Source organism: Anabrus simplex, chromosome 1 (assembly GCF_040414725.1).
Source record: "Anabrus simplex isolate iqAnaSimp1 chromosome 1, ASM4041472v1, whole genome shotgun sequence".
NCBI lineage: Eukaryota > Metazoa > Arthropoda > Insecta > Orthoptera > Tettigoniidae > Anabrus > Anabrus simplex.
Window position 1 is genome coordinate 1,634,627,208 of NC_090265.1, and position 240,532 is coordinate 1,634,867,739.

A 240,532-nucleotide genomic window follows, 5' to 3' on the forward strand; every position below is an offset into this window, starting at 1 on the left:
TCATTAAAAAAAAAAAAAAAAAAAAAACTAACATTCCTTCCATTGAAAGAGTAACATAGGCATAAACATTTCATATCGCTCTTTGGTTCCACGTGGTCTTTATGCAAATATGAACATTACGGATATAGCTACTTTGCCTGAACATATTTGAGATGATAAAAATGCATTATCACTGCTATAAAATATATTCGCCATGAAAATTAGCAAGTAGGTCTTACGTAACACGTATTTCATTAATCTGAACTTGCAATAGGCTCTATTTGCTGTAGATTGGAAGATTCTTTGTCTCTTGTATCACTAGAATCCTGTTCTAAATTCTAAATCAGTCACATTCCACATCTAAAACGCCTAACATGCGGTCTCTTTATACTCGGATAGTAACACGACCAGTGATGGATAATTTTTTCATGCAGTGTAAACACTTGAAACGGACACCTGCAAACTCTTTTGTTAGTTTTGCGATACAGTAAAACCTCCTTAATTCGAAATCGTAGAAACACAAAAATGGGACTTTGAATTAACCGCCAACTTAATTTAGAAATGCTAACCCTTGCCGCATTACTGTACTGTTTGCATTTTTAGATGCCTTGTACTTGCACGTAAACATCGTGGCTTAAAATAGTAAAATCCTTTTATTTACAACCATCTACTCAATACAATACAATACACTCATTGAATTATAAAATAATCATGAGGTGTCTTAAATAATGGAACATGTTTCGTTCGGCATAGTGAACATCGTCAGCCATTAATGTAAAAAGACTAGGTCAGGGCCCTGAGCTTAAAATGATCAAAATTGTGTCCTCATATTAAAAGAATAAGTGTCGTAACAAAAAGTAATGATATAACATTAGACTTAGATTGTAGCAATATGTACAGATTAACAGCAAGAATTTGTTGTGGAATACATTGAACGATGGCAGTCTGTGAAGTTAAAAACAATCGTGGGTTGTTAAAGTAAAAAATAGATATTGTGGACATTAAAATATACGTCAATGCATGAAGTGTGGATTAATTATTGAGGATGGAGTTCCTTCAGTTATGCAAAAACAAGAGTTGAAATAGAGTTCATTGAATAGTAAGAGTCCAAATTGAACCCGTCAAAAGGCGCATAACGATGAAACTAAGGTTGATATGACGTGATCTCCACTAGTTGCGAATTTTGTAGGAGAGATGATCTTGATGCCAGAAAGAAATAAAAGTTAACTAGTCTATATTCACGCGCTAGCAGTAAAACTAAAATCGTATGTAACATAGAACAGCAATAATGGACTCGTTAAGAGTAACGACGATCTTGAATATAAGGAGAGTTCTAGCAATTCTTAGATGAATAGAGAAGATTATGGCACAAATTGGAGTTTGGAATCTGAAATGAAAAGAAAAAGGGGGAAATGAAGATGTTATAATGGAAAATGAAAAAGGAGAAAAGAAAAAAAATTGAAAGAGGAGGCTTACCCTTAGGACTAGTGTGAGGTATCCACTAGCGTTGGCTGCGTGAAGCAAACTGGCGAGTAGCTTTATTACTGCTTCTAGTGTTGTATGTATACGTACAGGCGGGGAGCGAGTCATTGTGAAGAGGAGGGGCGACTGATTCGTTGGGCGGGTCGGATGTTCGTGGAGGGGGCGTCGCGTGAAAGGATGGTAGAGCAGTAGCTGTTGTTACAGAGGAAATATTATTAGCGGTTGTATAATTGAAAATTCTCAAAGTTGTTATTTATATTGAAAAGAGAGAGTAGTTCTGGAATTTTTTCGATTACTAGACTTATAATTTCTGAAATTTTTATTTCCATTAAAATGCTGGTCTAAGAATATGTAAATGTTCTCAAACTCTGTCATAAGTTTACTTTTATTGACGTATTTTAAGATTTGAAGGTCTTTTTCAATTGTCGTAAAACTGTGACCAGTTTCTTCCATATGGGTGCTCATGGCGGAATACTTTTTATGTTTTGAAGCGTTGTAGTGTTCAAGGTATTTGGTCAAAAAGCTATGTCCAGTCTGTCCGATATATGAAAGCCTATAGATACCAGAGTTCGAGAATTTATTGTGATTAATGTTAACTATATTTGAATTGAAGAATATATTACGGTTCGTGTATTGGGTTCTATAAGCGATATTGATATTGTATTTCTTTAGAGGGTTAGTAACTTGAAATAGGCCTGGGTTCATGTAGGTAAAGGCAGCATATTTCGTTTTTTTAGGCTTGTCCGGAATCAACTTGGTTGCGGTTTTTAATTTTATCTTTTTGATGATTTTATTAATCATCAAGGGATTATAGATATTAATTCTGGCCATATCTTTGATATAGTTTAGTCCTAAGGGTAAGCCTCCTCTTTCAATTTTGTTTTCATTTTTCCTTTTTCGTTTTCTGTTATAACAGAACTTCATTTCCCCCTTTTACTTTTCATTTCAGATTCCAAACTCCAATTTGTGCCATAATCTGCTCTATTCACGTAAGAATTGCTAGAACTCTCCTTATATTCAAGATCGTCGTTACTCTTAACGAGTCCATTATTGCTGTTCTATGTTACATACGATTTTAGTTTACTGCTAGCGCGTGAATATGGACTAGTTAACTTATATTTCCTTCTGGCATCGAGATCATCTCTCCTACAAAATTCGCAACTATTGGAGATCACGTCATATCAACCTTAGTTTCGTCGTTATGTACCTTTTGACTGGTTCAATTTGGACTCTTACTATTCAATGAACTCTATTTCAACTCTTGTTTTCGCATAACTGAAGGAACTCCATCCTCAATAATTAATCCACGCTTCACGTATTGACGTATATTTTAATGTCCACAATATCTATTTTTTAGTTTAACAACCCATGATTGTTTTTAACTTCACAGACTGCCATCGTTCAATGTATTCCACGACAAATTCTTGCTGTTAATCTGTACATATTGCTACAATCTAAGTCTAATGTTATATCATTACTTTTTGTTATGACACTGTTATTCTTTTATTATGAGGACACAATTTTGATCATTTTAAGCTCAGGGCCCTGACCTAGTCTTTGTACATTAACGGCTGATGATGTTGGTTATGCCGATCGAAACATGTCCCATTATTTAAGACACCTCATGATTATTTTATAATTCAATGAGTGTATTGTATTGAATAGGTGGTTGTAAATAAAAGGATTTTACAATTTTAATATATTATCTTCAATACGGTTCTATTATGAGATTAATTACGTGTAACATCGTGGCTTATCAAACTTTCTTATGATGAGGGGAGGCAATAGGACGTGTCTCGCTTCCGTCTGCATTGCAACACAGGACAGTGACTGTATCATTGTACGATTTCCCGCCATGACACTTCTCTCGTAATTCAGAAATGCCAACCTTTGCCGCGTCACAAAGTATTCTAAGACACATTAATGCATGTAATCACCTTGATTCACAGTTTAAAACCTTTCCAGTGCCATGGAAAAAAACTATTTCCGAAATGTATCCACCAAGGTGCATTTACATTTTTCAAATAAAGCACTTGGATAAATTGCTGGCAATGACGAGAAAAAAAAAACTATTCAAAGACGAGGACAAATTATGCTGGCTCCCCTGTGCAAGTGCTTTATTCATTGGATTACTGTACTGTTTGCATTTTTAGATTCCTTGTACTTGCATGGAAACATCGTGGCTTGTAGAGGGGAGGTATTCTTTCGCTTCCATCTGCATTGCAACACAGTAGTGACCCCATCTCCTTTAAAACCATAAGTCCGTTTGATCTCGGCATTAAAAAGAAAAAAGATTCAGTTTCATCGGCATTGACAGTATTGTTCGGTACGTACGAATTGATTATTATTATTATTATTATTATTATGAGCCACACTTCTTCACCAACTGTCGGCATCGCCAGTGTTCGCGGATTCCGCTTCTCCGCACACTGCCTGCTACGCGATACTGTGGCATTCCTTAAAAAGCTGAATGCAAACTAATTAAGATTTAGCAACTATGAAACACAGTGTAGACACACCGAAGCAAGTAAAAGTGTGGAAAGCTACCCTGGCATGTTCCGGAAGACTAGTTCTATCGTGTCTGAGAAATTTCAAATTTAAATTACTGTGTAAAACACTATTTTTCATAAAATGTAAAGGCAGTTTTGTATTAAAAGTGTGAATTTTTTTTTGTTTAAATATGACACGAGGGCAGTTTTCTTCCATCTGCGGTTATGCAAAGCATAACTGTACACCCAACATCAAAAACTACGTGACCCAGGAGTGTGTTGCCAACCTTGATGCAAATAAAATCTGCACCCCAATTTCGTGCCTTATATTATTTTACAAAAATATGCAGGGATTATTTGCGTAAATACGGTAGTTTAATTTAACATCTGTGGTATTGATAGCATGTTCATTGTGTAAGTTTTGAAATAGCGTAGTTTCTGTATGAATACAAAAGTTGTGTTTAGTGAGTGATGTATACGGTAGAACAGCGTATATTCATTCTATTGTGTATGCAAAGCATTCTTTTGTTAGAGAATGCCACTTTCGATTCATTCACAAATTTTGTAGCATCCTCCCTCCCCATAGAAATATGGCATGTAGTTTAGTGAGGAAGTTCTGCACCACCAGGTCCATTCTTAACAAGAAAACACTCAGGATGAACTACCTTAACAGAGCGAAAGCTTGATGAAATAGCTCTCTTGGAAAGAACTGACAAAATCCCTGTTGCGTCTTGCCGTACAAGTTGTGTCATTATCTTCTGTCCACGAAGCAACAAAACTGTTAAAAGCCAAACCGTACAAACTCACTGCTGCCCAACATTTAGAGGACCTGACAGTTTCACTAGGTTCAATATTGTTACTCTTTGCTTCAATCTGTTCATAATGGGTATGTTGACCCAGAACTTTTATTTTTTAGTGATGAGACAAGGCTGCACTTAAGTGGCTACATAAATAGTTGAAACAATCTCTGCTGGAGGAATGCAGAAAATCCCCACCAGCTGCATGCCCATCCACTTTACGATGTAAAGATAGGAGTTTGATACACAATAAGTGCTCGCAAATTTTCCATGAAACAATAAATGCTGACTGGTATATAGACCTCATTCTAAGGCCATTCTTTCAAGAGCTGTCAGAAGAAGAAAGGAGTAGAGGTTGCTTCGTGCAAGATAATGCAAGGCACACACTGCTGATTGGTCTATGGAGATAATACAGGAAATTTTCAAAGATCATATGGTTAATTATCCTGCTAGATCTCCCGATTTAAATCCCTGCGATTATTACCTGTGGGGGATGCTGAAGGGAGAAGTGTACATGAACAATGTGCAGAGATTTGCCAAATGTCTGCAAACCTGTTTACGAGGTGTCAGGCATGTTTGACAGCTAAGGGACAACATTTTGAACATCAAATGTAATGCCAGGTAGGTTTTAGACTGAGTTTCACTAGAAATAGCTTTCTGTAAATGTGAATTGCTGTGATGTAGTGGGAAGGAAAGGCACATGTTATACCGGCTAGAGACCAGACGTCACTGTACCAGCCATGCCGTGCTCTGAGTGGTGCTGTAACCAAAGCTAACAGAGACCCTATATTATAAGTATTTTGCTTGCTTTCTTAGTGTGAAATCCTTGTGTAATATACAGTATTTCTTTCCTGTGATATGGTTTTATTTACAGAATATGCTGTATATTTCTGTTGATATTTTAGCCTGCCTGGTGACCATGTTCCTTAGGTGTCAAGCCTCTGTTTAACACCGTGGTTAGCCGGTTCAAGAAACGTTGGTGGAAAAAGTTTTCAGTCAGAATATTGTCCAGCAGGGTAGAAGAGGTGGTGGTATAAAATTTGTAATCACTAGATTGTGTGTCAAAACCCTCGATTAAATCCCAAACCTCTTCGCAGTGTTCATATGAAGTAAGGGCATATGCCGCTGTTGATAGAGATTTGGCGGTCAGATGGAGACATTAAGCCCTGCTCATATCCCTTGGTGCTGTTCGACAGGAGTAGCCCATGTGCTGGCACTGAGTTTCACCCTCTCCCTTCCTAATATTATATATCATGTTACTCATTTCATCCTGCCTCTGATGAGATTGACGTCGGAAATGTCATCTGGTCTTAAAAATTTGCTGCAAAATTAATCTCTCTTCATATTGGACATTTTTGCAGTATTTTAGTGTTTTAAGTGTTATATTTCGTGTTTTGACAGACTAAAAACTTATTTTGTCTTTTGGATCAGTCTATAATAGATCAGCACAGCTGTGCACATCAGTTGATGATTGTGTTAACTTGTATCACAAAACTTTCATTCTGTTGTGGTTATGGATTGATTCTGCCCAATTTGGCATGCAAGCCATCTCGTGAATCATTGCAGGAAAGGAGATTAAAAATTTGTGCGATCATCAAGATAAACAAACTTGGTTTTGTCTGTACACTTAAATTTTTCCCTAATAGTTTGTTTCTATCTCAGACTAGGTATACAAAAGTATAAAGTAGGTTTAGTTTTTGTCTGTCACATCATTTCAAGAAAATGGCTAAAGAGAATTTCTCAAAACTTGATATTAAAGTTCAAGGATAGCCAGCCAGGTTGTGCACTAGGCTGTACAGGGTATCCGAGAAGTCCCTGTACCCCTAGTTTCATACGTTTCATATTATTATGTTATATTATGGCATGGACAATTGAGTTTGTATAATTGGGGAATTCAATAGTTTTATTGGTATTGGTATACCTGCTGCTAGCGTTGTCAGTCTCATTTCAGTTGTTAAGTCTTGGCAGACGTAAGTGGACACAGCTACATTGTTCAGGAGCGATTAGTGGCGTGTGTGTGGGTGCACAAACGAGCACATACGGGGCAAACAATGACAATGATAATGAGTGCATTTAGAGATCGCTTTGGCAAACCCCCACCTCGTAAAGCTACTCTGCTTGATTGGGAGAAACGTGCGTTTGCCTCAGGCAGTGTCAAAGACAGGCCGCGTAGTGGACGTAAGAAGATGCGGGAAGAAACGTGTGCTATCGTTGCTCAATCAATTGAGCAGTCACCATTGAAGTCCATTTGCAAAAGAGCAGCTGAACTCAAAGTACTGCGGTCAACACTGCACGACCACATTAAGAGAGATTTGAACATGAAAGGATTTAGGCCGATGCATGTGAATGAATTATCTGACAATGACATGGAGCAACGAGTTGTAGCCTTCAGTGCTTTGTTGGCACAATTCCGAACTACTGTGTGTCGCTCGAGTGTTATTTTCTGATGAATGTGCGATATATCGCAGTTCACATAGGAGGAATGTAGTTTTCTGGTCTAAGGAAAATCCTCATTATGTGCAAGAGTTGGAAAGAACCCCCCTCATGTTATGGTATGGGCCGGGATATCATCACGTCACTTGTGCAGACCGTATTTTTTGATGGGTTTTATACCTGCCAACCCTTCAGATTTACCCGGAAACTTTCCGTTTTTTAACTCTTCTGATTTTCCGATTTATTTTTCATTCTTCCTATTTTTGAACAATATAACCTCCAGTACAGTCAATACTCTTCCGCTAGGATAAAGGATAAATTCTTGTGTGCTTCACAACATTTTCAAGCGTTTTGATTTGATGCATTATTTTGTGAGTGTATCATCCGTCGCCTCAGTGTATCGTGTTTCATGCTCGCTACAGCAGCGTGCGTGCTTTATGGCTGGGGATTTGGGACGGCAATAGTCCTACAAGCGAGAGAGGCTAGCGAGCGCTAGTGACACGGTTAATTGAGACGAAAGAATGAGTTTCATATTGTGTGGTGTGCGCTCTATTAACATTGTTTCTGTGCGTAATTTTGTTGGACTTGTGTACCATGTGTTTTTTATAGCGGTTCTATGCTTTTCCCCGTGTCAAAGTCGTATGTTAATGATGTATGAGACATACCGATCTATTTTGTATGTGGTAGTTTTGCGTATTTCAGTGCATTTTTGTTTATTCTTACTTCATAATTTTAATGAGTTGAATGTATTTCAGGGAGTTGTATCGGTGACAGTTTCTGGTATTTTCTCTTCACGTTATGGCCATGAAAACACAACAAAAGTTATCTCCAAGTGTTCAGAAATACCTATAAAATTAAATTTCTGTTCATTTTACAGTCTAATAAAGGAAACTACCGTATTTACACGAATAATCCCCGCACCCTAACTTTAGGTAGGCTTATTTTGAAAAAATGCCAACATTGATGCAAAAAAAAAAAAAAAGAAGCATCCCAATTTTGTGCCTCAAATTTTTTAAAAAATGTGCGGGTATTATTCGCGTAAATACGGTATTATGCGAATCACTTCGGGAGATAAATTTTATTTTGAGTTATCGAAATTTCGAGATATACAAAATACCGTTTTTGAGCATTTATAGCACATAATTGAATCATGTATCTACGGGCTTTTACTGAATGCATTATGTTTAACGGTACTTAAAAATATACAAAGAAACCATTTTATGGCATCATTTTAATTATTACACTTATTATAGTAACTTTTTAGAAGATAAGACACAGTACATACAGTTGTGAAACAAGAAACATAGCTCCATTAACATGGTTGGAAAAAAAAAATCCGTTAGTCTCTCCTGTTTGTTGCGGTTAAACTTTCCTCCCTTCACGTTGAAACTTCTCGTCAATACACGCAGCTGAGTTTCATAAATGGAGTTTGTCATCCGCGACTTCTGGGGTTGCTTTCATACGTGACCAGTAATTAATTGACACCTGAGAAGCGGCGAGGATTTGCCGATCACTAGAAATTCGGCTTTTTCGGTTGCCGTCATATTAGTTTCCAGCTTCACTGGAACCCTTTCTTTACTTGTTAACTGTTCCTCACAAACCACGAATGCCGTATTGCACAGTTAATTTTGCACAAAATTTGAGTTGCAGAGTATTTTTTGCCTCAAGGGAGGAAATGTTTGCTTCGAGAAATTGAGAAATTAGTGTAACCGAATTTCGAGAATAGAGAAATAAATACACTTCAAGAATAGGACAAACGGCCGAAAAATCTAAGTTAGTTCGAGATACTGAAAATTTGAGTAATAGGGGTTAGAGATATCGAGGTTCGACTGTTTTATTATTCGTATGTATGTGTCATAAATGAGTGATTAGGTAAATTTTCTTGTAACCATTTAAATGTTTTTTTCATTTAAGATTTTAAATTGAATGGTCAATTCACATTAACTGTAGGTATGTATGCTTTTTATCCTGTCCTTTTTTCACTTAGACCGTAGCACAAGATATGTGATGAAATCCAAGAATTAAAAAATCTTCCTATTTTTGATTTGTAGAAGTTGGCAGCTATGGGTATGTGAATGAAAAATCTTATTTGCGTATGTTACAATCTTGGTTAATACCTCAGCTTCAAGACAAGGGAATCATGGGTCATGTGTGGTTACAGCAGGATGGGGCTCCAGCACATTTTGCTATTCAGGTGCGCGAGTTCCTTTTCAAGGCCGCTGGATTGGCCGTAGCTCACCAACATCTCCAGCCCCGTTGAAATGGCCACCACGAAGCCCGGACCTTACCACGCCAGACAACTCATTATGGGGAATAATCAAGTCCCATGTAGCTTCAACAGGACTAATGAAGAATTGCGCCAAAGTGTGGAGAAAGCCTTTCGTTCCATAACTCCTGAGATGCTCCGCAAGATGTTAATGAGGACTTGGAGATGGATAGAACTCTGATGTGTAAGGCATGATGGTGCACGTACAGATTCCCTGGATTCATAGTTTTTATATGTAAGGACTCCACTATAATACGAAACGTATGAAACTAGGGGTACGGGGACTTCTCGGACATCCTGTACATCATGCGATTAATATCAGTGGCGTAGAAATGTTACGGGGGCCAAAACGGAATGTCAAATTTCTCCATTTATATTAGCTACATTGAAAAACTGTAAATAATAAGATGTTCAAGATATAATATTTTATGGTTCTTGTGTTTTTACTGAATGAGGAAAAATAATGAAGAAAATGGCGATTATTGTATTTTTCATAAAGATCCTATTATTTCTAGAAGTGTCCGCCTCCGAAGTGTAATGGTTAACACTATTAGCTACCATCCTCAGAGGCCTGGGTTTGATTTCTAGTGCTGCTACAGATTTAAGAATGGCAAGATGGCTAGTATGTGGTTAAAATGGTACATGCAGCTCGCCTCCATTGGGGGTGTGCCCGAAAAGAGCTGCACCGCCTCGAGACAAGTACTTCATCTCCAAGTATCGGTTCTATAATAATACATAGGTTATTTTTTAAGGTCTGTTCTTCAGTAAAAAACAAAACTAGTAAAGATATTGTCAAACTATTTTTTTTATTTCACTCCTTGCACCTTAAGCTATTTTTGTACCTCCTTGTTTAAAAATTTGTCCTAGTTTCTACTAACTTGTTCATGCCCGTGTTATGGAACTTGGCCGCCTGTGAAGACAACCAATCTTCAACTGATTTTTTTCACTTCTTCATCGGTGTCAAACCACTGACCAGTGAGAAACCCCTTCAGGTAGCAGAACAGGTGGTGATCACTCTGTGCAAGATCTGGGCTGTATGGTGAGTGGTCCATTTTTCTTCCATCCAGAAGATCTGATTAACCCCTTAAGCGAGGAGCTCGCTACACACCGGCTCGCTCCCAGGTGGGGAGCGATTTCTCTGATTGAAGAAAATATTTAATTACTTGATTGAAAACAATAATAAACTAAAATGAACTATTAAAGGGCCCTACGAGAAATAATTACTTGAATATAATGTATTGAATTCTTGAAAAATCCTTTTATTTTGATTTTTCAATACTTTGTGCAAGAACGTAATAAGTGCTTTCATCCTGTGATATCGAGATTGCTTCTTCCTTATAGTAAAGCTCTGGTTTTCATTTATACAGTAACTATTACCCGAATATTTTAGGCAGTTTACTAACAATCTCTGCCTGGAAATGTTTCCGTATATGTAAATTGTAGATTACAAAGTTTATCTATGTACTTAAACGATTTACATTGGAATAAATTATAATATGCATGAAATTTTCTGTTATGTTGTTTAGTGCTTTTGAGAGATCAAGTTTATATAGCCTACCTACAATTCATAACGGACACACACGGACTATATTACACTACAATTCAGGTAATAGTTACAATATTTAGTCTTTACAGTGTTGTCTCTTACAGCTGTTCATTATGATACACGCGGAAGCAGATCATGTTATATAACCTGTCTCGGCTTCGCATAATTTATATGATTCCATTCGTATATGGTATGTAAACTTACCACCATAGGCACCCTTTCCATACCAAGAGGTTCTCATCAATTGGCCCGTTGCCATCAGTGTTATAAGCTTCTTAAAATTTTCCTACCAGGTGGTCAAATACTGGATTTATCTTATGTATTTTGGGAGGGATTTGTCCATTATTCACCTCATTGTCAGAGATATGTAAAAAGTTGTGGAGGAAAATCTTATAAAATAACAATAATAATAATAATAATAATAATGTTATTGGCTTTGCATCCCACTAACTACTTTTACGGTTTTCAGAGACTCTGAGGTGCCGGAATTTAGTCCCGAAGGAGTTCTTTCGCATGCCAGTAAATTTACTGACAAAAAGCTGACGTATTTGAGCACCTTCAAATACCATCGGTCTGAGCCAGAATCGAACCTGCCAAGTTGGGGTCAGACAGCTGGCCAGCGCCTCAACCGCCTGGGTCACTCAGCCCGGCAAGAAAAAATCTCTTCTGTGTCATCAGCTCATAGGAAATAGACGTAGTGAAAAACAGATTGCGAGATATATAGCGTCACTGAGCTCGATAGCTGCAGTCGCTTAAGTGCGGCCAGTATCCAGTATTCGGGAGATAGTAGGTTTGAACCCCACTATCGGCAGCCCTGAAGATGGTTTTCCGTGGTTTCCCATTTTCACACCAGGCAAATGCTGGGGCTGTACCTTAATTACGGCCACGGCCACTTCCTTCCCACTCCTAGCCCTTTCCTGTCCCATCGTCGCCATTAGACCTATGTGTCGGTGCGACGTTAAGCAACTAGCAAAAAAAATATATATTTAGTGTCCTAATTTAGGTTTCTGTACAATCCCCTGTGGCAACAGTATGGCCATAGGAAGCTTTATTTGTTCGGACCCGGTTTGATCTCGACTCTTTCGTTTCATCTTACTAAGCTGGGTTTTATGTGCAATTTTCTGCTGGGCATCTTTTGTCTGTTCAGCTATGTTCTGGCATATCTCGTCATAAAAAGTTATTGAATTATTTTGCTCGGTTTTGTTTTCTTAAAAACTCTCCCTTTACATCACGATGGAATTTTGGATCAAAGCGAACTTTGTCCATTTTCAGTATAAGTTGACGAACTTGCACTGGTTGGATTGTAATCAGCATTATCATTATCACTGTCATAATTGCTACTTGAACTGGAATCTAACAGTGTTGTCTCTTTCGCGACTACTGAACATTCGCATCAGGTGGGCCCGAACCCTGTACATTTGAGCCTGAAGTACTTATTCTAGGTAAGTTCCTGTCACGAATTCCCCTTCAGCAGAACTTACTTCACTAAGATCACTATTCTCCCCACTAAATTCCAACATTTCGTTTATCATGACCCGTAAATCATCTTCCTCTAACAGTGGGGGCCAGTAAAATTCATTTTAGACATTTTAGCGGGGAAAATGTAAGAAAAAGGATCGAGTAGAACCCTGGTCTCTGCAGTTTGGATGGAAATCATGAAGTGTGCCTGTATTACGGATACGTACGATAATAAATGTTGTGTAACTTGCGGTAAACACACACTCCAGTTGTGAATGAAGAACCCGAGACTGGGGATAATAAATCAGGTCACAGTTCTCAAATGTCATCAAGGAGGTCTGTTCAGTATCATAATCTCTAGAAATCCCTTTCACAGCAATATTATTACATCCAAGGGACGATTAGGCGATGAGCTAAAGCTTCAGCGCGAAGCTATTGGGCCTTAGGTCGTTCTTGCTCTGACGTAAGCTGTGTTCTTTATGATGCAACTTGAGGATGACACATTGGTACTGGGAGAACATACAGTATTTGAAAAAAAGGAACATCAGAGGACAGACTCATTCAGAATACGTTGCTGGAAAAGAAATAAATTTCTGCAGGCAGGCAACCGAGAAAAAAATATAATTTGAATCGGCGGATATATCCGCAATACCCACCAAGCAAGTGACTTGTAGCCGCGGATCTCACCGCATCGCCCACCGAACGGGTTAACTCTTGAGTTTGAGCAGCAAAATGAGCTTGTGCATTGTCATGCAGCAACAAAACTCCAGATGACAGTAGGCCACTTCTCTTATTCTTTATGGCGCAACAAAGGTGCATAAAGTTCATGCAGTATGAAGCTCCATTTACTGTTCTCTTTTGCAGCATAAATTCAACTTAACAGAACACCATGCCTATCCCAAAACAGTTATCTTGCATGTTGGAATTGTTCGTTTGGCTTTAGAATTCCTGTGTCGTCATTCCATTGACTGCTGCTTTATTTCTGGAGTCATGAGATGTCCATGTTTCGTCCCCTGTGACATTGTGGTCCAAAAGTTAACCTCCTTCCTCACTATATTGGGTCAGAAATTTCAAAGCACTAGCCATCCTGCTGTATGTGATTTTTTGTTTTCCTCAGAAAGCAGCTTGGAAACGTATTGCGAACAGTTTTCTCAACTGCAAGTTTTTGGGAATTACGTTATACAGCACTGACCTTGACATTTGTGGAAATTCCTGTGGTAAAGTGGATATCGTGAATAGCTGGTCTTCACGAATTTTTGTGTCAAATGCGCATACCAAATCGTTGATGCAGAATGTCTGCCTGATCGCGGTTCATCGTGAACATTGTACTGCCCGTCCTTGAACTACCATACCCATTTATGCCCTCTGCTGTAATCCATTGCATTGGGGCCATACACCTCAAGTATCGGGCAGTCAGTGTCTGCCGCTAACATGTTTCTTGCTGTTAAAAAAGAATCGCAGACCATCTTGCAGTCGACGAGCTGTTCATTTGTCTTAACATTTTAGCCTCACAGTTTAAAGAACAAACCATGATGCCACGACTGAAAATGGAGTCTGCTTTTGTGCAAGGCATGCCGGAGGCTGGTGCACATGCACGTTTCTACAGGCACATGAAATTTGCATAGCTAGCCAGTTAGGCCTTAATTAAAAGATGACCTTTGTACATACTAAACGTAGAAAATGCTATTTCCAACAATTTTTTTTCTATATTTTTACGGTACGAGCGAAGACGGGAGATATTAACAAATGTAGATTTTTGTCGAAGTCCATCAACAGTGAGCATTGCTGATGAGGAAATCTTCAATAACCTGTCAGTATAAAGAAAGCAAAAGCTACTATGTATGTATATCATATTTTATTACAAGAATTGGATATTTTATACAAGAAGGCACAGCTATATTACAAATTATTTTATTACAAGAACTTATTATTCACTTTGACTTATAAGGGGAGGCTCCTTGTAAGTTTTAAAGGTAAAATATTCTTTAAGATATTTTAATAGGTTACTGCTCACTTGTGAAATAGCTCAGTTCATAAACCAGAAAGCTTTTTATCTATTTAATGAACAGAATGAAGCCTTGTTTCATTCTGGTAGCTGGGACACAGTGGCCATCATTCCATGCATTCACTATTAATAGATTTATTTAAGAGTGTTACTGTAGTGTCTATACTTGTTCGTGTATTTGGTAAAGCATCAATTGTGCTGCAGGCGAGAGGTATCGGTCTGGTATTTGTTCAGTTATGTCCGATGCTTTGATTCGAAACCAGTATTCTGTATCAACAAATCCCATCCACACATTGGTAAGCACCTGCGCTGTGGTGTTTGGCAATGTGGTACGCTCTATTCAAATGCAGAAATATGTTGTAAGACAAACGCTCTATTTCTGAGCCAGAAAAATTAACCAGACATGACTAAATCATTGACCTTGCCAAGAATCAAACCTCGGACACACTGAACCAAAGGCCATTACACTGAGCATTCAGTCAAGAAGCTGGACATATATTTCATTACACTGAACTGAAATTTCTTAAATGGTTTTCTTGATTGGCTTAATTGATCCCAATTGTGGGGAAAACTTCCTGATCCACACAGGTTGAATACTAGCCTATCACAGATTGCCTCAGGTTTGATTTCCTGCTGGGCTGCAGTTTTTAACTTCAAATAGTTAATTCCTCTGGCTTGAAGAGAGGAGCCAGACTTGGTTTGTGGTTGTCTTAACACACTTTCCTTCATCTATATACAATACACTACACTGCCAACCACCACAGAAACAATAGTGAATACATCCCTCTGCATAAGATTGGCATCGGGAAGGGCATGCAGCAGTAAAACTGAGTAAATCCACATCAAGTGAAGAATATTATAAATTGGGAAAAAGGCCAAGAAGAAGAAGCTGAAGAAGAAGAATCCCGGTCCACACAAATGGCTCTCTCGGGATCAGTGATAGTGTCTGCCTCCAAATCCCAAGATTGTTGGTTCAAACCTGGCAGAGGTGTGTCTACTTTTCTTCTGCTTCAAAATTAATTCGGCACTCCATGTTGTATGATGTTGGAATGTAAAAGATCTCTGCTGACACATTTGGCGTTAACCTGCAAAAATTAAATCTCTGCCATAGATTGCTCAAGAGAGATCTGGTTTCCTCTGCCATCTGGTAGAGTAAAACGGAATGTCAAAACTAACATCTAGGCAGCCTAGAAGGCATCTGTAGTTGTTTGAAGGTAGCTGTTTGATAGATTAATACTGTAGTTTGTCAAGAAGGCTCTAAATGAGAAAATATACTTAAGGTATCTCAATACATCCTCACATGGATGAAGAGAAATGACAAAAACATGAGAGGAGAAAGAAATCTTGAGGAATGTTAGTGCATCTTGTCAGAACCTGCTCTCTGCAAACACTCAAGTCAACAATATTACCTGTGAAGAAAATGTTAATTCAATGATATCTTCTCTTGCTTCTCTTCACTCTTCATAGAGATGTTTCGAACAAATTGTTTGTGCTGGCAGTAAGCATCTTTGAAAATCTGGATTTGGAATTCTTAAAGAGTTGCTGAGGAGTACCATATTCCAGTAACTGTAACATGCAAGAAATTATTATATTCATTTTCTTGTTTGTCACAAATCTTAGCATTAATGTTGAGGAAAATAAATTCAATATACATGAATGAATTTCAAGGCCTCATCTTTGGTAGACTGAATATAGAGTTAACTCCCAGTTATTCGGGTTACTGAATGGGAGATCATGCACAAAGAATCGAGAAACATGGCTAATCCAATACAATGAAAAATATATTGGTAACATAAGAGGGGTATTTGAAAACCTAGCAAGAAAGAGTTTATTTTGAAAAATAATGGTTTCTTTGTTAGCTTGTGGGAGGAGTTTATAACATTTCCCCACAACACGACTTATTTTCCTTGTTGTCAGAATACGTAACAATGAAGGCAGATATTGCAGGGAGGCCGGTGAGAGGTGACAATACGGACAGGCGAGCAGTGAGCTAAACAATAGCGCCGGTGTACTGTTGAGGTTTGCAATGAGGAAGCTCCTAGAAGAAGATGGAAGCTGATTAACAGTGGAGAAGGTGCACAGAATGATCTAGAAGTAGAAACTACTAAAATCTTCTGTGGACCTACTGTACATAAAGAATGAAACTAGAAAACGTCGGTCTGTTATGATTCAGTCATCTGTCAATTGCAAGAGAGTTGAGAGATATTCAAGAGTCCTGTGTGCCTGCAAGTACTGTAGTGAATCAAAAGTCTTGATTACGTGGGTGTTGCGAGCTGTGGAATGAACTGTTCTCAAATGAGGGTGTGCTTTGAAAGGTCTCTTGGAGAGCAGGAGCACCGGAGTGTTGTGTGATCGGCCGAGTGAATGTAATTGGTGAATTAGAAAACTGAAATATGGGTGAACTTGTTGAAAACTGTAAATTATAGTTGAATAAATTTAGCCAATAGTAAAATGCACTACTTCTCTGAGTAGTGTTTTATAGTTTCAAGGACCCTGATAAGCGATAACCCATCATGACATTACTGTAGTAGTAGTAGTAGTAGTAGTAGTAGTAGTGATGATGATTATTGGCCATGCTGTTAGAGGCTCATGGCTGCGAGATTGTATTCAGGAGAGAGAGAGGTTTCAAACCCCACTGTCAGCAGCCCAGAAGATGGTTTTCCGTGGTTTCCCATTTTCACCCCAGGCAACTGCTGGGACTGTACCTTAAGACCAGGGCCGCTGCCTTCCCACTCCTAGATTTCTTGTCACATCACCATAAAACCTATCAGTGTGACGTAAAGCAACTTGTAAAAAGAATGAGGGAATTGGTCATGCAGTTAGGGTTGCATAACTGTGAGCTTGCATTAGGATAATAGGTTCGAGCCCCTCTGTCAGCAGCCCTGAAGATAGTTTTCTGTGGTTTCCCATTTTTACACCAGGAAAATGCTGGGGCTGTACGTTTAAGCCATGGTCGCTTCCTTCCCACTCCTAGCCCTTTTCTATCCTATTGTCACCATAAGACCTATCTATGTTGGTGCGATGTAAAGAAAAATGATATAAAACAAATTATGATTTTTACATCCCAATAACTACTTTTATGGTTTTTGGAGATGCTAAGGTGCCAGAATTGTGTACTGCAGGAATTCTTTTACATCTACCAGCACAACGCTGGACCTTCAAATACCACCGGAGTGAGACGGGAACGAACCTGCGAACTTTAACACAAAAGACCAGCGTTCTTTTGTTTGAGCTACTCAGCCCGGCAATTGTAATCTAACTCCTGTTCGCTCATATACTACTTAAGCAACGAGTCACAACACTGCAACATGGTGCTGTTCACAGTGCAGATATTATCACTATCCCCTTCCTTGAATTTTTCTATAACTTCCAATTGTCTTAATTTTAAAACAGTTACCTCATATTTATTTAATGTATTTTTTTTTAAGGTTGTATGAATAACACTCAAATTGGATAACTCCACATGCAAATAATCGGGAGTTTACTGCATAGTCTATATATATAAAATAAGAGTTTTGTCTGTACATTGCTCAGAATTTAAAAAGAATGGTATTTCTGTATCGGTCATGTCCACAGTAACAAGGAAATGAACTGTTTAATTTTCTGTAATTTCTGTCTGTCTGTCTGTCTGTATGTACACGCATCACGAGAAAACGGTTGAAGATAATTTAATGAAAATTAGTATGTAAAGTTGGGGAATAATTCGCTACAATCTAGGCCATAAATAATTTTATTCACTCTGAGAGAAATGGTAGTTTATGGGAAGGCCTAAAATTTAATTCTTGAATATTTATTAGTGCTCCTATCGATAAATACTACATAACTAAATTTGTATAGTATTAAATTTCCAATTGTTTATGTTTATCATAGCCGGTACGGTAAAAATGTATAAGAGGTATTCATGAATTTGGATGTTTGTTGTCAAGTCCATATCAGCACTGAGTCACAAGAAAATGGGTGAACAGAATTTGATGAAAATCGGTATGTAAAGTCAGGGAATAAGGAACTACAGTTTACGCTGTAAGTAATTTTATTCACCCTGGTTAAAATGGTAGTTTAGAGGAAGGTGCCTAAAATTTAATTTTTAATCACCTATGTTATTGGTCCTATCGAAAAGTACTACATAACAAAAGTTAGAGAATACAATTTCCGATCATTTACACCTTATTCAGTTTTAACGTACCGACTATGATAAGTTTGGTGGTGACGGTGATGTCCTAATATCACGGAGTCTGAAGAAAAATAAATGTTAAGGCCTACAATGTAGAATACTCATACTACTGATCAACAATAACGTTACATTGACCATTGTTTGTTATGATGTGCTTTGTCTTTTCTGCTGCCACTCATCTCCAATAGATGGGATTACTGCTACGTACCGATTATAACAGCCTGCCTTAATATTGACTGAAAGTAGCTGGGGAGTTGGAAAACTTCTTTTTTTAGCATGCCGTTCGTCTGGTTCATAAATTTTCTGATACTATTGGTACGTAAACACACTGGTTCATCATAGCATTCCAGCTATTCAATCCCTACTCTGAGGCACTGATAGGAATGAGCAGTGTGCACATTTAATGGAATAACGGCAGAGGAGTGTCCACAGCTGTCTGCGGCCTGGTCATTCCAGCTTTGGAACTTTGAATGGTTAATTATTTTAATATCATTATTAACAAATGTATCACAAATGGGAAATATCCCGGTGGCAACAGGTCACTTTCAGTAGTATAATAAGTAAAGTTAACATAATTACCCAAAAACAAACAAAAACAAACAAGGGTACAACAGGCATTTCCATGGAAAGAAAATATTACAAGAAATACTACTAGTTTAACATTCTAAATCCAGCATCATCATATACAAATTCACACACAACTTAAGAATTTCCAGTGCTTAACAATGTGGCTTACAATACTATCGGCTGAGCTTACTACTAGCTTAACATTATAAGTGATAATAAAGTGAAGTTAAACCATAATTACCCTTCAACAACAAGATTGGCAGCGTAGTACTGTTCGTTAAAAGCAAGAAAATGTGCGAGTTTTCATTTGATTGAGTATTTTATATGATAACATTGCATTGAATCGTGACAATCCTACTGACGTCTTTGTAATGACCTTTGCTGACTTCAGTTGGGAAAACCACAAAGACAGTCTTCCGTAACGAAGCACGGGTAAATCAGCTAGTACAATTATAAAATTAACTATACAAAGAAAAATGACTCTGTAATTGGCAACATTGTAAGTCAGCAGAAGAAAAATAACATAATTTACCAACTAGAATGAGTAAAATTCATATTTTTAAAATGTTAATTACATTTTATTACATAGAGTAAAATTCGTTATAGGGACTGTAAATTAATTAAACCCTTAGGCCATATGGTCCATGTGGAACCTAAGGCCTATCAAAGCCCAGCCAGGTGAAATGTCATATGGCTTTCAGTGCCGGGAGTGTCCGAGGACATGTTCGGTTTGCCAGGTGCAGATCTTTTGATTTAACACCCGTAGGCAACCTGCGAGTTGTCCCAGCCAGGTGGCCTGCAGATATTCAAGCATGGTCAGTACAATAATTTCCTCGGGCATATTTCTTGTATTTTTGCTCAGGATTGCTGTCGCTCATACTGCAGCCCCTTGGTTAGTCTTGTGAGGCTGAGTGAACCCTATTCCAATCCTCAGACCAGGATTAAAATCCTTGGATGAGTAAGGAAAAAAGGATACAAACGTTGAAAGCTAGAAAGGCAGTTGGGATTGATAAGATTTCTGGAGATATATTAACACGTTGGGTGCCACGTGCCGCCATATGGCGTCACGGTGGTCTTCAAATTTGAGATGGCGTAACGCCATATGGTGGCACACCGTTCTTGAAATCAGAGTTGGCGTGATGCCATATGGCGGCACAGTTGAGTTTCAGGCGATGCGCCGTAGATAATCAGCTGTGACATCTATGCGTGTAAAATTGGTACTACGTGAAGGGCGAACTTCAGGGTCTATTCCAGCTACCCCATGTATTTTTACTGTATGCCACCATATGGCGCCACAGTATTCTTCCGAAGCCACTGAGTAGCCTGTGGTCGTTGTCACAGGTGAAAGTGCGCCAGGCATTGTTTATTCCTCGTTTACGTACGTATTATCACTCAGTTTATATAGTTGTGCAAAAATATAAAAAAATGGAAGATATTGGTAATAATCTTACGAGGGAACACATACATGTGTTACACTCGGATTCGGTTGAAATTTGGTAGGAATATTCGTGGGAGACAGTAGAATGCTAAGGTGAAAACTGCATGTACCCAGCACAAGTTTAAACGCCAAAATTGAACAAATAAATAGTCATAAAATTAGAAGTGCCGCGGGAGTATCGGGGTGTGGCGGAGAGGTAGGGAGGAGCGAAGCAGCGGACGTGAACCAACCGGGCTGCGTCGAGCTGCGCCAGCAGCCAGGTAGCGTAAGGTTAGCACGTTCCCCTTAACTTCCCGATCAGATGTGCAAAACGTAAATATGAAAACAGCACATGAAACAAGTGTACAAAGGATGATGTTTGAACAACGATGCCAATAAGGTTTGAAAAATTACGAGTAACAAGCACTCGGGCGTGCCGAGACGCATATTTTCAATGTTTAGAGTTATCAGAAAACTGTTATCAACAATATGTAATGTAATATAAGTACTTGTTTTGCATTTTACTAGGTTTTCATAAATATTGCGTTAATTTGAATTAGCAAATAAATATCTCGTATTTGAAATTCGTATTGCACATTCCATGTCAAAAAATTCTGTGACACCATATGGCGTCACGCTATATTTTATCTTTCCTAAAAATTGATGTGACAACATATGGCGTCACACATGACCATGGTATGGTGAGATAAAATTTACTTAGTACATCATATAAATATATCCCAAGATTATATAAACAGACTACAACGCGTACAATTGCTTTGGCACCAGCGGAATGCAATTCAAAAACAAGCCTGGCACCAGTGGAATAGTGTGCTACAATCGGCTCGGCACTCAACGTGTTAAAGGCTATGAGTTGATATATAGTGCCATATCTGAAATGCTTACTGGATTACTGTTTGCATGAAGGAGCGATAGAAAATGAAAGGAGAGTTGCAATATTAGCCCCAGTCAAACATAAAGTGGAAAATTACAAAAGGGAGGTCCAGCACTTTTTCTTATACTGTATATAAAGGATGTGAGCAAAGAACTGGAATCACAGATAATGCTATTTGTATATGATGAAATGTCAAGTTGTTTCACCAAAAGGAAAAGTCCTCTCAGTTTTACTGTGTTGATGGGTGATAGTACCTCATGGGGAATACTGAATGTACCTAGGTATTAATAAAGAACGAGCTTCATTGGGGTAATTATATTTATGAGGTTAAGAAAGGTTACATATCTCTTCACATGGTTATGGGAGTATTTAGAGATTGTAGTAAGGAAGTAAAGGAGGCATGTAGGTCTCCATTAAGTCCCAAATTGTATGGTTCTAGTGTGTGAGACCCACACCAGGGCTAGTTATATGAGAACAAAAAAAGATGCAAAGGAAAGCAGTATGACTTGTTCTGGGGATTTCCAACAAAGTAGTAGTGTTATGAAAATGTTGCAAACTTAGGGCTGGGAAGACTTGGGGGTAAGGAGACGAGATGCTCAACTATGTGGCATGTTTCGAACTGTCAATGAAGAGATAATGTGGAGTGAAATTAGTTGATAAATAAACTTGAGCGGAGCTTTTAAAAGTAGTAAAGATCATAATAGGAAAATAAAATTGGAAATCAAGAGGACAAATTGGGGCTAATATTAATTTATAGGAAGAGAAGTAAGGGATTGGAATAAATCATCAAAGGAAATGTTGGATAGATTTCAAAGTTCTTTGAAAATGATTAAGAAAATGCTAGGTAAACAATTGATAGGGAATCTGGCACCTGGGCAACAGCCCTAAATACAGATGATTGATTGATTGACTGAAGCCACAGGCCTACAGGTAAGAGTCAGTCATTAATCCTCTACCATAGGGTTAACATTATAAGGATATATTGGCATTAAAATTTTTTTTTTTAAATGCATCCACTCTCACCCTCAGAAATCAGATATCCTCATCCTGCCAGAAATACCCATGCTATACTGATGATAACTGAGAGAGCAGGTTAGCTCAGTGTATTGTGGCACAGCCAGTAATGATTAACGGCAAACAAGGCAGCTGACATAACACCAGTGACAGCGTATTGTACAACATCGCACTCCTAAGTGGACAGTGAGGAGTACTTCTTTAATACAGTAAAACCTGCCTTTAGCAGAACCTTTATGAACCGGAATATTGTCCGTATGGGCATATTTTACCGGTCCCATGAATGAAAAACCTACAACCTGTTTTCCAGTCATTGACTGGGTCAGGGATGGAATGAATGAACCACCATCTTAAGGCGAGGATAGGAATTGTGCTGGCTGCCGAAGCCTGTCGCACTCCTCTGGAGCAATGATTAATGATTGTCAGATGAAATGAAATTATATTGGAGAGTGTTGCGGGAATTAAAGATGACAGGGAAAACCGGAGTACCCGGAGAAAAACCTGCCCGGCCTCTGCTTTGTCCAGCACAAATCTCACATGGAGTGACCGGGATTTGAAGCACGAAACCCAGCAGTGAGAGGCCGACACACTGCCGCCTGAGTCACGGAGGTGGTCCCATGAATTGTGGTTTAATATTCATGCAAGTTTACCTGTATTTAGCAGAACGTGTCTGGTGTGGAAACGGAAGGAAATATTTCTATTTTAACAGAAAACTTATGCAACTTTTCTCTGCAACACTTTTCAGTACATGTCTATTCCGAATGGATCTAAGATGGTTGAGATATCAAGCTAGCATTCAGACAGGAAATGAACTCGGATCGTCGGGTTGTAAGGTGGCAACTCTCTCTGTAGATCATGACGGATATTCGGTGTCATTTGGAGATCCTTTACTGTAGGAATGTGGAAAGATAGAAATTTGAGACCGGAAACTTGAGGGCTTCCTTCATCACTATCAGCTGTAAAGGACATAGATTTTTGCTAGTGAAAAATGATGGAAAATTGTTCAACATTATTCGCTGCACCTGCATTTTAATTGAGAACCTTGCAACCAGGGATAGTTGTGTCCAGCGTACAATTCTGGAAGATGTAAATGACAGTACTGTCCAGTATTACTATTGGTGTTATTTCTGTAAAACATGTAATGTGTATTAAATAAGTGCATGTACTGTACTACTGTGCACTATGAGGAAGTTCTAAGCAAGAACAAATTTGTGTTAGTGGTGGTGAACTACTGTATATAAGTGTGTGATTAGTGTCATTATTGTATCTACTACCACACAAAATCATATAAATCTACAGCTTGATTATCTAAGAGAGGTATGTACTTATGCTGTTTACTTTATTTTTAACCACCTTTATGAACCGGAATACTGTATACAGCCGAAAAATATTTCGGTCACTTGGGTTTCCACTGAGGACAGGTTTTACTTTATAAGATATAACATTTCAGTAATTATTCGAAGAGTAGACATAGGTTTTAACATGAGTGGTTTGATACTTCTCAATAACATTAATTCATAAAAATCAAAGTGTGTGACCTGATAGAATCTGATAATTTTCTTTCAAGAATGAAACATATCTTGCTTAACAGTTACAGGAGTCTTCTAATTCATTAAGGGCATTTAAATACTTTTCTCGCCAGGCATAGGGCTAGGTAAATTTAGGTCTTTGTTACACAAATACATTGCATGCAGATTTCAGTAGTATTGTATATTAAGTTCAAATAAGATACAGTATTGGCTTTTACTTTGTCAGAACACTTATGGGAACGCTCAACTTGCCCTGTCAACTCTGACTTCACTACTGATTTTGATAATAAATATTACCCAGAGATTTAAAAAATGTAAAGATCCAATCTCGGTTGGCAAAAATTGTTTTCTGATTGTTATACCTCTCCATCCTTCATGACTGCAACACCGTGACAATCCAATACTGTTAATACACTGTGTGTGACAACCAAGACTGTGCTGGTTGGGAATAGCCTCTTCACCATGGCATGTATCTTATTCTGAGTGCCAGTGTCATTACAAGAGTAGGGCTCCTCCAAAACTAACACCTGTAAACACAAAAATTTTGATTATAGGATAGCAGCATTTTTATTTAATCTCATATAGAGGAATCACACTCTTATCACAAGTGGCAAAAATACTAGAAAGAATATTAGAGAGGAGAATGAGAAGGAAGGTAGGAAAGTTGCAAGAGGAACAGTATGGCTTCACAAGTAGAAAATCTGCAGTAGACCCAATCTTCAATATGAGACAACTAATGGAAAAGAATTGGGAATATGGAAAGGATCTGGTCATGACATTTATAGATTTAATAGAGGTATACAATAGTGTTCAAGGGAGGTGGTTTGGAAAACCATTCTCAAAAAATGACTGGGTACATAAACTATAGAAATGGTGCAAGCAATGTACACCAACTGCATCAGCAGCATACAGACTCTAGTTGGAAAGATATAATGGTTTAGAAATGAAACAGGGGAGTGTGCTGTCACCTCTTTGTTTCTAATGGTTGTGGATGAAATTGTAAAAGGAGACAAATGAAGCATATAGGAATAGGAAGATGGTTATTACTATTTGCAGACAATATTGTAATCTGGGGAACGAACAGCAAAGAAGTACAAGAACAACTGGAGGTACTGAATGGAAAAAACTGAAAAGTTTGGTATAAAAATAACCACAGAGAAAAGCAACACCATGGTGATATCAAAAGGAGAAATTCTACCAGAGTGTAAGAAACCTTGTCTAGAATAAGGGCATGTAAAGAGAAAATGTATTACGCATTCATATTAACCTATGCGGCTGAGACCTGGACATTGACAAGTAGGGAGGAGAGTAGAATTCAAGCCAGTGAAATGAAATACCTAAGAAATATGATAGGAAACACAAGGAAAGACAGACTAAAAAATGAAGATGTGAGAAAGGAGAACAAATAACAGAACTGATAGCAGAAAACTAAGATGTTTTGGACATGTAAAGAGGATAGAGGAGAAAAGAATAGCAAAACACATGATGGAGATGAAATTCGAGGGAAAGAGAGCGTGAGGGAGATCTAGAGCAAGGTGGATCGATTCAATAAAGAGGAGTGCAAGAAGAAGAAACCTGGATTGAGACAAAATGATGGAATAGGACTGGTGGAAGGAGAGAGAGAGATATCCCGACCTGGCAGGGGATGGATAAGGGAAAATGAGGATGATGAAGTCTCATGGACATGTACAGTTTAGAGAAGTGCATAATAATCTGAATAATAAGGTGAACATGAAAACTGCAATAGTATTTCCATACTTGCAAATGGTAGAGCACATAATCCAAAAATATTGCAATGAGAATTGTAATCATGAGTTTGGAGAATATTTGTCATGTAGTTAGAGGAGTATTCCTTTTCTGCCCACCCCCTGTGGGTGTGGGACGCAGATGAAGAATACACCCACGGTATCCCCTGCCTGACATAAGAGGCGACCAAAAGGGGCGACGAAGGGATGATTGTATTAGAACCATGAAACTACTTGTGATTAGTACCATCACGCGGGGAACACTATGGGTCGCCTTTACTTGCAAGTAGTACCACTATGTTAGGTACACAATAGGTTTGTTATAAGCAGCAATGGAAGGTGAGTCTGCATGGGTTTTCCATTATCTGTGTTTGGTACCATTGTGAGAAACACCACGGGTCTGGGCGTTGCCTATGATTAGTCCCACTATATGAGTGACGCCGTGGGTCTGCATTGCCTGTGATTAGTATCCACTATATGAGGAACACCACGGGAATACCTGCGCCCGTGATAAGTACACCTAGGTAAGGAACACCATGGGTTTGCATTGCCTATGAGTGGCACCATTATGGGAGAAACATCAAAGTTCTGCGTTACCTATGCAAAGTACAATTTTTGTGATTAGTACCATAATGTGTGGAACCTGTAAGTCTACACTACTTTTGATCAACACTGCAATATGACAAATACCATGGTTCTACTTCACTAGTGATAAGTACCATTATGAGGGCCGTTGACCTGGATTTTGGACCCCTTTAGACAACAAGCTTCCTCGATTCAGGATTGTGCTTTAGAAGCAGTTCCTTGGTCAGTAATGCTATTGTTTATGGTAGTTTCTGGGTCGGATCCACTGATTGTTTTAAATTCATATCCATCCATCCATTCATTCTTCATCATCATCACATTTTTATTCTGGTCAGTGGATGATTTTGAACTTTTAAATTGTCGTTATATTTTGTCTCGTTTCATACAATTAGGGGCCGATGACCTAGATGTTAGGCCCTTTAAACAACAAGCATCATCATCATCATCATCATCATCATCATCCTTTTCTGCCCAGTTTAATTTCTTGTCCAATTGTATGGAACACTGGCTCCTTTTCCTGAGCAGCAGTTTTGTCCCACAATGGCAAATGATTAGTAGTAACAATGAAAAGTTATGACATATTTAATTTTTAAGCTGTTGAATCTGTTGGGTATATCAATATGGCAGGTAAAATTGAAAATGTCCACATGCCCTGGAAATCATTTAGTTGCTTCTATTTCATTTCTGAGACCAGTCTAATAGTATGTCACATTTTACTAAATAGTTTAGTTTCTCCTGGTTCATGGTGTGGGTCACTGTAGTCACGTACTAGTTCTTGAAACACGGGGAACAGCTGAGTGGTCTAGTGGTTATGATCGTTGCCCTCCATATGCGCAGAAGGCTTGGACTATACAGTCTGAGAGGTCAATAAATTGTCGGAGCGGAGACACTCGCTTGAATTATGTGTAAGTAAGGTAGCGTCCTATTTGAATAAATTTACCAAGCTCACTCAGAACGTTTCAAGCCAAGCCTTGGACCTATGGGAGAGAAGGAGTTCCACTTCTATTTGACAGGTCAGGTACTACTTGGAAACAACTTGGTGAATGAAATGGAATTAGATGAAGTGCTATTAATATTAATGGGACTTATGGAAGGAAAAGAAAAGTAGAACTGGCTGAATCGCCATTTCTGGATGTGTTTAGGAGTTAAAGATGTTCAGGTAAGGGGAGATAATGAGGAAGAGGTAGGAGATTATAACATGTTCTTAACAGATGTTAAAAGTGGAAAGGCAACGTGTTCGGTGTGATGGTTTATTAAGAAAACCATAGTATGTACTGCACTGTATCACTGAAACAACCTCTCTCAAAACCCGAACTGTCTTCCATTCTTTTTCTACCGCTTTTCCCCACACCTGTGGGGTCGCAGGTGTAAACTGTGTAGCACGTGGATTTGGCCCTGTTTTACGGCCGGATGCCCTTCCTGACGCCAAAGCTATGTGGAGGGATGTTATCATTATTGCATATTTTTGTGGTGGTTGGTAGTGTAGTGTGTTGTCTGAATATGAAGAGGAAAGTGTTGGGACAAACACACAGTCCCCAGGCCAGAAGAATTAATGAAAGGCGATTAAAATCCCCAGAGCTTACATGCAACACATATCAAGCTGACTGACCTTTAATTATCCGCTTTATGTTTATGACCTTTTCCTTTGTACACTGGGACTACTATTGCAACTCCCAATTCATTTGGTATGCTCCTTCATGCGAACAGTAATCAAATAAGTACTTCAGATATGGTACTATTTCTTAACCCATTGCCCTAAATTTTATAAATTCCAGCTGTTCTTCTAGTTTTCAACTTTTGTATCTTTCTGTACATTCTTTGAATGTGCTACAGCTGAGGATATTTGAAAAGAATGATTTGTGTGACTTTTATAGACATTTTTCACATAAAAGGTTTCTCCAGTTACATAGTTTCACAGTAAGAATGTTGAGTATTTTCTGTTCCACATATGCCTGTGAATGACTCTTTTCTATTTTAAAAACAACCAAACCAAAACAGAGAAGCCAGTTGTCAGATCAAAATTTGAAATGTGCTCTTAAACTTAGTGTTTCTCAAACATTAACTCTGAAAACTGAAACACTAGTAATAAAAAGGACGAGGGGCTACTGTGTATCAATATCATGAGGTAAAATGTATGTTTTGAGTTTACAGATTATCCTTTGTACTATTTTTGTTGTAGAACTGTACTGTTTGTTACTATTAACACTCATTTTACAATGGATGATATTGTAAAACATAGTAAATCTTTTTTCCACTATCACTTTCAAAGATGCACCAAAAAACAAGTTCAGTTTGTATATCTAGAAATAAAGTTGTTGTATAACTCTTATTCTATTTCAGAACAAAGGTAGGTTACAATACAATAAAGTATGTGGAGAGAAATATGTACTACACATACCATATTGTACTATCTGCAGCCCTATCCCTACGAATGATGACGTGTTTCTCCTCGCCCCTCTTGACAGCACTTCACAGTTACTTTGTTTTGCTGCCCAGGCAGAGAGTGTGTGAAGAGCTGCCTAACATCACACATACATGCAGTTGGTTGATCCTGCCTTATACCATCTATCACTTTAGTTTCTGTATAGAGCTCATCTGGTTTTATCAGTATCACATTTAGTATATCTTCCTTCCAGTGGGTCCCATCATTTTCTGATTCAGCCATCCTTCCCAGATTATATTATTTACCATTTGTTGGTCATGCTTTCTGTCATTTAAATTACCTTCCGAGTTCATATTAGAAACAGTGTTGTTCTCCACATACTTATTATCTTATCAAGTAATTCTGCATCAGCTTCAACCCTTCCAGGTCTGTGCACCCCAAAACCATCATGTTGCCTGTTATCAACTCGTCGCACTATCTCTGCCTGGGCAGCAAAACGAAGTAACTGTGAGGTGCTGTCAAGAGGGGTGAGGGAAAACACAACACGTAGAATTTAATGTTTCTCATTCTTAACTTTTTTGTAGCTTACAAATTCTTCTTTCACCAGTAAGAATACTCCAACTCCTACCGTTCCTATCCTTAGTGATGGGCAGTCTGAGACAAGGGCTTGAGGTTTCTCGAGACTAGCGCAGGCATCGTTTTTCGCGAGACTTCCGAGAGATCTCGAGAGCATTGTCCCTGCATTGTGTAGCAAGCAGGGTTTCGTAGGCCTACAGGCAGACGGAGCTGAATGTTGTTTGTGATAAGTATGTGAATAGCCAACCATGGGTATTCTCCATTCCGTCAATACGTGTCAATGAGCGACTAGGGCGTTCATTTCTTTAATTTCTACCGAGGTCTATTTTGACACAGTATAACATGCTATAAAGGATATGTATTCTGGTACTGTATGCACCAGGAAGTACACGAATGAGTAGGCTAAGTACTGTGCACAAATTGACGGCTATTGTAGTGTACATCGTTAACACTCATAATCTATCAGACTCCGAGACTCCACATTATATCCATTTGTCCAGAGCTTGTGTTTGCCGACATTACGGTAATGAAGGAAATAATTCCTTATAATGTTATAGAGTATTTGAGTCATAATTAGGTACTTAACAACTTTAAGACAATGTCTTTGGCACACATGAAAACACACGCGCTACTTATGGTTTGCAACTTAAGCCGTGGATATGGGATTATTCTGAAGAGATGCCGCATAGCACAGCCTGCTGTGTTGTTATTCAAAAGAAGTAAAATACAGCAGCAGAAATACTTCTGGGATGATCCGGCACTAAAAAGCACATAATATCGCTGAAGAGGAATCGTCACAGAGAACACCTTCGACCCGGTCTGCATCACAAACTACCCTGTTGACAATAATTGCGATGTATCCAGTAGCATCATGCAAAACACGCTCTATACTCAGTTAATATTAGCCAAGCATGACCATGACCGAAGTTTGCTTCTAAAAGGCGAAGTGAGCTATGTTCGTTCGACCTTACTCTTTTATTGTAAATTGAAAATGTTAAGGATCCACCTTTTCAATACAATGACAATTTATTGATGTAAGTTAGATCACATGTCATTTATACAAGATTGGTGCTAGATTTGATGCTCATTACGTGTCATCATCAGCCAGTGAATCAATTGAGCAAATCACAAATCACAATTTTTATAATCGCTACTTCTTGCACTATCTTAATCACAGGTACAAGTGATTCCCCTCCCCACTCCATCTTTGTTTCTACTAATGGTGGAAAGATGTGGTAATACATCAACAATATCTACTTTGTTAAAATTATCACAGATATTAATTAATTCCTCCTCTAATTATTTAAAGCCTTCACTGGCAACAGTGCTGAATGGTCAGAAATCTTTGGCACACATGAAAACATGCGCTAGTTATGGTTTGCTTTGGCAAGAAGCGCTAGAATTAACTTTGCAAATGTGTTTTTAAAATGACTTATACCAGATTTATGTGCTAACAGTGCACAAGACATTTCACGGGAAGTTTATTTTAGACTTTGTTTGCTAATCTCCATTCAGTATGGACCAGAGATGAAATTTTTAATATTAAACTAAAATTCAGAACAGTGAATATAAACTATCACGAGAGAAGGGCTTAGTTCTGATGTATGGAAGAAATTCCAGCTTTTGGTAACTGCAGACAGTCAATAAAGCAAGCAAGGTCATTCTCCCTAGTCAGCATACTTCACATTGAACATGCCCTGTCGAACGAAATGGAGCAAACTCGGGTATTTTAAATTACACGTTCCACTCGTGCATAATGGTAGTTGCATATGCAGCAAGACACACCTTGCTCCGTCTTGGTTACCCGTCTCAAGATTGAATAATGCACACCTCTAGTATCCAGGTGGTGTACATCCTATCTACAGTTATTCTCAAATTATGCAGGATTATTCAGCTAAGATGTCCACCTCAAATAACTCGTGAACTGAAATTCTGTTTTCAGTTTCGTTAATGGTATTAAGGGGCTCACAGTTGAACATGCAATACTTTTCCAGGCTTTTGACAAAATTTATCGGCACACACGTTTTGATATGAGAACGTTATTTCACTCAATAGCTACTTCTGATATACAGTGTGTCTGCAAACTTTCTCTGCAGCAAGTGCAGCAAGCTCGATCTATTAGTAGGAAAAGTTAGGTTGGCACCACTATCATCCACATTGAGGAGACGGTGCTGTATACGCTATGGGCTACAGTTATGTTGGGAGGTGGGATTCAACATTATTACAATTAAAACAGTAAATAAAATATACTGTACTCACCACTATGACAGTAAGTGCTGGAAGTGTTTTCTTCTTTCTTGAAGGCATAGTTCAACCCATTTACATTCATATGCGAACACTTTTACCAATGTTTCTTGTGTAATCGAATGCATATAATGAATTATCTCTGTCTTCAGGTCATCTAGTATCTTTGGGTTATTTCGATATACAAATGATTTAGCCACACCTCAAAGCAAATAGTTGGGTGGAGGTCACATTCAGGAAATGTGGGGGCCAATCCTTTTGAAATTATTCTGTCTCCAAAAAATTCATCTAAAAGTCCTAGAGACTGGTGTGCCATATGAACCATGGCATTGTCCTGTTGAAAAGATGAATGATTGATCATTTTCATTCAGCAGGGCAATAAATAGATAAATTATTTGGGAACAATAGACATCTGAAGTTACGGTTCGACTCCGCAACATGATGTCCAAAATGTCATCAAGCTTCCATTCCGTTAAAACTGTTGGCCTACCAGTTTGTGGCACATCATGAACTGAACATGTTGCACAAAATTTGCTAATTGTGCACAATGTCACAATATGGACACCTGGAACCAGGAAAACTCAAACGAAATTGCAACCTCACAATTTCCAGAACATTTCCAGCAAAACAGAAAACATTAAAAACACACTCTTCAGTAGTAAGCATTTTTACCACACTAAGCTTACACAAGAACTGGACAATAACACAACTTAAAGCATCAATGCACCAGAACTCACTGTCGGCAATACTATAACGGTCGACTCCAATATTCTACCCTATTCTACCTTTCCCCACTAACTCAACTCAAAGGTCAACACTGAACACGTGTGGATGATAGTGGTGCCAACCTAACTTTTCCAGTTAGTAAATCAAGCTTGCTGCACTTGCCGTGGAGTGAGTTTGCGGACAGATTCTACTATCGATCTTATGCTCGTAGTTCCTCGGACGTCGCACAGATCACAGTACAGAAGAATCCGTCTCAAGTTTCTCGCGAAAGTCTAGAGACCTATGACGTCAGTCTGGAGAGTCTCGAGTGAGAGCATTGCCCATCACTACCTATCCTGTAAGATACTCCAGTTCTGGGAACAAATTTTCCCATCCATAATATCACTTCTCAGTCATGATTCAATTCTTATTACTATATCTGGTAAACACATTCTTCATCCTCCTCCTTCTTTCGCCTTATCCAGCTCTTGCTGGGTCAGAGCATTTATGGCACTTCTCCAACTTCCTCTCTCCTTCCACCATTCCACCTTCCATCATTTTGTTGCAGTCCAGGTTTCTTCTCTTCCAGTCCTCTTTATTGAATTCATCCACCTTGTTCTTTTTTTTTTTTGCTAGGGGCTTTACATCACACCGACACAGATAGGTCTTATGGCGACGATGGGATAGGAAAGGCCTAGGAGTTGGAAGGAAGCAGCCGTGGCCTTAATTAAGGTACAGCCCCAGCATTTGCCTGGTGTGAAAATGGGAAACCACGGAAAACCATTTTCAGGGCTGCCGATAGTGGGATTCGAACCTACTATCTCCCGGATGCAAGCTCACAGCCGCGCGCCTCTACGCACACGGCCAACTCGCCCGGTCCACCTTGTTCTAGGCCTTCCTCTCTCTCTCTCTCTCTCTCTCTCTCTCCCTTGAATTAAATTACTTAATTCTATTCCTTTCCTTACATTACCTTTACAGTTTAACACTAACAACTTTGTGCTATCCTTAGCTGATTTCCAGTTTCTTGTACTGTCATCACTACTTCCTAGTCCACCCCCATTTCCCCGAATGTACCTCCCTATAACACTTCTAAATGGAACCTCCTATTTTATATGTACCACAGTGGTTCATACTGAAAAGTCATATGATCTGTCACAGGAGAGAAGATCTAGCAGTGTTTGCAAAAGAGGAAGGTGCCTAAAGGACTTGTAAGGAAAGTTCAGATGTTGTACAAGGACTGTAGTGGCTGCGTGCGTGTCAGAGAGACGTAAGGAAAGTCCAGATGTTGTACACGGACTGTAGCAGCTGTGTGTGTGTTAGAGAGGGGCACTCATCATGGTCTACTATCAAGAGTGGAGTCGCGTAGGGCAGTGCACTGCCCCCAAAGCTGTTTATCACAGTTATGGATGAAATAATGAAGAGCAATAAGGAAATATCAGGTGAATTCAACGCAGTTGCCTCTGCTATCATATTTGGGAAGAAACAGAAGATGAAGTAGAGACAAGACTAGATATACGGTAGGCCAAATTTTAGGAGTTCAACCTCGAGGTCAGCGAAACCTAGATGGTGGTCATGGCAGTAAACAGAGAAGGCCAACCAGCAAGCATCAAACTGAGTGAACTTGTAATTAACAGTAAATAGTATTTCAATAAATTCAGTGAATAGGAAAACATTCTATTTAGTTGTGTAGTAATTTTTGTTTTAAAGACAGATGGATGAGGTTAAGAACAGCATAAGTTAACTGGACAAGAACTATAACACAGTAAGGGATGAGATGGATAGAATGAGGCATGGAAAGAGTAAGATTATGGGGCAACCATATTTGCCTCAAGCTAGCTGCATCTGGATAAAGTGAAATTATAAAAGTTATGACAGCGAGGATGACAAATCATGTTTAAAACTGTGCACATTAGAAGTAGGTTCATTACACTAATTTGATGGTAATGGTCATGGTTTAATTCTGACTACTCTATAATGCTATAATGAGGTCTGTATTACCTTAGGATCCTTAAGAATGGCACGTGCAACATAAATTAGATGATGCTCAAGCTCTGATAATTTGTTTGCAAGATGTTCCATCTTGCTGTCAAGTTTACCAGGCAACTTTTTCACCACATCCCAGAGAGCAACTTTCTCTAGACCCTCTTGTAATTCGCTGTCAGTGTACTGTCCATCAGGATCCATATTCTGTCTGCAAACAAAAGGCAAAAGTTGTAAGAGAGGTCTTAAATTTAATCTGATGACCACAACTGTTCGAAGGAGGAAGTAATTAGGAATTTACAAGAAAATGCAGATACTTGCAAAGTTCATAAATTGGATCACTGTGTTATTGAATGTAAAACATAAAAATAAAAAGCATTATGTATACAACATTTTGTCCTAAAATAAATTAAGTACACACTGCTAATCAGACTTACACCAGTTTCAAAACAAACTGAGAACTCTACAAATTAAAAAAATGCAGTATTTGACACCATATAAATGGAGAAAGTTTCCAACAAATCACACAAACCACTGTTATTTTTAAAAGGTAAATAAATAAATAAATAAATTAACACATTAGAGAGCTTTTAAGTATTTGAGAAAAGGTGTCTTCAGCAACACCTACTTGGATAGGATTATTTGATCTTACATCTGTTACCAACTTTGCAGTTACATGTGTGTGTGTGTGTGTGTGTGTGCATGTGTGCGTGCATGCGTGCGTGTGTGTGTGTGTGTGTGTGTGTGTGTGAGAGAGAGAGAGAGAGAGAGTGTGTGTTTGTGTGTTTTATTTCCGTCCTTTTCTTTCCCTATATAATGCTCTAGAAGACAGATTTTTAAAATTTCCTTATGTGTGTGATGTCAGCAATGCATAGCTGTTTAAAAAAAAAAATAAAGCAGTTAACAAATGCATATTCTGTGTTATGTTTAAGTGATCTGGTGTGTTGTTTACCATTTTTGATATTGTCCATGTAGAATTTTGCATTTGAGTTTCAATCAATCAGTCAATCAATTACCACTGATCTGCATTTAAAGCAGCTACCTAAGTGGTGGATACCCTATCTGTTGTTTACCTAGACTTTTCTTAAATGATTGCAAAGAAATTGGAAATTTATTGAACATCTCCCTTGGTATGTTATTCCAATCTCTAACTCTCCTTCCTATAAATAAATATTTGCCCCAATTTGTCCTCTTGAATTCCAACTTTACCTTCATATTGTGGTCTTTCCTACTTTTAAAGACACCACTCAAACTTATTCGTCTACTGATGTCATTCCACGCCATCTGTCCACTGACAGCGCGGAACATACCACTTACAATGATTCATTGTAAATAGGATTTGATACGGGAAATGAAGCTGATTTCTTGCAAAACATACCACTTAGTCGAGCAGCTCGTCTCCTTTCTCCCAAGTCTTCCCAGCCAAATCTTGCAACGTTTTTGTAACGCTACTCTTTTGTCGGAAATCACCCAGAACAAATCAAGCTGCTTTTCTTTTCGATTTTTTCTAGTTCTTGAATCAAGTAATCTTGGTGAGGGTCCCATACACTGGAACCATACTCTAGTTGGGGCCTTACCAGAGACTTATATGTCTTCTCCTTTACATCCTTACTACAACCCCTAATTACCCTCACAATCATATTTATGTGATTACCCCAATGAAGATCTTTCCTTACAGTATATTAACACCTAGGTACTTACAATGATCCCCAAAAGGAACTTTCACCCCATCAACACAGTAATTAAAACTGAGAGGACTTTTCCTATTTGTGAAAGTCACAACCAGTGTTGCCAACTTATATTTTCAAGATCCGCTAAATACTACTAAAATCCGCTAAAATTCCACCAAGAAATCCGATCTCAAATATTATTATTATTATTATTATTATTATTATTATTATTATTATTATTATTATTATTATTATTAATTAATTAATTAAAATAATAATAATAATAATAATAATAATAATAATAATAATAATAATAATAATAATAATAATAATAATAATAATAATTTCAGATGTCATTCGAAAGAGAAGAGTTAAATTTTTTGGACATATTTCAAGCATGCCTGATGACAGACTTGCTAAGAAAATCTTTAACCACTTCAATAAGCCCAATAGGAAAGGCAACTCCTATGAAAAATGGTTTGTTAACATGAAGAAAGATTTGCAGGAAATGAACATCAAACATCAAGACATCCACAATAGAACCATCTTCAGAGAAAGTAACACACATTTAAGGGTTTCCTAGAGCCAGAAACAGCGACCAAGAAGAAACAACAATGGACGGCTGAAAGGAAAGAAGCAGCAAGCAGGTGGTTGAAGGAGTACTGGCGCCAAAGAAAATTTAAACCAAGAGGAGTTATTTATGTGGTCCACAGCTGGCCAAAATCAATAAAATAATAATAATAATAATAATAATAATAATAATAATAATAATAATAATAATAATAATAATAATAATAATAATTAATAATAATTAATAATAATAATAATAGCCAATCATAAATTTAGGGAGAAACCAAAAAAGACAACTGTTAGGAAGTGGTCGACAGAACGCAAGATGCAACACAGTGCATTCATGAAGAGATTTTGGGAGGATAAGAAGGCACAAACCATCAAACCAACTAACAAGTTCAAACGTGCTCTATGAATGGGCATAACGAAGAAAGAAGAAAGAATAATAATAATAATAATAATAATAATAATAATAATAATAATAATAATAATAATAATAATAAAAGTAAATGTCTGCACTCAGCTGATCTGTGAGTTTCACTGGGATTAACCTCCTGCCTGCGAGTCGGCGAGCTAAAACTTGTAGGCTTTTTAGTGCCGGGTACAAACTAGGTGAATCCCCTACCTTAAAGGCCATACTCAGAACAGGCCAATTCATTAAACAGTCTTCCTTCATAGCATAAATATAAATGCTACCCTCTCACAGTTTCATTATCTGTCATCACTCGTCACCTCCCCACACAGTACAAATTTATGATAGGGCTACTACGATCTCATAACATCAAATCAAATAACATGTTTTCCTCGTGTGACTGCTAGCTCCTGACAAGAAATACGGAATAGCTCAGAGACAGACTGGAGAACAAATTATAAAAAGTAAAATGGATAAAATGCTAAATTCCGCTATAATAAATCTAGAATTCCGCTAAAAAATCCACTGTCCGCTAAATGGTATATTTCTCCGCCGACAGTCTTCTAATTCCACCAAATTTAGCGGAAAATCTGCTAAGTTGGTAACACTGCTCACAACCTGACTTTTAACCCTGTTTATCATCATACCATTGCCTACTGTCCATCTCACAACATTATCGAGGTCATTTTGCAGTTGCTCGCAATCTTGTAATTTATTTATTACTCTGTACAGAATAACATCATCTGCAAAAAGCCTTATCTCTGATTCTACGTCTTTACACATATCATTGATATATATATATATATATATAAGAAAACATAAAGGTCCAATAATACTGCCTTGAGAAATTCCTCTCTTTATTATTACAGGGACCGATAAAGCTTCGCCTACTCTAATTCTCTGAGTTCTATTTTCTAGAAGAATAGCCACCCATTCAGTCATTCTTTTGTCAAGTCCAACTGCACTAATTTTTGCCAGTTGTCTCCCATAATCCACCCTGTCAAATGCCTTAGATAGGTCAATCGCAGTACAGTCCGTTTGACCTCCTGAATCCAGGATATCTGCTATATCTTGCTGGAATCCTACAAGTTAAGCTTCAGTGGAATAGCCTTTTCTAAACCCAAACTGCCTTCTGTCAAACCAGTTATTAATGTTGCAAACATGTCTAATATAATCAGAAAGAATGCTTTCCCAAAGCTTACATGCAATGCATGTCAAACTGACTGGCCTGTAAGTTTCAGCTTTATGTCTATCACCCTTTCCTTTATATACAGGGGCTACTATAGCAACTCTTCATTCATTTTGTATAGCTTCTTCATGCAAACAATAATCAAATAAGTACTTCAGATGTGTTACTATATCCCAACCCACTGTCTTTAGCATATCCCCTGAAACCTTATTAATTCCAGCTGCTTTTCTTGTTATCAACTTTTGTATCTTACTGTCAATTTCATTGTTGTCATAGGTACATTTTAATACTTCTTTAGTATTAGTCACCTCCTCTATCTGGACATTATCCTTGTAACCAACAATCTTTACATACTGCTGACTTAATACTTCTGCCTTTTGAAGATCCTTGCATACACACTTCCCTTGTTCATTAATGATTCATGGAATGTCCTTCTTGGAACCTGTTTCTGCCTTAAGGTACCTATACAAACTCTTCCATTTTTCACTAAAATTTGTATGACTGCCATTGTGACAAACAAGGCCGAGTGCAGGCAATAACGCCAATGAGAGATGATAACTGCGGTGCGTTTATGACAGTGTGGATGGGGCCAGTAGTGAACAAAACAATGGAACCGGTGAATTGTTGAGGCCTGAGAATGATCTGGAAGTAGGAACTACTAGAATCTTGCGAGACTTTATAAAGAGTGAAAATGGTGCACACAAGTCAGTCTGGAGTTGATCTCAAGTGAGTCAGCCCTAAGTGTGTCCATTGCAAGTGAAAGTAAGTAGTATGAGAGGGTTGCGGGTCCATGACGTGTCATTCATTGGGTAGTGAGTAGGTCAGGTGGCTCCGCAGAGTTCAACGGAGCTTGCTAGTTGTGAACTGTTTTGGAAGGACACTGTGGTGTTCGAAGCCATGTGGAGAACAGGTTTTTAGTGCACTATGATTCAAGTGTGTGTTAGAGTATGTTACAGTCATGAGTAAAAACTGTGTCGAGTGGAAAACTCAAATGCGAGTGAACTCGTAATTAACAGTACTTAGTAGTTCAATAAATTCAGCGGATAGTAAAACACGCTACCTATTTGTGTAGTAACTTTTTTTTTTTTTTTTACAGGACCCTAATAATAATCTGCCACAGTATACCATAAACTGGGGTGAAACTCTTAAAAAAAAAAAAGAAAAAAAAATCCATTCACTGCAGTTGGCAATGTAAATTTGAAATTTTTACTATTTAACTTTGATGATGTTACATCCACAAATTATGTTATATTTTGTTAAAAATTTCACCTATTATTTAAATTAAGTTGTTGGTCAGTTTCAGCTCACAAGGAGGGATGAATTGGATCACTAATTTATTTTGCATGTAAGGACAGAATCAATCCATCAATCTGTGAACTCTGTCAGAGTATTTACAACCATGTATATTCTATTACAGTCTTAATTTATAAAAATAGTTCAATACACTGAATTCTAACACTAGTGTTATACAAAACATTTGAATTATGAATGGTTTCCTAACAAATCTAAATTAGATGAGCGTATTCGGGAGATAGTGGGTTCGAACCCCACTGTCGGCAGCCCTGAAGATGGTTTTCCATGGTTTCCCACTTTCACACCAGGCAAATGCTGGGGCTGTACCTTAATTAAGGCCACAGCCTCTTCCTTCCCACTCCTAGCCCCTTCCTGTCCCATTGTCGCCATAAGACTTGTCTGTGTCGGTGCGACGTAAAGTAACTTGCAAAAATTAGATGAGCTCCAAGTGGTAAAAATAATATTGTCACCACTAAGGATGACTTATTCAATATCATAATAATTTATGGCATTAAATATATTATGTGCTAGCCCTGTCGCAGTCCCCTTCGGTACTTCCTGGAAGGGTTTAGCGAGTCAGATTGGGAAACTCCAAGCTGGCTTGGAGGGCATGGCTGGCCCTCTCCCTGTATTGTGCTTTCATTGGGTTTCCTTGTGGGCCTTGTAGAATGGGAAACAAGAAACTTCCGTCTCTAGTTGCACTGCTTTATCATCAGGATATGAAAGAGGAGGATAGACATTAAGAGTCAGGCAGTAGTGTAGTAGTTGGATTGGGGTGGCAGTAGTGCTGGCTGTCGTCATTGTCCCACTAGAGTCGGTGTCCGAGTATCGTCATGGACTGAGTGGATTACTGTGTTGTAGTTCAGACTACTGTGTGAATGGTGGACTTTCTCTGGAGTCGAGCCAAGGAAGAGTTGCCGTGTATTGTGGTGGCCAGTAGCTCTGTGATTGAGCCTGGGTACCAGCAGCTGTTGTGTATGAAGTGACTGAGCATGCAGGAGTGAAAGTGAAAGGTGGGTTGTCCATCAGAGTTATAGCTCATTGTAGGTAATACCAGTGAGCTGGAATACCTAGTGTGAGGAGGACAGAGACTTTGTTAATAGACAGCAATTAGCAGAGTGTGGTCATTCATGGTTGAATATAATAATTGTGTGTGTGTAAATCAGGTCATCCTAGAATTAAATTACATCAATAAAATAGACATTGTTTTATTTGTAACAGTATATGCCTTATGAGTAGAGTGGCCACATGTGTTAACTCGCATTTGGGAGCAGAGTGGATTTGAACCCCCCCGTTGGCTGTCCTGAGAATGGTTTACCATGGTTTTCCAGGCAAATGACGGGACAGTTCCTTATTCATACGCCACAGTTGATTCCTTCCACCTCCTTACCCAATTTCATTCACTGCCGTTCATTTCATCTTCATTGGCTCATCAAGTGAGGTTTGCAACAAGAAGGGCCGTAAAACATGCCATCTAATTTCATCTCACCCCATCCCTGACACCATATCAGGAAGTGGGACTAAGAGCTTCCTTGTGCGTTGTTTTAGGATTCCCTTTACGTTTTCCAGTAAGAGTGCTATTATATGTAAGATTTTATGTTCTTTTGAAAGCCAGATTGTTCATCAGATATCACATTCTCTGTTTCTGCAATTAGCCTATCGGTTAAAATTTTTTGAGTAAATTTTATAAATAATGTTCTCCAACATGATTCCACAATATGAGTTCAGATCATCTTTTTCCTTTTCCCCTTTGTACAAAATTTTCATTTTGTGAATTTGTCCATACAGTCACAAGGTTTTTGTAATTAAGGTATGTTACATTCTCCTTTTCTAGCTATCTGATGACAAAAGAAAACTCACCTGACAGATCCAGAGAACAACACAGGGTTGTAAGGTATTAGTGCAATACTGGCATGTAGTTTCTCAACAGGGACTCTTGAAACTTCTGTTCCTCCAATGTAGACAGAACCTTGAGACAGATCCACAAGACAGTACAATACATCCACGAGGGACTGATTGTGATGTCCTGTTAAGTGCAGAATACCTGGAAAGAAAATCACGTGTCTTTACTGCTGGAAAGCAAATAATATGCATAAACATAAAATTCTTTCTGGAATGTTTAAATAATTACTTATAATATATAAAGTATATATATAATTTTCATTTGTGAAAATAAATTCTTCATAAATGATCAAAAAATTAATGTAATATTACAGTTTAAATATCTTGGAGAAATCATCAAAATGCATGGATAAGTAGAACAAACAAAGTGAAAACGGCCCAATTACTTACCTGGTCAATGTATAATAAGAAATGCCTGTCAATAGACACTAAGATCCAACACTATAAAACCATAACTCTCCTGGAAGCCACTTACATTTGTGAAACCCTGTTCCAAATTGAAAACAAAAGAACTGATCAGCTCCTCAAAACTGAAAGAAGGATCATTAGAACTTGCATAAATAAAATATACCAGGTCAAAGCAGTCTGGAGAATCCTTAATGAAACTGTCTATAGAGAGATTGATCCAATCACCAACACAATGAAGAAAAGAATCTTGTATTTCTTTCACATGTTGCAACTGCCAGGAAACTCAATTTTACAACAATTAGTGATGAGAAATCTTGGAAAGAAGACAGGAGGACAATGGATCCACAAAATTCAGCAAGATCTCAAAAGTAGTTGGACTCTATAGCAGATACAAATTCGTATCATTTTGTTAAATACCACCTATTCAATACAATGAAAACATAATAAAAACTTACATATTTATTAAGTTGTTGGTATGGTAGATGTTTCGCTCCTTTTTCGTGAGCATCATCGGCCAATTATCATTTACTTAAGGTTATATAAGATCATGAATCTATTCTATTGGATTAAATTATGCTTGTAAAACTGGTTGACAAATCTTATAATATTTTACAAGTCATATAACAATAAAATTATGTCTTTAAATTAAAACATATTTGTCTAAAATCTATCTAAGTTTAACATTTTATTGACAAAACTCATCTGGTGAACATCATATGGCCTTCATTTAAACTGCAGTGGTACGTATAAGTTAGGAAATTTGTTTGGAAGGGTAATATGGAGAGGAGGGAGTGCAAAATAATCTGAATGCATGGTGTAAGAAGTTTGATGACTATGGAGTGAAATTGAACCCATCAAAAACAGTAGCATTAAAAATCAGCAGACATTATACAGAATGCAACATAAAAATACAGGACCACCAAGTTGAAGTAGTACACCAATTCAGTTATTTAGGAAGCGTAATCGCTAGTAATAACAGAGCCGAGAGAGAAATAACAAACAGAGTAACCAAAGGCTCTAACTTTTACAGCATCGTTAGACACCTACTATGGGATCAGAAAGTCCCACAAAGAACAAAAATGACCCTGTACAAGTCATATTTCATTCCTATCCTTACATATTCTCTGGAAACCTGCACACTAACATCAAAGGATTATAGTAGGATTCAAGCCTGTGAAATGAAATTTCTTAGAACTGCCCTCCACAAGACCCGACTTGATCATGTGAAAAATGATGAGATCCGATCTAACCTAGGTCTAAATGAATCGATGGAGGAAAGACTTAGGTCATCTAGACTTAAATGGTTTGGGCATGTTAAACGAATGAATAGCACAAGGTTACCATGTGCTTATTTGGAAAAGAGAATAACAGGTAGAAGACCAGCTGGAAGACCAAGAAGAAGATGGATGGACCAACTGAGGGAAGACGTGGAGAGAAGAGGATGGAATTGGGAATCTGTCTTGGACAACGATATGTTTTTGAATAGGCAACTTTGGAAGACGCTCGTTTTCGAACACCCTACCCGGCTCGCTGGAAGGGCAAACCGATGATGATGAATAGGGAGGTACATTCAGGGAAACGGGATGGCCTAGGGAACGGTGATAAGGGAATAGGGAACTGGAAATCAAGTAGGGATGACATAAAATTGTTAGTGTTGAACTGTAGAAGTATTGTAAGGAAAGGAATAGAATTAAGTAATTTAATAGATATATATTTACCAGATATTGTAATAGGAGTTGAATCATGGCTGAGAAATGATATAATGGATGCAGAAATTTTCTCACGGCACTGGAGTGTGTTGCAAGTGACTAATCTCATGTTTTAATCCGTATTGAAAACTGTTGATATACAATAATAAAGTTTTATTATGAATCCACCTGTTCAATACATTAAAATGTTGTTACATTTAAAATAACACTCTTAACTAGCAACACAAATTCCGATTACTTACAAGATTCCTTTTCTTGTTACAGACATTAAACCAGATAAACCAAGCAGCAGCTTTCAATACAAACGTTGATTTACGTCCCTTTCAATCATCCTTATCAAATCCTATTAGTTCAACGAACGGTCATTGACATCTATAAGAACATATCTTTTCAACAGCATTCGCCGAGGTCACATGACAACAAGCATTTAAATTTCTTGAAGACCAACATTTATCCTGTTATAAGTTCAATCATCAAATTGATGATAAATTTGAATCTTTATAGACTCTTATCCACAAGGGATAAATAATTTTACCAGATCTCATTGCTAAGAAAATCCTCAAATTTAGCTCCTAAGATTGATCTTCACGTCTTTCTAGGATTTTGGACATGATATATATATTATTTATTTTATATTTTAGTACTCTCTCTTCCATAATTTTAATGTATCTTCCTATTAAGCACATGTAATTAAGCCATGTATACAAAGATTTTATATTTTATGATTTTCTAATAGATTAAGTTTTAAGTTTGTCAAAAATGTTCTAATAGTTCTTAAGTCTTCATTTATGTAAATAACAATTATTTGAGATTCAGATTTGGCTGATGATGCTCTATAAGGGAGCGAAACATGTCCCATATATAACTTTTTAACTAATGAAGTTATTTTAAATGTAACAACATTTTAATGTATTGAACAGGTGGATTCATAATAAAACTTTATTATTGTATACTGGAGTGTGTATCGTAGAGATACGATAAGAAGGGTGGGAGGGGGAGTGTTCATTCTGGTGAAAGAAGAATTTGTAAGCTACGAAAAAGTTAAAGATGAGACACATGAAATTCTAGGTGTAAGGCTCATTTCTAAAGATAATAGGCAACTTGATATATTTGGAGTGTACAGATCGGGAAAGGGTAGCACTGACGCAGATTCGGAATTATTTGATAGGATAATCAGCTATGTGGGAAACGACATGGAAAGAAATGTGATTGTAGCGGGAGATCTGAATTTGCCAGATGTCAAATGGGAAGGAAATGCGAACGACAGGAAGCATGACCAACAAATGGCAAATAAGTTAATATGGGAAGGACAGCTGATTCAGAAAGTGATGGTACCAACCAGAGGGAAAAATATCCTGGATGTCGTGCTGATAAAACCAGATGAGCTCTATAGGGAAACTGAAGTAATAGATGGTATTAGTGATCATGAAGCTGTTTTTGTGGTAGTTAAAAATAAATGTGATAGAAAGGAAGGTCTTAAAAGTAGGACTGTTAGGCAGTACCATATGGCTGATAAAGCAGGCAAGAGGCAGTTTCTAAAAAGTAACTATGATCGGTGGAAAACGGTAAATAAAAATGTAAACAGACTCTGGGATGGGTTTAAAGAAATTGTTGAGGAATGCGAAAACAGGTTTGTACCATTAAGGGTGGTAAGGAATGGTAAAGACCCACCTTATTATAATAGAGAAATAAAGAGACTAAGAAGGAGGTGCAGACTGGAAAGAAATAGAGTTAGAAATGGCTGTGGAAGTAAGGAGAAATTGAAGGAACTTACTAGAAAATTGAAACTAGCAAAGAAGGCAGCTAAGGATAACATGATGGCAAGCATAATTGGCAGTCATACGAATTTTAGTGAAAAATGGAAGGGTATGTACAGGTATTTTAAGGCAGAAACAGGTTCCAAGAAGGACATTCCAGGAATAATTAATGAACAAGGGGAGTGTGTATGTGAGGATCTTCAAAAGGCAGAAGTATTCAGTCAGCAGTATGTAAAGATTGTTGGTTACAAAGATAATGTCGAGATAGAGGAGGAGACTAAGGCCAAAGAAGTAATAAAATTTACATATGATAACAATGACATTTACAATAAGATACAAAAGTTGAAAACTAGAAAAGCGGCTGGAAATGATCAGATTTCTGGGGATATACTAAAGACAATGGGTTGGGATATAGTACCATATCTGAAGTACTTATTTGATTATTGTTTGGTCGGAGGAGCTATACCAGATGAATGGAGAGTTGCTATAGTAGCCCCTGTGTATAAAGGAAAGGGTGATAGACATAAAGCTGAAAATTACAGGCCAGTAAGTTTGACATGCATTGTATGTAAGCTTTGGGAAGGCATTCTTTCTGATTATATTAGACATGTTTGTGAAATTAATAACTGGTTCAATAGAAGGCAATTCGGTTTTAGGAAAGGTTATTCCACTGAAGCTCAACTTGTAGGATTCCAGCAAGATATAGCAGATATCTTGGATTCTGGAGGTCAAATGGACTGTATCGCGATTACCTGTCTAAAGCATTTGATAGGGTGGATCATGGGAGACTACTGGCAAAAATGAGTGCAATTGGACTAGACAAAAGAGTGACTGAATGGATTGCTATATTTCTAGAAAATAGATCTCAGAGAATTAGAGTAGGTGAAGCTTTATCTGACCCTGTAATAATTAAGAGGGGAATTCCTCAAGGCAGTATTATCGGACCTTTAAGTTTTCTTATATATATAAATGATATGAGTAAAGGAGTGGAATCGGAGGTAAGGCTTTTTGCGGATGATGTTATTCTCTATAGAGTGATAAATAAGTTACAAGATTGTGAGCAACTGCAACGTGACCTCGAAAATGTTGTGAGATGGACAGCAGGCAATGGTATGTTGATAAACGGGGTTAAAAGTCAGGTTGTGAGTTTCACAAATAGGAAAAGTCCTCTCAGTTTTAATTACTGCATTGATGGGGTGAAAGTTCGTTTTGAGGATCATTGTAAGTATCTAGGTGTTAATATAAGGAAAGATCTTCATTGGGGTAATCACATAAATGGGATTGTAAATAAAGGGTACAGATCTCTGCACATGGTTATGAGGGTGTTTAGGGGTGTAGTAAGGATGTAAAGGAGAGTGCATATAAGTCTCTGGTAAGACCCCAACTAGAGTATGGTTCCAGTGTATGGGACCCTCACCAGGATTACCTAATTCAAGAACTGGAAAAAATCCAAAGAAAAGCAGCTCGATTTGTTCTGGGTGATTTCCGACAAAAGAGTAGCGTTACAAAAATGTTGCAATGTTTGGGTTGGGGAGAATTGAGAGAAAGAAGAAGAGCTACTAAACTAAGTGGTATGTTGCGAGCTGTCAGTGGAGAGATGGCGTGGAATGACATTAGTAGACGAATAAGTTTGAATGGCGTTTATAAAAGTAGGAAAGATCACAATATGAAGATAAAGTTGGAATTCAAGAGTACATACTGGGGCAAATATTCATTTATAGGAAGGGGAGTTAGGGATTGGAATAACTTACCAAGGGAGATGTTCAATAAATTTCCAATTTCTTTGAAATCATTTCGGAAAAGGCTAGGAAAGCAACAGATAGGGAATCTGCCACCTGGGTGACTGCCCTAAATGCAGATCAGTATTGATTGATTGATTGATTGATTGATTGATTGATTGATTGATTGATTGATTGATCCTTTAAAATTATTTTAGAAAACCTTTTGAGATCTGGGTAATTGTATTGATTCAGTGTTGCTTGACTTGTATGATTGTCGTTGAAACTTCGTTAACTATATTAACAATTTTCTACAGTTGATAATTGCCTCAATTGAGTTCTCAAGAGGCTAGGAATAACACTAGACAATTACGCAGCAGAAAGAAAAATATACCAACAAGCCCAATTTGGAACATACGAGAACCATTCAAATTCTACCTCACATTAGAAAGTGTTTATTCACCAACAAGTTTGTTCATGAACAATATTCTCGTATTGACAACATAAAATTAACGCCAATACATTTTGTACAAATGTTACTCCAGCAACATTGAGAACAAGTTAAATGTTCATAACATAGGCAATTATCAACTGTAGAAAATTGTTAATATAGTTAACAAAGTTTCAATGACAATAATACAAGTCAAGCAACATCGAATGAATACAATTACCCAGATCTTAAAAGGTTTTTTTAAAAATAATTTTATAGGATGTTCACCTGATGAGTTTCGTCAGTAAAATGTTAGACTTAGATGGATTTTAGACAAATATGTTTTAACTTAGACATAATTTTATTGTTATATGACTTGTAAAATATTATAAGATTTGTCAACCAGGTTTACAAGCATAATTTAATCCAATAAAATAGATTCATGATCTTATATAACATTAAGTAAATGATAATTGGCTGATGATGCTCACAAAAAAAGGAGCGAAACATGTACCATATCAACAACTTAATAAATATGTAAATTTTTATTACATTTTTATTGTATTGAACAGGTGGTATTTAACAAAATTATAAGAATTTGTATCACAAGTAGATCTTCAATACAGCCAAAAAAATGAAATTTATAACCTGCTCTATAGCAGATGCAGAGAACAAAAATAAAATTAACACCCTTCTTAAGACTCAGAAATTTTCAGCAGAAATGGGACACAGAAGGGCAACTAAGGTTTAGGTTGACAGAAGGGCTATAGTGATTTCACACGAATTGAGAAAATTACTACCAAATTAATGAAAGAAAAAGTACTCAACAGATCACAAGAACCAAACAGTACAACCTTCAAAGAGAACGCAAATGTGGAATGACTCAAGTGGTCCAGTGTGGCCAATGAAGTTAATAATAATATAGAATATATATTGAGAAAGGTCCGACTCATTGGCTGAATGGTCAGCATACTGGCCTTCAGTTTAGAGGGTCCCGGGCTCGATTCCCGGCCGAGTTGGGGATTTTAATCGCTTCTGATTAATTCTTCTGGCTCGGGGACTGAGGGTTTGTGTCTGTCCCAACACTCTCCTCTTCATATTCAAACAACATACCACACTACCAACCACCACAGAAACATGCAATAGTGATTACATCCCTCTATATATAGAGTTGGCATCAGGAAGGGCATCAGGCCGTAAAACAGGGCCAAATCCACATGTGTGACGCAGTTTGCACCCGCAACCCCACAGGTGTGGGAAAAACGGTAGGAAAAAAAGAAGAAGAAGAAGTATATATTGAGAAAGTTAACTTATTAAAGTATCTGAGAGAATGACTGAATCCTAATCTCTCAGAAGGGGCAGTGCTAATAACCTGGACTAACACAGTATAGCTGGCATACCAACTGATTAAGAACAATTACAACAAGAGGTGTGTCTAATGCAATACCAAATTAAGACACTACCTTGCAGTTATGTACCCAGAAGCCCTGTTTATTACCCAGTGTCTGATCTTAATTGAGAAGGACTGACAGCCAAACTGGAGATCCTGGAGAGAAAGATCCTGAAAAAGATTCTAGGACTAGTCAAAGTAGATGACGGGTACAGAAGCGGACCCAACCAGAAGCTGTAAAATTATGCTAAAAATTATCACAGACGTGACCAGAATGAGGTGTCTAAACTTTCACAGACATATCTCAAGGATGAACCCAACTAGACTGACTATCTGATTTCTCATGTACTGGAAGACAGGATGATCAAGACACCAAATTTTAGTCACATGTGTCATACATAAAAACCTATTCTTCAAGACTTAATTTATGTAGTGACATAACTAACAAAGAACTATTAGCACACAATTTACACACAATGAAAACTCTCGGTAACACACGAACATTAGTCATGTGGATGTATCCATGCATTTTGATGATTTCTCCAAAATTCTATACAATTTCTCAAATTGGTAATTTTTAAAAAAATTTGTGAATAAATTTGTAAGTCTGTAAGACAGGCTGTTCCTATAGTTAACTATGGGTCTTACAGGAATGTCTGTTTTTATAGACCTTGGGCAATGCTTTGGTTGTAGGAATACTGGCGTTCATGTTGATTAATTTCTGAGACAGTAAATATGTTTACCTTACACCTTAACATCTAGTACATGTTTCGAGAATATTATGCATTCTCTTCCTCAGCTAATGGATTAAAATTCAGTATACAATAAGACCTGACTAAAATAGGGGGGGCCCCCATTAAAAATTCAAAACAATGAGTATTACAATGTAACACTTAAAAATTTGGATAGTACAAGCATAGAATTAAAATCCCATTTTGTCAAGTACAAATTAAAAATAGTCAGTAAAATAAAAGGATTAGACTTATTGTTAAGGTTTGTTGATGACGCGTTCGCTATCATTAATGAACAAGAACTCAAGCCAAACGAACTGTTAGACCAATTAAACAACCTTGATAAACATATAATGTTTACAATCAAGTCGGAAGATAATAAAAGTCTAAAATACCTAGACGTAACATTAACTAGAGACAATAAAAACCTGATTTACCAAGTATTTAGAAAACCTACACACACAGATGTTGTTATTAGGAAAGACTCGAACCATCCAGAAGAACATAAGAAAGCGGCATTTTACAGCTTCATCAATAGAGCAGTAAGAATACCATTAAACAGAAATGATTTTAATAAAGAGATAAACATTATACAAGATATTGCCAAAAGAAACGGTTACCCCAAAAGCTATGTCAATAGGATAAAGAGTAAGGTCGTGAACAGACCTAACACTCTACTTGTAAATAAGGAAGAAAAAAAGAAATTCGCTACATGCACTTACATTAATAAACAATCATACAGTTTGGATAAACTATTTAGGAAACACAATATCCATGCATCCTTTAGGACAGATAATAATAATAATAATTATTATTATTTATAGTTCAATTCGAATAGCGTAAACACCAACAGTAGGTTCAGTAAGTCAGGAGTATACAAACTGTCGTGCCAAGATTGCAGAAAAAAGTATGTCGGACAGTCAGGTAGAAGTGTGGTGGTACGGTATAAAGAGCATGTCAATGCACGAAAACATTCTAGATACTCTGCAATGTGTGAACACATGCATGAAAGCAACCATCATTTCACAAATATTGAACGTGATATGACTTTATTACATTCATTAAGCAAAGGCAAACAAATGAATGCCCTAGAGAAATTAGAAATATACAAATTGCAAAAATTTGATAATACGAACAGCCTAAATGAACACATTGCAGAAGACAATCAGTTGTTTAAATTGATAACCCAATACCCTAGTAAGAGGCCAAATGATGTCAAGCGTGTAAGGGGGGAAGTATGACTGTAGTATCAGGGGCGGTTCCTTCCACCCCTCTTTCCATCCACCACGCAACCCAATGTAATTCCGTAACCAGTTGCCATGCAACATCAGGTGCCTTCACATCTATCTAACACATGCATGCCACACGTAATATTTACATCATCACACTGGTAAGGTTTAATATTTTTACCCCGTTGTATTCTCATTCGTTCATGTCGGAGCCTTTTTGTTAATTTCTATTTCATTTCCTTTTTATAGACCATTTTAACCTATTTTCAACCTGGCTGCATAATACATCAACCGAAGATAATGGCAGGACTCCAAGTTTTAACGCAACTTCATTTATTCTTATACAAATCCAATTGAACTACGCAAGATAGTATTGCAACTCCTAGGACACCATAAATTCACATCATTATACGACGCTGTGTCCAATATTTTAATTTAAATAGACATCATTTTAACACCCATTAACGGTGGGTATCGGCAGGACTTCAAGTTTTAATGCAATTTCATTCATTCTTAACTCAACTTTTTTGAACTATGCAAGGCAACTTCAAGGACACTGTGAATTCATATCATCACAAGACGTTGTATTTAATTAGACATTACTATATTGTGTTTTTACTTTGTACTTGACAAAATGGGATTTTAATTCTATGTTTGTACTACCCAAATTTTTAAGTGTTACATTTTAATACTCACTGTTTTGAATTTTTAATGGGGGGCCCCCCCTATTTTAGTCAGGTCTTATTGTATACTGAATTTTAATCCACTAGCTGAGGAAGAGAATGCATAATATTCTCGAAACATGTACTAGATGTTAAGGTGAAAGGTAAATAAATAAATAAATAGTATTGACTAGACGACCATCTCCCAACATATTTACTGTTACTAAGTCAATACGGATCCAATCCCGACCATCATGGTCAAGATTATTAATAATAATTTCTGAGAATCGCATTCACTAAGAATGAAGGATGTTTGTTTGAGTATTTGTTTTAATTTCTTGTGAATATTATTGGTTGGATTTTTAAAAATCAATTTAAGCAAATTTTCTGAAAAAATGTTTCAGTTTTTTTTTTTTTTTTTTTTACATAGGTCTCCTCGTGACTATCAAATCTTTCTCATCAATTTTCTGTTTCAAAGAATCAATGGCCTTTTTAGGGAATAAAGAAGCTGTCAATTTATTGATTTCAATTAGGTTGGAGAGATATTTATGAATACTGAATCTAATTTCTGTTTGATTATCAACTGGCAATTTCTGTATAGCATTCTCAGCTTCAGCTGTAATGGCAATGGCATCTTTTAATTTAAAGGCAGTAGGACAATTAAACTTAGGGCCTTTTCCCAAGATGTTAATATCTGAGGTGCTGAGTTGGGTGTCAGAAAGATTTATGATAGGGTCATGAAACTCCAAGTTTTCAGAGAGGGACTCATTAAGTATGCCTGTTCTGTGAAGGTGAATTTTTGCCAGATTTCTTATTGCACATAAGTGTGTTGAATTTATTGTCTGGAATGGTCTGTTTCTTGGTGATTATGTTGGCTGTTTTATCAATTGTATCAAATTTTATCATGCATTTTAACTTGACATATTTGGTAACCCGAATCGTATTTTAATGTGTATTTGTCTTTGTCTATTTTACTTATCTTACAAATATTTTCGGCTGATGATGTCCACCAAGAAGGACGAAATATGTTCCAACATTTGTTAATTGCTAATTAAACAAAATTATTTTTTGTATTGTAAAGGTGGAACCTTTGACTGTACCTTTAAAAATGCTTTACATACAGTACCTCAGCTGTGTAATATCTCGAGATACACTAACCACAAAGGAAGTGGCAAATAGAGTGCAGAAGAGCTCTCACTTTTAATAGCAAGCATGAACACTCCTCTGGGATCCCAAAGTACCAACAAAATCAAAGCTGGTGATGTTCACTCAGTACTTAATACCAATCTTAACCTATGGTATCGAAACCTGCACCCTCACTAAGAAAGACTCATCAAGGTTGCACGCATCTGAGATGAAGTTCCTTAGGTCCACAATTTAAAAAAACCAAACTAGACAAGTTAAGGAATGATGTGGTTTGGAAGGAAGCTGGGACTGAGACATCATGGTTAAATCGGGTCAGTATGTCCAGATTAAGGTGGTTTGGGTATGTAATGAGGATGGAGCCAACAAGGCCAGTATATGTCAACTTGGAGAAACATGTGGCAAGAAAATAGATTGTGGGAAGACCAAGAACTCGCTGGATGGACATCATAAAGGTGGACATTGCAGATCGTGGAAGGACATTGGAGGACGTCATTAACAACAGAATGTATCTCAATAAGACAGAATGGAAGAGGCTCGCCAACAGTACCCGGGAAACTGGAACTAAAATGATGATGATGATGATGATGATGACAACTTGCCTAATATTATTAAGGACTGGAGGGAATGTCATTATAACAGCAGCTATCATCAAGCTGTTCCAAAGACTGTATTCACTACCCCATGTCAGCTTTCATTATTAATGTTAAGGCCATGTCAGTTCTCGCTCATTCTAAGGAAGTTTTCACCACTTGATCTATTCTAAACCTTTGACAATCCTTTTGAGTTTTTTTTTTGTGTGTGTGTGTTTTCAATCTCCAGTCCAATACTAACAGTCTATGTTGAGGAGCCAGGATTTCTGATGGTAACACCTTAACATCAATGACTTTCTTCTGATATTTTCTCTGGACAAAGCACCAGTTGATTTGGGTAGCCCTGTCACCACTGTAGTATGTTATGGTTTGGCTCTCCTTCTTTCTAAACTAGGTGTTTGCTACTAAGAAGTTGTTTGCCTCAGCAAATTGGAGGAATCTTGTCACCTTCCTCATTTCTATGACCGAATTCATTCATGTATGACATTCATAATCATTTATCTTCTCCTCCATATGCCCATTTAAATCACCACTTAGTACAGTACTTGTGTTGCCATTCTGATCACTTGAAACCTCCTCCTAGTTCTTGCCAGTGCTGTTCCTTCTCTTCATCTGAGCAATTCTGTTGAGGTGCATATGTGCAGAATACTTTTATCACATCATCTGCCAGGTCAATAATAACCACCATTGTTCTATCAGAAATCCTCTAAATTTTGGTAACATGGGGTATAATCTGGGAGCTCACAGCAATTGCCATTCCATTCTCTTGTTTGAAATTCCATAAAAGTACAATATTCATAACCTTCACCAAGGTTCTTATATTTGTCTCCCTTCCATCTCGTCTCTTGGATACATACGCCAATGTTACACTTCTTCAGCAAATCTTCCAGTTCATGAGTGACATCAGACCTACAAGATGGGTTGGCCAAAGAGTAATATGCAAGTCATTATCAAGTACTGATGCTGTCTCAAGAAAGTAAAATAAATGCTAGTATGTCCGCTGCAGTCTACACATGCTGAGATCATGACTTCGCTATCAGCGTGAGAAATGGGCAAATGAGGTCTAATAATATGAGTAGAAGGCACTTCTCTTACAACAACTTAATGAACAATATTAGACTGGCTTCTGTTAATACAGAGACTCTCGCACAAAGAGCACGTGGTGGTGGTGGTGGTGGTGGTGGTGGTGGTGGTCACACAAATTACAATGTGAAGATTTACAAGAGGCAGAAGTATTCAGTCAGTAGTATTTAAAGATTGTTGGTTACAAGTATAATGTCCAGGTAGAGGTGACTAATACTAATGAAGTACTGAAAGTTACCTATGAAAACAAAGACGTTTACTATAAGATACAAAAATTGAAAACTAGAAAAGCAGCTGGATCTGATATGATTTCTAGGGATATACTAAAGGTTGGGATATAGTACCATATCTGAAGTACTTTATTTGAAAACTGTTTGCATGAAGGAGCTATAGGTACCAAGTCAATGGAGATTTGCTATACTAGCCCCTGTGTATAAAGGAAAGGGTGATAAACACGAAGTGGATGATGTGATAGGTGTGTCATCAAGAAAGAACAGCAGAATTGCATTTTTGTCATCAAGAAAGGACAGCAGGATTTCATTTTTGTTTGTAATATGTTGTATTCTGAGAAATGAAGAAATAAGAACTCTGGGCTCTGCTGGAATATTTTTAAAATTGTAATAAATTTTTTAGGGGAATATATTTGGAACTGTAAATGAACATTGCAAGATGCGAGAATTGTTTTGAAGTGATTGTTTTTGTATGTAAATTTTATGTAATTGATAATTTAAATTAATGTCAGCAAGCATGAAGAAAAAACACTTGGGATGTTTTAACTTGAAGAATTTCTTGTAGAATTATTTTAATTTTTTTTTTTGTAATTCTGTATGTCAAAATTGTAACCTGATGAAAATATAAAGGTGCTTTAGTTATGAAACATCCTATACCGCATGTGTGGTTATTGCTGTTGAAAAAGGTGTCGCAATAGGAAATCTCGAGAAGTTGCTAACTATCTTAATATGACCATATATGGTCATGCAATTTCATTCGCTAAAATAACGAGATTTCCTATTGGCGAAAAGATAGGGAATCTAGTGGAATTTGTTTCCCATTGGTGGATTGTGATTTGTCAATTTCTGGCCTTAGGCCGCTTTGCGAGTGGGAGGCGATTAGGCGATGTCTTTTCCATCTGACCATCCTCGAGTGCGGATGCGCTCGAGAAGTTCCCCTCGGGAACTCCAGTTTTCCACGGTAAGTGCTATTTTCATGTTATTTTCAATGTTTTCTGATTTTGTTTGATTTAAATTAATGCCTTTGTATTTCGGTATTTCCTTTCTTAATGTAATTTTTAAAGTTCTAAATTTAACATGTTTGGGTTTACCCTAGATTCCCGTTGTTTGTAATTTCAAGTCTCACCTGTTTTTAAAAAAAATCAATAATCCATTCATTTGTGTTTTTGGATTCGTAATTGTCTCCGTTTGTCAAATGTGTTAAGTAAAAGCTGCTCTATCATTTAACTTTGTTTCTTGTAATTTTTCATTTGTTATTTTTAATATAGTTGTGCTAGAGGGTGATTCTTGCAAACCTTTTCTCCCCCATAATGTCATACCTTCCCATGCACCTCAAAGGGCTCCTGCAGCTTCCACAAATACTTTCTTAGTTGTCATTTAGGCCTATAAATTCCCAGCGTACGATTTGATCTTGCGTATTGATAGCTACCACCACGTTTCCAAGCTTTGATATGAAATATTCACTGCCACTGTGTTATTTTACGATTTCCCTATCCATATTATTAAGTGTCAATATTATTTACTATTTCACTTTTCATATTGTGTCAATTTTATTATTATTCTATTTATTATTATTATTAGTATGTGTAGGCGTAAATATCTCGATTGAGTAGTTTGATGTGTGTTGCATGTAAGCTCTGGGAAAGCATTCTTTCTGATTATATTAGACATGTTTGTAAAATTACTACCTGGTTTATAGAAGGGAGTTGGGATTTAGGAAAAGTTATTCTACTGAAGCTCAACTTGTAGGATTCTAGCAAGATATCGTAGATATCTTCGATTCAGGAGGTCAAATGGACTGTATCACAATTGACCTGTCTAAGCTGTTTGATGGGATAGATGATGGGAGACTACTGGCAAAAATTAGTACAATTGATGTAGACAAAAGAGTGACTGCTCAGAGAATTAGGTGAAGCATTATCTGATCGTGTAATCATTAAGAGAGGAGTTCCTCAAGAGATTATTACTGGACCTTTATGCTTTCTTATACATATAAATGATATGAGTAAAAGATGATGCTATTATACTGTATAAAGTAATAAATAAGTTACAAGATCGTGAGTGACTCCTAAAACACCTCAATAATGTTGTGAGATGGATAGAAGGCAATGGTATGATGGCAGACAGGGGAAAATGTCAGGTTGTGAGTTTTACACAGAGGGAAAGTCCTTTCAGTTTTGATTACCGCACTGATGGGGTGAAAATTCCTCATGGCGATAACTGTAAGTAACTAGGTGTTAATATAAGGAAAGATCTTCATTGGGGTAATCGCATAAACAGGATTGTAAATAAAGGTTACACATCTCTTCATATAGTTATGAGGGTATTTAGGGGTTGTAGTAAGGATTGAAAGGATAGGGTATATAAGTCTCTGGTAAGACCCCAAATACAGTATGGTTCCAGTGTATGGGATCTCCACCAAGAGAACTAGAAGAAATCCAAAGAAAAGCAGTTTGATTTGTTGTGGGTTAATTCCGAAAAAAAGAGTAGCGTTACAAAAATATTGCAAAGTTTGGGCTGGGAAGACTTGGGAATAAGGAGACAAGCTGCTTGACTAAGTGATATGTCCTGAGCTGTCAGTGGAGAGATGGCATGGAGTGACATTAGTAGACAAATAAGTTTGAGTGGTGCTTTTAAAAGTAGGAAAGATCACAATATGAAGATGAAGTTCGAAATCAAGATGACAAACTGGGGCTAATATTCATTTATAGGAAGAGGAGTTAGGGATTGGAATAATTTACAAAGGGAGATGTTTGATAATTTTCCAAATTCTTTGAAATAATTTAAGAAAAGACTAGGGAAACAACTGATAGGCAGTCTACTACCTGGAAGGCTGCCCTAAATGTAGGTCAGTGGTGGTCGACCAACCTGTATTATTAACGCTTAATTTTTCACCTCAATTCTCTGTTTTCTGAGCAAAATAATGATTTGACAATTGGAAGAACCTAAAGAGCTACTACTGCTAAATGTTTTCATTCCTTCCCTGAGGGGGAGGCAGACCTCCTAGACGGTGATGCCGTCTCTCAAGCCAGGAGATTTGTATTGGAGACAGTGAGAGGTTTGGTGGCCGTGGCCTATACTTGGAACTGTCCCGGCATTCGCCTTAGTACAGGAGAAGGGAGAAACATAGAAAATTCTCAGGACAGTCGACGTTGGGGACCAGCTCCTCTCTGTCTCTTGAATACAGAGGCACAGAGCCACAGTGCCACAGTAGAGCTGTTGCCATCCTTCCTCTGCTCGGTTGGCCAGTCGGAGTGCAGAGCTCTCGGACCATGGACCAGCTGCGGCCAATTAGGGGCCAAGACCCATTCTGCATCCGCCGACCCTAAAGAGCTTGAATACTTCCAATTTTATTAATAAAATATGATACCTTTCATCAATAGAATGTAATTAAACCAATTAGAGATTGACTATTTCCATGGAGTAATTATTCCATATTTAAAGCAAGTTGTAATTTGCTTACCAATCTTTTCATTTGGATGTATTGTAAACGACATTCCATAGGGAGCAACAGATGATTGTTGCCAACACTTTACTCTCACATTTTTAAAGATGATGCTGCCATCTGTTGGCCAGTTGGCTGGCAAGTTGGACTGTTGAATTCTGCTGTTGATGGGTTCAAGATTCTACAACAGTTATAAAAGTTTTCAATTAAACTTACAATATTTCTAAGTCCTTTAACAAAAGAAACAAACATTTCCTATAATTTTCCCTTCTTTCTGCTGTTCCCACTTATAGGTTTCTAAATAACATTTTCTTCAGCTTATCCCACTATTTCTGGGGTCACTGGAGTTACTCTATCTAGGGATTTAAGACTGGAAGCCCTTCCTGATCCTACATGACTTTTCAGAAGAAAGTTCCACCTCAGGATCCACCAGGATTCAAACCCTGTCATTCTGGGTGGAAAACTGGTTACTAATAGTTAATGCTAGGACCTTCCATACAAGGGGCAGAGAAATTGTAAACATCAGGACAATCTCCTGAACGAGTGCTGTAACCCTGGGATTGATGTGGAGAGAGCTTATCTATTTGTAGACAACAATGTATGAAGATATGAACATTGTTCTTTTCCATTTGTGTTGTCATGTTTTTCCTGTCTCCTCTTTGTATTGAAATGAAATGTCATGTGGCCTCTTGGGAGGCCTGGTGCAGATCTTTTCATTTGACACCCGTAGGCGACCCGTGCGTAAAGACGGCACATATACCCAGTCCCCATGCTAGGGGAATTAACCAACTGATTAAAATTCCCGACCGTGCCAGGAATCAAACCTTGGACCCCTGTGACCAAAGGCCAGCACGCTAACCACTTTGCCATGGAGCCGGACCCTCTTTCTGTTGCTGCCTCCCCATTGGGATCCTTTTCTTCATTTGTGCTCATCCTGTATTCATAATATTTTACCACCTGAATTTATCTTTGCTTTTCCTGTACTTATCTGGTTCTTCTTATCCTCCACTTCCTGCATTAAAACTGCAGATCTCTCAAGTTGGCTCCTCAATGAGTGTTTAAACCCGCCCTCCTGATGAAACTGAACAGCACAAATGGATTCGTAGTGGGCTGAAAAGAGATGGATGTAGAAGAACCAGAACAAGGGGAGTGTATATGTGAGGATTTACAGAAATTGTAAACATCAGGACAATCTCCTGAAGGAGTGCTGTAACCTGGGGATTGATGTGAAGAGAGTATGAAAATATGAACATTGTTCTTTTCCTGTTTTTTTTTTCATGGTTTTATTGTCTCCTCTTTCTGTTGCTGCCTCTTCACACACTGACCTGCCTATATGTTTGTCCTAGTTTGTGTTTCTCTTCTTGTTCCCACTGTCTATCTACTGATACAAGTTCTTCCAATTCGTCTTTCATTCTTCTGTAATCTGTCAATTTTGAATTGTTCGTTTAGATGGAATAATGTTTCTGTGACATATGTGGCTTCTGGCTTTGACTGTATTGTAAGGTTTGATTTTTGAATTAATGGATGAACATTTCTTTTTGAAAGTTTCCCATGATAATTTTTATGCCTTAGATAACTTGTTTGCCCTTATCTAAACTGAGGAAAAACATGGAAACATGAAAGGGCGAGAACAATCTCCACACCTGTCTTCAAATAGGCTCTCTCCTCATCAATACCAGTTCTTCCACATCCATCTCTTCTCAGCCCCTGATGAGAGCTCGGTTCATGTTTGTCTTTGTATCCTATTTCTGTTGTTCCCTCTTTTCAATCTGACCCACCATTGTGTTCATCCTATTATGTATTCCTTTTCTTGTTCCTCTCTCTTTATGTATGACTTGATTTGGCACCTGTTTCTTCCTTTCCAATATTATCCTGTAGCAACCCTTTATCCTTTTCTGTTTGTCCTGTGTTCCTAAACTTTTACCTACCACCTGTATTTATCTTATTGGGCCTTTATGTTTTCTTATATATACGTAGTACAGTCATTAAGTTCTGAGACTTGATGCCTGGAGGATAGGCACCCACACAACTCTGTATATTGTACACGGTGCCGCATTACATGGTGTACACCTACACAGAACCACATCCACGCTCAAAATATTCTCCGTTGGTTGTTAACCACTTAAACAGAACCACATCCACTCTCAAAATAGTTGCCATTGGCCGTTATGCACGTTTCCCAACGTTGGTATAGCTGCTGGAAGTACCACTGAAAGGAAACACCATGTTTCGTCTCCAGATATTATCCAGTTGAGAAACGTCAGCACTACTGATGAGGTCACCACAAATTGTCATGCGATCATCACATTGGTCTTGCGACAGGATTCGTGGCACACTCTGCTGGGTAACACGAGACATGTTGATGTCATCCGTCAGAATTTTGTGACAAGTACCATGGCTGTCCCCTGTTGCTGCTATGAGATTGTCTACCAATTGGGAGCGGTTAGCACGCACTAGTGTTGCAACTTCTTGGATCTTGCGTTCCGTTCAAACTGTTTGTGGCCGACCAGTACGCACACCATCTTCCAAACTGTCCCGTCCTTGCACAAAATGTCGGTGCCACCTAAACACAACACTGTGACTCAACGTGTCCTCACCGTAAACCTGCTGCATCATTTCAAACGTTTCGGCAGTGGTTTTGCCTAATTTATGGCAGAACTTGATGTTTACCCGTTGCTCAAACTGTGACATGTCAAGGTCCGACTGACGCATTTAAATCACCATCACAACAACGATCTTACGTCTGCTTCCAGCGCATGCACTCAACTGTACCTTGCAAGGACAAGAGACTAACTAAAATGTTACCATACCACGGCACCACCTATGAGCTATAGTGCACCGCAGGACCATCATGCGGTCAATCTCAGAACTTAACGACTGTACTACGTATATCATCATACACTAAAGGCTAAGCCTTGTCACTGCAACCGTTCTCCTCTCAATCCTGCTGTTCTCTTCACTTCCTTTGTAGTTTTTACATCCCATCAATTTTCTCACATCCTCGAAATATGTCTTCCTTGGTCTTCCTCTTCCTTTCTTCCCTAGTATTTTTCCTTCAAAGACGTTTACTAGGAAGTCATTATGTCTCAGAATATGACCCACAAGTTTTATCTTCCTTCTTTCCATATCCTTTATCAGTCTCCGTTGTTCATTGATTTCCTTTACAACATCTCGATTAGTCTTTTATTCAGTCCAGCATTCCTTGCTTCCAATGAATCTCTTTCCTTTTTTTTTTCCAATAGTGCAGTTTCACAATCGCTATGTAATACACTGCAGACAAAGTATTTATATAAATGATATGAGTAAAGAACAGGAACCAGAGTTTAGGCTTTTTGCGGATGATGTTATTCTGTATAGAGTAATAAATAAGGCACAAGAATAAGATGCAACTTCTTCTTCTCCTTCTTTTTCTTTTGAGACAACATTGGATCACTTTAATCAACCCTTTGGTTTGTCGATTTCCTGGTAGCAACTGTCTGGGCCTTGGAGTCCTCCCAGTACTTCTTCATACATGTTGATATTATTGCCCTTTATTGTGTAGAGAATATTCTAGTTGGGATTTTCTTCTTTGTGAGTGTAAAGTGAAAAGTCATATATTTAAGTGTGTTTACTTTATCCTTATCCATAGTGTCAACTGGTGTAAGGCCAGTTTCTTTCGAATCCTCCCTAATTGCTTTTACCCATCTGCATCCAGTTGTAGTATTTTATGAAGCAAGATTATACTGCACTAGCTGTTTCAGAAGTCACAAATCTAACCTTGACAGGATGTAGCCAAAGTACCCTAGTCTTTTCTTGCGCATGGTATCAGTAATGGGTTCTAATTTCTGATATACAACGTTGTTAGGTACTATTCGCCATTGCCCATCTTTTTTATATCTTTTATTGATACAAGTTCTTCCAATTTGTCTTTTGATCTTCTGTAATCTCTCAGTTTTGAATTGTTCATTTAGATGGAATAATGTTTCTGTGGTATATGTGTTCTGGCTTTGACTGTATTGTAATGTTTGATTTTTTCATTAATGGATAAGCATTTATTTTCGTAAGTTTCCCATGTTCATTTTTGTGCCTTAGATAACTTGTTTGCCCTTATTTGAATTGAAGGTTTTTCATTTAAATTACAGTATTTGTTAACTCACCTAGATATTTGAATTGTGTTACAATTTTAATTTTAGTATCGTTAATATGTACTTCTTTTAATGTTGTTGGTTTTTGGAGCATAATTTCTGTTTTCTCAAATTATATTTTAAGGCCAATTTTATTTGCAATGGTGTGAAGCTCTGGTATTTGAGTTTTTGCTTCACCTAAATCTTTGGCTAGTAATGCCATGTCATCTGCAAAACGAAGGCAATCTGTTTGGATTTTCCTACCTATTTTAATATTTGGAGGGCATTTCCTAAACCATTCTCGCATTACCATTTCTAGTGCACAATTAACTAGTAATGGTGATAAGCAATCACCCTGCTGTAACCCAGTAGTTACTTTGAATGGGTCTAATAATTCGCCTCTGAATTTTACTTTTGATTTGGTCTCTGTAAGAGTTTTGATTGATTGATTGATTGATTGATTGATTGATCCTACTATGTTATAAGAAATCATTATTATTTATTAACCAGGTTTGACAGAGTTTCTTAAAGCGGAGGTGGTTTGACACGCTCCTAATTTCAGCAGGTAGGGAATTCCAAATTCGGCTGGCGGCGACTATATTCTTTTATAAGAATCTGCCACCTGGGCGACTGCCCTAAATGCAGATCAGTACTGATTGATTGATTGATTTGATTGACTGAGTTAATTTTATCATATTTACTCATTTAGGATGTAATCCCATGTTTGTAAAATTTTTATTAAAAATTTCCTGTGAGTACAATCATAGGCCTGCTTGAAGTCGATAAATGTTACCACCATATCTTTATTTCTTTTTCTGTTGTAATCCATGATCAGTTTGAGGCTCATAATTTGGTCAGGGCAACTCCTCCAAGGCTTGAAACCTGCTTGATATTCTCCTAGTTCATTGTCAAGTTGTAATTCAATTCTATTGAGAATAATTCTAGAGACCTCGACAATGATGTAAGATGGACAACAGGTACTGGTATAATGAACAGGGTTAAAAGTCAGGTTGTTTCAATAATGGGAAAAGTCCTCTCAGTTTTAATTACTGCGCTGATGGGGTGAAAGTTCCTTATGGGGATCACTGTAAGTACCCACCTAGGTATTAATATAAGGAGAGATCATCATTGGGGTAATCACATAAACGGAATTGTAAATAAAGGGTACAGATCTCTGCACATGGTTATTTTGGTATTTAGGGGCTGTAGTAAAGATGTGAAGGAGAGGGCATATAAGTCTCGGGTAAGACCCTCACCAGGATTCAAGAAGTGGAAAAAATCTAAAGAAAAGCAGCTCGATTGGTTCTAGGTGATTTAGGACAAAATAATAGTGCTATGAAAATGCTGCTAAGTTTAGGCTGAGAGACTTGGGAGAAAGGAGACGAGCTGCTTGACTAAGTGGTATGTTTATATAGATGTTGATTCCCATAGGGAATATGAAATATTTGTCCCGAATGAGTAAATTCATAATACCAATATAAATGGTCCGTTATTGGACATTATAAATTTTCCAGCTAACTCATTCCTGGTTGCCAGGTATTATAAATTTACTCATTTCGGACAAATATTTCAGATTCCTGTCATCTGATAGCCTAGCAGGCATCAATTTTTGGTAACGAGACAAAGTCTCTCATAGTGCATTGGCACTGCCGGTGGCTCCAAGTAGCCTACACAATGGCATCCACGGTATACATCAGCCAGCGTCTATGTCGGTCGGTCGGTTCAATAATAATAATAATAATAATAATAATAATAATAATAATAATAATAATAATTGTACCGGGCGGTACAGTTCAAATCTTGCGCCAAATGAAACTCTGAACTTTAAAAACGGAATCAACTCAACTGTTTATCTGAAGATGTCACTGTGTGTATTTCGATTTGTTTTTTTGTTTCTCATTGATCAGCAAGTGTGGACATTCTCTTATAGATGTCACTGTTTGAAAAAAAAATCTATGATCATGTACCCTGGTGCGAAGTGAAGGAACTTTTGGAAGAATTTTTGTTTTCGTAAGTTTGTTCTTTACTAAATTTCGTTCTTTCATTTGTGGGTTGGCAATATTAACCCGTTCTTTCCGCCTATTTTGAAGCTAGCCAGTCAATAATTTCTGTATTTTATTTCCCACCTATCACAGGTTTCTTCTTCATTTTTGACGTGTAAATTTTAACCGACCAATAAAAGGTTGTCGGTGTGGCTGTTTCATTCAGGAAAGGTCTCGAATCTTCCACGAGGGTTTAAAAACTGCTGATTTTCTGGTCTCCTAGCCACTCGTACAACATCTAGCTTAGCGTGTGGATATGTAGCAGGAGGCAGGAAGCGCCTCTTTCTTCTGGAAGCAGCTCTTAAAAAGGTAATGGCCGTTTAAACATCTTTTCTTGCTAGCTCAGCAGTTTAACTTGCGGGGAAGGTTCGAAACCTTTAATATGTAACCAATCTTTTTAAATGTAAATCACATTTCAGTCTATGTAAAAACTACAAATCTCTTTAACTGTAAAGCGGGGATAGAGTGTGCTTTACCCTCTCGAGCTCCCCTTCATTTTGAAGTTGAGGTGACTACGTTTTCATAACCGTTTCTTCTCTTCCTTAATGTGTTAAAGTTTTTCTCATACGAGTCACCTCCCTAGCTTGGGATTAGCCCCTGTGTAATCGGCCTAGCGCCACTTAGGTTTTAAAATGTGTATTTAGGAGTGCAAGTTCATGCCTCCAGTCCTCACTGTACTTTGGGCCAGTAACTTAACCTGTTGTTTTTCCTTCATGCGAAGGCCCTGTAGGTTGGGTACAAGGTACCCCTGTTTCTTTGCAAGTGTGCCTTGAGGACAGTTAGAAGTAAAGTTTATTGTGGCCTTTAATAGGCTTGTAAAATTGAGAGCAGGTCTGCTCTTTCTTGTATTTTGATGTGTGCCTCTAGGAGGCCTGACAGTGCTAGGTGGGAGCAAGCGCTCCATGTACTAGGGGATTTCTGCCCTTATGTAAAGTTATAACTTCTAAATTTGAGCCAAGAGCTCACCATATGTAAAGAGAGGAGTTCAAAGCCCAAGAACTGTAAACTGTACTAATATTGTGCATCTTTTACTTATTTCTCTGCTACTTGGTACCTGTTACTCTGTTACTTGTTGATTTTGGAAAGAAAATATAACCTTGTTAAAGTTTTAAAATCAATTTTGGATTTGTAGTTAGACCCATTCAAGCCCGCACCTTCTTTTCACCTCCGCTGATCCACCAAACCTCGGAATAATAATAATAATAATAATAATAATAATAATAATAATAATAATAATAATAATAATAATAATAATAATAATAATAATAATAATAATAATAATTCATTTCTTATCATTCAGTTCATTATTTGTAAGCTTGTATAAGAGTTTATGTTGATATTTAATGGCAAATAAATGATTCAATGATTCAAATATAATAAAAATATAGACTGCAGTAGTTACAATGTTGGACAGGACGTCATACAGAATGGATAAAGTAGTCTATCATCTAATGACTGAAACATCATCATCATGGAAGCTATTGTGATAGCAGTGCTGCCTGGAGGTTACTGCTGTAGATCTGAGTTTGAAATCAGATAATGATTGCTGTTAGAGAAACACTTACAAAGTCATGTTATAGTTTCAATTTCATAATGATCACCATGTTTTACTTTCAAGCCTTGAAATCCTGATAAAAGGCTTGTACACATTATGTGTTAATGACAACCATAAGGACATTACTCACACATATGCGAGCATCCAGTTGGCCGACCGACGAAAATTTGGTAATTAGTATCATAGTAGACTGTAAGGCACCCTGGAAAGTATTTCCGAGAATCAACACGAACAGCATAGTGGCCCCCACTTGGCTTACTGTCTCCCATAGGGGTGAATGGACAAACAAGAAGTCTTGGAAGTTGAAAGTATGAGCGGTTACTATGAGACTGAGGATGAGGGTTGTCCCCAATGCTAAAAAAAACAAAACCAAAAAAAGGAGCTTATATTCAGTACTTACTATTCAATAAGAAAAATTTAAATGTAATGGAAAGGAACAAAAAAGTGTCAAATCAAGTCATGCATTGAAAGAAGAAACATGTATGAGGATAAACGCAGGGACAGGTCAGCGTCAGAAGAGGGAGCAGATGGAGATGAGGACAAACATGAAAACTTTTATTTATCCAACTTTCTTCTTAACCCATTCTGGTCTGGGCGTGAATATTCCTAACAAACGTTCTGGACTGGGCATTTTTAAGGATTTTAAAAAAAGTTGTATCTCTGTACCTATAAGATATATTTGCAGGATTCTTTTTTATTTGCGATTGTTTGAGCATCTAGTTTTGAAAAAAAATTTGTTTGTTTTATGTTTGCTACCATTTGAGATTTTAAAATTGTTTAAAAATTATACCATGTTTTGCGAATGAATAAAAGTTAGACACATTACTAAGTAAGTACAATTTTCTGAAATACTGTTATATTTACCCTATTTTGATAATGTAAAATGTGCATTGCAGTTGCAAACAACCAAAATAATGAAACTGATATAAAAAATAATTGTTCAATAATAACTGTAACAGCAATAACGAAAATGAGAGCTCTTAAAAATTTTATTTATATATTTTTATGTGACGATAGTGGCTCGGAAGGTTATGTTAGTGAAGATACTCAGAGTGAAGATGATACTGAAGGTATGTAACTGTAATTTTATGCACAAATGGAAATATTATTGGCATCCAAATATGAATTTGAAACGATATCTTGCATTTCATTATGATTAGAATTCATTTCACAGCCTACCGCATGTTGCTGTGTGTTTCATATTTGCGTGAATATGTAAGAATATCTACATATTAAAAGTTTTCTTGTTTTTTCTAGATATGAGGGGTTACAATTACATAAAATATCAAAAATATCACTTTCATCAAGCACTTGATTGGTGCGAGAAGCCATGTTTTAGAGCACATTGAGTAACATCTACTAATGCACACTTGTCGATAATATCTTAAATTCTCTGACTTGGACAGATAATGCTGCCATCTGTTTAAATACTCTCATAACTAATACATGAAGAAACATGGTGTAGCTGCCAGAATGCGTGCATAGCTCATTCTCAATTTTTAGTGAATTTTCAAACCTTACTACGGGCTATGCTCGCAGTGCGTCTTGAATGTAATTTTGACTGCTGTGAGCTATGCTCGCAGTTGGACCAGAAAGAGTTAACCTACACTTCCTAGATCAAGATTGAAGATCTTGATGGTCCCTCAATGAGTATGCTTGTCAGGGGCTGAGAAGAAATAGATGAAGAGGAACTGGGACTGATGAGGAGAGAGCCTATCTATTTGAAGAAGATATGGAGATTGTCCTTGTTCTTTTGTGTAGTTTGTCCTTGTTTCTTTCTGCTCCCTCTTGTGATGCTGACCTGTCCTTGTGTTTATTATATTATGCTCCTATTTTTCTGTACCACATGGTAACATTATACATATTAAAAACAATAATAAACAAAGGAAAAGATAAAAACAAAATACAGGACACAGGAGTAACTAAAGGTGATACGAACAGATGGACAACAGGATGTGGAAGTTGCTGGGCAACCCTGTTGGAAACATGAACTGGTGACACTTACACTTTTGAAGTCAGCCAATCATATTTCTTGTAATTTATTAAAAACAAATTCATAACACTGAACTTAATATAATTATTAAAATGTAACTCCACTTAGTAATAACCTTAACTTACATAAAATAGAAAACTTAACCTAATGAGGAAATCAAACTAAACATCTCAGAAACTTAGAATCATACTTCCTTAAATTCTAGAGTCCTTAAACTAACAACACTGGAATAGGGCATATTAAAAACAAACAACCGACTATCTTTACTAAATATAAATAGGAAGAAGCTAAAAGCATAGATAGCCCAAAGAAATTAAAGAAGGGCACATTGAGAGTATGCCAGCACTTCCTTTTTGCATGATGTGCACGCTTTAAACAGCCATGCTCGGAGGCATGTGATGGTGATACCACCTTTAACCATCCCCTAAGCTTGAGAACAACACAGACAAGTGCGACAATTCAAACATGTAAACTTTAATGTTTTATGTAGGTCACACGAGTTAATTTCTGAAAGATCAGAGATTCCCTGGTATGCCCCTCCCTTGTGAGATATTTTGAATTTTGTGTTTTTCCTAACAAAGAAAAAAAATGTTCCTGTTAACATAATATACTCTATTGTTTACCATCTCAAAGAATACATTTCAAACTCTTTAGGAAAATTATTTACAGGATGTAATTCCATCATTTAACTGTCTACTTAGGCCCTTTTCACTGGCAAACAAATAAAATAACCCTGCATTACAATAGATTCATTTGCTCTATAGTGTTGGCTCCTTTTCTTTCTCTTCTTTGTCCTCCAATTATGATATCACATGGAGAAAGAAGCATCGTTCCGTCTTTCCATCCGTCTATTCATTTTCCTATCAGTCTAACTCAGTACTTACCCAAACATTATCTGATTACTATAGATCTCTTGTCCCTTCACAAACGGTTAAACCAATTATTAAGCCAAATATTGAACTAATGCCACGGTAAACAAAATATTTCAGTACCTTCAGAAATCAGGGTCTTCTTGACATCCTCAGCTGTACGAATATAGCACTAGTGGGTGTTCGTCAACCAATCAGTACAAGTTAGACTGGTACACAGAACACTCACTAGTGCTATATTCATACATATCATCAACAAAGAACATGAAGCTCATAAATTATGATCCTCAGCTGTACTTGAGTCATCCGGCTGGAGTGCATGGTACCTTATATAGCATGGTGATTCTGCAGTATATACGATAGAAGAGACATCAAATCCTTCTGAAAAATTTGCGGCCTGTTTCCAGTTTCAACCTGGTCAGGAATGGAATGAATGAAGCCCCCATTTAGTGACAAGGGTAGGAACTGTGCTGGCTACTGAAGCCTGCGATGCTCCTCTGGCGCAATGATTAATGACTGACAGATGAAATGAAATGATACTGGAGAGTGCTCTGGATGAAAGATGAAAGGAAAAACTGGAGTACCCCGAGAAAAACTTGTCCTGCCTTCATTTTGTCCAGCACAAATCTCACATGGCGTGACCGGGATTTGAAACATGTAGCCCAGTGGTGAAAGGCCAGCGTGCTGCCACCTGAGCCATTGAGGCTTTAGACATCAAATACTTATATTTAGTGTTATTAATTTTTTTCCTGTAGGACAGGAATTTTTAACAGAATATGTGAAAGATACGTGCCTTCTTCTTGAATTGTCATTAATCTTTTCATTGAGTAAATGCTATTGCATTCTTTCCAACTTACCAGTTCAAATAAAAAACATTTTGTGCATTATAGTCACCAGTTAAATATAACACACAGAATATACATATTCCTTTTCAGTTTATATAAATTTGTGGTATTTACACCAGCTCACATTTGAGCCTTAGTAACTGGGTTGCTTCTTCCACCATCTCCACTGAACTCCAATAAATACACATTTGATATTTAAAATCACTCTTGTCAATACTTAGTTATTTAATTAATTATTTGTTATCACCTAATACACCGTACATGTTTCAAGGACCTTATTGTCCTCTTCCCAGTGGTTTTGTCACACTACTAAATATCTCTTGGATCTTATTACTTCACTCCAACCTAAATGAATATGCTCTTGTCCATACATAAACATAATTGGCCTTGACCTTAGCATTATTTATTTATTTATTTATTTATTTATATATCGCATGGCTTTTAGTGTTGGCAGTGTCCGAGGACATGTTTGGCTCACCTGCTGCAGGTATAGGCAATCTGCGCATCTGGAGGTTATATTATGATGATGAGGTAGGAAGAGGGTGAACTCCAGTGTCGGCTCGTAGCCTACTCCTCTACTCCTGTCGAATAACACCAAGGGGACTGCTCAAAGCTTTACATCACCATTCGACGGACAAATCACCATCAACGGTGTCATATGCCCTCACTCCATATAAGCACTGTGGAGAGGTTTGGAAGTGAGTCCTGACCTTTGTCATGCAATCCAGTGATTAGGAATTGTATACCACCACCTTCCCTCACCTGCCGGCCAACATTCTGATGGTCTTATTGTCCTCTTCCTCAGTGGTTTTGTCACACTACCAAATATCTTTTGGGCTTTATTACTTCACTCCAACCTAAATGAATATGCTCTTGTCCATACATAAACATAATTGGCCTTGACCTTAGTACTGGGCAACATGCCTGTCAGTAGAACATCAATATCAGGATCACTATCTTTCTCCTCTATCAGCAAATTGGACGATGATTATTTATGACACCACAATCTGAAACTCTGTTTCAGTTTGCCCTTGACCTCCGTTGGTTGTCATCTGAATCATTGACTGAGTTTCAGATTTGGGTGTCAAAAATAATAATCATTGTCCAATTGAGGGGTCTAGAAGCACAACTGGCGATCTCCATGTTCTTGCAGAAATGAGTTAAAGTTTGGATAGCATTCAGTGAGGTAAATCCCATCTATGACAAAATTGTTGAGTTGTGTAACTGAAAAAAATCCTCTTCAAATATAACGTTAAACATTGCAGTTGGTTGCAAAGTTGGCAATCTCCATGTAGCTTTGAGTTGCAGGAATAGTAATATCCATGTTAGCCAATCACAAATGAGTTAGATGTCACTTGATTGATTTGATGTTACCAAGTGTTTTGTTCTAACAAGAGCAAGAACAAATCCAATGAACAATGTGCTAGTGCGAGGAGAGCCTCGTTATTGAAGTGCCATAGGGGTGGCTAAAAGTGTTTGTAAAACTTGCAGAAATATAAGAATGATTAACTGTACTGTAACTGAAAGAGGCATTAAAAGTGAATGCTTTGACATTGTGAGACATTGACAAATTGTTGACCAAACATGACGGCAATCAGTGGAAAATGTTTGACAGCCTTCAGTTTTACACAAATTTGCTGGAAACAATGAAGAATGAGGAAAAAGTCATTGAGAGAGAAGGATTTTTTTAGAAACAAGTGATTTGATGGTTTAGATGTTCTATTTATGTGATTAAACACAGTTAATATGCACTGAATTCTTATTTCATCATGATTTTCTATTATTTCACTTGCAATTATGGCAATCTACTAAGAATGTTGGATACAGAAGTGGAAATCTCCACCTGTTAGTTGCAAACCTGTCAATCTCCATTTTTAATAATGTCAGTGCTAAAAGTTTATCATAGATACTGTATTAGGTTATGCTGCATTTTAAAATGTTTAAGAGTAGAAGGGTTATATTCCATAAAAAATGTATGCATGTATTTCCTCTAGTTACAGAGTTCTAATAAATCAGTCTCTCCTCTAAACTTGGGTTGATTGGACATTGCCAGTTTTGCTTCTAGACATCTCAATTTGCTGATAGAGGAGATAGATAGTGATACTGATATTGGATGTTCTACTGGCAGGCATGTTGCTCGATGCTAAGGTCAAGGACAATTATGTTTATGTATGGACGACAGCATATTCATTTAGGTTGGAGCGAAGAGCTACTACTCTAGGGAGTGTTCGAGGACAGATGGAAATACCAGCAACATTTAACTGACGTGATCTCTAAAGTGGAAGATTTTAGTAAAATTTTAAGAGATGCTAATTTTAATAAAATTGATTATACTTTTTAGGTCAGGATGACATTTTAAGAAGGTTGTAAATAGAATAGTGTAGTTTTAGCGTTCTTTTATGACATTTATGATATATTTTACTTTATTTATGCTACATATTTGATTTCAATTAAGAGATGTTTAGAACTTTGGTGTTTGGTGTTTAATAATAAGTAAAGAGATCCAAGAGATATTTGGTAGTGTGAAAAAAAACCTGAGAAAGAGGACAGACAGTAAGGTCCTTGAAACATGTATGGTGTATTAGGTGATAACTAGGGCCCGGATTTTTAGGTTTTAAACTATTTTATTCCTTCCTAGCTAACTGCAGTATTTTAACTTACTTATTCATTTAATTACCATTGGAGTAAATTACTCGAATCTTTTAAAACCTAAAAAATGGCTAAATAAGAGGTTAAAACCTAAAAATAACTAAATGGGCTATTCAAGACAATATTACATTATTTTGAAATAGAAGTACCAAATATTAATGAAAGTGATTTTAAAAAAATCAAAATTGTTCCGGGGTATCTGTGGAACGCAGAGAGGTGAAAGAAGGTGTAGGCTTGAATGGTTCTAACTACAATATCAAAAATTGAATTAAAAAGTTTAACTAAAGGTTATATTTCTTTTAGAATTTCCAACTTAACAATGTTCTTCACTGAGTGAAGAATAACAAACTTGTGGATTAAAATAGAGAATCCCAGAATAGGGCATTTAACAATTTTGGGCTTCAAGCCAATGATTTACAATTTGTGCGCTACAAGCTCAAGTTTACAAAATTTACAAAATGAGGAATAATTTAGTCAAGGGCAGAGATCTCCTAATTCGAGAGCACTTGTTCCCAAAATTACAATATCTAGCCTTCCAGAGGCACCCTTCACTATTACAAAACTTTGAAAAGAGCGTACATGCTCTCGCTTTCTTACAGCCTACTCAAGGCAACATCACATCACAATCTTACACACTCTGGCCTCATATGGCACGAATTACAAATGGAAATAGTTTTACACAGGGGTATCTAGTACCCAACCTACTGGGCCTTTGCAGAAAAAGAACAGGTTAAATTAACGGCCCGAACACAAACTGAATGAAGGCGTACACTGCGCTCCCAGATAATGCAATATAAAAATCCTACAGGGCTCTCGGCCGATGAAACTGGGGCTAGTCCTAAACTACTGAGGTGGCTCGCATGGAAATAACTTTAATATATTACAGGAAAGAAAAGTTGCGAAATCATAGTCACCTCGAACCAAGATGAAGGGGAGCTCGAGAGGGTAATTAACTCTCTATCCCCGATTTACAATTAAAGACTTTATGAAATTTTACATGAAAAGGAAGGTTATATTAAAATGGTTAAATAGTTAGAAATTCGGATCTTCCCCTCGGATAAGTATGCGGAAACAGCAAGAAAGATTGAATTTATGTGGCCATTACCTGCCTTAACACACACACTCAGAAAGACGACGATCGATAGACAAGGAAACTCGATAGCCGCAACTTATATACCCTCAGGGAAGGTTTGAGAGGATTCTGGGCTAATCCGGACAGGCCCTCTCATTTTTATTGGCAGAACCCAAAAGTTACACTCAAAACCGAACAAGGAGCTGTGATAGGCTGAAAATTAATTACAAAAGAAAATGCATTGGCCAGATTCAAAACTGGCAGAATGAGACAGAAATGTTGCAAACCTAGAATTACATAAAAACAAAAAACAAATGAAAGTTGAGAAAACCTATAAACACAAAATTTCTTTCAATAACACTTCCTTTACCTTGCACCAGAGTGCATGACTATAGATTTTTGGTAGTGACATCTGTGGAAAAACGTCCAAACTTCTTGATGTAAACAAACACACAGCAAATAAAACCAGTCAGTTTAGGCAACTTCAGAATAACACAATTACTTAATATTTCAGTAGTGACATCTTCTGATTAAAGTCTCAACTTTATGTAGTAGCAATTTTACATTTTGGTCGATAGAGGAGTTCATTAAGGCGCTTATTTTGAATGAGCGGAGTTGAGGTGTACCTCTCGGTACAGTAATTATGCACAACTTTTTGAAACGACTTCATGGTTTGGAACTGGAAGTAGTTTGTAAGTATAACTTGTGCAAGAGAAACAACGTAATACGATACTATTACACCAAGTTACAGCACAAATCAAGAAACAGTCCCCTGGCGTTCACTGACCTATATCTAGCAGGTAAAAGTCCACCTAACTTGCCAGCTTCAGAACATCTCTCATTGTGTAGGTCGACTACCGCCAGCTACTGGGATGCCATTGTTTAGATCTATACACATTAATGAGCGACAGACTAAAATTAATTTTCCCTCTAAATCAATTATTGCAGGCAGTTTAAGAAGCTTATGCATCTCAGAAGTAGCAATGCCTAAAGGCAAGTCATCTCGAAGTTGGTTGATTCGCCAGTGGATTGGTAATGATCCGGATTTCACTACAGATGGCAATATTATATTTTGTCAAGTCTGCCAAAAGCAGGTAAGGAATTATTTGACATACCTCTAATAAAAAAATCCCCATTACTGTAATGAAAAGCAAGTTTTATAGATAATTATAAATTATTGAACATAAATAGTGTGGTTGAAGGCTCATAAGACGAATGCTGCAAAGAAAACCTCAGATCTGTAAGAGTATTGGGGAGGCCACACGTAATGAAAACCGGGCGAGTTGGTCGTGCGGTTAGAGGCGTGCAGCTGTGAGCTCGCATAGTGGTTCGAACCCCACTGTCGGCAGCCCTGAAGATGGGTTTCCATGGTTTACCATTTTCACACCAGACAAATGTTGGGGCTGTACCGTAATTACGGCCACGGCAGCTTCCTTCTCATTCCTAGGCCTTTCCTTTCCCATCGTCGCCATGAGACCTATCTGTGTCGGTGCGACGTAAAGCAAATAGCTAGAACGCTGTTTTACTTGCCTTCATTAGGGCACAATTTGCTGATCTTCCTGCAGCTATTGAGCGTGTTGAGTCGGCATCGTTGCAATTAAAAGATGCAATGGTAGTTGTGGACTCCATTTTGAAGAAGGAAATACCAGGACCAGTCGGTGCAGCCTGTTTACTCAAACTCACCAGAATTCTACAGCAGAACCCTGGATTTTCAACAATGAAGAATGTTTCTGCAATACTTCAGGGGGAAGAAGTTACTGACGAGGTACCATGGGGACCGAGAGCTTTTGCTTCAATTAAGTTTGCTCCAGTGAGTTCTTGTGGTGTGGAGTGTACATTTTCCTGCTATAAGAATATTTTTAGAGATAACAGAAAAAGTTTTACTCTGCAAAATCTGGAAATGTATTTAGTGGTACAATGTAAAAGCAAGTAAAAACTGTGTTCTGTGCTTCTGAAAATGTTTGTTTCTTGATGCATTGGAAGTGACAAAAATTTAACCTACATGATACATTTATTGTATTTGCACATAATTATTCTTTGTTATTTTTGATTTTGAAATGCTTTCATTAAGCCATTCTGTCCAATATTTAGAGAATATTTTGAAATAAGTGGTATAGTTTTGTACTTGAGAGGCGTGAAGGTTACAATAAAATACAAAAATGTTTGAAGGAATTGTATAACTTTAGTAATGATTGAAATGATTTTTAAAAACTGTTTCATTAGAATAAAAAACTTTAAAAAACTATTTTGAGCTATTAAAAAACTAAAAACTGGTTTTTAAGAACCTAAAAATCCAGGCCCTAGTAATAACAAATAATTTAATAACTTCTAAGTATTGACAAGGCTGATTTTAAATATCAAATGTGTATTTATTGGAGTAGAGATTGTAGTCAATATGGACCATTATAAAATCGAACGAATATGGACCATTATAAAATCGAACGACAATGGTTAAGTTAATAAATCTCCACTGAAGTCCATCTTCCCTGTTTTTGATGTTCTTGAGGTTTTCACTTGTAACCCTGAGCTGAGATCGATACCAGATATTACACACTAGATCAGTGTACTCTGGGACTCATATAAGCAGGGTTGCCACTCCTTGGAAACAGGGCTGCCTCTAAAGAGGCCCCTTACCTGTTGATATATAATTTCCTTATTTTAAAGGCTGATGACCTAGATGTTTTGTCCCTTTAAAATCCTCAGTAACAACAACAAACAAACAAATACCATTATCATACAAATTTTAAATTGCAAATCTTGTCATGCTCTATTAACATGAATGTATCAGATGAAATACAGTGTTGTACAATATCATAATACATACCTGAAATCATTTGTATCCTGAAGTTAAACCAGCATATAGCTCCACTCACTAACTGTGTGCAAGTTGCATTTACATCACAGAGCTTGACAAACCTGAAATAAAACTTATTTGTAATAACAAAATAATGGGTGAGAATTTCTCAGATTAATATACTACATTCTAAAATGAAATATATAACAGGTTCCAGAGCCAGAATTATATTTAGTGTTGTTGTTAAGGGGCTATATAGACTAAAAAGTCTTCACTTTTATTTTTTTGTTTTATCCCATACATCACATCTTCCATTGTCTGCACCAATTTTCATGCAAAAATTCCCAGTATTTATTGTAAACATTAGCAGTTTTTAAAAGAGTTTTATGTTCCTATCAGAATAGTTTATTTAGTACATGAATACAACACCGCGTATGATGTTTGCTGTTTGACTTACGTTATCTACTCTCTTAGTAAGTAAACAAAGAATCAAACTATTCATTGACATCATATTTCATTTCATAACTTTATTGGATGATTCACTTAAAATTTTGCAGAATGCTTCAAATATAGTCATTCTTGAGGATGAACTGAAATAATCACATGTCATTAAAATTGAAGGGGTTACACCCACACAAAAAATTATGATGATTCTATACTTTCAAAAATTAATATTTTAATTTTTCTGATATCTGTTAAATGCACCTGTTAATCTCATGATTGTTCTACCTTGAGAAAGAAACCTTTGCTTTCAAGAAAAGTGAGAAAATTTCCCATATTACCTTTACTTTTGGGGATACAGTACAGTCCTGAAAGCTCGATCCTTGATAACTACACATTCTGTAAATCTCGATATATGCATAAATTTTTTTTTCATTTTTTTTTTCATAGTGGATAAATCATGAAACTGGTCATGTAATTTTATTTCTTTATTTCATCATCAAACTCTTCCTTTTCCCTTATCCATCCCCTGTCAGGTCAGGGCATTTATGGCACTTCTCCACCTTCCTCTCTCCTTCCACCATTCGTCTTCCATAATTTTTTCCCAGTCCAGGTTTCTTCTTGCACTCCTCTTTATTGAATCGATACACCTTGTACTAGGACTCCCTCGCACACTCTTTCCCTTGAACTTAATTTTCATCATCTATTTTGGTATTCCTTTCTCCTCCATCCTCCTCTTTACATGTCCAAACCATCTTAATTTAATCCTATCACTTCTCTCATTTACCTTTCCGATCTCAATTTACTTTCTAAGATCTTAATTTCTCATTCTGTCTTTCCTTGTATTTGCTATCATACTTCTTAGGTATTTCATTGTGCTGCCTTGAATTCTGCTCTCCTCCCTACTTGTCACTGTCCTGGTCTCAGCTGCGTAAGTCAGTACAGATGCATAATACATTTTGTACATTATCTCTTTAGACTTCCATGGTACTTCCTTATTCCAAACAATGCATTGCCCTGTTGCACTCTTGCTAATCTCCATGTCCAGCCTTGTATTCTGCATTAATTCACTCCCTAGGTATTTGTCTACCATTTCCAGGCTTTGACCACTAATTTTCACAATGCCTTTCCCTTCTCTTTCTCCTCTTGATATCACCATAATTTTGCTTTTCTCTATGCTGATTTTCATACAATACTTGACCTATCCAAGGCTTTTGATAGAGTAGATAACGGGGAAACCACTGATGAAAATGAGGGATATTAGACTAGACAAAAGAGTGGTTGAACGCATGGCTAAATGTCTATAAAACACAACTCAGAGAATTAGAGTAGGTAAGTTATGTGATTCTGTACTAAATAAGAGGTGGGGAGTCCCACAGGGGAGTATTATTAGACTTTTATGTTTTCTTATATATGTAAATGATATGAGTAAAGAAGTGGACTCAGAGATAAGGCTTTTTGCAGTATAGATTAGGTTATAAGTTACAGGATTGTGAGCAACTAAAAAAAGACTTAGACAATGTTGTGAGATGGACAGCAGACGATAGTATGATGGTAAATGGGATAAAACGTCAGGTTGCACACCAAGAGAAAAAGTCCTCTCAGTTTTAAGGACCAGTAGTACCTCATGGGGATCACTTTAAGTACCTAGATGTTAATATAAGCAATGATCTTCATTGGAGTAATCACCTTAACGAGGTTGTAAATAATAATTAATATATTTAGGAGTTGTACTAAGGATGTAAAGGAGAGGGTGTATCAGGCTCTGGTAAGACCCCAATTAGAGCATGGTTCCATGTATGGGACCCACTGCAGGATTCCTTGGTATGAGAACTGGAAAAGATAAAAAAAAAGCAACTCAAACAGAACCTCATGGGGATCACTGTAAGTACGTAGGTGTTAATCTATGCAATGATCTTCATTGGACTAATCACATTAACCTTAACCGCTGCTCTGCTGCGCCCGTAATATTGTGAGCATGACATTCTTCTGACTTTATAAACGCAATACTCCCGATGTTGACATAAGAAGTCATTCAAACTCCGTGGACGGATACACGCATTTCTCTGCAGTAGATAGGAGCTTACAAAATGACAATCTGTTGATTCATTCATGAGTTATTGAGATAAATACAACACTCTGCTTTACGAGCTGCTCTGGGGTATGCCCGGTGGGCAAGCTAGCAGTGAGGCCCACGTCAGGGATGAATAAGCTACAGTATGTTGACCACCAGTAAAGCAATGAAAACAACGAGCATAAAAACATCTTATACGAGAATATTAGCAAATACTTAGAATGGGTAGACATGAAACAGACTAGACGAACAAGAGATATAATCAAACACGACATCGCAAAAGCACAGCCCAATCTCCCTCCTCCCTCACATGTTATTTTAGATGGCGATAAAACTCTACTTCCCTTCTCTCCAGAGCTTACCATGAACTGTCAAACTGTATCACATCGTTAATTCACCAGGTCGCGCTCAAAGACAGACCCTCTAGACAGCGCAGAATAAACATCTTTTCCAAACAAGAACGAGAGGCAAGATGTCCTATTCTGATGACCTCCATTTTTATCAAAGGAGTCTCCAAAGAACTTTTATTTGTGCTTATTGTCATAATGTTTTTTCTTTTCAGTTCTTTATTTATACAGCTGAAGAGGACCACTAAGTGGTCGAAACATGACCTGTAAGTTTTAATTTTATTCAATTTTGCCTGAGGCAATAATAAAGTATCGATTAGGTGGTTATTTATACTTACTTCTTGATTAAACATCAATACAGTCATGAAATGGACAACTTGTAATACTGTGGATGTGTTATCATGTGGGGATACTGTTCTTTGTGAAACTTTGTTATGTGTGGGAGATCGTATCTTAGACTGTACTAATTGGGAGAGTTTTTTATCAAGTGTTGCTTGCTTCATTTCTAATGCAATATTCAATTTATAGTCTACATGTAGTTGGAATGAATTCCATTGCAACGGAGACAACTTTTGGGCCAAAATTAAATGAACCTTATATAATTGTAGATTTAAGAGGGCTTTCTTTTTGTATGCTGCTTTAATTTCATTTCTTATCCAAATCTCATTGACCTTGTTCTGAATTCTATTTGTGTTGGTTATACCTTTCCTCTGTGTGGGTCTTAGAAATTTTGGAACCTTTTTCTGCTCTACACATTGTTTTAAATATGCTATATCTTTTGTTAAATTGCCTATTTTGACCTTAAGATTCAAACGAACGAACCAACTGTAAAACCTTCAACCTAATGTTCATCCATACAGCTGGAGAAACCTCACTTCACGCTGTGATCAATCTCTAGTCAATATGAAAAACATTTGCATAAACTTTCATCTATACAGTAGGAGAAATCCAATTTACAGTTTGGAGGTTTTCTAGTCATTGTAAAATAAAATAATTTAGTTGCTTCCTTGTTCACAAATTCTGGCTTTTAATTAATGTACATATTGTAAACTATGTAAATATCACCAAAAGCACAACTTTTGTAAAAAAATTTTTTTAGCATAAGACCATTGTATTTAGTATTAAGTTCCAATGTTTAATAGATTTAAGACTTGACCTTAAGATTATTATTAGGCTGAAGATGCCCAAAATTAGGGCAAAACATGTTCCTAACTAGTGTTTATAATTCATGTAGGATTTAATCACTACAAAATATAATTGTATCGAATAGGTGGACACAGTAATTTTATTCTTGCCGGGCTGAGTGGCTCAGACGGTTAAGGCGCTGGCCTTCTAACCCCAACTTGGCAGGTTCGATCCTGGCTCAGTCCGGTGGTATTTGAAGGTGCTCAAATACGACAGCCCCGTGTCGGTAGATTTACTGGCACGTAAAAGAACTCCTGCGGGACTAAATTCCGGCACCTCGGCGTCTCCGAAGACCTTAAAGAGTAGTTAGTGGGACGTAAAACAAATAACATTATTATTATTATTAATTTTATTCTTAAAAGAATTTTACTTATTGTATCTTCAATACGGAACAAAATGAGATTAGTTACTTGTAACTAGAAAAGATCCAAAGGAAAGCAACACTCTTATTGTGTGTGTGTGTGCGCGCGCGCGCGTGCGTGCGTGCACGCATGTGTGTGTGAGAGATATATATTTATATTTCCAACAAATGAGCAGTGTTATGAAAATGTTGCAAACTTTGGGCTGGGAAGACATGGGAGTAAGGAGATGAACTGTTCAACTAAGCAGTATGTTCTGAGCTGCCAGCTGAGAGATGGTATGGAATGACATTTATTGTACAATGAATAAGCTTGAGTGTAGATTTTAAAAGTAGGTAAGATAATAATACGAAGATAAATTTGGAAATTAGGGGGGAAAATTGGGGCAAATATTCATTTACAGGAGGAGGAATAAGGGATTGGAGTAATTTATTAAAAGAAATGTTTAATAAATTTCCATATTCTTTGAAAACATTTAAGAAAAGCCTATGCAAACAACCGATGAGAATCTGCCACTTGGGCGACAGCTCCAGATGCAGATAATTGATTGATAAGAAAGCTTATCCATAGTTTTGATCACCTGGATCTACTTTTCCTCCCTGAATCTCGGACACTCCTTGGATATTGCACATTTGGGCAGTTAACACACAGAGGTGGTTGTGTGCACTCGACACCAGCATGCTTGCATTTCCCATACATCTTGCAGGTCATCGAACCTTGACATCAAAATAAGGTGTGGCCAAATTTCTGGCAGTGATAACACCTCATTGAAGCTGGTATGTATGGGCATACATTTAGATGGTACATTGCAACCTGTATCTGTTCGGGCAGGAATTCGGCATCGAAAGTCAGGATGAAACTGCCCGCATCAAGCAGCTTTATCACCAGTGTGCCTGTTTAACCTCTTGACATCGGTTAGACCCCAACGAGCAAGGTTTCTGTTAATATCATCATCAGAAGCCTTAACCAAATCCCTATGTAAGATAACTCCTTTGCAGGAATTCAGGGATTTGTGCTTCTCGATGTTAACTTCCACCTTTCCGAATAATTTTGCTTTAAGTGGCCATCTAGACTGCTCAGCCATCAATGTGTTAATAAGTATAAATCCATCACATAGCTTACACATCCCGTTGACTTTACCACCAACTATTCCGTAGTCTGCATTTCTGACTAGGAACGGACTCTTGTCTAAGAAACTCTTTCCATCGACCCTTCTTTTTATCTTTACAAGCTGCTCTAACTTTATCATTCATCATGATTATTCACCACCACCACCATCATTATTATTCCTTCTTAGTATTCATTTCTGCCTTAGTGACAATACCTAATAATTTATTTAAATCTTTATTTCATTAGTTTACTCTCCATCATAAACAAGCTACAATCCTTGAAGCACAACCATGTGTTCAGTATCTTCTGATGGAAACCAAACTTTTTTCTCTATAAAGTCACCAGAAAATATGCTAGTTCAGAATATTAGAGACTTCTGTTAGCCAGTATAACTCACATTGCTAAGTAATCATTTTCTTTTCCATATGCCTGGATTGTTGCTCGACCTGCCAGTGATGAAGCTACAAAGGTGTACATTGGACTGCTAGATTCTTCCTCCAGACTCTGCAGCTTGATTAGTCCTGGTCTGAAAATATAACACTAAGCTAAAACCTTTGATAACAAAACAGTTAAAAAAAATTGTTTTAAAGGTTAGAAGTGTACTTACTTAAATATATGACACAGTAGAAAAGATAGAATTGCTATGACAAAAACAGGTATCAGGAACCAAGCTGAAGTCATTATAATGATCAGGATGGACAAGGGAACAAATGTCAACTGCAGCATAACATTAGCTGCTCCTGTTGGTAAGTATGTGTCAACTGAAATCAAACACATTCAGAAATGTTTTAATGTTGTTTATAGTTACTGAAACTACCACTACAACATCAGACACATACTTGAAACGTAAGACTCCACAACTGTTAAGATCCATCTTTCTACACTTACTAGTTTGAAGATATAGTGAAAACCACTTCATAATATCAGACACCCATGTCTCTTGGAAGAATGTAATTGATGTACTGCATATCTTCTCAAGCCAGGTATTGTGTATGATTAGTAACACCTTCTCCAACACCTAGATTAGTAGACAAAGAGGAAGTAATTATAATAATAGAAGTTTTACTTATTACATTTTTGCTTTTTGCCACACTAACACAGAGAGGAAAGGGTTAGGAGTGGAAAGGAAGCAATCATGGCCTTAATTAAGGTAGACCCCCAGCATTTGCCTCTGCGAAAATCGTAAACCACAGCAAAGCATCGTCAGGGGTGCCAAACTGTGGGGTTTGATCCCACTACTTCCCGAATGCAAGCTGTTAGCTATGTGACTGAAGCTGCATAGCCAATTGTTCAGTTAAATAGAAGTAAAAGTCCTAGTAGCTGCTTTATCTTTTTAGAGACTATAAAAGATATCTATTGCCTAACTCATCAGGAATAGCTCAAATCATTTAAGATATCAGGGATCACTCATACCATTATCCTTTGTGTTTATGTACAATACAAGGAAGAGTATACATATGTATATATATATAAAATCCACAGCCTGTTCCAGTAATTCGAACAGGTCAGGAATGGAATGAATGAAACTCCCATCTAGTGGCGAGGATAGGAATTGTGCTGGCTGCCGAAGCCTGTCACACACCTCTGGGGCAATGAATGATTGACAGATGAAATAAAATGATATCGGAGTGTGTTGCTGGAATTAAATATGTCAGGGAAAACTGGAATACCAGGAGAAAAACCTGTCTCATCTCTGCTTTGTCAGGCACAAATCTCACATGAGGCCGGGCTGAGTGACTCAGACAGTTGAAGCGCTGGCCTTCTGACCCCAACTTGGCAGGTTCGATCCTGGCTTAGTCCGGTGGTATTTGAAGGTGCTCAAATACGTCAGCCTCGTGTCAGTAGATTTACTGGCACGTAAAAGAGCTCCTGCAGAACTAAATTCTGGCACCTCGGCATCTACAAAAAACCGCAAAGGTAGTTAGTGGGACGTAAAGCAAATAGCATTATTATTATTATTATTATTATTATTATTATTATTATTATTAATCTCACATGGAATGACCGGGATTTGAACCATGGAACCCAGCTGTGAGAGGCCGGCGTACTGCCACCTGAGCCACAGAGGCTCACAAGGAACAGTATAATACAATAAACAAAATTCAGAAGTAGCAAAAACCTGTCAAGAAAACTGTGAAATATTTGCAAAAGAAAATTATGTACCAATTATGGCAGGAACAAATGAAGAGCTTGATAGCTGAGTGACATCATCCCTGTCTTCTTAAACGAATCCTGGCCAAAAACATTATGGATTTTTTAAATGAGAAGTCACTTCCCTGTGGTTTAGATTCAAAATAAAAATGGAGGTACCATGGCTATGATCACAATATCAAAAGTTGCATAAAACTATGTACATGACTGAAATAGTTGGTTATGTGGTTGGGGTTGTGTAGCTGTAAGCCAGCATTTGAAAGATGGTGGATTCAAATCCCACCATCAGCAGCGCTGAAGATGGTTTTCTGTGGTCTCCCATTTTCATACCACATAAATGTTACAGCTGTTTTCAGTTAAGGCCATGGCTGCTACTTTCCCAGTCCTAGTCCTATCCCAACCTTGAATCAATGAAAACCTTTGTTGTGTTAGTGCGACATTAAAGTACTAGATACCGGGCGAGTTGGCTGTGTGGTTAGGGGCACGCAGCTGTGAGCTTGCATCCGGGAGATAGTGGGTTCAAATCCCACTGTTGGCAGCCCTGAAGATTGTTTTCCATGGTTTCCCATTTCACACCAGGCAAATGCTGGGGCTGTACCTTAATTAAGGCCACGGCCGCTTCCTTCCGACTCCTAGCCCTTTCCTATCCCATCGTCGCCATAAGACCTGTCTGTGTCGGTGCGACGTAAAGCCACTAACAAAAAAAAAAGTACTAGATTAAAAAAAACTGGGATGAATCCCATCAAAAATTGAGAACTTTAAAATAATATTCCATTCACTGCAGTTAGACTGCAATGAAAATCCACAGCCTGTTTTCAGTCATTCGACCGGGTCAGGAAGGGAATGAATGAAGTCCCCATCTAGAGGTGAGGATAGGAATTGTGCCGGCTGCCAAAGTCTGTCGCACTCCTCTAGGGCAATGATTAATGAATGACAGACGAAATGAAATGATATTGGAGAGTGTTGCTCGAATGAAGATGACAGGGAAAACCGGAGTACCCAGAGAAAACCCTGTCCTGCCTCTGCTTTGTCCAGCACAAATCTCATATGGAGTGACCGGGATTTGAACCATGGAATCGAAAAGTGAGAGGTCGCCTGAGTCGTGGAGGCTCTTACAGTTAGACTGCAATGCAAATTTGAAATTATTGCTCCTTGACTTTGATGATGGTTGATTCATGAATTAATTTATATTTCATTCATAATTTCATCTATTATTTCAATTTAATTATTGTTGATTGGTTTCATTTCACATGGTTGGGTGAATCCAATCACTAATTTAATTTGCAAATAAGAACAGAATCAGGCTTCCAAGGTGTAAATTTGGTCACCATTTAAACAAATTTATTACAACAAAACAGTATTAAGTATGAACATGCAAATGAAGATATTCATAAAAGCATCATAACTTCACAATTCTGCAACTTAGGTACTTAGCGGTAACAGGAGTTATCTGACCAACATCCTAACTTCATGAGGTCGGCAAGTGCAAGAAACATCTGCTGACAATGACAGTTGTTGTTTCATTATACTACAACATATCACTGTTGTATTAATGTAGACAAATTAGTCTTGAATTCAAAACAATGATCACCTTGAGTAAAATATTTCCCTGGGAGCTGTAATTCAGCCTGATTACATTTACCTTCTACTCCTCCCATCACTGTATACACAAAATACATTTAACTACCATGAAAGTGCTGACAGAGATCCGTTTTAACACTTGTACATAGAGCCGTTCAAATGAATAAGAAAATGTATTTAACTCAAGATTACTGATATGGTGACTTGGATTCTTTTTTTTACTGTACCTGATTCATTTAGATTCACATGTCTGGTCCCTGAGTGAGGTTCTGCTGATACAGCATTCCTAGCTGCAGCAGTAATGATAAGCAACCTTGACTGTACATTATCTCAGGATATGGTGTCATGTTTAGTTTTCCATTTTGATGTAGTTTCTTTGCATGTACAGCATGCATAAAAGGCTGTCATCTTTCAGGATATAATTGTCTATATAAAGCAGCTGCTCATCTCTCATGTCTTCCACTTTTGTTAAACATGTCCACCAGATCATCGTTACTGTGTCATCGCTAGTACATGGTATCACTCTCCCCATTCACTATGTTGCAGTGGCAGCTAGTGACTTGTCATGTAGTGGGTTGTATATTTTCAATTACAGTAATTTACACTGAAGACTTCTTACTTTCACAAGAATGCTACTATGCTAAGTGGTAGCTGAACTATGATTCCTTTTCAGTTGACAACTTTATTTTTTCCTTTCCTATCCTTATACAGTGGAACCTTGGATTGCGAGCATAATTCGTTCCGGTAACATGCTTGTAATCCAAAGCGCTCGTATATCAAAGCAGGTTTTCCCATAAGAAACAATGGAAACGCGGATGATTCGTCCAGAACACAAAAGTATTTATTCACATACCATTTCTGAAACAAAATATAATGTGAAACAAATTAAAGTGAACTCTTCCTTACAATAGAATCATTGTTTGTGAGGGAGGCAAGAGATGACATGAGAAGAGTTATTGTGTAGCACAAATTTCACTAACGGAATCACTGCTATCTGTTGGTTCACTGGAATTTTTTTTCCCGTGCAACTTTAATGAGGAACCTGTCCAATGACTGTTGCTTTTGCCTCTTTTTGAGGATTTCACGAAAATGTGACATTGCATTGTCATTGAACTGATTCATCGCTCGCACTGCTACAGCCTTATTCAGGTGGTGATTTTCTATAAAATTTTGCACTGTTTCCCACATTTTTCACTTCTCCTGATTCTCAGTTGAAGTGAGAGATGCCACTGACTTTTCCTCCTCTTCTTCCCCAGACAAGATCTCCATAACCTCCTCCTGTTGTTCGCGATGCAGGTCCATCAGTTCGTTGGTGGTCAGTTCCTGGCTATGTTCTTCCACGTCATTCAGCTCCAGCCCCGTAGTCTTCCCTAAGGACACAATTTCATCGACAATCGGTGGCTCATTGTCAACAAGAATCCCCTCAAAGTCACGTCCAAGAACACAGTCAGGCCACAGCTTTCCCCAAGCGGAAGTGAGAGTTCTCTTGGTGACTCCATCTCAGGCTTTATCAATGATCTTCAGGCAGTTCACGAAGGGGAAATGATTTCTCCCAAACTCTCGGAGGGTAAGGTTTGTTCCTTCGGTCACTTCGAAGCATCGCTGAAATAGTGCTTTGGTGTATAGCTTCTTGATGTTTGAAATGACTTGCTGATCCATAGGCTGGAGAAGTGGAGTAGTAGTGTTGGGAGGAGACAACTTAACCTTAACAAACTTGAATTCCTCCAGTAAGTCGTCCTCAAGGCCTCAAGACCTGGAGGATGAGCATGAGCATTGTCCATAATCAGCAAGACTTTGAGCGGCAGATTATTTTCTGAAAATTATTTCTTCACTACAGGACCAAAGATCTCGTTCATCCATTCTACAAATGAACAGGGGAGGGGAAAACGTAGGCACACGTGACGCTCGTATTGCGGAAACTGCCTCGCTTATAAAGTTACAATTGATTTAAAATGTTTTCTCGTCTTGCAAAACACTCGTAGACCAAGTTACTCGCATTCCAAGGTTGCACTGTATTATTATCCAATTGGGATTCTTTTATCCTTATGTGTTTGTCTTGTGCTCCTATTCTTTTAACACCTGTATTTTCTTTTTCTTATGTTTCTTCACTTCTCCTGTACTTCTCCAGCTTTCTTCTTATTCTACACTTATCCCACATGAAGATGGGTGATCTGTCAAGGTGGCCCCCCAGAAAGTGCTGAGAAGAGATGGACGTAGAAGAGGTGGGATTGATGAGGAGAGAAACAGCCTGTACATACCTTGAATGATCTCAGATAGATGGATGATGACTTTTATTACCTTATAAAAGATGATGCTTCCTGAGATACTGGTGATAAGGATCAGGACAATAACACTGGGAATCCAGTTCATATGTGGATTAAACTCCTGTAACACACAGATCAAACAAGATAAAATATTGTCAATGATGACAGGTAATTTCAGGATGTTTACTGCAAACGGCAACCCATCCACTCTGTTGTCAAAAGCATTCATCAGCAAAAGTCTGCAGTAGAATAAATAGGTGGAAAGATTTAGTAACTGCCTTCATACCTTGAGCTATTTTTAAAGCATACCAAATAAGTATGAGTACAATTCAGAATTGTTAAATTAATTAAATTAAATGACAAAAAAGTTTTCTTCATGGGTTCACAATTTTGTGGATATGAATGCTCATGATACAGAAGTAAAAAAAAGCATGAAATCTTGAGAAATCAGTCTAAAAACACACAGAAACATACTCCTGCAAAGCAAGATTAATTAATCCTAAAGAACTAAAAAGAAGAAAACACAGTATAGTTGTTTTCAGCAGATCAGGGCAACAGCTCACACTATTAGAATTTTGCTTTCTGTACTTGAATAAACAAGATTATTCACAGATAAACTTATTTAAACTAATGAAATTTTAATGTTTGGGGTGACCTTCTTGAAATGGTGTATGAAGGAAATCTGCACACACAGTGGAAGAACTTGAAAACAAAATCTACAACTGATAAATGTCCATTAGTTGAAATGAAATCCAGTATGTAGTTTGAAATCTATTCAAAAAAATTAAATGTGCATAACGGAGGAGAACTGATGTTTCCAGGATCTTTTATGATATAAGTGCTCAGGTAAAAATAAAAAGAACTAACAAGAGAAAAATGAGAAACAGATCAAGAGCAGTGACTCACCATTTACTCTAAGCCTGTGTGGATAGAATACACATTAAAGAAACACATTGGTCAGTGGAGTTTAGAATAAGAATGGTGGTGATCAGTGTAGGGGGTAGATAGACAAGACAAGAGACTTAAAAAAAAAAATGGTTATCTCATGTCCCAGACCTCAGCACCAACTTCAGAATCACTAAGATGTGGGTATATGTTGAAAGAATTGGACCATGAAACAGTCAAATGTGGCTTGATGGAGCCAGGTGTGAATAGAGATCAGAATATCCATGTTATGGCTTTTGCAGGTATTATGGTGGCCACATATTCATTTTTATGAAATAAGCTAATGGATTATGCCATTAAATGTTCATTCACTTCATTTACACTAATAACTAAGTTATTTTTTGTCTGATGGCTAGACCTTGCGCAAAACTGGATCCTTGCTTGCTGTAAGGTGTTCCTTTCAGTTAATACATACCCCTAAGAGGTTAGATTTCCTAGTAAATATTGAGTAGTATTATACATCTTATTATTATGTATCTTCGAGAAGGATAAAAACTTTCATTTTAACATACAGAAGGTCATTCAGTTTATATCTGACCAATTGCATAATGCTGGTGAGTACCATTAGAACTTCTGGTCTGCTGTATTTTATCTGACCTTGTAGGTGTGTGCGTGTTATTCATGAATGTCGATAAAATGGTGTGGAAAATCTAACTTTATTGGGAAGGGCCGTTTACAGGTTTGTTTTTGTACATACGCATAGTGAAACCCACCTGGCAGGGTGAAAATGGAAGAGAGTCATTACAATGGATGAAGCATACACTCAAGTCATTGATAGTGGTCACATTCAGTCAGGTATTTACATACAGTGACATTGATGCCAAGGGGCACGGTAACATCGGTTGACACTGCCGGGACAGTTTCCCATGAGGGATTTTTATTCCAGGATTCAGTTATGCAGGAAAAATTAATACTTCACAAGGGTGAAAAAACATAAAGGGAATGCAAGATATTTGCAGGAATCCATTATGATAACTATCTATCATTCTGTTTAAGACATTCCTGTGAAGAGCACCAAAACCAAAGAAAGTCCTTTGACCAAGAAAACTGCTGTAAAATATGCTTGTGTTTTAATGCAACAATAGAAAGTGCTGTTTTTGTTGGAATCTCATGGATTACCCATCTTACAGACAAGATCCCTCCCTTTGCAATGTCATGTTTTTGGTCTGCTGAAGAAAGTCCTGAACATTAAACATTTCACCACCAATCGAGTAGTTCCTGATGCTGTGGAAATGTGGTTCAGCATGCAGCCAGTGTTCTTCTTTGTGGAGGGTATAGAGAAACTTGTTCGGGGTCCCAACAAGACAAATATAAGTGTTAGACAGGAACAAATAAGTGTTGAATCAAATCATATGCAGGGAGTATCTAAATTATACCAACAAAAAAATCAGGGATGCTCTTCGTGTTAACAAAGAATGATGGCACAATTGAATTGGTGGAGAAAATGTTTCTTTTTGAGAAAATGAGGTTCATTGTTACTTCCAGCTGCACAAATCAAATTGTTGAACTCACCGTATTTGCTGCACCAGAGCACATACCGCTGCCTGCTGCTGTGCTTCAGGGAAGGGAGGGGAAGTGGTGTGATAATGCTCTGCATGAATGCACATGTTTCTTCGTTCAACTCGTGCAAAATTCTCCTTGTCTCTTACAAGCAATATCCACAATTTGTTTATTAAGCAGTTGTAATTGTACACACAGTACCTAAGAAACACGATGCAACCGATCATTTCTCCTCTCGTTTGTTGGTCTCAGTAATGTTCTCTATTATTTAACATGCACGAAGATGCATCACTACCACCACGTGATCTGAAATTGTGAAAGGAATTAAAAACTGAATGAAAGAAATAATATGCCCCCCTTCAACTTCGATCTTCACATAACAAGAAAAGTCCATGGGAGTTAAATCAGCCGAGCCCGGAGGCCATTTAACTGGCCAACCACGACTTACCCATCACGCTGGATAATGATCATTTAATTGCTGTGTGATACGGCAAGTGAAATGTGGTGGAGTTCCATTATGACACAGCCAAATTTGCTGCTGAATACCCAGAGGAACATCTGCTAATAATCCAGGCAGTGATTCTACCAAGAAACAGTAGCATTCCTCACCGTTCAAGCAAGGAGGAAGTACATGTGGCCTAAGAAATATTCACCAACAATGCCAGCCCAAATATTGACATTAAACCGATGCTGAAATGTAGGCATTAATGTCATATGAGGTGCCAATGGACACAAAGATTGAATGATGAGGTTGGTGGTGATTAGGGTTTTGGATGCCATAACAATAAATTAGTACGTCTTCTCTCCCGTTGCCATTTGTTGCGCCATAGGCTAGTGGCATACCCACCATTTCTTCATTTGTGTACCAAAATGGAACCAATCTCACCAATTTATACTGCAAACTTAGTAGCCAATATGGGCAGAACAGCCTACTGGGGCTGGGAAGGGACTGCGCTAAATGAACAAGAAACTCATGCATTCATGTGGAGCATTATCACCCCACTTCCCTTCCTCCACTGAAGCACAGCACCAGGTGGTGGTATGCACTCTGGCACAGCAAATATGACGAGTTTGTCAATTTGAATTGCGTGTCCATAAATAACAAAGTAGCCTCACTTTCTCAAAAAGAAAAATGTTCTCTGCCAAACTGATTGTGCCATCATTCTTTACATAACACAAAGAACATCCTTAATTTTTTGTCATTATAATTTAGATACACCTTATATAGAGAGATAGGAATATGAAAATAAATACATAATAGGATGAACAGAATGTCAAGTCAGTGTGGGAAGGAGGGGCGATAGAAAGAGGAGACAAGGACAAACATGAAACATTCAGATAGCCTCTGGATGAATGTTAAAGCCCACTCTTCTTGCTGAAGCTGGGAAGCAGGAACAAGCACATTGGGGGCTGAGAAGAAATGGATGTACAGGAACTGGGATTTGATGAGGAGAGGAGTATCTATTCAAGATCACAGTTTATAAAGATGTGGAGATTTCATTTTATAAAGCTCATTCTGTATTGACGGCTTCACTTTACAAATAAAAAGGTCTTATACTTTCCTCCTTTTCAATACAAAAATCCATATATTTATATATTAGATGGGATAATGTTTAAACATGTTTCAGCCTATCTAAAGGCCATCTTAAGTAGAAGCTAAAATTTTGCTAGTCGTTTAGTGTCAACAGGGACATGAGACTGACAAGGTCATACCACTCGACACAACAGCCTCCTAATGAATGATGTGCACTCATTATCCCCTTATTGATGGTCTCACTAGATCGAGCAACAAAGATTTCCACTTTAAAAAAAAAAAAAAAAAAAAAAAAAAAAAAAGGACTAGCAAGTTCTATGTTAACCAGAAGGGTTTTTAGATGAGAGGACTTTTCTACCTCAACATTCACACGTGTTTTTAATATGTTAATCATAATCTAGCCTTTAGATAGGCTAAAACATGTTTAGACATTATCCCATCTGATATAGATGCACTTTTGTATTGAAAAGGAGGACAGATAAGGCTTTTTTATTTGTAGAGCAATGTGGAGATTTTCCTAGTCCTTTTATGTTTTCTTTCTATTTTTCCCTCTTTTCATACTGACGTGTTATTGTGTTTATCTTATTATGTGGTCCTTTCAACGTTCCTTTCTTTCTGTATAGGATGTATCAAAACTCAAAGGCATTTTTTTTTTTTCAGTTTTCTTTACATCGCACCGACACAGATAGGTCTTATGGCAACGATGAGATAGGAAAGGCCTAAGAATGGGAAGGAAACAACTGTGGCCTTAAGTAAGGTACAGCCCCAGCATTTTCCTGGTGTGAAAATGGAAACCATCTTCACGGCTGCCCACAGTGGGGTTTGAACTCACTCTTTTCCAATCGCAAGTTGATAGCTACGGGACCCAAGCCGCGTGGCCACTTGCTTGGTCAAAGGCAAAACTTCAGGAATCAGTTCTTTATATAGAGAAAAGAAAAATAAGGTATGAAAACATGTATCTGGAAATGCATATTACAGAGTTATCCAACCCTTTTTTTAATGTTAGGGCACTCCGACACTCCCAACACTGTTGCACTCTTACTCTAAATACATCTGCAATGCTTGCTGGAACACACTGTTCACATATCAGATAAAATGTCAAAGTGATCTCGTCCTACCTAAATACTGCCTTCCACTCATCTTCACATTCAGTGTTGAATGCGATAACAAAATACCTAGTGTAGTGTGTATTCTTTGACAGGCTGCCACAATGAGGGGGCCTAAAGGTATTCACATCCACATTAAATTTATTTGCAATATAATTACTTGTGTAACAATTATAAATAGTGTCTCGCTTTCTCTTCTGGCAATTGATGGTGTGTACTCAGTAAATACACGCTCCCACAACTCAGCAATTATGGATTTCCCAACCCATATTGTTGTACTCATTTTTTTCTTGTCCCTGTATTAGGAATCCATTACTGAAGTTTTGCTGGTGAGTTCTGATACATTTTGGATTTATCAAGACATTCCTTATCATGAAAAATAATATATGCTTAAAAAATCTGCATGGAGACTTCATAAAGGAAGACTGATTTAACTCCAATATGAATCTCGGGCCTTGATCCTTCAGAAAGTGGCAGAAAAGTATTTTGCATATAAGAAGAATGTTGTATGAACAAAAAAATTCTACATTACAGCATAAATGTTCATTTTGAACCACAACATTGTTATCATACAATACAATATATGTTAATATAATTATGAAATTGAGAAGACATTATTATTTAAAAGTACAGAGTTTATAACAAGTCTTACTATTTTTTTAAATAACATTATTCTAAAATTCTCCTACCTGGTCACTGGAATCACCCTTTATCCAGGCACAGACAACTACAGAAGTTAAAACCAAAATTATGAATGCTATTCCTAGGGTGGCACTGTTGACTATAGGAAGGAAAATCTGGCTGCTTTTGGCATAAGCCAATAATATGTTAGAGGAGAACTTGGCCATCTGAAGAGAATCTGAAATTGAAAGAGTACGGAAAGTAAGTGGTTCTCCAAAACAAATATAGAAATGAACAAAAGGATAATATTATTCTGATCTCTGAAATCATTTGAACATCTTATGAAATTAAAACATTTTTGAACTACCATTTTGATATTTTCACGAGTGAAATAATTGAAAAAGCTCAGTACTCAAAGACTTATATGTAAACTAACAACAACAACAACAACCACATCAACAACAACAACAACAACAATCATGTGGCCTCAGCTACCGGGTGTAGACATTTTGATTTTTCACCATTTGGCTGTCCGTCATCAGTTTCGACCCTCTGTTTTACTCTAAACCAACTAGATGGCAAAGTAAACCAAGTCTCTTTTGGGTGTCTATGGCTGAGTTTCAATGAATTTTGTTGGGTAATCACCAAATGTGTCACCATAGATGTTTTACATGCTGACATTATACAACATAGAATGTCAAATGAACTTTTTTTTCCCGCCCTTCAAAAATCTGACTACCTCAGCTGGGTTTGAACCTGCTCTCTTGGCATCCACAGGCCAACAGTCTACCACTGATCAACAGAGGCAGCTAAACAAAAAGAATAAGATTCATGGCTTGACATAATAAGATTATTTCTTACTAAAAACAAGAACAGATTCCACTTTATAGTATAACATGTACCATACAATTCCTATTGGACTTTCTTATGAATCATTCACAAGTAAACTAAACAGAAATCTCATTGGTAGATATGGATGTTAATACAGGTCATGAAAATATCAATTTAAATATTAGATATCACAGTGCAAATGTTCTTGAGAGAGCATACTGAATAGAATTTTCAGCTATCTAAAATGCTGAGATAGGGAAACTAGCAAGAGCAGAATATACGAGGCGTGTTTTTTAAGTAAGGTCCGTTTGAAAATAAGTACACAACGAAAGGTTATTTAAAAAAAGTAAATTTATTTTCCCTCCTCTGCGAACCATGTGAGCTTGCCGTGGTGGGGAGGCTTGCGTGTCCCAATGATGCAGATAGCCATGCCACAGGTGCAACCATATCGGATGGGTATCTGTTGAGAGACGAGACTAACGAATGGTTCATCGAAAGGGAGGTAGCAGCCTTTCGGTAGTTGCAAGGGCGGCAGTCTAGATGATTGACTAATACGGTCTTGTAATAATACTCAACATGGCTTAGCTGTGTTGATACTGCTACACGGCTGAAAGCAACGGGAAACTACAGCCGTAACTAACTCCCGAGGACATGCAGCTCTCTCTGTATGAATGATGTACTGATGATGGCTTCCTCCCAGGTAAAATATTCCGGAGGTAAACTAGTCCCCCATTCGGATCTCCGGGTGGGGACTACACGAGAGGGGGCGATCATCAGGAAGATGGATACTGACATTCTGCGAGTCGGAGCATGGAATGTTAGAAGTTTGAATCGTTGTGGTAGGTTAGAGAATCTGAAAAGGGAGATGGATAGGCTAAAGTTAGATGTAGTTGGTATAAGTGAAGTACGTTGGCAGGAAGAACAAGATTTTTGGTCAGGCGACTACTGAATTATCAACACAAAATCAAACAGGGGAAATGCAGGAGTTAGTTTAATAATGAATAAGAAAATAGGTCAGCGGGTAAGCTACTACGACCAGCAGAGTGAAAGAATTATTGTCGTCAAGATAGACACCAAACCAATGCCCACCACAATAGTGCAGGTCTATATGCCTACGAGTTCAGTGGATGATGAAGAAATCGAAAGAATATATGAGGAGATAGAAGATTTAATATAATATGTAAAAGGTGACGAGAATGTAATTGTGATGGGAGACTGGAATGCAGTGGTAGGCCAAGGAAGAGAAGGTAGTACAGTAGGAGAATTTGGATTGGGACAAAGGAATGAAAGAGGAAGTCGGCTGGTTGAATTCTGCACTGATCATAATTTAGTCCTTGCCAATACTATGAATATTTATATCACGTAGTGTAAGGCCTTCAATGATTCATAGTGACAATGGAACAAATTTTAGAGATGTGAGTAACATGATGGCTAAGCTTAACTGGCAGCAGATAGAGTCTTATTGCAGCATAGAAGAATTGCATAGAAATTCGACCCTCTCACAGCCAAATGGTGGGGTGGCTGGTGGGAGAGATTGATCATATTAATGAAAGACCTCCTTTGTAAAGTTGTATGAAAATCTTCACTAACATCTGAAAAATGAATGACTGTTTTGTGTGAGTGTGAAGCAATTATCAACAGTTGTCCCTCACTTCAGACACAGAAAATCCTGATGACTTGAGACCAATCACACCAGCGATGCAATGTTCCTTCAAGAAGCCCATGAGATAGGCGTACCGGATCTGGATGTGATGGGTAGACCTCAACTAAGGAAGAGAGCAGCCTATTGACTGTAACCGAGAAATGCACTTCATCAAAGACTTCATAAAGAGTACCTTAGCCACCTTCAGCTGAAGCAGAATCAGCATGACAAATTTAACAAAGGAGATGTTGTGCTCATTGAGATGGACAATCTTAATAAACTGGAGTGGCCGTTGGGCATTATTGAAGATCTGAGTTGTGAGGCTTCGTACAAAGAGGGGAGTGGTTATGCGTCCTGTTCAACGTCTGATCTCGTTAGAATGTTCCCTGTCATCAGTTGAAGAGACCGAACAGAAGATTGATGCCTCAAAGAGAGACACAGGCCTGGAGATAGACCATGCTTGATGTGGAAGAGTGGTGAAGCGACCTGCACGGTTTCATGATGAATGTCTGACTATTGCAATTTTGTTGAAGGACTGAAAATTGCAAGGTGCGAGAATATTGGGATATTTGATGTTTTGGTGTCAGCCATGTTTTACTATGAATTGTAATTTTGTGACATTGGCAGCACTACAGATGTTGTTGTAAAAACTGAATCAAGTTGGTTAGTCTTGTTGTATTTGCGAGTCTGAGTATCATATTAAATAGATTGAGATACCTAATTATTGCATGACATATGATGTATTATGTTAAAAGTATTAGCACGCTCCTTTTCTGAATGTCATTTGGACTGTTTTCTCCATATTTATGTTAAAATCATTCCGTTTCACCCATCTTTCAAGTTCATGCGGGGTTTCTTGTAGTTGGTCCTTATTATTTGACCCCAGGACTACATCACCTGCATATGTAAGTATTTCATCTTACCTTATGATTATTCCACATTTATGAAAATCTATTAAATAAAATATAGAAAGACGGGAATGTGAATAGGAACACATAACAGGATTTTGAACAGACAAGATGTTAAACATGGTTTGTTATTTGCTTATCCATCTGTAATCAACAGCAATGCCTACCAAGTACTGGTAATACAAACAAACTCTGCCTTGCAATTCTGAACAAAAGACCTGGTTTGTGATGATCCATGACAATGTCCAACATTAATAACACTTCATCAATTTATTCAGCTAGAAACAAAATTATCAACTTCAGTCCAGCTTAGATGTACTGCCTTTTGATTTTCCTGTGTCGCTGTAACCCTGTAACTCACAAGATTCCTTGAAGGACGATTTCTCTGTAATGATGAAGATGTCATAAATCCATGGTTTTCATCACAGATAGCAGATAGCATTCAAACTGTCTGAGATAAAGAGAAACGGTGTCTCTAGATGAAAAGTGTGGTAATAATGGTACATGATTAGACCATTTTAGAAACCTTTTACTTTAACTCAGTGTTTCATTCTTTACTTGATCAGCAGTGATGGTGTAGTCTAATGAACTAGTGCTTCACAGTCCAAATCCCAGTTATACCAGTGAATATTTGACTGTACCTGTTTGTCCTCTGTCCTCATCTTCAGCCATTACTGAAGGTACATTCATCACACTGTTAGAAAATAAAGGAAAATGCTTTGGCCCTTGACAGTTCTTCACACTGGAAAAGTAAAAAAAAAAAAAAATTTAGTTTCTTATAACACAAAATATTCAACTAGATATTTTTTTTTTTTGCTATTCGCTTTGCGTCGCACCAACACAGATAGGTCTTATGGCGATGATAGGATAGGAAAGGCCTAGGAATGGGAAGGAAGTGACCGTGGCCTTAATTAAGGTTCAGCCCCAGCATTTACCTGGTGTGAAAATGGGAAACCACGGAAAATCATCTTCAGGGCTGCCGACAGTGGGGTTCGAACCCACTATCTCCTGATTACTGAATGCTGGCTGCACTTAAGCGACTGCAGCTATCGAGCTCGGTCAACTAGATTGTTATAAACAATGCACTTGCCTTACAGAGTATGTCCATTAAAAGTGGTTTCATTTCTTCAGGTTTTCACATACATTTTACATTTAACAATTACATTTTAACAAAATAAACACATTACATAAAATCAGCTTCATGGTCTGTATCACACTTCAATAGATTCACAATTAAGTATTTATTTATTTTCCACCTAGTCGACTAGGTGGAAAATAAATAAATACTCAATTGTGAAAATAAACACATGTCGATATAAATATATTGGGTTGCTCAATAAATTAAAACATTCTCTTAGGAGGAAAAGGTGGCGAATATTATATATTAAATAGTTATTAATGCAACTTACAGTATGTACTCTTTGGTTGTATACTGTAACATAATTGGGAGAAGGCTGTGATGTATAGTAGACCATGATTGATTTGATTACTGTTTGTATGAAGGAGCTATACCAAATAAATGGAGAGTTGATATAGTAGCCCCTGTGTACCAATACATGATTCCTGCAAGATATAGCAGATATTTTAGATTCAGGTCAAATGAACTGTGTCACTATTTACTTATCCATGAGAGACTGCTGACGAAAATGAGGGGTGTTGGACTACACAAAAGATTGTGTTGAATGGGTGGCTAAATTTCTAGAAAATATAACTCGGAGAATAATGAGTAGGTGAAACATTATTTGATCCTGTGATGATTACAAGGAAGGTCTCACAGGGCAGTATTATTGGATGTTTATGTTTTCTTTAGGTAAATGATAGGAGAAAAGAACTGGAATCACAGATAAGGTTTTTTTTGCACATGTTGTACTGTAGGTCAGGGCCTCTCAAACGCCCAAAATCTCATGCATGAAAACTGAGGCGCAGAATTCCTGTGCACAGTGCATCGGTTCCACTCGGCTCAGCTCAGACCAGCGTGTTGTCTCGGGGTGACTCAGCTAAGCTCGGCTCAGATGTGGAGCGCTACGGAGCAAGTGAGGAAAAGGAAGACAGCGAGCGAGCGAGACAGACATGGGGAAAGAGAGAGACAGCACTATTGCTCCAAATCGAGGAGTGGGGGTCTGCACTCTGGTAAACCAAGCGAAGTCGTTTTTGCACCGTGCACAGCATAATGCACTGGTGCATGCACCCTGAGAGGCCCTGCTGTAGGTTGTAAGTTTCACCAAGAGGAAGTCTTCTCAGTTTTAATTACTGTATTGGTGGGATGAAAGAATCTCATGGGGGATCACTGTAAGTTGTTGTTTGAGTCATCAGTCCATACACTGGGTTGATGCAGCTCTCCATGCCACCCTACACTTTTCATTCCTACATGACTACTGCATCTTAATTTGCTCTAATCTGCTTGTCATATTCATATCTTGGTCTACCCCTACTGTTCTTACCACCTACACTTCCCTCAAAAAGAACAAGTCCTGCATGTCCGAAGATGTGTCCTATCATTCTATCTCTTTTCCTCATCAAATTTAGCCAAAGCGATCTCCTCTCACCAATTGGATTCAGTATCTCTTCATTCGTAATTTGATCTATCCATCTCACCTTCAGCATTCTTCTGTAACACCACATTTCCAAATCTTCAATTTTCTTCCTTTCTGAGCTAGTTATTGTCCATATTTCACTTCCATACAATGCCACGCTCCAGACAAAAGTCTTCAAAAGCAACTTTCTAATTCCTACATCAATGTTTGAAGTGAGCAAATTTATTTTCTTAAGAAAGGCCTTCCTTGCTTGTGCTAGTCTGCATTTGATGTCCCCCTTACTTCTGCCATCATCTGTTATTTTACTACCCAAGTAACAATATTCATCTACTTTCTTTAAGACTTCATTTCCTAATCTAATATTACCTGCATCACATGACTTTCTTTGACTGCACTACATTACTTTTGTTTTAGACTTATTTATTTTCATCTTGTACTCCTTACCCAAGACTCTGTCCATACCATTCAGCAATTTCTTCAGATCTTCTGCAGACTCATAAAAAATAACAAAATCATTGGTAAATCTCAGGGTTCTGATTTCTTCTCCTTGGATTTTGATTTCCTTTCTAAATTCCTCTTTCATTTACTTTACTGCCTGCTATATAAATACTGAAATGAGGTGGGACAAATTGCAGCCGTGCCTCACTCCTTTCTGGATTGCTGCTCCTTCTTTACAGCCCTCGATTCTTGTGACTGCAGAATGAATTTTATACAGAATGTAGATAATTCTTAGTTCTCGGTATCTAATCCCGATCACCTTTAGCATCTCAAATAGCTTGATCCAATCAATGTTATCGAATGCCTTTTTTAGATCTATGAATATCATGTAGGTACATGGGTTTGTCCTTTTCAATTCGATCCTCTAAAATCAGATGCAAAGTCAGGATTGCTTCAAGTGTTCTACATTTCTTCTGAAGCCAAATTTATCTTCTTGCAACTCAGTTTCAACTTGTCTTTCCATTCTTCTGTAAATAATACGTGTTAAAATTTTGCAGGTGTGAGATACTAAACTAATGGTGCAGTAGTTTTCACACTTATCAGCACCTGCTTTCTTGGGAATAGGTATAACAACAATCTGCTTAAAATTGGATGTCACTTCCCGTGTATCATACAACTTACACACTAAATGTGATAACCTCGTCATGCTGGTTTCTCCTAAGGCCGCCAGTAATTCTGAGAGTATACAATTAATTCTTGGTACCTTGTTCCTATTTAGTTCTCTCAAAGCTCTGTCAAATTCTGACCTCAAAATTGGGTCTCCCATTTCATTAGCATCAACAGCCTCTTGTTGTTCCAGAACAATACCATCTACTTCTTTATTTTGATACAACTGTTGGCTATATTCCTGCCATCTTTCTGCCTTGTCTTCTTTCTCTAGAAGTGATTTTCCAATTGAGCTCTTAATATTCATACACCTAGTTTTCTGTTCTCCAAAGATTTCCTTGATTTTCCTGTATGTAGCATCTACCTTGCACTTCTCTTTCAGCCATTCTTTCTTAGCTGTCCTCCACTATCTATTTTTTTCTTTACTGATCACCTGTATTTTTTCCCCCCCTCTTCATTTTTTGCATTCTTGTACTTTCATCGTTCATCAGTTAGGTCTAGTATCTCCTGTGTTATCCATTGATTCTTAATGGAAATTTCCTTTCTTCAGCAGCCCTACTGACCTCATTCTTCATGACTGTTGATTCTTTCTCTATTGTGTTTCCTTCAGCCTTTTCATTTGGTCCTTGTACAACATGTTACTTGAAACGATCCCTCGCAGTCTTTTCTTTCAACTTGTCTAGATCCCATCTTCTTGCATTCCTTCCTTTCTTCAGTTCCTTCAACTTCTCCAACAGATGCATTTCATCAACAAGTTGTGGTCAGTCCACAGTCCTGGAAAAGTTTTACAATCATACACCTGGTTTCTAAATCTCTGTCTAGTCATGAAGAAGTCTATTTGATACCTTCCAATGTCTCCAGGTCTCGCTCATGTAAAGCCATTGTGTGTGGTATTTGAACCAAGTATCAGCACAGACTAAATTACGATTGGTGCAGAATTCAACCAGCTGACTTCCTCTTTCCCTTCCTTTGTCCCAATCCGAATTCTCCTACTGTATTACCTTATCTTCTTTCGCTTACCACTGCATTCCAGTCTCCCATCACAATTAGATTCTTGTCACCTTTTACATATTGTATTAAAGCTTCTATCCCTTCAAATATTCTTTCAATTTCTTCATCATCAGCTGAACTAGTAGGCATATAGACCTGCAATGTTGTGGTTGGCATTAGTTTAGTGTCTACCATAACAACAATAATCCTTTCACTACACTGGTCACAGTAGCTTACCCACTGTCCTATTTTCTTATTCATTATTAAACCAACACCTGCATTTCCCCTGTCTGATTTTGTGTTGATAATTCTGTAGTCACCTGACCAAACATCCTTCCAATGTACTTCACTTAAACCAACTAAATCTAACTTCAGTCTATCCATCTCCTTTTTAGATTCCCTAACCTATCACAACGATTCAAACTTCTAACATTCCACGCTCCGACTCGCAGAATGTCAGTATCCATCTTCCTGATAATTGCCCCCCCTCGTGTAGTCCCTACCTGGAGATCCAAAGGCTATTTTACGTCCAGAAGATTTTACCTGGGAGGAAGCCATCATCAGTACATCATTCACACAGAGAGAGCTGTCCTCAGAAGTTAGTTACGTCTGTAGTTTCCTGTTGCTTACAGCCGTGTAGCCGTATCAAGACAGCTAAGCCATGTTGAGTATTATTATAAGGCCATATCAGTCAATCATATAGACTGCCACCCTTGCAACTTCCGAAAGGCTGCTATCCCTCTTTCAATGAACCATTCATTAGTCTGGTCTTTCAACAGATACCCATCTGATATGAATGCACCTGCGGCTCGGCTATATGCTTCATTGGGACACCCAAGCCTCCCCACAGCGGCAAGGTCACATGTTTCGCAGGGGAGGCACTGTAAGTACCTAGGTGTTAATGTAAGGAAAGATCTTCATTGGAGTAAGCATATTAACAGAAATGTTAATAAAGGTTACAAATCTCTTCATAGAGTTATGAGGGTATTTAGCGATTGTAGTAAAGATGTACAGGAGAGGGCATATATGTTTTTGGTAAGACCCCATTTAGCGTATGGTTCCAGAGTACAGGGTCCTTACCAGGATTACTTGATTTGAAAACCGGAAAAGGTCTAAAGGAAGCAGAATGCATTCTCTTGGTAATTTCCAAAAACAAAAACAAAACAAAAGAAGTATTACAAAAATGTTGCAAGCTTTGGGTTGGGAAGACTTGGGAGTAAGCAGACGTGCTGTTCAACTATGTGGTATATTCCGAATTCTCAGAGAAGAGATGGCGTGGAATGATTTTAGTAGACAAATAAGCTTGAGTGGAGTTTTTAAAAGTAGAAACATAAAAGAGTACAAATTGAGGCAAATATTTGTTTATAGGAAGAGGAATTATGGTAGTGCTACAATAAAAAAACCAATTTATGTGAAATCTTTTAAGAAAAGATTAGGTAAACAACAAATAGGGAATCTGCCACCTGGATGACAGTCCTAAGTGCAGATCAGTGGTGTATGTATGTATGTATGTATACATGTATGTATGGTGACCGTGAGGAGGTCACAACTGACTGGACAGGTGTTGGTGTGTGGCTTGTGTTCGCTTGTCGGCGAGATGGGGTGGGCACGACCTTGACGAGGACGAGAACAAGTTTTTTTACGTGAAGAGAGCGGCCGGTCGGCTAACAAAATAAAAAAAAATGAAGGTTGGCGAGAGAAAAAGATGCTAGCGCGTGTCACTGGAAATTGCGAGGAACAATATGAATGAAGTATTTATAATACCTTTGGTGACGTGACATGCATAATTACGGAAGGCTCAAGGATTAAATTAAAATAAACTGGATAAATAATAGCACATTTAGAGGATATAAATTACAAACTAAAATTTTGAACTAATTTACACGACCTTTTGGCTAAAATGGTGATAAAATTGTATATTCATACGGTAGAAGAATTTAGTATCTAAATTGACTTTACTTCCGTGCATGAGCACCAGACACGATATTTAAGTCATGTGATAAGAGTACTCACTCTTACATACTGATGTGTTCCCGGACTATCATCTTCAGTCGCTCAGAGCCCTTGACAGCAAGGTTTTCAACGTAGAACATCGTGAATACTGTCGTCAGGAACAGTGGCTTCACTCCTGTGCTCTACACTTCTGATAATTGTATACAACTTAGAACAGTGCTGTGATCAGACGTCGAATGTGCAGATATTAATCCCTTAAGTACGTGTCATTTCCAAAATACAGTTACGTGTGTGTTTGGAGTTTATTCTAAAGCACTTTGTGTAAGTTTCAGCTTTCTCACGAGTGAAGGCGGAAGACTTGGACGTGATCATTTCCAGAAGAGGACGGAACTTCGCATTATGGATTACCAGTGCTTCACCATGAAGTTCTAAACCATCGACCACCGTCGGCAGTGTCGGGATGCAGATTCTTTCATCCTAGCATGGCTGATTGAGAATCCAGACTTCCAGACGTGAAAATTTCTCCTTAAGTTAAGTCGATTACGTCTCATTTATATCTGTTCTATGTAGTTTTGTTCTATTCTTTCTTTCTTCTTAGTAATCTATTTTGACACATTTTATGGTTGTATATTTTGCTCGGATATGTCATAAAACTGACACATACGATTGCTTAATGACCATGTGGCCATGAATTTGACAGCGAGGGTTCTGATAGAGTTATCCATGTGTTATCGACACCATCTTTGCTTATTGAGTGAATTTCGTCACGAATATGAGTTAATTTATGTCCGATGGATTTAATGATAGGATATTTTGTCAATATTTTTAATATTTTCCTTGCAATGGAACTTCTACTTGTACCTCGTGTCTGAGATAACGTGTCATCGGGATATTAAGTCTGAATTCTATGTACGAATTTAATGTGAATATGTGCATTGGGGCATGTGATAATTAATTGGCGTAATTAATCATCGAGACACATTTAAGTGGATATTATGTATTTGTAGGACGATGGTAGGTCCTGATATTTCGTGGCTACACATATTTGAGATTAGGATGCGACAAGTTAGAGTCGTCATTGTGGTACACTGTACGTGTAAAGTATATGGAATAATTGCGCATGACATGAATCTTCGTGAAACTGAGCTTTTCACATGTTAATGTCGTAATATTATTAAGCCTGATGTTGATTAGGTTGTAAGGTGAATATGGATTATTCGAGATGAATGCAGTGTAGTCTAATATTAGTGTCTTCAGATGAAAAAAAACCGAAAGTCCATGTTAATCGATGTACTTCTTAATTCGTAGGAATATCCCAATTTTTCTCAAGTAATTCAGTAATTTCAAGTTGAAGGTACAGGTGAATGTTCGCGAAGGCCTTAGGTCTGAAGAACAGATCTTCAACGAAATATCTCAATAATATTTGATTCGTGACTATGCAAGTTCATTCGTTGATGCAATTTTTCGATCTCATGAGGTAACTCAATCTTGCTGGAACGTAATAAATCTGTTAACAGGAGAGTAATATGGTTGCTCGACACTCGTCGACATGTAAATAATGTAGATATTTTCTTCTTGGTAATCACAGTCTTCTTGATAATTTCCGTAGTTAGCTGTAGATGTAGTAATTTGCTAGTAGTTAGAGAACTATTTTCTATGGGTTCTGTTCTGATAATGTGTGACACTTTGATATCATCGATGGATAGTGGATGGGATTTCCACATGGATGATATTCTCCCCATTTACTTATGTTCGTAAGCTCAGAAGGCGTTTTATTTTGTTTAATTATTGATCAGATGCTTAAAGTTCAATATTAATTCTCACGAAAAGAGGTGTGAGACGACGTGAACAGGTATATCCGACGTCTCGGATTAACTTAGAGAAAACCAAGGCAAATTCAACTTTTCATTTTATAACTACAAAATTGTTAATATAACGAATGTAAATTTTATTTTTGCTATAATTGTTAACTTATTGAATCTTGGATATTTCTTTATACTCGTTCTTACAATTACTGCATTTTTTTCCAGATTGTCGATGAAGGCTTGGCCCAGACCTCATTTTTCTGAATGACAATTTTTGATTCAACTTTAAATAAATAATTTGATGACTTCAAAGACGATAAAGAAAATTAACAATGTAAAATACTCTGTTAGAATATTAGGGAAAACAACTGCCGTGTACCATCCCATTTGTTTGCACTTAGGTTTGTTACATCAAGAGCCATATTAAATTACATAAAGTAGTGATCATAGTCATAATCACAGACTTCAGGATGGTTAATATTTCATTTAATTAAATAAAAGTGTCATATCTGTTCTATAATTGGAACATGCTTATTCGATAAACCCTATGTTAATCCTGCCACATTCATTTATTTTATAAGCCTACAGCCATCAAACTGAGCACCCTTGAGGTGTCTCGTGTTCGCTGACTGACTATGTCGGGGACAGTATGTATGTATGTATGTATGTATGTATGTATGTATGTATGTATGTATGTATGTATGTATGTATGTATGTATGTATGTATGTATGTATGTATGTATGTGACTAAATCTCACCCACATATATTTACAGCAACTCTTGAAGTCGTTTATTATACCAACATATAGACTACCAGTTTGTAAACAAAGAAATGCAGCTGTTTATATCCTTTTATATGCTTCTGAGTACATGCACTGCCATTGCATTCTATTTTCTTCTCCTTCAAATCTATCTGCAGCTAGGAAAGAGATAAATCACCTACCTTAATTCTCCACTGTGATGCTCAAGCAAGTCTGTGAATCGATTTCCAGCTGTAGACAAGAGATCTTCATAAGAACCACGGTCAGTTATCTCTCCATCCTCAAGCAGATAAATCTCATCACAGTGACTCAAGAACTGGCAATACGAGAAAATGTTTAATAAAATATGTATGCTGACATTCACCTTCTCAAAAGCTTTAAAATACTGCAAAAAGAAGTTTTTAAAAAACATATACAGTTCTAAGAAATGAAACACATCATTCTTATCTAGTATTGGTAATGACAAACTCAATCATGTAGTTAATCTCCTTTTCTTCTTCCATCATCCTCATCCAGGAATCATTGATCTTCATTTCACCCTTTCCTTGTCCTGATACCCTGTGACACTTTATTTAGGCTATTTTTAGAGTGGGCTTGCAACATCCAAAGGCATTTTATTCCCAACTGCCAGGTTTCAAGTGAGGCCATCCCTGATCTGTAGAACAGATGTTGCATGCTGGATTTCAATGGCATTTCCTCCACTGGGGGACCAGTACCCACCTAAAGGAGCACCCTTCACCTGAAGCCGTTGGTCCCTTCAGTGAGTTGAGTTATTTGCCACTCAGCATTGACCGACCGACCGACCGGAGTGAAGGAGGTCCTTTAAATGGTAAATGGCGCTGAAAGCTCTAATAACTGCCAAGCCAGAAGAAAACAAAATGTGATGGCCTACAGTGTCCTAAGCTCCTAAAACTTATCAACAACACTACACTGCCTGACTACTGTTGTTAGTTGATGCATACTTTGCCTCTCTTGCCACTCCACTTCTAAGAAGTTCTTTATGAGGGTGAAACATGTATGAATACCAGTCTAATTAATTCATGTGGTGAAAGGTATTGACTGGGTAATAAATTTAGGTTCATTAATCTTGCTTGGAAATGAAATAAATATTATTCAAAGACCGGATGACCAGATGCAATAAACAGAAAAGAGAACATGGTGCCCCAAAATGTAAAACATTCAAGAAAAATGTAGCACATTACAGAATAATAGCTACAATCAGGCATAGATTGATGGTGAGATAGTGGTCCTGCCGAGAGGATTTGTCATGCTGACCACATGTCCATTTGGAACAGTTTTTCAATCCTAACCAATCACTACTGATCTGCATTTAGGGCAGTCACCCAGGTGGCAGGTTCCCTATCTGTTTGTTGTTTTCCTAGCCTTTTCTTAAATAATAAATTTCAATCTTAATGAAATTTCAGAGAAATCAAGTATTTTATTTGACCTTCTAATTCCTATCTTTAGTAATGATATCTCAAATAAAAATAATTCTTTCTTTTATAATCTCTTTAAATTCCCCTCTCAGCAGCAGTCTTTCTTTCTGCATCCTTCAGCCCCACCTTAGACACCCCTTCTCTCCTCCCTTCTACAACCCCCTCCCCACCTCCCCCTATCTACTCCTTTGCTTTCATTGCCTATTTTGTTCCTTATAACTCCTTTGTTTCCATGACCTGCCTGCTTCTTCTACCATATCAGTGTTTTGTTCTACATCAGACATTAGATGTACTGTATATTTCACTCTAGAGGTGAGTCTCATAAATCATTTTTCTCCATTTAAATTTCATTTTTGATTGTTTATTCATTGCTAATTCTGGCTATCATTTCCAGATTTACTTCACTGCCTGAGATCCACTTTGATTTGCCTAATTCAATTTAAAGACAATATCATATTATGACAAGAAGGTCACAACCATAATTTTTGTTGTTATATGTATTTTAATGTTATAATTATTCCTGCAACATTGTCTTTATCTTATATACACCGAGCTCGATAGCTGCAGTCGCTTAAGTGCGGCCAGTATCCAGTAATCGGGAGATAGTGGGTTCGAGCCCCACTGTCGGCAGTCCTGAAGATGGTTTTCCGTGGTTTCCCATTTTCACACCAGGCAAATGCTGGGGCTGTACCTTAATTAAGGCCACGGCCGCTTTCTTCCACTTCCTAGCCCTTTCCTATCCCATCGTCGCCATAAGACCTATCTGTGTCGGTGCGACGTAAAGCAAATAGCAAAAAAAATTATCTTATATACATATGTTTTAGTTATGATATAATCTGCTTAATTTTTATTTTGGCTGATGATGGCCACTAAGTGGCTGAAACTTTTTTTGCAAGTTGCTTGTGTTACACTGACACAGATAGGTCTTATGGCAATGATAGGACAGGAAAGGGCTAGGAGTGGGAAGGAAGAGGCTGTGGCCTTGGTTTAGGTACATCCCCAATATTTGCCTGGTATTCAAATGGGAAACCACGGAAAACCATCTTCAGGGCTGCCGACAGTGGGGTTCGAACCCACTATCTCCCAAATACGTGGCTGAAACTAGTCCCAGGAGTAATGTAATATTATTTACTTAATATATTGTATTGAAAAGGTGAACCCTCTTGTCAATTTATTTCTTATAATTGCACTTCAATAGGAACAAAAATGAAATTTATAGCTTATAATTATGCTGACCACATCTCACCTCATTCTGTGTAAAACTGCAAGTTCTAAGGTAACAAAACCACAAGCTTTCTTCTGCGTAAGCAAAGGATGTAAAATTTTCTTTAATATACTTATACTGTATACCTACATACAGTAGGAACTCTATTATCTGGACTAATTGGTATTAGGGACTGCCCAGAGAATCAAAAATCCATATAATCAATTTCAAAAGTTTAATGTAATAAAATAAACATATAATCAGTACAGTACATGAAACATTTATGAACAATTAATTCAAAATTTTAAAATGTAAGATAGATGCACAATAATAATAATAATAAGAAGAAGAAGACTCATTTGGAACAGGAAATCAGACAATGAAATCACTGGAGGAAGAAACGCAAAATTATAAGAAACGTTCTAGGCTCAAAACTCGCTGGCAGACAATACTAACTCAGAGGCAAACAAGAGATCAAACAATTCCGTTTCTTATACAGTAGAAGTCCGTTATAGCGAGAATTCATAACAGCGAAAAATTACTTGCTATAACGGATTGTCGTTATATCCGATTTTTGTATTAAAGTCGGAAAACCCTGCATGCACTTTAAAATCGGTATGAAACGGCAATCAGTTTGTTCAAAACTTGAGTTTCCGCAGATGAAATCCACACTACGGCTTACTTGTTTGTTATTTTTCGTAATCTGATACTACGTGAAAGTGTAGGGTCTATGTTTAATTTCATTCTGAAAAAAATATATAGTACCGTATTTCTCCGAATCCAAGATGAACCCCACATTTTCCTTCAAAAAATTTAAATCAGGCTCAAAAAGAAGTTTGTAAAATCATATTAATGCCTTGTTGTACAGTAGGTCTACGCATTTTAGACTATTTTTAGATGCCGAGCATTGACTTTCGTCACGCCGTTATTTCTTTTCTTTTTTTCTTTTGCTACTGCACAATTAATCTTTATTTCCGTGGGTTTAAGGACCATTAGCTTAACATTGCCATCATAATACCGAAGAGAACACGTTGAAAATTTTCCGGCAATACCTATTCCATGCATCTCTACAATACAACGATCCATCAGGAAATTATTCTTGCTGTCTATAAAACTGTTACTTTTACGCAGCGTCAGATATAACCAGCTACCGCTATGCGCACGTCTCGCTTGTTGGGTTTGGCCAAATTCAGCGGCTAGCGATGTATAGGCCTAATCGCGAACGTTGAAAGTCAACGAACGAGTTCATTGCGCCACGGTATGGCCATTCTGCCCTTGCGTTTTTCGTGCACATACCTCACAATTTCATCTTCGACTCCTTTAAGGCGTCCTTGTTGTGGATTACTGAATGCATTTTTTTTAGCTCTTTGTCTTCATGCTAACGCCAAATATTGGCTTTAGTTAGGCCTATGCCGTATTTTATTGTGGCTGCACAATTATTCTACATTTCCGAGTGTTTAATAAACATTAACTTAAAATTGGCATCATAATATCGACTAGAACCCGTTGAAAATTTGCCAGCAATACCTTTTCCACGTATCTTTACAATACGACTATCCATCATGAAAATATTCCTGCTGTCTATAAACCTTAATCTTACTGAGCGCCAAGTACAATAGATATGTTATGACTCTGCCACTGAGTACCGGTAGCCATGGCTTTTCTAAGAATTCGAAGGGTCGCATGTTTTGATGCCATTCTGCAGATTTGAGAAACACACAGGCACTGTACAACCGGTTGTTGCGGCTAGCGATGTGTAGTAAAGAAGCGGTTGTTTATTGTCAACGAGTTCTGTGCGCGTGTGAAAAGAAGCAGCGTGGTTACCGCGGTAGTTGCCAGTGGTATCCATTAACTTACTGTTAGGCCGCAAATGCAACAACCCTTGAGTTTTCGCATGAAATTCTGAGAAAAAAAAAGTCTTGGATTCGGAGAAATACGGTATCACTCCAGAGATTTCTGTGGCAAACACCTCAGCTTTCTTCTTCAAACAGCATCACCTAACCTAACCGTATGTGTAGCCTATCATGAAAACATATTTGAAATGCATGTAAAGAAATAACCTCCTCGCGAAAAATGTAAATGTTAATAGCCATAGGCCTATCTAGACGCGAGAAGATATGAAGTATCCTCTGAAATCAGTGATGTACTCTGCCATATCTTGAGGTGTATCACATTCGTACTTAATTTCCATTTATAACATTAAAATTAAGATATCGTTTACTTCAGTCTTTATTTTTAACGAGTTAACAACTGCAATCGGCCACGTTATTTACGCATTTATTATGAAAACGTATTATCCTCTCATTTCGAATTTCTTTACAGAACAGCAGTCGATGGGTATTACTAATCAACTCCAACATTGCCTTTGAATGTCAACGAGAGAGCTCGCAAATGCACAAAGTGAGAAAACTATACCATACCAAAGATGATCGATCGCATTTTGTTGCAAACGTTTCAGTTTTCTTATTCAAACAGTGTCACGTATCCTAACTTAACCGTACTGTACGTATGATGAAAACACACTTCAAGTGCCAGTAGAGGAATTATACCTTTCTCGCTATACATTTTCATAACAGCCTTTCTATAATTTAACTAGACGGGACAAAATATAAACTAACCTCTGAAATCAATTAAGCACTATGCCATATCTCAAGGTGTATCCCATTCGTACTTAATTGCAATATTTAGCCTCAAAATTAAGCGGTCGTTTAGTCAGCCTTAATTTTTAACGAGTTAACAACCGTTATCGGACACGTTATTTACGCATTTATTACGAAAATATGTTCTCTTTCATTTCGAATTTTCTTTATGGAACAGCTGTCGACGGATATTACTAATCGACTCCGACATCGCCTTCGAATGTCGACGAGAGAAATCGCTAGTGCACATAGCGAGGAAACGATGCCGAAGGTAATCAATCACATGCAATATCATCGCTGCGGTGCATAAATATCGGTAACGGAAAAAATCGCGCGCGCGCTTCATCACTCGTAATAACGGATGCGCCAGTGATAGGGCTCCCGCTGTAACTGAAGGACGATACACAGTTTAATATAGGAATTTTGAAGGGACAGAAAAACGTCATCGCTATAATGGAGTTTTCGTTATATGCCGTACTCGCTGTAGCGGACTTCTACTGTACCTTGAATATGTCAAGCTGCATTCCTATGAAGTGAAATACTAACTTCCTAATTATGCTGACCACATCTCCTTCCTTTAAAATGAAATGCCTGACAATGACTACATCTCATTCATCAGGCCTGGATCATAATATATTATACCATTTTTATTAAAAGTGATTTTTTCCTTTATTTGTTTTTGCTCGGCTTTCATTCCATACCCTGAAAGGGTACAGTGGGCCTCCTAGAGGTTCACATCCTCTCTCAGGCCAGGAGATGTGTTGCAGTGATTTGATATGCAGACACACGAATGAAAAGGAAGAGGCTGTGGCCTATAAAACAAACTGTCATGGCATTTGCCTTAGTGAGGAGAATGGGAAACCATGGAAAACCATTCTCAGGACAGGCAACGGTGGGACCACTCCACTGCCTCCCGAACGCAGAGCTCTGTTTCAAGCTATAGTTGTTCAGTGCTTACAAAGTTTCCTGTTTGAAGCATAATTCAAGATAGTGATGTCATTTCATGACATGCATAAGCATCTTTCACATATTAAAACACTCATTTCTGTAAGTTCTATCATGTTTCCTGGCGTGAAAATGGGAAACCATAAAAACCACAGAAAGCCATCTTCTGGATTGTCAATAATGGAGTTCAAACCCATCACATCCCAAATGTAAACTAAGAGTTACATGGCCAAAACTGCACAGTCACTTCACTTGGTTGAAAATATTTCATTCAGTGGTATAATGTAATGTACCTATTTGATGGAACTGGAATATGGCAGAATCTTACCTCCTCATTTTGACTTGTTATTATTACTGTTTTCTCTCTCAAATGTGTTAGTATGGCCTTTTCAAATATATCTGAAGCCATTCTTTCATCTAAAGCACTCAGGAAATTATCAAATAGGCAGATATCTCTGAAACATACAATACAATTTAAATGCTCACAAATTAAGATACACACGCTCATGAAATTCATCCGAGGTAATGAGTAATGGAAAGTCTGAGTCACATAGCATTTCCTTCCACAATCTGCAAACATAGCCTATACCATGAAAATAGGAAGGATTTAGAGGGTAAAGGTAACAAGGGTGTACAACTTACATTGTAACTGAAAACAATTTTACAATTTGCTTTACTTCGCATCGACACAGATAGGTCTTATGGCGATGATGGGATAGTAAAGGGCTGGGAGCGGGAAGGAAGCAACCATGGCCTTAATATACAGTCCCAGCATTTGCCTGGTGTGAAAATGGGAAATCCCAGAAAACCATGTTCAGGGTTGCCAACAGTGGGGTTCAAACCCACTATTACCCAAAGGCAAGTTGACAGCTAAGTGATCCAAACCAGGCAGTAACACACTTGGTAAATTGAAAACCATGATTATCCCTACGCTAATACATGCTACAACAAAGTGTATAACACAAGACCTTGAGCACATGAAGAAGTAACACATACAAAGAGCATGGATGGTAGTAAGCAACTTTGTTTACATATCCTATGCAAAGCAAAGATGGATTCTTGTAGGACTGGCACACTAAAATCAAATCAAATCAAAATCTCTTTATTTGCAAATGAGGTGTCTACCTCGGTGGCAAATGGTACACTAAAATACATTATTGTCAAGCACTAAATATTAAATTAACAAGAGAAGAAAATTTTTCCTATAATACAATATTATACAATTTACGCTAACAATGTTTTCTATTAAACACACAGCTCATCCTTAATAAATTTATATTGTTTACAAAATTCTACTTATAATATATCCTGTCCTACTTACAAATATAGTCAACTGATATACAGTATGTGGAATTACTTCAAATGATACTATACAACTGGTATAACATTAATATTTACATTGCATTTATTTATTTACTTTTTTTTTTTACCCGTTCTGGATCCTAAGTAGCATAACGACCTGCTGCGTCTTAACCAGAGCCCCTTTTGCCACCACTTTTCAGAGTTCCTGAAGGGCCTTCACAGCTACCGTAGCGGTCCCAGGGCCCTCGAAGTCCCCACTGTACTTCACCCCTACAGGCAGTCCCCTACTTTGGCTGTCCAAACTCCTTAGACCAGGGGATGGAATTAATTTATTCACACACATTTTTTTTATATACAATAACCTGCACTGGTCGAATGCCCTCTAACATTTCATTTATTTTCTCTGTTGCTGTTTATTCTCTTCTTGAATATCTGTACAGATTTTGGAAAAGGATCAAACACTACCCCTGGTAAACTGTTCCACTCCTTCACACCCTTACCAATGAATGAAAATTTACCCCAATCGCTTCTGCTAAAATTCCTTCTAATTTTATATTTGTGGTCAGTCCTGCCGATATAATTATTTTCCAACTGAAGCCTCTCACGGATATCTCCCCATGCTTCTTCTCCTGTATAGGCTCTATATAATCCTGTAAGTCTAGTTTTCTCCCTTCTCTTACTTAAAGTTTCCCACCCAAGTTCCTTTAACATTTCTGATACACTACTCTTTCTCCTGAAATCCCCTGTTACAAATCTTGCTGCTTTCCTCTGCACACTATCTATTTCTTTTATTAGGTATTCTTGGTGAGGATCCCAAACACTGTTTGCATATTCCAATAATGGACGAACCATACTCAAGTAACTTTTTTCTTTTAATTCTTTGTTGCATCCTTTAAGTAGCCTCATTATGACATGTAATGATCTGTATGCTTTCCCAACAATGTCATCAATATGACCCTTCCAGTGCAAATTACTTTCAAATCTCACACCTAAGTATTTGCACTTGCCATCTTTTGGGATAACTACCTCATCCAAAGTATATTCAAATTCAGTTTTAAAACTCCTGTTTGTAAAAGTTGTAACAGTTGATTTGCCTCCATTAACCTTCATATTATTTTCTTCAACCCATTGTTGGATACTTTCAAGGTCCCTTTGTAATTCTGAACAATCCTCAATGTTGTTTATTTCTCTATAAACAATTATGTCATCTGCATATAATCTTATTTTTGATGTTATATTGTTCCCTAAATCATTTGCGTATATTAAGAAAAGTAACGGACCGATTATACTACCCTGTGCAATTCCCTTCCAAACTTTCTCTTCCTGAGATACATTATTTCCTACTTTGACTTTCTGAACCCTTGAATTTAGAAATGCTTTTATCCAACGTGTAACCCTTACGTCCAATCCTATTCCCTCCAATTTCTTTAATAATATTCCATGTTCCACTCTATCAAAGGCTTTGGAAAGATCTATGGCTATGCAATCTAACTGGCCTCCTGAATCCAACTGATCTGATATGTCCTGCTGAAATCCCACCAGTTGTGCCTCACAAGAAAATTTCTTTCTAAATCCATACTGGCTCCTCATGAACCAATTTTTATCATCACATATCCCTCTGATGTACTTCGATATTAAACTCTCCAGAATTTTACAAACTATACTGGTCAGGCTGATTGGTCTGTAGTTCTCTGGTTTCCTTTTATCACCCTTTCCTTTATAAATTGGTATTATTATAGATTCCTTCCATTCCTTTGGTATTACACTATTATTTATGACATAGTCAAAGAGAAATTTTAAATAAGGCACTATGTACCACCCCATTGTCTTTAATACCTCCCCAGTAATTTGATCACTCCCTGCTGCTTTTCCTTGCTGAAGCAGTTGGATTTCTCTGAAAATATCTTCGTTTGTGAATGAGAAGCTTCTTGTTTCCCTCTGTCTCTCTCCCTCTCTATCTTCTGTTTCGGTTTCCAACTCTTGACAATCATCTACTGAATCTCTAAATTCCCTACTAAAGAGGTTTGCTTTCTCAGTATCTGTTAAATAGTGTTCACCCCCTTCTCCCACCATTGTAGGAATTTGGATTCCTTTTCCTTTTTGATTCCTGATATATGAATACAGCTTTTTCCATTTCCCTTTGTGGTCATTACCCTCTTGAAGTATGCCATTCATATAATTCTCTTTTGCTTCCTTTTTCACTCTATTCAGTTCCCTCATTAGCTGTTTTCTACTTTCTCTACTCTCCCTACCCTCTTTGATTTTCCTGTTTACTATTCTACATTTTCTTTTTAATTTTCTTATTTCCCTTGTATAATAAACAGGGTCTGAGGTCATTTTACCCTTCTTAACAGGTACAAATCTCTTCTCTCCTTCCCAAATAATTCCTTTAAATTTAGCCCAAAGTGTATCCACGTTACTCCCTTCACTTATCCAACAACTGAATTGTGAGTTAAGGTAAGTCCCAAATTCATCAACTTTAGTTTTTCTGTACAATTTCTTGTCTTGTGTAACCCTCTTATTAAGCCTTTTTGGTACGAGTCCTACATCCATTATTACAGCCTTATGGTCTCCTATTCCTTCAATTACCTCAGTTTTATCAACAATTTCCCATGGTTTAACCAAGAATACATCTAGTAAGTTATTGAGACGAGTCGGTTCTTGTACTACTTGTGTAAATCCTCCCTCCCAAATTAACTTATTTGCCAGTTTCTGTTTCTGTAGCTGCCATATTTTGGAGAGGTGTGGCATTCCAATTAACAAACCTACTGCCTCTCTGGCGTGAAACACTAGTAATTTCACAATTGAAATGGCTTAAAGGGCTTGAATAGTTGAAGAAATATTGTTTACTTAAGTTACTCTTACCAGGAGGAGGTTCTACGCTGCATGATAGCACTAGTGAGGTGAGGTGAGGTGGTGAGACATCTCATTTGCAAAAGTCCAAAGGAAAGGGACCTCATAAGATCAGTACAATCTGTGCATCATAAGCTGTATTCAAGTCTCTTCCACTGCCTCACTCAACCAGTCAAATCATGCCACAAATGCATGCACCACATATATCATATCCCACTTTCCCAAGAGCTATAAACCATATTTTAAATATGGACCTGTCTCCAAGGATTATCATCACCTTTAGGAAGAACAAGTATTGCTATTATTGTGAACATCACATACATGTTTTTCTTCTAACCCATTCATATCTGTAAGCGTACTGGAATGCACATGATGCCTGGCCTATGATGCCTATACAAGCTACATGTGCAATGGCTTGTAATGCATTCTATTATTAAATTCTGGATAACTAAGTCATTCCCTTACCTCAAGCTTGTGATGACATCTACTGAGTAAAAAAGGGGGACACTTTCTGATGAAAGTCACACCAACAGCTGCCAAAGGAGCTCAGAGGGCAAAAGGTTACATTGTCTGTCTGAAGAAGACTAGGAAATGACACGGCTAAGTGATGTACTGTACAATACATGGTGTGACTCTGGTTTGAACATTTCAAGCCATATCATATACTCAGAAAGGTGCAACCAACAGATTAGGAACAATCTTCCATAATGTAAGTGAGGTACCAGATACTTTACAATAAACTTTTAGATTACATGTAAAATGGACATTATCTCTTCAAAATTATCATGAGTGTTGAAGTTTTAATAATAGGTCAGCATTGTAAGATGGTGGAATGTCTAGATCCTTCGCTGAATGGTCAGCATAGTGATCTTTGGTACAGAGGGTTCAGCCGGGCTGGGAATTTCAACTGCATCTGGTCAATTTCTGCAGCTCAGGGGCTGGGTGTTTGTGTTCATCTTAATGAACATATTCATTTACAAATAACACGTCAAGCTATCAACCACCACAAAAACATGCAATAGTGAGTATATCCCTCCACATAGGGTTGGCATCAGGAAGGGCAGCCAGCTGTAAAACTGGGCTAAATCAATACAACTTGCTGACCTCAGATAATTGAAAAATGGCCAGGAAGAGGCAGGAACAGAAAAGCAGTAGACCGACCGATTTAAGTCTCTAATAAGAATTGAAACATTTCTAAGATAAAATTATCAATATATTCATCATACCATTGTTAGGTAGAAACATATCATCTATTAGATTATCTTTACTTGATCTTAGATGATTGCTGCCTTTTTCACCTACTGAAATACATTATATTAAAAGATTTATCAGAAGAAAGCCATGGCATATTGTATATAAATAATATTTAATGTGAAATTAGTAAGAAGCACTTTGCAATAAAAACTTATCCGCATTAATTTTACTGATGATCACTGATGATGTTTCCACTTTGGTTTCACAACAATATAAACTGATAAAAATGGTGAGAGTTATGAAATACACTGAAATGAAATGAAATGTCATATGGCTTTTAGTGCCAGGATATCCCAGGACGGGTTCGGCTCGCCAGGTGCAGGTCTTTCTATTTGACTCTTGTAGGCGACCTGCGTGTCATGATGGGGAATGAAACGATGATGAAGACAACACATACACCCAGCCCCCATGCCATTGGAATTAACCAATTAAGGTTAAAATCCCCGACCCAGCTGGGAATCGAACCAGGGACCCTCTGAACCGAAGGCCAGTACGCTGACCGTTCAGCCGAGTCGGACATGAAATACACTGACCTGCATGCATAAAGTGCTCGAGCAACAGCAACACGCTGTCTTTGACTCAGCGACAGTGACTTGCCGTGCAGTTTTGTTTGGTCTCCTCCAGGGAGGTGCTGAATGTCATCATTGAGAGAGCAGCAATGGATGGCTTGATAATACCTGAGGAAATGTACAAATAGATAGAAATAATACTGATTTAAATATATGAGCAAATACAACTCTCTACAAGAGTCCAAGTGAAATGGAAAGATACAGTGTAAATTAAGATCTGAAAACAGTCTTTCTATGAGCAGATAATGCAGTTGAACATGTAAAGCAGTATAACAAGATCTGCAAAGCAGACCCTGTACCAACAACAAAATGCTAATGATAGGAAGAAGTAGTCATGGTATCTCCAATTTTTGCTTGTAATCCAAAGTTCCTGCAACAACTATTCATCCCAGAAACTGTTATTTACCAAATACCCTGCAATATACAGGAAATGTGCAGTACACTATAGTACATATTTTATTATCAACAGCTTACCGCTTGTGATTGAAGATTTCATTAAACAATATGTTATCTCTGAGAGTCGCATCCCATATCCATGGATTCTGACTGACATAGGAGAACATGCCATCTCGAAATACTTTCCCATATCCCAGATTCAGGTGGCCCAGTATAGCCAACAGCAAAGTTGTCTTCCCAGATCCTCGTGCTCCACAGATTCCAATGAGTTTACCCTAGGAAAAATAAGTCTTCATACACTGTATAATCTTAGCGTATTTTCCAACAACGAGAAAAAGTTATACACTTGTGCTGTATGTGTAGGAAGACATAAAAGGATTTAAATGAATTATGATAGACATGGCTTCTAAATTTGTCTAAGATACACAGTTCAAAAAAATTAGGGGAACATGTTTTGGAATGTCTGGTATGTGAATGTTAATTTGGTAGATCGGGTTCCAATGGTCGTACAGCAGACCTTGAGACCTTAGCTACTCAGGGTATGTCAAATCTAAGCTATACTCTATCTGTAGGCGTAGCCATGCATTAAAATATCAGGTGACCCCTCAAAACAAAGTGAATAGTGGTGCGTCTGTGTATAGTTGTGAGGTACACAGACTACTGCAGTCATTTGAGCATGTTGTATGTAAACCAGCATATCCCATGAGACATCTTAATGAGGTTCAAGTCGCAAGGGCCGTCACTTTGATCCAGCAAGGATGGCCTTTTCCTTGTGTTGCTTTGGATCTCAATGTCTCTCTGTCAGTTATTCAGTGCTTGTGGAATCACTACAATGAGAAAGGCCAGTTCACAAGGATTGGACAAGATCGTGGATGCATGACAACCCCACAGGATGACCGATATCTGACCATCTGTGCGTTGCGGCGTCGTTCAGCAACTGCCAGAGAACTGCAACAAGACCCCCACTGGAATTACGGTGTCTGACCAGGCAGTAAGGAACAGGTTGAGAGAAGTGTACTTACAACCCATATGTCCTGTTTTAGTGCCCCATTTAACACAGCAACACCACGCAGCTCACCTTCTGTTTGCCCGTATACACGTCAACTGGCAACTTCGTCAATGGAGACCTGTGTTGTTCACAGATGAGTCCAGATTTCCCCTGACACAGCGTGATGGACATTAACATGTATGGAGACGTCGTGGTGAGCAGTACATGCCAAATATTGTCCAGGAAGGCAACCAATTCGGACAAGGTTCTGTGATGATGTGGGGTGGCATCAGTATTGATGGCCGTACGGATCTTGTCATTGTCCATGGCAATATTACTGCTGCAGGGTACATTGAGCAGATACTGCTACAGCATGTGTTGGTTGCTGCATACGGTGTTGGCCCTGAATTCGTACTCATGCACGACAATGCCAGAACTCATGTAGCGTCCATCACCAGAGCTGTCTTGCGAGAACTGGATATTCAAGAGATGGAATGGCCAGCAGTGAGTCCCAATCTTAATCCCATCCAGCATGCGTGGGATAGGCTTGACAGAAATGTTCGTGTGCGTCCTGTTCCACCACAGACTCTCCAAGACCTCGAACAGGCTCTCATTGAAGAATGGGACCTGATACCGCAACGTGACCTCCATCGAATTCTACAGAGCATGCCATGTAGGTGTCAAGCTGTGATAGATGCTTGTGGAGGACATACACCATACTGAAGCTCTCCAGCTGTGATAAAAATCCACCCTGGAGGACTGTTATCACTTTGTTTTTGCCCCTATTTGGACATTTCCGTTTGTGTTCTGAAAATGAATGCAAATCCATCGATGTTCTTTTGTATACCTCAACTGTAAAGAATAAAGGTTTAGTTGGTGTGAGGTATTGTTTTGTGGAGCATGGTACACGTTCAAAAACATGTTCCCGTAATTTTTTTGAACTGTGTATTACTTCTATTACTACTTTCTTTTTCATGCTACCTTGTGGCTCATTTTCTTATTTATTTCTTACAACTTATGAATTTCATGATTGACAATATGTATAATGTAGAGAGATTTAATTCTTATAAAAGAATTTTATTAATGGGTCCACCTGTTCGGTACTTATTGTGTTGTATATAATAAAAGTCCTTTAAAACATTAGGACATGTTTTGGGCTATCATATTTGGCCATCTTTTGGTCAAACTTTCTCAATACACTTTCAAAAGTGAAATTTCATTACAAAGATACATATAAAAACTACACACTGGTTTTGCAATAAAATGGGTGTCCATTTCTGGGTGATTTCTGAAAAAAGAGTAGTGTTACAAAAATATTGCAAAGTTTGGGATGGGAAGACTAGGGAGAAAGGAGACGAGCTGCTCAACTAAGTGGTGTGTAATACCAATACATTATAAATTTTCCAGCTAACTCATTCCTCGTTGCCACCGTTTCGCCCCAGTGTGCTAAGTATGCAGATCAGTAGTGATTGTTTTACGGACATTGCTTTATCATCTGATGGCCAGGCAGGCATCAATTTTTGAAAATGAGACAAAGTCTCTCATAGTGCATTGGCACTGCCTGTGGCTCCAAGTGGCCTATGCAGTGGGCTCCACGGTATGCACTAGCCATGCATCTTGGTGAGTGTGCTATTTACCAAATGATGAGCCCAACACTATGGCTTACAATACTATAGGTTGAGCTTACTATTAGCTTAACATTACAAGTGACAATACAGTAAAATTAAAACAACAGCAACAACAACAACAACAACAACAACAACAAGCAATTCCATGGAAAGAGAATATTACAACAAGAACTGCTACTAGTTTAACATTCTAAATCAAGCAGAAAATCACAAATTCAGTGTCTGTCATTTACAACTTTTACTTTTCACTTTACACTAGCACTAATGATCTTCTTAAATGTCTTGATACCAAAAGGGAATCTATCAAAGACTGCTGCAGGTAATTTATTTCAATTCCTTATGGTCCTGTTTACAAAGGAAAACTTGCCCACATCTGTATGATGGTTTCTGGCCCTAATTTTATGCTTGTGATCATTTCTTGATAAGTACGAAGGAGGTTCCAACCTATTCCTAATACTACTCCAGGCAGCCCTTCCCGTGTAGCTCTCATATAAAGATCACACATGCAAGTTCTAGTTCTTCTAGATTCAAGACTTTCTCAATTAATGGTATTCCTCCAACTCCCATTTACGAAACACATCACACTTCTTTGAACTTTTTCTAGGGAATTTATTAAACCCACCCTGTACAGATCCCAGCACACAGAACCATATTCGCGAATCAGTCTTACCAAACATTTATAAGCTTTACTTTTGGCACCAGAATTAGCTTTCTTGAGATTCCACATAATAAAATGTAAAGATCTCCAGGATTTCTCAACTACATTTTCCACTTGCTCTGATCAGTTTAAGTCTTTTCTAATAGTAACACCTAAGTACTCACAACTATCAAGTTCAACAACACTCCCCCCCACTCTTTCCTGTCTTTCCTTTTTACTGAAACACAGTATCTTGCTTTTTCTGCTGTGAATTTTCATTCGATTTTCACGCGCCCATTTTTCAATTGTATCTAAATCCTGCTGAAGCAATAGTTCATCCTCCTCTGTCTTTATATCCAGGTATATGATGCAATCATCAGCAAAGAGGTACACTTCTAATTTTAGCATGACCGGGCGAGTTGGCCGTGAGGTTAGGAGCGTGCAGCTGTGAGCTCGAATCCGGGAGATAGTGGGTTCGACCCCACTTTCGGCAGCCCTGAATATGGTTTTCCGTGGTTTCTCATTTTCACACCAGGAAAATGCTAGAGCTGTACCTTAATTAAGGCCACGGCCGCTTCCTTCCCATTCCTAGGCCTTTCCTATCCCATTGTCGCCAAAAGATCTATCTGTGTCAGTGGACGTAAAGCAACTAGCAAAAATAATTTTTTTTTTAGCATGATAGGATTTGCAAACTTTCTGCATTCTCTTGATGTATGGTATTGTCTGAGGACAAAATACTACCTAAGTACTGGAAGTTGTCTACAGTATCTATCTCCTCATCTCCAATTCTTAGATGAACAGTTGGAAATTTTCTACTCATCATCAGGCCAACTGTCTTGGTTTTGCTGATTTTAAGACCTAAGATTGTAAAAGCTTCATGGCGAAGATCTAGTCTAGCTTGTACTTCTGCTTCCATCTCACCGCATATCATTACATCATCAGCAAAAACCAGGGCATTGGTTGTTGAATCCTTTCCACTTTTAAAACTTCATCCATTATGATTATGAAGAGGAGAAGTGAAAGACAACTTCCTTCCTGGACTGTATGCTTCATTTTGAACCAACCTCACCTTCCAAGGAGGACCTGTACATGGATTATTATTAAATGTCTGTATGTACTGTACTGAATAAGTGGATTGAGCTTTTGTAATTTCTTTATAAGAAATTTTGTCTAAATATAATTTTCAACTGTGTGAACCCTTAAAATAACATTTTTAAAATGAAAGATATTTCACAGAATTGTGCTCACATTGAGTAAAGCTTGAAAATAATTGACCTTTCTTGGTTTACAATTATTCTTTTACAAAAGGGGAGAAATATTGTGAGTTCCCTCAACCTCACACAAAACACAATTTCAAGAGCAGAGAAGAATAGAAAATGCAGAAAGGAAGAAATATAAATGTGGGAGGGAAGAGGTAATATCATAAAAGATTAAACCAGAGCTTAGAAAATTAAAAAAAAAGGCAGAAATATATAAGGACATAAAAATTAAATTTGTGAAAAGAATTTAGCACTTGCTTCAAAACAGGCATGAGACTCACTAATGGAAGTTCCAAAGGAAATGTTAAGTTCAAAATGGATTATCACTGTAACACATATTCGAACACTTGTCCAAGCCCATAATAAAATGTAATAAAATGAGCATGATAAGAAAATTGGTTGGCCAGAAAGGGCCACAGAAAGATAGAATCAGAGAGACAAAGTGACGGAAAGAAAATGGAAATGAAAGTCTCTCAACCTCTCACGAAATCGAATAAGACAACAGGCATGCTGAAGAAGAGAAACAAGCTCTTCTAAAGTATAGGATGCAGTTGAATACTCATCAGAAAAAGAACTGACTGAATTCAAAAGAAACTCCCCTTTATATTGAGAGAGAAGGGGTTCCTGAATGTTTGAGGTGGATGAACACCTGAAACCAGCCACACTTCACAGAATAATGTCACTGAGTGGCAGGAAGTTGAGAGCAGCAAACTGTTGGAAGGAAGTAATGTTACAGGGAGGAGAGTGCATAGGCTATAATGCGGACCATGACAGAAAATGAAGACACATTGACAATGACAAATGAAATAAGAAGTTAACATTTCACCAGACATAAATATACCCGCTGCAGTGTGAAATGATTATGGTAATGAGTTAGGGAGAGGGTCAAACCCAGTTTCAGCACACAGCCTACTCCTGTTGAAATACACCAAGGGCCTGCTCAAAGCTTTACCACTCAGTCTGATGGATGAACTGCCCTCAATTCATACAAACACTGCAGAGGTTTGGAATTGAATCTAGGATTTTGGCACGGAATCTAGTGATCAGAAATTGTATACCACCACTTCTCCTACCCTGCCAGTTACCATTCTGATGTTGAAATTTTTTGCATCACCAGAATTCGAACCGGTTAAACACGGTGTCAGAACACAGAGACTGGCGCTTAATGATCATGGCCACCTGACAGGTATTTATTTATGTGACTTATGGGTGTACACATTCATTTACAGTAGAAGTCCGATAGTCCGGCCCGGTGCCGGACTATCGAAAATGCCAGACTATCGGGCGGTACCTCTTACTATGATATAGGTTAAGGCGTACAGCGAAAACAGCTGTAACACGGGGTTTTGCAGTAAAATGTTGATCAGCAGAATCATTAGTTTAATAACACACTCCTCTTTTCAAATGTGTTGTTTCTTATTGCCATTCCATAATAATGCTGGAATTAATCGATGTTTTTCTCTGTAAGTCTTCCTTTACCATTTAGAGTCTTTCCATCTACAACATCTCTTTTCTTCTGTCCGCTTCAATTTTTCAAGGCATGTTCCCATCCGTTTTTGAACGTGGCTCAACATTCAATGTTTGAAATTTGTTTTTTATCATATGGTTGGCTTTCCGGTACTCAGTGTAGCACACAGCCTTCTACTTACTTGCTTGTTGTTTTAAGAGGCCTAACATCAAAGGTCATCGGCCCCACACACAGCCCTCTAGACTGAATATTTCCAGAGATAAAGATATTTAAGTAACTCAGTGCATAACAACTGGACTGTATCAGATATATTTGCACTATTAACTTTGAAATAATAAAAGATACACTTCCATTGGTTCTGACAAATAATGCATCAAATTGTTCAGGAGAGAGCGTTATTAAGAGATAATAACATAAAAATATCCTGGAATGGTGCCGGACCATCGGGTGTTCCGGACTGTTGGATGCCGGACTAATGGAATTCTACTGTATTTATATATCTTATGAGTATAAACACTTGTAAAACAAAAAAATAAAGAACATTAACAACTCTGAAAAGGACAAGTTAAGACTGTGTAACCACTTTATGGTAAGCACTGAAGTGTTGACAAAGTCAAAGGCAGTTCCAGGAAATACTCTCTTTGAGCACTCATGGACAATATAGTAGATGGATTGTTTTAAATTTTCTGCAATCACAGGCAGGGGAATATCATAGATAGAGAGATGATTTATTTTATCTGGCAAAGTTAGGCAAATAAAGAAAGGAAATGGCAAGATTAAGGTGAATACAGGTCAAAGACAAAAGAAGAAAAGGGTTCCAACAAATCATATACTGCATAGAGAGATAGGAACATGAAAAGAAATACATATTGAGATGAACAGAATTACTGGTCTGTGTGGGAGGAGGGAACAAAAGAAAGAGAAGACAAGGACAAATATGAAACAGTAAGATGGTCCCTTGATGAATGTTAAAAAAAAAACGACCGACCGACTGACCGATGACCTGCATTTAGGACTGTCACTCAGGTGGCATATTCCTTATCAGTAGTTTACCTAGTCTTTTATAAATAATTTCAAAGAACTTGGAAATTTCATCATCATCATCATCATCATCATCATTATCATCGTTGACCAACTCCAGTTTCCCAGGTGTGGTATACGAGCCCCTACCATTTTGTTTGGTCCATGAACCATTCTTCATTTACAATCCGCTCCCAATCCTGACCTCTCCCCTCTACATCCTTCTCACTAAGTCTGTCCATTTTTCTCTAGGTCTGCCCACTGGTCTCTTTCCCATTATTTCTCTTTCATACTCCTTTCTTGCAGACCTATTGGCACTCATTCTCTTCATATGACCAAACCACTTCAGTCTTGCCTTTTGGATCTTCTGGAGTAAGGAGTTTCCTAGTCCTACGTCTTCTCTACTTTTTCATTCATGATTTTATCCCTCCTGGTCTTCTGGATCATTGTGCGTAGGAACTCCATTTCTGCTGTTTGGAGTTTTGAGTTGTCCCTTCTTGTTAATGTAGTGGTTTCCGGGCTGTATGTGAGGATAGGGGTGTAGTATGATTTATACAGTGTCATCTTGGTTTTCAGTGGTACTTGTTTATCCCATAGTAGCTGTCTTACTTGGAGGTAAAAATGTATTGCTTTGCTGATTCGACTGCTTACTTCTGATTTAGCTAAGTTATCCTTGGACATTATACTACCCAAGTACTTAAATTCTGTGACACTGTGACACTGTCCAGCTTAGTGCCATTTAGCATGATTTCTGGCTGGTTGTCACCCTTCTATACCTTCAACACCACCGTTTTAGCCTTCCACATCTTTCTCTGAGTTACCCCAAATTACTACATCATCTGCAAATGCAAATGCTTTTAAGTCTTGTTGCCCCTTTTCTTTTAGTGCCTTTAATATGGTATCCATTACAATGATAAATAAAGAGGCGAAAAAGCACTTCTCATTCTTTTCACAAGACCAAACCACTTCAGTCTTGCCTTTTGGATCTTCTGGAGTAAGGAGGTTGTGGGTTCGGATCCCACTGGTGTCGGGTTGGCCATTTTTGTTCTGTACTTAACATCCCTTCAACACGTACTAAATGTATGTAACACGACCTAATAGGTTGAAAGTCGGTTTCGATTACAATGTGGTCATGAAAATTCAATATTCATTGACTTGGCCCTCAACGGGTGACTTACACGCATTCTACAGTGTGATGGCAGTAGTGCCAGACCTGTAGCTTAGATCCTTTCCAACAGAACAAAGATGGCCTAGGCCACCATAGCTCAATTGGTAGAGCAACCGACGCGAAATCAGGAGGTTGTGGGTTCGGATCCCACTGATGTCTGGTTGGCCATTTTTGTTCTGTACTTAACATCCCTTCAACACGTACTAAATGTACGTAACATGACCTAATAGGTTGAAACTTGGTTTCGATTACAATGTGGTCGTGAAAATTCAATATTCATTGACTTGGCCCTCAACGGGCGACTTACACGCACTCTACAGTGTGATGGCAGTAGAGCCAGACCTGTAGCTTAGAACCTTTCCAACAAAACAAAGATGGCCTAGGCCACCATAGCTCAATTGGCAGAGCAACCAATGCGAAATCGGGAGGTTGTGGGTTCGGATCCCACTGGTGTCTGGTTGGCCATTTTTGTTCTGTACTTAACATCCTTTCAACACGTACTAAATGTATGTAACACGACCTAATAGGTTGAAAGTTGGTTTCGATGACAAAGCACTACCTTGTTGTACTCCCCTTTTTGTCTCAAACCAGTCTGACAGTCCAGAACCGACTTGTACACAGCTTCTGGTTTTCTCGTAAAGCACCTTAACTTTTGAAATTAGACTGTCTCGAACTTTGAGCTTTCTCAGGCACTCCCAAATAAGCTCCCTTGGTATGCTGTCATAGGCCTTTTCGACATCAAGGAACAGTAGTTTTTAAGGCTTCTCTTTTTCGCAATGTTTTTACATTAGCATCCTGACAGCAAATATAAGATCTGTTGTTGATCTTCCAGGCCTAAAGCCATATTGTTCCTCTACTAAAAGTGGTTCTACAGTTTCTCGTAATCTATCCTCTATAATTTTTTCCAGAATTTTTAGTCCATGAGAGAGTAGAGTGATGCCACAGTAGTTGGTACATTTCTGTCTGCTGCCTTTCTTGAATGTAGGTACAATTATATCTTTCGTCCAGTCTTCTGGGATGGTATTTTGCTGCCATACTACATTTAGGAGTCTATATAGCCATTGGATTGCTGGGGTTCCTCCTGCTCTCAACATGTCCACAATTCACTCATCTATTCCTACAGCTTTCCCTTTCTTCAAACTTTTAATGATCTTCTCTATTTCCAGCCATGTGATTGGTGGCTCCATATTTTTACTGGTATCTTCACTTTTTCCAGATTCTTCTCTGTTTTGAATTACATTTGATGCCTCTCCATTCAGGTGTTTGTCAAAGAAGGTCTTTAATTCTCTCCTGATTCCATCTTCCTCTCGTACTACTGATCCATTGTCCTGCTCTATTACCTTGATGTCCGGCTCCATGGCTAAATGGTTAGTGTGCTGCGTTTGGTCACAGGGGTCCCGGGTTCGATTCCCGGCAGGGTTGGAAATTTTAACCATCATTGGTTAATTTCTCTGGCAAGGGGGCTGGGTGTATGTGTCGTCTTCATCATCATTTCATCCTCATCACAACGTGCAGGTCGTCTACGGGAGTCAAATCAAAAGACCTGCACCTGGCGAGCCGAACTTATCCTTGGACACTCCCGGCACTAAAAGCCATACGCCATTTCATTTCATTACCTTGATGTCTTCTAGGTTATTTTGCTTGTTTTTAATTACTCTGTAAAGAAGTTTCTTGTTTCCTCTGTTGTCCTCTTCCAACTTTTCCACAAACTCATTTCATTTTTTCTCTTTCTCTTCTCTTCTCTTACTATCCTCTTAGCTGTAAGTTTTTATTCCCTGTAGAGTTCCTGTAGTTTAGTCATTTCTTGGCCACCTGGATATTGTGCATCTCTTTTCTTTTCTTTGTCTAGCATCTTTCTTGCCCAATTTCTCTCTTTTATAGCCAGTCTGACTCTGTCATTCCACCAAGGTGTCTCTTTTCCTTTCATGGTCGATCCTATTACTCCACATAGGTCTTTAGCTTCACCCACCAAAGTATCTTTAAAAATTTTCTATTCTTCTTCTAGTGTATTCTTTTCCCCTTTTGGTAAGTGTCTCTGTATCCTTATTTTATATTCTTCCTTCAGCCTGGTTTCTTCTAATTTTCAAGTCTTCACTTTATGTTTTCTTTTTCTTTTCTTTGGGGTTGGAAATTTATTGAACATTTTCCTTGATAAATTATTCCATTCCCAAATTTCTCTTCCTATAAAAGAATGTTTGCTTCAATTTCTCCTCTTGAATTCCAACTTATCTTCAGATTATAAACTTTCCTACCTTTAACAGCTCCATTCAAGCTTATTCATCTACTAATGCTTTCCCAGAGCTTACGTGCAACACACGTCAAGCTGACTGTCCGGTAATTATCTCCTTTAAGTTTATCACCCTTTCCCTACAATTAGAGTTGGGAAGTAATTGAGTAAAAGTAATCAAATTACTTTTAATGATTACATACTTGGTAATTTTTACTTGTAATCATTACTTTTTACAATATGTAATTATAAAACTGTAATTGTTACATTCTAGTAACATATAAATCGCATGGAAGCAAAAGCAGGAAAAAAATAATGATGATGACGAAGATAATTTTTTTCAGTTCTACTACAGCAGAACCAGTAACTTCAGCAGTTCTGAGTGATGTACTCTCTTACCTCTTCACAACCTTCAAAGATATATCATATTTATAAAAACAATGCTCTTAAAATTAACAACAAGTATTCCTTCAAGTAGCCCTGAAGGATGCCTTTCCAATAAGTGCAAAGATGTACTTTTCCCCCAAAGACGTCAAGTTTTAGAGATGAGAATCTTAACAACCAATTCATTTATTTTCAAAGTACAGTATATTCTCATTAATCTGAACTAATTGGGACCAGAGTCTGTTCAGATTACGAAATTTTCGGATTAACTGGAAAATATTTTCTAATAATAATGTTATTGTTTTTACGTCCTGCTAACTACTTTTACAGTTTCCAGAGACGCCTAGGTGCTGGGATTTTCTCACACAGGATTTCTTTAACATGCCAGTAAATCTATTTACACCAGGCTGACATATTTGAGCACCTTCAAATACCATCGGACTGAGCCAGGATCGAACCTGCCAAGTTGGGGTCAGAAGGCCAGCGCCTCAACCGTCTGAGGAAAATAGTTTCTACATTACAGTACAGTACATACTGTAATTTGAAATGTCCATTCTTTAGCAATTACATTAATAAAATACTGTATAAAATTACAGTAGGGTAGTTAAGAACCCATAGAGGAGAAAACGACTAAAACTAGGTTAAAACTTGTCTCCTTAAACTGCTAAAATACGGTAACGGTTTACACTTTTGCATTGTGCCCAGGATGAGAAGAGCTGCTTGTGATGTTTATTTAATAGTGAGTGGATGGAAGCTGACTGTCATCAATTACAAACAGACCAAGAAATTGTAGCTATGGTGGAGAAAGAATCTGGAGTTGATGAGGAATAGAGTGATGATGAAGAGGACCACAATGAACAGCTAGTGTCTTATTCAGATACCGCGGCCGCCTTAGAACTTGCCGTACACTACGTCGAGCAACACTCCGCTGCTATGCCCACTGATGTGATGTTTATGAGAAGCTGGGTTAACACTGCATCTTTGAGTTGGTTCCAAACACTATGGCAAAAGAAACTAACAGACTTTGTAAAGATAAATGACCAGTGATTGATGGTTTATAATCTGTACTTATGTTTATATTAAGTTATTCTAGTAAAATATGACTAATAAAATGCAAGTAAATCTTCATTCTATAATATGTTCTTTCATTTCAATAAGGAGAATTTAAAAAAACAACTGAATATTTCTTTTCAGATTAACTGAACTTTCAGATTAATGGGGTTCAGATTAATGGGATTCTAGTGTAAATGGCAAATTATTTGAAACACTAGAAGTCATTAACTAAAATAAAAATGATGGGAAAACATAATTTTGCAAAGTTCCAAGATGAAGTGATACCTTTTCCTTGCATTATTCCAGCCCTATGTGAGAAAAAGTCAGTGATTTCTGTAAGACTAACGTTCTGTAAAGTAATTGTAGTTTTACTGATTACTAGTGAAAAGATTTTAAGGTGCAGAACCTTTTTAAAATTATAGCTATTTCCATACAAATAAGTCAATATATGTATGTGGGGGACAAGAAATAAAGCAAAAGGAACAAAGTTTATTGCACTTTTACACCTTTTTTGTAAGGTTTCTATATTTTGCCACCTTTTCCCTTCTATTTTATGTTTCAACACATTTCCACCCCATTTTTATCTGCATTTTTAAAATATTGGACTTTTTTCCTTTTTTGAACAGACGTTTAATATTTTGTTTGATCAGAACTCAACACTAGTCAATAAAATAATATTAAAATATAATTTATGGAAACCACCAGTCATTTATATCCCAGCAACAATGGCCAAACTCAGCAAGAATGGCCAATCTACAGCTGTGAATCAAATTCAAATTTATACAATGATGTTGCAACAGTTTAAACTAAGTTCAGTTAGTACTGGCATGAATTTAAAAGTTCCACCTATCTAAAGTGTACTCTTTGGTTGACCATGTTAGTGTTTTATCAGTCCAAGACCAAAGCATATTTTTCACAACACAAAATCATGTCGAAGGTTAGGAAGGAGATATGGAGGAGGAACAGTGGAAGAAGTTAGAGATAATCCCAACAGATTTGCTAAAGACAAATTCAAATTAAATTTGAAGAACAATCCACATGTGGGAACCTTTGTAACTTTGACTGAACTCCCTTTACGTGTACTGACAAGATATGCTCCATTGGTTTCTGAAGATGTCGAGATGAGTTTCTCGCTGTATAAGGATCTACTGAGCTCAAAGTGCCAGCGACTTAACTGTCAAAAACTTTGAAATATTTTGCTTAATCCAATATAACATTTTGATTAATTATTAGAATCGAGTAAGTGTGATAAATAAAGTTCATGTAACTCATTTAAACCTTAATAAAATTATTTTGTCAACACCTTTTTTGCACCTTTTTGTATGTATTTTAAGAATCTTTTTGCCCCCTTTCTGACCATACTTTCCACCTTAAAATCGTTTCCCTACTGATTTCTTGTTGAAAAAGTAAATTGTAATGGTGTAAAATATTTCTCAGGTAACTGTAATTCAGCCTAATTACTTTTTTCTTGTACTCTTCCCATCACTGCCTACCACGTCAATCATTGTTGCTGTTACTGTTGTTGCTGGTGATGGTGGTGGTGCTGTTGTTATTCTAATGTTGAAGTATTTGTTTATTACAAAGAGTTCATCATTGTGCATACATTATTGCTAATGTTAATAAATCACTTAGCAATTTCTATACTGCTGGCATATTTTGTATGTAATTGTACAGTCTGTGGAAGCTAAATAAATGAATGAAATGACTGAAAAATTATTTTGTAATAATCTCAACATCAGTATATAAATTACACATCATATTATTGAAAGAATAAAAAGAAAGTAGGAATTAAATGTTACTTACTTTTGGTGCTGAGAAGGAGATATTTGTCAGCAGTGTTTTATCTTGCATTTCCAACTCTTCATCCTTCTCTAATTCATATGAACGTGTTGAACACTTCCTGGAATTGTTAAGGATATCAAAGGATTATTCTGATCATAGATTATTTGTACAGAGCTACTAATAAAAGAAATACATAGATAAGCCTAATGAATTCACTCTCTGCTTCATCACATACATTGACAGATTGATGATTTCAGTTTCATCAAATACTCTACAAATAAGATAAATTTTAATTAGGATTTACCTGCAGCTGAAGCAATTTTCATTATCGTATTGATTACAGAGTACATTATTAGATTTCAGTACAAAGTTGGCATTGGAAACAGCAACAGCAACTAAGCGGTTCATTGGTTTCTCGGTGGACTGCTTTGATTTATCCAACAGCAATACATTCTGAAAAATATGGGAAAATAATCTTTCATTTCTTGATCCACGATCTCTCTTTCTCTTAAATTAATATAAATTCATGGCAAGAAAAATCCAGAAAAAGACAGTCTACCTAGCTAAGTAAATCATATATCATAGTCATGGAAGAGCCTTGTTTTGTGTTGAATGTTAATACAAAAAATGTTTACATTGATTTGAAATTAAATGGTTTATGATGTGGTTTACTATTGCATGTTATTGCAATAATTGAGGAGGGAGAAGAAGGAAATTATTATTCAACTTTCCAAATCTCAATTGGTTAGAGCAAGCAAGCTTGTAGTTTTACATGACTCATAAATTGTGATCACCGAGGAAGTGGCTGTGTGGTTTGGGTTACGTAGCTATGGGCTTGCATTCCGGAGATAGTGGGTTCGAACACCACTGTTGGCAGCCGTGAAGATGGTTTTTCATGATTTCCTATTTTCACACCAGGCACATGCCGGGGCTGTACCTTAATTAAGGCCACAGTCACTTCCTTCTCACTCCTAGCCCTTTCCTATCCCATAGTCGCCATAAGACCTATTTGTGTCGGTGCGGCGATGTAAAGACGATTGTAAAAAAAATACTGTGGTCGTAACTGCAGGACCTCCAGTTCTAGTCTAATTGCTATAAACTAGTGCATAACAAAAAAATCTATTTTATTGTAATTGATATTTGTAAGATATTTTCATTTGTGCATAGTATTTTACTTTCACCACAAGGGAAATTACCCTATTTGAAGAAATGACTCATTGATTTCATTGATCAACTGACCAATTGATTGAATGACTGATTGATTGGAAATGAAATGGCATGTTTGTATATGTATGTGGAATTATCATCACCTCAACTTATTTATATATGGTATGGAGGAAATGCCTACTCCCAGTCCTGAACAACTAGGATGAAATAAGGCAAAACGCCTTCTTCACAATTCATCTTTCATCATCCATCATTCACCATTCATCACCTTGCCAGATCACATCTGGCATTGTAAGCCCTGACTTCGGTCAGAAATGTATTGATCATTGATCAGATAATCAGCCTATTATGATTAGTCTTCTAATGAAATATCCACTGGTTTGGATACACACGATCATCAGATCCAAACAAAGACACCATTCGGATATGGTGGGGTGTCACATGGAAGACCAAGGCGAGTCGTAGCGCCTGCAACCCCTTAAACAACATGCAGACCCATCCGATCAAGAGGAAACTTAAATTTAATAAATCAGGACAGTTCTCATATTTCGCTACAGTGAACATAAATTCATTAATGAAAGTGGGCAAAAAAAAACCATCTCACAGACGTCTTAGATCAACATAAGATACTGATAACTGCTCTTCAAGAATTGCGTAATACGGATCAAGACCCCCTTGAGTCGGGGGATATCGCCTATACAAGGGTCCCCCAGGTGAAAGAGTACTAAAGAGTGTTCCTCAGTTTGGAGTCGGCTTTTTGGTTCATACTAGTATCTTAGATTCAATTGAAGATTTTTCTTCCACCTCCCCCCGAACAGCATTGATGACAATCAAAGTAGAAAATAAAACGTACACATGCTCCACATGCACACGTCCATGCTCCAACGAATGAAAAAAACAGGACCAACAGGGAAAAGACAGACAAATTTTGGGAAGAACTAGACCAACTACTATCATCCATTTCCGATAACCATATTAAAATCATGCTTGGCGATTTCAATGTTAATAGGCCGTGAGAAAAAGTTTCGTAACGTAGTAGGTAAGTGGCCAGCTCATCATCTAACTAACAGGAATGGTCAGAGATTGATCGATCTTTGTATTGATCATGGGCTACTTTTGGAAACCAAACGATTCAAACGACGACCACATAAACTGATGACTTGGAAGTGCCCTAATGTTAAATTAGGGGAGTTACAAATTGATCATGTAGCTATGGATAAGAACTATCATAAGGAAATTTACAATGTGAGGGTCCTCCGTGGAGTGGACACAGATTCAGATCATTATTTGTCCAAAATTAAAATAAAATTAACTCCAAAAAAGAAACACATTCTCTCCAAATGTAATAGGAAGAAAACATATGACCCTAGCTATCTCATTAATAATAAATTATATTATGAACAATCTAAAACCTACCTAAGTGATGATTTGGGAACGGTAATTAACAAGCTAAAAACCATTGCTGAGGAAAACGCTCCCGTTAAAAAGAGAAAAAAACATGCTTGGTGGAATGAGGAGTGCGATGCAGCGATTCAACACCGACACAAGGCATGGTTGATTGATCAACAACGGAAAACAGAACAGTCACGCGAAGAACTTGTTACTGCTAGACGACCTACGGCTAAAATCATCCGAAGGGTTAAAAGAAATTATCACACGGAGATGTTACACTCTATTGACGAAGCATTTACTCAACATAAGACAAGAGATTACTATAAAACATTTTGGCAATACCAAACTAATTATACTCCCCCAACACTCCTAATGAGAGATACTAATGGAAAACAGGCACATACTAATCAAGATAATGCGGAAATTTTAGCTAGATACTTTGAGAACTTAACAGTGAGGAACCTTCAGAATATCTGCAATATGACACACATCCAAAAAATAGGATACCTTTAGAAAAGGTTACACCGCCCGTTTATAATGAAGTACGAGCAGCAATTGATTCCCTTAAAATTATAAAGCACCGGGAGAGAACCAAATCGTCGCAGAGGTATGGAAGAATGCTAATGACCAAACCGTTCAGAATCTACATAAACATCTTATAGATATTTGGAATACTGCTACAATGCCTGAAGAGTGGAATATGGCAATAATTCAACCATTGCATAAAAAGGGTGATAGATCTGATCCAAATAATTATCGGGGAGTATCATTATTGGATATTACATATAAGATTTTATCTAAGATTATCTATAACAGAATACAGGGACATCTTGACTGTGAACTAGGGGAATATCAAGGTGGATTTCGTCCAGGAAGAAGCTGCCCTGACCAAATCATCAGTTTAAAATGGATTATGAAACATGATAGATCTAGAAACAAAAATTTAGTTATTATGTTTGTTGATTTTCAAAAGGTGTGTGATAGTATACATCGTGAATCACTGTTGAATGTCCTTCAGGAATTTGGTCTACATTCCAAACTTATTAGCCTGATTGGTTTGACTCTTAAGAATACTCAATCTAAAGTTAGATTCAGAAATGAGTTATCTAAATCATTTGCAATTACAACAGGCCTCCGCCAGGAAGATGGACTTTGGCCATTATTGTTCAATTGTGTATTGGAAAAGGTCATGCGAGAGTGGACTAAGGTATGTCCTCCAAAAGTCAAAATTGGAAAAAATATCAAACTAAATTGCTTGGCATTCGTGGATGATCTTGCGATACTGGCAAATGGTTTCGAAGTGGCTAAAGTTCAATTGGAAGAACTTGCAAATGTAGCAAAAAAAGTTGGATTGCAAATTTCGTATGATAAAACAAAAATAATGCCTACTTTCAGAACTTTAAATTCAGAGCTATTATTAAATAATAATAAACAAATTGAAATTGTAAGTACATTTAAATATTTGGGTGAAAATCTCACTTGGAATTGCAATGAAAAACCATCAATAGAGAGCAGAATATATAAAGTGAAGCAGGCACAACGGATAACTTGGCCTGCATACAAAAAGAAATTTCATTCGATTAATGCTAAATTTAGGCATTATAAGTCTGTTATTAAACCAGAAGCAACTTATGCTTGTGAAACATTATTTAAACTCAATACTAGATCAACAACAGAACGCTTACAACGAGTTGATCGAAGGATACTCAGGACGATCATAAACAAGAAACATCAGGTGGATGGACAGTGGAGATTGTTGCCGAATGAGGTTATCTATCGGGAAAGTGAGTCCATCACAGACACGATGAGAAAAAGAATTGCCTTTTTTTGTCATATATTTCGACTAAGTGATAACAGAGTTTTAAAACAATTATTTAATTACTTTTGGAATAATAAATAAAAAAACAATTGGTTTAAACAAGTCCAAAGTGATTTGGAGGAGTTGCATATTACCATGCAAACCACAGAAAACAGAGGCGAGAAAAGTAATTTGAAGAATAAATGCATCAGGCTTCCTCTGACCACTGTACAGAGGAAACAATATGTTATAACGGATGCGGAGAGGGCAGCCAGGTCAACCAGACTCAAGACTTTTTGGGAGAAGAAAAGGAAGACAAATTTGTTGTAGTCTGATTTAAGTGCTCCAATGTGGAAAAGTGAGAGTATCCTCCTATTCAATACATCATATATTCCGTCATTAGACAGAGCAAACAAATTCAAACATGTTTCGGCTCACTTGAGCCATCTTCAGTGAAAAAATTAGGGGGTTGGAATAATTTACATAATATAAGTTGAAAAAATGCTAAAAAACATAATGAAAGAGCAAATGAAAAAAACCAAAAGAGAGCCAAGACGGAAACAAAATTAGCAAAAATTAATTAAATTTCATTGGTGTTTTTTTCTCATTGTCACAGGCTTTTCGCCTGCAGGTTATATCAGGCTTGGTTTCTCAAAAATGTTTGCTCCCGCTCTCCTCCTGACCAATTTGATGTGATGGGTTTCTACTAGGATGATATTGACAGCAATTTCAAACTGTTTTGTCATTTTTACTAAACCAATAATTTGTAAACTATGAGGTCCACAACCTCACCATGTGCTACTATTATTCATTTCCATCTGCATCATTTGTTTTCTCATTCCCTTGTTTCTTAGGTTAACGCAGTTTTTAGTTTCAATTATTATTTTAAATTAACACCTGTTTTCACTGAATTTTGTCGCAATAAGTTGTTTTTTGCTCTGCATATTGATGTAAATATTGTATATTTTTACTAATTTTGTTTCCCTCTAGGCTCTCTTTTGTTTGTTTTTTCATTTGCTCTTTCATTATGTTTTTTAGCATTTTTTCAACTTATATTATGTAAATTATTCCAACCCCCCTAATTTTTTCACTGAAGATGGCTCAAGCAAGCCGAAACATGTTTGAATTTGTTTGCTCCGTCTAATGACGGAATATATGATGTATTGAATAGGAGGATACTCTCATTTTTCACCATTGTAAAGTGAAAACCGTCAATATGGAATGATTCTAATATCTTGTAATGCTCCCATGTGGGTGTAAACTCTGTAAATAAATAAATAAATAAATAAATAATTACTTCCTTTAATTCCAGGTGGAACATAGGGCCTCTCACCTCAACTTAATTGACATAAATATTTCAGATTAATTTCCATTCTCAGTATTCATCTGATTAATCAATATTACTTTATTCACTAGAAGTAGTTTGTGATACTGAATATCTCCACTGATTTTAACATAATGACTTTTCTTTCCACCTCTCTGCCACTCTGTTTCTTACAAGTAAGCTCAGAGCTTGATAAAAATGCTCTGACATCACAAGATAGTTAAATGCTGTTACCAGTGGTGGCTGGTGGTCTCTGAAACTGGGTGTTGCACCAAAATTTTCAGTGTAACATTTTTATAGCATACAGAAATAATAAGAAACTCTATTATCGTTAAATAATGAACTACATTACTACTAAAACTGTAATATATCTGGCAATTACAACCCAGGAAATAAGAGGCTAATTATACACTGTAACTACAGTTATTCTTAATAATAATGTTATTGGCTTTACGTCCCACTAACAACTTTTTACGGTTTTCGGAGACGCCGAGGTGCCAGAGTTCCTTTACATGCCAGTAAATATACTGACATGAGGCTGACGTATTTGAGCACCTTCAAATACCACCAGACTGAGCCAGGATCGAAACTGCCACGTTGGGGTCAGAAGGCCAGTGCCTCAACTGTCTGAGCCACTTAGCCTGGCACAGTTATTTCTGCCTCACTTGAATTGAAAAACTGCCGCCCTGTTCTTCATTGAAGCAAGATGTTGGTAATGTTGTGGGTGGTCTTGTATGGCATGGAAAAGAAATTACCCAGAAAGTTGGCCATGCGGTTAGGGTCACGGAGCTGTGAGCTTGCGTTCGGGGTATAGTGGGTTGGAGCACCACTGTCGGAAGCCCTGAAGATGGTTTTCTGCGGTTTCCCATTTTCACACCAGATAAATGTTGTGGCTGTACCTTAATTAAGGCCATGGTCTATTCCTTCCAACTCCTAGCCCTTTCCTATCCTATCGTTGCCGTAAGAGCTATCTGCGTCGGTGCAATGTAAATTAAATTTGTAAATTTAAAAACTGGAAATAAATTACCTACTTTTGCGAGAGGAGAGAAAGTAGGAATGAAATAATCTCTGCAGAGTGGCACAATCTAACGGGGACATTTGGAACTGTTTCTCGGTAGGGGACTTGTTAGTCTCGTGCAACTCCCTGAGACTGATACTTGTGAGCATGCTACCTGATGCTATGCAGGCTTAGGCTCGTCCCTGCTGAGGTACACTGCGCCGCGCTGTCCGCTCGGGAGATGCCGTAGGAAAGCAAACCCCCTGAGTCTGATTTGAAGCCAGCAGCATTTGTTGGTCCGTTACGAAGCATTAGTACAGTGAACAACCGAAGATGGTTGATTTTAACATGTTTTCGAACACATGTTAGGTTTATTAAACTAAAACGTTAGAAGAGATGACAAAGGAAGTGCAAAATTATTGGGAGTTGTACAACCCTGCAACAATACCACACACCGCCCCTGGTTGTTACCGTAAGACAACTGCTTAGAAAATTTTTGAAGGGCCAGGCTGAGTGACTCAAATAATTAAGGCATGGGTTCGTGAGCCTAAGTTGGCAGGTTAGATCCTAGCCCAGTCCGGTGGTATTTGAAAGTCCTGAAATATGTCAGCCTGGGTTGGAAGATTTACCAGCATGTAAGAGAATTCCTGTGGGACAAAATTCCTGTACCTTGGTGTCTCCGAAAACTATAAAAGTGTAGTTAGTAGGAGATAAAACCCATTAACATTATGATGCTGGAAGGAAAGCTGTAAAGGAACAATGACCATAACAAAACTTGATCAGCTGAGCAGTGTCTGTTCAAAAGGTGATATCTCCACCTTAAGAAAGTTGTGGGAAAAGCACAAGGAATGTAAAATAAAAGTACATGGAACGTACCTATGATCGGGTTTGGTACAACTTTTAACGAATTATGTCTTCCTGGTCTGAATTGCTAATGGTAATCAATAATATTCAACTACTGTAATTCATATGTACAAAATACTGATTAATTTTTGGAAGTGGAAATAGCACCGTTTGAACAGAAACTCCTCATACGAATACTATGGGTTCTGCTCTACATGACTTAAGTTGAAAATCTATGAGGAAGTCCAAATGTACCTTCAATTAAACCTATCAGAAAATTAGCAACATTTTTGCCATCCATATGATGATAGGTCTAAGCATCTATTGTGAAAAAAACACAGCTAGTGAGTGAGTCATTATGGAGATGAGAAGCATTTATAAACCATGTGGCTCCAATGGAAGTGTTCTGCTTAACATTCCCTGTGAAATGTGTAGAGCTATGTGATTGTTGTTAGGTAGCAGGAATACAATAGTTAGGATGTAAAAAAAAAAAAAGATAACATTTACATTTGGCTTTACGTCATATCGATGATGATGATGCTTGTTGTTTTAAGGGGCCTAACATCGAAGGTCATCGGCCCCTTACGTCCCCTTACGTCATATCAACACAGATAGGTCTTGTGGTGACTATGGGGTAGGAAAGGGCTAGAAGTGGGAAGGAAGTGATCATGGCCTTAATTAAAGTTACAGCCCCAGAATTTGAACAGTGTGAAAATGGGAAACCACGGAAAACCATCTTCAGGGCTGCCAACAGTGGGGTTTGAACCCATTGTCTCCTGAGTGCAAGCTCATAGCTGCTTGCCTCGCTCGGTAAACAAAACAAAACAAAACAAAAGTAATCATCACCCCCAAGTCTGTCGGTCGGTCGGTTTACCCACATTGGTCACACTTGGTGACTTGTTGCCCATTGACGTTAATAGGATCTTCTGGGGGCATCCGATATATTACATGCCATGTAGTGGGACTTGTGAACACTCAACATTAAGCTGTCTCTTTGTAATTGTTGTTTCCATTCCAGAAGAACCTACTATCAAATATTCATTATTGCCCATTCCTGTAATTAAACTCTACAATCTTTCATCTGTGTTAGGCATCTTCCTAGAGCTACTGTAATTGTGGAAAACAAAATAGTTCTCATGTGCAAATAACTTACTCTCAGCCTTTCCAAAGATGCTTGTGCTGAAGAGATTCCGCTGACACTATCCCAAAACTTGAGTAGTGAGTCCTTCATTGGAACTAGCAGCAGTATAAGAACCATAATGTACTGCAAACAAAAAAAAAAAAAAACAATCAGTGATGGGGCATGATTTTCAGCTTGAGATAATCACAAAGATAAAGGTAATTTCTATGTCTTCTTAAATCCATACCAAGACTACCTACTAAAGGTAATGGAGGCTGTAGAAAGGAAGGCAACTAGGCAACTAGAAGTAAAAACAGAACATCAACAACATGCTCTAGAATTTCTAAGATATTATTTTGGAAATTTTTCCTTTTAATCATTACTTTTCACAGGAGTTCTCATTGTTTTCACTAGTAAATAGCTTTCAAAAATTAAATTACTTTTGCCAATCAAAATATCATTGATCATGTTGTTCACGTGAATACAATACACAACCATGTAAAATCTCATGCAAATACCTTCAATAGTTTTTGAATGATGATGAAAATCATATACAAAAGTGAAAGTTGAACAACAAAGATATCACAGAGTGGGATGCAGCAATTGATATACATGGGCATTTATGAATATATCTCTTGAAGTAGTGCAGGTAATAAATTTCACCAGATCAAAGAGGAAAGAATATTCTCTTCTTTTCCTACTGCTTTTTCCACATCTGTGGGGTCGCGGGTGTGAACTGTGCCACACATGTGGATTTGGCCCTGTTTTACGGTTGGATGCCCTTCCTGACACCAATCCTCTATGGAGGGATGTAATCACTATTGCATGTTTCTGTGGTGGTTGGTGGTGTAGTGTGTTATGTGAATATGAAGAGAAAGTGTTGGGACAAATGGTGGTGTAGTGTGTTGTGTGAATATGAAGAGAAAGTGTTGGGACAAACACAAACACCCAGTCCCCAGGTCAGATTAAAATCCCCAACCCGGCCAAGAATCGAGCCCGGGACCATCTGAACCGAAGGCCTCAACGCTAACCATTCAGCCAATGATTCAGACAGGAAAGAATATTCTATAAAGAAAAATTATTATGAATAATGTAATTGTTTGATACAAATTTGCTCACGTGCTCATTCCACTAAATACATTAATCGGTAAAATAATTCATTTATTTTGTAAGGACTGCTAAGTGTTATGAAAAGCATGACAGAATGTAAGAAATTTCTTTGGTATTGTGCCCCTGGCTCTAACTAGCAGGCCAATAACTTCGATCCGTTGCAGGCCATGGGCTTTCTTGTAGAATAGTGGGCTCATCAATGTGTTTCTTTTCCTGATTCATGTGGTCTGACTGGTTAGCAGAGGTCTACTCATGGGGCAGGTCATGCTATAGCTGTACTTTCTGGCCCTGTGAGGAAAGCAATGGAAAACTACCTCACTCCTCAGCTTGCCTAGTATGCCTAATTTTAGCGCTCTATCGGTTTTTACGGTTCCCCTATAACCACATGACTTTTAGTGGTGTTATATGAGGATCCAACCAGCCTTCAGGCTGATGACCTAGCAAATAAAACAACAATTTCTTTGGTGGTGATACATTCTGACCTTAGATTTACAATTACTGGAAATAACTTTTATTATATAAATATTTATTTTTTAAAAAAATTTCCCCCACTTGAGGGTGGCCTAAAAGAAAATGTGTAACAAAACAATGATAATATTCAAGAAAGCCCAAGAGGTTAGAAAGAAATCAATAACGACAAAGCGCCTCAGTGAAGGTGTTGTGTAAAATACTAATCGATGACTTTACACCGGTCAGAGCCACTTCATTCACCAATGTCTTGGGAAGTTGAAAAGCATGACAGAATGTAAGAAATTTCTTTGGTATTGTGCCCCTGGCTCTAACTAGCAGGCCAATAACTTCGATCCTTTGCAGGCCATGAGCTTTCTTGTAGAATAGTGGGCTCATCAATGTGTTTCTTTTCCTGATTCATGTGGTCTGACTGGTTAGCAGAGGATTCAAAGCAGTTTGTTGGGTCTATTATGTAGCTTCATTTTGATTTTCATTAAAACTTTATTTATATTTCACTGATTATCTTCTTTACTTGGAAAAGAGGTCAAATACCTCTCTAGCAAACTATTCCACTCCTTCACACAACGGAATATTTTCTCCAGTTGGTTCTTGTACAAAGTTGATTTAACTTTATTTTGTGTTCTACACTACCAACATATTTTTGTTCTGATTGCATTATGTTTTGTATCCCCTCTCCAGCTTTCTCTCTCACTATCCTCTAAAGTTCTTTTTAAATATTCCATATGTGCATAGGTACAGTGGTTAGAGTTCAACTGCTGATCAAAACAGAATCTGAGGCCAACTCATTTTTGTTCAACTATACTAGTCTATGGGTAAGGGTAAGGATGTATTCTGCCTGAAGGCAGGTCCGAACCTCCGCAGAGGTGTGCCTGAGCCGGAGTTTACGTATGGTAGGGTGGCCAGTTCCTTTCCAATCCTTCATTCCCTTACCCCCACCACCACCACCAACAACAACAACAACAACAACAACAACAACAACAACAACAACAACGCGTGGCAACCCATCCAAAAGTTGACCACGCCCAATGTTGCTTAACTTTGGAGATTTCACGGGATCCGGTGTTTCAACACGGCTACAGCCACTGGAACTAGTCTATGAAATGTGAATAATTTTTTTTTGGTTTACGTCGCACTGACACAGATAGGTCTTATGGCGACGATGGGATAGGAAAGGCCTGGGAATGGGAAAGAAGCAGCCATGGCCTTAATTAAGGTACAGCCCCAGCATTTGCCTGGTGTGAAAATGGGAAACCGTGGAAACCATCTTCAGGGCTGCCGACAGTGGGGTTTGAACCCACTATCTCCTGATTACTGGATACTGGCCGCACTTAAACGACTGCAGCTATCAAGCTTGGTAATTATTGTTTTCATGCTGTGTATCATTTACTTCACAGTTCTCAATATTTTGACAATGAAGGCCAAGACTGCAGAGAGTTTCAAGTGTACTATGCCAGCAATAAGTGACAGTGTGTGCAGAGCAGCAGTAAGCAAAACAATACTGTTGGCAAGTTTTTGAGACTTGCCATAAGGAAGCTCCTTACAGTAGAAGGTAGAAGCTGCTTTACAGTGAAGAATGCATCGAGAATGATCTGGAAAACCTATGAGAATATTCTGCGGGTCTATGTTAAAGTGAACACAATGAGAAGTAGTCAGGCTTCAGTGAGTCAGTTGCGAGCGAACACATGCAGTTATGAAATGGTTGCGAGTCCACGATGATTGATGAACCATTTCAGTGAGGAGTGAATGAGTATGTCAGACAGCTATGCAGAGTTCTGTGTGGCTTGTTAATTGTGAACAGTTCTACAAACAACTCTGCGTTGAGAGAGGCCATATGGAGAGCAGGAATTTGGTGCATCAGAATGATATGTGTTTGAGTGTATGAGTAAGAAAAGAACTGTGTTGAGTGAAAATTCAAACATGAGTAAACTTATAAATAATTGTAAATGGTAGTTTAATAAATTTGGTGGACAGGAAAACACATTATCTCTCTGTGCAGTGATTTAAGTTTTAAGGACTCTTATCAGGGTCCTGCCATATATCTTCAATATCTGTATGGAACTGTGTCAGACAATTTTGTTGGGAAAATGAAATAATACTGCTATAAAGTAGCATAAGTTTATTCATAATAAAATATGTTAATAAATTTTAAAATAAATTCTCTTGGAGTTCCAGGAAAAGTAGGAAATGGTAAATTATTATTAATGTTTTGTTACATGCTTAGCATCACACTAATTCATATAGGTTTTTGGCAACAACAGTATAGGCTGAGTGAGTTGGCCAGGTGGTTAGGACTGCACAATGAAGAGCTTGCATTCGGGAGGTATTGAGTTCGAACCCCACTGTCAGGCGCTCTGAAGATGGTTTTCTGTGGTTTGCCATTTTTACACCAGGCTGTACCTTAATTAAGACCACAGTCGCTTTCTTCCCACTCCTCACTTTCCTATCCCACTATTGGTGTGATGAACAGCACATTGTGTAAAAACAACAGTATAGTAAAGAGCTCAGATTGCAAAGGCTGTAGGCTGTAGTAGCTATGTCCTTAATTCAAGTATGGCTCCAGCTTTGTTTGATGTGGAAATGGTAAGCCATGAAAAATTTATTTAAAGGATTTCCAATGATTAAATTCTCCTGAAAGTAAGATTACAGCTACATGACCTATGTGGTGTATACAATTAGCTTGATTATAAAGATATTTCTTAAGAAGCATTATCAAATTGCAACCAACATTTGAAAGAATGAAAATTCATGAGTCTTGATTCATAGAGGTGAAAGGTAGCAAGAAATAAAACGACTTTCTTCATCAAAGAATGAGAGATAACATTTTAAAAGTGCTTCATATGCAGTAGAGTCGCTGGATAGAGGTGGGTGCGGGCCGCCCCAGGCAGCATGTAGGTATTGACAGAGTACATTTTGACTTACAACGATTCAGTGACTCTGCCAAATGTTTGTGATATCTGAAGCCATCTCTTTTCAGTTTCGACTCAGTTAATTTATAATAGTTAGGTTCTTCAGTCTTCCAAATAAATAAATAAAAAATAATAAAAAATAGAAAATAAATAAATAAATAAATAAATAAATAAATAGCCAGCTGACATAGCAATCCTTTCCAATAATAGGCATGAAGCAATTCATTCCATTGAAAAACTGCATGAAATTGCCATCAAAACGGGACTTCAAATTTCATATGAGAAAACTCAGTACATGGAAGGAGCCTCATGATACTTAGATGGACAACCTATGATCACTAAATTTGGCAAAATTGTTCAAGTGAACCAATTTAAATATTTGGGAGAAATTATTCAGCCCTCGGGTTTAAACCGCGAAGCAAATAAAGAAAGAATTTCCAAATTACAGAAAGCATACAGGATCACTTGGAACAGGTATAATAAAAAAAATCAATATCTTGGAATGCAAAACTTAGACACTATAATACAGTGATCAAACCTGAAGCGTTATATGCCTCAGAAACCTTAATCATTGGTGGTGGATCTTTAACCAAAGACAACGAGAAACAAGAAAGGAAAATTTTATGAATAATTTTTGGCCCAGTTTGTATAGATGGAATATGGAGAAAAAAATCATCCCAGGAGATATACTGTCATTCTGAAAAAATTTCTCTCACTTTTCGGAAAAGACGATTGAAATTTTATGGACACATTATCAGAATGAACACTAACAGGCTAAATAAAAGAATTTTCAACCTGGCCCTTTCGTCTAAAACCAAGAACAGCTGGCTTCGTGAAATTGAAACAGATCTCCAGGAAATCAACATCTCAGAAGACATTGTACAGGACAGATGTAAATTCAGAACCAAAATCGACAATCACCACTTTGAAGACAAGGAAAAGAAGGCCAACACATCGGCTAAGCAAGTTCAACCGTGCTCCTGAGTAGTGTATAACGATGTTAAAAAAAAAAAAAATACCAGTGAGACCCTTACACTAAACGGGAAAGGTGACCTGACCTAGAAAACATTTTAAAAGAAGAAAGAAGAATCCTGAGGAAAATTCTCGGCCCCAGAAAAACAGAAGATGAATATAGACTGAGGTCACGCAAAGTGATAGAAGAGCTTTCCAACATTGCAGCAGTCATCCGCAAAAGACGTCTGAAGTTCTATGGGCACGTCTGCAGACTGCCGGCAAGTAGACTGACACACAAGATTCTCACATACATAGAACATCTAAAAAATATTCCATGGGTACTGGAAGTGAAGAAGGATCTGGAAAAAGCCCAGATGAACTCAAATGACACCGCGGACAGAAACCTTTACAGGAAAAAAATTAGTGGATGGAAAGTGCAACCAGAGAATGAAGTGAAAAAGAAGAATGGAGCAAAGTGGACAGAAGAACGAAAAAGGATCCACGGAGAAAGGATGAGAGCTGTTTGGCAACTCAGAAAACAGAATCGTTAGAGCTTTGTGTGATCCATTGGGTCCATACGCACATCATAATAAATAAATAAATAAATAAATAAATAAATAAATAAATAAATAAATAAATAAATAAATAAATAAATAGTTAGTTTTACATAGTTTTAAATAAAAAGTTCATAAATTTATTGCAAAAAATAGTTTCTTTCAAATGCCATAGACAAAAAAAATTTGCTCAATGTATCCAACAAGGTGCATTTACAGTATTCAAATAATGCACTTGGATAACTCACTGGCAAACATAACCTCACGCAATGAAAAAAATAACATAACTGTGCAAGTGCTTTATTCACTGGATTACTGAACTGTATGGATTTTAGATGCCTTGTACTTGCATGGAAAGTACCCGATGCCCTTAAAACATTGTGACTTATCGAACTTTGCTATGGTGAGGGGAGAAAGTCTCTTGATTCTGTCTGCATTACAACACAGTACAGTGACTCTATCCTTGTACAATTTCCCACCATGGCAGTTCTCTCGTAATTCAGAAATGCCAACCCTTGCCGTGTCACAAAGTACCCATTAATTCATCCAATCACCTTGATTCAAAATTTAAACCTTTCAAATGCCATGGAGAAAACTAATTCGGACAAAAAAAAAAGTATGATTCAAAGACAAGGATAAATTATGCTGCTTCCCCTCCCCTATGCAAATGCTTTATCATTAGGATTACTGTACTGTTTGCATTTTTAGATGCCTTGTCCTTGCACAGAAAGTGGCCGAACCCTCAAAACATCGTGGCTTATCGAACTTTCCTATGACAAGGGAAGGAAGCCCCTCGCTTCTGTGTGCATTGCAACACGATACAGTGATCACCACCCTTGTACGATTTCCCTGCTGGCACTTCTCTCCTTTAAAACCATAAGTCCGTTTGGGCTTGGCATGAAAAAAATGCAGTTTTATCGGCATTAACAATATTGTTCGGTGCATACGAATTGATTATATGAGCCACGCTTTTTCGCCAACTGTTGACATCGCCAGTGTTTGCGGATTCTGTTTCTCCGCACATTGCCTGTTACGTGAAGTAAAACGCTGAATACAAAAGAATTACGATTGCATTCAAACTTAGCAATTATGAAGCATACTGTAGACACACCCAAGTGAGTGAAAGTGCCGAAAGCTACATCTGCACATTCTGGAAAATGCGTTCTTCCATGACGTAGAGAAATTTTCAATTTAAATTACTCTGTAAATAATCGAAACCGGCTTTCAACCTATTAGGTCGTGTTACGTACATTTAGTACGTGTTGAAGAGATGTTAAGTACAGAATAAAAAGGGCCAACCAGACACCAGTGGGATCCGAACCCACAACCTCCTGCACTCTACAGTGTGTTGGTAGTAGTACCAGACCTGTAGCTCAGATATTTTCCAACAGAACAAAGATGGTCTAGGCCACCATAGCTCAATTGGTAGAGCAACCGACGCGAAATTGGGAGGTTGTGGGTTCGGATCTCACTGGTGTCTGGTTGGCCATTTTTGTTCTGTACTTAACATCTCTTCAACACGCACTAAATGTACGTAACACGACCTAATAGGTTCAAAGTCGGTTTCGATTACAATGCGGTCGTGAAAAATCAATATTCATTTACTCTGTAAATACTTTTTTTTTTAAATTTAAAGACAGGTTTGAATTAAAAATTTGAATTTTGGTAAAGGGACCAACATTGTTCTTCAATTACAAATTATCTGTATTTCAAGTTAAACAATTTAAATAACATGCAAAACCGTACCTCATGTTTCCAGGAATGAGAGCTTCTTTGAATTAGGCGAGATCTTGAATTAACCGATTTCAAATTATCAAGGTTCTACTGTACATTGAAAACTAAATTGCAACAGGAAGTATTGAAAATAAATTTTGTGTGTGGTGTGGGAGAGGTGGCAGGGGGGGAGGACACCATAAGGTGACACCAGCCCCACTGAAGCCACATGAAGCCTCATGAAGCCACAGTTCATATATGCATATAAGCATCTAAGGATGGCGATTAGTGTGCTGCATGAGTAAGATTGCTCTGTAAATACCCTATTCGGTTTAGATAATAAGTTGCAGAAAGTGTTGGTCTGTGCGTGACTGTGGTACATAAACTGATTAGGTTCAGTTTTACACTCCCATCATGGCTCTGAAAGAAATAACTAGAAAAATAAATGAGTTCTAACAGGTGATGAAGGACTTTCAAGCCTGCTTGGACTTTGCTGTAAGTGCCACTAACCCTCTAGTTGTGCTTCAAATGTTGCATGGCAATTTCCAGGTATTCAAGTTGCAAGAAACCACAGCAATTAGTGACCTGAAGGAACAGCTGAGTGTGACCGAGGACAAACTTCAGAAACAGGACGAGGCATTAGATGAGGCTGAGCAGTATCGTTGCTGCAGTTGTTCACTGCTACGCAGTGTCCCGGAAGAACCGTCCAAAGATGTTAATAAAAAGTCTCTAGACATAATTAAACTTCAGTTTTCAGTTGAGCTGTCATTAAGTGATGTTGATCAACTGGGGTGCTGAAACTGGACTTTTGTAGAAGTGGTTGCAACAGGAAATCATTCAATTCTGAGTATAATGAAATTCCTGTGCTTTCACAATCAAGGTTGCATGTGGCGTGCTAGGCATCACTTGAAGGGTAGCAGGCTTCTTCTCACACGTGTGGGGAAAATTAAATCATGCCAAGGACTTCTGTGGACCAAGAAACTGCTGGATACTCTGGATGGAAGAATTCGAGTTTTGAAAGACAACACAAAAGATTCAAATACACATGATCATACAATTAAATGCCTTAGTTAACCTGTGGACTGTCGGTTTTTATTATCTATATTATCATTAGTTTATGTTTTTGTGTGAGTGTATGTAAAAGTCAGTTGATGTGTTCAGTTCTGTATTCAGGTAAGCTCACCTTATTTCATGTATCTATTATAAATTTTTCTCTTATGTTGTCGGACGAGTTTATCCCTTGTGTTAATGACCGGCATACTTCACCTCTCCTCTTAACACAACCCTCAACCCTCCAATATCCTGCACCAAATGGATCCATACTGATGAGACAGCTGATGGACAAAGCGAGAGCTTTCTAATATTGTCATTTAATTTCACTATCCATCACAGCTCATCTTGAAGAATTACAGGCTATTTTCAAAATTAATAAGATGCACTGCATTGGCATATCAGAAAGCTGGTTATGCAAAGATTTACCATTTTCTGCAGTAATTCTTGAGGGATACTTGCTGACAGATGAAGAGGTGGAATAGCTTTTTACTAAAATATACAAGTTATCTCCACCTCAGACTCGAACCCTCTCCTGGAACCAGAGTATATGTTTGTTGAACTAAACTGTAAAAAGAAAATATTAATAGGAATTGTATATGAGCCAGCTAATATTACACAAACGGATGACTTCGAAGCTGCTTTAACAGGTCTCATCTCAGTCTATGAAGCTGTCATAATCACGGGTGAGTTTAATATGGACTCGTTAAAACAAATTAGTAAATTGGACAAATTGTGTAATTTATTCCATGCTTTGAGCATGGAAATCCTACCGCTTAATGCTAAGAACTACGTCAACTACCCTAATCACTCAACACACACATTAATTATTGACCTTATAATTGCAAATCAAGAAGGAAAGTATGAAATGATGTATCGAGTGGCTATGGAGCAGGTGTTCAATGGTAAGAGGAAAGAACTGGAATGGAAATACAAGGATCGGATGGTATGTTACTAATGACGTTCTGAAAAGGTGGAAAGAATATATAGAGAATCTTTATGAGTCTGACAAAATACCAAATGACACTGAGATTGAAAATGAGATATGAGTTCTGGAAGATGAAAAAGGATATTGTATTTTGGAAAGCGAGGTGGAAAGGGCATTGAAGGACATGAAGAATCCCAAGGCAAGTGGGACTGATGGATTTTTGGCAGAGATATTAAAGTGTGTAACAGAGGTGTGAAGGAAATAACATACATTTATAATGAAATATACAAGAAAGTGAATGGTCAGAAGACTCTCTCTCAACAATCATGATACCAAGAAGAATTCGAAGAAATGCAAGGACTAGAGGTCCATTAGCCTGATATCCAATGCAACCAAAGTACAGCATTACTTAAGAGTATTAACTAGAAGACTGTATGGAAGATATATTGCAGAAGAACAGTATGGTGTTTGAAGAGGTAAAGGGACAAGACATGCAATTAGAGTGTTGAGAACCATTGGTGAGAGATACATGCTATATGGAGCAGAGACATGGATGCTAAGGAAGATAGATGAAAAGAGACTAGAACCATTTGAGAAGCATGCAGAAGGATGGAAAGGATATCCTGAGTGGAAAGGGTATGGAACAACCAGGTACTGGAAAGAGTTGGGAAAAAGAGGAAGTTATTACAAACCATCCATTTAAGGAAGAGGATCTGGCTTGGGCACTGGCTACAAAGAGAGTGCTGATGGACGCTGAACCACACCCCTCCCTTACTGATAGTATAGGACATAATATAATACGCACATCGGGAGATTCGAGGCGTGGACCACGACTAGGAAGAGCTAAAGACACAGCCCTGAACTGGAAACGTCCCTCATTTCAAAAGAACAGGAATAAGACTAAAACCACTAGCAATAAAATCCAAAATAAATTTAAATGAGGGTTTATTGGTATAATTAAATTCAAAAGAAACCAAAAGATTTAGCTAGCAATCAAAAAGAAACAAAAATATGTACTTGTACACTGTTTATCCAATTGGCGTGCTGATATTCACACCTGACCACAGCTTTTCAAGAAACCAAGCATAAATATTTTGTGCAATGAACCACCGTTTCAAATACAATTTTGCTACATAATATTGTCCCCGTTAAAATTGGCGATATTACGAGTATTTTAACAAGTGGAAAGCAAAAATTTTATTGTCTGCTTAAAACCGCAGCATGTCATCTGGGAAGTAGTGGCGAGCCGAGAACGAGTTTTTTTCGTCGTTCAGAGGGGTGAGATACACCGCGAGACTATGCCAAGGTCAGGCCAAACCACGTGACTGCCTTCGCACGTGCACAACCCAGCTTGTTTCTGAAATAGTCTGCGCAAATTAAAGGAGACCATCAGCCAATTACCGTTCTCGCTGAAGAACACGCCTCCCTGGCTAATTAGATAAAAGGCCTTGCTTCGAGTGAATCGCTCTCTTAATGCTTGTTCTCTTATTCTGAAGCTCTCTCTGAATATATTCTTCGCTGTGTGAGACATCACGTTACCGGACCACGTGGAAAGAAAATTTTCAAGTCAAGTCGACGCCCGTTCTACCAGAATTTAGTCTGATAATTAGTGAATTCTGTGGAATAAAAACGCCTAGGAGCCAAGTTAAGTGTGACAGTGTAGACGAGCTGTTTATATTCTGCGTGTGTTTGTGCAAAATACTTAATTTTGTCATCTCAGTTACAGCTTGTGACCAGCAATCTACGGAAGACGTCTTAGAATTGAACATCTCAAGATGAAGAATTCCGCAGTCACCGGCAACACAATTTCATCGAGGGACACCTATTGCAGAGCCTCCATGGAGCTGTAAAAATGTAAGGCGTCTCTGGTAATTGGAAGGAGACTGGCCGGAGTATGCTGAAATAACTGACTGTCGACGGGAATCGAACTTCACAAAAACTTGAGTACCTTTTTAATTTTATTTATCTGTCTTACCTTTTGTACAACTAGAGGTCTTTCTTCTTAAGTCGTAGATCTATTAGATTGCTGTAGTTAGAAATATTTCATTTTTCTACTTCTTAAGGTGTCGTGGTAGACTAGGTACGTGTGAATGAAATTTTGGAATCTATTAGAGTAGACATGTAGGTTGTCTTTGAATGATTTCCCATGCTTAAGGAGTTTATGTTTAATAATTGCAACCTTACCAATCAGAAAACCAAACATTCAAAAGAAAAGCACAAACATCAAGAAGAAAACAAGCACAATACTTACCGAAAGGCAGTAGCATAAAATATGAAGCGTGGAAGGCAAAGCGAGAATTAAAAAGGCCAGGTAAATATTGCTAGCTACTAAATGACACACCAGATAAATTTGAAATGAAGAAAATTTACTAAGCAAATGTAATTTGAAAATGGTATAAAATAAGAACAATGATAAAAAAAAATATATAATTCTTTTTCTAAAATTTAAAAATGCAATCAAACTAGATGAGGAAAACAGTATTTTAAAATAAAGTTGAAATTAAGGAGAAATGAAGCTCACATTAACATAGGCTTCCGCCGAAATTAAGGTTTGAAAATTCATTAATAACTCATTACCTTACATACAGAAAATAATATTATTTAAAAATTGGTTGCAACCGATATGCGGGCCCGCGATATAAAATCACTTTAAAATTGAAATTTGCTACACTACTAAAATACTAAATTACAAGACGCACACAAGGACACACGAAAAAGAAGAAAATTTAGTGGCTCCAACCGTGAATAAACATTACACAAAAGAAACGAGCTAGATGAAAACACAATAAAATAATAGTGCACAGCAATCCCAACAAAATGAAGTATATTAAAGGAAATTTACAATTAACGGTGCACTCATAAAAATAATTAAGGAACACTGAAGCACCCAACAAGAGCTACCCGTTACCGACGCGAAGCCAAGATCCCATAATAATCATCAAAGCCACCCAAAATATTAACGTATCATCAGATTAGATAAGAAGGGGTGACATGACGTAATAAAGACAAAAGCAAGGAACCCAAACAATGGGAGAAAAGATAATAAGACAACGAAAGAAAACTCCCATTATTAAACTTAATTTCGACCAGCAAATTTCAATTTTAAGATTGTAAGTTATTAAAATAATAATATTAATAATAATAATAATTATTTATCCAAGAGGTGATAGTACCAGTTTACATTAGCCTTACTTAATCAATTCACCAGCGATTTACATACTTTAGAACAGAGGGGGCCGTGGAATGCGCTACGATGCGAATATGAGGTGTCATTAATTAAGGCCCGTAACAACGCGATAATCATTACGTACAGATAACCAGCCACGAAGGCAATAGGACAAAATCAGACAGCAATTACAACCAACCAGAAAAAAAACTAAGGGAGAAAACACGCACCGAAATGAATTACAAAAAAATAAAAGTAATAATAATAATAATAATAATCGTCATCATAATGAACATCAAGAAACACAGTTGGCAATAATGGACCCCGACAAAAACGTAAGACAAAATCACTTACACAAAATATCACCTCATAGATGCATAACTAGCGATCCCGAGCTCCCTACATTACATTAAATTTTCTTTTTCCAACCGGTTCGGTTCAAACAGATATCAAATTTTGCTTACAAGGTTGCACTATACCAAAATTGTCGTTTATAATGTTGCTCATGTCCACGATGAAATTACTCACACTGGTGCCTGAACGAATGGGATCCCTTCAATAAATTATAATTTTCAGTACTTACTTGGAGTAACGATATCCAAACTTACAAGACACTTGAAACATTTAATACCGATAACGGTTAATACACTGCACCAAGTTTACATGTTACATTAAGAAAATATTAAGGTTGGAGCACACTGAATACTTTCAAAAAAAAATAACAGGGCCTAGCCCTCACATTACTCTTTAACCGCCGGAGTCAAGCTCCATTATAATAGCTTTCCCTTTTCGCCAAGCCGTCTGCTTGGGAGCTTCATACAACACAGCCATCTTGGAGAATAACGGCGAGCTGACTACTGCAGACTACTGAGCTCACACCGAGCTAGGCGAGTAGGCAGTCCCATAATTCAATGCGTGCACCGCGAAAATGCGCAGAAGTTACAAATGATAATTCGGCGCATTACAGAGTCCAGTCAAATGCCTGACAATAATGGATAGATAACTTGAATTAAATTGGTCTGGTAACTTCCACAGTTAGGAAACAGTTCCAACAATGGCCGATAATACAGATAACGGCTGGATACACAAGTCGACATGACAGATGAATAAATAAATACACTTAGATGCTTTGATGTAATAATTCAGTTATGTCCAGTAAATATTAGTTCCCATTTTCACATTACAGTCCTCCCCTCCCGAAGCCAGAACACAGGGGAGGCGCAAGTCCAAAACAATGGATAGCATGCCAATGGTATAATTTCAATGTCCAAACAAATCTTCATACGTTGGATACAGGAAGAGAGACACCAAATTTTTTTTTTTTCAGGTTCAAATAACAAGGAATGGTCTTACTTGGTTGCAGGAATGTTGATCTTCACACAATACTAGCAGACAAACATGCTGAGTGTGAACAGAATGGGATGCAACGGGGCCAGCGTCTCATCACGCACCACACAAGTTGACAGTACATTATTCAGCACATTGATCACACCAGTACCGAGCGCAGTAGGGAACCACAGATATCACACACATTAGATCTCCGATCAGCAGATGCATGGGTGCTCGCGCGCGCAAATAACTGGAACACCACACACAGGAGCAGAAAGAGAGGGTCCAAGTGTACATAGCAGACCATAATAAACGGAAATGATTCAACCACTAATGTTAGGGACCACAAAATTTTTCCAACTAGGTTTCCAGGACACCTTAGTAATATATCATTATGTTTCGAGGAGTTACACAAGTTCCACATGTCCAAATTTACCAGCGATAATAGCTCCAATTTTGCACCCGAGTTAAACATATAAGTAACACCGTTAACGTCATTATACCAGACCACATAGTTTGTATCGGCATTTGAAGAATTACCAAAATAACGAGGTTGTTTTACATTCTTTTGTTGACTAGTGAGCAAACATACACAAGTTTTTTGAATTACCAATTCATGAGTTATAGTATTATCCATCCAACCTTTGAATAAGACTTACATATTAAGAAAAGTGAAAAATAACTCAACTGAAATATTCCAAGACTTCAATATACTAGTATTGAGACTAATCACAAGAGATCAGAAATGTAATTTTGAATATTTAAGGTGGCTCATGGAATCCAGTGGCAAGTTACAGCGGTTTTAGTCCCAGCAAGTTAAGTAAAATTCAATAGACCCAACAATTTGATAGGTCGAAGACCATTATAGTTTACACATTCTTTTACATGAAATACTAGCATACTTCCACACATTACATAATTCCACAGGACAGTACAGATACCAGAAAGATCCTTAAGACCAAGAACATGAAAGATAAATGACCAGGGGGAATCAGAGAGGTAACAAAGCAAAAGGATATTACTAAATGGAGGCAGCAGAGCACATACTGACAAACCATGTACAGAAAACAGGTAGCCCAGAACATGAAGATTAGGAAAACAGGAGACGCAGAGGCAGAAACTTTCACAATAAACACAACCATCCGCAACCGTAACGTAGCAATCACACAGATAATCGACCAAGAATAAGAAGCAACGATGGCAATAACTGGAGACTTCGCATGCATTATAACAGATGGTGGGGTGTACACAATGTGTGTCCGCAAGAGATCACCATGCAACCATTACCGAGGCCAACAACCACATGACAGCCAACAATTACAGTCAGGACGATAGAGAACAACTGAGAAAAACATGGAAAAGATATTACGTCCACCAGAACCAGCTCAACGCAGCATAACAAGGGCCAAAATTCAGGGAAAGTTACCTCTCCATATAAATAATCTTTGAATATACTGAGCACAGGTGTATTATCACAACCATCAAGTGTTCAGAAGAACCTCTGGATAACCCAGGACTAATAATATGGTGGCAAAACAACAGTCCACCCTGTGTGATTAGGCCAATCACCACAGACACCCTACCAGCCAGTCGGAATACACGGGATATAATAAAATATAAACGATGAAGAAGTGATAGGTTACACGATGACAAGGCGCATAAGTTGATGGAGAAGAACCTTCAGTCAATCAGTTGGGTCCCATACCCCAACGACGGACAAGGAATTTTAGCGACAGTTCCGGATTTACCCCAAATGATCCCATACTCATTGAAATAGAACCCAGAACAGTCAGATGACAACCAGGCAACAATATAGTGTTGCAAAAACATGCAGGGTAGAGCCAGAAGCAACTGAATTACAAGGGGTTACCTTATTAAACCAGATGAGGAACTGCGGAAGGCACGAACAAAGGAATACCTTATGTAAATAAGATAAATCGGAAGACATTACACAGAGACGGGCACCAGGTACAAGGAAAATTTCTCGTACACAAATTTTTCACAATAACAGCAGATCACATACAGCATCTGATCCACAGATACAAATCAGAAGCGACATAAGCTCTCATACCACTAGACATCAAATGAAGACATGATCAGGCCAGTGTACATTCACAAAATGACAAGATTTACCAATTACACTCCCATAACCCACAGAAAATGAACAGGAAGGAAGATTTACTACAGAAGGTTAATTTCAGAACAGATTCCACCATAATTAGATAAAGAACGCCACCAGAAACAACACAACAATTGCGAAACTCACAACCAAAATCCCAACATGAAGACACAGTAAAAACGAAGGGTCGTTTAAGCGATAAGCCAGTTGTACTCCACACCAGAACTCAGAAATGAACCCACACAACCACCATGAAGTACCAGTAACACCACACAGGTATAACGACAACAGAAAAGGGCAACCAAGAATCAACACATGCAGCAACCCACCAGGACTAGCAACGAAAAATCAGGAAGAATGAAAATTCACTCAAGCACATGGCCAAAACTGATATCATTAACCAGCACCAGAAGATCACACACATGCGTGACACTAGTCACACATAATGAGCAGCAGAGAATGAAACCCAGAGCAAGAGTTTAGTACACAGACACCTGACAGAAAATATGCAAGGGGAAGAAGCTAATACACAATGACTACAATTAACCAGGTCAAATAAACCACAGATTCACAAAGAAATTAAGACCACACCTCATTACAACAAGACCACATGAGTGAAGTACATGCACACAGCAGAAAAGGTGAATAAAAGGTGATGAGTAGTTCTAAAAGGACTAAAACATAAATAACATCAGGTACCGAAATTAATCACTCCACAACAGAACTGACAGAGCTACCTGACATGGACACATCAAATTAAAAAGATAATACCATCTCAGATGAACCATAGCCTATCACCGTTCAATCAGGACACTCATTTCAGAGCACATGACAACAAGAAGACTGCCCAAGGTTACACAAATAGCATTAAACACAACAAATTCAAGTGAGATTCCCACCAATACACCATAATCACATGACATAATTATCCAAGAGTTCAATACAGACCTACAACAACACCATATCAAGAACGGGAACATGCACAAGACCACACAAGGTAAAATAGGAAGAAATCCCACAGCACATGACCCAGATATGAACCAATATAGGCCTACATAAGCAACAATCACCAACACATGAGAACTCACCACATTAAATAAACTCAGAATAATAATACATGACACATAGTAACCTGGACAAGGCAGAACGGTAAAATTAAAAGTGGAAGGAGAGAGAGTCACCATGGGTCAAGATTGTAAATCAATTTCACATGTTCAAGCCAAACAGCGAGGTGGGTACACAGTCACTGCAAGAGAAAATTTTATTACAATACAATTTCATATCACACACTCTGGACCATGGATGAAACTGGAATAAAAACATCACTTAGAATTTAAATCAGGGTCACCACAGCAGTAGCAAAACCCAACACAAATTAATCCAAGTAAATCCCACCAAGGACAGGCACAGCAATTCCAGCAAGACCTATAGTATACCAAGAAGCTGCAGATAACAAGGCCAAAGAACATCACATCATTAAGGTAAAATGTGGAAGAAACTTTCAATTATTAAAATCAGAAAGCAGATTAAGTAAATACTTCAAATTCATTATTAATAAAGGTGAGAATGGTCTTCAACTTACCCCTACATGGCAGGTATAGAATAAGCAGACCCAAAACCAACAGGATTCCATGACCACGGAACATGGTAAATAAAACAAGCAGCAAGTGCACAGATACAGAGCCACGCCATACTCCAAGGCCAAGAAGGCAGCAACAAGCAAGTCTCGATTAAACATGAAACATACATAGGAAGGAATTATTTTGGTCCATCTCAGTTTTACAATTTTTTAGTTTAAAAGGTTGGTCACTTTTAGCAGCCAGCAATACTGACCCGGGCAACTTATAAGGTTGTTAGAACAACAACAACAACAACCACGCTCTGCTACCATTCACTACTGCAACCTTACCAATCAGAAAACCAAACATTCAAAAGAAAAGCACAAACATCAAGAAGAAAACAAGCACAATACTTACCGAAAGGCAGTAGCATAAAATATGAAGCGTGGAAGGCAAAGCGAGAATTAAAAAGGCCAGGTAAATATTGCTAGCTACTAAATGACACACCAGATAAATTTGAAATGAAGAAAATTTACTAAGCAAATGTAATTTGAAAATGGTATAAAATAAGAACAATGATAAAAAAAATATATAATTCTTTTTCTAAAATTTAAAAATGCAATCAAACTAGATGAGGAAAACAGTATTTTAAAATAAAGTTGAAATTAAGGAGAAATGAAGCTCACATTAACATAGGCTTCCGCCGAAATTAAGGTTTGAAAATTCATTAATAACTCATTACCTTACATACAGAAAATAATATTATTTAAAAATTGGTTGCAACCGATATGCGGGCCCGCGATATAAAATCACTTTAAAATTGAAATTTGCTACACTACTAAAATACTAAATTACAAGACGCACACAAGGACACACGAAAAAGAAGAAAATTTAGTGGCTCCAACCGCGAATAAACATTACACAAAAGAAACGAGCTAGATGAAAACACAATAAAATAATAGTGCACAGCAATCCCAACAAAATGAAGTATATTAAAGGAAATTTACAATTAACGGTGCACTCATAAAAATAATTAAGGAACACTGAAGCACCCAACAAGAGCTACCCGTTACTGACGCGAAGCCAAGATCCCATAATAATCATCAAAGCCACCCAAAATATTAACGTATCATCAGATTAGATAAGAAGGGGTGACATGACGTAATAAAGACAAAAGCAAGGAACCCAAACAATGGGAGAAAAGATAATAAGACAACGAAAGAAAACTCCCATTATTAAACTTAATTTTGACCAGCAAATTTCAATTTTAAGATTGTAAGTTATTAAAATAATAATATTAATAATAATAATAATTATTTATCCAAGAGGTGATAGTACCAGTTTACATTAGCCTTACTTAATCAATTCACCAGCGATTTACATACTTTAGAACAGAGGGGGCCGTGGAATGCGCTACGATGCGAATATGAGGTGTCATTAATTAAGGCCCGTAACAACGCGATAATCATTACGTACAGATAACCAGCCACGAAGGCAATAGGACAAAATCAGACAGCAATTACAACCAACCAGAAAAAAAACTAAGGGAGAAAACACGCACCGAAATGAATTACAAAAAAATAAAAGTAATAATAATAATAATAATAATCGTCATCATAATGAACATCAAGAAACACAGTTGGCAATAATGGACCCCGACAAAAACGTAAGACAAAATCACTTACACAAAATATCACCTCATAGATGCATAACTAGCGATCCCGAGCTCCCTACATTACATTAAATTTTCTTTTTCCAACCGGTTCGGTTCAAACAGATATCAAATTTTGCTTACAAGGTTGCACTATACCAAAATTGTCGTTTATAATGTTGCTCATGTCCACGATGAAATTACTCACACTGGTGCCTGAACGAATGGGATCCCTTCAATAAATTATAATTTTCAGTACTTACTTGGAGTAACGATATCCAAACTTACAAGACACTTGAAACATTTAATACCGATAACGGTTAATACACTGCACCAAGTTTACATGTTACATTAAGAAAATATTAAGGTTGGAGCACACTGAATACTTTCAAAAAAAAATAACAGGGCCTAGCCCTCACATTACTCTTTAACCGCCGGAGTCAAGCTCCATTATAATAGCTTTCCCTTTTCGCCAAGCCGTCTGCTTGGGAGCTTCATACAACACAGCCATCTTGGAGAATAACGGCGAGCTGACTACTGCAGACTACTGAGCTCACACCGAGCTAGGCGAGTAGGCAGTCCCATAATTCAATGCGTGCACCGCGAAAATGCGCAGAAGTTACAAATGATAATTCGGCGCATTACAGAGTCCAGTCAAATGCCTGACAATAATGGATAGATAACTTGAATTAAATTGGTCTGGTAACTTCCACAGTTAGGAAACAGTTCCAACAATGGCCGATAATACAGATAACGGCTGGATACACAAGTCGACATGACAGATGAATAAATAAATACACTTAGATGCTTTGATGTAATAATTCAGTTATGTCCAGTAAATATTAGTTCCCATTTTCACATTACAATAATCACTGACCACACGATAAATCCACTTTCCTTGCAATATTGAAAGTTACCGGACGGAAAATTTGCGTGTACATTTTGAGTGAATAGGGTCGAACCTAGTGTCTTTTAAGATCACTTGTTGTTTTTATGATGAAGTCATCTAATTTTACGATATTCCATGAGGATCAGTAGATGTAATAATCACTTAAATAATAATAATATTGACTAAAGTCGGGTAAAACAGAAGTAAACGCTCGTGAGCCATAAAACTACTGTAGAGTTCCTAAATGTGAGATGGAATGTGCTCTGTTCATGAAGGGTCTGGAATATGGCCAATCCTGAGGGATATTTGTTGTATAATTGAGCAGTTGATGAATTAATGGTGATGTTTGATTTATTCTTGTGTATTTGGAGCGCAAGATGGATTATAATTATTGGAGCACGTGTTTGCGAGTGTATTTTACAGGTAGGAAGTAAAAATAAGACGAGTAAGGCTCACGCTTGCGGTAAATTCAACCTGTAGCCCACATGATGGTAGTGCTTATGGATTTTACTAGAATCTTCCATTATAATTTCATGAATTAGATGAACTTGCGGTGATATGTAAAATGTGTTTCTACCAAGTGATACTCATGACTTCGATCACTAGCCACCAGTAATGAAGGAGAATTTCGGTACACGGATTATTTCTGCTAGACATTACGCGTCCCGACCACCAATAACAATCATAAATAAATTTGCCAAATCAGGATTCGATGTAAATAGTGTACAAAAAAAAAAAAACGTGTTTCCCTAGTGTGAATGTGTGTGTGTGTAAATGTGTATATTTCTCTTGTGCCATGTTGATTTCATTTAATTTTGATCTGGTCATGCACTCGCCGTGACACAGATCACACTCATCGTTGTGTCGCCTTAAGAAATAATTTCATGCCCTTAAGGGAAAGTTTAATTAAGTTAAGTCAAGGAAGACTAGGAAGGAATTTATTTTCTTAATTAGCGAGATTTAAAAGGAAAGATCATCTCGTTACTTTATGAAGGCACTCGATTTGTAAATACAATTTATTTAACTAGCTCACACGTTGGTAATGTAAATTTCTAAAAATCTGAAATACTTTAAGATTAATTTGAATAGAAATGAAATGCAAAGATCAGAGGTAGAAATTCGTTAGCCACATGATTGCTTTGAAACATTGTGAAAATAAGTCATTAATAATTAATTAAAAATAATTACTCTGAAATGCTAATGATGAACATTAGGTAAATGATGCGGTGGAAAATTGATAAGAACACGATCGTGTGACAATGAAACAGGTTAATTGAATGATAAGAAAATAATAATAATAATAATTAGAATAATAATTAATTAATTTTGAGAATTTTGGAAACAATTTTCATTTTCTACTGAAGTTCATGTTGGTGTCATTGACCAATATTAGATACTGTAAATGACAAATTCAGTTGAATACATCTTAAAACCACGTGTTGAGACTACTTTAAATTGGTGAAGCTTTGAACACATGTTAATTTATTTAATTCTTTCCGTCAAATGTTTGGTTTGAAAAGGCAAGTGGCCTAATTACTTCTTTGGTTTCATTACAGCACAGTAAGGCTGGAGATATGAACACGCGTCACTCTAAATCGAGGAAGAAATCCAATATTATGAAAGTTCTCTGTTATATTAAAAAGGAACTAGCAAGAATATTTCATTTGTTTGTCTGCTTATGTGAATAAATGTCAGAGTGTTGTTTTAACATTTCTTTTTATCCTGCTTGGTCATCAATCCTTAACAACCCTTAAATGCCTCTAGAAAGTGATAGCCAACGATCGAACGGTCCACCTTGGGATTCCTCGCTCGATGGCTGGGCTTAGCTCGGGAAAAATGGGGGCAATATGGTAATAGGAATATAATCCACACGGATCAGGTCTGTCATTCTTTCAGTGAGATTAATTTTAAAACTTCACATACGCATCTATTTAACTTCACATCACCACAACAATGAACACATATCCAAGCTCCCAGTGGTAAGGAGAAGAAAAAAGAAAAACCCCCAGAGCAGGAATAATAATAAAATTAGAAGGATCATTACGTAACACAGAGAGAAACATCTCTGGACCAAAGGAGCAAAATTTAAACCCAAAGAGAATCACTGGCAAGCGCATAACCTGAATATACGTAAACAAACATGGCGGCCTCATGGACAAGCTAATGGCCAAGACAGGCACCATGGCAAAATAACAAACACCGTACCGAAAACAAACACAAGGTATGGAAACAAGATCCAAGGGAAAAATTAAGCTGACCGATACGCCATCTTTTCACTCTCCTCACTCACTAACACACACACCAAACATTCAGACACTGTCGGTATTGGCCAAACAATGCAAGCAGTAGCTCCCGTCAATAAGTTGAACACAAATTCGTATTATATGACCCTCATGGTCACAAACAAAGGTCTCACATATGTCAGAGATAGTGTGCACGGCGCAGTAGTATAATAGGGACCCAGCGGTCACACGCAAACCCATCTGTTTACACACTCCGTACGACATGAATGGATCTCCGCATCGACACGCAGGGCATACTTTCATTCGATGGCAAATACATTACAATGTAGTGCACAAAAATAGTATCAATTCAGAGACCCAGCTATGAACACATCACAATCACGTCAGTATCAGACACACTGCTCATTCTCCCTGCAGAGCAAAAGGATTGCGTATCAATCAGCTATGAATGATAGCGAAAAATGTCATAACGGCACTGTAAAACCAATATTAAATACAAGAATTACCATACTGTAATATCAATAATCAAGGCGACAAGAAGGATGGTAGTATGGGTCAAGTTTAAATCTATTAAAAACCCATTTATGGCATAAAAACGTCACTTCAAATTGCCGGGGGTCCATGTTTATATTACACACACATAACAATGCAAAAACATTGCTCCAAGGAGATAAAGGCTACAGTCTCGCCGAAAGAATGATCTTCCGTGCTTATGACCGAGGGGGCTGCCCTCTCTAGTATAATCAAGGAAACACTTAACTCAATTGAGCTAAAGCTGATACAAGCTCTTTGCAATACTGGAAATATCATCTTTATGAACAGGCCATTTTAGCATGGCTCAACGCTCTAGAAGGGTCGGTAAATGGAAGGAGAAGAAGAGGATGGAGAAGGTACCAGATGGTAGACAGTGTCAAAGTAGCAGGAAATTATGAAGAAACTAAGAGGATGGCAGCAGATGATTTGTAATACCTTCCTCTTTTTTTTCCAACTCTTTCCAGTACTAATATTTTTTTTTATGAGGGAGTGTGGAAAATCTTGCACGAGACACTTGTGAAGGGTTCACACTCCACAAGCATGTGGGATTCTTATGTACCAAAAGCCATGACGTGTATCTCTGCCCCAGAACCGTTCTCGCATTACCTTAGGGCGGCATCGTGGCTGTACTCTCTTAGGCTTTTTCTTCCTTAGTTTTCCCCTTAATGGCAATCGTGAGCAACCAGATCCCTCTTTTTCTGTCGCAGAAAACTTTCTCCATATACAGCTATCTGATTCCAACATTCTTGGTTTTGTAATGTCACTAGAACAATAGATTCTGGTGTCAGTTCTCCTTGCTCAACTTCTAAACACCTTCTTTGTGTAGAACAATGCTCACATACAAAAAAAAGGTGTGAAGTACATTGTCAATATTATTGCAATAAATGCATACTGGATCGCTTGCTCTGCCTATTCTGTGTAGAAATTTTAGAAAAGATCCATGACCTATCCAGAATTGTGTAAAGAAATAGTTAACTTCACCATGAGCCCATGCTACCCAGTTCACTAAACATGGTGTCGACTGCTTAATCCATTTCCCATCGTTCCAATTATTGGTCGTAAAGCAGCTTCTTGCCATGTTTCTTTCCTAACTCTCCTTGAGTACACCAGGCTTCCTATCTTTCTAAGGCAAGTAAGTCAATTGGGGTACTGCTGCTACTGTAAGAATTGCAGATTCGGATACCGTGCGATATGCGCTTGTAATTCTCAGAGCTGATCTCCGCTGTACTGTGGCTATCCTTTGCCGCTCCTGCATCGAACAAATATTCAACCTTAAATCAATACTCCGCCACAGAATGTTGAGTGGTAAGAAAATTGTGGTGTCATTTATAGACTTCAAAAAAGCGTTCAATTCGGTGGACAGAGAGACTTTGGATAAGATCATTAGGGAATTTGGAGTCAAAACCAAACTGGCAAATATAATCAAAGAGACCCTAACAGGCACAACCTCCAAGGTAAAATTCTTCCGGCATCTCTCACAATCATTTGAAATCAAGACAGGCGTGAGGCAAGGGGATGGACTATCCCTACTCCTATTCAACTGTGTCCTAGAAAAGATAGTGAGAATATGGAACTCAGAACTTGAACATCAAGGGATAATCCGGATCTGTCTAGGGAGAAAATCAGGTGGGATTAAAGTCAACTGCTTGGCTTTTGCTGACGACTTTGCTATACTATCAGAAAGTCCAGAGGTTGCAACCATCCAGATAAACCTCTTGGAAAGAATCACCAGCCAAACAGGACTGAGGATCTCAGCAGAAAAGACCAAATTCATGATGAACATGGACCAAAATTCCTGGAAACAGAGATAGGACGGATAGAAAGGGTCAAGAAGTTCAAGTAACTTGGTGAAACGATACAAGAGAATGGACTAGAAAAAGCTGCAGTAGAAGATCGAATCTCAAAAATGGAGAGAGCATACGGCTTGACAAAAAACATCTACAATAAGAAGTGCTTATCCTGGAATTCCAAATTAAAACATTACAACACCATGGTCAAAACAGAATGCCTGTATGCCAGTGAATGCCTGTCCATGAACTACAAGCTGGAGAAGCTAGAGGTCCTGGAAAGAAGAATCCTCAGAAAAATTATGGGAGCTGTCCAAACTGAAAGCGGGTGGAAACTTTGGAGTAACAAAGAAGTTTACCAGAAGGTGGAAAGAATCTCAGAGACCATGAAGAAAAGGAGGCTGGCGTTTCTTGGACATCTATACAGAATGAATGCAAACAGACTTACCAAACAGATATTTGATTACTTCTGGAGAAAAAAGACCACTACAGCATGGATTAAGGAAACGAAGAAGGATATGGAAAGGTTAAGCATCTTGGAAGACTAGCTGTTAGAAAGGAATACATTTAGGAACACACTGAAGAATCTGGAAGGTGTTCAAGCCGCAGGAAGAACTAGGAAGACACCGGAAGAGCCTGGACAGATGAACAACGGAAGCAGGCCAGCGAACGCATGAAGGAGTATTGGACACAGAGAAAGCTCCGCACGAAGAGAAAGAAATGAAGTTGTACCGTGATCCTTAGTGGTCCATTCGCTTGTAAAAAAAAAAAAAAAAAATATATATATATATATATATCATAATAATAATCAGAGGAAAATTTTCAGTGCCCAGATGAAGGGCTTTTGGGAGAAGAAAAAATAAACATCAGCTAAATAAGTTCTATCACGCTTCACAGATGGGCATAATGCTGTAAAAAAAAAAAAAAATAATAACTACTTAATTTTTAATTTAATGATATCTTTTTTCAGGTACAGCATATTCTAATATTATTTATCCTGAATTAGTTTCAACAGACCAAAAAATCTCACAGTTATAGATAGGAAGAAGTGGCAAGCACTTGTACACTACACCCAGGAAACTGGAAATGGAGAATGATGAGGAGTGAAATCTCTAGCAAGACTGCCAAAATATCACCATAAGCCGTTCTTTTATATTTTCTTCTATGGTTTTCACTTACTAAAGCGCTGGTAGAATTCACATAGCATAAGAGCAAGGCGGTTATGACTGGAGCTGTATGGTATAAGGAAACACCAAAACTGTCAACAACGTGGGCTTTCCTTCCAAATTCACACTCCATTCTTCGAAAATCTGGAAAAGAAAAATGAATCATCAATATAATTTTTCTTTCTTTTTATAAAATTACCTTTATTATTTTATAATGACACTGTTACATGGAGTGATAAGGAAGAGGAGGGTCAGCTGCAAGTTAAGTTATAGAAGAAGTAAAAAAAAAATCAAAATCTCTTTACTTGCAAATGAGGTGTCTACCTCGGTGGCAAATGGTACACTAAAATACATTATTGTCAAGCACTAAATATTAAATTAACAAGAGAAGAAAATTTTTCTATAATACAATATTATACAATTTAAGCTAACAATTTTTTCTTTTAAACACACAGCTCATCCTTAATAAATTTATATTGTTTACAAAATTCTACTTATATCTCCTGTACTACTTACAAATATAGTCAACTGATATACAGTATGTGGAATTACTTCAAATGATACTATACAACTGGTATAAGATTAAACTTTACACTACATTTATTTACTTTTTTTTTTACTATTCTGGAACCTAAGTAGCATAACAACCAGCTGCGTCTTAACCAGAGCCCCCCTTTTCTTTTTGCCACCACTTTTCAGAAGTGACATAAGGATCAGGAATGAACCCCAGGACAGTCAACAGCTTCATTTAGGTAGTACATTGTCAGAGGATGAAAAATTGGAAAAAGAGATAAATACATGAACTGTACAAGCCAAAATGTTCTACCGAAGTGTGAGACACGTTATATGGGACAAGGAAGTGCTGATGAAATTCAAAGAGGTTCTGTATAAGTCATATTTTACACTGATACTGACGTATGTTTCAGTTGCATCAACACTCACCAACAGAAGCTAGGGTAGAACTGAAATGAGATACCTGAGTAGCATCACAGCAAACGCCAGATAAGCTAGTGTACGCTATGAAGTGGAAAGATAGAGACGTGGTGTTGGGCGCAAGGAAATAAAATGAAGTGAAATGGCGCATGGCTTTCAGTGCTGGGACTGTCCGAGGACAAGTTCGGCTCGACAGATGCACGTCTTTTGATTTAACTCCCGTAGGCGACCTGTGCATCATGATGAGGATGAAATGATGATGAAGACGACAACATACACCCAGCCCCCATGTCAGCGAAATTAACCAAAGGCCATCACGGGCACAAGGAAATGATGACAGGGAAGAGGTATAAGAGGCTGGCCCAGGATTAGATGGACAGGTACAGTGAAAGAATGAATTAAGAACAGAGGAATCAACATGACAGGATGTTCAAAGAGCAATGGTGAAAAGGAAGAGTGAAGTAGAGCACTTTAGTACACTATCCTGCAGAGACAGAACATGAAACATGGAAAGGATGATGATGATGATGATGATGATGATGATTATGACAATGATGATAGTTATTTTATAAATTAAAAAAATACTTTATATAAACAAGTTTGGTTATTAAATAAGTCTACACTACTTTCCCATGTTTGGATTTTTTTAACAGAAAATCTCAGCTTTAAATGAAGATGCAGAAAGATCTTGTTTATTTATCAGAAGTTAAATTCACATAATGAAACTAAGATTTCCTTTTTTGCTAACTGAAAATATCATTAGTAAAGAATAAAGGATTATCAATCTAAAAATCCAGTGTTTTTTCCTTATGAGCCAAGGTTGGAATTGCACACCTTTCCAAGAAGCTGTTTCAAGCACAGCTCGCAAATGTTCATATTGCTATATTTCATTCCTAGCTTTCCATCTTCGGTGGATTTATGAAGTAATAATAATAATAATAATAATAATAATAATAATAATAATAATAATAATAGATACAGGGATTTATCATGGAACGCAGAGGTAAGGAAGTGCGTGGGGTAAATGGCTGGACAGGAGATCACTTATAGCAAAAATTTACTTTAACAAAAATTGGAAATTTTATTTTTTCCTTTTCTTAAAATTCAGATAGAGTAATTTAATTATATAACAAGAAACATTTGGAAAATTACTGGAGGATATTCACATGTGACAAAGAGCTCGTCAGCTCCAACAAATATTTGAAATTAGAAGTCCTTAATCAGGTACAAGTTTAACTGGGAGAAACTCCCAGTCATTAACCTACATATGAAAGAGCATAATTGCTCCAGACAGGTACAACATTATAAAAGAGCATAATTGCTGTAAAAAATGTACACATTATAGAGTCTGAGCTCCAAATACATAGAGGCAAGCCTCAATAAAATGATATGCCACTTGTTACATTCTCAATTGCTCCATTAACCAGTTGGGTGACACTACTTCATCTTGTTCATATACAGGTTGCCCCATAGTGGGCTTATCAATTACAAAATTTCACAAATAGGTGAAGTGCTTTTCCACAAGGGAACTTAAATGCAGACCCTGTTATCCTCAAAACCACAATGAATATACAGAGGCATATTGCCCATCCTACTTCGCCTTAAGAAAGAAAAGGAAGAAAAGGTTACAGCAACAGTAAGCCCTTAATAAAAGGAAAGGAGGTAAAACACCAGCACTCCTTAAAGAACATTCGGGAAAAAACAAGAACCTAAGTGAAGGCCCAAAGACAAAGAGAAATGTTTAAAGTCCGAGACAAATTTCCAAGATTTAGATGTTGAAAAAATTTAGTCACCCAACTCAAAAGTAGAAGGGCAGAGTTCTGAGGGTCACCATTCGTGCTCCCTTACATTAAATCTTTTCCTGGTAGGGAATATAAATTGAGTCCAAAACCTGCGCAGAAGGTCCTACATTTCAGTAAAAAATGAAAAGATTATATATTAGATTTTAAGGAAAACTGCTGAAATCTTTCCCTCAAAACACCCACTGGCACAATCACATATTTAGGTAAATTCTGCCGTTACCCGTTAGCACTGGATCTACTTCAAGCTGGCCACCTCCTGCCCACTCTAACCTTCATTAAGTCGCACTCTCAATCACCGGAGCAAATCAGACAAGACACTCTCCTTAAATAGCTCCGCAGGGGAAAGTTCTAGACTAGACTAGAATCCAGAGTGCTGATAGGCTGAATTTCCATACACTCCCCCCGGTTTGATTGGTTAGAGAACATAGTTACAGGCATGTGATAGGCAGATTACTTTAGAGGAGAAACCAGGTGAAGTATTGACAACTTTGGCACATAAAAAAACAATAACCAGAAAAAGGTTTACCAACTACAACAAATTATATTTCTCTTTAAATATATTGGGGCTTAGCCCACCAGAGATTGCTATAAAATTAAAGCTAGAGCCATCTAACCATTGAAGAAGAAAGTTTTATAAAGTCTTAAAGTTCTCAATCACTATCAGAGATGGCCATAGTGGAGAAGGTGCACAGTTTAAATAGCTGGGGAAGGTATACCCCTGGTACAACAACAACAAGATGAGGAAGAATAATAATACTTTATTAACGGAAATACCATTTTACATAACAGTAGACACAGTAAAAAGAAAGTTCAATGGAGTATAAGTAGAAAAAATATGTACAGATATATACACAGGATATATTACAAGTAAGCACAGGAAAGTAATACAAAAGTAATACAAAACACAGTAAAAAGAAAGTTAAATGGAGTATAAGTAGAACTTATGTACAGATATATACACAGGTTATATTACAAGTAAGCACAGGAAAGTAATAGTCAATTCTGGAGATTATGTAAATGAGTTCTAAATTTTGACATTGAGCAGTTAAATATGTCAATATCCACTTTGTTTAGAGATCTTGACATTCGTTCAATTGGCCCATTCACGGCGTTGTGACAGGCTATGCAGATTTAAGGACTGTTGTATGGATGTATAATCAACATTATTATATGAGAATCCTGCTCTAAAAGAATATAGACAAAGAAATTTATGTTGTACTGAATCTAATCTATGGATAGAGGTCTGATGAGAAGGGTTCCAAACAGGTGTACAGTATTCTAGTATAGGGCGTACCATAGATACATACAGCAATCGATAGGTAGCTAAGTTTGAAAATTCCCTAGAATATCTAGTAATACAACCCAATCTTTGAAATGCTTTCTTACAAATATTTTCAATATGTTCATTAAATGATAGGTTATAACTGAATAAAACACCAAGGTCATTAACTTGTGAAACAGGAGTTAGAATGTTATTACTAAATTTGTACGGAAATGCTATTTTCTTCTTGTTTTTAAAAAACGATATTATTTTACATTTCTCATGATTAAGTTTCAACCCATTTTGAATACAGTACTTTTCCAGATGATGTAAATCTTCTTGAAGTTTTAAACAATCAAGTGGACAATTAATTTGCATAAAAATGTTTGCATTGTCGGCAAACAAAAGCAATTTAGAATTCTTAAGTATATATTTAATGTCATTTATGTAGAGAGTAAAAAGTAAGGGCGCAAGGTAAGACCCTTGAGGAACTCCACTGGTAACAATAATAGGCGCAGAAAAATGATTCCTTATTTTAACAATCTGCCGGCGATTTTTAAGATATGATTCAAACAAACCATGAGACGAGAGGCCCATTAATTCCATAGCCCGTTAGTTTTTGCAGCAAGATATCGTGATTGACAGTGTCAAAAGCTTTTGAGAAGTCTGTATAAATGCAGTCCACTTGGGAGTGGTTCTCTATTGCATCCAAGAGAAACTGATAGAATAAAAGAAGATTGCTACAGGTTGACCATCCTGAAAAGAATCCATGCTGCTCATCAATGATGATGTTTCTAAAGAGAGATGTAATTTTGTCAAGAATTATTGAGTCAAATATTTTGGAAATATGAGAAGAAATTATAACTGGTCTATATTGTTTTATGTCAGTTTTATCACCATTTTTGAAAACTGGACTAACAAATCCTTTCTTCCATTCCACTGGAAAAACACCTTGGTTTAATGATAAGTTGAACAGATAAAAGAGTGCTTCACATAAAATAAATGAGCAGTACTTGAGCAGGTAAGTTGAAACACCATCAGGTCCTACAGTTTTCTTTAATTCCAGAGATATCAGTTTGTTGTAAATTTCTGCCTTACTAATGTTTATAACTGATGGATTGACAGAGAAAGGATAATCATATGACATACTACTACTATTCTGATAAGAAGAATAAACAGATGAAAAGTGGTTAGCAAAAAGATTGACAATATTTTCTCCAGTATCTGCTGTAACTTCATTAAGATGCATTGTTGAAGGAATATTATTACATGACCTTTTAGAACTCAGATATTGCCAGAATTTCTGTGGATTGGAAGTAATACTTCGTTCACAGTTGGAAACATACATTGTATAGCAAGATTTAGATTCACTTGCATTCATTTCTTAATTTTGAGAAATGCTGATAATCACTATTGAGACCTGATATTTTGTATCGCTTATGTGCTTTCTTCTTTTCAATAATCAGTGACTTCAATTTATGATTAAACCACTTTGGGAATTTGGGAGTCTTAAAATTCCGTATAGGGATGTAAAGTTCCATGCCATAATGTAGTACTGAATAGAAGGTTTCTACTGCTTTATCAATTGATACATTTTGAAACATTACCTTCCAGCTGAACTGTGACAGATAATAATTTAGTCCATTACAGTCACCATTTAAAAAGTCAAAATAAAAACTATCAGCAGGCAAGGAATTGTATAGCTCATTTATAGGTAAAGAAATCTCAAAAATCTGGGTGGTGTCTATCGAGGGGGACAATGTTTTCATTACTAGATTTTACTTCAATGGAGCTGGAGTTACTGAAAACCAAGTCAAGAAAGTGATTCAGAAAATTTGGGATAGCAGAGATAAGAAAAAGTGTCTATAACTAAACTGGACTGCATAGTGTGGTTACCTACTGACATAAGGCCAGGAGATGTTTCTTCATTTACTATCCAATTAAGATGTGGTAGATTGTAGTCACCAACAATGAACAATAAATGGTTGTCGAGAATTAGTTCAAGTCCTGCTAGTTCCAGTGTAAGACTTATCAGATTCAAACTGTGGCATGATAAACCCTCATTGAAATTTATTAAACATCCATCACATGAAATATGTAGCCAAAACTTTTAACAAACAGGCAACGATAGTTACAAAATCGTACACATTACCTTTTACTTTAGAGAGAAAGAATTTTTCCCACGATGCTATTTTTACTAGTCTTATATGTGAAAGCATTTCATGAAGTTTGGTAAGACGGTCAGAGGCTGAATTAGTAGCTCGAGATTTGAAAACACTGGCTGCTTTGGCTAACAAATACTGAAACACACAATTATATAAACAACAGGTGACTAAAAGAAACAATATAGTGTCCATACATAGTACATCAAATACAGAATTGTTCATACTCATTACTTCTAGTCAGGAACACCATAAACTACTGGACAAAATCCAATATGAACCAGAATGGTTCCAATGACCCCAGACACTCCTGGGATAAGCTGAAGGTAATTTAAAGTTTCATTATTGTATCTAGCACATTAACTTAGTAATAAATTAAGAAGTTTGTACCATGAGTGGAAATATGAAAAGGCTGGCTACTATATTGACAGCAGCAATTCTTAAATGTTCCATTCCACATGATGGACTCTGGATAAGTGAAGCGGTGTAGCTCCACATCAGAATGATTGAACAGATGATGAAGATAAGAGGAGCAGTTATAACAGAAGGGACACATGTAACAGCATGGAAGAGCCTCTGACTGTCTGTGGCCATCACAGTAACAATCTGAAAAATTAAAATAAAATAATGAGAATGCTATCTGTTTATCATTTGTTCAACTACAATGATGATGATGATGATGATGATGATGATGATGATGATGGTGGTGGTGGTGGTGGTGGTGGTGGTGGTGGTGGTGGTGGTGGTGGTGGTGATCTGTTTAACTTTCCTTCAGTTACTATTGGTGTTAGAAGACCTATCATATAATAAAAATATTGAACATATTTGTAGAAGACCACTTCTAAAGAGTTCTCCTATCAACCAACAGACTTATTTATGTGTGGTATCATTGAGAGAATACTACAATATTGCACATGTATGTGGTATCTTTATTATACCCACAAGACTCAAATCAGTATAACACTAATTCTTCTGTATTATTTTATATAGATCAGACAGTTTGATTGACACACATCTAAATTAATACAACACTATGAAACAATAATTAAAATTACAATGACTATTAAAACACTGCACATGGCCCATGTACATGGCATTTGTAGATCTAGAAAAGGCATTTGATAATGTTGATTGGACCAAGCTATTTGAGATTCTGAAGGTGATTAGGATCAGGTACCAAGAGAAAAGAATTATCTACAATCTGTATAAAAATCAGTCTGCAGTGATAAGAATCGAGGGCTTTGAAAAAGAAGCAGCAATCCAGAAAGGAGTGAGGCAAGGCTGCAGTTTGTCCCCCCTCCTTTTGAATGTTTATACAGAATATGCAGCAAAGGAAATCAAAGAGGAATTTGGAAAGGGAATCACAATCCAAGGAGAGGAAATAAAAACCCTGAAATTTGCCAATGATATTGTTATTTTATCTGAGACTGCAGAAGATCTGAAGAAATTGCTGAATTGTATGGACGGAGCCTTGGGTCATCATCATCATCATCAGTTTGCCTTTCCAGCGAGCTGGGTATTAATATAAAGAAAGATCTTCATTGGGGTAGTCAGATAAATATGATTGTAAATAAAGGGTACAGATCTCTGCACATGGTTATGGGGGTATTTAGGGGTTGTAGTAAGGATGTAAAGGAGAGAGCATATTTGTCTCTGGTGAGACCTCAACTAGAGTATGGTTCCAGTGTATGCGACCCTCACCAGGATTACTTGATTCAGAAACTGGAAAAAATCCAAAGAAAAGCAGCTCGATTTCTTCTGGGCGATTTCTGACAAAAGAGTAGAGTTACAAAAATGTTGCAAAGTTTGGGCTGGGAAGACTTGGAAGAAAGGACACGAGCTGCTCGACTAAGTGGTATGTTGCAAACCATCACTCTCATTTTTGTTCCGTATTGAAAACATATATATATTTGTTTCAACTCACATTTTAACTAATATTTTACATGTATGCTCAATTCTACATCTCATCATCATCATCATCATCATCTGCAGTTTTCAGCTGTTGGCCGGATCTCCTCTTGTCTTCCCACCACTTCTCCCTAGCCACTCTTACCCAGTCCTCTCCTCTTCTCTGTGCACAATCTTCCACTCCTTTTATCCACCTGTCTCTTGGTCTTCCTTTTGGCCATTTACCTGTTATTTCCATTTCATGCATCCTCCTCGGTATCCTTTCCTCTGTCATTCTCTTCATGTGTCCATAACATCTAAGTCTAGATGCCTCTACCCTATTCTGTAGGGGCTCTTCTTTTACTATATTTTGAACCTTCTCATTTCTCATCTTATCCCACCTTGTAACACCTATCCTGCTTCTCAGAAATTTCATTTCACTTGCCTGTATTCTATTCATGGCTCTCTGCCTCATTACCCAAGTCTCGGCTGCATACGTCAGAATAGGTATATAGTACACCCTGTATATCACCCTTTTGCTTCTCTGAGGGACATCCTTGCTCCAAACCAGGCTTCTGACACTTTTCAGGAATGCTCCTGCTTGTTTTCCACGCTCGATTATTTCCTTATCATTTCTTCCACTTTCCTCTATGATACTTCCTAAGTACTTGAAACTCTCTACCTTCCTAATCTGTTCCCCTCCAAGCATTATCCTTCTCGTAGGTCTCTCCTCCTTTCTAGTTGTGATCACTATCTCGCTCTTTTGGGCATTAAATTTCATTCTATATTGTTCCACCTCATCTACCCAAGTATCTAACTGTTCCTGGATATGCTCTTCCTTTTCTCCCCAGACTAACAGGTCACCTGCAAACATCATCACTTTCATTTTTCCTTCTTCAATTTTCCTTGCCACTTTTGTCACTATCTCATCCATTGTTACTACGAAGAGCAAAGGTGACAGAGCACTTCCTTGCTTTAATCCACCTTTTTGCTCAAACCAGCCTGTTCTCTCTCCTCCTATTTTCACACAACTGACACTCTCATCAAGATTATAAATTATTTTAAGTGTATATACGCTTTTCAGTGATATGAAGAATATCAAATTACTTCTTCTCCTGTGCTACAACAACATTATGATTATATGCCCAATTCCATATCTCATGAAGACTGTGAATTTCGATTTGTATCTACACTCTTGAATACTATGAAGAATATAAAAGACTTCTTTTTATCATATATTCCTAAAGCTAAGTGAACTCATTTCTTACAACAAAAGTGTTTTCATGAAATTCTAAAAATTTTTTTTTCATAGTGTCAAACTTCTATGTTTTAAGACTATCTTAAAAACCACTGTGTTTCAAATACTTTGTTCTACACACGATATGGCTGAAGATGACCTTTAAATAGGTCGAAACTAGTCCCATTAAATGTTTATTTAATAAACACTATTTAATTTGTATTGAAAAGGTGGAATTTAATTTGGTTTAATCAAAGTTCAATACGGACTAGTAAAATGAAGTTAATTTATCTTGAAGTTTGCTGAAGCAAACACTAACTTGGAATGCAAGCTTACCGAATCTAATACTAACTTTGAACATAGGCTCACTCAAGCTAGTGTTCAAACACTAACCTTCAACATAGGTTCACTGAGATTAATGATCAGTTTTCATGCAATCTCAAAACAGTTAAGAAATTCAGGCTCAAGTAACTGACAATATTAAAAAGGATTTGTAAAACATCCTCACAACTTCTCAGCAATTGACTCAAGAAATTGAGTTTAAAACTTAAGGAATCTCATGAACAGATATCTCAGGCCCACACTAAAATGGCAGTCATTTAGGAGACATTACAAGAATCATTTAAAAATGATATTGGGACAATAAATAATGAATTCGGTTTACTGAAAAGTAAACAAGGAGAGTTTGATAAATGATTTTCCACTCAACTTGAAGGTGTTCATTCTCACATTAAGTGTGTACTCAGAGTGTGACTGACCTAAAGTGAGACCTTTGCGAAAATGTCCAAGGGAAACAAGATACAGTCCAGGGATGAGTAGAGACAATTTAAAGTTGTACTTCAAGAACATATAGAAACTCTGAACAAGGTCTCACATTTAGAACACAGAGAAGTTCCTATGTCATTACCTGGTTCAACAGCAGTATTAGGGGAGAGTTCTAGCATCACTACCATCATTAGATTCCAAGATGAGAAATTGGCTAAGTTTTCAGTAACAAAAGAGTACACTACTAAAGAATTTCTACTCAACGTATAAGAATACTTCCCAGAGAACAAAATAGGACCAGACAAACAGCTACATGTTGTGTCGAAGTTGTTAGAAAGCCATACCCTAGCTTGGTGCTCTGCCTTCAAAATTAGCTTAAATACTTTTCAAGAGTTTAAGGAGGCCATTCTTAAACAATTTTGGAATGCAGAAACTCACTATCTTGTTAAGCTACTATTATATTCCAGGAAGCATAATACATCAGTGAATTTGTCTACGTATTCAGACTGTATCATGTCACATCTTAAGAAAATGCAATTCCTTGATCCGATGTTACCTGAACAGGAATTAATACAGGTCATGATATTACAATTTATAGCCTCTATTCAGGAGATATTAGTAGCTGCTAATGTTCAAGGAATGATAAGAAGGCAGAGATATTCGACGTACTACACCGCACCATTATAGCGGGTATAGGATATGCCCGTATAAAAAAACCGCACCTTACCAGTGCAGACCGGCATGGAGAGACATTTGGAAGTGTTGAAAGCAAATAGAGACTCACACAAGGCTGACCTGAATAAAAAATGGAGAGACACTAGAGAATATGTCAAAAGGTAAAACCAAGATGATAACATCCATGGAATATCAGGAGCATACAAGGCTGAAAAATGAAACACTGGAAAGAAATCTGACCGTGATGGGTGCAAAAAGATATGTGTTTCTGTATAATAGGTTATCTACTTCCTATGGTCATGCCATGTTCTGTTCTGAATCAACAAACAAATTTAGGAAAGACCTTTTATGTTTTACTGAAAACTACTTCTTCGGCACTCACCATCTTTTACTTCCTAACCCATCAATTCCTGTATACCAACAATTAGTATCACAGAAACTGGCTTTTCCAAAGGCCACTAAAACTTCATTCTTTCATTCCATGAATAAAACAAAAGTTTTATCAAATGGTCCAATTCCATGCCATTTGAAATTTACATATTTATTTTCTCTTGTTTGAGTGCTCAAAATAATAGGATTAAGTCTAATTGTATTAAAATGTACAGGATATCTCCTACAAAACAGGAGCATAACATCATGTAACCAGAAAGGATTGTCAAACTCTGAATGGGCAAATGCTCTCAAAATGTTATGCAACTTCTCAGCAGTTCATGTAGTTCATGGTAGATCTGACACACTCTGCTGCTGCTATCCAAACTGTAGTGAGAATGAAACTCTTGGTCATGTGTTAGGATACTGCTGCAAAGGAGAATTGCTAAGGGACACCATCATCATAGAGTGATAACATCTGCACTGAAAGATTTAAACTGGAGAGTTTATGAAGAAGTACATCATATCCCTTCCATGGGGTCCAACAGAGGAGCAGATATTGTTGCCATCCACCAGCAGACTTGGACAGCTGTTATTCTTGGTTCAACCATCCGGTCTGAAAGAGACATCCCAGGCCATGGAAGCTGACCAGGAAAAGAAGAGCATTTATGAACAATTCATCCCATACCTGAGTGAGAGACATAACATTCACCCAGAAAACTGGTCCGTGATGGGTCTGTTATTTGGAAACAGAGGCAGTGTACCCAAGCATACATGGGAAAACCTGAAAGAGCTTGGTATCCAGCACATGACACTGGAAAAAACTATAGTGAACATTTTAAAAGATTCAGTGACTATTTTAAATCATTTATACTATTCTTAGATGATAATGATGTAGTGTTTTCTTTCTTTTTGATATTTTTGAGATTTTCAGTTATTATCACCTAAATTGTAAAAATTCAGAATCCTTATGGTCATTCACAGTTTGTGAACTGATGTCTTTTGAATATATACATGAGAACATGTGCATTTAATCCTGAAATTGAAATAATCAATGCCTTCATCAAGTAACACATAAAATTACTGTTATTTGGAAGATTTTAAAATTACCTGTTGAACAGAGAGTGAACTCAGAACTGATACTCGTACAAGATGTCTATACATAACAGATAGAAATGCAGATCTTAATCTTACTGCTGTCCTGCGAACAAACATAAATAATTAAAATCAGAGTTGATTTTATAAGAAATCAGTGATGAAAAATAAAGCAAACAATAAATGGATATGTATGACAGATCACCTGTAAGTCAAATTGGTGCTCCAAGACTGAAGAAACACAGCAATTACTTGAGAAAAAATGAATATTAGTGGAGAAATCCAATCAGTGCTCCTCTCACGGGAGTCTATTTGCTCTCTGAATGTGAGGAAATATGGGTACAAGAACAGCACCTGGAAAACATTATGTTTTCATTAGCTGAAGACTGACACTCTGGTGTTACATTTTAAACAACCACATAAAAACTTACCAGCCCAATGATGCTGAAGAAGCTCCCTAGCAGAGAGAGAACACATGCAATAATGATTCGTGTTCGTATGAAAAGCCAGACAACATGGCACAAAGATGAATTTAACACCCCACTTTTCACAATTTCATCACTCAACAGTAGTTTAAATCTGCAAATAAAAGAATACTTATTTACTGGTAATTTAAATGAATCAAAATGCTACAGACAAACCAGAACAGCCTTTGCCCTGGGAGAAAAGTAGTACCTGTCATAATACTATAGTAATCAGCTCAAGAACTGACTAAAGAATAAGACTGAAGGTAAAATTGGTAAATACCAAATCAAATGGATGAGAGGATGAAATCATAAGTGAAGAAAGAATAGATGTAGGGTTCAGCAGTTATGTAGAGTAGCAGAGAGAGGTGCATCAACCAGTCTATGGACTAATGCCCCCCATAAAAAGCATATGTCTCATTACAAGAAACTGGATCAAACTATTTTTGGTGCTTATCACAGTAAAATTTATCTAAATTTATTCATAGTGGCTTCAGGAAAATGTTAAATTAATACTGCATATCAAATCCTATATGTCTGTAGCCTAAATAAAATTATAGTTACACACAATTACAGACATGATATTAATACACAGAAAAACACAAAAAGAACAACACGTAACTTCAGTCAGAATTGATAAAAAGTGGTATTTATGTGTCAGTTATGTCCAGAATAAGAAGGAATTTTTAATTTCTGTCATGCATGTCTATTTGTATGTACATATGTATGTGTACGTTCATATGCGTATCATGAGAATTTATAACTGTTAGGTTCTTGAGTCTGCCGAAACTAATTTTGAATCAATAAATTTACACTCTACCTGAAAAAGAAAACATATGGTAACAGAATTAAACTTGAAAAAGAAACAACTTAATGAAAAGAAAACGGCTGAAGAGAATTTAATAAAAATTGCTATTAAAGGTCAGGGAAGGAAACACTACAATCTAGGCTATAATTTCTTTAAGCAAACTACGTTAAATAGTAATTTAGGAGAAGGCCTCAAAATTAATTCTCAAATATTTCCAATGGAACAACGGCAGGAGGGTATACTAGGAATGAGGAGATAAAGGCTAAGTTGCGAATGGACTCGAAGGATGAAGTGGTATGCATAAACTGGTTTTGGTGGTGGGGCCATGTAAGTCAAATGGAGCAGGATAGGCTACCTAACGGACTCAGTCATGGAGGGTAAGAGAAGTAGAGGGAGACCGAGATGACGATGGTCAGACTCAGTTTCTAATGATTTAAAAATAGGAGGTACGGAACTAAACAAGGCGTCAAAGCTAGTTAGAAATAGAGGATTATGGAGACATTTGGTAAATTCACAGAGGCTTGCAGACTGAACACTAAAATGCATAACAGTCTATACCAGTAATGAATATGTATGTATGTATCTATGTATGTATGCATGCAATGTACCCATATATTTCATCATTAATATGGATTATTTAGGGAGTCGCTGTGTTGGCACAAATTTATTGTGTTGCTGTGTTAAGCTGAACAGCTGTGTTGGAAGGAAACGCTATAACCTTAAGGCTAGCACATGACGAAGCTGCCAACTTGCTTGTCAGCAGGAGGAATTATAGTGTTTGTCATTGGTCGAAACAATACCATGTGACCCACAGCTGAGGTGAGCATGTGCCAAGAAACTTCACCCGGCGTATTTCTAGAAATATCCACCAGTCGAGTGTCGAACCAATGAAATTTTTCGAACAGCAGAAGATATTAATTAACCCCACCTTCAGTGTTGAAAGGACATAAAAGCTGTGTGAATTACTTAATTGTACTCCACTCTACTCTGCTCTATTCTATTCTACCATGCACTGAGAAATCAATGGGATTTTGTTAGTATGAGTTACATTAAATTTCTTCATGCTATGAACACTAATCCTATGACATGGATTGATCTTATTTGATCTTATTTGACCTATAAACTTCCTACAGTCACATTAATTTCAAATGGAAATTCTTACAGTCATCTACTACAAGATGAAATTATTACTTTATTCAGTTTAAATGGACGCTTGAGATAGGGACAATTTTGTGCCCTAAGTTATTTTCGCTAATGATGAACATTAAGGTATATCTGGCCAGAGCAAATTTTAATGTGAATTTTCAGTTTCAGTATGTGGAATGCCAACCAATTTCGTGTGTGCTTGTTTTACCTGGATCATCGCACCAACGTCCGGCTCCGTGGCTAAATTGTTAGTATGCTGGCCTTTCTTCACAGGGGTCCTGGGTTTGAATCCCAGCAGGGTTGGGAATTTTAACCATAATTGGTTAATTTTGCTGGCACTGGGGCTGGGTGTATGTGTCATTTTCATCATCATTTCATCCTTATCACGACGCGCAGGTCGCTACAAGCGTCAAATCAAAAGACCTGCACCTGGCGAGCTGAACATGTCTTTGGACACTCCCGGCACTAAAAGCCATATGCCATTTATTTTATCCCATCAACATGCTTCTCTACATTCAACTTGGTATACCCAACGAGGGAATTCAACACCATGATGTGCCAGCACTAAAACAGCATGGGACCACCAGACATTAAGGGGGATATATCACGAGCAGTTTTCCAACCCAACTGAAAATCCAGTTTCATTGCATCAAATTTTAAGTACAACTGTAAATAATCTTTTCATATTTCAATAGAACTGAAAATTATCTTCCTTACAATAGTTGTTCTATTAGTTTTGTGTCATTTTGAGTATCTTTTCACCTTCAAAATATTATGGGTATTGGTTATATTTGTGGTTTGTCTGAAGTAGTTCTATCCATTGGAAGTGAATGTATTGTACCATTACGTTACATTAGTGGCCGTAAATGTCACGGAAACAGTGGACAAATATGGCGTACAACAGCTTCAGGCAATGTGCAAATGCCGCAAAGAAAAGAGTCTCAAGATTAAATAATGTTGGACCATTAAAAAAATTTGAATGGAACCGATTCTTGACTACCTTGAAAGAAAAGTTACGAGTTGGAGAGGATCAGCACAACCTACTGAAGGAGAAGAAAAGGATTAGTGCAACGTTAAATATTAAAGTCATAATATACAGACACCATTGAAGACTTTTTCTGCAAAATAGCAGGCAGGAAAAACGGAGATTTGAAGGAGAATATCTATTACTGCAACGACCAAATTCAGATGCAGAAAGAGACTACAGCCGAGTCGAACATTGCCTAAATCCATATTATAGCGGAAAATTTATGCTAAGGAAGGCATAATTTATTGTTTTCAAGTGGGAGACAATATCTGTTTAAGCTAAAGAATTAACAACAAGTAGGCCGAATTAGAGAAATTTCCAAATTAAGAACAATATTTACGACCAATACGAGAATCTCAAGACAATTATTACGTATTGAGTAACCTACTATTCACCAGTGAAATATGCATTCTACCATGTATTTGTTCTTTTATCATTTCATGAGAACTGGTGACAAGATGGAGTCAGCTTAAACAGATGGGATTGATCGCTCAAGATGAAATAGCTCAAGCCAAGATTCCCAGCCGGAGCCGCAGATGACGTAATCTTTGGACTGCAAGGGCTGCCTATTCCAAGATGTCCTAGACCAGGAGAAATCCAGCAGCAAAATCCCGTTACGAGATAAGTATTATGAGTTGCATCGTATTGAATTTGAAATCAATTAATGAAAAATATTTATATGTGTGCAGGAGTGCTAAAAGTAAGAGATTTAGTGCCAATGAACGGATATTAGAGTATAAATGCCAATTATTAGCCGATGATATGTACCAATTTCTGCAGTATAACTATGGTGCTTATGAGATGATTTTAGGTTAATGGAAACAAGATCTGATTGAGCATTTGTGCATGTTTAGTGCCAATCCATACGAGCAGACCGTGAAACGTTAAACCAGTTGTGGTTGTAGAAAATGCATGCAAGATACGAGACGTAACCTAATATTTGAGGTCAATATGAATTGCAGTCATGGCCAGTACGATAATTGTATTGTAAGGAAATGTTGAAATATTACGGAGTTGCAGTGTATGAAAGAATATTCAGGCTATTAAGTATTTCTACTGTAACACAGAGGTTAGTTAAATGGAGTTAAATGAATATGTTTTTAAATATGGAGATATATATATGTATAAAGGAAATGGAATATTAATGTGGCAAGATGTAGTTAGAGTGAGGAGATATGTTTTCTGTTCATTGCATGAGTAAGGGATAGCTGACTGAATTGCGAATTCCTGTGTTACATATAATATTGATATTAGGATTAGCACTGCAAGTGAAGGATTCAGGCCATGTTAAGTTGAGTGTATGACTTGAGCCAAGCATAATATGTTTCGTAGTGACTTTCAAGCTGAAGGTATTGATAGGTTACGTGTTTATTATACGTTACATAATATAAATATACAATAATAAAATGGAGTCTCGCATATATACATATTTGAAGTTCAGCGCGTCAACGCTAATACGGAGAACGGTTTTCTTTGACAAAATCTTGGCACAGCGAAGAGATATTTGAGAATAAGTAAATATATTGGCATATGATTAGGAATTCGTGGCACGATTTTCGCAGGTTAGACTGACTTACTATTATATCTATGGCACTCTGTAGTAAGAATATTTGATTTATTATGTACATATGGTGGTGTACAGTTTTAATTTATTCAATTTTGGCTATGATAGGAATGTTAATAACTGCATGGGTGTTTTTGAACCCAGATTTAAACAAGGTAATGCTTATCTCGTAACATGATGAGTCAGAAGTGAGAATCCAAACAAGAATCCAAACAAGTATCCAAATAAATTCGGACAAATAGACCGAAAAGAAAGATGAAACTTAAATGATGCCCCAAAGACAATCCCAAACAATATTAACAGGAAGATATTCCACTCCTCCTTGATGAATAAAGTTTTGGTCCCTACTTTTCCCCATGAATCAACTTAAACACTGAAAACATGATATATTATTGAAGGTTAATATAAATGTAAACAAATATGATGGTAATTTAAAGATTTTCAACTATGTTTATCTCAGAAGTCAAGAATTTAAGAATGATCTTTGTAACTTCGTATGATTTTCCTTTCTTTATTGCCGATGGATGCATAATATTCCATTTTATAATATATTAGCATGCTAATAAACTAGATATAGTATTAATATTGCGTTTCTATTCCTAAAGTAACTGATAGTAAGTAGTAATAAGATAATATATGGATCAATTGAATTTGTTTATGCCGAACACTTAGCGTTGATCAGGCAATTTCCTTAACGTATGGAGACGGAATGACTGGTTGAGCGGATAGCTACTCTTCAACGGAATCTACGACTTATCTAAAGCATATGGGAATACAATGAAAGTAATTTACCCTGAGAAACGAATATGCACCATGTTGTTGTTGCTCGTGTTCATAAATGATATCCCAGTTTACATGTAAATTATCCATAAATAATATAATACAGAGTCTAGGTATGATTTTCAACCCGATGTTGTGAATTTCGTAGCCGGAGCAATGTTTAAACAGGTGTATATTTAAGTAATGCTCCAACGCGGCGTAATAGAGGAAGTCTCCGCGGGAACATTAATAAACCAAACGGTGCAGTATATTCTGTAATTTCTATTGTGTTATGGTATTTCTGTGTTTTTGAATAACAATCAGATGTTAACTGACCACTTCGCAAAACTTTCAAATAATGTGTTGTGAATCACAATGTTTCAGATTCATTTTTATTCCGATTATGTGATTATATCTCTTCTGATATGATTTCTCTTATAAAAGATAGATGATCATCTTAATATCATTTTTAAAAATTAAGGGTTAAATGGATCATTAAAATAATGATTAAAACTAAAGTTTGTATGGGTTAAAAATGCAGATAAAGGGATTGAGTGTTTAAATTTAGCCAATAGTAAGCTAGTAATCTCTTAGGAAGCGAATCGTGCTCAAGAGTATTAATCTAGGGTTAGATAGCATGGGGATGGAATGCTCACCAATGCTGGTGATGATTACAACATTTACAGTACATCATAATGAAGAGTTAGGGTGATGAAATATTTGAGCATGTGCATGTTGCGTGGAAGCAGTCAGTGCCATTGTTAATTATAATCTCTTATATAGTCTAAAGTAATAATCCCATGTGAGCTTTATATAATATGATAGATATTACAAGAAATATGTGTGTCATTAGATCCATTGTGAATCTTCTAAATGTAGCACATGGTTGAAGCCCATTTATAACTCATTTCTATGTTCTTTAAAGTGATTCTTTTTCATGTTTCTGATTGCTAATCCATCAGTTAAGATAAATAATTAGAAGGTTTTTGGAAGTTAAGGTTATCAATAAATTATGAAATACACTTTGAAGAAATAAATCAGATTTAACAATAATTGGATTTGACCGCATGTTAAAATTAACATTAACTTACGCGTACTGTGTGTAGGTGAATATATGAGTGTTGTAGATAATTATTTCTATGAATGTTCTTGCCATTTGTGATGTAAAATTTTGGTTGGATTTCTCATGTTCTGCCATGAGAAAATATCATTGCATCGTTGTACAGAATATCCAGAGTGAACACAATTTTTAATTTAAATGAAGTTAGATAGGAAATTTTGAGATCATAATAAGTAATTGATGCTATGATGAATAATAACAAAAATGTTTATGATATTCTATTTTTAAAATTTAGTCTGGCTCCATGGCTAAATGGTTAGTGCGCTGGCCATTCGTCACGGGGGTCTGGGGTTCGATTCCTGGCAAGGTCGGGAATTTTAACCATAATTGGTTAATTCCGTTGGTGCTCGGACTGGGTGTATATGTCATCTTCATCTTCATTTCAGCGTCATCATGATGCGCAGGTCGCTTGCGGGAGTCAAATCAAAAGACCTGCATCTGATGAACCGAACTTGTCCTTGGACACTCCAGGCACTAAAAGCCATACGCCATTTCTCTCTTTTAAAATTTATTTCCTGTGTCCTACCATTGCTACTGAAATCCTTTGTAAAAGAGTAGGAATAGTAAATTATAATCTTCTATGCCTCATACATTTTTATCATAGTAAAAAGGTTACCGGTCCGATACTTGAATGTATTGTCTGTGCGGGCCATGAATGGACGTCAGCATGACACATGATCCAGGGAAGTTGTGGAACAGCTTGTCTTAACAATGGTGGGGAGGAGCTGGGGAGTTGCCCTCTGATATCTATTGGTACTTGACTCACCAGTTTCTATTAAGGAGACTAAAACAGAAAATGTCAAATTTCTTTATTTATATTTGCTGTATTAAGAAACTGTATATGTATGCAGTTTTGCAAAGTGTCATATCTGATTCTTTATGTTTCATACACTTTTATTGTATGAGGAATGATTCCAGTGATATTTGCAATACCATATACAGGGGCGTAATGGGAGTGTAATGCGTCGTTGTAATCCATCTTGCAACAATAACATAAGGACTCGGCAAGTTTGAGTCCTCTAGCCTCTCACACTCCAACTCCAAGCACGTAACCTACAAGAGGTGTCCCCGTTAAGCCGAGCAACCCAGCGGAAGGTTCGGGTAACCAATCCCAGCGGGAAGCTGGGTCGGCGAGCCGATCAGTGCGGGAGGATCACTAATCCGTCAATGAAGCAGGCGTGGTGATTATGCTTCACATCCTTTAAGTCAAAAGACAATGAGTGACATTAAGGTGAAATTCCTACATTCCGGAGGTAAAATAGCCCCACAATCGGATCTCCGGGTGGGTGCTACTTTGATGTCCCGTGAAAGAGAAACAACCACAGGAAAAATCCAAACCTACCAGCTCTGCACGTACAACTGTCGTTCTCTATTAAGAATGACAGATTAGAAGAGCTCGAAGATGAACTTGGAAAGATCAACTGGAGCGTAATCGGTCTATCTGAAGTACACCGTAAAGGAGAAGGGTGTTACCTTTTGAATTCTGGTAATTTGTTCTATTACTGTGGTGAACCAAAAGGAGGGCTTAATGGAGTAGGATTCCTAATCAACCGACATCTCGTGAACAAGGTCTCTGTATTAGAAGGTACTTCAAGTAGAATTGCGCGATTAGTTCTAAAACTCTCTAAGAGATACAAAATGCACATTGTGCAAGCATATGCCCCCACATCAAGCCACTCTGACGAGGAGTTAGAATTCTTTTATGAGAGTCTACATGAAACCTGTGAGAAGGGGAGTGACTGTCACTTTCAAATAGTAATGGGTGACTTCAATGCGAAGGTTGGAACCTGTAAGACTGGTGAAACTGTTATTGGAAACTATGGGATAGACGAGAGAAATGAGAGAGGGGAGAGATTGGTCCAGTTTGCCGAGTACACCAACATGCGTATAATGAACACATTCTTTAAGAAACACCCAGGGCGTAAATGGACATGGAGAAGTCCCAATTTTGAATTCACCAACGAGATCGATTTTGTTCTCTGTAACATCCCTCAAATTATTAAAGATGTATCAGTCCTCAACAGATTCAATACTGGTAGTGACCACCGACTAGTAAGGGCTAGAGCCGAGTTAAACATTAGGGAACATCGACTTAAACTAGTGCGGGAGAAAAAGAAACAAATAAATCTTAAACATCTAGAAGAAAATAAAGAGAAATTCCATCAAGCCCTTCAACAAAGCCTACATGACACAACTGGTGAAAATCTGGCAAAAATGCTAATGGATACGGCTGAAGTAATTGGAGGGTTGAAAAAGAATAACACTCGTGATAAGAAACTCAGTGATAATACCAGGAACCTGCTAAAGAGGAGGAGAGAAATGAAAATTCAGTCTGACTGTGACAAAATACAGTACTCTGAGCTGTGCAAAACCATAAGAAAGAGAATTAAAGCCGACTTAAAGAAATTCAACGAAGATACTCTGAGAACTTGCTTATCTGAAAAAACAAGTTTGAAGTCTGCTAAAAGGAAGCTACAGATCGGGAAGAAGCAATTAATTGCACTAGATGGGGACAACGGACGAATTACTGATAGGGAAGAACTTCTTGAGTTCATCAGGAACTTTTATAGCAAGTTGTACGAGAAGGCTGATGATAACCTGTCCTTGCCTGACTTATCCAACATTTCCCAAGTCCCGGAAGTTCTCCCATCTGAGATCAGACATGCTATAAACAGTATGAAAAAAGAATCAGTCGCAGGTAGCGATAACCTTTCAGTTAGCGTTCTCAAACTTGCTGGTGATGAAACTTTAAGCCACTTGGCAAAAATATTCACGTCTTGCCTACACAATGCATTCATCCCTCCATCTTGGAACAGAGCAATGATAATTCTCCTGCACAAAAAAGGGAATATACATGACATCAGAAACTATCGTCCTATTAGCTTGCTTTCTGTCCTTTACAAGGTTTTCACCAAGGTACTGACAAATAGAATCAGTTCAACGCTTGATTTTGCCCAACCAATTGAACAAGCAGGTTTCCGCCGAGGTTTTGGAACAATCGACCATATACTCACCCTTCGTGAAGTTATCAGCAGAAGTAATGAATATCAAATGCCGCTCTGTCTAGCCTTTGTGGACTTTGAAAAGGCTTTTGACTCGGTGAGCCACGCTGCTGTTATGCAAGCCTTAGCTGAACACGGCGTCGATGCTGCCTACATAAGAGTTCTCCAGCATATCTACGAAACCTCTTCAGCCTTCGTGAACATCAATGTGCCAACCACGGATTTTCCCATTCAAAGAGGTGTTAAGCAAGGCAACCCCATATCTCCCAAGCTGTTCTCAGCCGTATTAGAAATGGCCATGTCAAAAATCAACTGGCAAAGCACAGGAATCAAAATCAATGGGAAAAGGCTGAACAATTTAAGGTTTGCAGACGACATTACACTTTTGGCCAACGACATCGATGAACTACAAACTCTAATAAATGATCTTGTCTCAGCCTGTCAAAAAGTGGGACTATCCATGAACCTTTCTAAAACCAAAGTAATGCTTAACAAGTGGGCCCCAGCAGGAAAGCTGCATGTGGGAAACACCACTTTACAACAGGTCAATGAATTTGTCTATCTTGGGCAACTTGTAAACATGAAAGGGGACTTAAGACCGGAAATCTTCCGACGTATCAAACTAGGATGGCAAGCCTACGGAAGAAATTCTTCAGTCTTCAAATCCAACATGCCACCCCACCTAAAGAAGATAGTCTTTGACCAGAGTGTTCTCCCCGTACTGACTTACGGTTGTGAAACCTGGACATTGAGCGAGTTTGTTAAGCAAAAACTCAGAACAACCCAAAGAGCTATGGAACGGTTCATGCTAGGCTTGACGAAGAAAGACAGGAAGAGAGCAGATTACATCAGGTCAGTCACGAAGGTCAGTGACATTTTAGAAAGGGTATTTACCCTAAAATGGCAGTGGGCAGGCCATGTTGCTTGGAGAACTGATGGTAGGTGGACAAAGCTTGTGCTTGAGTGGTGTCCGAAAGATCATCTCAGACCAAGGGGAAGACCACCGGACAGATGGGATAAAGACATCCGGAAGATTACTGGGATCAATTGGCAGAACATCGCTCAAGACCGTCCCAGATGGAGAGACCTCATGAAAACCTACCTTGCTTTGGACTTAAAGAGGCCACATCGTAAAAACGATTGAATATGGCTGATAGTGATAGTGATAGTGATACATGCAAATAATCCGCACATATTTTTTCCGCAATTTATCAAAGAAAACTTGGGTGTGTGCATTATTTGAAATAAGGTTGGTACTGTTTCACTTCAAAGAAACAAATAATAACTGCTGGGCATTTCGCACAAAATGTTCCATACAGCTAATACCAGACAGCACACTCATTATGTCAACTCATAGGTGAAATGAATCAGTTATTACAAAAATCAGGTGAAGGTAAGCAAACTGCAGACAATTCTGATCAACAGATTGCCAACCTAACAGCATGTAACAATAATTATAATGCATTTCTTAAAACAAATTTTTATTTTACTGTATTCAGTTTTGGAGTATATCATTATGTACGATTAATTTCTTGTAAATAAAACAGAAATTAAATCGATTTTTAAAAATTTTCTCCTAATATTAGGATGTGCAGATTATTTGCATATATATGGTATCTCCAGAAATAACAGGGCTAACAAGTCTGCAAAGAGAATTATAGAAGATTCAACGGCCAATCTTTTATATCCAAAACACTTTTATCACAGTAATAATAGAGTAATTTTTCCTGCCTAGTCCATCGACGGTGACCATCAATGATGTGGGAATAACTGATCTTTCGTCTTTCGTCTAGTTCAATTACCTTTATTTTTGTCAGTGAGCTCTCATGATCTACCCTATCAAAAGCCTTGGATAGTTCGATGGTGATGCAGTCCATTTGACCTTCTTATATGCTATGCTTCAACAGGATACTCAGAATTGTCCAATCAAGCAGCTGCTATGTTGCCGTGTTATCCCACCCACTCAATGCATTGCACTCAATGGAAAATTTCACTGTGTTAAATATCACTTATGCCAGTAATTTTTCCTGCCTAGTCCATCGACGGTGACCATCAATGATATGGGAATAACTGATCAGTTGCCATGGTAACAAATGAACTGGTACCAGTGATGGTAGTTGTTGTGACTGTTTTTATAAGCTTCATACCTCCACAACCTTTAGCCTCTATTGATTAGAAAGATAAACAAAAGATATCGAAATTAGAAGAAAATCGTGAAGGAACAATCATTTGAAGAATGAGGGAAAAGGTCATGATAATGCAGAGAAAAGCATCAACCAATCAACGATATACATTTAGGGCTGTAGCCCAGGTGGCAGATTCCCTATCAATTGTTTACCTAACTTTTTTTTTTTAGACATTTTCAAAGAACTTGGAAATTTATCACACAATTTCCTTGACAATTTATTCCAATCCCTTACTCCTCATCCTATAAATGAATATTTGCCCCAATATATCCTTTTGAATTCCATATTTAACTTCATATAATGATCTTTCCTAGTTTTAAAAGCTTCACTCAAGCTTATTCGTCTTCTTGTGTGATACCACGCCAACTCTCCACTGACGGCTCGAAACATACCACATATTACAAACCATTATTCTCGTCTTTTAGACGAACATTTTAATTTTCAAAGTGATTTTAGTATGTGCACATATGTTTTATCTATCTTTGTACTGTAAATATAATGTATCCACAGTTTCAATACTATTAAGAGTTCATCAATCCAGTTTATGTAATTTTGATAAAGTCCTCAGACCAAAGTTTGTTTTTGATTGAATAAGGCTGATGATGTCCAATAAAAGAGGGGCGAAACATGTACCTTAAAATCTGGTAGTTCCTATGTTCACTTGACCACGCAACAGTGGAGTGAATTGCATTGAATAGGTGGTGTAATAAAATACTCCTTGTGTAAACTTGGTGATACATACCACATAGTCGAGGATTTCATCTGCTTTCTCCCAAGTCTTCCTAGCCCAAAATTTGCAACATTTTCCTTACACTACTCCTTTGTCGGAAATCATCCAGAACAAATCATGCTGCTTTCCTTTGAATTTTTTCCAGTTCTCTTATCAAGTAGTCATGGTGGGAGTCCCATACACTGGAACCATACTCTAACTGCCCTTTCTTTTACACTCTTACTACAACCCCTAAACCAGGTGAAGAGATCTTAACATTTGTTAATAACCTCATTAATATGATTACCCCAATGAAGATCATTCCTTATATTAACATCATGAGGTACCCCATCAACACAAAAATTAAATCTGAAGAGGACTTTTCCTCTTGGTGAAACTTACAATTTGACTTTTCATCCCATTTACATTCATACCATTATCTGCTGTCCATCTCAAAACCATTTACGACTCTATACAGAATAACATCATCTGCAAATAGCCTTATCTGTGATTCCAGTTATTTACTTATGTCATTTATATATACAAAGAAAACATAAAGGTCCAATAATACTGCCCTGTGGGACCACCACTCTTAATCATTACAGGATCGGATAACGCTACACCTACTCTAACTCACTGAGTTCTATTTTCTGGAAATGAAGCCACCCATTCAACCACTCTTTCGTCTAGTTCAATTACCTTTATTTTTGTCAGTGAGCTCTCATGATCTATCCTATCAAAAGCCTTGGATAGTTCGATGGTGATGCAGTCCATTTGACCTTCTTATATGCTATGCTTCAACAGGATACTCAGAATTGTCCAATCAAGCAGCTGCTATGTTGCCGTGTTATCCCACCCACTCAATGCATTGCGCTCAATGGAAAATTTCACTGTGTTAAATATCACTTATGCCAGGCCAAAATATTTTTACTTCATAAAAATGGCTGCAGCGGAAACAGCTTTCTACTCAACACAGACTATAGGCCACAAATGCCCTAGTAGTGCTGAGCCAGAAGAAAACAAAATGTGATGGCCTGCAATGTCCTTAGCCTCTAAAAGTCATCAATTGTAATTTTATATTGACTGTCTATTTCTGTTAATTGAGTTGTTCTCTGTGCATTCTTCTGCCACTCATCTCTACTACTGCTGCAGTTACAAAAGTGAACCTGTCAATGATAAATACTCAGCAGCTAGTAAAATATAATAATTTCTACCAGATGATATATCTATAAATGTTTCAGTCTGTAATAGCTGCTTTGCTATTTAAAAAATTCTTTCATGTAAGTTATTTACTTGAGAACAACCACAACTACCAGATTGTTACTGTACATGCCTGGAGGCCGCTTGTTCTAAATAATGAAGTTAGAGATGTATGCTTCTCAGTTTTATCACAATGCAAGATACTTACCGTTGTCCATTTATATCTGAAGAATCTGTTGAGGCACCAATGACTATTTCTTGCTCACTGAATGAAGGATTCCAAGATTTATGGAGAAAGGTTGTCATCCAGGTGCAAGTAATATATGAAAATAACCCCAATTTATCCAGGGGGACTTCATAAACTGCCCTTGAATGATTAAGAAAGGAAACATTATTATACATGTCATTGGTACTTTTAATACTGAAGTATAAGAATAACACTCTTTCTTACCTCTTTGTTTTCCTGAAGGGAATGAGTGTCCGCCATGCTGCTCGATATTTTCCACTTTTCTTAGGAATGTAGTGTATGGAAGGTGAAGTAGTAGGAAGATGAATACCAACATGATGAGATGTTGATGGTAAAGCATCTTGTGTGCTGAAGAGGGAATTTTTAGTACAGTTATTACATTGCATTACATTACTTTTCATGTTTTTCCTGCTGAAAGGGCAATAATAATAGTAATATCTAGGATAGTACAATGAATGGGTGGCATAGAGGGAGGCAGTACAAGCAAGAAAACGAAAGAATGCTAAGATGTAAAGAAGTATTTATTCTGATTAAATGACTTATTAAACATTATACAGTAGTTTCAAATAAGACTTTCTATGAATAAGGTGCATTGTTTAGAGGAAAGGAACAAAGCTGAACAAATATGTGTATAGCCCAAAAGGAGATCAAGGAAAGAAGGTGGAAATAAGTCCCATAAGCAATAAAGCTGTTTTGACCATACACGAATGACATTTATAATTAAACACGAACAGCTTGCTTACACAAACACTGTATTGAAAAGTGTCTCGTGATACACTGACATAAAGCAACCTCTACAAAGAATAACACAATTTCTATATAAATGCTGTGGTCGACATGCGCGCATTCTACTGGGATATAACAGTCTCCCACGCTTAATTTTTGAAGAAGAGAATTTGGTGATCATTTAAGTAACATAGTCCTTAAGGTACTGCGGCGGACGGCGTGTCCTATCTGGTCGGCAGGTTAGGTTTGGGGGTGGAGGTCCGTTTTCTTCTGCTTCAAGTCTTCGATTTTGCATGTCTTCTTCTGCCTCGAGTCCTTGATTACTCCCAGGGATTGGCTCATTCATCCAGTCAGTGAAGATGAAAAGTTGTTTATATTCAGGATGTTGTTCTTGTTGACTTGGGCCTAATTGCTGATCAGTGATTATACCCATCTTCTTCGGAACCTCCGTTCTAAGTATTTGGTCAATATGTCTCTTGAGGCTATAACCATCGTCTAGCTGAATCTGGTAATGTAAATGACCGAACTTTCCAATGACTACTCCATACTTCCATGACATTTTATTCCCTTCATAGAATTTCACTTGGACTCTGTCTCCCACGCTTAGATTGCGATGTCCATGAGTCGCCTCTTGATTTCCTTCCTGTTTGATTGGGCGAATAACGTCTAATTTGATCCGTAATGGTCTGTTCAGGTACAGTTCAGCTGGTGATTTTCCACACTCTAGAGGGGTGGCACGATATTTCAGAAGGATCTCTTGCACTTTTCTGGATATAGACAAGGGCTCATTCGACATAGCTTTTAGTCGACGTTTTAGTGTCTGGACGTTTCGTTCAGCCATTCCATTAGTTGCAGGATGTCCAGGAGCTGTGAATTTTTGGAATATACCGTGTTCCCTACAGAGCGATTTGAATAGGTCACTTACAAATATTGTAGCGTTATCAGAGACTATCGCTATTGGGAATCCATGAAATGAAAATATTTCTCTTAATAGCTCAATTGTCTTCACAGATGTTGGAGCTTCTCGAATTACGAATTACTTTGATTTCTGCCCACCTGGATTTTGCATCAACAATTAGAAGGAAGTAGAAACCTTGAAATGGACCCGCATAATCCATGTGGACGCGGCTCCAGTTGTCTGTAGGGACGTCCCAATGGTGAATTGGGGCTTTCGCTGGAGAGGATCGAATGTCGGCGCAGGCCTGACAAGATTTTACCATTTTTTTCAATATCCTTATCAATATTCTTCCAGTAGCAATAACGCCTTGCTAATTGTTTCATTTTTGTAATCCCTATGTGTGTGCTATGTAATTCCTTCAGGACTAATGGCTGGAGTTTTGACGGAATGACGACTCTTTGACCCTTGAATAAGATTCCATCATCTTAAAAGGGTCCTTTCGTTTCGTGATGCTTTTCAAAAAATTAGGGGTTAAATTCTGTGTAATGCACTGTTTGATAAATGCTATATCCTTGCCTATTTTCCCAATATTGATTTTTAAGCCCAAGTAATGATAGGCTACCGACTTTGCCTGGTTGGCTGCTTCATTTAAATCTAAGAATTTCATTTTTGTCCGTATTGAACTGAGAATGGAAGATAGGAAACTTAAAAGGGTCCACCTTTTCAATCTTCCATTCTTAATTCAATATGGACAAAAATGAAATTCTTAGATTTAAATTCCATCATCTAGCGTGAATTCATTGTCTATGGATTCAGATGACATGAGCTCTGCTTTGATTTTTGATAACAATTCATTGTGTTCTGTTGAAATTCGAATACTGTCAGGATTTAATTCCGTGGTTGCTATTTCAGCGATGGTTGAATAACAGAGTTGATGAACTTCGTCATTGAAGACTATATCCTTTGAAATGTGTGACTGAGTGATCGCTGCTCTTGACAAGCAGTCAACGTTGGTATGTTCTGAACCTTTTTTATATTCAACTTCATAGTCAAATCCCAAAAGAAATGAAGCATATCTTAATAATCTAGCAGAAGTCATAGCTGGTAATCTTGAATTCTGATGGAAGATTCTGGTAAGTGGGCTATTGTATGTTATCAACTTAAACTTGCGTCCAAATAGATACATATAAAAATAGTTGACAGCGAACATAATTGCTAGAGCCTCACGATCCAGCTGGTTGTAGTTACGTTCAGCTGAAGACAAGGACCTTGAAGCAAATGCGATAGGCTTTTCAACATCATCAACAATGTGTGACAGGACTCCAGCAATACCTGTTGGACTGGCGTCACAAGCTAGAACCAGTGGTAGATCTGCATTATAAGATATCAGCACTCGATCACTTGCAATCTCGTCCTTTAGTCTGGCAAATGCTGATTCACAAGAACTAGTCTAATGAAACTTCTTATTCTTGAGGAGAAGCTGCCTCAAGGGGTAGGTCATAGTTGAAGTATTTGGAATGAATCTTGAATAATATGTTATCATTCCAAGAAATCTTCGAACATTGTCTGTATTGACCGGACGAGGCATTTCAAGTATTGCTTTAACTTTGGCTGGTGACTTCATGATTTTATTATATTCAATAACATGGCCCAGATATTCGATGCTGGTTTCAAAGAAAGCACACTTCCTTTGATTTAGATGTAAGTCGAATTCTTTGAGCCTTTGAAGGCAGGCAAATAGGTTTTGTTGACATTCTGTTTTTGTAAAACCATGAATAATAATGTCATCAAAATATGAATGAGTTTTTGATAGTCCAGATAAAACTTGATCTATGATTCTATTAAATTTGGACGGAGCTGTTTTTATACCAAAGGAAAGACGATGCATGCGATATGTACCTCGATGTGTTGATATGGTTTGGATCTTGCTGCTCTCATCATCAACCTGGAGATGAAGATATCCTTTATATATGTCCAGGCGGCAAAAGTACCTCGAGTTCTTCAAGCTATTTAGGATGTCATCCACTTTCCAAATTGGGTAGTTTGCTGCTATTAATTTGTCATTGACGCCTATCTTGTAATCAACGCAAAGTTGAACTCCGCCATCGGACTTTGGAATCACTACTAGTGGCAAACCCCAATCACTGTAATTGATTTTTGAGATTATCCCACCTGCTTCTAAATCATCTAATTCTTTTTCTACTTTCTCCCGTAAGGCATATGGAACATCACGTTCTTTATGAAAGACTGGCTTGGCATCCTTTCGGAGCTGAAGAGACACTTTCAAATTTGGCACACACCCTACCTTTTCTTCAAAAATTTCTGGAAATCTCTTGATTATCTCAGTAATACTACCGATTGACTGTATATCGATATGACTAGTATTTGATTCCGTTTCACAGTCAATTTCTTGAAGATTAATACCAAGGTGACGGATCCAGACACGCCCCAGAAGCGGTTCGAAGTCGTCTGGTACTACATATAACTCTTCAGATGAAGTTCTATTCTGATAAGAAACAGTAACATTAACCTTGCCATCAGGTAAAAACACATTCTTAGTATAAGAACGAAAGGCAACATCTGCTTTCTGGAGTTGTACATGTAAGTCAAGCGCTTTGAAACTAGAACGTGATAGCAAGGTAAAACCGGCTCCAGAATCTACTTCAAATCTCTGGGGTATTCCTTCTATAAGAACTGTAGCATAAAATTTCTTCGCATTTGGATATTCGTGATATTGAAAAATGTCTATTATATGGCTAACACCGAATGTTTGAGTAATATCTTCTTCCTGAAGAAAATGAGAGTCGATTTTGGAATTCCTTCTTGTTGCTAACAAAGTATGTATACACACTTTCTGAATGTGGCCAAATTTCCCACATGAACTGCATTTCAGATTGTTAAAATCAGTCCTACAGTCCTTCGCTAGATGATTGTCTCTACCACAACGTAAACACATATTTTGAATTCCCAATTCCTTGTAGTCAGTTTTTGATCTGGCCTTGTTTACCGGTGTTGCTTGGCTTTGATCATCATGAGATATGTCCTGCCTTGATTTATGATTGATTTTTTGAACAGAATCATTATAAGTACCCTTGTAAACAGCTGATGGTGATAGTTCCTTGCTGTCTAACTTACATGTTTCAAGAGCGATAGCTTTTGTTACGATTTCGTTAAATTCTTGAACATTTGCCTGCAGTAATTGTTCACGAATTGAACTGTCATAAATTCCCCGAATGAACTGTGCTCTTAGAAATACATCTGCAATGCTTACCTTACATTCACATGTAGAATTGAAGTCGCAGTCAATTGTAGCACGCCTTAATGTAGCAACATAGTCAGCAATAGGTTAATTTTCAAGCTGGTAAGTGGATAAAAACCTATGTTGGGCTACCAGAACATTCTTCTTAGGACAAAGATGCTTTTCTAGGGTTTCAATTAAATTGTCATAATCGAAATCACTAGGTGTTTTTGGTGCCACTAATGCAGATAATATGTTATAACTCGTGGATCCAATCGAATTAAGTAACATCTGAGCGGCGTATTTCTTGTTGGTGAACACATTTTTCAATTGTAGATAGTTTTCAAAACGTTACCGGTAATTTCGAAAGTTCTCTGCTTGTGGGTTGAAACATTCGAAGGGTGGAATTAGAAATGTATTGGAATTAATAATAGGTTGAGTAGATTGAACTGGTGCTTGAGTTTTCAGTTGATCTAAGAGTGCCTGTTGATTGGCATGCATTGCTGCCAAAAATTGCTTAAACTGGTCTGCATCCATGGAGAAATGTTTGAGTTATGTCTGCCACAAAAATAATTGAAGGTTAGGAATATGACATTTATGTAGTTGAGGTTATATACGTAACACAACAGTCTTATTCCCGTTCAGTCACTAATCGCAGAACATATTTGTATTCAGGCACAATATTATCATTTTCTTCTGACGTTTTGAAAGTTTTCCTCGTCACCAATTGTTATGACCATACACGAATGACATTTATAATTAAACACGAACAGCTTGCTTACACAAACACTGTATTGAAAAGTGTCTCATGATACACTGACATAAAGCAACCTCTACAAAGAATAACACAGTTTCTATATAAATGCTGTGGTCGACATGCGCGCATTCTACTGGGATATAACAAAAGCTATCAACATCACTCATTTAAATGACAAATACATGTGAGCTAAGGTCTTCCACACCTTGCACGAAACCATTTCACACCTATTATAGACTTCTCCCTGTCATTCAATTGTTCCCTACTAAAGCATCACGTTGAATTTACTGAGTGAGTTGGCTATACAGTACAAGTATTGTAGCTGTAAGCTTGCATTTAGGAGGTCATCATCATCATCATCATCATTGTACAGTTCTACTTTCCCGGGTACTGTTAATGAGCATCTTCCACTTCTTCCTGTCCATATACAACTTGTCATGGAGAACATCATCCACTGTCCATCCTCTGGTAACTAGATCAACCTTGATCATATCCATCCATCGGGTTTTAGGTATTTCTGCAAGTCTTCTTCCCTCCACCTGTCTTTCCAAATTTATTCTGGCTGTTCTTGTAGGCTCCATCCTCATCACATGCCTGTACCACCATAGCCTGGCTGTGCCGATTCGGTCTAATAGGGATGTCTTTATTCCGACTTCTTTCCTCACCTCCTCATTTCTTAACTTGTCCATCGTGGTCTTCTGAATGGTAGATCTAAGAAATTTCATCTCTGATGCTTGCAGTCTTGATGAATCTCTTTTTGTGAGGGTGCATGCTTCAATACCATGAAATGGCTGTTAAACATCATCAGTTTGGCCGGTTTTGGAATTGTGTCATTACATAAAAGTGTTCTTACTTGTTGGTAGAATTCAGATCCCTTTTGCACTCTGTTTGTAATTTCCTTTCTGACCAAATTATCACTGGAGATTACACTTCCAAGGTAAACTATCCACACACTCTAGCTGGTGGTCTCCTAGTTTTACACTTGCTGGATGCCCTTCTCTGTTGACTGCCATCACCACTGTCTTGGTCTCACTGATGTTGAGGTTATATTCCTGGAACTGGGATTTCCATATATTGAGTCTGGTCTGTACTTCCTCTTCTGTTTCATCCCAAATCATTATATCATCAGCAAAGGCCACTGCATTCAGTTCACCTAACTTTTCCTTGATGTTCTTCATTATATTATCCATAACAGTGATGAACAGTAATGGGGACAGTGCAGGTAACAGCTAGGGACCCTCTTAGAGGCAGCCCTGCCCAGGGAGTGGTGCCCCTGCCTATGTGAGTCCCAGAGCACACTGACCCAGTGTGTAACATCTGGTAAAGGGTCCCAGCTCAGGGTAACGGGTGAAGACCTCAATGGCAGCAAAAGCAGAGAATGTGATTCAGTATGTTGGAGCTGGCGGGGAGGCAACTCATTCCTCTGGGGGGTAGTACAGATGGAACCCACTGCCTTGCGGGATGAGGAGGGATCCTCAAAGGGTAAGAGAGTAAACCTTGAAAGAAAATCCTCAATTACGTTAGGCCTCACAAGCCAGTAAAAGAGCTTATTTGTAGTTGCTTTCAAAACACATAAGAGCCTCGGAACGCATTTTGGAGGTAAACGGTTCAGCCCTGAAGAGACTTAAAGAAGCTTTATTTTCTCTTTTCACTCCCCAAGCAAAAGCTGGGACTGTACCTCAATTATGACCTGTGCTGGATTTAGAAAATGGCCTGTTTGGCCTGAGCACAGAGTGCCAAATTTTGGGGATGCAATGTTCTCCAAAACATAAATTTATTATTGCTGTCCCGAATGTATTTTGTTTCTACTTTTTAACTGAAATTACAGTAAATACAGTAGTTACAACATGTTATAAATGAATAACAAAACTAATTTATTTATTTACTCATGTCAGAAGCATACTTACTTTTACAGTTAAAAAAATAATTAAACTATTTACAAAAATTAATAGGCAAAGGAATTTGACCAAATTTACTGTACATCTTGATGGTGTTTTTCCAAAAGTGAGCCACACCTAGGGCATTGTCATCAGCAAGCATTAAATCTTGCTCTGAGCAGGAAAATGGGCAGAGTGGACATTGATACATATGGTTCACTGTTTGTTCTTCACCACAGTCGCACTTGCTGTCCTCTGATGTGAAGCCCCATAACTTCAGTGAGGATTTAGCCCTGCTGACACCAGTTCTTAATCAGTTAAGGGACCTCCAAACACTCCAGTCTTCATTGTAGCCAGCCGGAAGTTGTTCATGCGGCTCCATCCATTCTTGCTGCTTAGATTTCCACAAGGAAAGTCTTGCCTTATCTGGTGGTCCTTTCAAGGGCTTTGATGTCTGGAGGAAGCTTTCCTGGATTTCAGCCTAGACTGAGATTGTTGATGACCAAACAGCGGGTGAGCTTCAACGTTCTCAGCCTTCAGTCGTTCTTGATAGGTAGTGACTTCTCGATGAATACTTGGAGGTGCAACACCAGCAAGACAGTATAGCTTCTCAACAGGGGTAGGTTTCAGGCATCCTGTGATTAATCTACAAGCTTCATTCAGGGCAGGGTCCACAGTCTTGGCGTGGGATGATCTATACCACAAGGGGATGCGTATTCTGCAGCAGAGTAACACAGAGCCAATGCAGTGCTTCTAAGAACTTGTGGCTTTGCACCCCAGTTTGTACCTCTCAGCTTCCTCAGGATGTTGTTTCTGGCACTGACTTTGTGTTTTGATGTTGGAACAGTGTTTTCTGAAAGTAAGGAAGTGGTCCAGTGTTACCCCTAGGTACTTTTGGGTGAAAGGATGTTCCAAGGGGGTTCCATTCCAGGAGACATGTAATTTCCTTGATGCCTCTCTATTCTTGATGTGGAAAGCACAAAGCAGAGATTTCGATGGATTCACCTTTAGGTGGTTAGCCTTGTAATATCTGCCTAATTCTTAAGAGTGAGTTCTACCTCTTCAAAAGTTGCAGTCTGACAGGCTAGTGCAAGGTTGTCTGCATATAAGAAACTTCTTGTTTTGTTAGGGAGTGGTTAGTCATTGGTATAAATATTAAATAGCAATGGAGCCAGTACACTTCCTTGGGGCAATCATTTTTCTGTGAGCTCCATCTGCTTCTTTGTCCTTGAAAGTCAACAAAAAACCTTCAGTTCTGCAACAAGGTTGACATCAATCTGGTAAGTTTTGAATCTTTGATGAGTGTAAAGATCTTATGAAGCAGTATACGGTGGTTCCCTGTATCATATGCAGCACTGAGGTCAATGAAAGCTACCCCTGTAATTTGTTGATTTTCAAAACCAGCCTCAATGTACTGCGTGTGGTTGAGAACTTGTGCAACAGCATTCTTGCCTGGTCTAAAGCCTGCCTGTTTTGGAATGAGGTTTTGGTTGATAATCTGGATGAGTCAAAAACAGATCAGATGTAAGGCTTTTCAGGCGTATCATCCTTTCTAAAATCTTATATAGGTGGCACAGGAGAGATATTGGTCTGTAGTTCTTGGGGTCCCTGCTGTCCTTCCCAGGCTTCAGAACAGCAATTACACATGCTTTGCTCCACAATTTTTGGAATAATTATCACTACCATATTACTAAAAGGTTTTCATGTATTTTAAAATTACGATCTTGAACACCATTAAATAGAGTTACTTTGAACAACATTCTTACTTTTAGAAATGTATCCTGTTTCAGTATTATTGTATCATTTATGACTCTATAATATTATGAACTGCTTCTACCTCCATCACCCTTATGCAGGGAACTCCTGAGTCAGGTTGTGGATTACACTAGCCAACATGATTTTGCGGTAAAATAGAAAATATGTAATTCTTATGGAAATCGCTGCCCTGATTCCTAAAATGATGCTATTTTTTTCCTATCACATCTAGTTTTGACGCAATTCAGTGTTTTAGTATCTGCATGAATTCGTAAGATGTAATGTCGAGAAATGTTCTTGCCCAACTTTTTTTTAGAATACAATTATGTGATTTGATTTGTTATTGTTTGCTTTTTATTGTAGGTTTATTGCTGTCTAAATTTTCATTTTGTAGTTGGGGGTTTCCTGGTAAATTCATAACAAACTCCCCCAAATACACAATAGACCGCGAGGTATGTAGGATTGAAGATAAGACAGTTGAGCGTTTGTCTTTCATCTTAGACCACTTGAATAAACAGACATGTTAAAAGCCCCAGCCTTTATGCAATGTTTATGATGGACTGATAAAGCAGTTTCCCTGCAAAGATAACAGTCCGAAAGTATTATACCCACTAATGGCCGGTTTCTGAAATGACAGTTATCTGTAGATGGGTAGTTACCAGTGACTTAACATGACGATATGTTTAAAATGAGTTTCCGAAATAACAGTTATCGGCTTCTTCACAGTTATCTCTGCAAAGACTGGTAACTGCAGCTAGTGCTGTAGTTACCTCTATGTTAGACCTGATTCCAACAAATACCGTTATGAGGCGCCACTCCATACCATTTCGTATAAGGTCTTATATTACTTTCGTAAACATTAGAAAGTGATAATGAAGTGGTTATAATATATTTACAGCCATTCATTGTAGTTTTAACGTGCTTGGGTGTGCTGGACTCGACAATATTTTGGTTAGTACGTTTACTTCCATGTTATCACTGGCTTTAGTCGCTGATTACACTTATATGGTGTCATCTGTCCCAGCTGTTCATTCTCCTCGGAGCATGACGCCTGTACTGTAGATATATCTTCCAATAAGGGAAATGAATCGTCAAATAAAATAGAACTCGAGTCGAACAGATTTTCATCAGGCTCTAATTGATCTTTCAGTGCAGCTATAATGTTAAGATCTCTTTCGTCAATGCTTTGAATCATGAGTCCCACCAACAGTTACCATAGTGAACACAATCTGAAATTATGGAGGATTTACCAATAATATTTACATTTGTACCAAATAATAAATATCTTAGGTACCGGTATGCATTTAATATTAACCTGCTGAATAATAAATATCGATTTTTCATTGCTTTTTTTAATGCTATTTTATCCTTTAACCAGTGACGTGAGGTCTCATAGACTCCTAATAAACATAAAACATCTGGACTTCTTTAATTAAAAGTCTTGCAGAGATCTGTAGTTTGTCATCTTCTTATCTGTTTCAACGCACTTCACACCCTGAATCAGGGTTAGCTCGCTACGTTCGATTGAAGTTCTCAATCTGATTGACGACAACGTTCAAGGTGAAATTTAAGACGATGTCTGCATACTGTCAATAAGAAATAAGAGGAAGTAATATATATACCTAATTTTTGCATCATTAGATCGTACGTATTTTCATATTATGAGAGATTATTACATGCTGAATAGACTGATTGACATGACTGTGTACGTATTTGCCAACCTTTTTCCATTGTAGAAAACTTCTGTTAGTAAAAGTAACTAGATATTACCATAATAATAATGTTATTTGCTTTACGTCCCACTAACTACTTTTTCGGTCTTCGGAGACGCCTAGACATTACCAAAATAACCCTAAAAACATTTGCGTAGAGACATCTATTGGAGGACGAGAGGTACTAAACATGACGATAACTGTACTGTTTATTACCAGGGCCTATAAATCTGGATTTAAGATTCCGGAAACTCATTAAAGTTAACAGCACAGTTAAAGTTACAAGCGCTTTTAGGTAACTCACAGGTAACTGTGGTGTACCAGAAACCGGCCATAAGATGAACTTGTATTTTGTACGGATGTTTCAAATCTTCTACGTCAATTGGGAGAGAAAGAGTATGATCCTAGTAACTGGTGAGTTTTTATTGACTCTTCCAAAAGAAGTTTAAAGGCTGTTTTGCCTCGTAATACAAATGTTCTGGCATCCGTACTACTTGCATACTCCACAAAAATGTCTGAAACATACGAGACCTTACAGTTGATGTTTGAAAAAATTAAATATCATGAGCATGGGTGGCAAATTTGCGGTAATTTGAAGATCATTGGATTGTTGCTGGGACAACAAAAAGGCAATAAAAAATTTCCCTGTTTCCTATGTGAATGGGAAAGCAGGGCATAGGATAAACATTGGGATACAATGAATTGGTCAGAAAGGAAACAACTACAACCAGGATCCAAAAATGTCTTGAATGTAAGTCTTATTGACCGTGAAAAATTTCTACTTCCACCCTTGCACATCAAATTAGAATTGATGAAACAGTATGTCAAGGCATTAGATAAAAGTAGCCTATGCTTCCAATATTTATCCACTAAATTTCCCTCATTATCAGATGCAAAAATCAAAGAAGGCGTATTTGACGGACCACAGATTTATAAACTGATGAAGGAAAAATATTTCATGGACAAGATGACCAAAATTGAGACAGAGGCATGGAACGCATTCAAAGATGTAGTGACTAAATTCCTTGGCAAAATTAAGGACCCTCAGTACAAAGAAATTGTAAGGAAAATGTTGGTAAATTTTAAGGAACTCAGTTGTAATATGAGCCTTAAGCTTCATTTCTTAGCTTCACATCTGGATTATTTCCCTCCAAACTTGGGAGCTGTCAGTGAAGAACAAGTTGAAAGGTTTCACCAGGATCTCAAAGATGCAGAACGACGCTATCAGGGACGTTGGGGTGTGAATATGATGGCCGATTACTGTTGGTCGATTGCACGAGACGGCCCTTCTACAGATCATTCAGGAACTTCAAAAAACAAGAAATTCCACAGAAAATGGGAAAAGACGGAGGTGTGAATCTAACCTGCACATAATGTAAGTAAAAAAACTATGTGTGTTTAACCATGTAATTTTTATTCAAGATATGGTTATATTAATTTGAAAGCAACTGTACAGCCCAAGCTAAATAGGTGCTTTATGCTTCAGTTTTACGAATTTCAATATACATTAAAAATATAATACAAACCATCTACTTGCTTACAAAACAGCATTTATGTGTGTTTAAGGCATGCAAAATATGATTACATTTTGCAAGCGGAAATTTACATTAATACATCAAATTTAATCAATACTAAGTGTCAACAATTTTACGTAAGAACAAAACAACATTTTGTAAAATTGCCACTAAACCAGATGTGATACGCCAAAACTAACTTTTTTTCTCAAATTCTGCGTTAAGAAATTCATAAAACCCACCTATTTTCATTTTTACCGCACAAAAAAAAGGTGTTTTTTTTTTTTTTTTTTTTTTGCAGGCTAGTGTTATTGACTTCCATCCTTACAACAATGCCCTGGAGACACAACAGATGCACATCACTTCTGGGGTACTCCATAAATCTTTCTTATAATCAATCAACACTGATCTGCATTTAGGGCAGTCGCCTAGGTGGCAGATTCCCTATCTGTTGTTTTCCTAGCCTTTTCCTAAATGATTTCAAAGAAATTGGAAATTTATTGAACATCTCCCTTGGTAAGTTATTCCAATCCCTAACTCCCCTTCCTATAAATGAATATTTGCCCCAGTTTGTCCTCTTGAATTCCAACTTTATCTTCATATTGTGATCTTTCCTACTTTTATAAACACCACTCAAACTTATTCGTCTACTAATGCCATTTCACGCCATCTCTCCGCTGACAGCTCGGAACATACCATTTAATCGAGTGGCTCTTCTTCCTTCTCTCAATTCTTCCCAGTTCAAACTTTGCAACATATTTGTAAAGCTACTCTTTTGTCGGAAATCACCCAGAACAAATCGAGCTGCTTTTCTTTGGATATTTTCCAGTTCTTGAATCAGGTAATCCTGGTGAGGGTCCCATACACTGGAACCATACTTGAGTTGGGGTCTTAAACAGAGACTTATATGCCCTCTCCTTTACATCCTTGCTATAACCCCTAAACACCCTCATAACCATGTGCAGAGATCTGTACCCTTTATTTACAATCCCATTTATGTGATTACCCCAACGAAGATCTTTCCTTATATTAACACCTAGATACTTACAATGATCCCCAAAAGGAACTTTCACCCCATCAACGCAGTAATTAAAATTGAGAGGACTCTTCCTATTTGTGAAACTCACAACCTGACTTTTAACCCCGTTTATCAACATACCATTGCCTGTTGGCCATCTTACAACATTTTCGAGGTCACGTTGCAGTTGCTCACAATCTTGTAACTTATTTATTACTCTATAGAGAATAACATCATCCGCAAAAAGCCTTACCTCTGATTCCACTCCGTTACTCATATTATTTATATATATATATATATATAGAAAACATAAAGGTCTGACAGTACTGCCTTGAGGAATTCCCCTCTTAATTATTACAGGGTCAGATAAAGCTTCACCTACTCTAATTCTCTGAGATCTATTTTCTAGAAATATAGCAACCCATTCAGTCACTCTTTTGTCTAGTCCAATTGCACTCATTTTTGCCAGTAGTCTCCCATGATTCGCTCTATCAAATGCTTTAGACAGGTCAATCGCGATACAGTCCATTTGACCTCCTGAATCTAAGATATCTGCTATATCTTGCTGGAATCCTACAAGTTGAGCTTCAGTGGAATAACCTTTCCTAAAACCAAATTGCCTTCTATCAAACCATTTAAATCTAAGAATTTCATTTTTGTCCGTATTGAACTGAGAATGGAAGAAGGAACTCAAGGGAGACTTCATTAGTTAGTCGGAACATAGAAAAAATGATGAACTCTTCTCAGAAGAACTCTTAAGGTTTCACCTTACTTTTTTCTGCCTGCTGGCTCTTCAGAAGTGTGTGCGCATGCGTTTTGTATTCAGGAATCATTCAAGGCAAATATTTTCGCACTGCAAGATGTGTGGTTAAGCTTATTTTTAATATGTATAACTTTTGCTTTCTCAACGATTCATTTGTTTCTATATTCGTCCCTGTTTTTACCTCCTCGTAAGATGTGTATTGTTTAATGTAACACCTTGTGTAAAAAAATGGTTTAAATGAAGAAGTTATATCATGTTCAAGATCATGCTTTCACGTCTCTGCACAATATTTAAAATGCAATTTACCGTTGGTCTTTATAACTACTTGAGAGTGAAGGAGATTTTCCTGTTGTGTATGTTTATCAGGAACTCAAGGGAGACTTCATTAGTTAGTCGGAACATAGAAAAATGATGAACTCTTCTCAGAAGAACTCTTAAGGTTTCACCTTACTTTTTCCTCTGCTGGCTCTTCAGAAGTGTGTGCGCATGCGTTTTGTATTCAGGAATCATTCAAGGCGAACATTTTCGCAGTGCAAGATGTGTGGTTAAGGTTATTTTTAATATGTATAACTTTTGCTTTCTCAACGATTCATTTGTTTCTATATTCGTCCCTGTTTTTATCTCCTCATAAGATGTGTATAGTTTAATGTAACGCCTTGTGTAATATAAATGTCTACATGCTAGCCTATTTCCCACATTTTGGCTGAAGATGACGCCAAACAGCGTCGAAATTAGTTCCAAGTGTAAATATATGTTGTAAATAAACTATAACATTTATTGTATTGAAAAGGTGGACCCTTTTAAGTTTCCTATCTTCTATCAAACCAGTTATTAATTTCACAAACATGTCTAATATAATCAGAAAGAATGCTTTCCCAAAGCTTACATACAATGCATGTCAAACTTACTGGCCTGTAATTTTCTGCTTTATGTCTATCACCCTTTCCTTTATACACAGGGGTTACAATAGCAACTCTCCATTCATCTGGTATAGCTCCTCCGACCAAACAATAATCAAATAAGTACTTCAGATATGGTACTATATCCCAACCCATTGTCTTTAGTATATCCCCAGAAATCTTATCAATTCCAGCCACTTTTCTTGTTTTCAACTTTTGTATCTTATTGTAAATGTCATTGTTATCATATGCAAATTTTAATACTTCTTCAGCCTTAGTCTCCTCCTCTATCTGGACATTATCCTTGTAACTGACAATCTTTACATACTGCTGACTGAATACTTCTGCCTTTTGAAGATCCTCACATACACACTCTCCTTGTTCATTAATTATTCCTGGAATGTCCTTCTTGGAACCTGTTTCTGCCTTAAAATACCTATACATACCCTTCCATTTTTCACTAAAATTTGTATGACTGCCAATTATGCTTGCCATCATGTTATCCTTAGCTGCCTTCTTTGCTAGATTCAATTTTCTAGTAAGTTCCTTCAATTTCTCCTTACTTCCACAGCCAATCCACAATAGGCTATTGTTACCAACAGCTCACAGCACTCAATATTATGATTATAAGCTACAAATTTCATTTTTGTTCCATACTGAAGTGCAATTATAAAAAATAAAATAACAATTTCAATACAATACAATACAATACAATACAATACAATACAATACAATACAATACAATACAATACAATACAATACAATACAATACCATACAATATAATATATATTTCCTTATCCAGGGAACTCCTGAGTCAGGCTGTGGATTACTGACTTCCATCCAATCGAAAAGATCAATTTATTTTTTATAATAATATATCAGTGGAAAACATATAGGGGTTTGAGATCATAATGCCTATTTAGCCCTATCACAAATATTTTGAACATAATATATTGCACAGTTTCTAGTTTTACAGTTATTTAAGGACTCTGCTTTATAAGCATAATTTGGTTTTTCGTGTTTATGAGGATTTTATCTATATACGTGTATATATATATATATATATATATAATAAGAGTTTTGTCTGTACAATGCTCAGAATTTGAAAAGAATGGTATTTCTGTATCGGCCATATCCACAGTAACAAGGAAATGCACTTTTTACTTTTCTGTAATTTCTGTCTGTCTGTCTGTCTGTCTGTCTGTCTGTCTGTCTGTCTGTCTATCTGTCTGTCTGTCTGTCTGTCTGTCTGTCTGTATTGTGACCGTCTCAAGGTCTCAGCTGACTGAATATGGGCGAGCGTGTCACGGGAATTCGCTTTATTGGCTCGGTGCGTGTGGCCTTGACCAGGTGATAGCGAGAACCTGTTCCTGACTTGATGAGGGAGGCTTACCAGGTGGAAAAAAAAAATAAATTAAAAAAAATAACAGAGAGCGAGAAATAAAATGAACCAGAATATGTTCGTCTGTAATCACAGCGACGTGTAATTAATAAAATATTTAAAATACTCGTGGTGACGTGATACGCCTAATCAGGAAGTTACACATGAATCATTTAACTGAACCATGTTAATAATATCAAGTGTGAGTTACAAAAATTAATAACTGAATTTTCTTGAGGGATTTCAATGATTTCGGCTTGAAACAATGCGAAATTATTTAATCAAACCCCAGGAGAATTCAGTACTTGAGTCGACTTCACTTCCGAGAATGAACGCCATGCCCGATATTTAAGGCGTGTCATTAGGGGACCAGCTCTCTTACTCTTACCTACTCTTACTTACTACTCTACGTTCGCAAGCTTTCACGCAGTCGCCTCGTGCTCTCCTATGAGTGGACCTCATCGCAGAACTCCAAGGGAAGGCTATCGTCAGTGATAGGGGACTCACTCCTGTGTTCAACATTTTTCTACAATCCGAGTTGGTGCTAACACAGACGTTGAAACACAGATAAATTTTAAAAGTACGTGTTCTTTTTAGTATAAATTATATGTGTGCTCAGGATTTCTTTTAATGCATTTGATGCAAGTTTCAGCAACTTCACGAGTGTGAACGTGCAAGGAGATCTCAACGTGATCATTGTAAGAAGATGGATGTTCGTATCCAGGACTCTACACATTTCATCATGGTGAACTAAATGCATTGACCAGCGTCGACGGGCCGGAATGCAGGAGCTTTCGCCTTAGAATGGGTGATTGGAGATCCCGGACTTCGAGATGACAACTAAATAAGTTAAGTCGACTACGTCTACTATATCTGTCTTATGTAGCTCTTTTCTTCTACTCTAATCTTTCCTTAGATTTATTTTATATGACCTAAATGATTTGATTTTCACAGTATTTTACTGCTTTCTTCTTTAACATGTGATAGAACTTGCAACTTAATTTGCATTTTTCCGATGGGTCAGGACCACGTGTTGTCGAGTTTGACGATAAGGGATCATTTGAAAGTATCCATGTGTTATCGAAACCTTCCTTTTTCATAGCACGAATTTCGGTATAATAGTGAGTTAATCTGTGTTTGGTGTATTCATTGAGATGATATTTTCATAATATTTTCACATTTTCACGGTAGTTGAACTTTTACTTGTGCCTCATAGTTGTGATTAAGTGTTATCTGGATATTAATGCCAAGGCTAGTATATGAGTTTATTTAGAGTACATTCGTTATTGAATTATGTGGCTAATGGATTTGTTGATCGTCGGGAAATATTCAATGAAGATATGACTTGTTTTTAGGACACTGATAGGTCCTTATAATTTTCATGGCTACACATGCGTGATAATTAGTTACGATGAATTCTGGTCGTCGTTATGCTGTGGTATTGTACGTGTAATTTATGGGAATTTGTACGTACTATAATAGTCTTCGTGAAAGTGAATTTTCATATTTTAAGTGTAGTGATATTGCAATACATGAGGTGGATCATGTTAAAATGGAATTGCGGAATCTTTGAGATGTTACGAGGTGTAGCTAATTTAGTAATGTCTTCCAGTAAGAAGGACAAGTCCATGCGATTATTGTACTCTATATTTCCGGATAATATCCTAATTGTGCTCATGAGATTCAGTAATTACAAGTTCAAGGTGCGTGTGAATATTATTAGGTAGCTTCAGATCTATAGAATGGATCCTCTATTAAATATTCTGATACGATCGCAACTCAGAACCAGGCAGGCTCATTTTAAATGCCTTATTCCGTACTAACACGGAGACTTTATTTTCTACATGATGGATGACTTAATACGAGTGATAAGATTGGTTAATGCACGTCGATAATGTGTAAATATTGTAGATATTTCTTCTGTAGTAATTTCCAGTAGCTAGTTGTAGATTTAGAGATTTTTCAAGTGTCATGATGTTCATTTTCTATGTATTGTGTTATGTTGATATGTGGCACTTTGGTGTGTGAATTCGTATGTGGACAGGATTTCCACGTGGAGGATATTTTCCCATATTTATTGATTTTCTGAAAGGTCATAATACTAGTTTTGTTCAGTTAATGATTATGTAACGATAGGTTTTGTTAATAGTTCTCACGAGGAGATAAGTGGGAAGAAATTACAGATATATTCGACGTCTCGAAATAACTTAAAATAAACAAAGGCAAATTCAAAATTTTCAATTAAATATTAACTTAATTTTTGATGAACAGAATTTCATCCACATTTTGACAAGGTTGTAAAACTAATTAATTTTGGAAAATTTTTATTATACCCTTATTAAAATTAGTTCATTTTTTCAGATTGTTTGAGGAAAGTTCTAGACAACCTCAGTTTTTATTACGATTCAATTAAACTTCAATTGTTAAATTAATGTTCCAGACGAAGAAAAACAATGTTGCCTCAAAACTCTGTTAGAATGGTAGGGAAGCTAAATTAAATGTACCATCCCATTTGGAATATTTTTATTTTTCTGTTACATCAAGAGCAAAAATAATTAAAGTGAAGTAATGATCATTTACATAATCATAGATGTCAGGATGGCTAATTTATTTAAAATTTTATTTGAATAAAAATGTTATATGTTCTTTACACTTATAACAGTGTTGATTTCTGAACCTTATGTCAATCCTGCCACTCACATCAATTTTAACCCTTTTGCTCTCAGGCTATTTTCACCAGTCAAGCCCAAAACACTCAGGCCATTTTTCATGATTATGCATGTTAAAATTTAAAAAATTGCCATATAAAGAAATCCCCAGCTACAAAATTGAAAAAATCACAGTAGTACACTATTTAATATTGTTTTAGGAAAAAAATATCCCAAAATTGTTCATGGCATATTTTACTACAAAATAAATTTTGAAATTTGAAAATATATTACAAAAAATAAAAATCGCTTTTCAAATACTAAAAAAGTAATATGTTCTTTAGTGATATTGTTGTTCAGTCATTCTGAAAATAAGAGCATTTAATTCTGTATAACATGATATAATTTTGTTTTTTGTATTCTTATTTACTCATGAGTTATAGCACCTGACGTAAAGAACTGTACACGTACCTTCCGGAGTCAGCATTTGTGTTTTGGAAAACATTCTCCTATCATTAGTACCTGTAAAACCCGAATCACTCTTCTTCTTTATCTACAGCTTTTCCCACACCTGTGGGGTCGCGGGTGCGAAATGTGTCGCACATGTGGATTTGGCTCGTGTTTTATGGCCGGATGGCCTTGCTGACGCCAACGCTATATGGGGGAGGCAATCACTATCGCGTGTTTCCGTGGTAGTTTGTAGTGTAGTGTGTTATCTGAATATGAAGAAGAAAGTGTTGGGACAAACACAAACACCCAGGCCCCGGGTCAGAAGAATTAATCAATGGCGATTAAAATTCCCGACCTGGCCGCGAATCAAACCCGGGCCCTCTGAACCGAAGGCCTCAACGCTGAGCATTCAGCCAATGAGTAGGACTGAAATACGAATCAATATCGGCTATAACGTCACTGTCATTGTCTAAAGCATCTAAATAATCTAAAACATCGGAATTATTTAGCCTAGAACTTGGCCCAGCCATGTAAAAAATTAGGCCTATTCGTGGCGCAAAAATCTAATAACACGAAATGTTAAACTAAAATTCACTTGAGAACATTGATAAATGTAGAATATAAACAAAATATAATAAACAATAACCTATTATTAAAATGGAAACAATAAAACGAAGGAAAACACATATTTTGAAGCTTAAATGAGACTGTACTCGCAAGCAACACACTTCAACACGCCATGCGGTGAACATATGCGGTTTGATAACTTAATTTGTTCCAAACAGGTGAGCTTAGTGTCTCTATCTCTTGAGAAAAGTGTAAACTAAATCCAAAAGCTACTATTGATGTCTTTTCCTGACATCTGAGAGTCCATTAAGGTACTTATACAGCCATCTGAACACAAAGCCGATAGATCAGCACGGTGAGTGTTTTAAGCAATACCACTCGAGCCGATAGATCGGCTCGCTGAGCATATACGAGTTAAGTCTGGTTATGTGAACTGAGCGCCCCTGGGGTGTCTCTTACTCGCCGACGAACCTAGTATACGGACACAGTAAGTATGTATGTATGTATGTATGTATGTATGTATGTGTTGGAATGTTGTGATTTTCTCATAAAAATAAAATGTCATGTATTATATCTTGTATTAGTTATAAGAAAACAACATTAAGCTTATGCGTTGGTAACTCAGGTAAATTGAGTCGAGTGGTTTATCTTGGTTTGCTTTGTTCTTTGAACGTTAGAACTGCTTGGTGCGTGTGTGTAATAAAGAGAATGAATACATGTAGTAACCTAAAATGGTGTTCTTGCATGATAGATTTAAAAGTATGTTTAAGTTGTGAAGGCCTGGCGCGAAGGTTTTGTTCATCATCACTCTATGAGTTACTAGTGATATGTACACTGACTGAGCAAATGTCATGGGATAACGGAGCACTGATGCGCAGGTGTGTTGTCTGCGCACCACATGCCCCCTTTGTCAGTGGCAGTTGTATAGGGGACCTTGTGAGCAGTGGCTGTGCTTGTGACAGGTGTAACATGGAACGTCGTTGTGACCTGACACCGTTTGAACGGGGTATGATGGTCGGTGCCCGACAGATGGGAAGTGCAATTTCAGAAGTGGTGCGGGAATTCGGCTTCACACGATCAACCGTGTCCAGGGTGTATCGTGAATGATTGAATGCGGGTGTCACCGTCCACAACAGATGAACGACCGGCCGTCCAGCAACCTTCGATGACCGTGACTGGTGACATCTGAGACGGATTGTCAATAGTGACAGACAGGCAACTGTGCAACAAATCACAGCTCAATTCAACACAGGCCGTGCTAGACACATCTCCCAGGGGACAATCCGTAGGAACGTGGATTCTATGGGGTATGGGAGCCGGCGCCGCACTCGGTTGCCACTGTTAACCCAACGTCATCGGGCACAACGATGCGCATTTGTCGCCAGTCACTTGGGATGGACACTGGAACAATGGCGTAAGATGATATGGCCGAACGAATCACAATTTCAACTGCACCATGCGGATGGGAGGCACCGTGTATGGCACAGACCACATGAAGCAATGGACCCTGCCTGCCTCAAAGGTGTGGTCCAGGGCACTGGTGTCTCTGTTATGGTCTGGAGTGCATTTTCCTGGTATGGAATGGGCCCCCTAGTTGTTCTGGAAGAGACTTTGAATGGTACGCGGTATGTTGAGCTGCTCGGAGACCATCTCCACCCATTTTTGGCCTTCCAGTGCCCAGACGGTTCTGTGGTGTTTCAAGATGATAACGCACCGCCACATTACTCCCACGTCACTAGGGAATGGTTCCAGGAACGTGCAGCGGAGGTCCAACGATTGCCATGGCCACCCAGGAGCCCCGATATGAACCCTATCAAGCATATCTGGGATGTCTTGGAACTCAGGCTCCGTGCCATGGATCCTGCACCAACGAACAGACCAGCATTGGCGGCCACTCTGCAAACGATTTGGTGTCAGCTGCATCCAGTGGACTACCAGGGGCTTGTCGACTCACTTTCACGGCGTCTCACTGCAGTTTGCAGGGCCAGAGGAGGCCCCACACACTATTAGGTGACTATCCCATGACATTTGCTAAGTCAGTGTACATTTCCTGACACATAAACACTATTTACACTCAACACTTCCTCACACAAATGATTGCCTTCTAATTCCTGAAGATCTTCACTAACACTATCGTTGGAATCACTATATAAACACTGTTAATTAACTTCACTAATTCTTCGTGTTCCAAATTGCATGTGCTGCTAGTTGCCACATTGACTACTGGTTTGAAAGAAATTTGAAATATTTCCGAGTCGCTTTATACATGTGGTGTGAAGGTCAAACAAAGGGGAAACTTCGACATACCCTCGCGTCAACCTTCTAGTATATGAAAATCTTAACGCAAGAGCCATCTCTTGCAAACTGAGCAGACTATAGAAAGATATCTGAGGACTAGCAATGAGAGGGCGCAACTCGTCATCCGTATTGTAGGCCATGTGTTCGCAAGCAGGCGTGCCTCGTCGTCCAAATTCAATGGGTTAATAATTTTGATTTTGTCCCTTTCCATTTTGTCTCACTCAATCCCGGTATATGAATCTTCCTTCTACCAGGTGAGTTGGCCGTGTGGTTAGGAGCGCGCAGCTGTGAGCTCGCACCCGGGAGATAGTGGGTTTGAACCCCACTGTCAGCAGCCCTGAAGATGGTTTTCCGTGCTTTCCCATTTTCACACCAGGCAAATGCTGGGGCTGCACCTTAATTAAGGCCACAGCCGATTCCTTCCCATTCCTAGGCCTTTCCTATCCCATCGTCGCCATAAGATCTATCTGTGTCGGGGCGACGTAAAACAAATAGCAAAAACAAAAAACAAAACAATCTTCCTTCTTTCCATCATTTCTACAATCTCTTCACTCTTGCCTGTCAGAGTTATCATGTTTAGAGTTCCTACTCTCAGCTTGTGTTTGAATTTTTGTCCAGTCCGAGTATTTTGTCTTTCATTGATATTACTTCCTGTATTCCTAGGATTATCTTCAAACTCTGGCGAGTTGTCATTCCTTCCAAGGGTCCATGGAATTTGGCATAAATTTGGTTTATTCTTCCATCTGTGGCTCGTTCTTAGATTGAAAGCAATACATAATAAGACTCTTCTGCTGACCTGCAAATCCTAATTCATCAGAGGATTTTCTTTCAGGGTTTACTCCCTTAGCCTTTGAGGATCCCTCCTCTTCCCACAAGACAGTGGGTTCCTTCTGTACTATACCCAGATGGATGGGTTGCCTCTTCCGCCAGTTCAGCTGTATTGACAACTTTCATTTTATGCTTTACTGCCGTTAAGGTCTTAACACACATCCCTGTATACAGGGCCAATGTTATACCCCATGGGACTGGGTCCCCATTAGAACTTGGTTGGTACTGTAGCTTGAACTTCAGTACCGTTGCCCACTCCCATGGCGTGGACACGCCTGATAGAATTTATCCATGTAAATACAGATCAACTCTGACATCTCATGGACCGGGTTAAGGAGGCTGTCTGATGCCAGCTCAACTCAAGACCGTATCAGTGGTTTTTAGCTTTGTGTTTGTTTGTCTGCTTTTTCATATATATTGTATATATATAAATATACTGTAGTTGTAAGGGGTTTGCTGTCAGTAAGTTTGTTTACTTTGCCACCTTTGAAGATCATTATCCGTTTTAGGTTAACTCAAGACTGTATCAGTGGTTTTTACCTTTGTGTCTGTTTGTCTGCTTTTTCTTGTTTGTTTGTTTGTTTGTTTGTTTGTTTGTTTGTTTGTTTGTTTGTTTGTTTGTCTGTTTGTTTGTTTGTTTCTTTCTTTCTTTCACCATCACAGGGAAACGGCTGTATAGATCTCAACTAAACTTCATATTTAGAGTCTATGCAATCCAGGAGCAGGTTTTGATATGCATATCGTTTTAAAATCACTGAATAGACTGGGAGATTCTAGGAAGACCAAAAGAGTGATTTAATGTTTTTTCATACACTATCAAAATCAACTGGTGCAAAACAAATGCAAGTAAAATTATCATCCTTGGCCTTTGATTTGTGACAGAACTGGCGTTTCTGATAGAGTTGCGGCAGTGATAGCTAGTGCAGTACTAAAAGATATAGGTCTAGTTACAAATTAAGATAAGAGCAGAGTAATTGACAGAATGAAGATTAGAAGAGAACAAAGTAAAAGTCAGGTTAAGCTTAGGCCTACACAAAATACTGAGAATGAATCAATGAGTGATGTGGTGTTTCCTAACAGTTTATATTTTGATGGTCGAAGGGATGAAACTAAAATCCAAGAAAAGAAGGAAAGAAAATTATTCCAGAAATGTATAACAGAAGAGCATATCTGCTTATTAGAGGAACCTGAATCAAAATATTTGAGTCACACTAAACCCATATCTAGTGCATCTCTTGCTATAAAAGAAAGCATAGTTAACTTTTAAAATGATAATAACATTAGCATGAAGAATTTTGTGGCTGTTGGGTACGATGGAACTACACATAATGCCGGCCATAAAGGGGGAGTGGTTGTGTTGCTGGAACAAGTACTTCAGAGGCCCCTGCAGAGGCTCATACTGTATGTTTGCTTCATGCAAATAAACTTCCCTTGTGTTATCTCTTCTGTCATTTAGATGGTAAAACTGTAGGACCCAATCAATTTTCAGGACCTATAGGACAAAGACTCAAACATTGTGTAGACCTTTCAGTCACATCATTTGAGCCTTGCATTTGCATTTCAAGCCAGATCAAAATTACTTTTTTTTTTTTTTTTTTTTTTTTTAAACCCTGCCAAGCTGTTACAAGTGGAACTTGCTTCCCGCACTTATGCAACAGGAATTCTGGAAGACGGTTCATAGCACTGGGTTAAATTTTCCCGTTATCTACCAAAAGATCTGAAGGCAGTAATTGACCCATTTCAGAGAATGCCTATTTTGCACATCCTGAAAACATGATTTTCAGTTTCAGAATGGATGAGAGAAAATACATCAGATTATTAGGTTTCCACCAAATTTTTTAGAGGCTAGAGCTGAGTGTAAACTTGGCATCAGTAAGTTTTACATTCCTAAGATCGACTTTGCTGCTGAGGATTATATTGATATTACTAGCTGATGTACCCGTGCTTCGCAACGGGATTCTCAGAAAGACTGTCTTTGTGGTTTTCCTAACTACAGTTAATTTAGGCCATTACGAAAACGTCAGTAGTAACGTAGGGATTAAAAGCAATGTTATCATATAAAATACTCGCGCAAATGAAAAACTGGACATTTTCTCACTTTTAACGAACAGTACTACGATGCTGATCTAACAGTTCAAAGTTCCAGTGATTAAATGACCAGGCCGCAGACAGCCGTGAACACTCCTCTGCCAATGTTCCGTTAAATATATGCACTACTAATTCCAATCAGTGCCTCAGGGTAGGGATTGAATAGCTTGAATGCTATGATTAACCAGTTTGTTACGTACCAGTAGTATCAGAAAATTTATGAACCAGAGGAATGGAGTGCTTAAGAAGAAAGTTATCTAACTCCCCAGCTACTTCCCACCAATGTTCAGGCAGGCTGTTATACTCGGTACAATCGAGCGAGTTGGCCGTGCGGTTAGGGGCGCGCAGTTGCGAGTTTGCATCCAGGAGGTAGTGGGTTCGAACCCCACTGTCGACAGCCCTGAAGATAGTTTTTTTGTGGTCTCCCATTTTAACACGAGAAAAATGTTGGGTCTATACCGTAATTAACGCCAGGGCTGCTTCCTTTCCACTGCTAGCCCTTTCCTATCCCATCGTCGCCATAATACCTATCTGTGTCGGTGCGACATGAAGCAAATTTTTTAAAAATATTCGGTATACAGCAGTAATCCCATCCATCGGCCATGATTGGCAACAGAAGACACAAAGCACATCACAACAAACAATGTAATGTTATTGTTAGATTATCTTATATTAATATATACAGCTTTCTGTATTGTAGGCCTTCACATTTAGTTTTCTTTCGACTCTGTAATATTAGGGTGTCTTACGAAATTATTTATAGCGTAGACTGTAGCTCCTCATTCCCCAACTTCACATAACGATTTTCATTAAATTCTATTTACCGGTACCGGTAACCATTATCTTGTGTCTTGGCGCTGACATGGATTTAGGGAACAAATATTCAAATTCATGAATATCTCTGTTATCATAGCTGGTATGGTAAAAATGTATAAGACATAAATGATCGGAAATCTAATGCTATATAACTTTAGTAATACAGCATTTGTCGATAGGACCACTAATGACACAAATATTTGAGAATTAAATTTTAGACCTTCCCCTAAGCTACCATTCCACTCAGCGTGAAAAAAATTATTATGGCCTAGATTGTAGCGACTTATTTCCCAACTTTGCATACCGATTTTCATTAAGATAGGACCACTTATAAAAATTTGAGAATTTAAATTTAGGCCTTCCCTTAAACTACCATTTCTTTCAGCGTGAATAAGATTATTTACGGCCTAGGTTGTAGTGACTTTTTACTGATTTTTCATTGTGATTTTCATTAAGATAGGGCCACTAATAACATAAATACTTGAGAATTAAATTTTAGGCTTCCCCTAAACTACCATTTCTCTCAGCGTGAATAAGATTATTTATGGCGTAGACTGTAGCGACTTATTTCCGGACACTACATACTGATTTTTATAAAATTCTCTTCAGCCGTTTTCTATGCATGTACATACATATAGACAGAAATTACGGAAAATTAAAAAGTGCATATCCTTGCTACTATGGACACGACTGATACAGAAATGCCATCCGTTTTAAATTCTAAGCAATGTACATACAAAACTCTTATTTTATATATATAGATTTCATGGAAGGACTGCTAGCTAACAATGGGCTTGCACGAGGAAGAGATTCAACAACTGCTTGAAACTGAGGACGACGGGTATTTTACTTCAATAAATGTACTAAGTTTACCTTATCATATGCAAACTGTAGGGAGACATGTGAAACTAGTTACTGAGGGATGAATAGCTGTTTGTGGAGCCACTACAGGGGATGACTTTGTACGAGCAAGGATAGAAAGTTGAAAAATATTTGCCACATTTAGAAATGAAGCGACATTTAAGCCTGTGAATATCAGAATGTCAGGATGTAATAGTGCAATTATCAAAATTTCTCTTCTTTTTCTTTTTCATCCAACCACTTCACTACTATGTTACTACTATGTTATCCTTTTTATTAAGTTGTGTTAAGTTGGTTCATCTTCACAAAAATGTCAATGTGTAATTTTCAATGTAAATATGTTTCCTGTGTTTAATAAATAATCTACAATTTAATTACAAGTTTTAAACAGTGTTATCATTAGTAATGTACCCAAAAATATAACACAACAATATTTTCCATCGCCCAAGCATTTTGTTGGATTTTAAACGAAAACAATAATAGCTTTTGTGCCACCTTGTGATAGTTTAGTAATATGATTAAATTCTGCAGGCATAATATTCACCTGAAAAAACAAATTTCTAGCTTTATTAGCAACTTGATACTTCAAACAAATACTTTCCTTTGTCAAAGCATTTTGTCAGACTTTAAACAGAAAACAATAATATTTATAGCTATTGTGGCACTACAAGATATTTTAGTAAGATGATTAAATTTTTCAGGCATAACATTCAACTAAAAACACAACTTTCTAGAAATATCAGGAACTTGATGACCCAAAAAATATGCTTTCCTTCATCCAAGCAAATTGCCGGATTTTAGACAGATAACAATAATATTTATAGCTATTGCACCACCACCAGATATCTTAGTAAGATGATTAAATTTTGCAAGCATAATATTCAACTGAATACACAACTTCTGGCACTATTAGGAACTTGATAACACACACACAAAAAAAAGTTTTGAACTGTTTTCACCCCAAAACAGCACAAAAAGTCCCTATGAACACTTGCCCTATGGTCAATCGCTTACGAGTTACAAACTGTCCAATATTGTATAGAAAGTATTTGTAATACACATTGAGTAGCTGTCACCATGTTGTTGTATCAGTGACTAGGATGAGGATACAAAAGACACAGATTGTACAGAGGATTGCCCCAGTTAACAGGACATTAATCTTAAGATATGTACTGTAAAACAGGCAACTCCCTTGAGTTGTAATACTGACCAGGAAAACTAGTAGAAAGAGCCAGCTGTACTTCAAGCTGGCTCAGTCAACTAGAAAAAGAAACTCAGGATAGTAAGGAATTTCAAGTTACCCAATTGCAACAGTCAAGTTTTAGGGAGGAAGGGGGTCTGAGATTGCTCTTGGTAAACTGTCAAAGTGTAGTAAATAAACAATTAAAATTCGGTACATTGATGGAATCTTATGAGACTGATGTGGTGATAGGAGTGGAATCGTGGTTGAAAGAAGGGGTGGGTAATAGAGAAGTATTTCCAGAAGGGTACACAGTCTATCGTAGAGACCGAGGAGATAAAAAGGGAGGGGGGGTGTTTATTCTGGTGAAGGAAACTTACTGTTCACATGAATGGTTTACCGATGAAAGGGATGAAATATTAGGGATAAAATTAGTTTGTGATAATATGAAGGAGGTGGGAATTATAGGAACATACAGGCCTGGAAGAGAGGAAAGAGACATGGAAATCTTTGAAAAAATAATAGATTATACTCATAAAAACAATAATAATGATATGGTAATAATTGGGGGAGATCTAAATTTGCCTGAAGTTGAATGGAAAGGAGCTGCAAGTGAAGCCCATGAACAGAAACTGGCAAATAAGTTAATTTGGGAGGGAGGATTTACACAAGTAGTACAAGAACCGACTCGTCTCAATAACTTACTAGATGTATTCTTGGTTAAACCACGGGAAATTGTTGATAAAACTGAGGTAATTGAAGGAATAGGAGACCATAAGGCTGTAATAATGGATGTAGGACTCGTACCAAAAAGGCTTAATAAGAGGGTTACACAAGACAAGAAATTGTACAGAAATACTAAAGTTGATGAATTTGGGACTTACCTTAAATCACAATTCAGTTGTTGGATAAGTGAAGGGAGTAACGTGGATACACTTTGGGCTAAATTTAAAGGAATTATTTGGGAAGGAGAGAAGAGATTTGTACCTGTTAAGAAGGGTAAAATGACCTCAGACCCTGTTTATTATACAAGGGAAATAAGAAAATTAAAAAGAAAATGTAGAATAGTAAACAGGAAAATCAAAGAGGGTAGGGAGAGTAGAGAAACTAGAAAACAGCTAATGAGGGAACTGAATAGAGTGAAAAAGGAAGCAAAAGAGAATTATATGAATGGCATACTTCAAGAGGGTAATGACCACAAAGGGAAATGGAAAAAGCTGTATTCATATATCAGGAATCAAAAAGGAAAAGGAGTCCAAATTCCTACAATGGTGGGAGAAGGGGGTGAACACTATTTAACAGATACTGAGAAAGCAAACCTATTTAGTAGGGAATTTAGAGATTCAGTAGATGATTGTCAAGAGTTGGAAACCGAAACAGAAGATAGAGAGGGAGAGAGACAGAGGGAAACAAGAAGCTTCTCATTCACAAACGAAGATATTTTCAGAGAAATCCAACTGCTTCAGCAAGGAAAAGCTGCAGGAAGTGATCAAATTACTGGGGAGGTATTAAAGACAATGGGGTGGTACATAGTGCCTTATTTAAAATTTCTCTTTGACTATGTCATAAATAATAGTGTAATACCAAAGGAATGGAAGGAATCTATAATAATACCAATTTATAAAGGAAAGGGTGATAAAAGGAAACCAGAGAACTACAGACCAATCAGCCTGACCAGTATAGTTTGTAAAATTCTGGAGAGTTTAATATCGAAGTACATCAGAGGGATATGTGATGATAAAAATTGGTTCATGAGGAGCCAGTATGGATTTAGAAAGAAATTTTCTTGTGAGGCACAACTGGTGGGATTTCAGCAGGACATATCAGATCAGTTGGATTCAGGAGGTCAGTTAGATTGCATAGCCATAGATCTTTCCAAAGCCTTTGATAGAGTGGAACATGGAATATTATTAAAGAAATTGGAGGGAATAGGATTGGACGTAAGGGTTACACGTTGGATAAAAACATTTCTAAATTCAAGGGTTCAGAAAGTCAAAGTAGGAAATAATGTATCGCAGGAAGAGAAAGTTTGGAAGGGAATTGCACAGGGTAGTATAATCGGTCCGTTACTTTTCTTAATATACGCAAATGATTTAGGGAACAATATATCATCAAAAATAAGATTGTATGCAGATGACATAATTGTTTATAGAGAAATAAACAACATTGAGGATTGTTCAGAATTACAAAGGGACCTTGAAAGTATCCAACAATGGGTTGAAGAAAATAATATGAAGGTTAATGGAGGCAAATCAACTGTTACAACTTTTACAAACAGGAGCCTTAAAACTGAATTTGAATATACTTTGGATGAGGTAGTTATCCCAAAAGATGGCAAGTGCAAATACTTAGGTGTGAGATTTGAAAGTAATTTGCACTGGAAGGGTCATATTGATGACATTGTTGGGAAAGCATACAGATCATTACATGTCATAATGAGGCTACTTAAAGGATGCAACAAAGAATTAAAAGAAAAAAGTTACTTGAGTATGGTTCTTCCATTATTGGAATATGCAAACAGTGTTTGGGATCCTCACCAAGAATACCTAATAAAAGAAATAGATAGTGTGCAGAGGAAAGCAGCAAGATTTGTAACAGGGGATTTCAGGAGAAAGAGTAGTGTATCAGAAATGTTAAAGGAACTTGGGTGGGAAACTTTAAGTAAGAGAAGGGAGAAAACTAGACTTACAGGATTATATAGAGCCTATACAGGAGAAGAAGCATGGGGAGATATCCGTGAGAGGCTTCAGTTGGAAAATAATTATATCGGCAGGACTGACCACAAATATAAAATTAGAAGGAATTTTAGCAGAAGCGATTGGGGTAAATTTTCATTCATTGGGAAGGGTGTGAAGGAGTGGAACAGTTTACCAGGGGTAGTGTTTGATCCTTTTCCAAAATCTGTACAGATGTTCAAGAAGAGAATAAACAGCAACAGAGAAAATAAATGAAGTGTTAGAGGGCATTCGACTGGTGCAGGTTATTGTAAATAAAAAAAAATGTGTGTGAATAAATTAATTCCATCCCCTGGTCTAAGGAGTTTGGACAGCCAAAGTAGGGGACTGCCTGTAGGGGTGAAGTACAGTGGGGACTTCGAGGGCCCTGGGACCGCTACGGTAGCTGTGAAGGCCCTTCAGGAACTCTGAAAAGTGGTGGCAAAAGGGGCTCTGGTTAAGACGCAGCAGGTCGTTATGCTACTTAGGATCCAGAACGGGTAAAAAAAAAATAGTAAATAAATAAATGCAATGTAAATATTAATGTTATACCAGTTTTATAGTATCATTTGAAGCAATTCCACATACTGTATATCAGTTGACTATATTTGTAAGTAGTACAGGAGATATTATAATTAGAATTTTGTAAACAATATAAATTTATTAAGGATGAGCTGTGTGTTTAATAGAAAACATTGTTAGTGTAAATTGTATAATATTGTATTATAGGAAAAATTTTCTTCTCTTGTTAATTTAATATTTAGTGCTTGACAATAATGTATTTTAGTGTACCATTTGCCACCGAGGTAGACACCTCATTTGCAAATAAAGAGATTTTGATTTGATTTGATTTGATTTGACATGACCTTGAGCGCATGTGCCGCTCCTGGAAGCAGTTGCATGTCATTTCTTGTGTTCTGTCTGGTCAGTGTGATTTAGAGGAGTGCCGCGTACAGTCATATCATACCATTGTTGCCTCATGGTCTGTCGAATTGCAGACATATGGCAGATATGTTGGCCTTCCTGATGCTAATTTCTCATTATCAAGGATTGTACAACAATGTAAAATGAAAGGTCTCAACAATAGTAAGTCATCTGTAAGTAATATGATAAAATTACATCAGAATGGTTTTCTGACAGAAACAACAACTCCAAAAAAACTAGCTTGGAAGAGAGTTCAACCCTCCAGGATTCCAGACAACATTAAGAATGTATAGGCTGCTGTCCTGAATGAAAATCCACCAATTCATAGACACCTTGCCAGCTACTCCAGCACATCTAAAGGTACAGTCTACCCTTATAAATAAAGATGATCTGAAACTGGTAAAGCCTCATAAGGCACATGGACGTGCTTTGAAAGCAAGGCATGTTAAAGAATGGTTCACTAATGCCAGTAAATTATATGAAAACTACCAAGCAAGGGATAAATGGCAGTCGATTGTTATCCTGAATGAAGATTTTATATATTTGGATGACACCAACAAGCCCCGGGCAATTTATTGTCACCTAATAGGCCAAGAGGGGCACTCAAAATTCATCAATGAAAACAAAGAAACGTTTGCTAGTGGGTTTATTGGAGTGGCAAGATATTGTGCCGGGGTAAACTCAGAATCCTCAGAGTGCTGAGAAATTGAAGATCAATGCTACCTACTTTCAGAAGAATGTCATGGACCCCTCTTTTGACAAAGATATCCCTCGGCTTAATGGTGAGGATACTTCAAATGTTTGGTTCCACACGGATAAAACATCCAGTCATACCGCCAGATCATCACACACATACTACTAGAGAAAAGAAGCAGAGACTGATCTTGTTGTCATACCACTTAGTAAAATTCCTGTCAAATCCCCGGATGCCTTGCTGATGGATTTCTGTGCCTTAGGTCTCCTGAAAAGAGGGCTTTCTTCTAGACGTCCCACCACTATTGAGTATCTTTGGAAATTGTGCAAGGAGGTATGGGACAATATTCCTCTTCATGAACTCTGTCATTGTCTTCTAGAGTGGAAATTGATATGTAGGGCAATAGTCCGTGCCTGCGGCTATCACATTGAGCACAACCGGATCTGGAGAAATGGAATCACCTAGGACAAAAGGTACGTCAACATTGTCTAAACTTAACTGGGGCAACCCTCCATTGAATAGGACAACACTAATTTTTATTTCATGCCACAAAATTATAGAAGTACTCAGCAGCAGAACTTACTCAAGGCTACCAGCAGGGGAGTCAGCTCGAAGTCTCACATATTCACCTCTGATATCATCAGGGTTTAACATTGTAGGGTATGCTAGCTTTCTAGATGTCTGGAGAAGAATCCAGGTGGAGCAGACTGCAGTTATAATTTATGGTTCATGCTGTATGGGAGAAACCAATTACAGTAATATTGTTTAAACTAAGAAGTCTCATACTAAAATGAATAGAATGTAGCAACATAACTTAATTACAACATTTATTCTCTTATTAATATAATAGTTTCTTTTTTTTTACAAAGGTTCTGAGTGTAAGTGTTAAATAATGGTCCCATGTGATGTGAATGAATGGGAATGGGCTTTCTACAAGGCTAAATGGCTTGGCCACAGGAAGTAGGGGAGAATGAGGAAATAACTGTTGTGCACGAGGGGTCGCATCACGGTCTTCAAGACCAGGCGCATACAGTTTTTATTCTTTGAAAACAGTTGAGATTCCCACTTCTGGAAAGTCTCAGAGGTTTACTAAGCCTACCCAAAAAATGAGAACCAGGTTAATTCCTGGGGCAAGGTGGAAGCATAGAGCTGACCACTTTATCCCACTTCAGTTCAAGATTATGGTAAGCATTTACCTTCACTCCTCCAAGGACCTTCATGGACTGTACAAATAAGGCTTTGGTTTGATAACACTGATATGCAACCATTTTGCTACAGAGAAGCTGTTTATTTTTTTCAGCTTCCCCTATGGGTAAGTTACAAAGCCCATTTGTACTTTCATTTCATCACGTCCAATTTAAAAATAAAAATTGAAATCCATGAAAATGTCTAAATACTGAAATTAATATATATCTTTACATCAATTACACTATTATTATTGCATTCAAGCTGGTAATTTATAGATAATGGAATCACTAAAATCTTATAAAACAACTGAAATTAAAAATTATGAACAAAGTATGCAATAATTGTTTTTCTTGCTTACTATTGCAAGGACACTTGAAAAAAAAATCAGTTCATTTCTATATTTATATGAATGTCATTCCTTGAAACTGGTATGTGTAAGCCTTAATTGTGTTTTCATTTAGTGTGTCATATACCTAATGTAGTAAATAGATAGTGTTCAGAAAATATGTTGTTCTTTTGTTTATTTAAAACTGAAATTTTTGAAGAAAGTGAAGCAAAAATTAAAGCTGGCGTATTTGATGGATCAGAGATATGCGACCTAATGAGGGATCCAAATTTTCAGTCGTCAATGAATGAAACAGAAAAATCTGCATGGCATTCATTTAAAAGATTGACAGAAAACTTCCAAGGTAGGAGGAAATCTGAAAATCACAAAGAGTTTGCCGAGGAAATATTGGTGAACTTAAAATCTCTAGATTGTAACATGAGTGTGAAACTTCATTTTCTACACAACCATATTGACCACTTCCGCAAAAATCTTGGTGCAATGAGTGAGAAGCAGGGTGAAAGATTTCATAAAGGTAGGCCTATTAAAATGATGGAAATAAGATACCAAGGCAAGTGGAATGAAGCAATGTTAGCGGATTATTGCTGGTGCTTAAAGAGGAGTCCTGATCTAGAAAGCCGAGAATAATAACCGAGAGGTTTCGTCGTGCTGACCACACAACACCTTGTAATCTGCAGGCCTTTGGGCTGAACAGCGGTCGCTTGGCAGACCAAGGCCCTTCAAGGGCTGTAGTGCCATAGTTTTTTTTGGTTAAAGAGGAGTAGGCCCACACCTCAAAGTCACAGCAGGGCACCAAAATGATGCAACATTTCAACCAATAAATTGAACATCTGAATGGCTGTAAGTACTTTTTCTTAATAATTCAATGTTTTATAGTTAACTTTATATACTCATATTTTATACTGCGATATGAAAACACGTTCAAAAAATAATTAACCTAACTTGACGTTATCAAAATTGGAATAACTTACCAAGGGAGACGTTCAATAAATATCCAATTTCTTTGCAATAATTTAAAATAAGGCTAGAAAAATAATACGTAGAGAATCTGTCACTTGGGTGACTGCTCTAAATGCAGATCAGTACTGAAACAGTTAGTTATTTAAAAAAATTGTTGAACTTCATCTACTTCACTAGAATAATAATAATAATAACAACAACAACAACAACAACAACAACAATAATAATAATAATAATAATAATAATAATAATAATAATAATAATAATAATAATAATAATAATAATAATCATATGGCCTCAGCTACCGTGTGCAGACATTTCGATTTGACGCCATCTGGCTGTCTGCTCGTCAATTTCGACGTTCCGTTTTACTCTAGGTCCGCTAGATGGTAGACAGAGTAAACCGGATCTCTCTTGGGCGTCTATGGCTGAGATTTTAATTAATTTTGTCGGGTAAATACCAAATGTATCACCAGAGATCTTTTACGTGCCGACATCGTACGACATGGAGTGTCGAATGGACTTTTTTCCGCCCTTCAAAAATCCGACTACCTCTGCCAGGTTTGAACCCGCTATCTTGGGATTCGGAGGCCGACACACTACCACGGATCCACATATAGTGTAGATTAGGTAGGAGTTTTAACAAAGTCCTTTTTCTCGCATGAAGCTGGGAAATCAACATGAATAATGAAAATTATAAACTATGAAAAGAGTAGCATTACAAAAATGTTGTAATGTTTGGGCAGGGTAGACTTGGGAGAAAGGAGACGAGCTCCTCAACTAAGCAGTATGTTCTGAGCTGTCGGTGAAGAGATGGTAGGTACATTAGTAGACAAATAACTTTGAGTGGTGTTTGTATAAATAGGAAAGATCACAATAATGAAGATTAGGTTTGAATTCAAGAGTACAAATTGGGCCAAAAATTTATTTAAAGGAAGAGCAGTTAGGGATTGGAATAATTTACCATGGGATATAATTCTTTGAAATTATGAAAGAAAATACTAGGTAAACTACTGATAGGGAATCTGCCACCTGGGTGACTGTCCTAAATGCAGATCACTGGTGACTGGCTGATATACAGTTGAACCTGACTTATACGTATATCAAGGGGAAGAGAAAAAACTACTCTTAACTCAGAATTACTTAGAAATCAGACTTACACAATACATTACATATTTACTGAAAAACCAATGGAATAGACCTACATTGCAAATGAAAAATACATTAAGACAGAAAATATTATTTTGAACTTCATCCAGCCTTAAATAAATCAGATAGTTTGGTTTGTTTCACTTTTCTTGCTTTGAGAATATAAACCTCCTTTTGCAAACTTAGTAATGAATTCAAAGCATTTTCACTACAACTTTTCGCACTGATGTAACGCCTACACACATCGATTGCACTTATTACTTCACTCAGTTCAGGTGTTTCAAGATTCAAGTCGTTATTTTCATCTCCGTCACTGTCACTATTGCTTGTAGGCGGTCCATCACCACCGCGTTGTTGGCATACATCAGCAATAATCTCATCATCTGGAAGTTCTCCACATACAGCCAGATTATTATCAAAATTCACAAAAGTATCGAATTCTACACCCTCTGGTAGTGTTAGCTCATTGTCAGACAAAACTTCGTCCCTGTAATCATCATTAGAGACAGCCTCTTCTAGTAAGACACCAGCTTTGCGGAAACAGTTGCTTATTGTGGAGGATGACACCAGCTTCTAGGCAGTCGAAATAAAGTCCATGGCTTGCAGCAAATTAATGGAGAGAGGTTCATTTCCTGCATCACGCAGTGTTATTAAATGTTGAACCAGCATTTTTCTATAATTTTCTATAATTTGCAATGTTGCCCATATCAAGCGGTTGTAGAACACTCTTACAGTTAGGAGGGGAAAATTCCACTTGGACATTCTCCAGAACGATTTGAGGTGGATGTGCTGCACATCAATCCGTAAGAAGAAGGATCTTCTTCTGTTTCTTTTTCATTTTAATGTCCAGTTTTTCAACCACTGTTCCATTAGAAGCATAGTCATCCAAGAATTTCTGTTGGATTCATATTCCATAGGTTTTCTTTTTGCACCATTAAAACACCTTGGATTCTTCCATTTTCCTATCACAAGTGGAGGAAGTTTGTCAGATCCATCTACATTGGTGGCAAGAGGTACGGTTACACAAATTTTACTTTTCTTCCCTCCATGGCATGAGTCACCTTTTTCAGCTAATGTTTTTGGGCCAGTCTCATCACAATTGTAGATGTTTGGAGGCTGGTAATCGATTACGATACCCGGCAGAACCTCTTCTTTCCAGTGTTGCACCACGATGTCATCCACAGCTTTTGAGTCACCGCAAATTGTTCTCCCTGTGATTCCATGATGATCTTTAAATCCTTGCAACCATCCTGATGAAGCCTTGAAATCAGCAGCGATACTCATCATTTTAGCTAAATCTATTGCCTTTGCCTTCAGCATGTCGCCACTAATTGGGAGAGCTGCAGCCCGCTTTTGCTGGAACCATGTGAAAAGTGCTTTCTCCAAATCTACGCACCTTCCTTCTTGCTGATGTCTGCACTTTGCTGATTGTGAACCCAGTTTTAAGAACTCACCCAAAATAGCGTTTATTTTACTGATGACTGTACATAGTGTGGTATAAGCAATCCCTAAGTCTGCAGCAATTTCAGTTTTTGTTTTGTGTGGAATAGTGTCCACTTCTCGTATAAATTTTATTTTTTCATCTAGGTTATAACATTTTCTTTTTCTGTTCTCCATGGCTAATCAAAAGTAACTGAATGACAAAACTACTGTTCAACAGTAAACACCAGATACTGGCACTGTGGATATTTTACTTCTTCGTTGTTTCCATGAAAGAAATTCTCATATTCAAACAAATTTACTGTATTTTCTTTTGTTTCTGCACCCAAACCGCCCACTTTGCTTGTAATGTATCTTAATCTTTGGCGGCATTGTGAAGGTCAAAAACGATGAAGGTAGAGGAGGAGCGAGATAGAGAGCGAGAGAGCAAAGGGGACTCACTCGGTTGGCCTTTGTTAAGCCACCAGTAAGTAAGGGTCAACAATGTCACTCGGCGAAACTCTTCGTGTTCTGTTTCAGCACCAAAACGCGACCGCTCTACTTCCGTCTACGCCGACAAAGAGGAAACTTCGTAAATACAGTAGTTTCTTTTAAAAAAAGCATGTGCTCATTTCAATTACGCAAACTCAGTTATATTTCACTGACACTTAATACATATAACAGCGAATTACATTATAAACAGATTACATGTAAATAAGGTTTAATTAACACGCTTTTAAATTACATTTTGCCGGGACCTAAAGGAAAATAGTACAAATATGAATTATGCAGAACAGAGTTACGTATAAAGCAGGTTCCAACAGTATATATATTTCAATTTTTTTTTTCCAAAGAATCATATTTCTGGCGTAAAAAGAATCTTTCAATTTTCTTGTAACAGAATTGTAACATTTTAGAAATAATCTTTTCACTTGACAGGTGATTTGTAAGAAAATGGTTGAGCAATACAGTGGTTCAGCTGCATAATGAAACGCAGTGCTGCATTAGTCAATTCCCATTTTGCCAGGCTGAGTTGCTTAGACGGTTGAGGCGCTGGCCTTCCGACCCTAACTTGGAAGGTTCAATCCTGGCTCAGTCCGGTGGTATTTGAAGGTCAGCCTCGTGCTGGTAGATTTACTGGCATGTAAAAGAACTCCTGCGGGACTAAATTCTGGCACCTTGGTGTCTTCAAAAACCGTAAAAGTAGTTAGTGGGACGTAAAGCCAATAAAATTATTATTAATTCCCATTCTGAGAAACAAGGTTAAAGATCAATAAAATTCTGAACATAATAATATTTTGGATTTAAACTACATGAAACAAAAAAGAAACCAAAAAAGAAAAAGAAAAGAGACAAACTTGTTTCACACACCATAAACCTAAAATACTATCATGAATGGTATTCAGACAGTTACCACTGATCTGCATTTAGGACAGTCACCCAGGTGATAGATTTCCTATCTGTTGTTTACCTAGTATTTTCTTCAATAACTTCAAAGAAACTGAAAATTTATTGAACATATCCCTAACTCCTTTTCATATAAAGAAATATATGCCCTAGTTTTTCCTCTTGAACTCCAACTTTATCTTCATATTGTAATCTTTCTTACTTTGAAAAGCACCATTCAGTATTATTTGTCTACTAATGTCATTCCACACCATCTCTCCTCTGACAGCTTGGAACATATTGCTTACAAGTAATAAATCTCATTGTAGACCGTATTGGACATCAGATTATGAACATTAAAATAAGAATAATAGTTAACACCACCTTTCCAATACTTTCCTTATATTCCACCTTACCCCCTCCCCATAATACAACTCCGCCGCCAGCTTCCAGCACTCTCATTGTTGCGCCTACCCCTCCCATCCCAACTTACTCTCCGCCTAAGCAAGCACACAGATACTACACACGCAACAACGGGCATACGTTTAACAGACCCCCTCAAATGGCTAATGTCTCCAGTCAACGCTCATCCAACATGAGAGTTAAGCTATCTTAGACTCCCATTTTGAACACGCTATTTTCAAGGCCCGAGTACATCTTTTTTCTTTTTACATTTTTCAGATTTCAGTTCACGACTTGGCATCTTATTTTTTCCGTTTCGATCCTGAACTCCCAGTAAAAATGAAGCGGCTTCAGGCGTGATCAATTCCTGTTTGAAGTGTTACTACTCCATGTCTGCTACAATATGTGATTTCTCTTGCCCCTCTCACGTATCTATACAAGAGTGTGATTTAATTATTTCCTCATTCAAAAGAATATAATCATCATTTTTTGTCATGATGAACATTCTTATTAACTGACTGGCAGCTATGAGTTTGATTATTACACTGCCAGCTCTGTGTTGTACCCTATGTTTTTAACCTCTGGCAACAGGATTACGTGTTTTTCTCACTTAGCCATGATGAACACATATATTTTCACTCTTGTTTTATGTTTGAACATTCTGATTGACTGACTGGTACCAATGATACCTTAATGATTTTAATTATTTCACTACCAGCTCTGTATTGTACTTTCTGTTTTTATCCTCTGTTTCAACACGATTGTGTGTCTTTCTCTTAGCCATGTTGTAATATTTTATGTTTTTTTCACACTAGTTTTAAGCCTATTTGATTTTCTAAATGTAAATGTTGTTTCTTAGGGTACCATATAATTTAAGGACACTAGGTTTGGGGGCCTGACCTAACTTTAGGCTAAGATTTATTTTCGGCTGATGATGCTTACGACAGTTAAGCGAAACATGTCCCATCTTACAACGCCTGTTGTAATGTTTATTTCCTAAATATAAGGAAAGTTAAGTATTGGAAAGGTGGTGTTAACTATTACTCTTATTTTAATGTTCATAACATATTGCTTAGTCGAGCAGCTCATCTGTCTCCTTACTCCAAAGTCTTCCCAGCCAAATGCTCATAACATTTTCGTAACACTACTCTTTTGTTGCAAATTACCCACAAGTTGTGCTGCTTTTCTTTAGATTCTTTTCCAGTTCTTGAATCAAGTAATCATGGTGAAGAATACTAGAACCATACTCCAATTGTGGCCTTACCAGTGACTTATATGCCCTCTCCTTTACATCCTTACAGCAATCCTTAAATACCCTCACAACCATATGAAGAGATCTGTAACCATTATTTACAATCAATATTTATGTGATTTCCCCAATGACGATCTCACCTTATATTAACACCTACAGTAGATACTTACAATGATCCCCATGAGGTACTTTCAAACCCTCAACAGAGTAATTAAAACTGAAGCACTTTTTCTCTTGGTGAAATTCACAACCCGTTTACCATCATACTATAGTCTGCTGTCCATATCACAATGTTGTCATGGTCTTTTTGCAGTTGTTCACAGTCCTGTAACTTATTTATTATTCTATACAGTATAACATTATCCGCAAAAAGCCTTATCTGCGATTCCAGTTCTCTATTCATATAATTTATATAGGCCTATATAAGAAAAAGATCCATAAAGGTTCAGAAATCCAGCCACCCACTCAGTCACTCTTTTGTCTAGTACAGTTGCCCTCATTTTTGGCAGTAGTCTCCCATGATCTACCCTTAATTGTCCACTTGATTGTTTAAAACTTCAAGAAGTTTTACATCATCTGGAAAAGTACTGTATTCAAAATGGGTTGAAACTTAATCATGAGAAATGTAAAATAATATCTTTTTTAAAAACAAGAAGAAAATATCATTTCAGTACAAATTTAGTAATAACAATATTCTAACTCCTGTTTCACAAGTTAATGACCTTGGTGTTTTATTCAGTTATAACTTATCGTTTAATGAACATATTGAAAATATTTGTAAGAAAGCATTTCGAAGATTGGGTTGCATTACTAGATATTCTAGAGAATTTTCAAACTTAGCTACCTATCTATTGCTGCAAGTGTCTATGGTATGCCCTATACTAGAATACTGTACACCTGTTTGGAACCCTTCTCATCAGACCTCTATCTATAGATTACATTCAGTACAACATAAATTTCTTCGTTTATATTCATTTAGAGCAGGATTCTCATATGATAATGTTGATTATACATCCCTACAACAGTCCTTAAATCTGCATAGCCTGTCACAACACCGTGAATTATTGGATACATTTTTAAATTGCTTCATTCCTTGGTGAATTGTCCACAACTCCTTGCAAAAATTAACGTACATGTACCAGACAGACGCACAAGGTTCAAGAATACATTGTCTACAAATTGGCATAGAACTAGATTTTCATTCAATGGGCCAATTGAACGAATGTCAAGATCTGTAAACAAAGTGGATATTGATATATTTAACTGCTCATTGTCAAAATTTAGAAATCATTTACATAATCTCCAGAAATGACTATTACTTTCCTGTGATTACTTGTAATATAACCTGTGTATATATCTGTACATATTTTTCTACTTATACCGTACTCCATTGAACTTTCTTTTTAGTGTGTTTTGTTTTGTTTATTCTTCTCTACTGTTATGTAAAATGGTATTACCATTAATAAAGTATTATTATTATCAATAGTCTTGGATAGGTCAATAGCTATACAGTCCATTTGACCTTCTGAATCTAAAATATCTGCTATTTCTTGCTGGAATCCTACAAGTGAAGCTTCAGTGAAATAACATTTCCTAAATCTGAACTGCATTCTATCAAATCAGTTAATAATATTTCAGAACAGCAAAAGTAATAACTGAACACAATTAAGTTCTCATTACAGATACTTAATATCAAGTATGGTAGATATATCCTTCAATTCAAACAGTCTCTTCATATTTTATGCTTATATTATTATTATTATCAGTATTATGTTATTACTCAAAAACAAAACAGAAAAAATTAAGATACTTCAAAACACACACACCAGGCTACAGACCAAAATCAATAAAAGGCCTGATGGGAGGGTATTTTCAACAGAACAAAGGAAGGCAGCATCTGTCAAAATGAAAAAATTTTGGGCTGATAGGAAATCAAGAAATCCTCTGTATAATTGACTAAAGTGGTCCAGTGTAGGCCATAAAATGTAAAATAAGTAAATAATGTTATTACTCTAAATAAGGAATGAAAAAAATACAAAACCACTCCTATGTAATGTTCATCTTCCTTATAAAAAAGTAGCAGTATAAAAGATTGATAACTCTGTACCTCGGAGTTATAGGACACTATGTCAGATTTAGTAACTTTTGCAGGAGAGTAGGTTGAAGATGTTTTTCTTTAATTTTCTTGCCTGTTTATAGCATTTTCATTTTTAAAAATTGACCAGTTATTTCTTTGTATGTCATGTATCATTGTGTTTTACATTTAATGTTATGTGTTTCTTTACTGATTTTTTATGGATATGGTGTTGTACACATCTCATGAGTGTCCAGTATCATAAAACATAGTGTTCTTGGTATTTAAGAAATAATAAGAAATTTAAGAAATAATAAGAAACACATTACTTAATCACAATCAGTTTCATTTAAAAATATATATATATAAACAGAACATTACACACATGAAATGACTTGTAAGAATACAAATGTTACATCTGTCCATAAACCTCATCTATGTCTTCTGGAGAGTCTTTTTTGTTTGTATATGAAACTGTTTGTTCTAAATTTTTATAAACCTCATAGCACACTGAAGGGATATAGGACAATAATGCCATTAAACCATTACATTTCTACTGGGAAATAGGTAGTGGGACATTTGAGAGTTGTTTTACATCAACTGGAAATGTAAGTCCATGTCTGTGGAACCTAACGAAGGCAACTTCTTGGTTCTCACCATCAAAAGAAGTTTTTAAATATATAGAGTTCCCATGTTTTCCTGTTTCACTTGTAATTGTACACATTTTGATAGAAGACATTGCCATTTGTCAATATCCCTCTTCCAATTAATAGGAGGAGGGTTTACAGAGTACTTTTTGACATACAGTGAGATAAAACTTTTAAAATGTTGAAGTTCCATATTATGAACAGTGTATTTGCTGGAAGTTTGTCATACGGGTTGTTGCCAGTCCCAGGGTGTTAAAATGCTCAGATTATTCAGTTTCTTCCATTTCTTCTCTATCAAGACATGAACACTGTCAGCCTTCATATGGGTATGGTTTTTTAGTAAGATTTTTTGATTTATGGTCTGTTGAAATACCAATGCCTAATAATTTAGGTTAGTTATATTTGCAACAGTAGTAAATATTCACTAATGTAAGGACTGTGAAAAATAATAGCTTACCTACTGAAGCAATACTATTACTGCCTTATAGTAACTTCATAATTTTATACCCATGAGAGTTTGGATTCATTCTTCTCAACTCCTACCATATACACATGGAGATAAAGACATCGAATCACATGTAAAACTGACTGGACTGCAATTGTGTTTCCTTAGTTCACGGAAAACCCACCAGACTGTGCAGAACTTTACAACACTACATGCAGATGGTGATGTATTACTCTAAGTAAAAGTGGACTAGGTGTTCCGTTGTGATTGATTTGATTGAAGTATGCAACTCCCCCAAAACTTGATGTAGGACATAGTGTTGTTTACCTCTGGGCAGAGGACAGGAAACCCATATGGGTGTGCCAATAATCCCATTTTAGTTCAAAGTGGACATAGTGTCCTATACCTCTGAGGTACAGAATAAAACCATTTTAATGACATACCTTTTCAGTTTTTTCTTTCTTTCATCTGTAGCACTTTAACCATAATGAAAACGTCTTGAATTTGGTATCACAGCAAATAAGAGAATAATGTAATCACTGTTGAAATATGTTTTAGAGCCCATTCATGTGATCTGATTTCTTATAATTACATAAATTGAAGAAATCCACAGTTAACAGCAATATATCACATCTGCTCTTATTCACTGATCTTATCAGCAACACGTTCCTAATGTCCACACCTTAGTGTTACCATGGAAACCTGATAACTACTTTGATAGCTGTTTGTATGGTTCAATCTCTACAGGTCAATGTGGAGCATTTACTTGTAATCTGCAACAAAAGCACAAATGAATAGCTTTGGTTACTTCAGAGAAGCATTGTTTGTCAATTTGTTTTTCATGTTATTTGTTCTCAATGACTATCAGGTCTTATCATTCTATGAAAAGTTTAAAAATGCTAAAGTTCAGTACCATCTTTTCTTGGAGATTCTGTTTATATTTTATAAATAAAAAACACAGGCAATGAGGTTTTTGTTTGATTGTGTATTTATTACAATTCATTAAAAAACATACAGTATTCTGCTTATGAAATGAGTGCTACATACTGGTACCAGTATGTCTTGTTTCAGCATTTCAAATAAACTCTATTTGGGACTGTGATCAGTGTTGTGTGTTACTGGGCTGTTGTGTCATACTGGCATGAATTAAAAAACCACATGGTTGATGTACTGGCAAAAAATTATAGAATTAAAAATACTCCTTTCATCTTTACTCAAAATTGCAGTTATTTGTTAGCTCTTTGAAACCTTTATAGTTAGACAAGAGTTATTATAATTACTATTTTATTCACTTTATTGGAACACTTGTCTGTTGTTTGCTTTAAAACATATATATCAACAGGTACCTCAACAGTTGCTGTGATGTGATCAATTAATTTCAGAATTTTGGAGCTTGCCCTGAAGCTGGCTAGTTCACATGTAACTTTGGTGTTGCGCCTCGAGAATTCCACTGCTGCGATTCACTTATTTCAAATCTCATGAAGGCACCATGCTATCAGGTTACTAGAGAAGGAATGCTGTTGCAATGCAACCACTTGTGACTAAATTTAACTCTTCTGAAGAATTTCTGTATTTAGCCATAGAATTTCCTTAGCTTTGAATTGGAAATACAAAACTTAGCCGAGGGACGTACAGTAACAAATGTGATATGGGCCTGTCTGCAAAAAATAAAAATTAGTGCCCCTTCTCAAATAAAATGTAAAACCTATGAATAACTAATAAAATTTAATTATAGCAGGTAGAAGTCAGGTGAAGTTGTCAAGTTATATAAACAAAGAGATTTTCATTATTGTAAGATTAAAAATGAAAACCTACAACCTGTTTTCCAGTCATTGACCGGGTCAGGAATGGAATGAATGAAGCAGATATAGGCTATTAGTACGATGGGGTCACCACTCCCAAAGTGATTTATTAATGACTGATAGATGCTATGAAATGAGAATGGAGTGTGTTGCTGGAATGAAAGATGACAGGGAAAACCGGAGTACTCGGAGAAAAACTTGTCCCACCTCCGCTTTGTCCAGCACAAATCTCACATGGAGTGACCGGGATTTGAACCATGGTATCCAGCAGTGAGAGGCCGACACACTGCCGTCTGAGCCACGGAGGCACTATTGTAAGACTAATAAATAAAAATGTAATAGGTTTTATTTGACTATCTCCATGGTGTAACAGCTAAGCTCCTGAACTGCCAACCATGAGGTCCGGTTGCAATTTTTGGCTCCATTATGAATTTAAGAATGACCAGAGGGTTTTGAATAGGGTTATACCTGCCTTGTGTTCCCAGTCGGTGAATATAAGGAGTAGAGAAAAGAATCTGGTCACCCTATCTCAAGGAAACTCCTGGCTTATACTGGTATCTGATTGAGACTTGAACCAGTCTATGGATTAAGCACTCAACAAACAGATTTTATTTAGGAATTAAATGTATTATAATGATTTAAATTCAGTATTAGTAAGCATATACTTCTGCCTGCTGTTTATTGTACTCACATTGAACTCTAGTGAAATTGGACCATGCAGTGTGGCCTTTTACTGTCTGAACAGCAGCAGCCAGTGGGCTCTTGTATACAAGGAACTTCTGCTGAAACCAGTGCCCGCAAGATGATTTTCTGATTATATTAGACACATTTGTGCAATTACTAACTGGTTTGATAGAAGGCAGTTCAGGTTTAGGAAAGGTTACTCCAGTGAAGCTCAACTTGTAGTATTCTACCACAATATAGCAGATATTTCAGATTCAGATGGTCAAATGGACTGCATCGCTACTGACCTATCCAAGGCCTTTGATAGGGTAGATCAGATCATGGGAGACTGCTGACGAAAATATAGGCTATTGTACTAAACAATAGAGTGGTTGAATGGGTACCTAAATTTCTAGAAAACAGAACTCAGAAAATTAGAGTACGTGAAGCTTTATCTAATCCTGTAACGACTGAGTGGGGATGGAAGGCATAAGGCTATATTATTGGGCGTTTCTGTTTTCTTATGTATAGCCTAAAAAATGATATAAGTAAAGAACTGGAATAGCAGATACAGCTTTTTGCGGATGATGTTATAGGTACTGCATAGAGTAACTTGATAAATAAGTTACAGGATTGTGAGCAACTGCAATGAGTCCTGGACAATGTTGTGAGATGGACAGCAGACAATGGTATGATAGTAAACAGGATAATAATAATTTTGTATGGCTATTTCTAGCTGAGTGCAGCCCTTTAAGGCAGACCCTCAAATTAGGGTGGGCGGCATCCTGACCCGGCCAGGAATCAAACCCGGGACCCTCTGAACCGAAGGCCAGTACGCTGACCATTCAGCCAACGAGTCAGACAGCAAACAGGATGAAAAGTTAGGTTGTAAGTTTCATCAAGAGGATAGTCTTCTCAGTTCTAATTACTGTGTTGATGGCGTGAAAGTACTGGGGTAATAACATTAATGAGGTTGTAAATAAAAGTTCATATGGTTACAAGGGCATTTAGGGGTTACAGTAAGAATGTAAAGGGGAGGGTATGGAAGTCTCCAGTATGACCCCAATTAGAGTATGTTCCTGGGTATGGGATCCACACCAGAAATAATTCATACAAGAACTGGAAAAAATCCAGAGGAAAGCAACACTATTTGTTCTGGGTGATTTCCGACAAAAGAGTAGTGTTACAATTATTTGCAAACTTTGGGCTGGGAAGACATGGGAGTAAGAAGAATAGCTGTTCAACTAAGCAGTATGCTCCAAGCTGTCAGTGGAGATATGGCGTGGAAAGGCAT

At 37.4% G+C, this 240,532-nt stretch overlaps 2 protein-coding genes and 1 pseudogene across 3 annotated transcripts; all 3 read right to left on the minus strand.

Annotated features, from left to right (window-relative positions):
- Window positions 1-14,283: 14,283 nt before the first annotated feature.
- LOC137502358 (ATP-binding cassette sub-family C member 5-like) lies at window positions 14,284-58,005 on the minus strand. Of its 2 annotated transcripts, XR_011018738.1 has the most exons (6): window positions 57,849-58,005; window positions 41,261-41,444; window positions 34,285-34,477; window positions 24,411-24,575; window positions 15,865-16,021; window positions 14,284-15,540 (listed from the first exon to the last, which is right to left on the minus strand). XR_011018738.1 is itself a non-coding variant. In XM_068229373.1 (5 exons), exons 1-5 carry the CDS (start codon window positions 57,880-57,882, stop codon window positions 15,917-15,919), a joined length of 681 nt encoding a protein of 226 aa, XP_068085474.1. In that variant the 5' UTR covers window positions 57,883-58,005; the 3' UTR covers window positions 14,284-15,916. The 2 variants fall into 2 exon arrangements, 1 of the variants encoding a protein (XP_068085474.1); XM_068229373.1 differs by having other exon boundaries at window positions 14,284-16,021.
- A 7,619-nt stretch (window positions 58,006-65,624) lies between these two features.
- On the minus strand, window positions 65,625-237,414 carry LOC136881324 (ATP-binding cassette sub-family C member 12). The gene is made up of 25 exons (XM_067154145.2): window positions 237,217-237,414; window positions 226,089-226,237; window positions 193,103-193,246; window positions 192,860-193,018; window positions 179,098-179,245; window positions 178,872-179,020; window positions 178,682-178,772; window positions 173,029-173,244; window positions 172,629-172,776; window positions 166,494-166,624; window positions 140,385-140,495; window positions 132,015-132,163; window positions 131,732-131,828; window positions 118,175-118,371; window positions 117,665-117,808; window positions 112,051-112,177; window positions 105,681-105,814; window positions 96,993-97,093; window positions 93,039-93,208; window positions 87,299-87,385; window positions 82,157-82,286; window positions 81,876-82,029; window positions 81,666-81,794; window positions 75,783-75,874; window positions 65,625-65,884 (listed from the first exon to the last, which is right to left on the minus strand). Exons 2-25 carry the CDS (start codon window positions 226,157-226,159, stop codon window positions 65,625-65,627), a joined length of 3,339 nt encoding a protein of 1,112 aa, XP_067010246.2. The 5' UTR covers window positions 226,160-226,237; window positions 237,217-237,414.
- On the minus strand, window positions 98,917-100,375 carry LOC137497092 (uncharacterized; annotated as a pseudogene).
- Window positions 237,415-240,532: the final 3,118 nt, after the last annotated feature.

Excerpts from the sequence above, each read along its gene's own strand:
- LOC136881324 (XM_067154145.2), bottom strand. The coding sequence starts at position 226,159 with ATGTTAAACCCTGATGATATCAGAGGTGAATATGTGAGACTTCGAGCT. Across the intron at positions 178,773-178,871 it reads AGCACCAATTTGACTTACAG|GACAGCAGTAAGATTAAGAT; the intron begins GTGATCTGTCAT and ends GTTTGTTCGCAG. Across the intron at positions 65,885-75,782 it reads CAGGATACAAATGATTTCAG|CATTGGGGACAACCCTCATC; the intron begins GTATGTATTATG and ends TGTTTTTTTTAG.
- LOC137502358 (XM_068229373.1), bottom strand. The coding sequence starts at position 57,882 with ATGTCGTTTACAATACATCCAAATGAAAAGATTG. Across the intron at positions 34,478-41,260 it reads TTGTTCTCTGGATCTGTCAG|ACAGAATATGGATCCTGATG; the intron begins GTGAGTTTTCTT and ends TTTTGTTTGCAG. Across the intron at positions 16,022-24,410 it reads CAGTCATGAAGGATGGAGAG|TTACTGGAATATGGTACTCC; the intron begins GTATAACAATCA and ends TGCATGTTACAG.